Here is a 281177-nt window from a genome sequence, read left to right as displayed (position 1 = left end):
AAAATATAAATATTTATACATACGACATTGTAGCACTGTCTGCCAGTTTGTGGTGGTGCCTTTGCATGCAAGCAGGAAAAAATTCATATATATTATAAATAATAAAATAAAGATCTTATATGTAATAACATAAAAATATACATTTATGCATACATAAATATATAAATACATATTTGTATAAATGTGCATGTAATAAACATAATGCAAACACACACACCAAACACACACAGATGCACTTATATTTATACTACAGGCCATAGGGCTAGCTTTTCACCTACTGGCAGGGGAGGGAACCGAAACGGCAACAGTAATCTTTCCCTGCAATTTCTATCTGACCCTACACCTGTAGCAAGCACTAAGCCAGATAATTTTAATCAGAGCAGCCCAAATTCTGTCACCTTCCACTGGGAAAGTTGTTTACTTTTCACAGATATGTCAATCAGGATAAGCGCTTTTCCTTAGAACACCTAAGGTGGGTGTATAAAATGGTGTCCCTGTATGTCTGGGTAGAGAAAGGTCTTTTTGCAAAGAGGAAGAAAGGCTAGATCTGAGCCTTCAGGATGTCCTGGGGTCAGTGTGAGTATTGGTGAGATGAAATGGTACTGGGCTGGAAAAACACGTAGGCTAGGGTAGGACCAGCTCCTCTGATACCCTCCAATATGTCCCATGAGGTGAGACAAGATGGTATCTCCTGTGAATGGCCCCAGAATAATAGGAAAGCTAAATATTCACCTCCAATTTTTTTCTCCCTCTGAAAAAATAACATGGTTACTGGAAAACACTGTGTGTGGCACTGTGCAGTTTTGGGAGAAGAGCAACTTGGTCAAAGTGAAATCATTCCTCTTACGCTTTATGCATGGCTTCTCTCGGTCTGTAGTTCAAGAAGATGTCTCAGATTCACTCTCAAGTTCTGGGATATTTACAAAGATACTCTAAACTGTGGAAAATTGTTAGTTGAATTTCTGTGGAAGTAAGTAGAGTGAGATAGTTTCTATTCTAACAACTTGCTGACATTACCCTCTCTGGTAACAAATATCTTTAAAGAAGCATATTTAAACACATTATTGTATACTATACAGCTTGGTAAACACTTTAATTTACTGAATTAATACAGTTAACAACACATCTTTTAAGTAGCATTCTTAGATTTATCTTTCATCATATAAACACTTCACTACATACATTACGTACGTTAGATCCACTCATTAAAATAAAAGCTTTTTGCCATAGAATGTTTCTTACCCAAAATGCAATGGTAAGAAACATCTTTAAAAAAATATGCTTGGTTGGCCATGGTAGGGTGGCTCACGCTTGTAATCCCAACATTTTGGGAGACTGAGGTGGGGCAGATCACCTGAGGTCAGAAATTTGAGACCAGCCTGGCCAACATGGTGAAACCCCATCTCTACTGAAAATACAAAAATTAGCGAGGTGTGGTGGCGGGCACCTATAGTCCCAGCTATAGGAGGCTGAGGCAGGAGAATTGCTTGAACCCAGAAGGCAGAGGCTACAGCTAGCCGAGATCGCACACCACTCCAGCCTGGGTGACAGAGTGAGACTCTGTGTAAAAAAAAAAAAAAAAAATGCTTAAACACTTTACACATGTATGATAGCTTATTAAACACTTAAATTCCCGGAATTAATCCAGTTAACAACATATATTTTAAGTGACATTATCCGTTTTATCTTCTTAACATGTGCCTGCAAACCTAGTGAGGTGTATGTAGTGAAATATTAGACGTACTCTCTAACATAACACTCTTAACAAGAAAGATTTTTAAATGCATAATTTAAAAAATCTATAAATAAGCATGTTTAAGGACTTCATTACATACTTTACAATTTGGTAAACACTTGCATTTAATTAATACTTACATTCACTGAATTAACACTATTATCAACTCATCAGTAACATTTTTAGAATCATCTTTTAAGCATGTGCTTATAAACACTTTACAGTGAGCCACGTTCACTCACTGATGTAACAATTTTCAGAACAAAGCTTTTAAAATGCATGGAAAGAGGCTGGGCGCGGTGGCTCACACCTGTAATCCCAGCACTTGGGGAGGCTGAGGCGGGAAGATCACCTGAGGTCAGAAGTTCGAGACTAGCCTGGCCAATATGGTGAAACCCTGTCTCTACTAAAAGTACAAAGAAAATTAGCCGAGCCTGGTGGCATCCACCTGTAGTCCCGGCTACTTGGGAGGCCGAGGCAGGAGAATCACTTGAACCTGGGGGGCACAGGAAGTTGAAGTGAGCCAAGATTGCACCATTGCACTCCTGCCTGGGTGGCAGAGTGAGACTCCATCTCAAAAAATATATATATAAATAAAATAAAATGCGTGGTAAGAAAAATCTTTAAAGAACCATGTTTAAACACTTTATTACATACATTCCAGTTTGATAATACTTGCATTCACTGAATTAACATAGTCACCAACTCATTTTATCAATGACACACTTAGATCATCTTTTAGCCATGTGTCTACTAACTATTCCCTACATAGTATTACATCCACTCACTGAAATAACACTCTTCATTACAAAGCTCTTAAAATGAATAACAAAAGCATCTTTTAAAACATGTTTAAACACATTATTGCATACTTTATAATGTGGTAAGCACTTGCATTCAATGAGTTAACATAGTAACCAACTCATCTAATAAATAACATTATTAGAATTATCTTTAATGTAAGTGTCTACAACCTCACACACATATCCACTTACTAAAAGAACAGTCTTCACAACAAAGATTTTAAGAGGTTTATTTAAAGGTATTCTTTAAATAAACATATTTAAACATTTTATTATATATTTGCAATTGGTAAACACTTGAAATCACTAAATTAATACATTTACAAATTCATTTTTCCAGCAACATCTTAGAAATATCTTTTAAGTATGTGTCTACAAATACCTTACTACATGTTACTCATTTAACACCCTTCACAGTAAAGCTTTCAAAATTCATAAGGGCAGTGACATCACCAAAAAGGCTGAGTAGAAGCAAGCTGGTTTCCACTTCCTGACCCACAGGAAATCTTAAACAAATGCACAGCACCAAGATTATCATCAGCAATATCACAGAACTCAAATATGTGAATAAGATAGTTACTGAAATAATGGAGAAGTGAAAAAATCCATGCAGACATAAAAGAGTAAGACTTTTATATTCCTGACATCCTAGCACAAATCTGCCAGACACCAAGTGTGCAGATAATTTTTCACTATTAAATCTTACTAGACCAAAAAAAAAAAAAAAAAAAAGATGAAGAAGAAGATTAAGGAAGACAACCAGCTTTCCCATCATCTTGGGATTCCAGGCAGAAGACACCCACAAGAAGTATAGCCAGTGCCTTAAGGGAGAAAAACTCCTGAGGACACCCAGAAACAAAGAGATTAGGTTGCAACTAGTATCCCCAGCCTGGGAAATTTAGTTATTTAGCCAAAGGAGATGCCAAATCACAGTGGCTGTTCAGTAACACCATGCTGTAGGAGCTATGTTTCATAGGTTCTCAGACCATAAATCCCTAGCTAGCCTTGCCAAGCTTCCCTGGTATTCCCTTTAGGACTTCCCTCATCTGGCACAAGAAGTGCTCTGAATGGTTGCTAGAGCTGAGGCAAACCTGGGATTAAGGTGCCATCTAGTGCCATAAAGGAGGTAGTGACATAGCAAAAAGGATATTCAAGGTAAATTGCAAACAATCTCTAACACACCCGATAGAAAATTAAACAAGCCAGACAGAGAAGATTCGAATGAATAACTAATCCTTTAATGCAGAGACGTAGATGTACATTCATAAGAAAAAACAGCAAACAAAAAAACCATAATCTTCCCGAGTGGACAAAGCAAGAAGCCACTGGCCAACACTAACTAAACAGTGATAGGTGGGCTCTCTGATCAAGAATCCAAAATAGTATTTTTTTTTTTGAGACAGAGTCTTGCTCTTGTCACCCAGACTGGAGTGCAATGGCACGATCTCGGCTCACTGCAACCTCTGCCTCCCAGGTTCAAGTGATTCTCCTCCCTCAGCCTCCCGAGTAGCTGGGATTACAGGTGCCCGCCACCATACCCTGCTAACTTTTGTATTTTTTTAGTAGAGACGGAGTTTCACCATGTTAGCAAGGCTGGTCTCGAACTCCTGACCTCGTGATCTGCCCGCCTCAGTCTCCCAAAGTGCTGGGATTACAGGCGTGAGCCACTGCACCCAGCCCCAAAGTAGTATTTTTAAGGAAATTCAGTGATATACAAAATAATACAGAAAAGCAATTAAGAAATTTATCAGATAAATTTAAGGAAAAAGATTGAAATGATTTTTTAAAAACATCAAACGGAAATCCTAAAACTAAGAAGTACATCTGCTGAACAAAAATTCATGAGAGGCTCTCAATGGCAGATGCATCAAGCAGAGAAAGAAATCAGTGAGCTTAAAGACAGGCTAATGGAAAATACACAGACGAGATAAAAGAATGAAAAGTAATAAAGCATGCCTATAAGATATAGACAATCACATTGAAATAGTAAATCTAAGAATTACTGGTGTTCAAGAGGAAGCTGAGCAAAAGCAAGGAATGGAAAGTTTATTCAAAGAGGCAGGGTGCAGTGGCTCATGCCTGTAATCCCAGCACTTTGGGAGGCTGAGACAGGTGGATCACTGAAGGTCAGGAGTTCCAGACCAGCCTGACCAACATGGTGAAACCTTGTCTCTATTAAAAATACAAAAATTCACCGGATGTGGTGGTACGCAGCTGTAATCCCAGATACCTGGGAGGCTGAAGCAAAATAATTGCTTGAACTTGGGAGTCAGAGGTTGCAGTGAGCTGAGATCATGCCACTGCATTCCAGCCTGGGTGACAGAGTGAGACTCCTTCTCAGAAAAGAAAAAGGGAAAAAAAGAAAGTCTATTCAAAGAAATAATAACAGAAAACTTTCCAAAACTTGAGAAAGACATAAATCTCCAAGTATAAGAAGGTCAGAGATCACCAGACAGAGTAAAGCCAAATAAGATTACCCTAGGGCATAGGATAATAAAACCCTCAAAGGCCTAAGACAAATAAACTACTAAAAGCAGCAAGGGAAAATAAGTGAATAATATAAAGGAGCTCCAATCTGACTGGCAGCAGACTTCTAAATGGCAACTGTCCAACCCAGGAGAAAGTGGGAGTACATGTAAAGTGCTGAAAGACTAAAATTGTCAACTGTGAATACTGTAACCAGCAAAGCTATCCTTCAAACATGAAGGGGAGATAGTGTTTCTCAGACAAACAAAAGTTAAGAGAATGCATCTCATCAGACCCATCTCACAAGAAATGCCAAAGAAATTTCTTCAGTCTGAAAAGAGAAAAACGCAAATGTGCAAAAAAGAAAACATCTAAAGTTATAAAACTCATTGGTAAAAATAAGCCAACAGACAAACTCAAAATTTTGTAACTGTAGTATGCAGTCCACTTATCACTTTAGTGTGATGACTAAAAGACAAATCTATGAAAAACAAAAGTATCTACAGAAACCTGTTAAGAGAGAAGAAATACAAAGATACATAAAGTGACACAATGAAATTCAAAATGGGGAGAAGATGAAGTGTAGAGCTTTCTTAGTTTATATTATTTTCTTTGTGATCAAAGTCATCACTTTAAGATATTTTTGTAATCTTCATAATCACAGAGCAAAATTTTCTAATAAATACACTGAAAATAAAAAAGCAACAAATTAAAACACAGTACCATAGAAAATTAACCACGAAGAAGAGACAGTGAGAAAGAGAGGAGTTACAAAACAACAAAGATACAAATCACAAAACGACAATAGTACTTATTTATCAGTACTTATTTATCAAAAGAATGAACTCATTTTTTCAATTGAAAGACATTGAGTGGATGAATGAATAAAGAAACGAGATTCATATATACACTACCTACAACGAACCGATTTCATCAATAAAGACATGTATAAACTGAAAATGAAAGGATGAGAAAAAATTCCATGCGAATGGAAACCAAAAAAGAGCAGGAGTAGCAATATTTATATCATATAAAATAGACCACAAGTAAAATGTAAACAGAGATAAAGAAGGTCACTATATGATGATAAAGGGGTCAATTTCGAACACCCCAGTGGAGAAGCTGAGGTCAACATCAGATTTGAAATATTTAAGGTGGATACAAAACTATTTCAGCAATGCAGACAATTAAGTGTGGTGTTGTGGGCGATGGTGCTATTGGTAAAACAAGTCTCCTGATATCCTACACAACAAACAAATTTCCATCAGAACATATGCTGACTGTTTTTGACAACTATGCAGTCACAGTTATGATTGCTGGAGAACCATATACTCTTGGGCTTTTTGATACTGCAGGGCAAGAGGATTATGACAGATTACTACTACTGAGTTATCCACAGACAGATGTATGTCTAGTCTGTTTTTCAGTGGTCTCTCCATCTTCATTTGAAAATGTGAAAGAAAAGTGGGTGCCTGAGATAATTTGCCACTGTCCAAAGACTCCTCTCTTGCTTGCTGGGACCCAAACTGATCTCAGAGATGACTCCTCTATTGAGAAACTTGCCAAGAACAAACAGAAGCCTATCACTCCAGAGCCTGCTGAAAAGCTGGTCCGTGACCTGAAGGCTGTCAGGTATGTGGAGTGTTCTGCACTCACGCAGAAAGGCCTAAGGAACGTATTTGACTAAGCAATATTGGCTGCCCTGGAGCCTCCAGAAAGAAGAGCCGCAGGTGTGTGCTGCTATGAACATCTCTCCAGAACCCTTTCTGCACAGCTGGTGTTGGCATCATACTAAAAGTAATGTTTAAATCAAACTAAAGATTAAAAATTAAAAAAATTTTTTGCAATAATGACAAATGCCCTGCACCTACCCACATGCACTCGTGTGAGACAAGGCCCATAGGTATTAAGGTGCCATCTAGTATGCCCCCTTCCCCCTCCGAGTACTAGTTAATTTTGAGTAATTGTGTATTGTCAGAAAAGTGATTAGTACTAGTTTTTGTTTTGTAGTTTGAAAAAAATTTTTTGTTTGTTTAAAAGCAAGACATACAGACTAATTGGAATTGTTGAAGCTGCTCCCTGGTTCCACTCTGGAGAGTAATCTGGGACATCTTAGTGTTTGGGGTTTTTTTTTCTCCTCTTCTTTTCAAGGACTGTATGTGGGGTTTTTTAGTCTTGTTTTTTTTACTTAATTAACCAGTGGATAGCCCTTAAGGGGAGGAGGATGGATTGATTCCCCCTTCCACTTTCTAGATCTAGTTTAGAAAACATATTCCCCATCTGGTGCTCTTAGGAAGGAGTATAGTAAATGCCTCATTTAATAACATACTCCTTTTTGAAAGTTGCCCGTTCTCTCCACCCTGGAGTAGGTCCAGTATTTGATGAAACTCATGAAAGTGGGTGGAGCCTGTCTAGTCCCGCCTCTTTTCTAGGACACACTATATGTGATTGTGACTTTCAAGGACATTTGTTTGCCATTTGCTGATTTTTGGGGGAAGTTAATTTCTAACTTCTTTCACTGATAAATGAAGAAAAGTATTGCACCTTTGAAATACACCAAATGAATTGAGTTTGTAATTTAAAAAAGTTTTTCCCTGTCAAAAAAAGGGGGTCAATTTACCAAGAAGATATAACAGTTATAAATATATATTCAAAGCAAGAGCACCCAAGTACATAAAGCAAACATTAATATATCTAAACAGAGAGAAAAACTGCAATATATCAATGGTAGGGTACTTCAACACTCTTGAGGAAGGAACAGATTATTCTGACAGAAAATCAGCAACAACCACAAAATTGGAGTTAAGCTACACACTTGACCAAATGAGTCTGACATTTACAGAACATGTCACTCAATTGCTTCAGAGTACATATAATTCTCATCAGCATGTGAAACATTCTCCAGGCCTATATAATAGGATACAAAATAATCCTTAACAAATGCAAAAAAAAGTCAAAATTATATCAAGTTTTTTTTTAACCACAAGAGAAAAGAACTTGACAACAATAACAAGAGGAACCTTGGAAACTACACAAACACATGGAAATTAAAAACATGCTTCTGAATATTCAGTGGTTCATTAAATTAAAAAATTTTTGGAAACAAAAATAGAAACACAATATACAAAAAAACTGAAGAATACAACACAAGCAAGTGATAAGAGGGAAGTTTATAGCAATAAGTGCCTACATTTAAAAAAAAAGAAAAGTTTTATATAAACAATGTAACAATATACTAAAGTAACTAGAAAAGCAAAAATTAAATCCAAATTTAGTAGAAGGAAAGAAATAATAAAGATAAGAGGAAAAATCAGTAAAACTGAGACTAAGAAGGTGTACAAATGACCAATGAAACAAAAAGTTGAGGATTTGAACAGATAAACAAAATAGACAAATCTTTAGCTAGACTAAAAAAAGATAGAAGACCCAAAGAAATAAAATCAGAAATGAAAAAGGAGACATAACAACTGATACCACAAAAATGCAAATAATTATTAGAAACTATTATGAACAACTGTATACCCACAAATTGGAAAACCTGGAAGAAGTGCGTAAATTCCTGGACACAAACAACCTACCAAGATTGATCCATGAAGAAATAGAAAATATGAAAAAAACAGTAAGAGTAATGAGATTTAAGGCATAATAAAAAGTCCCCCATCAACAAAAAGGCAAGGATTTGGCTTCAGTGATGAATTCTACCAAATGCTTAAAAAGGAACTGATACCAATTCTATTCAAATTCTTTAAAAAATTAAAAAGATGCCAGGGGCAGTGGCTCACACCTGTAATCCCAGCACTTTGGGAGGCTGAGGCGGGCGGATCACGAGGTCAGGAGATCGAGACCATACTGGCTAACATGGTGAAACCCCGTCTCTACTAAAAAAAAATACAAAAAATTAGCTGGGAGTGGTGGCAGGTGCCTGTAGTACCAGCTACTCAGGAGGTTGAGGCAGGAGAATGGCTTGAACCCATGAGGCAGAGCTTGCAGTGAGCTGAGATCGTGCCACTGCACTCCAGCCTGGGTGACAGAGCGAGACTCTGTCTCAAAATATATATATATAAAATAAATTAAAAAGAAGAGAATACTTCCAAACACATTCTATGAGATAGCATTTGCCTGATACTAAACCCAGATAAGGATATAACAACAGCAAACTACAGGCAGGACAATATCTTCAATGAGCATAGACAAAAATGTGCTCAAAAAAATACTAGAAAATCCTCACTCAATCCATATTGAAAAGATCATTCACCATGATTAAATGGGATTCATCCCAGGGATGCAAGCATGATTCAACATATATGAATCAATAAAATCTCATACATCACATTAACAGAACCAAAACAAAAACCATATTATTATTTCAATCAATGGTTAAAAAGCATTCAACTTCATAGTAAAATAAATATAGTATATAGTAAATATAGTATAATTAAAATCTAACTTTATAGTAAAACATTCGACAAACTGTGTAGAGAAGAAATGTACTTCAATGAAATAAAAACTAAATATGACAAACCCACATCTAACTGCAAATGAGAAAAATTGAAACTGTTTTCTCTAAGCTTTGGAACAAAATGAGGAGGCCCACTTTTACCACTTTTATTCAGTATAATATTAGAAGTCCTATCCAGACCAATCAAGCAAAAGAAAAAGAAATAAAGGGCATCTAAATAGGAGAGCAAGAAGTCAAATTATCCTTGTTCTCAAACAACATGATCTTGTATTTAGAAAGCCCTAAATATTCTACCAAAAATGGGTTAGAACTGATAAATGAATTCAGTAAAGATAGGGATACAAAATCAACATATAAAAATCAGTAGCATTTATATATGCAACAGTGAGTACTCTTAAAAAGAAATGGGCTGGGCGTGGTGGCTCACGCCTATAATCCCAGCACTTTGGGAAGTCGAGGCAGGCAGATGGTTTTTAAAAATATTTTAAACGAGTATCTTTAAACACTTTATTACATACATTATGGTTTACTTGCCACTTACACTCACTGAATTCACATTGTTAACATCAGTTTTTAGGAAAATTATTAGAATCATATTTTAAATGTATCTACAGACACTTCATTACATACATAATATGTGTTAACTAACATAACCTTCTTCACAAAAAAGCATGTAACATATATAAGAAAAAGTTTTTATTAAGGAAGTATGTTTAAACACATACATACTTTAGACCTTGGTAAACTCTTTCATTGACTGAATTAATACTATTAATGCAACTTATAAGTAACATTCTTAAAATTATCTTATAAACATAGATGTAGTCACACTTCATATATTACATTGATTCATTGAAGTAACACTCTTTTTTTATTATTATACTTTAAGTTCTGGGATACATGTGCAGAACATGCAGATTTGTTACATAGGTATACACGTGCAGGTTTGTTACATAGGTATACAGGTGCCGTGGTGGTTTGCTGCACCCATCAACCTGTCATCTACATTAGGTATTTCTCCTAATGCTATCCCTTGCCCTGGCCCCCACCCCGTGACAGGCCCCGGTGTGTGGTGTTCCCCTCCCTGTGTACGTGTGTTCTCATTATTCAACTCTCGCTTACGAGTGAGAGCATACAGTGTTTGGTTTTCTGATTTTGTGTTAGTTTGCTGAAAATGATGGTTACAAAGCCTGTAAGCCACATGCTACAAAATATTTTTGAAAGAAGTGTTTTAGATGTCACTGCAGATGTTATAACTTGGTAACCACTTACAATGAGTGAATTAACACTGTTAACAATACAGCTAATAAGTAATATTGTTAGATTTATTAAATGTGTCTATAAAATCTTTACTATGTACATACATGTATTCACGAATATAATACCACTTACAGTGAAGCCTTACATAGTAAAAAACATCTTTCAAACAAATAACTTTAAACACTTTATTACATACATCAGAGTATAGTGTCAAACTAAAATAATCAAAAAGTTCAGAGTCTAGTTAAAAGAGAACTTATTCAAGTATAAAGATTAAGGATCAGCCAAGCATGGTCGCTCATGCCTATAAATCCCAGCACTTTGAGAGGCCAAGGTGGGTGGATTTCCTGAGCTCAGGAGTTCAAGACCAACCTGGGCAACATAGCAAGACCCTATCTCAACAAAAAATACAATAATTATCCTGGCATAGTGGCTCAGGCCTGTGGCCAGAGATACTTGGAAGACTGAGGTGGGAGGATCACTTAAGCCTGGGAGGCAGGTCATGCCACTGCACTCCAGCCTGTGTGACAGAGTAAGACCCTGTCTCAAAAAAAAAGATTAAAGATGGCCACCCAGGAGCATAGATTCAAGTTGCCCTGAATATACATTCTGATTAACAGTCCTTACAAGTGGATTTTTTTTTAAGAAGTGGCAGGCGGCCGGGCACGGTGACTCACACATGTAGTCCCAGCACTTTGGGAGGCGAGGTAGGCGGATCGTGAAGTCAAGAGATCGAGACCATCCTAGCCAACATGGTGAAACCCCATCTCTACTAAAAATACAAAAATTAGCTGGGCATGGTGGCGCATGCCTATAGTCGCAGCTACTTGTGAGGCTGAGGCAGGAGAATCGCTTGAACCTGGGAGGCTGAGGTTGCAGTGAGCCGAGATTGCACCACTGCACTCCAGCCTGGCGACACAGTGAGACTCTGTCTCCAAAAAAAAGAAAAAGAAAAAAAAAAGAAGTGGCAGGCTTGGTGTGGTCGTTCATGCCTATAACCCCACTACATTGAGAGGCCAAGGTGAGAGGATTGCTTGAGGCCAGGAGTTCATAACCAGCCCTTGCAACATAGTGAGACCCCATCTCTACAAAAATAATGATTAGGGCTAGAATCTCAAAACAAGTGTTCTACAATTTTCTTCTGAAACATAATTTTGCTCTCCCAAGTTCTCCATTTCTACCAAAGATAAATCTTAGTAGTACCAAGTTATTTGTAATATAAGTTTTATAGTCTTATTATACTTGGTCTGATTATTTGCATAAAGTACAGCAAGAATAGTGATCCACCATAAAGGCTCTCTTAAGTTGGCTTTGCTGGTACTTTTTCATAAGGAATATCAGATTAGACTTTTTTTTTTTTTTTCTACGGAGTTTTGCTCTTGTTGCCCAGGCTGGAAGGCAATGGCACGATCTCGACTTACTGCAACCTCCGCCTCCCGGGTTCAAGCGATTCTCCTGCCTCAGCCTCCTGAGTAGTTAGAATTACAGGCACGCACCACCACGCCCGGCTAATTTTTTTGTATTTTTAGTAGAGATGGGGTTTCACTATGGCCAGGCTGGTCTTGAACTTTTGACTTCAGGTGATCTGCCCACCTCGGCCTCCCGGAGTGCTGGGATTATAGGCGTGAGCCACCGTGCCTGGCCCAGGTTAGACTTTTAAAAGCCTCTTGGGGCTAGAAGGCCAAGCCAAGGATTCACCGTTAGACTGTGCCTGCAATGCCTGTATGAATTGGGTAAACTCTTCTCAATGTCCCAAAGTATTTTGAGGTTCATGGACCTGTCAGAAGGTGACATTTTTACTTACCATGAGGTCACAAACTTTGTAAGGGAACTGTACAAAGTATTGGGCCAGTCTTTCCAAGGGTCCTTTTATGAAACCAACCTCAACTCCTTAAAGCAATCTGTCGTATCTTGAAAATATGCCTTTCCAGTCCAAGCTTTGGTAAAATTATCAGTGTCTCCGATGTGTCCTCTTATAAAAGAAAACATACTATTGATAAACTTAATGCAAATAATGTTATAAATTAAAAATATTTAGTTTCCAAATTCTGGAAAAACCAGGTAAAGAGAAATATAAATGTTTCAATTTTGCTGACAAAAGTATGCTTTACTCAATTTTCGTGAGCTATAAATTGCCCAAAAGAAAAAAAAATTGACTCTAGGAAACAAAACATCTTATTTACCAAAAACGTACTCAAGTCATGTATACTAAGAGGCATTTGAGTTACTTTTTATTTTTCTGAGGAGATATTTAATTTAGGCCAGGAGCAGTGGCTCACGCCTGTAATCCCAGCACTTTGGGAGGCCGAGGTGGGTGGATCACAAGGTCAGAAGATCGAGACCATCGTGGCTAACACGGTGAAACCCCGTCTCTACTAAAAATAGAAACAATTAGCCGGGTGTTGTGGCGGGCGCCTGTAAGTCCCAGCTACTCGGGAGGCTGAGGCAGGAGAATGGCATCAACCCGGGAGGTGGAGCTTGCAGTGAGCTGAGATCACGCCACTGCACTCCAGCCTGGGCGACAGAGCGAGACTCTGTCTCAAAAAAAAAAAAAAAAGATATTTAAGCACTTAATTTTTCTTTAAGCCAATTAATTAGAGTTCTTTCATATATTTTAGTGATAAAACATAACATAAACATGACACATACAGACATACAGACTCACAGACAGGAGATTTTATAGCTTTATTAGGTTACTCATTTTCCAGTTTTCAAATGATTTCTCTCCCCACTTTAAACTGTCAAGCCCTAAACAATTCTTAGCTAGGCAGTCCTAAATTTGCACTTCTAAAAGGATGGTTCCTTAAGTAAAAATTTACATCCCAAAGGCACACAACCTAAATCTAAGCAGCATTATTTGTGAGACAAGAAGAACATACGTAAAGGCTCTGTCAAAATAAAGATTGACAGGGAAAGTATCTTAAACATAGGTAAGGTTTGCTATGTAAACATTAAGCAAATGTCTTTCCTATCTTAAAAGTTTCTAGTGGTTTAAATGCAGGAGAAAGATGCCTTTGCAAATAGAAATTTTCTTTATAGATGTAAATTTTCTTTACAAAGAGTTTCAAAATAACTAGGTAAACTCCAGACAGTCATATTTTGGAGACCAATATAGTTAGAGATGTGGTCTTTTCAACTTAACCTGTTTCTTGATTGATTGTTGATTTCAGGGTGGATCCCCTTAATGAGTAAGGCAACAAAAGCATGCCCTATGCCTGGACTCAGCATATTTGACTCTGAAAAAGCAGCTAGCCTACTTTACTTGTGAAATTATCTTTTATAAACACTATAACCAGCTTTTTTTTTTAAGGTAACTTTTCTAGTAACTCATCAAAAGCAATAAACCTTACCTGATGTTGTGACTTAGCGAAGCAAGGATGAACTAGAAATCTCCAAAGAGGTGAAAAGCAATCCTCTCAAGATCCACAATCAAACCAGAGGCAGCTAGAAGAAAGAAAAGTCTCACTAGCTACAAATGCAGTGTGACCTGTATTTCTTTCCAGCTGTGTTTTCTAGGATCTCAGCTTCCCAGCTGAGTGCTTATACCTGAAGACCCAAAAGCCTGGTGTGCCCCTTGATGGAAAGAGAGGAAATCACAGGATGTCCAAGGAAGAAAAGAGAATCAACAAATGGGTACCCCTGTGAAAGGAAAATATCTTGGTCCCCTTCAAACTGGGAACTCTTCAGGATAATCTGCCTCCCATTCTATTCAAAGTCATCCCTCTACTCACAGAGATAGATGCATATTCTGATTAGCTCCTTTGGAAAGACTTATCAGAAACCCAAAAGAATGCAACCATTTGTTTCTCACCTACCTGTGACCTGGAAGCCCCCAGGGTTGGGGGGTCCTTGCTTTGAACTCTCCCTGCCTTTCTGGAGGGAACCAATACTTCTTACATGTATTGATTGATGTCCCATGTCTCCCTAAAATGTTTAAAACCAAGCTTTGCCCTGACCACCTTGGGCACATGTTGTCAAGACCTCCTGAGACTATGTCATGGGCTTATCCTCAACCTTAGCAAAATAAACTTTCTAAATTAACTGAGACATGTCTCAGATTTTCAGGGTTCACATTTTGGTAACCATGGGGGAATTGTGAATGGAGATGCCCCTGACTTTTGACAAATCTCCTATCGGTGCTTGGTACCAGCATGAGCTAACATTATGGCTCACACCAAAAGGACAATTTGCTGAAGTCTGAGAGCACCCCCTCCAGAGAAGTCCTGATCTCCCAAAATTTGGTCAAGATCTAAAGTTTATTTTGCTGTACAACTCCTCTTTTTCTTGGAGTTTTACTTGCTTCCAACATAAGGAAGGCAAGTTTTTCCTGCTTCCATAATGATGAAAGGCAGGTAACTCCTTTATGGAGTTTGAGCTCACTTCCAACAGGGAAGATGAGTTTTGTTTTGTTTTGTTTTGTTTTTTTCTGCTTCTGGGATGGTAGAGAGCAGTCTTCAGCCTGAGATCCATCCCTAGGTGAGTAAGTGAATTGGGGTTTGTCTTGGCCAAAGTTAAGATTAACAACCAGCTGGTCTGAATTTCTCCTTACCATTAGAGCGCTCAGTGATCAATTGTTGGGTTTCTTTGTTGTTTGTTCCCCTCTGAAGTTGTTGTTTAAGGATCCTAATTCTAGTTCTGAGATGCATTCTAAAGGGTCCTCTCTGTTGCTTTTTCTCCCAAATTTAATCTTAATTTGGTTTTTCTGTGTGCATTTGCATGAGGAACTGAATTGTTGTTTTCATATATTAATGAAACTGAGTTTTCTCAGCTGTGAAGAGAAAGGGCATTTTGCCCCTCCCAGCCAAAAGGCACCCCTGGGCCTCATGGGAGTGTCTGAGGGGTTGATCCCCCATGACATGCAGTGGCCCTGCAGGGCAATCCCCCAAAAAACTTAATTTTAAAAATGGCTTATCCAGGAAACACATACAAGGGCTGATCACCTGGCATTTTGAGCCCTCTCTGAGGTCACAGACCTTTGGAGAGAGAAACTGAGGCACAGAAAAGGGTGGAAACGGCTCAGTGGTGACACACTGTAGAGTGCTGCCCGCAAGCAGCACATATGAATCCACCACACAAAAACCTTAGACCACAGCTCAGTTCCTCCTTTTAAGAAAAAAAAGTAAGAAACAAGAGTGAGGAGAAAACAAGGAGAATGACCCCCTTTTGAGCACTCTGTAGATTTAATGGCACCTCTGTTTGCCAAACTTTATGGAAATAATATGGTCTTTGTGCACATTTACATTAAGGAAAAATAGCCCTAAAGTCAGCCTGCAAACTAGAGCGTTCCTAAGTCCCCCTGTTCTCTATTTCTTCTTTTCTGCCACTCTAAATCTGCTGTTATTTTTCTATTGAGATAAAAACCACTGTTTAGATCCAACAAGTTTTTTTTTTGCAAGCCAGTAAGTTTGTATTTACTTCATGGCTAAAAGTTCTGAAGTAAAAGCTATAGGATCTTTGTGTGTGTGTGTGTGTGTGTGTGTGTGTGTGTGTGCGCGCGCGCGTGTGTGTGTATTTTAAAGGACTTTATAATTTCTATAATCCAACCTTTTTCTTTTTGTATTTTATAATGTAAATGTTGCTATTTGACTTTCACCTGAGTTGCTTCCTTTAATATGCAAATTTAAGGCTGTTTAGCTGAAAATTGCCCAGGGTTGTAAAACAGGTTATCAAGAATCTAAAAGTCTAACATAGGAGAAAATGGTTTTTATGAATCTATAATAACATTAACATGCCTAACGTATGTATTTATGTGTTGTGTACACAATGTTTCACTACTAAAAATATATAAAAGAGCTCTAATTGGCTTACAAAAAATAAAAGCACTTAGATACTAAAAAAGAAAATGCTTTTTCAAGTTCATGTAACTTAATTAAAATCTTTAATAAATAAGCTAGCTGTAAAATTATTGGTAAAGTAATATTAGAAGTGTCCTAAGAATTGCCAGCATACATTTTTGTTTGCATTTATTAATCAAGCAATTTCATACTTATCCCAGCGAAATACTATAAGGTATCAAAATGTGGCATAGGGGTTACAAAACTATAAACCTGGCCCAAAAGAGAATGATCTTTGCTTGTGTAATTTCTTTTTTTTTTTTTCGAGATAGAGTCTCACTCTGTTGCCCAGGCTGGAGTGCAGTGGTGCGATCTTGGCTCACTGCAACCTCTGCCTCCTGGGTTCAAGCAATTCTCCTGCCTCAGCCTCCCAAGTAGATGGGACTACAAGTGCCCGCCACCACACCCGGCTAATTTTTTGTATTTTTAGTAGAGATGGGGTTTCACCGTGTTAGCCAGGATGATCTTGATTGCTTGTGTAATTTTTAATAAATAAGACATCAATATGGGTTTAATGAAAATAGCTGCATCTTAAATTTAGTAAGATTACCGTAACTTCTAATCTTGTGGCTTTAGGCAGTCTAGTCCACAGGCAATAAGGAGGTGTGTTTTGGGAAAGGACTGCTACCATCTTTGTTTGAAAGCTATATACTAAGTTCCTCCCAAAGTTAGTTCAGCTGATGCCCAGGAATGAACAAGGACAGCTTGAAGGTTAAGAGCAAGATGGAGTCAGTTAGGTCAAATCTTTTTTCACTGTCTCAGTTATAATTTTGCAATGGTGGTTTCATAACTTTGAATCACGACTATCACAGTTTTCATAAATAATCTACATAAACAATTAAAATTAAATAATTATGTAAATGTAATGGGATAAATACTTATAGCCAAACCAGTCATAATTTGGAATATAAAGCTATATTGAATTAATTAATAGATATTTCATTATTTGGGTATTTCCCAATAAATATATACTGTAGGAAAACATTCTTCAAAAAAAAAAAGTGCATCCTTTTAAAAAAATGTGAACAAATTTTGTCTAATTCAAAGCTCATTTAAAGGTTATGTGTAAAACAAAAGGAACCAGAAAAAAAAGAAATGTAAAGAAAGTTATAAAAATAAAGAAGTATTTTGTGGTAAGAAAGCTTTAAGAGAAGTAATTTTATATGAAAAACAATCTTGTATGGTAAATTTAGTCCTAAAATAAAATGACCACTTGTTTAAGAAGGAGGAATGTTCAGGACAAACCAAAAAGTCCAAGCATGTCATCAACAGTTGGTGCAAGTCACAGTAAGAGGATTTATATTAAAAAAAAAAATTTTGGGGGCTGGGCGTGGTGGCTCACGCCTGTAATCCCAGCACTTTGGGAGGCCGAGGCAGGTGGATCGCGAGGTCAGGAGATCGAGACCATCCTGGCTAACACGGTGAAACCCCGTCTCTACTAAAAATACAAAAACAAAATTAGCCAGGTGTGGTGGTAGGCGCCTGTAGTCCCAGCTATTCGGGAGGCTGAGGCAGGAGAAGGGTGTGAACCTAGGAGGCAGAGCTTGCGGTGAGCCAAGATCAAGCCACTGCACTCCAGCGTGGGCAACAGAGTGATACTCTGTCTCGAAAAACCAAAAAGAAAGAAAGAAAAAAAAAAGCTTTGGTATGATCAAATTGTCATATTTAAGTTTTGGTTTGCTTAGAAAAAGAGAGAAAAAAATTTTTTAATAAAGGTTATTACATCCATGTATTGTATGTGCTTTTAAAGTCCTTGTGACATTAAGTTGCAGGGCTTTGATTCCTAGGTCTAAAAGGGACATCAAGTCCTGCTAAATCTTAAACATTGACACCAATCAAAGCCTCATCTTCAGGCGCTATAGAAGATGCCAATCAAAATAAACTGCATTCTTGAGACACAGGGCAAGAAATTAAAGCTGTTCAACTCCTCAAGGCCCAGGGACTATTGCAGAAGAGGCGGGCATGTAAGATTGTAAGGGTCAGTTTTAAAAGATAAAATAAGTTCAGTTTCTCTATAAATTAATTATTAATTTCAAAGGCACACTGATACAAGACCAGCATATGGGCCCCTGTGTGGGATTAACAAGGTTTTTCTGAAGCACTAACCAACTCCTAAATAAAGCTTATAAAAGTCTTATGGGGCCAGGCATGGTGGCTCATGCCTGTAATCCCGGCACTTTGGGAGGCCAAGGCGGGTGGATCACGAGGTCAGGAGTTTGAGACCAGCCTGACCAACATGGTGAAAATCCGTCTCTACTAGAAATAAAAAAATTAGCCAGGCGTAGTGGCATGCTTCTATAATCCCAGCTACTCAGGAGGCTGAGGCAGGAGAATCGCATGAACGTGAGAGGCGGAAGTTGCAGTGAGCCAAGATCGCGCCACTGCACTCCAGCCTGGGCGACAGAGTGAGGCTCTGTCTCAAAAAAAAAAAAAATTCTTATGGAAGCTGTATCTTATGATCAAGATTAAATTTCTTTCTTTTTTTTTTTTGAGATGGAGTCCCGCTCTGTCACCCAGGCTGGAGTGCAGTGGTGTGATCTCGGCTCACTGCAAGCTCTGCCTCCCGAGTTCACGCCATTCTCCTGTCTCAGCCTCCCGAGTAGCTGGGACTACAAGAACCCATGACCACACCTGGTTAATTTTTTGTATTCTTAGTAGAGACGAGGTTTCACTGTGTTAGCCAGGATGGTCTTGATCTCCCAACCTCGTGATGCGCCTGCCTTGGCCTCCCAAAGTGCTGGGATTACAGGCGTAAGCCGTCGTGCCCGGCCAAGATTAAAATTTTATAGATTGTTCACAAAATTTTGAAAAACAAATTTAACTGGATTGTTATTATTATTAGGGCTTGTTTGGACAATTAAGTCTCCTCTCTCAAAGAATAAAGGTTTTCACCTTTTTAAAAAAAATCCTTGAGTTATCACTTTGGTTAAATAAATGACTTATTTTACAAAGAACTGTTGTCTTGTTTTGTGATATCAAGTGTTTAAAACCTTTGATATTTGACAAAATTTCCAACATCAGCTTATAAATTATGTCTTTTTCTGACCTAATTAATCATTTAAGATATTAGGTTCCCTAAATTCCAAAAAATAACATAGTTTGGCTTATTTGGTACAAAAATTATACAGGAAGCATTGTCAAATATGAAATGGTGTTGGGTTTTCTTTGGGCTTTATTTGTATAAATATGTTATTGGTATCTGTTCCAAAATTATGGGAAACTCATAATTCTGATATCTTAGTGTACATTATCAGTAATTGTAATAATTGTTATGTTAACATTGTTGTGTGCCACAGAGGTAACAAATTTCCTTATCAATTGTGTCTTTGACTATGGCTGCCCTAAAACTTTTGTCATCCATGAACAATTGTCTTGTTTTGGTCCTCTTTAGAAGATGGTTTTGTAATCAACGATAAAATTTTAACAGGTACTCTTGAATGCAAGTTTCTGATAACCTTGGAGAATGTGACGTCAGAATAGAGGAAAAACTTTCAGGACTCATGGAATGCTAAAACGTTCATGAGTATCAAGCAGAACAGGAATTAACTGCATGGACTGAACTAATCTTGACTTTTTGCTTAAAATATTTGCTGACCCTTTGTTTTGTTTTTCAGTGTCTTAAAACTTGTCTTTTGAGCTATTGACATCTTTTAACAATTCAGTATACTCCTATGAACACAATTTGAAGCATATTTCTTTCTGTCTACCTGATTTCTCCAGAATTTGGAAATGATTTGTGAGTATTTTTAACTTATGGCAATACAGTTATTTGCATAAGTGCAGTAAGAATCTGTTTTCATTTGTAACAGGACACAATTGGAGAAACTGGTTATTTTACCAAGGCCTTCACTGAAATGATGTGCTTTCCTTTAAGGAATCAAACTTGACTTATGGAGACAATAAAGATGCATATTCTGTTGGGCTCCTTTGGATAGACATATCAGAAACTCAAAAGAATGCCACCATTTGTCTCTCACCTACCTGTGACCTGGAAGCCTCTGGGGTGGGGGGCTTGCTTTGAGTTGTCCCCCACTTTCTGGACACAAATAATGTACTTCTTACATATATTGATTAACACCTCATGTCTCCTTAAAATGTATAAAGAAGCAAGATGTGGCTGGGCACGGTGGCTTACACCTGTAATCCCAACACTTTGGGAGGTTGAGGCGGTCAGAGCACTTGAGGTCAGGAGTTTAAGACCAGCCTGTTTTAGTAGAAACAGGGTTTCACCTAAAAATACAAAAATTAGCTGGGCGTGGTGGCACAAGTCTGTAATCTCAGCTACTTGGGAGGCTGAGGCAGGAGAATTGCTTGAACCCGGGAGGAGGTTGCAGTTAGCCCAGACCACACCACTGTACTCCGGCCTGGGTGACAGAGCAAGACTCCATCTCAAAGAAAAAAAAAGCCACAATCTGTGTCCCCACCACCTTGGGCACATGTTGTCAGGACTTCCTCAGACTGTGTCACGGGCACATCTTCAACCTTGGCAAAATAAACTTTCTACATTAACTGAGACCCGTCGCAGATTTCCTGTGTTCAGCCCCCAAGGGGTAAAGAGTCATACGTATAATATAAGACAAGTGGCATTGATCCGCTGACCAGGAATCGAACCCTGGCTGAAGTCACAAAAGCACAGCATCTTTGCCGCTGTACCACAGGGTGGTGTGTAAACTCAACAGGGATCCAAAGCAGGCAGTTTGAGCTTTTAAAGGACTAACTTTTTTAGATTAGATTTTTGCTCTTTAATTTTGTCGAGAGAATTTCTAAGGCTAGCCATGGCACTATTATGTCTTTCTTTTAATTTGATCTTCCCTAAATACAAATAAGGTGATTGTTTAGAATGAGATGTCTAAAATCTTGTCCTAATTTAGGAGTCATTCTAGTTTAAAGGATCCATTTCTTGGTCACTGATATTAGAATTTCTAATGGTGTATTTAGTCCAATAGCAACTTAATACCCTATTCTCACCAAGAAAGTACACCAGAGTCACTACATCCAAGATGAGTCACACAAGTCCTTTTTTCATATTAATAGGAATTTTGCAAGGAAAAAGAGATGAACAATGATTTTTCCTTGTCCATTCTATTGGATTCCACAGAGAGACTGGGAACCTGACTGCTGAGAAATTCTTACCCTTTCTGCTGGCTTGTCACATTCTGGGTTTTATTCACTATGAATTCAAGCAGAGCAGCTTTGGCATCCTGCTCACAGTGCCAAGCTGTAGCAGCCAAGAGATGCATCCCCTTACCCTCTGAAGTTTATGCTGAAAAAACCAACTGACAAAATGATATTAATAATCTTTTGTTATCCTTTTGCAAAAAAAATTACTTTTTTAGAACCTTCTTGTTAGAAGCTTCTAAGTACATTGAAAATAGCTCTCTTGGTTATTCTGTTTTATTTTAGCCAGCTTTTTCTAACTGAACATACCAACAAATCAGTTTAGGCATTTCAAAGGTACCCTATTCTGGCCATTGTAACTTGGGTTCTCCGTGAGTTATGCAGGAGAGTTTTTTCTAAATATATACATGAAGAGCCACCATTGTCTGTGAATCCAGCTGGAGTTTTTAAAGGTGAATCACTCCTTTAGAAATACATTTCCCTGTAATTTTGATTTTCCTTTTGAATGACCAAAAAAGCCTAGTGGGGGGAGGAATTTTGGTCACTCAAGAAGACAGTTTTGATTTGTCAGTTGAACTTGTTACAGATAGTTAGGCAGGCATGAGTGGGGCAGGAGAAGGCTCTTTTCCCCCTACCCAGTGGAAATGTCATGTTATGGTTCAACAATCATCACACTGCCTCTCTGAAAATGATAGCTCAGCAGATGGTGCCAGGGAGAGTCAATCTCTTGATGATCCACAGCTGTTAACTTTAAAGTATTAATTGAATACAGATGCCAGGGAGAAGCAACTTCCTAGGCATGTGCATTAAGAGACAAAATGGTGAAGACAATATGACCTTCTGGGGAAGCTCCACCAGAAAAGGGATGAAGTCCTCAGATGAGCATGCGTACAACTTCGTAAACACACTGCGCATGCTCAGTTCCCAAGGGTAAGGAGGGCACTGCATGTGGCAGCCTACCTTAAGGGAAGAATCACAGGAAAGAGGTGAGCCTATAAAGTCGTAGGATCAAGGATAAACACAGCACTTGTTCTTCAAGTCACCCGCTTGGGTCTCTTTCAAGTGTTCCTTCTTTCCTTTCCTGTTCTAAAAGCCTTTTTAAATAAACTTCCACTCCTCTGAAACTCACCTCAGTCTCTTCTGCCTCATGCCCCTCGGTTGAATTCTTTCTTTTGAGGAGGCAAGAATTGAATTGCTGCAGACCTGTATGGATTTGCTGCCAATAACTTGGACACCTTCCACTAGTAACAAACTGAGTTTCAGAATCTGGCCAGTTTTAAAGATTACTTTTTGGGTTTTGTTTTGTTTGTTTGTTTGCTTTTGTTCTTGTTTGCATGTTTGGTTTTGGTTAAGCTACAAAGATTTCACTTTCTCCTTTGGAAAAAATGTGTTTTCTCCTTGGCCAAATTCTAAACAAAAGATTGCAAGCTCTAACAAGTAAGGCAAACAAAACCTTAACCTCAGAGAAAAGTGAAAATTACAAATCTTCAGTCCAGAGAATCTCTAGAGAATAATAAACAAAACTTCTACCTTAAAGCCTTAAAATAGATCTTCAATTTCAGCCCCATCAAGTGTGGAATTGGATTTGAATAAAGTCTGGATCTCAACCCAAAAATCAGAGAGGCTCACACTCCAAGAAGAGACTCCTTAAAAGAGACCAGTGGAGGCTCAGCAAGGCAGGGTGAATCAAAATGTGTTTGTGCTGGTACCAAGGTCTTGATTGCTGGTGAAATGGAGGAATCTCTGGAAGTTCACTTTGGACCCTTTTGTGGTTACCAAAATGTTAACCTAAAATAATCAGGAATGTTTATTTTATTCAAGTTGCTTTTTCAAGAGAGTTTATTCAAGCACAAAGCTTAAGGATATCTACCCTGGAGTATAGATTCAAGTTGATTGAATGATTTCAAATTCAAATCATAATTTGTATGATATAAATTACACACTCCAATTAGCAATAGTTACAAGGGAATTTTTGAGGAAAAAAGAAGAGGCAGCTCCCAAATTTTTAAATTTATTTTTATTTATTATTTATTTATTTTTGAAACAGAGCCTCTCTCTGTCGCCCAGGCTGGAGTGCAGTGGTGTGATCTCGGCTCACTGTAACCTCCACCTCCCAGGTTCAGGTGATTCTTCTGCTTCAGCCTCCCAAGTACCCGGGACTGCAGGCACACACCACCACACCTGGCTAATTTTTGTATTATTAATAGAGACGGGGTTTCACCATATTGGCAAGGCTGATCTCGAACTCCTGACCTCATGATCCGCCCATCTCGGCCTCCCAAAGTGCTGGGATTACAGGTGTAAGCCACCATGCAAATTGTTTACCAAACATAACATAATTTATTGATTGGCTGTACATTGTTCTTTGTATCAAAAATTTCAGAAACATGAGTATAATGGGTGGGTCAGCTATTAAGGAACAAAAATGACTTTAAACAGTTGTCCCTGGGCATGGGTGTTAGGGGTAGAACTGAAGCCCCATACTCATGTCTCTCTGGGCCTAGTAAATTTTGCATAGCTCAGACTGTTCTGAGCTATTCTTTTTCTTTTCTCAATAGTAACAACTTAAAATCACAGAATTAACACTAACAAATAAGCTTAAGAGTAACAGTCTTAGAATCCGGTTTCAAATGTGTCTACAATTTATTTTATAATTTCATCTCATTTTAGAGTTGGAGGTACATGTGCAAGTTTGTTACATGGGTAACATGTTTGTTACATGGTGTGATGCTGAGGTTTAGAGCATGAATGATCCCATCACCCAGGTAGTGAGCATAGTATCCAGTAGGTAGATTTTTAGCCTTTGCCCCCAACCAAGTAACCCCCCAGTGTCTATTATTCCCATCTTGTCCATGTGTACCCAATGTTTAGCTTCCATGTATAAGAGAGGATATGTGGTATTTGATTTTCTGTTCCTGGATTAGTTCGGATAATGGCTCCAGCTGTATCCATCTTACTGCACAAGACATGAGCATTAGTCAGTTTTCACGCTGCTATGAAGAAATACCTGAGACTGGGTAATTTATAAAGAGAAGAGATTTAATTGACTCACAGTTCCAAATGGCTGGGGAGGACTCAGGAAACTTACAATTATGGCAGAGGCGCCTCTTCACAGGGTGGCAGGAGAGAGAATGAGTGCCAAGCTAAGAGGGAAGCCCCTTATAAAACAATCAGATCTCGTGAGAACTCAGTATCACAAGAACAGCATGGAGGGGAACTGCCCTCATGATTTAATTACTTCCCACTGGGTCCCTCCCATGACATGTGGGGATTATGGGATTACAGCTCAAGTGGAGATTTGGGTGGGGACACAAAAAACCCATATCCTTCTTCTCCTGGCCCCTCCCAAATCTCATGTCTTCACATTTCAAAACACAATCATGCCCTTTCCAACAGTACCCCAAAGTCTAAGCTCATTCCAGCATTAACCCAAAAAAGCAAGTCCAAAGTCTCATCTGAGACAAGACAAGCCCCTTCCACCTATGAGCCTGTAAAATTAAAAGCAAGTTAGTTACATCCTAGATAAAATGGAGGTACAGGCATTGGGTACATACACCTGTTCCAAATAAGAGAAAGTGGCCAAAATAAAGGGGCTACAGGACCTATGCAAACCCAAAATCCAATAGGGCAGTCAAAGCTTAAAATTCCAAAATAATCTCCTTTGACTCCATGTCGCACATCCATGTCATGCCGATGCATGAGGTGGGCTCCCACAGCCTTAGCAGCTCCACTCCCAGGGCTTTGCAGTTTACAGCCTCTCTCCTGGCTGCTTTCATGGGCTGATGTTGAGTGCCTGTGGCTTTTCCAGGCACATGGTGCAAGCGGACAATATATCTACCATTCTGGGGTCTGGAGGATGATGGCCCTGTTCTCACACCTTCACTAGGCAGTGCTCCATTGGGGACTCTGATGGGGCTACCAGCCCCAAACTTACCTTCTTCACTGCCCTAGCAGAGGTTCTCTGTGAAGGCTCTGCCCCTGCAGCAGGCTTCTGCGTGAACATCCAGGGATTTCCATACATCCTCTGAAATCTAGGTGGAGGTTCCCCAACCTCAATTCTTGTCATCTTTGCACCCACAGGACAAACACCACATAGAAGCTGTGAAGGCTTTGGGGCTCGCACGCTCTGAAGCAATGGCCTGAGCTGTACTTTGGCTCCTTTTAGCCATGGCTAGAGCTGAAGCAGCTGGGATGCAGAGCCCCTGTCCCAAGGCTGCATGGAGCAGGGGGGCCCTAGGTCCCTACAAAACCATTTTTCCCTCCTAGGCCTCCAGGCCTGTGATGGGAGGGTCTGCTGTGAAGGTTTCCGAGATGCCCTGGAGATAATTTTCCTCATTATCTTGGTGATTAATATTTAAATCCTCATTACTATGCAAATTTCTGCAGCTGGCTTGAATTTCTCCCCAGAAAATGGGGCTTTCTTTTCTATGGCATTGTCAGGCTGCAAATTTTCCAAACTTTTATGCTCTGCTTCCTCTTGAATGCTTTGCCCCTTAGAAATTTCTTCCACTAGACACCCTAAATTATCTCTCTCAAGTTCAAAGTCCCACAGATCTCTAGGGCAGGGACAAAATGCCACCAGTCACAGAGTCACCTTTACTCCAGTTCCCAACAAGTTCCTCATCTCCATCTGAGACCACCTCAGCCTGGACTTCATTGTCCATATCACTATCCACACTTTTGTCAAAGCCATTCAACAAGTCTCTAGGAAGTTCCAAACTTTCCCACATCTTCCTGTCTTCTGACCCCTCCAATTCTCTAGGAAGTTCCAAACTTTCCCACATTTTCCTGTCTTTTTCTGAGCCCTCCAAACTATTCCAACTTCTGCCTGTTACCCAGTTCCAAAGTCGCTTCCACATTTTCAGGTATCTTTACTGCAGCACCACACTCTCTGTGGTGTCAATTTACTATATTAGATCATTTTCATGCTGCTATGAAGAAATACCTGAGATTGAGTAATTTGTAAAGAAAAGAAGTTTAATTGACTCATAGTTTTTAATGGCTGGTGAGGCCTCAGGAAACTTACAATAATGGCAGAAGGCACCTCTTCATGGGGTGGCTGTAGAGAGAATGAATGCCAAGTGAAGGGGAAAGCCCCTTATAAAACTATCAGATCTCATGAGAACTCACTCACTGTCATGAGAATAGCATGGAGAAAAACTGCCCCCATGATTCAGTTACCTCCCACTGGGTCCCTCCTGTGACATGTGGGGATTATGGGATTACAATTCAAGATGAGATTTGGGTGGGGACACAAAGCCAAACCATATCAATATGATTTTATTTTTTCTGGCTGCATAGTATTCCAGAATATATTTATATCACATTTTCTTTATCCAGTCCACCATTGTTGAGCACCTAGATTGATTCCATGTCTTCACTATTGTGAATACTGCTGCAATAAACACACGAGTACAGGTGTCTTTTTGGTAGAATAATTTTATTTCCTTAGAGTGTATACCCAGTTATGGGATTGCTGGGTCAGATGGTAGTTCTGTTTTATGTTCTTCATGTGAAAAAATTATCAACATCACTAATTATCAGAGAAATGTGAATTAAAACCCCAATGAGATATCATCTTACCCTTGTCAGAATGGCTACTATTGAAAGAGAAAAAATAACAGGTGTTTGTGAGAATGCAGAGAAAAGGGAATTCTTACATACTTTTGATGGGAATGTAAATTAGTACAACTTCTATGAAAAACAGTATGGCAATTTCTCAAAGAAATGAAAATAAAATTACCATGTACTATAGCAATCCTACTACTAGGTATCCACCTCTTAATTTAAAAAAATCAAAAAGATTTTTTATTTGTACAGGTATTTTTTACAGGTATTTTTTAAGACCTGTACTTGTATCAAAAATATACAAGTACAAGTACCTTTTCGATAGAGGTTATGTTGATTCCTTATATTTGCTGTTGTGAATAGTGTTGTGATAAATTTATGGCAAAGATATGAAGTCAACCTAAGTGTACAAGTACAGGTATCAAAAACCTGTACTTGTGTATTTATCACACTATTCACAATAGCAAATATAGGGAATCAGCCTAAGTGTTCATGAACAAGATAAATCAATAAATAAAATGTGGTATATTTATACAATGGTATACTATACAGCCATAAGAAAGAATGAAATCATGTTTTTTGCAGCAACATAGGTGGAACAGGAGGCCATTATCTTAAGTGAAACAATCCAGGCACAAAAAGACAAACACCATATGATCACACTTACATAAGGAATAGAAATAAGTTGATTTCATAAAAGTATAGAGTAGAATAGTGGTTACTAGATCCTTGGAAGGATGGAGGAAGGACTAGAACAGGTTAGTCAACTGGCAAAAGGTTAGACAGGAATAATAAGTTCTGGTGTTCTATTTCACAGTAGGATGACTAAAAACAATTTAGTGTGTATTTCAAGAAAGGATTATTTCGAATGTTATCACCAAAAAGAAGTGATAATTGTTGAAAGTGATGGATATAGTAACTACCCTGATTTGATCATTATACAATGTATTCATGCACTGAAACGTCACATTGTACTCCATAAATACATATACTTTTTGTATGAATTATAAATAATTATTTAATTAAAATAGAACTACCATATGATTCAGCCATCCCACTACTAGGTCTATATCAAAAGGAAATTAAATCGACATGTCAAAGAGACACCTGCACTCCCATATTTATTGCAGCACTGTTCACGAGGGCAAAGATATGAAATCAACCCAAGTGTCAATAAATGGAGGAACAAATTTTCAAAATGCAGTCTATGTGCATAATGTAATACCATTTAGTTACAAAAAATAATGAAACCCTTCCATTTTGACAACATGGATAAACCTAGAGAACGTTATGTTAAATGGTATAAGCCAGGCACAGAAAAACGAATACCACATTATATCACTTACATGTGGAATCTAAAAAAGTTGATCTCATAAAAGTAGAGAGTAGAATGGTAGTTACTAGAAGCTGGAGTGTTCAGTGGGGAAGAGAGGATAGGGGGATGTTGGTAAAAAGATATACAATTACAATTAGATAAAAGGAATAAATTTCAAGAGGTCTACTGTACAGCAAGATGATACAGTTTAGTTAATGATTAACTACAGTTAATACAATAATGATATATTGTATTCTTTCATTTGTTTTTTTGAGACAGGTTCTCACTCTGTCACCCAGGCTGGAGTGCAGTGGCTCAATCACAGCTCATTGAAGCCTCAACCTCCTGGGCTCAAGTGATCCTCCCACCACAGCCTCACGAGTTGCTGGGATTACAGGTATGTGCCACCATGCCCAAATAATTTTTAAAAATTTTTTTGTAGAGATGGAGTCTAGGTTGCCCTTGAACTCCTGGCCTCAAGGGATCTCCTGCCTTGGCCTCCCAAAGTGCAAGGATTACAGGCATGAGTTGCCCTGCCCAGCCAATATATTATATTCTTGAAAAAATGTAAAGAGAGCTACTGTTACATGTTCTTACCACAAAAATAATAACTATGTTAGTTGATGCATTTAATTAGCTGGATTTGGGTGGGCACAGTGGCTCATGCCTGTAATCCCAGCACTTTGGGAGGCTGAGGCAGGCGAATCACCTGAGGTCAGGAGTTTGAGACCAGCCTGGCCAACATGATGAAACCCGTCTCCACTAAAAATACCAAAATTAGCTGGGCATAGTGGTGCATGTCTGTAATCCCAGCTACTCAGGAGGCTGAGGCACAAGAATTGCTTGAATCCAGGGGCGGAGGTTGCAGTGAGCCAAGATCAGGCCATTGCACTCCAGCCTGGGCAACAGAGCTACACTCTTTCTCAAAATTCATAATAATCATAAGCTAGATATACCCATTTCACAATATGTGTGTACTCCAAAACAATACTGTACATGATAAAAACATACAATGTCATCTGTCAATTAAAAATTGTCAGTTAAAAATAAATATTTTTGGCCGGGCACGGTGGCTCACGCCTGTAATCCCAGCACTTTGGGAGGATGAGGCGGGCAGATCACAAGGTCAGGAGATTGAGACCATCCTGGCGAACACGGTGAAACCCCATCTCTACTAAAAATACAAAAAAAATTAGTTGGGTGTGGTGGCAGGCACCTGTAGTCCCAGCCACTCAGGAGGCTAAGGCAGGAGAATGGCGTGAACCCGGGAGGCGGAGCTTGCAGTGAGCTGAGATCGCGCCACTGCACTCCAGCCTGGGCGACAGAGCAAGAGTCCGTCTCAAAAAAACTAAAAAATAAAAACATAAATAAATATTTTTATCTGTCAATTAAAAATAAATAAATATATGTCAATTAAAATAAGCATTTATCTGTCAATTAAAATAAAAAAATATTTTCACCAACCTGATGCTAAAAAGAAAAAAATAAGTCAATAAATAAATAAAACTTTTCTAGATAAGCTGCACACCAGCACTCTTAGAAACATCTTTTATACATGTGTCCTAACAGAATGTATTACAATAGCTAAGAGTAGTTAACATATCCCTTCCCTGAATTCACACATTCTGAATTACTTGCACAACTTACCAAGTTCAACATGTGTTTAATATATGTGTTTTAAGTCTACTAGATGGAGTTTGAGTGATGAACACTTCTATTTACTGAAATAAAACTGTTGTAAATCAAGCATATAATTCATACCCTTAGAAACAGTCTGGTAAGTGTGTCTTAAAAGAATGTATTAAATGAACTTAAGAATGGTGAACACTTTTAATCAATGAAAAAAATGTTGAGTCATGCAGGCAAGGACTTGTGTTAGAAACTTATTTTGTACATGTGTCATACCACAGTAGTATTAAGTGCCTCAAACACATCTTTAAGCTGAAATTACACAGTTCTTAATCACGTGCACAACCAGCACTCCTAGAAGAAAGTTTACATGTGTCATAATGGAATGTAATAGATTGAGTTTTGAGTGTTGAGCGCTTCTTTTCAGTGACCATGTTATTCTGAATCACTACACAGCTAGAAACTTAGAAACATCTTTTGTATACTTATCTTAAAAGAGTATTAGATAGACATAAAAGTGAACACTTCCATAAAATAAAAATATTCTGAATTGAATACAACTAACACTCTTGGAGATATATTTTATACATTTGTCATAAGAGCATATTACGATATAAAAATGGTAAATATTCCCATTCACTGAAGCAACGCTGTTCTCAATCATACATGCAACACTCCTAGTAAAGTCCTTTACATATTAGTGTTACTAAGTGTTTTACATGGAGTTAAGAGTGATTAACACATTCATTGAAATAACACTTTCAGAATCACATGTGCAACTAGAACTCACGAGAGTACTTTTCATATATGTGATTTAACATATATAATAAATTTTAAGGTTTAAGAGTGGTGAATACATTGAAATCAAAGTGTGCTGAATCACTTGTGCAACTCGCATTCTTAGAAATATAGTTTGTGGATATGCCTTAACAGAGCACATTTATACAGAATTGATGAGCATTTCATTTCCTAAAATAACAGTGTCCTGAATCAGTCATGCAACTAGCAGTCTTAGAAGTGTATTTTGCACATGTGCCTAGCAGAGTATATTAGATGACATAAAAGTGGAGAGACCTTCCATTCACACAAAATAACATTGTCCTAAATAATATATAAAATAGAATTCTTAGAAACATCTAATGTCTTCACAGAGTGTATTAAATACAGTTGAGTGATGAAAACATCTATCCATTGAATTAACATTGTTCTTAATCATTTACACAAGTAGTGCTCTTACAAATAGCTTTTACACGTGAATCTTAATAGAGTGTGTTAGATGGAGTCAACAGAGTTGAATATGTTCATTCATTGGATTGATACTGTTCTGAACCATGCACATAATGAGTACTCCCAGAAATGCCTTTATACATGTGTCTGCCAGGATGTATTAGAAAGAGATGAGCAGCAAACTAAACCATTCACTGAAATGACACTTTCATCTATCATGCATAAATTAGCAATCTTAGAAACATCTTTCATACATGTGTCTTAATGGGGAATTTCAGATGGAGTTAAGAGTGGTGAACACTTTCATTCACTCAAAATTGTTCCGATTCATGCATCCAATTAACAATTATAGAAACATCTTGTATACATGTGTTTTGGCAAGGTATAAAAAATGAAGTTAAGAGTGGTAATAACAATTCTCAAACGCCACACAAATAGCTCCTTTACAAACATATTTTGTACATGTGTCTCACTACAGTGTATTAAATGGAGTTGAGCAGTGAACACTTTCATTGAAATAATACTGGAGCACATGTGAAGCTAGCACTCCTATAAAGATCTTTATATGTGCTCTATGAAAGTGTATTACATGGGCATAAAAGTGGTGAGCGCTTCCATTAACTGAAATACTGATTGGAGTAGCAAGCACAACTATCAATTGTAGAAACATTTTTACACACTTGTCTTAAAGGAGTATACACATATTAGGTGAAGTTAAGAATGAAGAACTTCCATTAACTGAAATAATACTTTTTTGAGTCACATGCATGAACCCTTGGAAACGTCTTTTATACATGTGACCTGAGAGATTTTATAAATGGTGTTACGAGTGGTGAACTGCTCCATTCACTGAAATCACACTATTCTGAATCAACTGTGCAACTTGCATTCTGAGAATATCATTTATACTTATGTTTGAACAAAGTATACAAATGGAGTTAAAAATGATGAAATAATAAGAAAAAAAAAACCTGTCTGAATCATGGAAACAACCAGCACTCCTAGAAACACCTTTTATATATGTGCATTAACAGAGTGTTGGCCATTGAAGGGCTAAACTCTGTTCACTGAAATAATGATGTTCTGAATCAGATGTTCAACTTCCGTCCTAAAAAACATCTTTTGTAGGTATCTTCTCAGAGTGCATTAAGTGAAGTTAAGAGGGCTGAAAACTTTCGTTCACTGAAATAAGGTTGTTTTGAATCACATGCATGACTACCACTCCTAGAAACTTTTTTCGGCCAGAGATGGTGGCTCACTCCTGTAATTCCAGCACTTTGGGAGGCTAATGTGGGAGGATCGCTTGAACCCAGGAGTTCGAGACCAGCTGGGCAATTTAGTGAGACCCGGTCTCTATGAAAAATAAATAAATAATATAAAGAAACTTTTTTATACAAGTTGATTAATTAAATGTAATAAATATTGAATTAAAAATATTGAACACTTCCATTTACTGAAATACTGTTGTGAATTGAGCTTGCAAAAATCACTCTTACAAACATATTTCATACATGGATCTTAACAGAGTGTATTAGAATTGTGGGTAAACACTCCATTTACTGAAATAACACTGTTCTGAAAGATACACTCAACCAGCACTTTTTAGAAACATCTTTTATTATATGGTGTTAAGAGTGTTGAACACACCCAGTGACTGAAATAACACTCTTCTCAATCACCTGTGCAACTTACATTCTTAGAAATAGCTTCAATACATTGTTTTAAGAGTGTTTTAGATGAAGTTAAGAGTAGTGCACCCTTCCATTTACTAAAATAATACTATTTTCAGTTATAGTTGCAACTGGTACTATTAGAACAGTCTTTACATGTGTCTTAACACAGTGTGTTAGATGGCGTGATGAGTGGTGAACATTTCCATTCACTGTTGTGAGTCACGTAAACAAGTACCCGTCTGAGAAAAAACTGTCATAGAAGTGTCTTAGACAAAGACACCAAGAAGACACAATGGGGCAAGTTTAGTCTCTTTCATATCTAGTGTTGGGAAAACTGGATATCCACATGCAAAAGGATGAAATTGGACGCTTATCTTACACCAAGACAAAAGTCAACTCAAAACAGATTAAAGGCCTAAACATAAGACTTGAATCTGTAAAACACCTAGGAGAAAACATAGGAAAGAAGCTGATACATATTGGCCTTGGCAATGATTTTTCTGATAGGACAGGCAATGAAAGCAAGAACAAACAAGTATGACTACATCACACCGAAAAGCTTCTACAGAGCAAAGGAAATAATCGATAAAATGAAAAGGCAATCTACAGATTAGGAGAAAATATTTGTGAACCACATATCTGATAACAGGTTACTATCCAAAATATTTAAGAAAATCAATAGCAAAAAGAAAAAAACAAAAACCCAATTAAAAAATAGGCAAAGTACCAGAATAAACAAACATTTCCCAAAAGAAGACATAAAAAGTGGCCAACAGGTATATGAAAATGTGTTCGATATCATTAATCATCAGGCAAATGCAAAGCCTATTATCAAAAAGACAATAGATAACAAATTGGCAAGGTATAGAGAAACAAAAACCCTTTTGCACTGTTAATGAGAATGTAAATTGGTGTAACCATTATGGAAAACAATACAAAGATTGCTGAAAAAAATTAAACTACCATATGACCCAGCAATCCCTCTTCTGGGTATATACCCAGAGGAAATGAAATCAACACCTTGTAGAGAGATCTGCACTCCAATGTTCATTTCAGAATTATTTGTAATAGCCCAGATATGTAAATAATCTAATTGCCGAGAAATAAATAGATGAAAAATTGCAGAGGTTGTGTGTATATCTATATACAAAATTGAATATTATTCAGCCTTAGAAAAGGAGATCCAGCCATTTTTGACAACACGGATAAACCTAAAGGACATTGTACTGAGTGAAATAAGCTAGGCACAGAAAGAAAAACACTACATAACCTCTCTTGTATGTGGAATCTAAAAAAATAATAATAAAAGTTGAATACACAGAAGCAGAGTGTAGTACTGTGATTATCAGAGGCGGGGAAAGGGAAATGGGGAGATTAAGTTAAAAGGTATAAAGTAACAGTTATGTGGGATGAATAAATCTACAGATGTAAAATACAGCATGAGGACTACAGTTAATATTGTTTACTGGAAATTCGTGAAGAGAGTAGATTGTATGTGCTCTTAACCACAAAAAATGGTAACTACATGAAATCATAGATATGTTAATAGACTTGACTGCAGTAATCATTTCACTGTGTATATGTATATCAAAACATGTTGTCCACTTTAAATATATACAATGAAAATGTTTCAAAAATAAAATATAAGTGCTATACAATAGAATGTATTAGATGGAGAGTGGTGCACACTTCCATTCACCAAAATAACCGTTGAATCATGTATGCAACTAACACTGTTAGACATATCTTTTATACATGTGTCATAACTGTTTACAAGATTAAGAACAGTGAACATCATTGTTCTGAATCACTGGACAACTTATATTCTTACAAATGAGGTAGATCAACAGGACTTGTTTTCTGAGCACTGGTAATGACCCTACTGATTAAAACAGGATGCAGTAAAAAAAAAAAAAAAAGAGAAGAAAAGAGAGAGAGAGAAAAAACCGGTACCTGGTGACAAAAGTGACCACTCATTGTCCTCACCATGCTCATTAGCATGGGCTAATGACCATGCTCATTAGCATGGGCAACAACCCAGAACTTACTCTGTATGGCTCTGGGTACTCCCCTGTCCCTTTTCTAAAAAATTCTGAATAACCCACCCCTTAATTAGCATCTAATTAAGAGTGGGTATAAATATAGCTAGCTGGCAGCCCATGGGGGCTGTGGCTGTGGCTGCTGCTCTGGGCTGCTGTGCCTATGAGAGGTCACTTTGCTGTACACTATTGCTCTAATACATTTGCTTTCTTTCGTTGTTAGTGTGCTCTTGAATTCTTTCCTGAGCAAAGCCAAGGACCTTCCCAGGCTAAGCCCTAATTTTGGGGTGCACCTGCATCAGAAACCTTTTTTATACATGTGTCAACAGAATACATTGCATGGGCCAGGTGCCGTGGCTCATGCCTGTAATCCCAGCACTTTGGGAGGCTGAGGCGGGTGGATCACGAGGTCAAGAGATTGAGACCATCCTGGCTAACATGACGAAACCACGTCTCTACTAAAAATACAAAAAATTAGCTGGGCGTGGTGGCAGGCGCCTGTGGTCCCAGCTACTCGGGAGGCTGAGGCAGGAGAATGGCGTGAACCCAGGAGGTGGAGCTTGTAGTGAGCCAAGATCACACCACTGCACTCCAGCCTGGGCGACAGAGTGAGACTCCGTCTCAAAAAAAGAAAAAAAAAAAGAATACATTGCATAGAGTGCTGAAAATTTCTGTTCACTAAAATAACACTATTCTGAATCACCTGAACTACTTGCATTCTCTTAAAACATCTTTTATATATCTGTTTATCAGAAGAAGAAACTTCATGAGAGATGCCAAGCCAGAACCACCCACATAAGCTATTTCCTAATTCGTCATCCACAGAGTCTTGGAGGAAACTGAGGACGAGAGAAGTTCTAATGCTTGCCAAGTGGATTCATCTAAGGAGAATCAAGTTTCTTACAGAAAGACAGAGGCAAGGAAATATTTACTAGTAAAGTGAAACAGACTCTCCTGTCCTGGCAGAGAAAAGACTTTCCATTAGGAGTAGAGAGAAAATTCAATCTAGCTGTGAATCTCCTCTTTGCATGTTCATGGGAAATAAAATCTGTTTTGCCCTGGGACAGCCCTCCCCACACCCTGGAGTGAATTTCCAAAATTAGGGCAGGACATTTTCCTTATGATAGCTATTGAAAAATTACCCAGGAATGGGGTGCCTCTGCTCCCTCCCAGCCAAGGTACAAAGATATTTTCTCAGACTGAAGGCCCTAGGGCCTATTGTTCAACATCTCATGTCAGTGTCAGTATTAGATGCTGCAGGAGAATGAGCTTAAGTCTAGCCCACTCCACTTTTCTTCCACATTCCTCCAGTTGCTCTCCCCAAATTCATTTCCTGTCTCCCTCACCACTGAGAGCTTAGATTCCTAAAGAAAAATGTGTGCAAGCCTAGGGGAACGGTATCTACCAGTCCTTGGAAACATGTTTTATTCTACATAAACATAAAGGTCAACTATAACCCCCAGAGTAAAGGGAGTCAGACTCAGAAAATAAACACTTTGTTCCCTTTCTAGTATGTTAACAGCTTTGGATTGTTGACTGCCCCCAAAGGTCACCAGAACTAAGTTTATTAAACTTAATGCTGTAAGAGAGAACTCCACCTTAACCTATTATGAGGAGCGGAAAGCCAGGAGAAGACATTTATTCATAGTGTTTTAGGGTCTGAGTTGTGTGATTTTGTGATGGATATTTCAAGACTGAAATGTATTGGTACAGCAAAGCCAGGGTCATGAAATTAGTCTTACAAATAAGCTGTTTGGGGTGGTAGGTAAGCTGTTTTAGTCGGTTTACAATATTATTTCTGAAAGCAGTGATTCCTAGAGCAAATAGCTAAGTTATTTTTACTTGTTTTCAGTATTGTTTAAGCCAGGAAAGTATGCCTAATCTCAGAATTGTTTAACATAAAGACACAGAATTACGTTGGTTTCAATCCTCATGACATCGAGGGAAAAAAACCCAAATTAATATCTCAGAAAGTTATCCTGCCACTGAAGTATTAGCAAAAGTCCTTCCCATTCCATCTAGCCTTTCCGTAAATGAAACTACTACCACTTTCAGCTTCAAATTTCTACAAATACATTTCTACAAGATGAACATGCTAAGGCCTTTTAGTCAATATACTGAAGTCAATAGAAACTGTGTCAATGATTCTCTAAAATACTATACTAAAGAGAAAAAACTATGTTTGAAGCAGAAGCCAGATAGATATTTAACTTCTTCCAGCTGTGGTTTCCTTAGTCAAAATAATATTATCATTATTGTGGGCATTAAAGACATAATGCATATGTATTCAGAATAATTTTGGGTGATTTTAAAGTAATGCATTTTTTACTTCAGAAATTATTAGTTCCAAATCGTTCCCACAACTCACAGATATTAAGTGATATCAGAAAGAGAGTTTCTTCTATAACGAAACAAAAAATCCCTCATCCATTCTGACGGCTCTCCAAGGAGGCTTGCTGCCCCATGGTAAAAGAAGTTATGACATGAAAGAAGAAAATGAATCCCATATTTTCTAGAATAAGGGGTTATAAAGAGGTCAGAATGAGAGCAAAGAGGTTAGGCACCAGGGTTCTCATTTATCCTCTTCTATTGTGGTTGTTAAAGATTCTAGAAACATCCTGATGAGAATGGGAGAGTTCAAGAACTCCAGGGCTAATGGCTGTCTTTCTTGGGTGCACGAGTGACAAAGATTTCCTCCTTGACCAAATTTTAGTTAGGCTCCTCTGAGCCTTCTTGACTAAGCCTCTACTTTGGTCTGTCTTTAATAAGAATCCTGCTAATTCAGTTTAGTGAGAATCCTTCACCCTTGATATCTGATCAAGTTCTTCACTTCTCACCCTTGATGTCTAAATCCTTAGCCTGCCTTTAGCAAGAATCCCTCTGCCCTCTCCTTTTAGTAGTTTTGCATCCACTGATGCCTTCATTGTGCTTGTTGGCTGTAACTTCCAACTCCTGTCTTTATTGTATTTGGAGTTGAGCTCAATTTCTCTTCTTTATTGCTAAGTCATGACCCCTCTTACAATAGTTTTGAATAAATCTCACTTACCATTTTTAACAGTGTCTGAATAATTTTTCTTGAATATGAAGGGCACAAAAAGCTAAGAAAATTCTAGATGCAGCCATTTCTGCAATAGTGTGGAATAATGATGGACCAGCAGCAGTAGAAAGTGTTCAACCTCATGAGCCTAAAGAGAGTTTCCTATTCCTGTGTCTTGTGTGTGGTGTACTGGGGTTCCAGAAGCTCTCACTTGTCCTTTTAAGGACACAAGAAGAACCATACATACCTCATAGTAACCATACCCCATAGTAACCAGTCCAGGGCCACCATGGACCAGTCACTCTATAACAGAGATGGTAATGGTTCAGAAATCTTGGCTCAGATTTGAGACCAACATATCCCATCCCCTCTGAAATGAAAGGACAGGAATTGCTTTGTTTATGTGCATATGTTTTGTTCATGTCTGTATCTCCAACTTATTTTTTTGTTTTTAATACAATTTATTTAATTGTATGTTTATATAATTATATAATGGCCAGATTTAACAATTGGCTTGCACAATTCCTGAAATTTTAACAATCACTTCTTATGAACCTGAATAGACCAGCTCCAGCACAGCAATAGTAGTGATTTGAACCAGGCGATGTGAAGTATACATGCCCTAAGAAGTAGGATATCGCCTCTATATTCTAAATAATTAATAGGGCTTGGTATTCTTTTGACATCTCAGACAGCACTGCAGTAAGTACCATGGTCTATAGCTCTGGTTGTATATAAAAATCTCAGTCATCCCAGGTTACAAACAATTGTTTAGCTAACATAATAATATCTTTCATTGTGAAGTATCTTTTTAACCTCAAGATTTAGTATTAGGCACATAAGTGTTTAAGAAAATCTGAATCATGGAATTAATAATTTTTGTTAAAAAAATCTATATTTTGACCTAACATTGTAACTATATATCAGTATTTCATATATATTAATGTATTAGTACTATAATCCAAATTAAAAACTGAAATTTTAGTAGCTGATAAAGATTTAGAATTTTAAGCTGAAAGATTATGACATTTATATTTAATATTATAATATGTAAGAACTTAAATTTATCATATCTATAAGCTTAATTTACTCAATTTATAAAAATGCTTATCTACTTGGGAATATTTGTTATATTAGACAATTGCAAAACAGTATTTTAAAAGGAAGTCAAATATATTATAAATCCAATATAAAATATTAGAGTTTAATTAAGTTTTAAACTGAGATCATATAGTAAAGTCCCCTTAAAATCTTTTATTGAAATACAAAAATAGAATATGAATTTTTAAAACTAAATTTAGAAGTACAAAGAAGGCCAGGCAGGGTGACTCATGCCTATAATTCCAGTACTTTGGGAGGCCGAGGTGGGAGAATTTCTTGAGCCCAGGAGTTCATAACCAGCCTGTGCAACGTAACAAGACCGTGTCTCTAAAACATACCCCATCCCCCCTTGAATTGAAAGGGAAATAATTTTAAAATTTAGCTTGGCATGATGGTGCATACCTGTAGTCCCAGCTATTTGGGAGTCTGAGGTGGGAGGATCACTTGGGCCAAGGAGGTCAAGGCTGCAGTGAAACATGGTTGAGCCACTGCACTCAGCCTGGGTGACCAAGCAAGGCCCTGTCTCACACACACACAAAAAGTACAAAAAAAACCTAGATATTTAAGTATACTGAATGTCAAGTTTTTAAAAGCAAATGCACTTCTGAGCATACAAGTCAATCTCAGTCGGGCACGGTGGCTCATGCCTGTAATCCCAGCACTTTGGGAGGCCGAGGCGGGTGGATCATGAGGTCAGGCGGTCAAGACCAGCCTGGCCAATATGGTGAAACCCCATCTCTACTAAAAATACAAAAATTAGCCAGGCGTGGTGGCACGTGCCTGTAGTCCCAGCTACTCAGGAGGCTGAGGCGGAAGAATCCGGGAGGCAGAGGTCTCAGTGAGCCAAGTTCGCACCACTGCACTCCATCCAGTCTGGGTGACAGAGCAAGACTACGTCTCGGAAAAAAAAATGTCAGTCTCAAAAAACATCTCATTGGCAAACTGTCTTCCTAGGTTATTTGTGTTTGGAGATAAATGTCAATATACAAGCATGTATACAAGCATGTAATTTTATTCCAGTAATATGCTTTTGAGAACACAATGTGAGTAGAAATGAAAGGCGAAGGTGGAATTCATAAAGTATAAGGCAAACCTTTAGAGCTGAGATTGGATGCAGCAAGATAATAGACATCTGGTTGAAGTACAGCAAGTTTTAGAGAGGGTTTTGAAACATTTTCAAGTAATTGTCATCACTTAGTCATTGGAAGCTTTCAGATAAAAATTAAAATTTCCAACATTTTATGAAAAATTTCATGATCAGACAATACTGAATTTCCATTTCTATATATTGACAATCAGCTGGAGATGAGAAACGCTGGCCTCCAGAAAAGAGGTCGCCCTCTCTATGCACTTCACCTTGCTACTTCACTTAGTTGGTGTCTCAGACATTTGAATGTGAACTCAATTCATAGAGTCAGATGAAACTTTCAGGAGACATGTCTATTTTCATATTCTGTTTACAAAAGCTGGTTTTATTACTTTTTTTTAGTTTTTTGCCTTTTTATTTCAGATATTAAGTCCTTTTTAAATTTCAACTTTTATTGTAGATTAAAGGGTACATGTGCAGGTTTGTTGCATGGGTAGATTATGTGACACTGAGGTTTGGGGTCCCAGTGATCCCATCTCCCAGGCCATAAGCTCAGTACCCAACAGGTGGTTCTTCAGCACATGCTTCCCTCCCTCCTTCCCTCATCTAGTGATCCCTAGTGTCTATTGTTACCACCTTTACGATCATGTGTCTTCAGTGTTTAGCTCCCACCTGTAAGTGAGAACATGTGTTATTTGATTTTCCGTTCTTCTTTTAGGTCACTTAGGATAATGGCCGCCAGCTCCATCCATGTTGCTGCAAAGGACATGCATGATTCCATTCCTTTTTATGGCTGTGTAGTATTCCATGGTGTATGTGTACCACATATCCTTTATCCAGTCCACTGTTGATGGACACTTAGGTTGTTTCTATGTCCTTACTATTGTGAGTAGTGCTGCAATGAACATACAGGTGCATTTGTCTTGATGATAGAATGAATTATTTTCCTTTGGGTATATACCCAGTAGCGGGATTGCAGCACTGAATGGTGGTTCTGTTTTAAGGTATTTGGGAAATCTCCAAACAGCTTTGCACAGTGGCTGAACTAGCTTGCATTTCCACCAAAAGTAGATAAGCATTCTCTTTTCTCTGCAGCCTCGCCGACGGCTGTTATTTTTTGACTTTTTAAATAATTGCCATTCTAACTGGTGTGAGATAGTACCTCATCTTGGTTTTGATTTGTATGTCTCTGATGATTAGTAATGTTGAGCATGTTTTTATGTTTGTTTTGGCCATGTGTATGTCTCCTTTTGAAAAGTGTTCATGTCCTTTGCTCATTCCTTAATTGGTTTTTTTTTCTCATTGATTTAAGTTCCTTGTAAATTCTGGATATTAGACCTTAGATGCATAGTTTGCAAGTATTTTCTCCCATTTTGTAGGCTGTCTGTTTACTCTGTTGGTAATTTCTTTTGCTGTGCAAAAGCTCTTTAGTTTAATTAGGCCCCAATTATCAATTTTTGGTTTTGTCGTAATTGCTCTGGGGGACTTAGCATAAATCATTTGCCAAAGCCCATGTCTAGAAGGGTATTTCCTAGGTTTTCTTCTAGGATTTTTATAGTTTGTAATCTTAGATTTAAATCTTTAATCCATCTTGAGTTCATTTTTGAGTATGGTGAGAGTTAGGGGTCCAGTTTTATTTTTCTGCATATGCCTAGGCAGATATTCCACCACCATTCTTTGAATAGAGACTCCTTTCCCTGCTGCTTATTTGTGTTGATTTTGTCAGATGGTTGTAGGTGTGCAGGTAGATTTCTGGGTTTTCCATTCTGTTCCACTGTCTGTTTTTGTACCAGTATCATGCTGTTTTGATTACGGTAGCTGTATACTGTAGTAGAGTTTGAAGTCAAGCAATATGATGCCTATGGCTTTTTTTTCTTTTTTCTTATAATTGCTTTGGCTATTCGGGCTCTGTTTTTGGTTCCAAATGAATTTTAGAATAGGTTTTTCTTATTCTGTGAAAAATGATGTTGGTATTTTAATAAGAATTGCATTGAACTTGTAAATTGCTTTGGGCAGTATGGCCATTTTAACTATATTGATCATTCTAATCCATGAGCATGGAACATTTTTCCATTTATTTATTTGTATAGTCTCTGATTTCTTTCAGCAGTGCTTTGTAGTTCTCCTTGTAGAGATCTTTCACTTCCTTGGTTAGATGAATTCATAGGTATTTCATTTCCTTTGTGGCTATTGTAAATGGGATTGTGTTCTTGATTTGGTTCTCAGGTAGAATGTTATTGATGTATAAAAATGCTATTGATTTTTGTATATTGATTTTGTACCCTGAAACTTTACTGAATTTGTTTATCATTTCCAGAAGCCTTTTGGCAGAGTCTTTAGGGTTTTCTTGGTGTAGAATAATATTGGCAAAGAGAGAGTTTGGACTCCTTCTTTTCCTGTTCATATGCATTTTCTTTCCTTCTCTTGCCTGATTTATCTGACCAGGACTTCCAATACTATGTTGAATAGGAGTGGTGAGAGTGGGAATCCTTGTCTTGTTCCAATTTTCAAAGGGAATGGTTCCAGCTTTTGCCCATTCGGTATGATGTTGGTTGTGGGTTTGTCATAGATGGCTCTTATAATTTTGAGGTATATTCCTTCAATATTATATGTTGAACTCTCAGCATAATATGTTGAGAGTTTTTATCATGAAGGGACGTTGGATTTTACCAAAGGCTTTTTTCTGCATCTATTGAGATGACCTTATGGTTTTTGTCTTTAGTTCTGCTTAGTGATGAATCACATTTGTTGATTTGCATATTTTGAACCAACCTTGTATCCTAGAAATAAAGTATGCTTGATCATTGTGGTTTAACTTTTTGATGTGCTGCTGGATTTGGTTTGCTAGTATTTTGTTGAGGATTTTTACATCTATGTTTATCAAGGATATTGGCCTGAAGTTTTTCATTTTCATTGTGTCTCTGCCAGATTTTTGTATCAGGATGATGCTGGCTTCTTAGAATGAGTTAAGGAGAAGCCCCTCCTCCTCGATTTTCTGGAAAAGTTTCAATAGAATTGGTATCAGTTCTTCTTTGTACATCTGGTAGAATTCGGATGTGTGGGGCCGGGTGCAGTGGCTGACGCCTGTGAGCACTTTGGGAGGCCGAGGCAGGTGGATCACTTGAGGTCAGGAGTTGAAGACCAGCCTGACCAACATAGTGAAACCCCATCTCCACTGAAAATACAAAAATAATTAGCCGGGCATAGTGGCACATGCCTGTAATCCCAGGTACTTGGGAGGCTGATGCAGGAGAATCACTTGAACCCAGGAGGCGGAAGTTGCAGTGAATCGAGATCACGCCATTGCACTCCAGCCCGGCCGACAAGAGCGAAAATCCGTCTAAAAAAAAAAAAAAAAAAGAATTCAGATGTGAATCCACCTGGTCCAGAGCTCTTTTTGGTTGGTAGGATTTTTATTGCTGATTCAATTTCCAAACTTGTTATTGGTCTATCCAAGTTTTCACTTTCTTCCTGAAAGAATCTTGGGAGGTTGTGTGTTTCTAGGAACTTACAGGTTTCCTCTAGATTTCCTAATTTGTGTGCATAAAGATGTTCATAATAGTCTCTGAGAATCTTTTGTATTTCTGTGGGATCGGTAATAATGTCGTCTTTGTCATTTCTTATTGTGCTTATTTGGATTATCTCATTTTTTTCTTCGTTAATCTTGCTAACAACCATCGATCTTATTTATTCTTTTGAAGAACCAACTCTTGGTTTCATTTATCTTTTGTATGGACTTTTGGGTCAAAATTTCCTTCCGTTCTTCTCTGATTTTAGTCCTTTGTTTTATTCTACCAGCTCTGGGTTGGATTTTTCATTTTATCTATTTCCTCCAGTTGCACCGTTAGGTCATTCATGTCAGATCTTTATAACCTCTTGTTAAAGGCATTTAGCCGTATAATTTTTTAAAGACAGATTCTCACTCTGTCACCCAGGCTGGAGTGCAGTAGAGTGATCTTGGCTCACTGCAGCCTCCGTCTCCCGGGTTCAAACGATTCTCCTGCCATAGCCTTCTGAGTAGCTGGGACTACAGGCACGTGCCACTGCACCTGGCTAATTTTTTGTATTTTTAGTAGAGACAGGGTTTCACCATGTTAGCCAGGATGGCATGTAGTCAATCTTAGAATAGTATGAATGAAACATATGTATATTCTATTATTGTTAGATGGAGTACTCTGTAGATATCTATTAGGTTCAATTGGTCACATGTCGAGTTTAAGCCCAGATTTTCTTTGTTAGTTTTCAGCCTTGATGATCTAACACTGCCAGTGGGGTGTTAAGGTCCCCCACTATTATTGTGTGACTGTCTAAGTCTTTTTGTTAGTCAAGAAAAATTTGTTTTATGAATCTGGGTGCTCCTATATTGGGTACGTGTATGTTTAGAATGGTCAGGTCTTCTTGTTGAATTAAACCTTTTATCATCATGTACTGCTCTTCTTTATCCTTCCTGATTGTTGTTGGTTTAAAATCTGTTTTATCTGCTATAAAAATAATGACTCCTGCTCTTTTTTGTTTTCTGTTTGCTTGGTAGATCTACTCTATACTTTTACTTTGAACGTGTGAGTATCTTCACACGAGAGATGGGTGTCTTGAAGACAGCAGACTATCGGGGCTTGTCTTTTTGTCCAACTTGACATGCTATCCCTTTTAAGTCGGGCATTTAGACCATTTACATTCTGGGTTAGTATTGATATATGAGATTTTGATCTTGTCATTATGTTGTTGGCTGTTTATTTTGTAGACTTAGTGGTGTGGTGGCTTTACATTCTCTGTAGGCTATGTCCTTGAGTGTGTTTTTGAAGGAGCATGTTTCAGTTCTTTGTTTTCATGTTTAGCACTCCTTTAAGTACTTGCTTATCTGAAAAGTATTTTATTTCTCCTTCACTTATGAAGCTTAGTTTGGTGGGACACAATATTCTTGCTTGGAAATTATTTTCTTTAAGAATGCTGAAAATAAACCTTGATTCTCCTCTGTCTTGTAAAGTTTCTGTTGCAACGTCTACTGCTAGCCTGATGGGGTTCCCTTTACAGATGACCTGACCTTTCTCTCTAGCTGCCTTTAAGATGTCTTTCTTTTACTTTGACTTTGGTGAATCTGATGACTATGTGCCTTGGGGATGGTCATCTTGTGTAGTATCTGTAGGGTTGTCTGTATTTTTTGAATTTGTATGTTCCCCTCTCTATCAAGTTTGGGAAATTTTTCATGGACTATGTCTTCAAATATATTCTCCAAGTTACTTCTCTTTTGGGAATGCCAATGAAATGTAGGTTTGGTCTTTTTACATAGTCCTATATTTCTCAAAAGATTTTATTCACTTTTTAATTCTTTTTTAAAAATTTTTGTGGGGCTGGGCATGGTGGCTCACTCCTGTAATCCCAGTACTTTGGGAAGCTGAAGTGGGTGGATCACCTGAGGTCAGGAGTTTGAGACCAGCCGAACCAAGATGGTGAGACCTCATCTCTACTAAAATTACAACAATTAGCTGGGCATGGTGGTGGGTGCCTATAATCCCAGCCACTCAGGAGGCTGAGGCAGGATAATTGCTTGAACCTGGGAGGGGGAGGTTGCAGTGAGCCGAGATTGTGCCATTACACTCCAGCCTGGGCAACAGAGCGAGACTTTGTCTCAAAAAAAAAAAAAAAAAATGCTGGGCGTGAGCCATCACACCTGTAATCCCAGCACTTTCGGAGGCCAAGGCAGGCGGATCACGAGGTCGGGAGATGGAGACTATCATAGCTTACATGGTGAAACTCCGTCTCTACTAAAAATACAAAAAATTTGCTGGGCGTGGTGGCGGGCACCTGTAGTCCCAGCTACTCGGGAGGCTGAGGCAGGAGAATGGTGGGAACCTGGGAGGCAGAGCTTGCAGTGAGCCGAGATCGTGCCACTGCACTCCAGCCTGTGCAACCTCCACCTCCCGGGTTCAAGTGATTCTCCTGCCTCAGCCTCCCAAGTAGCTGAGATTACAGATGTGTGCCACCACGCCCAGCTAATTTTTGTATTTTAGTAGAGACAGGGTTTCATCATGTTGGCCAGGCTGGTCTCAAACTCCTAACCTCAAGTAGTCCACTCGCCTTGGCCTCCCAAAGTGCTGGGATTACAGGCGTGAGCCATCACACCCAGCTGGTTCTTTCTTAAAATGGCTGTTTAATCCTTCAGCTCCTGGATTGTTTTACTGGGTTCCTTGGATTCAACTTTCTCTTTGATCCCATCGATCTTCCTTGCCATCCAGATCTTGAATTTTATTTCCATCATTTCAGTCATCTCAATCTGGCTAAGAACCATTTCTGGGGGACTAGTGTGTTTGTTTGTAGGTAAGGGGGCACACTGGCTTTTTGAGTTGCCAGAGTTTTTGCATCGATTCTTTTTCATGTGTAAGGGTTAGTGTTCCTTTAACTGTGATGTAAGTTGAGTACAGTCAGTTGGCTTCTTTTTAGGGTGTTTTCAGAGGGTCACGAGTATGTACAGAATGTTTATTTGTTGCTTAATCTTTGCCTTAGTTTTCACAGGTGCTGTGTACTGGCAAAATATTTTTGTATTGTATTTTCTGCTGTGATCCAGTAGGTGGCACTTAAAAGTGTTAGCCAGCGGACAGGCAGATAGGCTTTTCTCAGCTGCACAGCTCTTTTGTGTTTTCCTCAAGTTAGCATAGTGCTTTTTAGGGGGTGGGGTAGAGATGACCCCCTCACCTTGTCCACCCCTAAGCCTTGGAAGAGCCCCCTCTGATCACTGACTCCATGCCTGTATTTCTTTTATTAGGTGTTCTCGTCCATGGGGCTTCCTCATGCAGGGGCCACAGTTGGCAAACAGGTCATATCCTTTCCGGAATGGCTGTACAGAGGGAGGCACAACCCACTCCTCCACTGACCTGTGAACTTGGGCATCTCACTTCTTTTAGTGATGCAAGAGTGAGGACTCCCCCACTGCTTGGGCACCACCCAAGCCAGCAAGAACTGCTTGGCTAGGAGTTGCAGGGATGAGTGGGGTCACCTAATCTGCTGTCCAGCTGCTTCCCAGGGGAACATGGAGTTGCCCCCACCTGCAGAGTTCATATAAAAGCAGGACTGTTGGGCTGGAAACTCTAGCAGGTGTGGGCTGCTGGCCTTGAGCAGTGGCAGTGGGTGGAGTCACTCACCATGCCATTAAGGTGTTTCCTAGGAGAACAAGAGACTGTGCTTGTCAGCAGAATTCAGACAGAAGTGGTACCACGGGGCTGGAAGCTCTAGCAGGTATGGCCTGCCTGGCTACAACTGGCAGGGATTGGGTGAAGTTGCCTATCCTGTTGTTTGGGTGTTTCCTGGAGGAACAGGAGGCTGAACCTGTTGGTGAAGTGAAAACAGAAGCAGGACCATTGGGCCAGAGGCTGGTGCTGAACTTTGTCTAGTGATTTGGGGTGGAGCAATCTTACTGCCCTCGGGTACCATGACTGCAGCCTCTGTTGGGGCTATGGCACTGGTGCTGGTCTGTTCCAGGGTCCAAGGCTTCCAGCAGTCCCTAGGGACTTGAGAGTTGCCTCCACAAAACTCTGGGTGGCTCTCTGCATTGGCTTAGAGGTGCAGGGAGTGGGTCAAAGAGATTCTCCTGTTCCAAGGCTTGCACAGGTCCCTGTGAAGACTGTGAATCCCCCAGGGGCTCTCAATCACTTACTCTTTCCCTATGTTTGGGAGCTTCTTCTAGCTCCATGCTGATCACAGATGGGCTGCTCAGCTTCACTCCTCTCTCCTCTCTGTGTCCCCTTGCTGCCTTCATGGATGCTGATGTGGTTTCTTAGGGGATCACATGGCAAGATCAGTGTTCACTAGCCATTTTGTTTCCTCTCCATGACAGCAGTGCACATGATCTGCTTCTAGTCTGCCATTTTGACTTAACCCTGTACCCCCAATTATAAAATTGATCCTGGCACTTAGTCTGCTCTTAGCAAATGTTTACTGAATAAATGAGTTAACCAGTGTCATAGCTTCATGTGGCAACTTCTATTACTGCATAACAAATTAACTTAAAATCATAAGGCTGAAAATAACAATAAATATTTATTATTCACCCAGCTCCTAAGGGTCAAAAATTTGACTTATGTGTGGAATCTAAAAGAGTCAAATGTATAGAACTGGAAAGTAGAAGGGTAGTTACCAGGGGCTGGAGGGAGAAGAAAAGGGGGAGACATTGGTCAAGGGTACAGCATCTCAGTTACGCAAGGTGAATAAGTTCTGGAGACATAGTATACAATAATATGACTGTAGTTAACAATAATATATTGTATACTTGAAATTTTCTAAGAGGATACATCTCATGTGTTCTCACCACACACACACACACACACACACACACACACACACACACACACGAAAATGGTACTTATGTGAAGTAATGAATATGTTAACCTAATTATCACGATTATTTCACAATGTATGTGTATATCAAATCATCAAGTTGTATTCCTTAAATATATACAATCTTAATTGTCAATTATACCTCAATAAAGTTGGTGGCAAAAAGAACTTGGTAAAAAAAAAGTTTTTGGCAAAAAGAACTCAGTGGCTTAACTGAGTGATTCTGGCTCAGGGTCTCTCTTGAGGATGTAATCAAGATGTCAGCCAGGGCTACAGTTATCTGAAGACTTGATTTGGACTGAAGAATCCAATTCTAAGATGGCCCACTCATACGACTTGTAAGTTAATGCCAGCTATTGCTAGGAGATATCAGTTCCTTGCTAGATGGATTGTTCCATGGGACTGTTTGAATGATTTCATGACATTGCATCTAGCTTCCCCTAGGGATATTGATCCAATAGAGAATAAGGCAGAAGTCAAAATTCTTCTTATGACCTAAACTTGCAAGTCAGACTCTGTCATTTCAACAAAATAATACTAATTAAACAGATCAACTCTTTTTTCTTGTGGGAAGGGACTATACAAATGTATTAATAACAGCTGATGAGAATCACTGGCGGCCATCTTGGAGACTGGCAGCCATACCCCTTTGTGGTTTCAAAACATGTCCACAAGTGCTTTGACTAGCCTCTCTTCCAAAGGTGGAGGTTAATTCTCGTTCTTTTGAGTGTGGGCTGGACTTAATGACTAACTTCTAAACAATAGAGTATGGCAGAAGTGACGGTCTGTGACAAAATTATAAAGAGCATTACGGGTTCCTTCATACTCTCTTCTTTGATCTTTTGCACTGGAGAAAGCCAGATGACACATTGGGAGGACATTCAGTCAGCCTATGGAGAGGTCCATGTGGCAAGTAAAAAGACCTGTTGCCAGCAGCCATTCTGAAACTGGGGCTTCCATCCAATTGCCATAAGTAAGCCATCTTTGATATAAATTCTTCAACTCCAAGTCTTCAAGTAACTACAATTCTCACCAACAGATTGACTGCAACCTTATGAGACTCTTGGCAAGAATCACCCAGCTACACTCTCCTGAACTACTTATTCACAGAAGCTGTGAGATAATAACAGTGTATTGTTTTAAGCCACTAAGCTTTAGTGCCATATTTAATACAGGCCTAGAAAAAATATTTCCCTCCACATATATCCAGATACCATTCTGGAGAGGAACTTGGGTATCATCTTGATACCATCTTGGGACAGGAATTTGCTTGGGTCATCACTATAGAGAATAATTTGCTTAAGGAGATAGGTGGAATTAATAAATCAGACTAAAATTACAGGATAAGTTTAAATGTAATCATTCACAACTTCAGTAACTCCCAGTGGGCATGAACTTACAAAGATGACCACTTATAAAGAAGACTGGATGAGAGCAACTCTTAGGATAACCAATCAGGGCATGAAGATAAAGCCTAGAGGTTTCCCCCATCCAATCAGAACACAAAGTCCAGGCCCTCATTGCCGAAACCTCTATATATAATGCATACTGAGGGTGCATTCCACCATTCCAGCCTCTTCTGTGACTGCTCCCGCTGCTGCTCCAAGCCCGACTTAGAGGAGGAGGTGGAGGCTGCAACTTGCGGCACCTGGCCAGGCTCCCTGCAGTTGGTGGTGGCCACCAAGACTGCAGCGTGGTCAACGAGACTGCAGCATGTTCGGAGTGGTAGGAGGCAGCGATGAGCGAGAGCTTCTCCGTGCCCTGCTACAGGAGGAGTCAGAAAGAGGAGGCATCTGTCACAGGCTGGAGGCTAGAGCCTGCAGCCCAGTGGCTCACCTCACTGCAGTTGTTGGTGGTGACAGAGACTGCAGCACGACCAGAGCAGTAGGACAGGGGCCTCAGCCTCCTGGGCTCCCTGGTTCCTCCTGCCTCAGCTAGAGCTGCTGGGACCCCAGGAGCAGCCACCACTATGGCCTCTGCACCCATTTCCTGCACAGTACCCTAACTGGGAGAGGTGCTGGGAGAAGGCAGCCGGGCCTCCTGGTCCCAGGCAGCACAGCAGGGTCCTCCAGGGCCTTGCCACGGGCAACCTCCCATGCTCTTGGGCAATGAGCAAGAGCCACAGGCCTGGTCATGCTCTGAGGACAAAAGAGGGACCCTGAGCACAGCCACTGTCCCTCGTCAGGTCATGTGAGAATTGTTCCAAATCCCTCTTTGGAGAAGGAGGAATGGTCTCTACATGCATGTGCAGTCGGGGAGGACACCCCAGGGCCGGGAAATGCAAGCAAGGGGCTACCAGGACGAGGCCAGGTGTCCCGTGAGGCATCCCTGTGCCATCCCAGGGCTGCGTGCAGATTCCTCCCAGGGAACTCGGGCCCAGTTCTTGGGCGCCACCTGGTGGCCACTTGCTTTTCCTGATTGTGTCGCCCAAGCTGGCCTCCAACTCACACTTCGAGAGATCCTCTTGCCTTGGTCTCCCGAAGCAGGAAGCGGGAGGATTCCAGGCTTCAGCCACTGTGCCTGGGCTGGACCTATGTGTTCTAATTTGTGAATGAGTTTAGGACTTGGGGAGAGTTTCCTCATCTGGTATCTTCCTGTGTCCTAAATGACCCTTGAGTCATGACTATTCTTAGCTGACCCTTGAGTCATGGCTATTCTTAGCTGACCCTGCAGATGGGACAGGAAGGGAGAAAACTTGAGGTCCTGAACAGCCAGGCTCCACTCTTCCCCTTCCTGTGCTACACATGCACACATACTCCACACACACACACATGCACACCCTGCATGCACACACTGCATGCACACACTGCACACACAGGCACAGAAGCAGAGTGTGAGTTCAGAACAGATGGAGCTGTGTCCGTTGTGAAAATGCTGAGGAGCATGGATGCTTGGGGAAGAACCCCTTAACCACGCCCCACCCAGTGGCCCAGGTTAATCCCTGACCCAGCAGAGAAGCCGGCCAGCCCCTCCTCCAGTGTCCATTCTGATTGGCCAGTACATGTAACCAGCCCTGGTGAGAACATGCTCACAAAAACCCAGGAGCAACATGCCCGAGACACAACACACTCATAAACCCATGTGCTCATGCAACACACCACATCCAGGGACAGCACAGACACCAGGCATCTCCCTGTCAGTGCCACCTGTCACCACCCAGCCTCTACCCACATTTCCCAGCGACTACCTCCCAAGGTCCCAGGGTCTTCTACCTCACTTACCTGCTTTCCATGTGGTCCAGGTAGTCCATTCTCCCCAGTGGGACCAGAGGATCCACAGAATGAGAGGAATTGGGGTGGGTGAGTGTTGGCCTCCAGCTAAGGGACCCCTCAGGAGTAGGGCACAGAAAAGAGGGGTAAGGGGCTGAAGGCTGGAGCTCAGTGGGGGTGGCAGGGACATTGGTCACTCACGGGCTGTACTGGCTCACCATCCTTGCCATAGTCACCGTTAACACTGTCCTGGTCCTGCAGGGATGAAGCAAGGCCAGACCCAGCTGGCATCACCCCTAAAACTGCTAAGCCTTGCATTCCCCTGCTTGCCCTGCCATATCTCCAGCTTCCCAACATCTAAGCCCATCAGTTGCACAGAGGCACCCCACAGAAGCCCCAACCTCTTCATCCTTTCCCCTCTGTCAGTAAGACTCACATGAGCCACCTTCTCCTGGGGGGCCAGGGTCTCCAGGAAAACCAAGACCCTAATCCAGAGGGAGAACAAGAGTCAGGGTCACAGCCCCATAAGCCCACCCAACACAGACTCCCACAGGCATATGAGACCCTCTTCCTCCCTACAGGCTCATCTGTTGGCACCTCCCTAGGAAGAAGGTCTCTGCACCCCTATCCCCACCTCGAGCACTTCATGCTGTCTAATGCCTTATGGTATTAGCCACAGGGTATCTCTCACTTTCTCTCTGGACTCCAGATCCCATGCATCCTCCCAGGATACCCCATTCCCAGAGCCTCCCTCCCAGGCATCCCCCCATTCCCAGGCTCCCCACAGTCCAAGATCCTTACTCACAGATACCCATATTCCCAGAAACTTGGCTGCCCTGACTCTCCTTTCCCCCCACACTCCCCATGTGTACCCTGCAGAACAAGTGGAGGGCACAGAGGGTCTTGAAGAACAGGGATGCAGCCCCTGCTTCCAAGACACCTTTAGTCACTCCCTACTGCCCTTGAGGACAATGGGATACACATAGAAAGTCTAGCCTATAAGGGGAGTCCCCTGGTCCCCTTCCGTTCAAGGACAGGGTGGAAAGCCTCACTCCAAGGATGGTTGGGAGCAGAGACTCCTGGCCGCAGAGGAGCTACAACTCAAGGAAGTCACAGGAAAAGAGGGGGGGTGCAGCTGAGAGGGGTGAAGGGAATTCTGAAGCAGGGCCCTGGAGCTGTCACTCACCTGACACCCGGCTCACCCTGGATTCCTGGAGATCCTGACTCTCCTGGCTCCAGGAGCAAAGAGATTGGGGTCAAAAACCTCATTGCCCCCTCACAAAATCCTGGTATTTCTCACATTTTATTCTCTTTTGTCTCCTCAACAAAAAATTGGCAGAAATCCAACTGTCATTCCTCATCCACAAGACTGGTCCCCTTCATCCCTTTCCCAATTACCTTCTCTCCAGGGGGACCCAGGGCCCCAACACCTCCCAGGGGATCTTGTGGACCCTGAAAGAGGAAGAGAAATAGGTGACATCGCTTCAGGAGGTGGGGTTATTGCAGGGGCAGAGGCCCAGATGAGCATCCCAAGGTTATGGCAGTGGGACAGTGGGGGCCTCCCAGGGGAAGGGGCTTCTCAGGGGCGAAGAGTTTATGATCTGAGGAAAGGGACGCAGAGGATCAGACTCATTGCTCTGAAGTGGCAGGGGCTGGGATGACTCACACCAGTGCCACTGGGTCCAGGTAGTCCCTGCAGGGGAACAGATACACCAGAGGTGGGGAAGGGAAGTGAAATGGCACAATGAAGGAGTGTGGAGGGAGGAAGAGCAGTCAGGGCAGGGAGGCAGCAGTGGGGTGGGGGCTGGCCAGGCAGGGGTGACCATTTGGGGTCTGGGGTCAGTAGGGGTCACATTCACCATAGGACCCACATCTCCTGTTTCTCCCTTCTCCCCAGAGGGACCTGGCACACGCTATGCAGGTGCAGAAAGCATGGACCCAGGTGACCACCCACCCAAAGCACAGCCCTAGACTGATGGGTCCCACAGCCCCTCCACTCAGACCCCACATGGCCCCCAGGCTTCTGCCCCCACCAACCCAGTCCTTAAAGCATGTTGCTGGCAGGGTCTGGGACACACATCACCCCATCCTGACACTGCCTCTCAGCCCGTCCCCAGCCGCATCTCACCTATAGATTCATGAATCCTGTTCTACCTTTATTGCCTTTGGCTCCCCACACTCTGGCTCCAAAGTGTCCCTGGGGTCCCTGAGCTCTGGGCTCCCAATCTGCTCCCTGGGGAAGGAGAGAAGCAGGGACAAGGACATAGACATGGGTCATGGGTCAGGCATTCTCTATTCACGAACCCCATACATAGCTGGGTACCAGGCCCAGAGACCCCACTCCCAAACCCAGCCTCAGGGGCAAAGGGGAGTTGAAGGCAGAGCAGAGGCTGCCAGGGCCTTGCGTGGGGGCCGAGGGTTCACTCACCACTGCTACAGGCTGTTCCATGGACCAGTGAGTCCAGGGGGTCCAGGAGGGCCCTGGGGGAGAGACGAGAGTCAGAAACACCAAGGCAGGGAGGAACCAGGAGGGAATGAGGTTAAAGGCCAGGGCGTCAAGGTCATGGACACTTTGATGCCCTTCTTCCTGGGGTCCCCCACCTCATCCTGGAGGAGAAGGCACAGGAGATACCAGAGGGAGGAAATGATAGAGCTCAGGAGTCAAGCCCACCTCAGCCCTCTCATGTGGAGAGAAGATTGGTCGGGTTCTCTGGGGTTCTCCTCTTGGTCTCCATCTTCTCCAGCCACACCTGGAGGCCCAGCAGGACCAGGAAGTCACACAGGACTCTGCACCCTATCACAGCCAGGCAGACAAATGGGGCCCTTTTCACCCTGTGGGGCAGGAAGGAGGAGTCATGGCCTGGAGGTGACCCTCACCCTCAAACACCCACAGGAAACCTTTCATAGCCCATCACCCCTCAGCCCACAGACCCCTCCCCAAGAACCACTCCCAAGGTCCCCACTCTCACTGGGACACCTGTCTCTCCTGCTGATCCAGGGGGTTCCTGAGGGCCTGGGCACCCTGGCGGGGGGCAATGGGTCCCTTGATCCTGCTGCACCTCACTCCCTAGGGGGGAACCCTGAAAGTTGAGATGAGTGAGATCCCCAGGGAGGAAGACCCAAGCCCACTCATACCAGGGCCCTCAGAGCACAATTCCCAGGAGAAGAGCCCCAAATCAGCTGCATTCTGGCTGACTCTAGATTCCCTCTGCCCAGTCCCACAGCACCTGCGTAGATCTGGATGCCACCTCCACCCTGCCTCAACACCCCCTTTCCTAGTTCCCTCCTCCCACTCCCCAGGAACCCCAGGCTCCCTGCAGGGTAAGGGGGCCAACTGGACCTCATTCCTCTTCAAGCTGGGTCCACACTCTGAAGCAGAGATTTGGGGAAGGTGGAGCTTCACAGAAAAGAGAAGGGTGAGGGCTGGCGAGAGGAGATAGGTTCAGAGAGATGGGAGTGGGGAGTGGCATGGAGCAGGGTCAGGGTCAGGGAGGGGTTCAGGTCACTTGGTCCTTGGTCCAGGCAGGGCTCTGGGAGTCACACTCACAGCAGTGCCTAGGAGGCCTCTCTCTCCTGGGAAGCCCCTCAGACCAGGAACATCCTTCCCTTGAACCCCATGGACACCCTAAAAGAAAAGGAGAGGTGAGGAGCGACAGCCATCCGTGCTGCCAAATTAAAAAGAGAGATTTCTGAGCCCCCTCAAGTCCCCAGCTACCTGTTCCAGACATGCGAGCCAGAGGCAGGGGTGTGTGACTGAGAGAAGAGAGCCAGACAGACTTAACTCCAGGGTCTGGGAGCCGTTCTCTCCTGGGAACAGACCTAGCTGAGGTCCCACCACATATGGGGGGCCACGGGGGCTGCTCTCCCCTTGGAAACCCTGAGAGGAAAAGGGGGGAGTGCAGTGGGTGCTGTAGGGTAGATGCCTGGGCTCCAGAAGAGGAACAAGGTCACATCAAGCCTCGGCCCGTGGGTGTGGACAGCATTAGGGCAGGCTCTGTTCTGCTCAGAAAATGTCTCTGTGGGCCTCCCAGACAGCTTTGGCATTTGAGGGGCCTCCTGAGAATTGGTGGCCAGGGGTCTCCCTCACCACCTTTCCTCTCTGGCCTGAGTGTCCCGGCAGCTTGTCATTCCCAGGGTGCCCTGGAAGGAGTCCAGATGTCAGGTGAACTCTGGGCTGGAAGGAGGCAGGGAAGGACTCAGAGAACCAGGGGTGGGTCAGAGCTCGGGTGACAACTCACCAGGGGCTCTTTGGGGCCAGGAAATCCATTGGGACCCTGAGTTCAGGGAGACCCTAGAGACAGAGGTAGACAGAGTCAGGAGAATGGGGCAGGTGCTGGGCAGGGGAACTCAGCTTCCTCCCTGGGGTGAGGAAGGAGCCAGCACACCCAGTCTCCTTCTTCCTAAGAGTGAATTTTCTCCAACTCTAGTGCTGGGATCTGACATCCCTGTGCCTGCAGCTCCGTCAAGTCCTTCAAGGTTGCTGTGATCCAGTTGCTGCCCATCTGCCACCCTCAGCTCCATCTGCCCCAGCACCCACTCTTGCTTCACCAGGACTAGTTTCCCCACACGTCTCCGGCCCTTTGCCCATGCGGTGCAGCACCCAGCTCCCCTGTATGCCTCCTGCTGCTCCAGGGCTCATCCAGCCCAGGCAGCTGTGGAGCAGGGGGTTGGGAGCAGTGATTCTGCAGCTCAACCACTGTGGCTCAGTTCCTGCCCTGCCATTTGATGACCCTGTGATGACTTGGCCTGCTTGTGCCTCTGCAAAGCCTCACCTGCAAAATAGGACTGTCCACACCCACCTCACAGGATGGAGAGGAGGTCCCGCACAGCGCCTGCACGTGGCAAGTGCAGGAGATGTCAGCTCTGGAGACCACAGATCTCGGTGCTGTTGGTGTCTCCCTTCTAGGGGCTGCCACTGCCAGTTTGGACGCATGTTCACTCTGCTTGGACCTGCGGCCACTCTGTGCCTGTCTCCATCCAACTCTTCATGACAGGGGCTTTTCCTTGACTTCTTCTATACCCACCTCAATCCATTGTCAGCTAGGAGGTGCCATATACAGAGAGAGGAGCATAATGAATGCATAGCCATCTTTAATTGACTGGCTGACAGTAGCTGCAGGCACCCCCACACCCACCCTGACCTCATGTGCCCTCATCCCTAGAGTGCCCAGGCACAGATCCCTCTCCTATCACCTCCTCACCTGTGAATCCAGGGGGCCCAGGGTCTCCAGTTGGTCCAGTGTGTCCCTTTGGCACCCTGGGAGCACTCTGATGCTGCTGCTCCCTGGGGAGCACAGAGGAAGAAGGCACTCAAGTCACACCCTTTCTCTGGGGGATCATGGAGGCCATCACCACCCGATGTTCCCTGTGGAGGAAGCACAGTCAGGGAGGGAGAGGGTGGGAGAGGTGAGCGTTGGGGTCTGGGGATGAGGTCTGAGCCCAGAGGAGAAGCAGTCACCAGAGAGGCTGAGTGGGGCTGGTAGATCCCAGGAGCTATTGCGGGACAGGGAACGCTGAAGGGTATGAATAGTGTCGTCATCCATGGCCAGCGTGTTGCAGACCATGGGGTTACAGTCCTGCAGGGATCAGGCCCCCAAGGATGCACAGCACTGGGGAGCCCAGGGCCTCCAGGGAATGAACTGGTGCTTGGGGGCTCCAGAGTGCATCATTAGGACACGGAGTAGGGGCCAGCGTGAGGTCTTCACTCAACCTGATATCCTTCACACATGTCACCTTTGAATCCAAGACAGTCGTTCTCCCTTGAGAAAGACGGAGGTGAGAGGACCCCACAGATGAGAGAGGGCTGGGGGTTCTAATGTAGGATTCTGAGAACATGGCTGGAAGGGTGGGCTCAGGAGCTAGAGGGTAGCATGGGGCAGGCAGGAGTGAGGTGCTGGGAAGCTGGGGGCACGGTGCTCACCTTTGCACCCTCATGGCCCTTCAGACTCCGAATTCCATCTCTACCCTGGACTTAGAGGTGAACAGAGGTAGAGTGGTGAGGGGATAGAGGTGGGTTAAAAAGACCAAACTCTTGAGACCCCATCTTGCTCCCCTGAACACATTCCTTTATCCCCAGCCAGGAGGTCGGTTACCTTAACCCTCGAGGTCCTGGGTATCCTAGAGGACCCTGAGGTTCAGATGGACCCTGGAAGAAAGAGGCATTTATAAATGGGTCTTAGAGCACTCACTGTGGGGGCTCCGGGGTGGGAGTAATGGAAGTAAAAACGCTGGAGTCTGGGTAGGGCTACAGGGCATCACAGGAGTGTAGAATATTGTCACAGCCATGTGAATGATGAGACAAGAAAATCCCAAGAACTTTCAGGCTCCAGGGTCTGGGTGGAGACTTTCTCGGGGTGAAGGGCATGGCAGATTTTGATTGTCCTTTCCAGTGTGTTGAACGGAAGAGATGTAAAACCTACCCAAATGATGAAGCAAAGTGAAGCATTAACAAATCTAGATGTTTGGTTTTTTCTGATTGAAAAACCATCAGTATTACAGTGAATTTATAGAGGACTTCATGAGTGTGGAAAGCTTTCCCGGCTTACTGCTCTCAAGGGAACTTTTCTATCTGTGTGAGAAGGATGGATGGGCTTTGGAGCTTCATTTCCTGCTAGTTGACAGGTTTGGGAAGGTTACTTCTTGCTCTGAATAGTAGTGACTAATGTGTGAAAAAGTCATAATAGTATCTATTTTCCTGAGTTGCTGAATGGTTCTATCATATTCAAAGGGTTCTTATAGTATGTGACCTACTACTGAAAATTCCCTCCCTTGCCACTAGTATTTAATAAATTATGTTGTCTTAATAAAAAATAACATTAAAAGCATTAAGTAGAGCTGTGATTTGTTTAAATTTAGTGGAAGAAAAATTTAAGACTCTTGTTTTTTAATTGGCTTGGCTAGACTTGCAATGGAGTGTCAAAGCTACCACCACTGTTTCAATTATTCATATCTTAGAAGCATCATTAACTAAATCATTATCTCAGAACCTCCCCATGCCTCACTCAATCTTTGTATTTCTTCATTCAACAATTCTTACACCAGATTTATCAGGAAAGAAAATATTTTTCTCTATCCTTTTAGGTTCATTGTGGGGGGGGGGCTGTAGATTAAAATGACAAAAGACAAGTTAATGTAAGAATTCAGCTCTCTAATTGTATAAAGTTTGAGGCTTATACAGCATACCTAACGAGTGGAGGAAAGGGAGGGGGAAGAAATTTATTCTAAGACAGGAGCAAATAGGTTTCTTTCTTTCTTTTTTTTTTTGAGATGGAGTCTTGCTTTGTCGCCCAGGCTGGAGTTGCAGTGGTGTGATCTCGGCCCACTGCAACCTTCACCTCCTGGGTTCAAGTGATTCTCCTGCCTCAGCCTCCAAAGTACCTGGGATTACAGGCACGTGCCACCACGCCCGGCTAATTTTTGTATTTTTTAGTAGAGAAGGGGTTTCATCATGTTGGCCAGGCTGGCCTTGAACTCCTGACCTCAAATGACCTGCCCACCTCGGCCTCCCAAATTGCTGGGATTATAGGTGTGAGCCACCAGACCTGGCCGCAAATAGATTTCTTAAGGGAAGAAGAATAAGTGGATTTTTAGGGGAACAAAAAGAAGATACAAAATTTCATAATGATATATGTTTCTGCAAGTGCAGTGTTCTTTCCCTCTTCTTCATGGCCATGAAACTATACCAGAGAGGGGATTTATAACAGGTGTATTCTTGCTTTTCTTTCTGGGAGTAGACCTGCCAAAAGAGAATTTATGGCAGCCTCATTTCTCAGCAGTTGCTGCTTTTAATCAGATAAGGGAAGCTCTGAGGCTTCTTTCTGCATCTCTTGAAATCGGAAATAATGCCTGGCTGGTTCCCTCCACTGTCCCATCCCCCACCCCAGCCTCCATACACACACACACACACACACACACACACACACACACACACACACACACTTTTAAAACGTTATTTAAGATGATGATCCTCACAAATCCTGTCCAGACAGCCATTACTTATTTAAAAAATTTTTTAGGCCAGGTGCAGTGGCTCACGCCTTTAATCCCAGCACTTTGGGAGGCTGAGGTGGGTGGATTGCCCAAGGTCAGGAGTTTGACACCAGCCTGGCCAACATGGTGAAACCCCGTCTCTACTAAAAATACAAAAAATTAGCTGGACGTGGTGGTGGTTGCCTGTAATCCCAGCTACTCAGGAGGCTGAGGCAGAAGAATTGCTTGAACCCAGGAGGCAGAGGTTGCAGTGAGCAGAAATCGTGCCGCTGCACTCCAGCCAGGTGACTGAGTGAAACTCCATTTCAGAAAAAAAAAAAAAAATATATATATATATATGTATATATATATATAGAGAGAGAGAGAGAGAGACAGATATTTTTTAAAGTAGAGATGGGCCATGTGCGGTGGTTCATGCCTGTAATCCAAACACTTTGGGAGGCTGAGGCGGGTGGATCACCTGAGGTCAGGAGTTCGAGAACAGCCTGGCCAACATGGGAAAACCCTGTCTCTACTAGAAACACAAAAAATTAGCTGGTCATGGTGGCATGCACCTGTAATCCTAGTTACTTGGGAGGCTGAGGCAGCAGAATTGCTTGAACCTGGGAGGCGGAGGTTGCAGGGAGCAGAAGCCGTGCCATTGAACTCCAGCCTGGGGCCTAAGCAACAAGAGCAAAATTCCGTCTCAAAAAAAAAAAAAGGAAAAATTACAGATGGGGTTTTGTCCTGTGGTCCAAGGCTGCTCTCAAACTCCTGAGCTCAAGTGATCCACCCACCTCAGCCTCCCAAAGTGCTGGGATTACAGACATGAACCACTGTGCCCAGCTATTACTTATTTTTACAAGCTCTTCTAAGCTTGTAACTTTGTTGATCTGAATGGGTCAGGCCTTTCTTGCAATATACCTGGCAGGATTCCTGAAATCTGATTCCTGTGAACACTTTGGGCAACATCCTTCAGGTGCATTGTGCTGGATATCTCACTCAAGGTTTTAGTAATTAAAGAAAAAAAAATCAAAACAGCCATGTGTCAGCTTCCCATACTCATCATCAGAATCAGTCTTGAGATACAGCCAGAATCTAACTACTTCTCTCCACTTCTACTACCATATAAAGGAAAAAAAAATCAGGACCCCCAAACTTCTTATGAGAAAGGGAAGGTTAAGCCTGGAAGCTGAGTCATGCAACACCCCCTTCCAAAGGAATAGGTGTGACTAGCTTTATGCATCAGCCAGGTCCTCACGGAAAGGTGAGGTGCCTGCACAGGGCTGCCCCCACAAACCATTCATGAGCAAACCATTTGCCTGTCTTCCACTAACAAGAATGTGCCAATTGTAACAACTGTTAGGTATGCAGTCTAAGTCTACCTCCTAAAACTAAAGTCTGTTGGATTCCACAGTGATCATGTTGATTATAAGCTTATCTTCCCAGGTGCAGAACAAAGTTAAGATGAGATCAGTAGTTCCTCCATCTACTCAGAGACATCTGCATAACCAACTCTTCCTTTACTCTCTTTTTCTCTTCATGAGTTCACCTTATCTTATGTAATGTAGAGTTATTGGGCACCAACTAACGTCTCACAGGAATGTAACCATACATTCACCTTACCACCTAGGTGCCTTTCTCCCGACACACCGTTCCCACTTTAAGGAAATGTGTAACTATAAAACCTCCTGAATACCTTTTTGGAAAAACAGCCACAGACGTGTCTATGGCTTATGCTTTTCCCAGATATGCCCTAAGGCTAGGGCTGAATAAACCTTGATGATTAAGACTTTTGCCTCAGTCACTCATTTTGATTGTCACCTATTACAAGTGATATTTAAAAAACTGAAGTCGAAGATGGCCAAATAGGAACAGCTCCAGTCTGCAGCTCCCAGAGTGAGCGATGCAGAAGACAGGTGATTTCTGCATTTCCAACTGAGGTACCAGGTTCATCTCACTGGGGCTTGTCAGACAGTGGGTGCAGCCCATGGAGTGGAACAGAGTGGGGCATTGTCTCACCCAGGAAGCGCAAGAGGTCAGGGATTTCCCTTTCCTAGCAAAGGGAAGCCAAGACAGATGGTACCTGGAAAATTGGGTCACTCCCACCCTAATATTGTGCTTTTCCAAAGGCCTTAGCAAATGGCACACCAGGAGATTATATACTGCGCATGGCTCAGAGGGTCCCACACCCACAGAGCCTCGCTCACTACTAGCACAGCAGTCTGAGATCGAACTGCAAGGTGGCAGTGAGGCTGCAGGAGGGGCATCCGCCATTGCTGAGGCTTGAGTAGGTAAATAAAGCGTCCGGGAAGCTCGAACTGGGTGGAGCACACCGCAGCTCAAGGAGGCCTGCCTGCCTCTGTAGACTTCACCTCTGGGGGCAGGGCATAGTTGAACAAAGGGCAGCAGAAACTTCTGCAGACTTAAACGTCCCTGTCTGACAGCTTTGAAGAGAGTAGTGGTTCTCCCAGCATGGAGTTTGAGATCTGAGAATGGACAGACTGCCTCCTCAAATGGGTCCCTGACCCCCGAGTAGCCTAACTGGGAGATACCTCCCAGTAGGGGCCGACTGACACCTCATACAGCCAGGTGTCCCTCAGAGACAAAGCTTCCAGAGGAAGGATCAGGCAGCAACATTTGCCATTCTGCAATATTTACTGTTCTGCAGCCTCTGCTGTTGATACCCAGGCAAACAGGGTCTGGAGTGGAACTCCAGCAAACTGCAACAGACCTGCAGCTGAGGGTCCTGACTGTTAGAAGGAAAACTAACAAACAGAAAGGACATCCACACAAAACCCCATCTGTACGTCACCATCACCAAAGACCAAAGTAGATAAAACCACAAAGATGGGGAGAAACCAGAGCAGAAAAGCTGAAAATTCTAAAAATCAGAGAGCCTCTCCTGCTCCAAAGGAATGCAGCTCCTCGCCAGCAACGGAACAAAGCTGGACGGAGAATGACTTAGACAAGTTGTGAGAAGAAGGCTTCAGGTGATCAGTAATAACAAATTTCTCCAAGCTAAAGGACGATGTTCGAACCGATTGCAAAGAAGCTCAAAACCTTGAAAAAAGATTAGACGAATGGCTAATTAGAATAAACAGTGTAGAGAAGTCCTTAAATGACCTGATGGAGCTGAAAACCATGGCACGAGAACTATGTGACGCATGCACAAGCTTCAGTAGCCGATTTGATCAACTGGAAGAAAGGGTATCAGTGATTGAAGATCAAATGAATGAAATGAGAAGAGAAGTTTAGAGAAGAGAGAGTAAAAAGAAACGAATAAAGCCTCCAAGAAATATGGGACTATGTGAAAAGACCAAATTTACGTCTGATTGGTGTACCTGAAGGTGACGGGGAGAATGGAACCAAGTTGGAAAACACTCTGCAGGATATTATCCAGAAGAATTTCCCCAACCTAGCGAGGCAGGCCAATCTTCAAATTCAGGAAATACAGAGAACACCACAGAGATACTCCTTGAGAAGAGCAACCCCAAGACACATAATTGTCAGATTCACCAAAGTTGAAATGAAGGAAAAAATATTAAGGGCAGCCAGAGAGAAAGGTCAGGTTACCCACAAAGGAAAGCCCATCAGACTAACAGAGGATCTCTCTGCAGAAACCCTCTAATCCAGAAGAGAGTGGGGGCCAATATTCAACATTCTTAAAGAAAAGAATTTTCAACCCAGAATTTCATATCCAGCCAAACTAAGTTTCAGAAGTGAAGGAGAAATAAAATCCTTTACAGACAAACAAATGCTGAGAGATTTTGTCACTACCAGGCCTGCCTTACAAGAGCTCCTGAAGGAAGCACTAAACATAGAAAGGAACAACTGGTACCAGCCACTGCAAAAACATGCCAAATTATAAAGACCATCAGTGCTAGGAAGAAACTGCATCAACTAATGAGCAAAATAACCAGCTAACATCATAATGACAGGATCGAATTCACACATAACAATATTAACTTTAAATGTATATGGGCTAAATGCTCCAATTAAAACACACAGACTGGCAAATTGGATAAAGAGTCAAGACCCATCAGTGTTCTGTATTCAGGAGACCCATCTCACGTGCAGAGACACACATAGGCTCAAAATAAAGGGATGGAGGAAGATCTACCAAGCAAATGGAAAACAAAAAAAAGCAGGGGTTGCCATCCTAGGCATCCTAGGTTTAAAGTATGGTTTAAAACATACTTTAAACCAACAAAGATCAAAAGAGACAAAGAAGGCCATTACATAATGGTAAAGGGATCAATTCAACAAGAAGAGCTAACTATCCTAAATATATATGCACCCAATACAGGAGAACCCAGATTCATAAAGCAAGTCCTTAGAGACCTACAAAGAGACTTAGATTCCCACACAATAATAATGGGAGACTTTAACACCCCACTGTCACCATTAGACAGATCAACAAGACAGAAAGTTAAAAAGGATATCCAGGAATTGAACTCAGCTCTGCACCAAGCAGACCTAATAGACATCTACAGAACTCTGCACCCCAAATCAACAGAATATACATTCTTCTCAGCACCACATCACACTTATTCCAAAATTGACCACATAGTTGGAAGTAAAGCACTCCTCAGCAAATGTAAAAGAACAGAAATTATAACAAACTGTCTCTCAGACCACAGTACAATCAAACTAGAACTCAGGATTAAGAAACTCACTCAAAACTGCTCAACTACATGGAAACTGAACAACCTGCTCCTGAATGACTACTGGGTACATAATGAAATGAAGGCAGAAATAAAGATGTTATTTGAAACCAATGAGAAAAAAGATACAACATACCAGAATCTCTGAGACACATTTAAACAGTGTGTAGAGGGAAATTTTTAGCACTAACTGCCAAAAAAGAAAGCAGGAAAGATCTAAAATTGACACCCTAACATCACAATTAAAAGAACTAGAGAAGCAAGAGGAAACACATTCAAAAGCTAGCAGAAGGCAAGAAATAACTAAGATCAGAGCAGAACTGAAGGAGATAGAGACACAAAAAACCCTTCAAAAAATCAATGAATCCAAGAGCTGGTTTTTTTAAAAGATCAACAAAATTGATAGACCACTAGCAAGACTAATAAAGAAGAAAAGAGAGAAGAATCAAATATATGTGATAAAAAATGATAAAGGCAGTATCACCACCGATCCCACAGAAATACAAACTACCATCAGAGAATACTATAAACACCTCTATGCAAATAAACTAGAAAATCTAGAATAAATGGATAAATTCCTGGACACATACACCCTCCCAAGACTAAACCCAAGAAGAAGTTGAATCCCTGAATAGACCAATAACAGATTCTGAAATTGAGGCATAATTAATAGCCTACCAACCAAAAAAAGTCCAGGACCAGATGGATTCACAGCCGAATTCTACCAGAGGTACAAGGAGGAGCTGGTACCATTCCTTCTGAAACTATTCCAATCAATAGAAAAAGAGGGAATCCTCCCTAATTCATTTTATGAGGCCAGCATCATCCTGATACCAAAGCCTGGCAGAGACACAACAGAAAAAGAGAATTTTAGACCAATATCCCTGATGAACATCGATGCAAAAATCCTCAATAAAATACTGGCAAACAGAATCCAGCAGCACATCAAAAAGCTTATCCACCACAGTCAAGTTGGCTTCATCCCTGGGATGCAAGGCTGGTTCAACATACACAAATCAATAAATGTAATCCATCATATAAACAGAACCAAAGACAAAAACCACATGATTATCTCAATAGATGCAGAAAAGGCCTTTGACAAAATTCAACAGCCCTTCATGCTAAAAACTCAATAAACTAGGTATTGATGGGACGTATCTCAAAATAATAAGCTCTATTTATGACAAACCCACAGCCAATATCATACTGAATGGACAAAAACTGGAAGCATTCCCTTTGAAAACTGGCACAAGACAGGGATGCCCTCTCTCACCACTCCTATTCAACATAGTATTGGAAGTTCTGGCCAGGGCAATCAGGCAAGAGAAAGAAATAAAGGGTATTCAATTAGGAAAAGAAGAAGTCAAATTGTCCCTGTTTGCAGATGACATGATTGTATATTTAGAAAACCCCATCGTCTCAGCCCAAAATCTCCTTAAGTTGATAAGCAACTTCAGCAAAGTCTCAGGATACAATCAATGTGCAAAAATAACAAGCATTCCTATACACCAATAACAGACAAACAGAGAGCCAAATCATGAGTGAACTCCCATTCACAATTGCTTCAGAGAATAAAATACCTAGGAATCCAATTTACAAGGGATGTGAAGGACCTCTTCAAGGAGAACTACAAACCACTGCTCAATGAAATAAAAGAGGATACAAACAAATGGAAGAACATTCCATGCTCATGGATAGGAAGAATCAATATCGTGAAAATGGCCATACTACCCAAGGTAATTTATAAGTTCAATGACATCCCTGTCAAGCTACCAATGACTCTTCACAGAATTGGAAAAAACTACTTTAAAGTTCATATGGAACCAAAAAAGAGCCCACATTGCCAAGACAATCTTAAGCCAAAAGAACAAAGCTGGAGGCATCACGCTACCTGACTTCAAACTATACTACAAGGCTACAGTAATCAAAACAGCTTGATACTAGTACCAAAACAGAGATATAGACCAATGGAACAGAACAGAGCCCTCGGAAATAATACCACACATCTACAACCATCTGATCTTTGACAAACCTGACAAAAACAAGAAATGGGGAAAGGATTCCCTATTTAATAAATGGTGCTGGGAAAACTGGCTAGCCATATGTAGAAAGCTGAAACTGGATCCCTTCCTTACACCTTATACAAAAATTAATTCAAGATGGATTAAAGACTTAAACGTAAGACCTAAAACCATAAAAACCCTAGAAGAAAAGCTAAGCAATACCATTCAGGCCACAGGCATGGGCAAGGACTTAATGACTAAAACACCAAAAACAATGGCAACAAAAGCCGAAATTGACAAATGGGATCTAATTAAACTAAAGAGCTTCTGCACAGCAAAAGAAACTACCATCAGGGTGAACAGTCAACCTACAGAATGGGAGAGAATTTTTACAATCTACCCATCTGACAAAGGGCTAATATCCAGAATCTACAAAGGACTTAAACAAATTTACAAGAAAAAATCAAACAACCCCATCAAAAAGTGGGCAAAGGATATGAACAGACACTTCTCAAAAGAAGACATTTATGCAGTCAACAGACACATGAAAAAATGCTCGTCATCACTGGCCATCAGAGAAATGCAAATCAGAACCACAATGAGATACCATCTCACACCAGTTAGAATGGCGATCATTAAAAAGTCAGGAAACAACAGGTGCTTGAGAGGATGTGGAGAAATAGGAACACTTTTACACTGTTGGTGGGAGTGTAAACTAGTTAAACCATTGTGGAAGACAGTGTGGCGATTCCTCAAGGATCTAGAACTAGAAAAACCATTTCACCCAGCCATCCCATTACTGGGCATATACCCAAAGGATTATAAATCATGCTGCTATAAAGACACATGCACACGTATGTTTACTGCAGCACTATTCACAATAGCAAAGACTTGCAACCAACCCAAATGTCCATCAATGATAGACTGGATTAAGAAAATGTGGCACATATACACCATGGAATACTATGCAGCCATAAAAAAGGATGAGTTCATGTCCTTTTTAGGGACATGGATGAAGCTGGAAACCATCATTCTCAGCAAACTATCGCAAGGACAGAAAACCAAATGTTCTCACTCACAGGTGGAAATTGAACAATGAGAACACTTGGACACAGGGTGGGGAACATCACACATTGGGGCCTGTCGTGGGGTGGGGGGAGCGGGGAGGGATAGCATTAGGAGATATATGTAATGTAAATGACGATTTAATGGGCACAGCACACCAACGTGGCACATGTATACATATGTAACAAACCTGCACATTGTGTATATGTACCCTAGAACTTAAAGTATGATAATAATAAATAAAACAAAAACAAAAACTGAAGTCAAATTAAATTTAAATGACTTTAATTGAGCAATGAACGATTCATGAATCAGGCGGCCCTCTGAGCCAGGGTAGGCCCAGAGACTCCAGCGCAGCCACATGGTGGAAGATTTATGGATAGAAAAAGGAAAGTCATCTACAGAAAACAGAAGTGAGGCACAGAAACTGCTGGATTGGTTGCAACTCAGCGTTTGCCTTATTTGAACACAGTTTGAACACTTGGCTACATTTGATTGGCCAAAACTTGTTGATTGGCACAAGTGTAGGCTATGGTTTGTTTCCACCTCCACTTGTTATAGTTCACCATGAACAGAAAAATCTTTAGGTTGAACTTAAACATGTATGAACTTTAGGCTAAACTTGATTTAACACAACAAGTCACCTCATCCCTTGCCTGGAATCTAAATGGAGAAATAGCCACTTAAACAACTATGATACAGAGGGCTGAATGCAGACACCAGGGAGTGTGAGTGTAAACCAAAAATAAAATTCTAAGACTCCAACTAACTGAATGGATCCCTCCTCTCAGCCAAGGGAATCCCAAAGGAAACCTAAAAAACTAGTTCAGGCAATGATGGGACAGGAGGTGGGACAAGCCTCATCTTAACCCAGACACGACTTTCTGTTGTTTCCAGGTCTTTAGATAATAACTTAACTTCTTCAACCAATTGGCAAACAGAAAATCTTTGAAAATATCTATGTCCTGGAAGGCCCCTTAATCCCCAGTTCAAGTTTTCCTGCCTTTCCAGACCAAACCAATGTACACCTTACGTGTATTGATTGATGTCTGCCTGTAACTTCTGTTCTCCTAAAATGTATAAAATCAAGTTGCAACCCAACTACCTTAGGCACATGTTCTCGAACCTCTTGAGACTGACTTGGGCTTTGGCCACTCATATTTACCTCAGAATAAATCTCTTCAAATATTTTACAAAGGTTGACTCTTTTTTGTTGGCACAAGGACCACATTGACACAAGAATAAAACAGGGTGATCACAGGAGAATAAAAAATTCCAGGGAGCAGTTTCACATGACTAGAGGCTGTGGGCTGTTAAGACCCCGAAAAACGAAGGTGTGGACCAAGCTGGCTAAGACTGACTGGATCCAACATAGCACTGGGCTTGACCCAGGTTTCACCTAGGACTTCATTATACACTCATTAACATACTAAATCACACACTTACCAGTGCCATAACAGTTCCAAGAACACCCACATTTGGTGTACAAATGGGTTGCATCACAGTTCCAAGAACTCTCCACCTTTTCCCAGAAATTTTCATGAATATTCCACCTCTTGATTAAAGAAACCCATAAAGGTAGTAGCAGCCCCAAACTCCATTTGCACAACTCTCTCTTGAGTATGCCAGCAATCGCTTTCTTGAGTGCTTTTTGCTTTGCAATAAATCATACTTTCACTATTTTCGACTCATCCTTGAATTCCTTCTTGTGATGGTGTCAAGAGGCTGGACACCGGCGGAGGTCAAGATCCCCTTGGCATTTGGGGGACCTCCCCTAGCCCACTGGTATCAACATCACATCCATCTCCTCACTGCTCTTCCAGCCTCCACCCTTCCCTCCACCCTTCCCAACCCTGCCCTAGTCTGTTTTCTACACAGCACTAGGGCTGATGCTTTGAAGGCTTAAGCCAGATTACATTACTTTTCAGCTCAAAATCCTCAAATGATATCCCATTTCTTTCAGAACTAAATCCAAGATCCTTATAATGGACTACAAATCTGAGCGTCCATTTCTTCTTTGAATTCAGATTCTACCCCTGCTAAGGGAGCACAGAGCTCCAGCCTCACCGATCCTGTCAGGAAATTCCTCAGGCCCGTTTTTCCTGCCTCAAAGCTTTGATTAATAGTCTTGTTTTGCCCCCTTTCCTACCTTTGGGTCTCTGCTCCTGGCAATTTGCCATAGGGGCCTGGCCTGGCCCTCCTATTTTTTTTTTTTTTTGAGACGGAGTTTAGCTCTTGTTGCCCAGGCTGGGGTGCAATGGTGCGATCTCGGCTCACCAAAACCTCTGCCTCCCGGGTTCAAACGATTCTCCTGCCTCAGCCTCCCGAGTAGCTGGAATTACAGACATATGCACTACCATGCCCGGCTAATTTTGTATTTTTAGTAGAGACAGGGTTTCTCCATGTTGGTCAGGCTGGTCTCGACCTCCCGACCTCAGGTGATCTGCCCTCCTCGGCCTCCCAAAGTACTGGGATTACAGGCATGAGCCACTGTGTCCGGCCGACCCTTGTATTTTTAATTACACTCAGTCTTACCTTCCAAATGTTTCACTCAATTTATTTTTCTTTCTGGCACTTATATACATATTTATTTATTTATTCTATTCTCTGTTACCCCTCACTAGATTGAAATCTGCATGACAGCAGCCACTCTGCCTTTTATGCCACTGCTTTGTCTATTTTACTCAGGGCTGTATCCGAAATGTCCAGAATAGTGCCTGGCCCAAAACAGATGCAGATAAATATTTATTGAATAAATGAAATACATGTTCATCATTCATGTAGACTCCACAGTTTTGCAGGGAAGCTACAGGTCAAGCCCAGTCTCTCTCTTATTTGTTTCCTTTGGCAACACACATGCTCCAGGCTCTGGGTCCTTACTCCTCAGGGGCAGCTGAGCAGACCAGGACATGTCCAGTCCTGCCCCAAACAACTCATCAAGAACTTTCTTCTAACCCCAAGTCCAACTTTAACAGTTGTTCTAGTGAATGCAGCTTTATCTTGTAACTTTTTCAGTGGTATCTGATGCCCTTATAATTTGTGCTCAAGGAAACAGCCTGGCTGGTTAGCCTACACCCCATCCTCCAACCATGCCAAGCAACCACCACATCATTCAGGACCAAACAGAGAGCACACAGGAGAGGTATCAGACTGAGGTGAAAGCAGAGTCACAGTTCTAATTTTATTCTTGGAAAAAAACTTGCACAAATTACAGGAAGTCGAGCTCAGCAAAACAATCTTCCAGGCAGAGAGAGATGCAGAAGGGAGGTTATGTCAGACACTAGTAGGTTGCTCACAATGCAACAGAACCACAATTTGCACACGAATACATCGTGGACACAAGTCAAAGTTCCATTTTAACCCATTAATGATGGAAACAGTGGGATGACAAAGGTGCTTCAAAGGAGAATGCAGGCAAGTGACCTACACACACAGTCAAAAGCGGGGAGAAAAGAGAAAGGAAACGCTGGGAATGAAGTGGCTCAATCAGATAGGAAGCTGGTTATGATTCTCACCTTAAGCAGGGGTCATTTGTCTTATACACACACACACACACACACACACACACGTTTTAATGGAGACAGGTTCTTGCTGTGTTGCCCAGGTTGGGGTTGGTGAACTCCTGGGCTCAAGCAATTCTCACACCTCAGCTTCCCAGACTGCTGGGATGATAGGCATGAGCCACCCTGCCTGGCCCATTTGCATTTTTACAGGACGAGATCACTTCTATCCCCACTGGAAAAACATTTGTCTTGCTAACACACAATAAGCTTTCAGCTTAGTTTTCTACAAGTTAACTTTTCCATTAAAAAGAGTTGTAAAATGTCCTCATTGTAAATAGTAAAACTACTAGAGTTCAATGGCGTTTGGCAGGCTTGTCAGATAGGTGCCTTAGCATGACTGAAGGCCATAGGCATTGTTTCTGTCTTACTTGTAAGTTCTGGCTCTGACAGGTATAGTCAGGTGGTGCATGCTCTATATTAATCAAATTAGGCTTTGAAAGCTGGGAAAGAGTTGGGGACTTGCCTCGGGTGACATCTGTTCGTGTGACCCCCTCCTTCCACCTCCTGTACTGCGCAGCTCATGTCCTTTATGACCCTCTGTGATGCACCCACCTCCTGGTCTCCGCACTCAGCATTCTGCATCAGGTGGTTTAAGCGACTCTCCCTCCCTCTAGGCTACGGGAGCAGTTTTCTTGTCCTCCTCTCAGCCTCCAACTCAGGATCTGGTACATCTTACAAGTTTAATAGTGTTTGTTGAATAACCTCATGAAGAAGGTGGGATCTGAGCTGTGTTGTGAAAAAATAGTGTCTGTGAGGACATGGAGGTGGGGTCAGCGGAGGCGAGGACAGCGCGAGCTCCGCACAGTTTTCTGCTGCGGGAGGGTGGCCTGCAAGGCGGGGCCGGTTGCGGTCAAGTTCAAGTAGGGTCAGAGCAGGAGAACACTGGCATAAAAAATAGCCACATCCAAGGAAGCAGTGAGGTGTGGGGACCATCTATTTCGGTGGGCCTTCCCACCCCCAGGCCGGCCTTCCCATCACGCGTGGGTGTGGGGGCACTGCCCCCGCTGCGCGCAGGAACAGCGGGGAGAGCCAGGAGCGGAGCGGCTTCGGGATGCCAGACTGAGCAGTGGGTTCGTCTGCGGCCACCTCTCAGGGAACAAGCTTCCCCCCGCGGAGACTCTGCTTCTTTTAAAAGCCTTCCTGGGTTTAGTCTAGGGCGACAGGACGACCTCCCTTGGGAAGGGAGAGCCTGCCAGTCCCCCTCCCATTCGCCAGGCGGTGCAGCCCCTCCTCCCGCCCGGGGCGCGCGCACCTCAGCGTCGCGGGCCTAGCGCCCAGCAGCCGCGCCCCAGGCCGGGCCTCGGGTTCCGGGAGCCCGCAGGCGCGCGCCCGGCCGGGCGTGTCGGGAGCGCGCGGCGGCCGGGGGCGGAGCGCAGCCAGGGCTGCGCGGCGCGCCCCGGCTCCCGCCCGCTCCCAGCCGGGCCCCCCAGCGGTCGGCGGGACGGCTCCCGGCTGCAGTCTGCCCGCCCGCCCCGCGCGGGGGCCGAGTCGCGAAGCGCGCCTGCGACCCGGCGTCCGGGCGCGCTGGAGAGGACGCGAGGAGCCATGAGGCGCCAGCCTGCGAAGGTGGCGGCGCTGCTGCTCGGGCTGCTCTTGGAGGTAGGGGCCGGGGACCGGGTGCTGCCGGAGGCGCGGCGCCCACCATGCTGGCGGCTGGGGGCGCGCAGTTCCGAGGCGCCCCAGAGGACCTTGCCTGGGAGCGCAGACGGTGGAGCGACGGGGAGCCACAGCCCTGCGCGCCTCCCGGAGCTGGGAGGTGCGGGACCCTGGTGACGGGGAGGCTCCCGCCCCGGTCCGCGCCTTCCGTCGTTCCTTCGGTTTTCGCACCCCGCCCCCACCCTGCGGGTGAGCGCGTTTCCCGCGCCGACCGCCTCCGTTAGCTCGGGGTGACCTTTGTGCACCGTCCGCCCCCTCTCCCCGCCGCAGAGGGCCGAGGATCGGATGGACCCGGGGTTGGGCGGGGGTGGTCCTCGGGCGCGGCGCAGGCGCGGAGAGCCCGGGGCGCCGGGCAGTTTGGGGTTAGGAAAGGATGGGTGCCGAGCCGGGGTGAGGGGAGCGGGCGGAGGGGACTGTGGGGAAGTGTCGCGGGAGTGCCGGGAGTTGTGGAGGTGAGCAGCGGGAGGAGGCGTTCCCGCGTGTGAAAATGAAGTGCAGCCTTTAGGTGCGGGGAGGAAATTCTGCGGAGAGCCTGGCTGGGTGGGGGTGCGGAGCCGAAGCCGGCGGGGAACTTGTTGAGCGGCTTCCGGGTGCGAGCGCCCGTGACCGCATCCCTGGCGGGGACCGCGGCTGCTCCTGGCTGTGAAATTGCATCCTCGGATGGGGCCACATACTTCTCACTAAAGCAGGTTCCTTAAAATGCGAACTAGAGGAATTCTGGGGTGTCCAGTCTGAATCAGGGCTTGTTCAACTTTCTCCTTAGTTTCATTATTCTGAAGGAAATTTGCGTTAAATTAATGAAGTCAAAAGAAATAGGTAATGAATCCCATGCCTCTGTTTTAGGAAGTTGTGAAACTATCTTCCTTAATAGTTAGTGATTGGTGCTGGAAATTACTAGTTTGTCTTCGCCCTTTATTAAAAAGTAATTATTACAAAATGTTGGAGGAAAAGTGTTTCCTGAAAGGAAGGCTGGTGGACAAATTTCTCCTTGCTCCAGGCTCTGCCATAGCCGAGACTTCCTGTTTCTGTTCGGAAATATCCCCGTAGCTTGGTATTTAATGTTTTTGTGGAGTGCCTCTGCTTGCATTCTTTCCATTTATTCAGAATTTTAGAACCTTAGGAATCACATTCTCTGAGTGACTCACCATAGAGAACAAAGAAGTGAATCAGAGACCAGTAATCGCATGAAAACAGATGTGCTTGTACCTTAATGTGTGTACCTATACTTGCAATCTTTATTTTTTATTTTTATTTATTTATTTCTTTAGTTTTGAGATGGAGTCTCGTTCTGTGGCCCAGGCTTGAGTGCTGTGGCGCGATCTTGGCTCACTGCAATCTCCGCCTCCTGGGTTCAAGCTATTCTCCTGCTTCAGCCTCCCCAGTAGCGGGGACTACAGGCGCCCACCACTATGCCCGGCTAATTTTTGCATTTTTAGTAGAGTCGGGGTTTCGTCATGTTGGTCAGGCTGGTCTCGAACTCCTGACCTCAGGTGATCCGCCCGCCTCGGCCTCCCAAAGTGCTAGGATTACAAGGTGAGCCACCGCGCCCGGCCCTGCAATCTTTTTTAATCGGCACTTGATGAAATTATTTAGCGTTTCTTTCATTCTAGTTTGTGCCACCCATGTCTCCCAAGCCTTCTGTCTGAGTGGTTCTGTGCCCTATATGTAGCCTAGACGGCCTCAGTGACTCCATTCTTTCCAAAATAGCTGTTTCGTTGCATAGGAATGTATCCTCTTAATAGGAGTTCAGATCATGTCTGCAAAGTTGAAACGACCTTAAAGGCAGAAGTGTGATGTAAAACTGAAACCTAAATGCCTAAGATGATACTTTCACAGTCAAATATTAGATGATTGTTTCAGAGGGGACAGTGTGATGTCACCCACTTTGACATGATGATTATCCTAAGTACCACCACTTTGTGCTGGAGAGGCGTCTCTCTGAGGAGTTAAGGAGATTTCTTCATCATTTATCACATGAAATTTTATGTATGAGATTTATATTTGAGATTTTTTCATCTCTGGTGGGGTGCTCTGATGAATACCTGTGATGCTTCTGAAGTCCTGAATCACATACATGGATGTGCAGTCGTAGGTGTGGAGCATGTGCCATGGCAAATGGCTCTCTTCAGGTTGAGTGCATAAAAGCAACCCAGGGAGCTATTTGGTGGCTTCTGGCTTCTGACTGCCGGCTGCAACCTGGGAAATTTGTCTTTGTTCCTTTGTTCTGCCTGAGCTGGTTTCAGTGTATAAATTTGCCACGTGGTTGATCATAAACCACCTGAAATTAAGGGGTGGCCTTGTGGCAGTGGTGACTCTGTTCCCACCCCCAGCACCCTGGCCCTATCTAGCACCATCCAGAATCTCACATGCGCAGGGGTTTCTGTGTTAGTGAGAGGTCCTTGAGTAGGAAGGGCAATCCAAAGACTGTTTTGAGAAGTGCTTTCCTCCCCTGCCTCACCATCCCTTTGTAGAAATTTACTTACCTGTTAGACATAGAACTGCATATTTATGTTTGCTTACTAAACATTCATAGAGTGCTCCAGGGTAACTGCCAGGCACTGTTCTATAAATGTTACACGTTATCTCATTAATCCTGCTAGCAATTACTTTTATCTTCATTTTTGTTTCAAATGGGAAGTGAACACTTAACACTGCTGTTAAGTGTGAGGGCTTAAGATGCTAACCCAGGCAGTCTGGTTCCAGTGTGTACCCCACCTCGATGCTCTGCTTCCTCTGCCGTCTGCGCACACAGGAACATGTTAGGAATTTGCATGCTCTACATCGCGAGGGCAGTGGTGGCCCTGGAAAGTGTATTCCCCTTAGAAACTCAGTCACCCTTCCTTAGAAAGACCATGTGATTTAGCCTACAAACGGTGGCACTTTGAAGAGTGAAATAGGATGTTGTTAAGAGCTGTGCCTGGACAGTGGGCATCACCAGGACTCTCCTGAGAAACCCTGGTTGTGTTCCCCTCCTGAAGCCCAGGTAGGGCTTCAGGGAGGAACCGGCAGCAGCTGACAGCACCATCCCTCTCCTAGGGAGGCTTCTTGGAAGCTCATTACTGGACTGACCTTTCTTTTCTATTAACTCAGAGTTTCCTGTGAATTACATGCACAGCCAGTGAGGGCCCTGATTTTATCTCCCTCTCCCCTGTTGCTCTGTGCCAGCTGGTTATGATCCAGGGACCCAGGCCACGAATGTGGCAGATTCTAAGGGTGGCTAAGAGTAGGGAACCTCAGAGGCCTTTTTGGTTCATAAAATGCTAAGGTTCTATGCCTTTGTTCCGCCAGCTGGCTGAAGTGAGGTCCTGCAAACAATCCTTACAGGAAGAGTGAAAGTACTAAGCTGTCTCCTAGTAGCCCTGCTGAAGTTATTCTCAGTGGCCTTCACACAGTAACTCCTTAGAAACTAAAAGGAAAAAAAAAGGTTTTAAAACTGACTACACTTCAGTTGAATCCCGAGAGTAATGAGGCCCTAAGCATATGCACCTCCCTGGGGCTTTTTGTTGTGTGCATTGTTTTCTAGATATTGTCACTGCATTCTCTTTCTAGAGGTTTGGTTGGTTACACTTTTGAAATCTACTTAGTATTTGTTTGAAGGGCTCTGTTCTTACTGAAGTGAGCCCAGAAATGTATAGTATGCTATTTAGTGTAAAACTCACCAATACCAGTGCCTCTGCTTCCAAGGAGATAGACTTATTTTAGTTAAGGGACTACTCATTATCTTTCTGATCTTTCCCAGGAACCAAGAGCTGGAAACGCTTAAGCCACGTTGCTTTGTGCTTCAATGCTGTTGGGCAAAAGAACAGATCTTCTTGGACTAGAAAAAGGAACAGTTGTCAGGCTGGGTGCGGTGGCTCATGCCTGTAATCCCGGCACTTTGGGCGAGGCGGGTGGATCACGAGCTCAGGAGATCGAGACCATCCTGGCTAACACGGTGAAAGCCCATCTCTACTAAAAATACAAAAAATTAGCTGGGCGTGGTGGCGGGCGCCTGTAGTCCCAGCTACTCGGGAGGCTGAGCCTGGAGAATGGCGTGAACCCGGGAGGCGGAGCTTGCAGTGAGCGGAGATTGTGCCACTGCACTCCAGCCTGAGCAACAGAGTGAGACTGTCTCAAAAAAAAAAAAAAAAAAGGAATAGTTGTCTCTTAGAGAGGGTTGCAAAGTGGACATTATCTTTGAACTAGGGAAAAATAATAAGATCACTGAGTATTTTTCTGAAGTTCTGTGTATTTTGATGCCTGGGAGTCTGGAAATTAGAACTGAGTTATGTTTAAGAGTGTTTTTTGTCTCTTGCCAAATGTCTTTTGTGCCCTGGAATTCCAACAAATGTGGCAGTCCCTGGCTGCCAATTTCCTGAAATAAACCTTTCAGCCCACCCACTCTTAAGAGTTTTTAGAAACCAGGCAACATGCAATTTGAATGAAAAAGAATCCTGCAGGGAGTTTGCTGTCTCTGGAAACTCCACGGGAGGCCAGGTGGTCATGGGTGAGAAGTGGCAGCAATAAATGAACCGGCTGGCAAGAGCTCTGCTCTGAAGTGGGGAAAGCCTGGGTCCAGGTGTCTGAGGAGGCCTGTGGGCGTTGGGCCCAGACCTGGGGCTTTCCTTGGTTTTTGCTTTCTTTTACTTTGGGCACAGCTATAAAGGCTAACGGAGGGTAAATGACTTAGAAATACATGGCAAGGATAGGATTAGGCTAGTGCTCACTTGATTAGCTCTGCAGGGCAAGGACATTTCCTAGAACTCACTCTATCATGTCCTCTTGATGAAGCTTTTCAGATTTCACCTTCTCAGTGAGGTCTGTCTTGACCACCCTATTTAAAATTTCTTCTCAGTTCTTTCCCTAGTCTACCTTAACTCTGACCAATATCCTCCTTTTCCCATAACTATCTTTAAAATATGACAGAATTTACTTTCTACCATGTAAGCAATTTAGGGGCAAAGGTTTTGCTCTGATTTATTGATTGACATATCCTTAGTTGCTGGAACCATGCCTGGCACAGAGCAGGGACTCGATGGAGACTTGAATGAGTAAAGCCGTCAGTGGTAAGAGCCCTGTGGGCAGGAGCTGAGTAGATGGGCAGTGGGAAAAGAAGAGGCAGTTGATCAGGGGCTGGAGGGCAGCAGAGCACCTCTAGTGATGGAAACCCACTGTGCCTTAAGACAAAGTATCAACTTTTGGGGCAACTTCAGTTGTTAAAGTTTTCTGTAATATTGAGGGGAAATGACAGTATTTTCAGCCTGGTCCTAGGTCTGCACTCATGGGCTTTTCAGAAATATCACAATGACAGGCCCTCAGTCTTCTAACACAGCTGTGTGGTCCCATTTTGTGTGTGTGTTCTTTTCCAGGCCTCACCTTCTGTTGTTTCAAAACATGGTTTTAAATCATCTCACCATCCTCATAGCTGCAGTTTGAAAATTTTGGACTGGATGGTGATGAGGATGTCCTCAATATCTGAAAATAATTGGTCCTAGAAAAAGGCCACTTAGCCATTAATCCATGTGAATCAGGGATCAACATTTCCTAGTCAAAGTGGAAAAAAAGTTCGGTTGGGACTTTATTTTGGAAAAACAAATATCAAATTGTAAACATAAAAGTTAATTTCATCCTGAGTACTCATTTTATTTTATTTTAAATCTATTTATTTATTTAGAGATATGGTCTCCCTCTGTCGCCTAGGCTGGAGTGCAGTGGCATGATCTCGGCTCACTGCAACCTCTTCCTTTTGGGTTCAAGTGATTCTCCTGCCTCAGCCTCCTGAGTAGCTGGGATTACAGGTACACGCTACCACAGCCCAGCTAATTTTTGTATTTTTTTTTCTTTAGTAGAGACGGGGTTTCACCATATTGGTCAGGCTCTGAGTACTCATTTTAGAATGATGAGTCCATTTTGGGGGGACAGTGTAATTTTCCTGACAAAATTCTATAATGCACATAAGACAGTCTTCACTTGATGTTGGACTTCAGTGGCATGATCATAGTGAAAGTTTTTTCCCCAGAATTAGTTGCGCTGGTCTGGAAACTCCCACCACCCCCACCTCCAGCTTCTCTTTGTCCTTTTTATTCATATCATTCTCCTTTGGCCACCTTTTGGTTCATATTAAATGGCTTGACTGCTAGATCTTTTGTCACTTTCATTGGCTTCATGAGCTGCTGCACCTTTGTGAGGTCTGCAGGGCCTGTTTGCTGTCTGTGTGTGGTATTTGGGTTGCACTCTCCTGTGATCTTGGGATCGGAGATTGGTTTTGGATCTGCCAGTGTTAAGTGGGCTGGGGTGAATCCAGTGTTTCTTGTGGTTTGTGCTGAAACCTTTGGTTCCCCTCCAGGTCCTCCCCACTGGCACTTATTGAACAATAGGAAGCTCTGTTCTGTGGGTGTGGTCTGACTGGCAGCATCAAAACCTTTGGCCCTTGTCATTAAGCAGATAAAATTATACTAGTTTATACTAGTGCGTCCTCCCACCTCCACCCCTGCAGCCAGGAGATTCACCCTGAGTTTGCAGTGAGACCGAAATCTTTTTAACATGTGCTGCTGCTAATCCACCACACCTCACAATAGTTGTAGAGCTGTTTATTATTTTTTAAAAACCTAAATTGAGGACTTTACATTGTTTCCAATTTCACATTAATCATTCATCTCATCTACTTAAGCCTATCAACATATGTCTGAACACTATTTTTTAAAATCCAGTGTCCCATATTGTTTTGTACCATGGACCGATTTGATTATACTCCTGTTGGTTTTATCCAACTGATTAACAAACATGTTGAATAGAGCAGAGTCAATTACAGAGATTCTGGGTGGAGTTGGATGACTGAGATTTTGACTTGGAGAGTAAGGATATCCTTAATTTTAAAAAGTCAGAGTTTAATTTTAAATGCTGGTTTTGAAGTGTTTGATGATCTGTCCTTGGTGAAAAGAGATCCAACAAATGAGAGTCTAGAATGCGGGAGGAGGGTGTCTAAACGCGAAGGTGATCTGCATTCAGATACCGTAGAACAGTAGAGAAGAGGCCTTGCAGAAGGCCATCGGATTCGATAATTGGCAAACAGTGACCTTCCCTTGTCAGGGTTAAAGAATCAAATGGTCAATGAAGACAGGGAGGCAGTGACTAATACATATATATATAAAATTTCAGGAAGTACAGCTATATACTTCAAAACTGTCAACAAGAGAACAATGTCCTCAGACCAGAACAAAGAGATATTATCCGGTAAATTAGGTTTGAAATCGATCAATTGCTTGCTTCAAGCATAGGGCATATCTGGTGGTCGTTAGGAGTCACATTTGGATGGTGCCATGACCATGTATTACAGAATCTCAACTCCTTCGGAGTTGCCTGGGAGTCTTTGAGTAAACCTAAGCTCCCACTGACATACACCTGTAAAGAGAAATCCCTCAGTGTTGCTGGAGGCCCTTTGGAAGATTCCCTACTTGGTCTGGAACTTGTGGCCCAGGGTGGATTAACAGAGTATTTATATTGTCAGTCATTCCCAAGCAAGTTTCCTGTGCCCAGGTGGCTGCACACCTGCGGACAGGAGGGAGGGTTTCCTTATCCTGTCGATTAAAAAGTGGGCTTGCTTGTTATTATCTGTGACTAGATTAAGAAGAAACTTTGTCATAAGCGTCCATAGCAAGGGAAAGCAAGATTGTGATTGTGATCATAGTTGGCTCTTAATTTCTGCCCTAGGTAAGACAAAAAAAGGGTCCATAGCCATCTCTTTTGCTAGGATGGTTGAGCAGCTACTCAGGTGACAGCTTGACTTTTAATACTGAGAGGAAAGATGAGTGAAACTCTTTAGCTCTTTAGTTGGCCTCATTCTCTTGGTGTTTTGTGATCTGAGTGTCATCAAGGGCCAAAACATGGCATTATGGAGAGGGTGGGGACAGATCCTAAACCCTTATGGGGAGTGGGGAGAAGAGGAGAGTGAGAGAGAGCAAGCGAGCGAGAGAGAGAGAGAGAGAGAGAGACAGAGACAGAGAGAAAGAGTGTGTTGATGAGATTATTATTGAAGAAGCTCCTAGTTCCTAGTTCCCCCTCCTTCCCTTTAGTTGGAGAGAAAAGCAGCCAGGCCTGCGGTGAGTGAAGCTGTGAAGCCAGGTTCCTATAGCCTAAGGGCAGCTGTGTAAAACAACGTGGGGTTCCCTTAGATTAAATCTCTGCAACCTCTGTTCTTCTCTGCTGCCCTCAAGATAAATTCCAAACACTGTTTTTCCTCCTTAGAATTTCTTCAGGAATTCTCCTTTCTTTCCTTCTCATTTCTTTCCTCCCAAATTGAGCAGCTTTCTCTAGCTCAAAGGTTGTCAAAATTTTGGCTCTTATACTCTTTTAGGGAATTTTCAAAAGCTATATACCCTCTCACATAATTTTAAGTGGAACATACAGGTTAAGCAACCCTAATCTGAAAATCAAAAATCCTAAGTGTTGCAAAATCTGAAACTTTTTGAGTGCCAGTGTGATGTTACAGGTGGAAAATTTCACACCTGACCTTGTGTGACAGATCACAGCCAAAACATTGTTTTGTGCACACAATTATTAAAAATATTGTATAAAATTACCTTCAGGCTATATGTGTAAGATATATATGAACATAAATGAATTTCATCTTTAGACTTGGGTCCCATCCCCAAGATACTTCACTGTGTATATGCAAATGTTCCAAAATCCAAAGAGATGCAAAATCCAAAAACACTTCTGGTCCCAAGCATCTCAGGTAAAGGATACTCAACCTGTGTGATCTTGTTTATCATAGATTTTAAATGGTTACAATAGATTTGATTTCTCATGTATTGTAAACATTGTTAAAAATTCAACTATAATATCACTCTTTTAATGTATTCAGTGGAATCTAAATACCATTAGCAATTTGATACTGATTTTTTTAAAAAACGCAAATAATCTTCTCTAATGGTTGCAAATATAGCATTCCTTTTTTGAATTTCTACTTTATAGAATTTTCTTCTAATAATATATATTTATGCTTGAAAGTCTAGTTTTGATCTGTCGTTTTTTGTAACAAAATCTGTATCGAAATTAATTTTTAAAACATTTCCTCAGATATACCTCCAAAAAATTTAAAAAGACTAATTGATTTATCATTTTTATTGCACATTTGATTGACACTATACATGTATTACCAATTGAATATTATTAAACATAAACAGTAAAATTTACTGGAAATAAATTTCTGAGTGAGATGGACGAGGATATTTCAAGTTAGGGCATGTATAACTGATGGAAATGGAAAAAGTTTCATGTTGAACTTCCGAGTGATGTGCCCAGACCGCATAGTAATCTACAATTAGGTCATCTTTCAATTTAATTGAAAGCAAAGAATTTGAAACCAGTTGAGATGCAAGGCGTGCGTTGACAAAAACTCTCCCCTTGACCAAACTTTGGTTGGGATCCTCTGAGCCCTCTTCTCACTAGGCCTCCACCTTGCCCTCTGTGTCTGTCCTCAGTGGAGCTCAGTTTCAGCAAGAGTCCTGCCAAGTCATCCCCTCACGCTTAATATCTGATCACCTTAGGCTGTCTTCAGCAAGAATTCCTCCTTACTTCTACCCATCATGCCTCTCCTCTTAGCAATTTTGTATCCGTTGACCCCCTCACTCTGCTCCTTGGCTGTGAATTCACACTGATTTTGGTTGTATTTGGAGTTGAGGTCAGTCTGTCTTGCTGTTGTGATAGATTGACCCCTATTGCAATAGTCTTGAATAAAGCCTTACCATTTTTGACAAGTGTCAGAACAATTTCTCTTTAACAGTGTCACTACCAGTATTTTCAGTGGCCTTAGATTGGTACTTGAGAGAGTTTTTTAGTTCTGGACCAGCACATCCCAGTAAGACTAGAAATGGGAGGGAGGTGTGCCTTTCTTTGTAAAGGGAGAGAAGGGTGACTGTAAACGGGGAATTAGCACTGTCACTTGACCAGCATCCGGACCAGGGCCTGTGTCTCAGGCAGTCAGCTTTAGGAAAGCAGACCCATGGAGGTTGAAGGTTTGGAATTCGAGTCCTTTAGCAGTATGGAGGAGCGCCCTTGGAAAGCTTTCAGTATCTACAGAGACCTCCTTGCCATTCTCAGCGTTGGCTGTACATTAGAATGAGGTAGGGAGTTTCGAACAATTACCTGCACCTGGAGCCTAGTCATCTTTATTTTTTAACAGATGCACATTGCTTCTGATGCATAGATGAGGATCAGAAGTCTTCATCCAGTACAGCAGACTGAACCGACTACTGTGGGTCCTGAAGGCACCATACTTTCACTTCCTGTTTTCCCATTCCTTTGACTGCCGTTTCAACTCCCACCATACTTGAAGACCCTCAGGTGGTGTCATGGAAGGCTACTCTCATTGTCCACTTGGGTATGAGTTAAGTCCCCGACTTGGGCAAGCTACTCCCTAGGCAAGCTACTCCCACGTGCTCTGAGCTCAGATACTGTAATTGCTTGTTTGTTTTTTTTTTTTTTTGGAAGAGGGGAGCAGTCTGTGAATTCTTCTTCTTTTTTTTTTTTTTTTTTTCCAGACAGAGTTTTGCTCTGTCACCCAGGCTGGAGTGCAGTGGCATGATCTTGGCTCACTGCAACCTCCGCCTCCCCCTCTCCTGCCTTGGCCTCCTGAGTAGCTGGACATAAGGTGCCCACCAGCACGCCCACTTAATTTTTGTATTTTTAGTAGAGACGGGGTTTCACCATATTGGCTAGGCTGGTCTTGAACTCCTAACCTTGTGATCTGCCCGCCTTGGCCTCCCAGAGAGCTGGGACTACAGGTATGAGTCACCGTGCCCGGCCTGGTCTGTAAATTCTTTAGACCTTAAGCTCCTAGAGGACCTGTTTGTTCCAGAAGGGTTTGGCACAGTGAGGGGGATGGGCTTGGGAGCTTGGGTGTAGAGGTTAGGCTTTGGAAGGGGAGTGGGGATGTGAGGAAGGAGATGAGGAAGGAGGTCATCAAGAGGGAAGGTGCACATAGAGTTGAAGTTCAGTGGGGAAAGGTTGGTGACCTGGGTGGGATGTCAGGAACTTTGCGTTGAAGTAAGCCACAGAGATAAGCTGGGAAGGACCTGGGCCTCCAGGTCATGGTGAAGGTCGCACAGCGGTTGTGGTGAGGGTCCTGGGAAGCTGTGCATGTGCATCTCAGAGCATCCATGGTCGGGGTGCAGAGTGAGCATTTCGGGCAGTCTTGGATACAGCCAGCTGCCCTGACTGGCCCCCTAAGCAGCATGGAAGCAGGGAGGTAGAAGGGTGGCTGCCAGACTGGGGATTGACGCGGGATGGCAGTGCATCATGAGTGAGAGGATTTTGGGGAATTATTGTTATGATGGCTATGTTAGGGTCATTTCTTGAGTGTGTAAAATTAGAAGATGGTTGATGGATTGGAAAATGAACAAGGCATTTGGTAAAAAAGTAGAGGTTGACATGGGAGTGAGGTGAGGGTATGGGACAGGTGCAGAGAAGGGAGAGTGAGGCTACTGGCCTACTAGAGAAGAACTTGCTGTGACCTCTGTGTTCATTACCTGTTGTTGCTATAACAAGTGACTACAAACTTGGTGGCTTAAACCGATCCAGATTTATTATCTTCCCTCTCTGGAGGTCAGAAGTCCTAAATGGCTCTCAGTGGGCTCAATTCAAGAATGTCAGCAGGACCATGTTTCTTCTGGAGGCTCCAGGGAGGATTCATTTCCTGGCCTGTCCCAGCATCTAGGGACTGCCTGTGTTTCTTGGCTGGTGGTCCCTTCCTCCCCTTCAAAGCCAGCGATTCTGTGTCTTCTAATTTCTCTCATGCTTCTCTCTCTCTGTCACTGTAAAGACCCTTGAGATTACATTGGGCCCACCTGAATTACCCAGCATAATCTCCTCATTGTAAGATCCTTAACTTAATCACGTCTGCAAAGCCCCTTTTGCCACCTAAGGTGACATTCCCAGTTCTGTGGATTAGGACGATGACATCTTTGTGGGCAGGAGGTGGCATTACTTTGCTTGCCACAAGGTTGAAAAAAAATGTTGCTTAAAATGGATATTTTAGTGAAATCACTGTTGTAAAGGTTTTTTTTGTTTTCGTTTGTTGTTTGAGACAGAGCCTCACTCTTTTCCCCAGGCCGGAGTGCAGTGGCATGATCTTGGCTCACTACAACCTCTGCCTCCCAGGTTCAAGTGATTCTCCCGCCTCAGCCTCCCAAGTAGCGGGGACTACAGGCGTGCGCCACCATCCCCAGCTAATTTTTGTATTTTTAGTGGAGATGGGGTTTCACCATGTTGGCCAGGCTGGTCTGGAACTCCTGACCTCAGGTGATCGCCTGCCACGGCCTCGTGCGGTGCTGGGATTACAGGCATGAGACACTGCGCCTGGCCAGTAAAGGTTTTTATACTCCATTGCCACGTTCTGAGGTTCTTCTGTGGGGCTGACATGGGCAGTGGAGTGAATGAGAACTTGCCGGTTCCACTGCATGTGCCCTGGGTTGGGATGGAGTCATTAACATAGGTTGTAGGTCTGTTTTATGCTTTGAGTTCTTGGTGGAATGACTCAGGAAAAATATGTATTGGTTTTATTAATAGCTAGTCACCCCAGTGGAAGCTGAGATTCATCTCTGACTTTCTGAATTGCATGAGAAGTTAAATCGCAGATAGGGAGAAGGCTTTCTCTCATAATGAGAGCCTTGGACAAATTGAGATCACAGGTTACTTGATACAATTGATGCTTTTATCACTTCCTGGCAGAAAAGGAGCTGGACTTCAAAATCACGACATCTGGGCCCTGGTCAGCTGAGCCAGGCATTAGAGTCCTTCCACTGTGGTGGCCTGTTGGTCGGCCCAATGGCACGGTCAGCGGCTGCTCTCAGGGGCTTGCTAATGGGCAGTGCTCACCTTCCTCCATAAGATGGGAAGGGTAGGCATCCTAATTAGGAGTCTCTGGTCCCTTTCTGAGTGTCAGCATGACCTAGTGATGTATTCAGAGAAGCTGCCAAGAGTGGAAGTGGATTTATTTAGTGATGATTGTCACCACTAGAATCAGTACCTTTTTAAACTCCACCCTGTTTATCTGAATTCAGTTGTGTGTATGGTTCTTGTTTTGATGGATGGCTCAGGCTCCCATTGAAGCCATCAGAGGCTCCCTCTGATGATGAGGGAGCAGACTAAAAAACCGTTACTATCCACTGGATACTTAGTGACTTATATATAGCTCAAGTTGTTTGCAAAGCTTTGGGCACAAATAAAATTAATATAATTAGGTCTTCAGAAGGAAATGCAGGATGGTATTAAACTTTTCAGTGAGGCTATCTTGTCGCTAACCTTGAACACTGACCTTTCCTTTGCTTTCTTCTTTGGTTTTTAGCAACTCTGCGTTATTATTGCTGAAGAGGGCTCAGAACACTAAAATAGCTCTTTGTCAGTCAGCTTTACTAATGATAATGATGCCAGGGTTTGGTGTTCACCCTGTAGCCATGCTGTGTTTGAGGCTGTATGTAGTCTGAAGTTTTTACTCTGTCTTTTGGGTCTTTGTCTGCAAGGAGCCTGGGGTTGGACATGGATGGATGGGTGGGTGGATCTGGGAAGTGAAGAGACTTTACAGCACCTGACACAGCACAGTAGCCTCTGGACAGGGATGCCTGGGCTCTCTGGAGGCTGAGCAGAGATGATTGGAATTGGCATTAGCAGGGTGTCTCTGGGGTGGCAGGGTCCTCTCCCCGATTAAAGCATCATCTGTCACCCCTGCAGGTGTGCACACCTGAACAGGTTAGCAGGTGAGAAACACATTATTTGTATGAGTTTTCATTTAGTTGTCTGATGGAAGTTTAAGGAACATATTAAAAATATGAAGGATATTCTTTTTCTTAAAATTCATTCTTTTGTATTTAATTTTTTTTGACATACAACAAGCTGAACATAATTAATGTATACAGCTTGATGAGTTTGGAGATAAGCATGCACCTATGAAACCACCTCCACAATTTATGCCATAAGCCTCTAAAAGTTTCCTCCTGCTGTCTGGTTATTATTATTATTATTATTGTGTGTCATAAGGTCTACCCCTTAGCAGATTTCTAAGTACACAGTAGAGTAGTGTTAACTGCAGGACCTCTGTGGCACAGCAGCCCTCTAGGACTCACTGATTTGCATAACTGAAACTTTGTACTTTTTGACAAATACCTAATTTCCCCTCCTCCCAACCCCACGCAACGCCATTCCACCCTCTGTTGAAGGGTTTTCTTGTCTGTCTGTACTTGCAATGCCCCACAGAGTACTTACTAAACCGCATATTGATTAGAACGTCTTTGGCCCTCAGTGATAGGAAACCCAATTCAAGTAGTGCAGACTTGGAGGAAGTTCATTATCTGGCATGGTTAGGAGTCCTCCTGTTGGAGGCCCCGGGCCTGAGTTGTTCAGAGGCTCTACACACCCTCTCATTTGCTCCACCTTCCATTCTGCCATTCTCTGCGGACGGTCCTGCCCTTGTGGTTGTGTGTAGGTTGCAGCAGCTCCTTACAAAATGCAAATCAGTCAGCATCCAGCATGTCTTTCTTATGTATGTGTTTTGTTCTGTTGTGGCTGGGCAGAGTTACTTGGCCCCTTCCTTTTCCCATCCCCACAATATTCCAGTATTTTCTAATGGGGCACTCATTTTGGGTGGGGTTGGTGTTAGATGGGTCCTGAAGAATCGGAATTTTCAGATTGGAAGTCAAGCCAACGATTGAAATATAAACAGACATAAGAGCCTTCTTGCTAGCATATGGGGTTTTTTTAAGTCCTTTTTTTTTTTTTGAAACATCTTATGTTTGAGTATTTTTTTAAAACTTTCCAACCTTATTTTATTTCTCCAGATGATGGTGGCAATGTGATAACCAGCACTTAGCAGGTGCTTGTTGTGTGGCAGCATTGTTTTAAGTAAGCACATGGTGTTTCATCTGTGCAGCCTTCCCACCCCTGCCCCAGGCTCCGTGCTGCCCTCCTGTCCATTTTGCAGATGAGTGGACTGTGGCTCAGGAGACTGGGGCTTTCTCAAGATTTTCTGCAGTCGGACCTAGCATTCAAACCTCAGCAGATTGACTTGCCAACCTAAAATAATGAAAGGGGTCAGAATATGATTTAAAGAGCATTTAAATAAGTACAAAGTGTGAGGTAGGCCACCCAGAAACACCAACTCCGAAGAAATGGAGTCAGTTTTCCGAAGTAGGAAGTGAAGGCTTCATTTATGTGGGCTGAGACAGTGGAGTTTTTAGCAGGATTACAACATTATTCATACAAGGTTGGTGTGTATGTTATAGCAATTTGATTGGCTCTAGGTGATGTTTCTTTTTGGGGAGGGGATATTTAACATTTTCTTAACAGAGGGTGTAATAGTCCTGGGTTTTCTTTCACCTGGTCTAAGCGAAGCAGGGCAATGAAGGGGGAGTTAATCTACAACAAGGGTCATTAATTCAGAGGGCGGGAGGCTTTTGACCCTGACATGGTTTCCCTTTAGTCAATGTACAGAGCAAGAAAAAGAAGAAAATGAGTTATCTATAATCTGAGAAACATAAATTGTAACCATATGTGACTCAGATCACAGTCACATTTCTCTCAAAGCTTGAAGTGTTTTGGGGGGGGGTTCCAACAGCTTTTAGGTTTATTTGTTTTCACAGACTTCAGAGTATGTTCTTAAAGCCCCAATGTGTGAAGTTTATATAATCATAGCATTTTTCTCTTTGAGGTTCCATCATGGCCTGTCGTGGAGGGAGTTCCTGTTGCTGGTTCACGTTATGCATTTTGGTTATTAAGAGACTGAGAAACTCCATCATGTTATCCTAAGTAATGTGTCTTTATTATAAATAGAATGTGGAAATTTGGAAGATGAGAATTTTGGCTCATGGAATCCAGAAGTGGATGAACAGGTTTGCGAACTGGAGGATGGCTTAGAAAGGAACTGGCAAGGCTCACTGTGGCCTTGAGACCTGGTGGAATGAGTCAGGGTCATTGTCCTGCTGGGCTGAACCCCTGTCTCTCCCACCTCCTCCTGCCTTGCTAGGTAGCCTGCACTCACCCAGTCCTTTGTGGCAGGCTGGGCTCAGAAGGTCTCAGAGGAAGCTCAGCAGGTGGCTGGGAGAGAGCAGAGGCTGCCCTTAGGGACACTAGGTGAGTGCAGCAGCTTTCTGTTTCATACATTGAGTGCTTGGGGCCCCTCATAGGTAAGCAGCAGAGGGGCTTCCAGCACATACCCATGTTCTCATTATCATATACAGGTTATTAGAGAGGCGAAATCTACGGGGAAACATCTTAGAACACATGGAAAAGAAAACAAGTGAGTTTTGCTGATGGCTATTGGGGTTATTCATTCGTTTATATTTATTTGCTTTGTGCTGTGTTCATCAGCAGAGCTCACTGAAGGGAGTCCAGCATAAGCAGTCTCTATGATACTGCAGTCCCCGAAAGGTTTTTGTAAGCAGGAACTATGTGAGCAAAATTTAGTTTATTGTTTCAAAATTCTCATAAAGAATTATGTTCCCAGCAGAGCCTCCTGCTGTGTCAGTGGTAATTGATGACTACTACCGTTTTCAATAATAATGAGGTATGCACTAGCGAAATGAAGAGGAGCCCATGCCTGAGGAGCTCTTGATACTTAGGAAAAGGAGAAGGGCTGCTTAGAACAATACCCTGGACCCAAATGGCATGACCACTAAGAGCTGGATCTTATCTGGCACCTAAAAGGTGCTGGGCAGTGTCCTAGTGGTTACCCCCACTGTGTCCCTCATGGTAGCCCTGGAAGCTACATGTTGCCGCTCATTTTACAGATTCACAAAGTGAGGTTGAGAAGTTAAGGGATTTAGCAAAGGTCATCTGTGCGGTGAAAAGAGGCAGTAGTTGTTCTTTCCAGCTTTCACATGTGCGGAAATGGTAGTGCTGAAAGTGAGCGATTGTCATGCAGTCTGCTTCCCTGGGGCCAGCGATTGAGCTGGGGGGTGGTCGGGAGGGCAAGCTGTCCATGCAGAGCACCCTCCCTCTCCTGTCGCTTCCCCCTTCAGGCTTTGGTCCCTGTCCTATGCTTTGCTTCCATCTCTCCTTTTCCCTCCACTACTTCTCCAAGTTCTACAGGCAGATTGGAAATTTATTTTAAGACTGGTTCCTTTTTAAAAAGTATATTTCTCTATGTAACTTAAGTTTCTGATGGATTTTTCTTGTGGCCTAGAGGCATGATTCATTGTAGTGGTTTAATTTGTAAACAGCACCTTTCACCTGATTTTCTCCTTCGGGAGATGCGGCAAAAAGCAGCCACCTTGGAAGCTTTCCTTCTCCATTCCCAGACCCTCATCTCAGCCTCAGATGCTGATGTCTCCTGCGCTTGGGTGAGGTCTTCCTCCTCTCCTCATTCTGCGAAAAATCCTGGGGAATCTCATCTACATCTAAATCTTCAATGACAGTTGTTTATGTGAATGTCTCCAAAATCTATATTTCTGGTCCAAGAATTCCCTGCTGAGCTCCAGCCCCTATCGACCCAGTTGTCTAACAGAGACCTCCTCCAGGGTGGCCCAGAGGCCTCAGACAGTGTATCTGAAGCAGAGCTCACCCTTTCCCCAAAGCTCCGCCCATTGGTTCTGTGTCAGTCCATGGCACTGCCTCCCATCCAGGACAGTGCTCCAGAAACCTCACCATCCCTACATCCTCGGCAACCCAAGTTCTGCAATTTTTTACTCAAAGTTTCTAGAATGTGCCTCTCCCAGGCCCCGTTTTCTCTATTCCTGACTCAGTCCAGGCCATTTTCCTCGTGTACAGTCCTTGGGATGTTTCTTCTCCATTCTGCCCATGTGAGCTTTTGAAACCTTTGTCTGATCTGTTACTTTTCTTCTTGAAATCCACTAATGGTACCCTATTGGCCTATGGGAAAAATTCCAGCCACCCTCAAGTTAGTTCCCAGTGCTCTTCAGTGCCCTGTGAGATCCTGGATGGAACGAGATAGACCTGCCCTCTCCTGACCTTGGCAACTCCACAGCCCTTGCCCTGAACCAGGTGCTGTATTAGATAAGGAGGCAGCAGGCATCACACATGTGTAACCTTGTTTCATTTTAGGATTGACCAGCCACTTGGAAAGTTTTAGGGACTATCTCTCAATAAGAGATAAAACTCTTACTGGCATACCTCTCTGTCTCTCTTCTTTACCAGTAATCACAATTTTGGATAAGCTTTTGCATTTTGGCAACCATGAAGGATGGTAAGTAAAGAGGTCTAATATCGTAAGTCTTGAGCAGGGCAGGTAGCAGCTACGGTTGCCATGATGGATCCCTCCAGGACATGCCTTCCTCAGCATGGTCTTTGTAAATGTTGTCCCCTGAGTTGTGCAGTGCAAGCCTGTGCAGCTGAACAGGAGAGACTTGGGAGCAGCCCTGCTGTGCGGCTGCAATCTGAAAGGAAATGATGCCTCGTTGCTAGGCCTAGGAAGAGGGTGAGTGTGTGTGTGTGTGTGTGTGTGTGTGTGTGTGTGTGTGTGTGTGTGTGTAGAGTGCAGGGGAAGGGAGCACAGAGATATCAGGGGAACCAGGTCTTGAGGACGGAGCTCTTTATCTGGGATGTGATGGAAGGAAGCAGTCGTGGTGTTTGTGTGGTAGGGGTGGGGTGGGGTTGCAGGGATTGAGGTCAGGGAGTGGGGGCTTCTGGAAGGGTTGAGAAAAGTATTTACTTTTGACCCCTAATTTGTATCATTGGTTTCGTTAAGGGATATATTTAAATGAAAACCAGAAATGTTAGGCCTAGATCTATCATCTAAATAATATTTATTTTATGGTAAATGAATTGGAGTTTACAGCCAAGCCTAGTGACCTTTGGGTCTGCAACATGGGAAAACAGCCCGTTGCTCCCCAGGCTAGTCTTTTTATTTTCCTCACTCTGGGAAGCAGTCCCCTTAAAGAGGTTTTTACTGGTGACTCCTCCCAAGTACTGCAAAAGTAGAAATGAAAATTTCTCCCCAATAAAATCCTGTTAGGTGTTGGAACTAAAATATGAATCTAAAATATAAAAATAGCCTGTATAACAGAGGAACTGCAGCTCCTTTCCAACAATGCCTCCTGCTAGGGCAACACATATATTGGAAATGAGATTATGAGATATAATTAACTTGTCTGCCTATACTGTTACTCTTTGAATGTTTCCAAGTTTATTTTAGGAAGATTGACAGTCATAATTATATTGTCAAGCATTTGTCATTTTTGCTGTAGCAATAACACTGAAACTCAGACAAAAAGCTCCCACCTGACTTTGATTGGAATGGTGCAGCAGACAGATTTCGGTTGCATGTCTTTTCCTACAGCGCCTTAGCATTTGTCAGCAATTTGCAGCTAGCAGCACGTATAATTTTTTCTTCGGGTTCAGGAGTTTAGTCTAGGAGGAAATCCTGTTGTGTTGCCATAGTGCTCCGTCACCTTTCTGGGTTGAGCATGGCTGAGTGACTCAGCCCATGGGAGGTTTCCTAGGAGAACAGGCTCCACTTGCTGCCTCTCTGCGTGAACTCCGTGTGCCGGCAACCTGGCGACCAGACTCCTGCCTTCGGAGGGGCTGGGGCTCCAGGACCTGAGTGCCCCCCATTGTTGGAAGGCGGTGTCATATGGTAGGAAAAGGGCAACTTTGGAGCCACACAGACCTGGTTCCAGCACTTTCTTTTGAGGCATCAATCACTTAGCGTTTTCCTAGACTTCATTTGTCACCCTGGGAAAATCATGCTTGTGTTGCTGGGCATGTGTAAGCATGGAGATCCATCCTGTGTGAGTGTGTAGGTCTGAAAAATAATGGGTGTCTAATAAGGGGTAGCTGGCATCCTTAATATGTGTCATCTGCTTTCTGATAGAGGCAGCCATTTGATTTAAGACAGAAATGGGAAACTATTTCCCACCCCATTCCTATGAAGAGAACAGCATTTTGCGATAGTCTGAGCTTCTTGGGAGGAGAGGCATTTTGTACGGAGGTTTTAAAATCAGCTAAATTACCTTCTTTCTGTCATTGCTATTTCTAAATCCAAAAGGTGCTTATATTTGTCCATCTTACCCAGTCCCTCAGTGGACTGCCTTGCCCATGCAGTGCATGTTAATAACTAGCAGAGGCACAGACCTCAACCCTTGTAGGCCCACTGCTTCCTTTTCCACAGGGTCACTGGTCCCTGACCTGGCTAACCTGGCTCCCAGGGCTTTCCCTCCACCTCCACACCTTGTCAACACCTTTTTTTTTTTTTTTTTTTTTTTTTTGGACACAGTCTCACTCTTGTTGCCCAGGCTGCAGGGTCACTGCAACCTCTGCCTCCTAGGTTCAAGCGATTCTCATGCCTCAGACCCCCAAGTAGCTGCAACTATAGGCATGCGCCACCATGTGTGGCTAATTTTTGTATTTTTAGTAGAGACGGGGATTCACCATGTTGGCCCGGCTGGTCTCAAACTGCTGATCTCAAGTGATCCACGCTCCTGGGCCTCCCAAAGTGCTGGGATTACAGGCGTGAGCCACCCCGCCCAGCCTTCAACATGTATTTTGTATTTGATAATTTCCTCCTTCAGATTTTTTCTGCTTTCCCTCCCACTGCGTGTAAGATGAAAGAGAGGCCCTCTTCCTCCACCTCAGCCCTGACCGTGTTGAACCCTTCCCCACTTGGAGTTTCTTTCCCTTTTTCCTAAGGGAAGGGGGAAAAACAAGGTGACCTTTTCCATTTCTAGAAATGGAAAAACTAGACCAGAGCTTATTGACAGATTTCCTGAGGGAAAGAAACACCAAGTGTTTGTGCATTTAATTATTTGCGTCTGATGGGAGAATTGACTTTCGAGGCATGCTTTGGGGAGCACTCAGAACCCGATTTTGAAGGGAAAGCATTTTGTGCTGTTTCAGCCCTGCTGGACGTATTTGCCAGCACAGGTGTACGGTGTGCACGTGGGGTTCTGGTGCTCCACGCCCTAACATTCCAGGACATTGCTTTGATGTCAGTGAAAACTTCCATTGACTCTAGGAGTGATGAAACAGCAGCAAGCATGGCAAATAGGTTTATTTCACATGAAGCCTTGCTTGTCTTCTTGGTAGCGACAGCCTGGAGTGCCTTGCTGTAGAGAAGTCTGGAAGAATGCTATGGCTGATGAGGGAAGTTATGTCTGCGGGATGGTAGGGCTCATGGTTTGTTGTTTTCTCTGCATAACAGGGAGATAATTTGCCAACCCAACCAGAGCACTCAGTGTCTTCATGCTGTCATGTGCCCCTTCGCCTGTCACCATGCCCTTCCCTCTTCTCGGGCTGTCCTGTGTGTCTCTTAGTTCTCATTTTAGATACAGCCTTCTCCAGGAAGCCTGCCCTGATTCCTTCAAGCCAGTGTAGCCTCTGACTCTAAAATTTAATTGCTTTATTATGAAAATAAGCCTAATGCATTCTAATTGTGGAATAATTGGAAAGTAGAAAAATATACAGACACGAAAATAGGTCATGTTTTCCTTCCAGCCATTTTCTGCGCAATTTTCATACACTGGTCGTTAACATATACTCAATAGTGCATCCTTCTGTCACGAGCATTTCCATTCCGTTAAAAATTACCCATCAGCCTGTTAGCGGCTGTATAATCCTTCGCGATAGGGCTAATGGTGGACTCGCGAGTGCCCCTGACATTGAGTATTTAATTTGTTCCCGTTTTTATATATTGTAAGAATGCTGAAATGAACATCTTTGTACATTTTGGACTTTTTTAAAGGATGGATTTCTAGAAATAGAATGCCTAGACCGGAGCTTACTGACAGATTTAAAGACATCTGATATATATTTCCAGACTGCAAACTTTCAGAAAGCTTTTTTCAAACCAAATTTATATTCCCTCCAGCAGTGTACGAGACCATGGAGTTAAATATTCTATCATTGTTTCTTAGGGCAAAAATAAGTGTTGCCTGTGTTACAAGGTTTGGATCTTCGCCCTTATTTATGTACACTTAGGTACGTTTGTTTACAATCTGTGTTGGCAGATTTTCTCTCCAGAGGGTGGCACCTGCCAGACTGCGGCACCTAGTGGCTGCTGTTGGGCTGGTGTCGCACCTTCGGCTTTTATGGCGGCTTTATTGCTATTCCAGGAAGTGGATTCTGCCAGGAGTCCTTGGACTGATGCAGTGAAGGAAATGCTGTTCCTTTTCCCAGGCGCTGGCATTTCCAGGACCCTCCCTTGTTCTGGGGAGTAGCGCCTGTGCACGGCTGTGCAGTCCCCTTGGCCCGGCCTGTGGTGGCACTCAGGCTATCATGCTGAGGAGAGGCCTGGCTCATGAAGTGGATGACCAGGGACTGTTGGTTTTCCTGGTCCGGGTAGGCAGTCTCTGCAGTGACCATGATGGGGATGGGGGTGGGAAAAAGTCTTTTTCCAAGCAAGATTTGAGAGCACCGCTCATGGAGGAGGGGAGCAATGGCATTTTAATATGTGAGATTTTTGTAAAGGGGGATCTCTTGTAGAATGTGTGCATACTCTCTTGTATGGAAAGAAGGAGGTGTTCTTTGTCTAAGTGGATGTGTGCCTAGAACGTACTGTTTGGGGAAAGGATGTAGATGAGCTTAGATGAGCTTCTGCTCATTGCAGGTGCTTCCTCCGCTTGTTTCTGTTCCCAGGGTAACTGCCCAGGGCCCAAGGTACACGGCTGGTCGCACTGCAGAGTGTCCGCCAGTGTGTCCTGCTCCTGCCGGCCACCTGCAGCAGATGGCTGAATGTGGAGCAGAGCCTTTTTTTGACAGTGGAGAAAGGGAAAAGGTCTCTGTGAAAGATTGAGGTCTGGTTCAGTCTCAGTCGCAGAAGCAGTGTTTCAGGTTCACTTGGTTCTTCAGCTTTTGTCCAGACTCCAGACTGGCTACGGATTTGGGGGTCTTAGGAGAAATTAAGCCATGGGCCCGTGCATGTGCCATCAGTCTGCCTAGTTCAAGGGAGTCTGTATGCCTGATCGTGAGGGCCACTTGCCCTGAGAGAAGGGCAGATTATTGGGAAGCTTAGACCCCTTGTTCATCTTTTTGCCCCATGACTGTCTATGTAAATGGCCCTTGGATGCTTTCAGTGTTTTGGAGTGGTTTATGATTAACTGGTCCTATCTCCCCTGTCGAACCTTTAGGTAATTTAGGCGCATTTGGAGTACCTGGTCTCTAGCTGCCTGGACTGCCCATTGTCTGTTGGCAAGCCTCTTGGAGTGTTGTTTTCACTGCTAGACACGCCCCTACCTGTTTTTCCCCTGTGTTTAAATCTCCCAACTTCCATGCCTCATAGGTGGGTCTGCCCTCAGGCCCCGTGCCTCCAGATGGCCAGTCTCACTGTGGTCACCCTGGGCTCTTCCTAGATATAAATGATGATAAAACAACATCCCCCCAGGGTGGATTTTGTTGGGTTTGGGAAATGCTGGGATCTCATGATCCTGCAATGCCTGTTATAGAACCCAGTTGCTTGCCAGTTTTCTTTCATCTTTCGTCTACTTATAATCTACAGAGCAAGAGTGCTGGTGATTATGGACTATATTTCCCAGATTTCTGAATGTAGTCCTGGGCCAAGAGGAATGTGGTAAACCCAAGCACAAGGCTAGTAAAAGTAAAGATGGTTAGAGTCCCTTAGAAAGTGTGCATGAAAGAGAGCTTTGTACTCCCCAGTAGCAGGCGTGTTCACCCACACCCATGCATCTTGCTGGATGGCCTGCATAGAGCAGACAGCATGTTTGGGAGTGTGGGACTCATCTGAATGCTAAGTAAGGAGTAGCTTTGCCTCTCATGGAACGAATGCAGGTCCCTGTAAGTGAGGACAGATATGCATCCCAGCTCTAATGTGAGAAAACAGGAAGGTAAGCCAGGGATCCCCCGGGGTATCCCCGAGTCCGGAGGGGCAGAGGGCGGAGCCTCTGAGGACCAGGCGGTCAGCCACTGCTCTTCTCAAATTAGTCATTGGGGTCTGCTGGGAGGAGGGGAAGACACAGGCAGCATAAACCTGGCAGATCTTCCTGGAGCCCCCATTTTACTTGACATGTTTAGGGGTTGGGGGTTAAAGGCAACCTTTTAATTGATAATTGAAAACATTATGTGTGAAATTTAATGCAAATATATAATGGAGTAGAATACAACATGTGTAAACGAAATAGAATGCAAGGGCGTGAACTTCTAAGGTAAAGCTTGGGATGTCAGACAAATTTTGCATCCCACTGAGTGTCATTTAAGACCACATCTCCATTCACCTGCCTCCCATTCCCAGAATCTGCGGTCACGGTCTTAGGTGGCTGTCGGGGTATTTTGGTGGAAATTTTTAGAAAGCCCTTGGAGGGGAATCAAACAGGTGACTGAAACTGCTGGTGTGCTTTTAAGAGAAGTTGGAAGAAGAGACATTCTCTGTGCACAGGGTAGTAAATGCACATGCCTGCAGGCTCAGGGCACAGCCTGCCCAGCCACATCTACTAGGGAGTGATGGGAAGTGTGGTAAAATGGAAAAGATCTTGCTGTGTGAAAGATATGGCGGGGAAGAGGGAACCAGGCACCACTCAGGTCTAGCTGATGGTTAATGAGTCTTTGGATTTTTCAGGAAAAATTGAATATCTAGATTTTGTGTAAAGTTTCTTTATCTCAAAGCTATCATGGGCCAAACAAAACATGTCTATTGGTAGCTAGTAGGAGACGATCATTCCCAACTCAACTGGTTTGTTAGTCAAGTAAAGGGTTGCATGATGGGCATACTTAGTTCCGTGCTCCAGAGCTCTCTGTAAAGGTGTATTCCTGTTGTTTCTCAAGTTTACATGAGGTTCTGTAACTCCCAAAAAGTTGGCAAGGTTTATTGGTATGCAGAGGCTTACGTTTAAATTAAAGATTCCTGTACTTACATGTCACTGTTAATTAGCCCAAATTTCACTCCCAGCCTTGGTGTGCGTATGGCATCAACCTTAGAAAGCCTTGGAGCCCACCTTGCCTGCCACTCTTCCTATTCATTTCTACATGAATGCATGTAGCCCCAGGGGGAAGGTAGCCTCAGTCCTGTTGGGGTCCTGTTATCTGTGGAACCCCTGGAGCCCCTTTGTCCCCCGTCCCCAGCCTCAGAGGTGGGACAGGGTTGGATCTGGATGTTAGCTGGCATTAGGTGAGAACAGTGGAATCAAGACCCAACCCACCACTCCCTCCTACAGCTCTGTCGGCTTCTCCCAAGTCTTAACAGCTGACCTGGGGCTGCTAAAATCCAGGTCAGAGGGATTACAAATTGCATGGCCTTCTGCCAGTCTGGGCGGTTGGCAGAATGTGGGTCGAGAGAGCTGTGTTGCTGAGTCATCTCTGCTCTGACTCGCTCATCAGTGAAATGAAGGCTGTCCTTCTCCATGTTCAGGGGCACTGGGGACAAGGCCTGTAGCTCCCATTTGTGGAGGTGCTTCCTGTTGGTTTTAGGATGCAGACCTGATCCCATGGCTTAGCCTCCCAGGCTCTGCATGGCCTGAGCTCTCGGCCTGCTGGCCTCTGCTCCATCGCCCCTCCCTTTGGGCTCTGTGCTTCAAAGCTGGAGCCTTAATTCAGGGGTGGTGGTGGTCGTGGTGGTATCACTTATTTCTTGGCGGGGGAGCACAATATATTTGTATATTTTTTAAATCAACTTTTAATTTTGGAATAAGTTTAGATTTATAGAAAATTTGCAAAGCACATTTGCAGAGCAAATACAGAGTTGCTGTATAACCCAGTTTCCACTAATTTAATAACTTACATTGCCATGCTGCATTTGCCTAAAAAGGAAACCAACATTGGTATATTGCTATTAATTAAAATTGCTTTATTTGGATCTCTCCAGTTTTTCCATTAATGTCCCTTTTTCTGTTGGGAGATTCAGTTCATCATGGCGTATTGATTTAGGCTCATTTCAGTTTTGCCAAAACTTCTTGCATCCTACCACCTCACGGTCCATAGAGCATATAATTCCGCCTTTCCCTTAAGTGTTCTCTTTGTACAACTATTCTCAACTTAGTGAGCTACCTGGGAATTATATCTTCATTCATGGGTCAGATCCTGTCTACATCTCCCTCGACTGTCTTGTAACTCAGGAGATGGCACCACCTGTGCCCTCCTCATGACTGAGTCCTTGTCTTCTAGCACAGGCCAGAGCTGTGGAGTGCTTAGTGAGTATCTGTGAGCTGATTGAACAGCTGGGCTTAGTAAATCCTTCCGTTTTTTCACTTTTTCTTTTCTTTATTTTATTTTTTTTAATTGAGACAGGGTCTCATTCTGTCACCCAGACTGGAGTGCAGTGGTGCAATCACGGCTCATCGCAACCTTGACCTCTCAGGCTCAGGTGGTCCTCCCACCTCAGCTTCCTGAATAGCTGGTATTACAGGCATGTGCCACCATGCTAATTTTTGTATTTTTTTTTGTAGAGTTGGGGTCTTGCTGTGTGGCCCGGGCTGGTCTCAAACTCCTGGGCTCAAGGGATCCGCCTACCTCAGCCTCCCAGAGTGCTGGTGTGAGTCACTGCACCCAGCCAAATCATTCCTTTTTAAACACAAGAGCTGCAGCTCTCCACAAATGACAGATCTGTGAGCTTCCATGGGGCTTGCCAGACAGGGAGCCTTAGGCACAGAGCACGAGCAGGCAGTGTTCAGCTCAGTGGATCCCTCTTGAGTCCCGGTGGATGTGTAACCAGTGTGGCCCGCAAGCTGTGATTCCAACTGCAGTCACGCCTGTGTTATTTTTCTAGTCATACTGGAGTGTAGTCATACCTGTGTTTATCCTAAGGTGAATTCAGCCATGCATACTGGGCCAGAAAGAGGATGGGGAGAGCAGGCTTCTTCCCTCCTGGCTGCGCCTCTGAGTGCCTCCCTCCTGCCATGGGTCAGTTGTGTGCTGCTTTGTCTGGGGCTGGTGGGATCTTGACATCAAGACAGGCCTCCCAGGGGAGAGCAGCACGTTCTTGGACCTCACAGCACTGGGGGCTTCAGTGACTCAGTGGGATGCCCCTCCTGATGAAAGAGTTTTCTTCTCCTAGCGTGGTCTCACCTGTGCCCCTTTAAAGAAATAGTGATCACAGGGAACATTGACCATAGGTGACTTTTCCTGTATTTAACAAGTTTATTTCATTTTTAAATAAAGTAATATATGTATATAAATGGAAAGTTTAATAATGTCACAGCTTAACACAGTCTTCCCCATGCCCCACCGTTGTGGTCTGCTTCTCAGAAGAACTACTTTCAACTCTTATTTAGCTGGTTCTTCTACTATTTGCCTCCACATTTTAAAATAATACACATACCTTCTAGCTCTTGATTTAACAGTGCTAGACATTATTTAATCTCTCTTCCTCTATCCTCTCAGTATATATGTTTATATCAGTACCGATTACACGAAAGTAAAATGTATTTAAAATATCTGGTTAAATCCACATTTAGTATCATCATTATTTTGACTACGTTTTGCTGACTGTTGAGCCAGTGTAGAACACTAAAATTGCGCTTTTATTGGACAACTTTTTTTATTTTCCTTGAGTTCAAAATGGCCTCGTGGTTTCATTAGCTTAGTTTATTTCAGATGTTTGCTTGAGTTCCACGGTCTCCACCAACTCTGCTCTCCACCAACTCTGCGGAAGCCTTCAACAACACTCTCCAGAGTTAAATGTTAGATTACATTCGTCAGTTTCAGTTTCCCCTCTGGTGAGGTCCTCCCTGAAACCCCCACTCTTCCACACCAGTTGGAGCTGTGTTCTTTTTGGGAAGACCCAAAAAGAAGTTTTCAGCACATTCCAGTATCAGAAAGACTGTTTTCTTTTCAAGAAACACTATCTTTTCTCGCAAGTTTTTTTCATCCGATGGACACCATGATGTTGTGACTAACAGCGTTCCCCGTTCTGCCTTGGCCCTCAGGAGCCTGGAGCTAAGTGTGGGGCCATCTCCTTCCCCCACCAGCCCTACTGCCCCAAACCATAAAAACCATGCCATTGTGTGCATTTATTTTGTTCCAATTTCATCATATTTTCTTCTTCTTGTGTCGCTTTTGGTCAGCTAAAATCTTTTAAGAATGTGTTTTACAGATTAACACAGAAGCATGCTGGGCCACACATTTACAGCCAGTTGATTTTTGACAAAGGGGCTGAGAACATCCATTGGGCAAAGGACATTGTCTCTTCAATAAATGGTGCTGGGAAAACTGTACATCCATATGAAGAAGAATGAAAGTAGACTTCTGTCTCTCGCCATGTACAAAAATCAACTCAAAATCAAAGACTTAAATGTAAGACCTGGAACTATGAAAGTATTATGCTAAAATAAAACTTTGGGGAAATGCTTCAGGACATTGTTTTGGGCAAAGATTTCTTGAGTAAAGCCTCAAAAGCACAGGCAACCAAAGCAAAAATTGACAAATACGATTACATCAAGCTAAAAAGTTTCTGCACAGCAAAGAAAACAATCAACAAAGTGAAAAGACAACCCACAGAATGAGAGAAAATATTTGTAGGCTATTCATCTGACATGGGATTAATAACCAGAATATATAAAGAGCTCAAACAACTCAGTAGCCAAAAACCAAATAATCTGATTTAAAAATGGGCAAATTATTTGAATAGACATTTCTCAAAAAAAAAAAACCATGTAAATGGCCAACAGGTATATGAAAAAATACTCAACACCGCTAATCATTAGGGAAATGCAAATCAAAACCATGAGATATCACCTCATCTCAGTTAAAATGGCTATTATCAAAAAGACTGAAAATAAATGGTGAGGATATGGCGAAAGGGGACCTCTCAAACACTAGTGGTGGGAATGTAAGTTAGTACTATGGAGAGCAGTATGGAGGCTCTTCAGAAAACTAAGAATATGGAACTACCTTATGATCTAGCAATCTCATTGCCAGGTATTTTAAATGGACAAAGGATTTGGACACACATTTCTCCAAGGAAGAACATGAGCATATTGAAGAGATATTTGTACTCCCATGTTTGTTACAGCACTGTTAATAGCCAAGATAAGGAATCCACCTAAGTGCCCATCAGTGGACACATGGATAAGGAAAATGTGGTTTTATATACACAATGGAATATTATAAAGCCATAATAAAGAATAAAATCCTAGGCTGGGTGCGGTGGCTCATGCCTGTAATCCCAGCACTTTGGGAGGCTGAGATGGGCGGATCATGAGGTCAGGAGATCGAGACCATCCTGGCTAACACGGTGAAACCCTGTCTCTACTAAAAACACAAAAAATTAGCCGGGCGTGGTGGCAGGTGCCTGTATTCCCAGCTACTCGAGAGGCTGAAGCAGGAGAATGGTGTGAACCCGGGAGGTGGAGCTTGCAGTGAGCCAAGATCACGCCACTGCACTCCAGCCTGGACAACAGAGCGAGACTCGTCTCCAAAAAAATAAAAATAAAAAAACAAAAAAGAAGAATGAAATCCTGCTAGTTGCAGTAATGTGGATCAATATGGAGAACATTAAGTGAAATAAGCCAGGCACAGAAAAACAAATATTGCCTGTTCTGTATTTTTTTTTTTTTCTTGGAGATGGAGTCTCGCTCTGTCTCCCAGGCTGGAGTACAATGGCACGATCTCGGTTCACTGCAACCTCTGCTTCTAGGGTTCAAGTGATTCTCCTGCCTAAAGCTTCCCAAGTAGCTGGGATTGTAGGCATGCACCACCACGACCGGCTAACTTTGTATTTTTAGTAGAGACGGGCCTTCACCATGTTGGCCAGGCTGGTCTTGAACTCCTGACCTCAAGTGATCTGCCCGCCTCGGCCTCCCAAAGTGCTGGGATCACAGGCATGAGCCACCATGCCAGCCTGCCTGTTCTTAATCATATGTGGAAGCTAAAATATTTGATCTCATGAAGGTAATGAAAAGAAGAGTGGTTACCAGAGGCTGGAAAGGGTAGTGGGGAGACGGGGATGGAGAGGAGTTAATTGTTGGGGATGAAAATACAGTTAGAAGGAATAAGATGTGGTGTTCGGTAGCACAGTAGAGCAACTGTAGTTAACAAAAATTAATTATATATTTCAAAATAGCTGGAAGAGAAAATTTGGAATGTTCCCAACACAGGAAGTGATAAATATTTGAGGTGGTAGATATTTCTGTTACTCTGATTTGATCATTACACATTGTATGCTTGTATCAAAATGTCATGTGTAGCCCATAAATATGTACAACTATTAGGAATCCATAAAATTTGTTAAAAAAAATACATGCTGGATTTGTCTTATGTTTTTAAACAGCTTTGTTGAGATGTCGTTCACATGCCATCATCTCGCCCATCTATATTGTATGATTTAATTTTTGATAGAGTCACAGGGTTTTTCATCCATCATCACAATCCAATTTTGGAATATTTTGTTCCTCCTAGAAGAAATCTTGTACCTTTAGCAGTCACTCCTGATTCTGGCCCACCCTACCCAAGCCCTGAGCAACCATTAATCTACTCTCTGTCTCTAAATTTACTCTTTCTGGACATGTCATATAAATGGAATCATGTAACGTGGTCCCTTAGGACGGGCTTCTCTTGTGTTATAGCATGAATCAGTACTTCATTTTCATTGCTAAATAACCGGATACACCACATTTGGTTATCCATTCAGCAGTTGATGGACATTTGGATTGTCTCCACTTTTTGGCTATTGTGAATAATGCTGCTGTGAACATTTGTGTACAGGTCTTTGTGGGCATATGTTTTCATTTCTCTTGGATAAATATCTACAAGTGGAATTGCTAGGTTATGTGATGACTGTTTAGCCTTTTGAGGAACTGCTAGACTGATTTTCAAAGCTGCTGCACCATTCTGTTCCCAACAGCAATGTATGAGGGGTCAAATGTTCCACATTTTCGCCAATACTTGTTATTGTCTGTCTTTTTTATTATAGTCATATTAGTGGGTGTGAAGTGGTATTTCACAGTGATTTTTACTTGTAATTCCCTAATGACTAATGTTGTTGAGCTTCTTTTCATTTGTTTATTGGCTGTTTGCATTATCTTCCTTGGAGAAATGTGTATCCAAATCCTTTGCCCATTTAAAAAATAACATGTTTATTAAGATAGAATTTAAGTATCATATAATTCATCCACTTAAAGTGTACAATTCTGAAGTTTTTCATATATTCACAGAGTTATGCAAGTATTGCCACAATCAAGAATATTTTCATCACCTCACAAAGAAACCCTGTACCCACTAGCAGTCACTCCTTTGCCCATTTTTAATGGCTTCTGTTTTTGATATTGAGCGGTAAGACTTTAAATACGTTCCTTATCAGCTAGATAATGGGCAAGTATTTTTTTCCCGTTTCTGCGGGTTGTCGTTTTACTTTATGGTATTGTTTGCAGCCCAAGAATTTTAAGTTTCAATGTAGTCCACTTTATGTATTTTTTTCTCATTACTTTTGCTTTTGGTGTTGTTTTTTTCCTTGTATTTTAAAATGGTATTTATGTAAGCCTTCTCAGACCCTTTTTGAGATCTAAGCCAGACATAAAAATAAACTACGCCGTAAAATTGTGGCATCGACTCTGTCTCAGTGTTGTCTTGGCGGTGAATTCAATAGTAAATTCCCTGCGTTGAGGCCGCAGCGGAGGTGAAGACCTGACACTTAGGGGAAGCAGCCTGCAGGTGAGTGCTCTGTGAGGGCAGCGCCCGTGGTGTCTGGAGGAGCCCTGAGTCCATACACATGGAACTTATGCTCCACGTGTTTACTCGGCTGGGCACCAGGTGGAGGTCAGCCCTTGAAGCTGCTGAGAACAGAAGCACAGCAATGTTGGTGACGGCCAGAGGTCTAAACAGGCAGCCTCCCTGAGGGCACATGGGGTCTCCTCAGCAGACAGTCTGGGGCAATCAAACACAAGGACGGAATGGGAGTTCATTTATTTTTATTTATTTATTTATTTATTTATTTATTTATTTATTTATTTATTTTTGAGACAGAGTCTCACTCTGTCGCCAGGCTGGAGTGCAGTAGCGCGATCTCGGCTCACTGCAACATCCATCTCCAGGGTTAAAGTGATTCTCCTGCCTCAGTCTCCCGGGTAGCTGGGACTACAGGCACGCACCACCATGCCCAGCTAATTTTTGTATTTTTAGCGGAGACAGGGTTTCACTGTGTTGGCCAGGATGGTCTCGATCTCTTGACCTCGTGATCCACCCTCCTCGGCCTCCCAAAGTGCTGGGATTACAGGCGTGAGCCACTGCGCCTGGCTGGGAGTTCATTTATTTTATGAGCTAAACAGACATGTGTTACCTAGCCAGGGAAGTTCGCCAACATTTATACCATCATTTCCGTGAGAAAATGAGCCCTAAATTTTAAACCATCCCTAAGTTGGGGATTATCTGTCTTAATTCATGAGTGTTCCTGCTGTTTCCTTATTTGGGAGGCTGTGTGTGTGTGTGTGTGTGTGTGTGTGTGTGTGTGTGTGTGCAGCGCTTATGTTATGCGCCCGTTTGTTATGTTGTGTGTATGACAAATATGCGTGTATGTGTGTATATATAACATGTTTCTCCATTGAGTCCTGGTTCCTGTCCATATAGTTGGTTCAGCAACCACTTACTGAGCCTGCCTGTGGCCACCTCTGTCCCAGGTCCACGCAGGAAGGCAGTCTCCCTTCAGCATGCCACCTCCAGAGGGACTCAACTCCATCCGTGTCAGGGGCTGTTGAGCTCACAGCGGGGCTGATGATCCAGTTGTGAATTATTCACATGCTTTGTTTCCTTCCCTTTCAGCCTCACATGTGGCCCTTTAACAGCTCATTAGTTTTGTTTTAAGGACAGGCAGGGAGAGAGCAATGGGGAGAAGCTGAATTCAGTTTGGTTGAATCTTTGGGATGAAGGGGTGAGTACCAAGTGGAATGGAATTCTTAAATCATCTGGGGATTTCATGTGTTGATCTTGTTCCTTTTTCTCATAGATAATTGATTTGGTGGTTTTAAGTTTTTAAATACAATAAATACACGTACTTTTTTTGTTATTGTTGGGGGGATCAAGTTTCGCTCATGTCGCCCAGGCTGGAGTGCAATGGTGTGATCTTAGCTCACTGCAACCTCCGCCTCCCGGGTCCAAGCGATTCTCCTGCCTCAGCCTCCCGAGTAGCTGGGATTACAGACGTGTGCCACCATGCCCGGCTAATTTTTGTATTTTTAGTGGAGGAGGGGGTTTCACCATGTTGCCCAGGCTGGTCTTGAACTCCTGACCTCAGGTGATCCGCTTGCCTCGGCCTCCCAAAGTGCTGGGATTACAGGCGTGAGCCATCACACCCGGCACCCCGCCCCTCCCCCCCCCCCTTTTTTTTTAAAGGAATGAAACAAAAAGGAATGAAACCTTTCCCTCCCCAATACCTTCTCAACCCTAGACCCTCTACAGAGAAAGAGGCATACCTCTCTGATAAGTTTCTTGTGCAACTTTTTTTTTTAAGATTGTATACCCAAATATTTGGTTAAAAGTACACAGATGGGATCATATTATAGACAGTGTTCTGCATCTTGTTTCTCCTTTTTTTTTTTTTTTTTAAGAAATGTTGCTTGGAGATGTTTCCTCATCAGCAGCTCAAACCCACAGCATTCCCCTTAGAAAGCGTTCCTTTATAGGAATGGCCATGACTCATTTTAATCCGCCCTCTCTTGATGAACAGCTAAGTAGTTTGTAGCTGTTTTTGTCATTACACACAATGCTCAGCGAAACTCTTGGGTATCTGTCTTCTGTGCTCTTGCAGGTTTGTATAGATGGATTATTATGTTTGTTATTAAACCATGTAAAGCAGTTTACAGTGATCCTCAGTTGGACTGTGGAATCCTCAGTCTTTGGACCATAGGGTTGTTCTTTTTGTGTGGTTTGTGTAGCCTGGCAGGAAGGGCTTGTGTTTAGATTTTGAGAGGGTATTTGAGCATCAAGTTAGCAAAGAACGAAACATTGTTCATTTCAAGAATAAGTCTGAATAAGATGTTGGATATATTCTTTGCAGCTTCATAATGCTTTGCAGACTGGAAGGACTGGCTACATCTTTACCTGGACCTAGAGAAGGACCAGAGAGTGTAGCTCAGTTGGAGAAGAGAGTTCCTAAGTGCGGACTGCATAAGGGATGGTGTTTGCAAATCGCTACTCAGAGTGGTTTGTAGCAAAATAGACTGACTTTGCAATACTTCGTGTTCCAGAAACACTTCTGCAATGAGAGCGGTCTCTAGAGGGGATCAGCAGGAAAAGTTTTCCACCAGTTCAGCTGGTGAAAGAGGTGTCTCGAAGCCCTAAAGTGGGAGAGGCAGAGGGCAGCTTAGTGTGGTCGGGCCAGGCTGGAGGCAGTGTTTGGATCTGGGTGTGTGAGCTGAATGGGGGCTCCTGGGGCCTCCTTGCTGGCTGGTGGAGAGGAATGGCAGGTGGGCAGGAGACAGCCCAGATTCACGCTGGCCTCCATCTCTGCCTGGTGGGGCCACTTGGCACTTAGTAAGTGGTTTGGGGGAGAATGAACTTTTGTGGGCAGTTCCCCCTTTCATGGGTTTGAAGTAGTGGAAGTTGGAGGGGAAGTGGGGGCTGTGGGAAGTGCATGTTCCTTGGTGGCCTGGGCCTGGGGGCCGGACCTGCTTTTCACACTGTCACAAGCGCTGGCTTCTTGAATCCTTGTAGCGTCCTCCATGGTAGATGTTCTCACCACTCAACAGAGGAGGATACTGCAGGGTCTGCGGGCGCCAGAGCTTTATTTATGTGTGCTCCGTATTGGAGGGCTGCGTGTGACCCAGCAGTGACAGGACCGTGGGCGACTGGCTGGCGAGGAGGTGCGCTGCCTGCATCCTTGCGCCTAACAGAATGCGAAGGACGGGCTCACATGCTCAGGTGCTTGCTCGGCTGGTGGTTCAGTTTGCTGTGAAGCCTGGCCCAGAGTTTGGGCTTCAGTTCTGGGAAAGAAGAGCATGGTGGGCAGTTATGTGTTACCTCCAGAAGGCTGGAGCACGAAATCAGTGGTCTGACTTGTTGGCCTCTGCTTGCTCCAGAGCCAGCAGTGGGGGCAGAGTGCCAGCTGAGGTGTGTGAGAGACGTCAGTGAGATTCCTGCTTGGCTTCCCAGATGTTGCTGCACGCTGTGGGTGTTCGGGGTACAAAATATGTGTGTTCAGCTGAAGGAAGGGTATGCAGGCCTGGTTGGGACAGGGCAGGGTCAGTGCTGCCGGGACGGAGGGGCAGAGCCTTCCACGCAGGCACAGTCCAGGGTCAGGGAATTAGACAGGTCAGGCCGAGAGATCTTGGACTCACCATCTGCATTGCGTTTCTCGTCAGAAAATGTCTGGCCCCTCCCCAAAGCCCCTTCCTTAATCCTCTCAGCCTCTCAGACATGACTTGAAGTCTCAGGTTTTGTGGCCAGGGAGGCCCCACCTTCCCCTGGTGGTGCCTCAAGAGCTCTGCGTTTCATGCGGTCTGGCTGCCATTCTGTTCACTGTCTCTTGCATTTGTGGGCACTTACATTGAATGCCCTGTTGAGTGAGGCTGGGTGCCCACCTCAACCAGACTGGGTACGGTGCGCCCTTCCGTGTGGCAGATGCGCTGCCTGAGCCAGGATCAGCACGCCGCCCCTGTGGTCACGCTCCGTGCCTGGGCCAGTGCTCCTTGGTGTGAACACGAGTTGTTTTTATATCAGTGTCATTGTTCAGTCCTGCCACGTGCCATGTGCTCTGCCCTCATTCTCTCCCGTCTTCCTCTTGGAAAATGTTTTGAGAGACACAATGAAGTTCTCTTTGTCCCCATCAGCATATTGTGCTCCTAAGTTCTCTATCCTCATGGTGGTAAATCTTGCCTGAGTTTGTTTTTTTGTTTGAGACAGAGTGTCACTCTCACCCAGGCTGCAGAGCAGTGGTGCAATCTCGGCTCACTGCAACCTCTGCCTCCAGGGTTCAAGCAATTCCCCTGCCTCAACCTCCCGAGTAGCTGGGACTACAGGCGCCCGCCACCACACCGGGCTAATTTTTGTATTTTTAGTAGAGACGGGGTTTCACCATGTTGGCCAGGTTGGTCTTAGACTCCTGACCTCAGGTGATCTGCCTGCCTTGGCCTCCCGAAGTGCTGGGATTACAGGCGTGAGCCACCACGCCCGGCCTTGCTTGAGTTTTAATCAGCCTATGTATCCTGGCAGTCAGGGCCAGTCTCCATACTTCAGGGTGTATAGTCAAATCCAAGTACAACTTTTGAGCAGGCAGAGAAGGAAGTGGATATGTGAGCGTTTCCACCAAAGGTTTCCTGAACGCTTGGCCTGGGTCAGGCACTGGGGCCAACAGGGTGGCCGAGGCAGGGCCCTTACTCCTCAGGAGCTCCTGAAGACCCAACCCTGCAGGAGGAGCCAGGGCCCTGAGTGCATGATCCTTGCTTGGCACAGAGTGTGGGTCAGGTGTAGGAAAGAGTCGGTCGTCATCAAGGAAAGAACACTGTCTTTGGAGATAGTCTCAGACCTGCGGTAAGTTGATGTCTGCCTGCCCAGCCTCTGCACAGAGGGACAGTGCCCCAACTGCATCCTGGGATGGCAGACACAGTGCTGAGCATGTCTGCTGGTTGAGGGCAGCCCACTCCTTCCCATGGTCTCATTAGGACCAAATAAGTTCACGGAAGGGAAGATTCCTTGTAAGCTGAAGTGCTGAGAGTTAAATTTAATCAGAGCCCCAAGGGGGAAAACTAACAACTCACCTTCTGGAAGTCTCGAAAATTTTCATCCAAGTGACACTGAGGCTGAGGCTCCGTTGGTGGAAACTCTGAAGAAGTGTTTTCCAGATGGAAGTGAATAGACCTAGGGTTCTCTAGAGGTGCATGGATGGAAATGGCTGCGGGGCGGGGGACTGGGAGGAGCGGCAGAGACAGGAAGAGCCAATGGCATGTGGGGGCGGCCAGGCCAGAAGGACACTCCCTGGGGTCTGTACTTCACCCTCAGTGAGGCAGCAGGGTTTCCAGGGGGAGCCTGCCCCAGTGCCCTCTGAGCTCACTGAGCTTTGCCCTGATCAGTCAGCCCCACTCTTTTTGCTTGTTTGTGTAATGAAGCCCACTGAAGATAAAATTGCATTCAGAAGAAAGAAAATTATGACCTCAAGGGGAAGCAAAGAGAAACCCACAGTGAATGGGGAGCCCCTGGAGATTTTCTAGCAGGAGTTGGTGTGCTGTGTGCCCTCCTTTCCTATTCTCTATGACAGAGCCCTGCGTAGCCCCCTGAGCTTTGTCAAGGCTGCTGAGAGGTTTAGGGGCAGGTGCAGTGTCAGGAGTCCCCCAGCCAGGCCCTGGCACTAGAGGCCATGCGGCCAGACTTGGATGTGGCAGTGGTCTTGGGGCAGGTGCTGCAGGCTCTACCACTCTTCAACTGTGTCTTCCTGTTCTCCTCTTCTCCCATCAGCAAGCTCACCCCCTGGCTTTTGATGCCAGCCTCCTTTGTGGTGTGGCAGGAATGTCCTGGGAAGAGACAAGGCTTGACCACGTGGATGGAGTGGGAAGACAGGAGGCACTGGGGACAGCATGTGGCTGGGGTGAGCTAGTGGGCGGTGGTACTTTCCCCAAAGTCCAGAGCACTGGGTGGGAGCAGCGCTCAGCTGTAGGGATGTCTGGTGTGAGGTTCTTCTGGGCACCTGGCAGAGATCCCAGGTGGCAACTGGCAGAAGGTCCCCAGCTCAGAGTGGGCCCTGCATGGCGTTGTATGCTGGTGTTCTTTTGTGGGCAGGACACCTGCAAGAGGGCTACAGCTGGAGAAATGGGTGGGGAGGAGTGGCTGTTGACAGCTCCCTGGGCCCAGAGAGAATTGAGTCAGAATTGGGGAAATTGCAGAGCGAGCTCAAAAGCAGAAACCCAGTTGGGGGAAAGTACTGAGCCCAGGGCTCTAAATGACTAATGCAGAAATGATGTTAAGTTTACCTCCAGTCAGAGTGAAACTTTGGGCAGCCCCCGCTCCCTACACGCAGCTGCCCTTCAGGGGAAGTGAGAATTGGCCCAAGCCACAGGTGACCATGACAGGACCTTGCACTAGCTGAGACCCGAGGGTTTAGGAAATTATATGAGAAATGAAGCAAGAGATGATTATCTTTTGACAGCCAAGTCCCCAGATGGAATTTAGATATTTGAACTAGGCCTAAGGAATGTCTGTCTATTAAGTGTCTGTAGAAATTTCTGTCATCTGCTTGCACTTGCTGTTTTACTCTGCTACCATTCTTTTCTCTCTCCATCTCGTAAAAAAAAAAAAAAAGCTACATGAAATGATTTCCTTCACGGATTTTAACAAGCCAGGACACAGTGACAGCTATTAGAAATTATAGCTGACAGGGCTGGGAGACAGCTGTACAGTTTGCTGGTGACCTTGCACAAATGAGTTGTTTTGGGTGGAAAAGCTGTTGCTTATTTACAACACTGAGGCAGAGTTGTTGCTTTTGGATCTGAGTTTTGCCATCCTCCTTCCTGTGGGTGTTTTCACTCATCTACCTCCCTACCCACCCACCACACACTGGGTACGAGAAAAGGTAAGAAGAAAAGACTGGGAGGATCAGAGGATATGAAGGTCAGTCCCCAGACAACATCATCGAAGTTCACCCCATCACTATGTTGATGACTGAGGAGGGAAAGCCAGGTAGGGATTTAGGATTAACCTGAGTGCTGTTCTACATTCAGCCTCCCTTGCTAGTCTCCCTGATGGGGACTTTCCTTTGGTGGGTAGTATGAGGGGTTCTTTGAGTTAGCAGAGTCCCTTCCATCTGAAGAAGCTGAGGCTCAGGGGAGTTTCCAGGCAGTGAGACCCTAGGTCCGGAAGGTTCCCTGATGTGGTGTCCCACATAGCTGCTTCCTCTTTCGTGGTTAAAAGCAGATGGCAGACAGCACAGTCAACCACGGTCATCTCTGAGGCTGACTCAGAGCAGGCAGGTGTTTTTTTGTTTTTGTTTTTTTTTCTTGGCACAGGGAAATCTAAATGAGAGAAGAAATATTTATAAGTGATGGCTCTGGAAGCTGCTTGTGGGTGGACAGTGATGCCCTTCCTGAGTGGGGAAGGCAGGGGCATTTCTGCTGCTGTCCTTGGGCACTGCCTTTCAAGAGCACCACACTGCCCCTTGCATGCACCCACAGACAACACTGAGTGACCGGCCTCCATCCTCACTGGTCTGACCTGGAGGCAGCTGACTGAACCAGCTTTTAGGAGGCACTCATGTGAGTTTGTGTTAAACAGAAATGATTGAGTTGATTGGGTTCAGGAGAGAGACAGAACTGGCATCAAAATCACCTTCCTGGCACATATGTTCTCAGTCCTCCTGGTTTTAGCTTAGGCCTCCACACTGCCAGAGACTCCCTGAAGATTTTCTGATACACAGATGCTGCTTTGGGGCAGCACGTGGAACTGACTCTCTTTCTCCCCAAATTTGCTGTAACAGCTTAGTCCCTTAACATTTATAACCAATCAATTCATGACAAGAAATAGAAAGTCTTCTAAGCACAAGAAATTGCTTTTTGACTCCAGGTTAAATATTACCAGATTTAATGAAAATGCATATTACTAGAATTGAGGGGGTGTGAAATTTGGTAGTAGTGAAAAGGAATGAGAGGAGTACACGTGGCAGTGCTTCCCAGTACCTTCCTGGGAAGAGAATGCTGACAGGGTGTGCCAGAAGCCATGAAAACTTCCATGGAAAGGGGAGGAGCCTCCCTCAGATTGCTTTGAGCTGTATTTTTCCACACCAGGGTATCATTTCCAAGCTGGTGGTTGTAACTAGTGTAGTTTCTAAACTTCTGTTTTTTGTTTGTTTGTTTTTCTGGTTCATTTTGGATCACAGGTTCCATATTCTCACTCTCCATAGAGACACAAAAGTACGTTGTAGAGAATGTTAACTGCATCTTTAGGTTGAGCTTTACTTGACCATGATTCTCAAGAATAAACCGACACAGCACACAATGTAACGACTTAGCAGGAGGCTCTTAGAATAGTGGGCATGCGCCAGGTGGTTCGCATACACTGTTTCATGTAAACCTCAAGGCAAGACAGAAATACCTCTCTCCAGTCTGTAGACAAAGAACCAAAGCTTAGAGACCTTCGGTGACCTGACCATGGTTGGGTCACTGTTCAGGCACAGAAGCAGGCATGCGGCAGGTGCTGTGTGTGTTTATTCTAGTAAGTCACATTGTCTTTAAATGTGGGTGGCACCATCATTTATTCAGCCTTTAGTCAGACTTTAGTCACATCTCAGCTTTTCAATTTCTTGTGCTCTTTACAGTTAGAATCTAGACTTACAGAAATATATGTCATCAGAGAATCCAACACACTTTTCTTCTAAAATAGAAGTCAAATAGGTAGGGTAGTACACAACCCAAATGCAAAAATCCTTATGCATTTTTTGGCATTTTGCCCTTGAAGCTGCTCCACTTATTAATCTTTCTGGGCATTTCTGTCTGCAAAAGGTAAGAAGTTGATATTTTCTCTTAAGTGTGGTGGTTGAGTTTTGGATCTGCTGGCCAAGATTTAGGCCCAACTGGAGGAGAGTAGTCTTTTGGTACATATCTCAGTTATTTCATTTTGGGGGCATAGTAGTTGGAAACAACAAGCCTGTTACTCTTCTCAGACATGTATGAGATCATCAAAGCCGGGTGCCCAAATCATAGACTAGGAGGTGGCAGAGCTGATCTGTTGACTTTTTTTTCATAATGTTACTCTTGCACTCTGCAATTACATCAAAAAAAGATGACTTTTTCTGGGCGCGATGGCTCATGCCTGTAATCCTAGCACTTTGGGAGGCCGAGGTGGGCGGATCCCCTGAGGTCAGGGGTTTGAGACCAGCCTGGCCAACAGGGTGCAACCCCATCTCTACTAAAAATACAAAAAAATTAGTTGGGTGTGGTGGCGCGTGCCTGTAATCCCAGCTACTTGGGAGGCTGGGGCAAGAGAATCGCTTGAACCCAGGAGGCAGAGGTTGCAGTGAGCCAAGATCGCACCACTGCACTCCAGCATGGGCGACACAGCGAGACTCCCTCTCAAAAAAAAAAAAAAAAATTCTGGATTAGGCCTTTAAGGAGAGCATTCAAAGGTTTGGTCCTGTTCATTGCTTTTGTTGGAACTGAGCTGATAACAAAGGTTTATCATATTCATTTATTGCCAGCAGATAACAGTAGCACTGATATTTCTATCTGTTATCGCTGCTTTCAGGCTATTCTAATGAAGTCTCCCACTCATGAGTTTTTTGAATGAATGATGTTTTGTGGCATTTGGAAAATTTGTCACATGAACCCTTTTGGCTGCAGGCCTTATATTCATTTTATATAGTTCTGTGCCTAAAATGGCACCTCTAAGTATTTTTGGCATCTAAAAAGTGATTTCTGAGAGTGAAAGGATGCTTCATGGTTTGCACCCTGGTGGGCTTTGGGCTCCTTGACTTTGCTCCTTTCCTTTCTCTTGTGGTTTGTTCCTGGTGGGCTGGCCATGCTGATTGCAGAGACAGTTTCCTTAGCAAAGCTGCTGGACACACTTGTGTTTGATTTCTGCTCCTGGAGATGCAGTAATTGACAGTGTTGAGAGGTGAGGAATGCTGAAAGGTAGAATTCCTAATAACTCATAAAAGGTTATTTTGGGGGCATGGAGATCGGGTCTTTCATGTGGATTCAGTCATTTTAGTTTTCTTCTATACAGCAAAATAATGCCTACAATAAATCTCATTCCTGTTCCATGCACACGATGTGACAGACATTCCAAAGGGTGGGTCGTGGATTATGATGACACAGAAAACTTCAGCTTGTAGACATTGCCACAGAAAGCACACAGACTTTGGAAACCAACAGACCTGAAGTCAAATGCCGACTTTCAGCTTGCTCCTGTGTCACCTTTGCAAGTCAATTCACCTCTTCGAGACCTTAGTTTGCTCTTTTGTAAACCACCTAACTCTCAGGGTTGTTACAATGTTAAGTGAGATTTCACATGAAAAGCACCTAGTGGATCACAGGCATTCCATGTATGGCAGCTACTGTTTTTTGCCTTCTGATTGAGCTGGAATGAAAAGAGTCTTACATCATTGGTCATTAGGGAAATTCCAATTAAAATCACGATGAGATACCAGTACAGTACTAGATGGCTAATATCAAAAAACAGATAATAAGTGTTAGTGATGATGTGGAGAGACTGGAGCCCTCTTACATTGTTGATGGGAATGTAAAGTAGTGCAGCTGCCTTGGAAAATAGTTTGACAGTCTCTCAACAAGTTAGGTAAGGAGTTACTGTGTGACCTGGAAGTTCCACTCCAGGTCTTGGAGTGGAATGTACGTACCCATTCCACTTTTCTTAGTATGTACCCAAGAAATTAAGATATCTGTCCATGCAAGGACCTGTGTGCAAATGGATATGGCAGCATTATTGATAACAGCCAAAATGCAGTATCAACCCAGATGTCCATAGGCTGGTGAATGGATAAACAAAATGTGGTGTCTTCATAGAATGGAATATTGTTCAACACTAGAAAGGAATGAATTGCTGATATATGCAGCAACATACAATCCAGACGTAAGAGACTGTAAGTTGTATGATTTTCTTTAATTGAACCTTATAGCAAAGGCAAGACTATGGATAAAGATAGAAAGCAGATCAGTATTGCTTGGGGCGCTGGGGTAGGAGTTGGAATTGACTGCAGAACAACATGAGGGAACTCTCTGAAGTGAAGGAAAGGTTCTGAAGCTGGATTGGGGTGTTGGAGGCACAGCTGTATACATTTCCTAAAACTCATCAAACTATATCTTGAAAATGGGTGATTTTATAGTGTATAAACTAAACCTAAGTAAATTGAGCTAGAACTTGGATCACCTGATCCTTCAAGTATCATGAATTGTGATTTATATTGATAATTATGTTTTAAAAGATAGCATAGTTTTCAGAACGCTTTTGTTCAGCAGGCATGAGTAGGAGCTCCTGGGTGCACATGTGTGTTGGGTCTTGCAGCGAATCCAGTCTTTTGCACTCATTGAGGACTCTTTTTTTTTTTTTTTTTTTTTTTTTGAGACGGAATCTTGCTCTGTCACCCAGGATGGAGTGCAGTGGCGCCATCTCAGCTCACTGTAACCTCCGCCTCCCAGGTTCAAGCGATTCTCCTGCCTCAGCCTCCCAAGTAGCTGAGACTACAGGCGAGCGCCACCACGCCCATTTTTAGTAGAGGTGGGTTTTCACTGTGTTAGCCAGGATGGTCTCCATCTCCTGACCTTGTGATCCGCCAGCCTTGGCCTCCCAAAGTGCTGGGATTACAGGCATGAGCCACTGTGCCCGGCCCATTGAGGACTCTTATGTGTCCCTTGTCTCTTGCCACAACAGCCTCTATCATCAGAATTGAAGGCTTCAGTAGGGAGATATTTTAAAAAGAAATCACACCATCCAAATATAACACTGTGAATTTAGGCTTATGCTGTTACATTCTTTCTCCTATGAATATGTTTATTTTTACATTGTTGAAATTAAATATATATAATGTGTCTTAAATTAACTATGACATAAACATTTTCCATGATAAACTTTCTATGAATACAGCTTTAATTGCTGACTCTGTATTTGTTTGAGTACACCCTTTCTAGCCTTGTATATTATTTCACAAACTTTATTATTTTTATTTCATTCCTAGCTGGAGAATGTTCTTTCTTGTTAACAGTTATATTTTCTTATTTTAAATATTTTTCTTTTTTTTTTTTGAGACAGAGCTTGCTCTGTTGCCCAGGCCGGAGTGCAGTAGTGCGATCTCAGCTCACTGCAACCTCCGCCTCCCGGGTTCAAGTGATTTTTCCTGCCTCAGCCTCCCGAGTAGCTGGGATTACAGGCATGCGCCACCACGCCCAGCTAATTTTTGTATTTTTAGTACAGATGGGGTTTTACCATGTTGACCAGGCTGGTTTAAATATCTTTTCATATCCAGTTTTCACTTCTTTTTTGGGTACTAAGTGGTCTGCATTTTAAAGTAAAATTGAATAGAGATTTAAAAATAAAATGTACAGGTTCCATACAGGAAACTTGGAGACTAACAAAATGTATAGTGGAAAACAATCATCTCTAGTACCAACTGAAACATAATTAGTTGTCAGTATTTCGGTACATGGCTTTCCATATTATTTTCTGTTTCCTATAATGTATAACAAAAAATACAATTCTAGATGTACTATTTTATTGACCTTTTTTTCTTAGCAAAATATTCCTCATTATGTTTGTCTACATTCTGATAGTAAATACCTACAAATACATCTTTTGGATGTCTTATAATTTTGTTAGCAAAACCCATTTTGAAAATGTTGGTTATTTCTAGTTTTTTAAATAACATTTGTTCTCAATTGTTTAAACTTGCTGAAATTACATACATTTTAAAGATTTTTGATATATATTGAAAAATTGTCTTCTTGAGGCATTTTATTTTCCCAACAATTATGTGATTTTTTTTTTCCCTTATGCTCTTGTCTGCAAAGGGTACTCTGGGATTTTTTTATTACTAATTTGATGGGTTAAAAACCATACTATTGTAATTTATATTTGGTTATTAATGAATATTGTCTCTTAAAATAGGTTTATTGGCCTTTTGTGTTTCTTTGAAAAATTCTCATATCTATCACTTTATTTTTCCTGTTGGAATTTTTCTTTTTCTCATTGAATCATGTAAGTCTTTATTGATAAAGATATCAGCCCTATTTGGGTAGTTTCCTCTGCTTCTACCTTTTAAGTTTGGTTACTGATTAATTGTCACCTGCTGGGGATGAGGCTTTTTACCTACTGGAATGAGGGTCCATGAGGAGGTCTCCTCCCCTGTCCTTCTGCTGAACACGAAAGCAGGTAAAGCAGACCAGCTGTTCAGAGTCTAGGAGAGTTGACAGAATTTCCCTGGGGATCTGTGGTTGGGCTTCGTTTAAGGTTTACAGCCTGCATCCCCGGATCTCATCTCTGATCGTTATTTGCTGGCTGTGTGTGAATTTCAGGTGTGGTTTCTTCTATAAGACAGGGGTATCTTTTATTTCTGTTATTTTCTTAAGGGTTTATCTGCTTTCTTCCCTCTAAGAAATGGTGCTTGTGAGAAGCCTCATACTCTCATCTCTAAAAAAATCAAGGTTTCTTGGAGATAAGACATTCCTGAGAAACAAAATGTCCATAAACCTGGGGATTAAGTAATTAGCATTTAGGGAACTGATTGAAATTCCAGTACAGGAATTTAAAGCATGGTCGGTCCTATTTATTAATTGAAATTCAGAGACCTTGAGATAATTGCTTGTCATTCCCTGCATAGATTTTCTCTCTGCATTGAGCAGGCTACCCCCTGCCCTCTGCTTCTGTCCCTGGTCCTGAGCATCAAGCCTGCCAGCACCCATGAGGCTCCCTTTGTTCTCAGCCTGTGCGGAGTGTAACGAGCCCACTCTAATTGGGCTCAAGCTGAAAGCAGCTGGGATCTCATTGCCTGTGTGTCAAGTTCTGCTTTTGATGAATGCAGAAGCAGTGTGAGGCACAGCAGGGGGCCCCTCCCTTTTGAAAAAGATGGAGTCCTTGGGCTGATCTTCTTTGGGGCCGTCCCACCATCCTGAAGCAAACCCTGGACTTCTGGCCCGGGACAGACTGTTGGCCAAAGCCGTTGCCGTGATAAGTAACATAAGGATCCTTACTTTCCAGAGGTCAGTGAGACAAGTCCTGTCAGTGAGCTGCTGGTTTGCAAGTTTGTCTGCTATTTATCTAAAGATCTCACCTTATCCCCTGAACTTAAGAAAAGCAGAACAGGTGGAATTTAGGTAAAATCCATGTTGTTTTGGATCCTTGACCCTGCTGTCCACTCCCTCATGTCCCAGAGTCACGAGCTTCAGTTCCTGCCAAGTCAGCTGTGCCTGCCTGTGGTGCGGCTCTGTTTTAGCCTGGGATAGAAAAGGGAGAAGCACTCAACATCAGTGTTGTCCTGCGTCCTTCCTCACTCAGCGCACATGGAGGAGTAATTTATGTCACTATGAGGATTACTAGTGGAGATCAGCAAGGGTTTATTCTCTGGGGCTTATTTAGATCCTGCCTAAATAGGGATAACTATATTTGGGATGGCTTAACTACATATATAGATACCCTAGTCCTTGAACCACGGGCGTCCAGAGTCCTCCTTGAGCAGAGACGTCTTTCAGGCCTCTCCAGTGTGAACTGTTGATCCCCTCAAGGGAGTTGCTCCTGAAGGTTTCCTTGTGAGCCCACACCCTCTGCCGTGTTCATAGTTTGTAAGTTGTATGTTACTGTTTTCATGAGCTCTTCAAGAAGCATGTGGCTCTGCGTATTGTCTCTGCTCTGCACACAGAGGGAATATCCCACAGGTGCTCATGCAGGGCTGCTGTTTTCCCAGAGCCCAGGACAACATCCTGAAAACTGAGGATGCCTGCTAGGTAACAGAAAGCAGTTGACCTCTCCTCACACACATAATTTCTGTTTCCAGAGATGGTTGATCCTTAAGAAATCATGGTAGTAGTATCTTCGCAAAATGTGGGTAGACTGACTTTTCAGAGTGGGCATAAAACCTGGAAATTCACTTTTTTCCCCCTTAGTTTCCATACATTTTAAGGTTTTTTTTTTTTTTTTTTTTTTTTTTTAGAGAGGTTTTTTCCTTTTAGGGAGATTTTGGAAAACTAAATACCGTACACATGTAAGGATTACATATTTAGAACCTTTGTTCTCGAGAGGTTTGGTAGCATTGCTTCTGCCTAGATGATCGAGTACCACGTAAGATGAACCTTGGAAGTTGTTTGTTCCAGAGAAGACACAATTAGGGACAGAGGTGCTAGCTGGTGTGGGATCAGGAAACGATGCCCTAGTTTGGCCAGGCATTTTGATGCAATCTCATTTTCTTCATAAAGCAGGGAAGAGAGTCTGTACTCTTTTTTTTTTTTTTTGGAGACGGAGTCTCGCTCTGTCGCCCAGGCTGGAGTTCAGTGGCGCAATCTCGGCTCACTGCAAGCTCCGCCTCCCGAGTTCACGCCATTCTCCTGACTCAGTCTCCTGAGTAGCTGGGACTACAGGCGCCCACCACCACGCCCGGCTAATTTTTTTGTACTTTTAGTACAGACGGGTTTCACTGTGTTAGGCAGGATAGTCTCGATCTCCTGACTCGTGATCCACCCACCTCGGCCTCCCAAAGTGCTGGGATTACAGGCTTGAGCCACCGCGCCCGGCCGAGAGTCTGTACTCTTACAAACGAGGAGAGTGAGACCCAGACTGGCTGGCGGTGTGGCTGGCAGGTTGCAGTCAGGGTCAGAACACAGAGCTCTGGTTCTTTGGCTCCTCCTTTCCCTGTGGGTTCCCCTTTGCCCGTCGACTCTGGTGCTTCCACGTGACCCAGCACGGGGCCTTCTTTCTGCCTCTTCCCGCTTGCTTGTGAGGCCATATCTGCGTGCCTGCTGGTGATTGGGAGTACTCTGAAGATCCCTCTTATTTGTCCCTGGCAAACTCCCCTTTGACCACAGCTCTAGCTGTCTGGCTTTGTCCTGAGTCCTGGTGCTGGTGCTGGATTTGGAGCTTGGACTTGGTAGGCAGAGACTGCCTTTCTCATCAGACTTCGACTTGGCAGCACCCGGCTCTCAACCCTGGGCTCCTCAGGCAGGCGTGTGCCTCTCCACCTCCTGGTCTCCATTCCCATCACGAGGCTGCGTCCTCCTCAATTGGGCAAGCTGACTCTGACACCTGGTGTTCAGTTAGCAAGCATTTATTGAAGGAAAGCCTCAACAACAACAATTATCAGGACTTCTGTGTCCTCATTTTGGCGTTTTTCAGTTGAATAATGAGACCTGTGACTTTGCATTCTTCATATTATCTGGCTGTCAAATGGAATCATGCCATGCATTAACTGTAGTGAGTTAGTACATGTGTGTAGTATTACGATGTTGGCATTCCTCAGGAGAAAGCTGCTACAAAAGTCCAGCTACCAAAAACAGTGAAGCAGTTTCCAGGATATTAGCAAATTTCAAACACACTAATTTCAGCAGCAACAAAATGGAGCTACACTTTAATGCAAGGTAACTCTGTTTAAAGGTGCTTTCTGTTTCAAGAAATGTAGCCTTAATATTTTCTTAAGAATAGTTTTTGTAAAGGAACAAACGGGTTAAATTTTTCAAAATATGATTCATTTGGGTAGCTTAGTGAGAAATGATAAAAGGTTATTAGCAAGTAACTGAGCAAGGGTAACCAACAAGTAGGCAGCTCTGAAGTTAGGGAATATGCCAGAAAAATGCGGGAAGAAGAGTAGGATGGAAATGGTGCCCTTCACCTGGGAGGGCCCCAGGAAGGGCTCCCAGAAGAGTGAGTGTCTGTGTGAGTCTCCTGTGAGCACTGACCTCACAGGCATCTACCCTGCTTAGTTGCCCCTGGCCTAAAGGGGACATGTGTGATCATGTCATGATAGTCTTTTATAATCTTTTCAGTCTGAGAAGTGGTTTTAAAAAATACTTTCTACTTTATTATCTGAAAAAACATTTCAAAAGTCAAACTACATAAAAAGATATACTCAGAAGAATTTTGCTCTTGTCCTTGTCTTTTCCACTTCACCCCACCCACCCTCCACGGGTAAGCATTTTCATTAGCTTTTACAGAGACAGATCTCTAAATTTAAAACATTTTGTTTAGGAAGTGAGCATTGCAGTCTGGGCCATGTACTGGGTGGTCTTCAGTATGTGTGAAGAACAAAGAGAAGTTTGGAAGTTTTATAAAAAGGAGAAATGTAAGGGATTGTTTTGAAAGAGAGTTGTTCATTGGCACTAAGTAAAGTTTTGGGGAGCTGGCAAGCTCTCATTGGTGTGCAAGCTCTCACTGGTATGTGATGGGGCTGGGTAAGCTAGTCTGAGAGTCAGGGCAGGCAGTTTCAGCAGCCAGGCTTGCCGAGAATGACCTGAGTGCTTTGCCCCTCTGGCCTCGACTCTGTTAGTTGGGTATGACAAGAATGACCCAGTTCTTATGATCAACTTTCACATACTCTGTCCTTCCTGTGATTTTTTTTTTGGAAAAAAAAATGTATTGGTATGTAATAATTGTACATATTTATGGGATACCTGTGATGTTTTGATGTGTGCAAACTGTGATTCTTTTTGTGTAAAGCAGGCCAAATGTACACGTTTCCTTTTGCATCAAGGATGGCATACTGGACGTATGTTTTTGTTTTTGCCTATGCTTTTTCACTAACACTGTATCTTGGGGATCATCTCACACCAGTTTTCAGAGGCCTTTGTTCTTGCTGGAGGTGGGCAGAGTGGGTTCCTCAGGGGAGCTCTCGTGAGTCCAGAAGACACTGTGCTGGGGGCTCTCTGTTTTGCCACCACAAAGAAGCTGTGTGACCCAGAAGAAGACACCCACCAAGGGCCCTGGTGCCTTAATTTGTGAAGTGGTATTCCTCATATACCTGTATCCCAGAGACAATGTTCATTCAGAAGTGTGGCATTATTTTGTCTGATTGGAAGAAAAAGTCCTTTCTGAAATGCAGTGCATTAGTGATGGAGATGTGCTGCCAGAGTATCAAGTGGCTGCTTTGGATCTGGGAATGCTTTAGACCAAGAGGAATTGCAGAAAAGGGCGCTATGGAGGCCAGAGCCTGTCCTTATTTCCAGTGCCAGCCCTTTGCACCTGGCTCTCGCTGCGTGGCTGTGGCCTGTCTCTGCGGAGCAGCCCTGGAGCAGCCAGGCCCCAGGCAGGTGGGGAGCTTCAGGCTTGTGTTCTGATGTTCCCTGGCCTCACCTCTTGATTGTGTGGAACTTAAGTGTCAGGTTCCAGGAATGTTTGGCTGTCGGTGGCGGTGATGGAGAATAAGGGAGACCTGTTTAAAGTGACACATGGAAGGCAGACCTGGTTTCTCTGTTTATCACAGAAGACTCTAGTGAAATGAATTATAATTTGGGGCAGAGACCTGAAATTGCTCTTCTGTGCCAAAATAAATTGATTTCGTCAGCTGTCTGAGCTTCATTTCTTAAACTGGACAGGAGCTAACCTAGTCTAAATAAAACTCATTTTCCGTTAATAAAACTAGGTCACTCCAGGCTGCCTGAGTATGCTTCTGAGTGTCTTAAAGCACATTCTCCAAAATCCAGGGGTTCATGTCATTTTCATAACCCATCGAATGTCACTGGCGTGACGTTGGCACTCACCTCTCCCATGGCATGCCACTGTAGATGTGGGGCCTGTCTCTAACTCCATTCCAGCTGCAGGGCAATCGTGGCAGGAGGGCATTGCTGTACACCTGCTGGGGCTGCGGACAGGCTAGGAGGGAGCTGATCCAGCCACCCTCCCACCGGAGGAGGGGCTTTGGGCAGGACGGCCCTGCCTCACCCAAAGAAAGCTTTGTTTGCCGTCCCTTTGCCAGTGTTCCTGCTGCTGGGAGCTTTGCACCATAATGTTTTGAAGGTTTTATTTACACATGGGGGCCAATAAACTAGATCATGGAAGTAGGACGTTGTGAATGTAAAACAAAAATGACAGCACGAATGGAATAATTTTAGAAAAGCCTTGTTCAGATGGGAAGAGCATCTCTGCATAGAGAGCTCCCTGAGCAGTGGGGATGCTGGCCTGCCTCACTTGCTGGAGGTTTGTGAGAGCCTCCAGGTGGCATCTGGCCCCTGCTCCGATGCCTGTGTGCACTCACCCACCCTGCCCTGCCCTGCCCTGCCCTGCCCTGTGGGGCTGGGCCCTGCCTCCGGGATGTTAGGAGCTGGACTTACCTGGAAAGCCCAGGAGAGGCTCCCATTGTCTTTCCTTGTTCCTTCTTTCTCTTCCTGCACGTGAGAGGGCAACGAGTGAACCGTGACTCGCAGCATCTTGCAGACGTAGGTCGGAATGCGGCTTTAGCATATTCTGAAATATACAGCTCTAGAAATGCTAAATCTATTGGAGATGTCTCTCTAAAACAGAAATTGGGGGGCAGTGGCAATCTTTGCAGTGCTTTATTTCTAGCATTCTTTTGTAATCTGAAGTATCATACCAAGTACATTTTAAACAGTGGATTGTCTTTAATTTACCTTTTTAATAAAATGCTGACACTCAGTGTATATAGAGATATGAAAGGCTATGAAAAAATAGAAAAATAGATGTTTTAAAGAAATAGAAAGTCATGAGAAAGGGGGCGGCTCTCCCTGTAATGCATTGTCTGCCCCGATATCCCAGCTTTTCATGGGTTAAGCTGTGTCTTCTCATCCTTCTTTCTGCCTTTGTGAGAGCTTCTCAACAACATGCAGATTCCTGAGTACTGACAAACTTTTTCTTGCTTCTATTTGCAGTGCACAGAAGCCAAAAAGCATTGCTGGTATTTCGAAGGACTCTATCCAACCTATTATATGTAAGTATTTGCACCTTTCTGTGGTTTCATTCTGTGGCCATACCTTTCTCTGGGAATTGTCTTGCTAAAGTTCTGGGTGTGGGATGGGGAAAGCCCGGCGTGGCCCAGCCTCTGCTGCGGTGCCAGGCTTGCCTCACTGGGGGATGAGCAGGTGACCTCACCGTGGTGTCTGGCCCACTCAGACCAGTTACGTTGAGGACAGCCTGAAATTCTGTGCCCTGTTCTGTGATGCAGGTGAGCTCACATGTGAGGGTTTAAAGGGGGCGAGATGTCTGTGGAAGGCAAAAGTTATGTTGGCTTATACACATTTTCCTAGTCAAAGAGAGAAAGGATCATAGGAGCAGACTTATGAGCTTGAGCAGGACAAGAAACAGTCCTCAGCGGAGCCACTGTGACAGTGTGTGTGTGTCTGTGCGTATGTGTAGGAAATCACAATGATCGCCTGTCTCTGAGGCCTCCTCGCCAGAGAGCTGCTGTCACAGCCTCTCATGGCTCTTGGCTCAGAATGGGTTATAATCCTTCCAGTGCCCCCTCAGTGTCTGCCAGTCTTTCTGTAATGAGGGCATTGCTGCATTTTCTTCCTGTCGTTTTCGTGTGTTTGTAATATCTGCTGTGGTAGCCACCAGCCCTGTGGAGCCACCTGCCTCAGTGACCACATTAACTCTCCAGGTTATCAGTCACTGTTTTTGATTCTGTTTTGAAGTTCCTTAGGTATTGAGTCGAATGCCCTAACCAAATTTTCCCGAAAGCTCTATTATTTTTAGTATTGAATTTTGTAAAACCTGAGATTCCTCAGGCATATATATTGTAGTCTAGCAGAAACACTATATATTCTAGCATATAGGGTAATTGGATAGGAGATATATAATAATAGGAAAACGCGTTATTTTTTTAATCTGCCAGAACATACATTTTTCTTACCTGTCATTATTATTATTATTATTTGAGGTGGAGTCCTGCTGTATCACCAGGCTGGAGTGCAGTGGTGCAATCTCGGCTCACTGCAGTCCCTGCCTCCTGAGTTCAAGCAATTCTTGTGCCTCAGCCTCCCTAGTAGCTGAGATTACAGGCGTGTGCCACCACGCCCAGCTAATTTTTCTATTTCTAGTAGATATGGGGTTTCACCATGTTGGCCAGGCTGGTCTCGAACTCCTATCCTCAAGCAATCTGCCTGCCTTGGCCTCCCAAAGTGCTGGGATTAGAGGCGTGAGTCACCTCGCCCAGCCTCTTACCTGTCATTCTTGAGGAGCCCAGTGTAGGAGGGAAGGGCTGTGTATCTGTGAGTGCGGGTAAAGCACACGGAAGCTGGCCATGTTCGTCATCTTGGTTTCATACTGACAAGCAGGAGTCAGTGTGCCCCATGGCGTGGGGGCCCTGGAAGGAAGCCTCTGCAGCTGCAGAAAGACAGACCCCACTTGGAAAATAAAACAGCAGCATAAGGACTTGGGCTCTAATTACAGAGTTGTCAGGTTGAAGAGAAGTGGTTGTGGGATAACAGGAAGAGAAAATATTTTGGTTCTTCTCAGCATAATGAATTTTCATCAGTACGCCTATTTCCTTGTTTAGCTTTTTGCGCAAATGTGGACCTTTCGCCTCCTCCTGTGTGCTCTTCCTTAAAACCCTATTTCTCCAATTGTTTTATAGATCAGCTTTGTCAGAGCTTGGGCGTCAGAGGTCATTGCTGTTCTTGTATTGACTTGTTCATTTGTTCTTTATCCATTCACTTGTTCCCTGCATATTTTGAAAGTGTTTTGCATTGCATTGAACTGGAGACAGGGGATACAAAAGACAAGCCCTGCTTTTGTCACTCAGTCCTGTGGCCCAGTTTCCTTTCGCGCTTTTCTCTTCCAATGGTGGGGAGAAGGATCCAGAGCTCCCTAGGTGCACTGTCCAGAAAAATGGAAAAGTGAAGTCACCATGAGAACACGAAGTTCAGCGTGAGAGTACCAGCAGGTAACAGTTATTGAGTACTTACTCCAGGCCCCGGCATTGTCCTGTGCCCTGTACGTAAATTAAGGTCTTCGGATCTCATGATGCCAGGAAACCCCAGCCCCACCCACTAGTCTTCTCTGTTCTGCCTCTGGTCTTTCTGTTTCTCCCCTCTGTTCCCAGTGTCCTCACCCGAATCCACATCTGTGAATGTCCCTCTGAACCATTGCCGAAACTTTCTAGCTAGTCTCCTTTCAGCCTCTTCTCCTGTCCAGTTCTCACGTCTTTGTAAATTTCCATGTCACTTTTTTGCTTAAAACCATCAGGAACAATGCCTTTTAACAGTAGACTTTCAAGAGAGCGTCTGGCTTTATCTTCCTTCTTTATTGTGAATCTCATGAGGGCAACAAGTTATAAATACTTGGCTTCCCAACAAGCGTAGGATAGTGCCTGGCACACAGCGGCCATCCTTGATGTTGAGTGGATGCATTTCCTTGCAGTTCCCACCATGCAGTCAGCAGCGCCAACCCATGTAGGGGACCTTTGATCATTCCCCAGTTCTCTCAGCCTCTTCTGACTCAGTTCCCTGTCCCCATAAAAGTTTGTTCCTCCCCTGCTGTTTTGGCTGTGAGAGAATGCTGACAACACCAGCAAACCACCACGCGGCGAGTGCTTCAGTATGGGGCCGTGGCCTGTGCATTCCATAACCCTGCTGCCTGGCCCAGTGTGTAGCACCTGATGTTTGCAATCATGTTCGTGCAGAGTTCACATATTTGCTCTGTTACTTTTTTATTTAATTGAGGTGAAATTCAAAGAACAGAATTAACCGTTTTAAAGTGACCCGTGCAGTAGCATGAAGCACTTTCCCTGCATGTGCGGTCCCCACCTCTGCCTAGCACCAGCCTTCCCATCCCTCCACTCTGTTGTTTACCAGCTCTGTGACATTGTCAGCTGCTTCCTCTGTAAGACGTGACTGCGAATTCTGACCTGCCAGGTTTGAGGCACAGGACTTGCACACGGCCAGTGCAGAAGTCCCATAAGAACATAACCTACCCAAGGCCAGCTCACCTCTCTGTTACATATGCTCATGAGATTAGTGCTATAGACTCAGTGTGCCACTTCCCTGCACATGCGAGGGACGACAGTGTCCTGACACAGCAGTGAACCCAGTGTGGTGCCAAGGAGAAAGTTGTTTTTTTGGGGCCAGCCAGCACACATGGGGTGGCTTGTCCAATACCCTCACCGGTCCAGATATTTAATACTCAAAAACTGTCTTCTCCAAAGCTGTCTTCTCCACTGTCCATCAAGTTGGGGTCATGAAGCATTTTTCTTAAAGGGGAATGAGTAGAAATTGCTTAGCTATATTCTACTCCATCCAGTCTTGCTCAAGGAGAGGTCTGCTGCAAGCAAGAGACGGCGGCTACACCCCTACTGGAAGTGCTTGACCTGCAGGAGGCACAGCTGCCCTAGAGTTAACCTTGAGGGGTACGTTATTTTTGATCTCTGAAGCCCACTGTGGTTTCTGCTGCCTTGGTGGAGAAGGCAGTGCAGGTACAGGAGACTCACATCCAGCCCAGCTCGCCCTGCTGCTGGGGGCCTCAGGCGGTGGGGATGCAGGAGAGGCTGGCGGGCTGCCATTGCACACTGCTGCCGGCCTGGCCTCTGGACACATGGCCAGTGTGCAGGGTGCTGTCCCGGGGATGGTGATGGCTGCACTTCATTCATTCCATCCACAGGTGTCTGTGGAGGGCCCACGACGTGTCAGTTGTGGTGCGTTGTGGTGTGCAGGACAGGGAAGGTACCTATGCCTCATGCAGCAGTGGTATAGTCATGTGAGAGTGACTAGTCATTTCTGAAGCATCTTCAACATCACATTAAAAAAAAACTTAAATTAGGCCGGGCACGGTTGCTCATGCTGGTAATCCCAGCACTCTGGGAGGCCGAGTCGGGCTGATCTCCTGAGCTCAGGAGTTCGAGACCACCCTGGGCAACATGGTGAAACCCCGTCTCTACTAAAATAAAAAAATATATATATATTAGCTGGACATGGTAGCACAAGCCTGTAGTCCCAGCTACTTGGGAGGCTGAGGCATGAGAATCGCTTGAGCCCCAGAGACAGAGGTTGCAGTGAGCCACACCACTGTACTCCAGCTTGGGCTACACAGTGAGACTCCGTCTCAAAAAAAAAAAAAAAAAAAAAAAAAAAAAAATATATATATATATATATATATATATATGTAATGGATCTCATCTAAAAAGTACATTTCTAGTATATTCTACATTTCATTTCACCTGGGTAAAGTGCTAAGATTCTCCAAAACAGATATTCCTTACAAATATGTTGACTCAAGGTGGTGTCCTATTTTGTTAGAGGTTGTTTTCTTTCCTTCCCCTGCAGAAAATATATTTCAAACAACACCTCTGTTTTGTGAGTGTAACTCACCATGCGGAATGCATTGAGGAGGGAACATCTAGGTTGCAAACTTGTTGTAGAGATTTTACTCCTATATTTGATAATCTGATTTCATTTTGTCTCACCGGAAATCCCAGGTGGCAGCCGCCTTCTCCCTACTCTGCCTGTCCCTGCATTTCATTTCAGCGTGCCAGTTAGTAAGCTAACAGAGACTGAGCTCTTTTAATGAAATGTAGGTTTTCTACTGTAGCTACCTAGACATACAAAATTACTCTCACCTCTTCTGATTTCTTTGTGCTAAATGATCTCTCTCTTTCTACCCTGTCCTGCTTCAAGGTTTATTTCATTTCCTTAATTTGATATTTTTCCATTATTGGTCTGGAAGACTGTGTATTACATGTATAAACAAGATATTCTTATTTTTGAAGAAAAAGACCCTTTGGGATCTGAACAGAAAAGCAACACATTCCTGTTCCCTCCAGTAATGTTTCTTTCCCCCTTCACTTCCCTTCACTACCTGCCTTTCCTGTTGCAAGCTGCCCTTCCAAGAGCTCTGATTAAAATGTGCCTTTCTGTGCTTTGGTTCAGGGCTTACTAGGTGTCTGCTCTTAGTAACATGTGATTTAAAAATAGCAAGTGGCTGTGTGGCCTCAGCAGCTCCCGCCCCTTGGCTTGCATTCTCTCCTCGAGTTGAGCTTCTGCTTGGGCCTCGCTTCCTCAGCTCCTTTGCCAGCACGGCCTGAAACAGGGGCCACCGTGTGAGCTTCCTGGAGCCCAGAGATGAGAAGATAAAGGTAGGAACTGACCGAGGAGCATGTCCTGCAGGATCCAAAGCAGCAAACAGCACACTTCCCTGTCAGTCCAGAAAGTGCTGCCGACTAAGGTGGCGTTTGTCAGAGAAGAGCCTAGACGCAGGTCCACATGCGGGAACTCAGTCCGATGTTCAGGTGTCTGCAGGGAGCATTGAATCCTCCTCATCAGGTGACAGGGAGCTCCTGTCTGTCACAGAGGCTGTGCCTGCTGCTCCTGTGGCACAGAGGGGAAGTGGAGTGGCATGGGAGGAGGTAGCTCCAGATGCTATTCAGCCTGCGGCTTCAGTTTTCTTAAAAAAGGTGTGGTCGTGGTGCCTGCTGCACTGGGTTGCTGTGCAGTATAAATACTACTGTGCATGTGAGATACAGAGTAAGGACTCAGTCACTATTTGGGATGCCTGTATTCTCCCTAATATTTGCAGTTTCCTTTGGCACATTTTAACACTGAGCTTGGAGAAGACCGGGGGTTCTGTGCCCAGAGGTGGCTGATGGGTCCGCTGATTTTACCTGGGGACCTCTGCTGCAGGGGACAAACTCACCTCGCTGCCAGTCATGCTCTTGGGGACGCTGTGGGAGGCAGCCTTTCCCAGCCCATCTTTGATATCTGCCAGAGGTTACCTGGGCCTTCCTCGGTGCCTGAATGGACACCACCACCTCTTTGTGGGTAGTGGGAGGCCTCTTGGGTCAGGAGCAGTGACTATAAGAAATGTCACCATCTCCATTGAGATTTCCAGCCCAGGTGCTCCTCAGCCCCCCAGAGGCCACCCAGCTTACAGCCACCACCCCTGAGAGGACTTGGGTGTGCGGAAGAGCAGAGAGAGGGCGGTGGCTTGGGAGGCAGCAGCAGGCTGGAGGTGACAGGGCGTGCCTGTATGCCAGGGTGTGGACAGAGACCTCGGGAGGCTCCTCCACAGCTGACAGAGGTGCAAGTGTGTTACACAGGGTCCAGGGCTTATCCAGCAGGAGGCAGAACCCATTCCAGCAGCACTGCACGGCCCCAGCTCACTACAAGGACAGCTGAGACTGCCCACTTCTTTGCATCTACCTTTGCAGCAGGACAGAGCAGAGGATGGCCCCAAGTTGTCCTAGACTAGCTGAGACACAGAGTCTGCCAGATACACAGCCTGGGAATGCAATGGCTGACATTTGTGGAGTGCTTGCCTAAGCACTCTGCGGTGTCATCTCCAGAGAGCTGGGGATGAGTGTCCCTCTCTGTGGCCCATACCCCTCTTTGGTGCATGGGTACCATGCTCCTTCCCTGGACTTACTGTTGCTGAAATAAAACATCTGTGTGTCTCCTCCCTAGACTGGGAGCCTGTCTTGCTGATTTTTATACCTTCTGTGCCCTTCAGGGCCTGGCCCATAGAAGGCACTCAGTATACCTTTAGTAACGGAGACAAATGGTGGCCTAAGGAGGGTTGGAGACGGAGTGATTCTGAAAGCATTCTTTGGGGATGGAAAATATTTAAGGGGCTGGAGTTCAAGAGATCGTCTCTAGACCTGCTATGCCATCAGGTTGTAGTGTGATCTTGGGCAAATGTCCAACCTCTCTGGGCCCCCGTTTCCTGTGCTAGATCACCTTCAAGGGTCTCATCCCGCTTATTCCACAACACCCTGGCTGGCTGCTGGGAATAATTTATAGCCTAGAAAATAAAAGATGAATGACTGAGCAGGCATGTGTGTTGTAGCAGAGACAAGCGACAAATGGGAGATGGATTTTAGCTCATTAAGGGTCCAGCCTGCTTGCCAAGTACAAAGCAACCACCTCATCTCTCCTTCCAAGCTAGTGAGTCTTTTTTCTTCTGCAGGTCTTGGTACTGACATGATGATGTGAGAAAGGGCGCCGCTCCCAGTCAGACGCTGGGGTGGATCTGGGAGCCTGGCTTCACTGGACCAGATCTTGTGGCTCCTTAGACATAATCAGGTGCTTTCTGACAGTTACCCAGACTTCAGACGATGACTGTTTCATGTGACTTTAATAAGCCAGAGAGAGCTGGCTATTTAGATGTGCAAATTTCTTGTTACTGTGAATTGAAATGAATCTCTGTCCCCCAGAAAATTGAGGGTGGGTTAGAAATGGTTGAGTATTCTTGACACCAATGATTTAAAAGTGAAAATAGCCCTGTGGCCCTTTGAAGAGCTGGGAAGAGGAAAAGATTTGGCCCCAAAGGTGGTTCTTTACTTACCTCCATTCTCAGAATGCCGGGAAACCCTAAGACCATCCTCATCTAGTTTTACTGACTTGGCAGCTGACACCAGGAGATGCTAAGTCTCCCTGGGCCTGCAGCATCTTTAGAGGTCTTTTGCATGACTAGGTCACATCTCTGGCTGTCACATGGATGGGGCAGAGCTGCAGGGCATTTGGGTTCTGGGTGTTCTGTTTGCTCACTTATTTTAGTTTTTCCTTCAGATCTAGGTACCACTGAAGGAAAGAATGTGGGGAAGCTTCTCGGAAGTCAACTCCACTGAGACGATAGGGAATTCACACACTGCCAAGCTCAAAGGAGAGCATGGAAGGGAAAAAATGGATGGCTGCATGTTGTCAAACCGCTGGATAAGGGGAAGATAGGATCCATGAAACAGAATTAAGGAATACGATCATCAGTGTCATGGCTTACCTAGTACCTGTAATTTCCAGAGCACCACTCAAGTGGGAGGGAGCCAGTGTGTAGGGATGATGGGAAGTTAGCGATGAGGGAGGCAGGGCCTGTCCTGGAGGAGCCCAGGGTCCAGGGCTTATCCAGCAGGAGGCAGAGCCCATTCCTGCCAGCACTATCGATTTTGACCAGGCTGCTTTCAGGCCCTATTCCCAAGTTTCCTGTTGGAGCGTGAAGCTTCTTTTTAAAGTGCTTATATTACCCTGTGTTGTTGGCTGCCTCTGGGTTCATTTCTCTGCTGTGAATAATTAATGCTGTGAGTGGATGAAGTGCTGTTCACAGGTGTCAAATCAAGATCCAGAGACAAGGTTGGCAGAGCCAGCACCGCTGGGCCACTTTACCTGCCTGCTAGGGGCGCAGGTGCCAGAGTCAGTCCCAGGCTCCCTGGACACAAGGTCACCTCTCACCAGCAGGTGCCCTTTATGGCTCTGTGGACAGACTCTGAGCCTGATGGGGAGGCCCCTCTGTGCAGAAGTCAGCTGGACTCCTTCGCTGAGCTCTCCTGCAGCACTGGGGCCTTCCAGGATGCGTGGAAGAGGGCAATGGGGGCGGGGGCGCTTCCCTAGCTGAGTGCTCCATACGCCTGCTGCAGACCCTCACTATTTTGCCGTCAGGAGATGGAGCACAGCCTTCGGGTTGCAGCCTGGAGGGGGCAGATATTCAAGAGCAGAATTTCTTTTCTCTCAGTTCTTGTTGGATTTATCAATGAAGATTCCTGGTGTAAGTTGAAGACACCGTCTCTATAACAGGGAGAAATTTTCACTGGTGATCTTCTGCTTAAGAACTTTAGACCCCTAAAATGTGACCTTGATTTATTTTTCTTTTCCTTTTTTTTTTGAAACGGAATCTCACTCTTGCCCAGGCTGGAATGCAGTGGCACGATCTCGGCTCACTGCAACCTCCGCCTTCCAGGTCCAGGCGACTCTCCTGTCTCAGCCTCCTGGGTAGCTGGGATTACAGGCACGTGCCACGACACCTAGCTAATTTTTGTATTTTTAGTAGAGATGGGGCTTCACCATGTTGGCCAGGCTGGTCTCGAACTCCTGACCTCAAGTGATCCGCCTGCCTCGGCCTCCCAAAGTGCTGCGATACAGGTGTGAGCCACTGCTCCCAGCTGAGCTTGATTCCTTTTAACTGTACATTGTGACTATGCTTCTAAATCAGTATACAAAGCCCCTCATGCTTTTTGATAGTAGCAGAATATTTCCTGGGGATGCCTCATCATTCATTTATACAGGTAGTGTCTATATTTAGGAGTTTTTGTTTTGTTTAACTATTGAAGGTTCTCAGTTCCTTGTCTGTAATTCTTATAAACCCAGTAAATCTGAGACGGGTGTCAGTTAATTTAGAAAGTTTATTTTACTAAGGTTGAAGATGTGCACCAGTGTCACAACCCCAGGAAGTCCTAACAACACGTGCCCAAGGCAGTTGGGGCACTGCTTGGTTTTATATATTTTAGGCAGACATGAGATATCATCAATATATGTAAGAAGTACATTGGTTCATCCGGAAAGGCAGGGACAACTGGAAGCAGGGAGAGGGCTTCCAGGTCACAGGTAGGTGAGGGACAAGTGGTTGCATTCTTTTGAGTTTCTGATAAGCCTTTCCAAAGGAGGCAATCAGAATATGCATCTATCTCAGTGAGCAGAGGATGACTTTGAATGGAATGGGAGGCAGGTTTGCCCTGAGGAGTTTCAGCTTGAATTTTCCTTTTAGCTTAGTGATTTGGGGATTCAAGATATTTTTCTTTCACATTCTAAAATTTTAAGCTGTGCTCCTAAACAAATTTTTAATAATTCACTTGGTAGCAAGAACATATTTGAGCAGACATGAGGCTATTTATAGTCTTTAAAAGTTCCGTTTGGTATGATGTTTCATATATTTTAATGCTGGCTGTATTACATGGAGTGAATTTGCAGAAATTGAATTGCTGAATCAAAGCTTATACTTATATTCTACTAAATACCGTCCGACTGCTCTCCCTGAGGGTCATCATGATAATAGGCTATCATTGCCTGGGAGCACCTGTTTCAAACTGTCCCCGCCAGCACTGTGTTAACATTTTAATCAGTTTCCTTTGTATGCTTTGAGTTCATATTGTTTCCATCTTTGCTGATTTCCCTTTCTGCTGCAACATCCCTTCTGTTTAAGTCAAAACCTTTACAAGGTTCTGAAACCAAGGTGGATACCTGGACTATGCATAGAGGAATGAGATGGGGTTGCTCTCAAGGTCATGTCTGGTGTAGAAGACAGAGGCCTCTAACAGTTAACCACAATATTGCACATGGTGAGAACTGTAGAAATGGGGGTCCTGCCAAGGGAGGAGCAGGACAGATTGGGGAGGGCAGGGGATGGTGTTGGGAGAGACCTCACAGGGCTGATCTTTGAAGCGGGGTGGAGCAGAGACTTTGGGAGGAGTGCAGGCATGGGAGCATGAAGGTGCAGGGTGCAGTGGGGACCATGGGGCTGGAGTTCAGGGTGCCTGGTGGATGGCAGGAGATGAGATGGGAAAAAGAGGGAGAAGCCTAGCAAGAAGAGTCTCAAACGCCGTCTGAGGGGCTGAGACTCCCTCCTGCATGCAGCATTGTGGCAGGCCAGGTCTCACCAACACAGGCCTCCATAACAAGTGTTTCAGTACTGACTGAGTGGTTAAGTTAAATATTAAAAGCTAAAAAAAAAAAAAAAAAAAAGCCAGTGCCCTTATATAAAGTCTGGGATGTAACAAAAGCCCACCAGGAGTTTTGCCTAGGCCTTTCCTGGGCCTTAAAGCATGACAAAATAATGAAGGAATTCTTAACATGACCCATTTAGGATTAAATAAGTTTTATTTGGTGTCTGAAGAAACTCCCCAGGCCTCCACAAACAAGTTTATTGCGGTCTGAATGAACTCCCCAAACCTCTTGTGATTTAGTAGGAGACAAGATAAGGGTAATCACCCCAGCACCTGGACCCATTTAGATTAAGTGAATTTACTGAGGCTCCAGAAGAAGGCCTTGAGGACTCAGACATTAGTTATAATGTAAAAGAAGTTAATCACTTATGTCTTTAGATGATGCACACTTACAGGTAGACATATAGCTTAGAAGGTATATAAGCTCTGGAAAACTTTGTAATTTTGAGTTGGTCTGGCCATAATTTCCAGGCCTTCTACCAGTAACTGGTTGCAGAAATAAAAATTCTCTTCCTCCCCAGTTCATCTGCATCTTATTATTGGGCCACAAGAAATAGCAGCCTGACCCTCATTTTGGTCTAGGAACAGTATGACGACACGGTCCTCTGGTCTAAAGGGGAGGAGGTTGTGTTTGTAGTAAAGGCAAGACAGAGTCCAACTCCTGTAGAAATAGGGCAGAGGAACAGGCGGTGGGCATGAAAAGCATCTCACAGAAGAGTCGATATAGAGGTAAAGGGAGTCAAATAAATCAGAGGTTTCTGGTTGGGAAGACAGAGAGAGACCATGAAAAGAATAGGTTCCGGGAAAGATTCAATAGAAGACTGAGCAGAGAATGTCATATATGCATGTGGAGTTTGGAGTTCTTGCAGAATACCCAGGAAATGGAGCCAGTGAGGAATTCACTTTTGCAGCAGAGGTGGAAGAGGGCAGGATGTAGTCCAGAGCTGGAATGTAGACTTAAGAGTTCTGAGCATTTGCTTATAACAGCTAACCAGCTGCTATAGTCTGAATATGTGTGTCCTTACAAAATTCCTATGTTGGAACCTAACACCCAATGTATTAGTATTAAGAGGTGGGGCCTTTGGGGAAGTGACTTAAGTCATGAGGGCTCTGTCCTCGTGAATGGGATTACAAAAGAGGTTGCAGGGAGCTCCCCTGCCCTCTTTTGCCCTGTGAGGACACAGCAGCAAGACATCATTTATGAAGCAGGGAGCCCTGACTAGATACTGAATCTGCTGGGCCTTGATCCTGGGCATCCCAGCCTCCAGAACTATGAGCAATCAATTTCTGTTGTTTATAAATTACCCAAGCTGTGGTATTTTATTATAACAGCCTGAATGGACTAAGACCAACTCAAGTAAAAATAGAGCTGAGAAAGTAAGCCAGGTGTGAACCTCAGTGTAGGTTTCCAGATTTTTTAGGTACTAGAATCTCATCTCCCTTCCTGATCTCATTGCCAAACTCAGCTCATTACTTTAGTATTTATCATGCCTGTGTGATTTCAATGATAGGAAATTTATTATAAAATTAAAATTGATAATAAATTTGAGACAGGGTCTTGCTCTGTCACCTAGGCTGGAACACAGTGGTGCAGTACTAGCTCACTGCAGCCTCAAACCCCTTGACTCAAGCGATCCTCTCACCTCAGCCTCTGAGTCGCTAGGACTATAGGCATATGCTACCACGTCTGGCTAATTTTAAAGATTTTTTTATAGAGACAGGATCTCACTATGAACTCATAGGCAGACTTCTGAGCTCATAGGCAGACTTCTGTTTTTCACTTTAGTATGGAAAATGAAAAACACCTTCCAGAGAAGGTGGTTTCTGGTAATAACTGTTTCTGAAAGAGACATATGGCCAGAATTTATTTTTTTAACCTTATATTTAGTCAACCAGAAACTAGGAGGATTGTTTTTCAGGATAGGCTTGAATAGAACTAATTTTAAATGATCAGCAGTTTACTGAAAGGAGAAAGAGGGAAAACCTCTACCCCAGAAACACAAAGGTGGAGTTTCAAAAACTCTGGGCCAGGTGCAGTGGCTCACACCTGTAATCCCAACACTTTTGGGCTAAGGCAAGAAGATCACTATGGCCAGGAGTTAGAGACCAGCCTGGCAACATAGTGAAACCTCATCTGTAGAAAAAATTTTTGTAATTAGCTGGGCGTGGTGGTGTGCACCTGTATTTTTAGCTACTTGGGAGGCTGATGTGAAGGGATCACTTAAGCCAAGGAATTTGAGGCTGCAGTGAGCTATGATTGCAGCATTGCACTCCAGCCTGGGTGACACAGTGAGACCTTGTGTCAAAACAAACAAAACAAAAAACTCCGTAGTTACCAAAGTTCAGCAGTAATTTAAGAGCTTCTTGGTCCATCTTACCTCACCTCTTCACTTTAACTCTGGGTGCATCTGGGCTCCAAGGCAGCAGCTCCTCAAGGGTTAAAATGGCAAAGAAATGAGCACTTTTTACCCCATTTGGTCTGCTAATATTAGTGATTTTAGTAAGTATTTGTAATGCTTTCTCCCATGGTAGAAATACAAGTAAAATTTCCCTAGGTAAATCCTGTATGCCACCCTGAATGCAACTAGTTTGGGTTTATACAAGTCAGAGAAGGTATTTTCTGGTGATAACTGTGTCTCTGAAGGAATGATTGACAGGGCAGCCATCTTCCCACCCTCAACGTCTCGGGCTCAGGCCTCATCAAAGCAGTGATGGCCCCCTCCTTAGAACCCAGAGATGTTTGACTTCGCCATGGGATGTGTTGACCAAATAAAAGTTGAAACATCATCAAAATGGGACCACACGTCTCAACACACAGGCACCTCCCTGCCCGTCAGGGAAACCATGTCAGGCCAGGAGGACAATTCTGACATCATGTGGATTACCAACTGAGGTTGACAGGAAAGAAAGAACCATGAGTTCATAGTCAGGTCTGTGAAGTTTTTGACTTGAAAGCAAGACAGATAAAATGGTCTAAAATCTTGTGTTTGGAAAGATGAAAGTTCTATTAAAAATGTTATTTTCTCGCAGACGTACAATATTACAAGTAATCAGATTATGCCTAGACTTTCATTGTGGTGGTATCTTGGGTGTTTGCATATGACCAAACTCATCAGATTGTACACAGCTCTTTGTATATCAAGTATATATCAATAAAGCTGTTAAAAAAAAATATACCTGCTCAGAAAAGCCAGAACAACACCCCCCACCCACCAGCTCACCCACCACATGTTCCTTCCCAGCACCAAGAAAAGAGTCACAGGCAAGAGGGCTCCAGATTTAGGTCTTTGGTTCTCAGCCCTGCCGTGTACTGAAATCTCCTGAGGAGTGTGTCCCAGCCAGCAGGCACGGGTGTTTTTAAAGCTGCTGGACAGTTCTGACGTGAGCCTGTGCTGAGAGCCACTACTTTCCACAGCACTCCTCACAGGTGTTTCTTGAGGCTGCTGGAGTTCTGCCTGAACCACCTCCTGGTTTGAGTTTTATCCACATGTATGGGCTGGGACTTCTGCTGCCTCATTCAAATGAGAGAGCTTTCCTGGGGTAGGTTGGATTCCTAAAGGCAAAGCCAGGATATGACCCAGGAGGTTATGCCATATTAAGGCTGGAAATGCATAAGTGTATTAAGTAATATTATAAAGAAGCTTGTGGGGCCGGGCACAGTGGCTCAAAGTGCCTGTGATCCCAGCAGTTTGAGAAGCTGAGGTGGGCAGATCACCTGAGTTTGGGAGTTCTAGACCAGCCTGACCAACATGGGTAAACCCCGTCTCTACTAAAAATACAAAAATTAGCCAGGCATGGCGGCGCACACCTGTAATCCCAGCTACTTGGGAGGCTGAGGCAGGAGAATCTCTTGAACCTGGGAGGCAGAGGCTGCAGTGAACCAAGATCGCACCATTGAACTTCAGCCTGGGCAACAAGAGCGAAGCTCCATCTCAAAAAAAAAAGAAGCTTGTGGCTGGGTGCAGTGGCTCATGCATGTAATCCCAGCACTTTAGGAGGCCAAGACAGGCGGATCACCTGAGGTCAGGAGTTTGAGACCAGCCTGGCCAACATGGCGAAACCCCGTCTCTACCAAAAATATAAAAAATTAGCTGGGCGTGGGGGCGCACACCTGTAATCCCAGCTTCTCGAGAGGCTGAGGCAGGAAAATCACTTGAACCCAAGAGGTGGAGGTTGCAGTGAGCCGAGATCGTGCCACTGCACTCCAGCCTGGGCCACAAGAGCAAAACTCCATCTCAAAAAATGGTGATGAGTAATACATTTTTGCGTAATAGACTTATCATTGGGAGAGATGAGTGTGAGGCAGTGATGTCATCTGAAAGGGAAGTGAGCTTGCAAGAGTTAGTGGGAGAATGTCCTGATGATCACAGATGACTTGTCTAGGAGGGAAGAGGCAGGAATGCCCTGGGCACCAGTGTGCCCAGAGACAAACAGCCCACCAGGCTGAGATTTTTAGAAGGACCTGGGTGAGAGATGGGAGGTGGGCTTGTCAGGACAGTCGCCAGAGCAATGGGGACCTCTCGAAGGCGTCAGGAAATTATTAAAAGGGTGTTTTGTGCTCGATTGAAATTAATTTGGGTTTGCCTGTCTAAGGTCCTATTGGGTTGGTCTTTTATGGGACCGTGAGACGGGGCATCAGTGATCTGACACTGTCCTGTTTTAATAGAGATGTTTGATAGCATCTCTGCTGAGATCAGTAATAGTCCAGTTAGGTGGATTTGTAACTGTTATAATAGCTGTATTTATAAAATTATGATTAGTAAAATCTCAACATAGAAGAAATGTCTCTAATGGAATTCACCATTGACTTAATCATCAATACTTTAGCATTGACTTGAATGAAAATAGGGAAGGCTTGCAATGTTGATCATATGTACAAGTTCCTTCCCTCCCTCCCTCCCTCCCTCCCTCCCTCCCTCCCTCCCTCCCTCCCTCCCTTCCTTCCTTCCTTTTTTCCTTCTTTCCTTCCCCCTCTCTCTTTCTAAATTAAGGTACAATTCACCTACCATAAAATGCACGTGCCCATTTTTTTAATCCCGATGCTGAAACCGATCTGCTCCATCTGAGTAGAGAGCATCTGGCTGTGAGTTGGGCTGAGCTCATGGGCTGTCACCTTTCCGTCTTACCACGTCACCCTCCTTTTCTGCGCACTCCTAGAGTCCTTGCAGCTAAGCCAGGACTCACTTCGTGGTGCAACCTTCTTTCTTTCCCTTTGGTTTTCTTTCTGCAGGCAGACTGCTGGACTTTGGGAAGGTCTCAGGTTTTGGATTTCAGCTTCAGGGCATGGAAAGATTCCTCTTCATTTTCAGGCCCCAGTCTCGTCTCTCCCTGACCCGACTGTGGATTATTGCACGTGGCCATTCTAAGTCATGTGTGTGATTGTCACAGAGAGGAGGAGCAAAGTTGCCTGGGTGGCCTTCAGCAGTCCTGGGTCCCAGCAAAACTTGACTCATATCCTTCATGTCAGTGACAGAAAACTGGAAGGAATAGTGAATGCCTTGAGTGACAGAATGAGGATCCAAAGGCTCTTGACAGGATAAAAGTAATGGGCCAGATTGCATAAGTTTACCCTTTTTATGGATAAGCATAAGGTCCTATATTTGGGTCCCAGACTGTACTGCATCCGTACAGCATGAGAAGACAGAACTTACTGAGAAGAACTTGGAAGTTTTGATGGAAGGTTTATTAGGATTTGGCTGTGTCACAGTTGTTAAAAAGGTTAATCCTGCCTGAAGCTCCAATAAGTGTGGAAATGAGAGTAAACTGGGATTCTTCCTAATAAAGAGAAACCATAATTTTGCCCAAGCTAGGCATTGTTTCCTGGAGAAGAGAAGGCTTGGGAAAATATGCGAGTCCTTTTGGACATTGGAAAGAAAGACTGGCTGTGTGAGTCATGAATCAGCCTAGTGGGGCCTGCCTTGGATTCTGCACAAGGAACAGTGCCCATGGTCATGGAAGGCACTTGCCCTGGGGCCTTGCTGCAGGGAGTGGCAGCGTCTGCCTGGGCAGGTTGGAGGGGAAGGTCAGTCACTGAATGGTCGGGTGGATTCCTTGATCCAGGTGAGGCACAGAGCTCTGCAGTCCTTACAAGGAGATTTGCTGGGGCACTGGGTGGCTAAGGACCGAGTCTTCCTCTGCTCCCCCAGAGGCTCATGTATCCTTTGGAGTTTTCTGCTGAAACTTTATAGGGTTCTGTGTTTAGTTTCTCTGGAGAGCCCAATTTCTCATAGGTAGCTAATTCGAAGGCCAGTGATAAGCCTGAATGTACTTCCTGCTTCTAAATTGGGAAGCCTCCTTCAAGTATGTGCTGCGGGCTCAGCTCTGTGGAGAATGCAGGTAATAATGAGTAGTGTAAAAAGCAGGGTTAGCTGGCAGGGGCAGTGTGATTGAGGAGAACAGACCAGCTGTCAAATTGAGAGACTGGGACTGGATGGGAGAAAGGAGCTGTTGTACCAGCAAGTGCTTAGTGAAGAGAAAGGTTTGCTGAGGGTTAATCCTGCAGGCAGGAGAAAGGATTGGATTCTCGAACTCCCCAAAAAAGTTACAGTCCCCACCAACTCTATCTCCAGACCCGCACCCTGAATATTTTACTCCGACTTTAGCTGCTCCACCAGATGCAGAGATGATTTTTCTATAAATCCTTTTAAATACAATTACTGCTAAAGTGGTGCTTAAGTTCAGGCTGCTGTAACAGCAATACCAGAGGCTGTGGGGCTTAAACAATGTGTGTTTATTTCTCACAGCTCTGGAGGCTGGAAGTCCAAGACCAAGGTTCCGTCAGCTCTGGTGTCTGTTGAGGGCTCTGTCCGTGGTTCGTAGGCACTGTCTTGTTCCATCCTCACGTGGTGGGGAGTGGAGCAAGCAGCAAGCCCTCTTCATGGCTCTTCTTACAGAGACCCCCAACCCTGTCACGAGGGCTTCACCTTGGTAACCGGATCACCTTCCAAAAGCCCCACCTTTTAACACCATCCCATTGCGGGGTAGCCTTTCAACACACCGGTCTAGGGGAGACACTTTCCATCCATAGCAACAACACATGGAAAGGTTTACAAACTGACTTTTGGCTTTTTTTCTTTTTTACATAGAAAGATTTTGTGACTTTACTAACACTGAACATTCCTTGACCTAGTATGTTATCCTTTCCTTCTCGTGAGATTTATGTAACCCAAAGGCTAAGAATTAAATGTGTCCAGTGGCCATACCCTCTTTCCTCCTGTGCAGGACTAAGCATAACACATGCTTCCTTCTTAGGCTCCAAAAACTCCCACAGCGACCACCTGTTGTTTGCATTTGTTTGTTGCTCTGACACCTGTCTAAATCGTGGCCCGTAGACTCTCAGACATACATTTCCTTTTACATGACGAATCCCAGGGACCGCAGGTCCTATCATTGAGATAAAAGGCAGGCACCCTTTTATCTCTATAATATACCTAATTACCTGTCAGCAGCTGCTCAGAGTGGACTACCCATTCTCTGACCTCAGCAGAAATCTACATTTGTATCCAGGGGTACAGTAAGGAATACTTGGCTAACAGGCAGTAAGTCCAGGGGCCCATGTCTGCTGCTATACGTGATCTTTTCATTCTTTTGAAGTATCATGTGTATTTCAGAGTCTCAGGACTATAATTAGATATGCTGTGGAGCGGATTTAGTTAAGAGTAATGTTTCTTCCTTTCTATGGCAAGTCTGACAGTTTATACATCTGGCACACAGAGAAGAACGAGATGAAAAACCCTTGCTGTTTTCTCCATCCTGATCTGTTCTGCAAAGGTGTAGTCTTGCGACGTCCTTGGGAGCAGCATTGCCATTCTGAGGCTTAGGGCAGTAGGAGTATTTGACTTGATGCATCCATGATAGGCATCTTCAGTGTGCTCGACTGCCTGGTAATGTTTACTACTTTAATTAAGCTCAGTGTTGCAGTGAATATCTCTTTGTAATTGCAGCTCTTTGGAACATCAGCAGGTGTGTGTGCTTAGGGCCCCAATTTACCAGCAGCTTCAAAAGGAAGAAAGCAGCAGACAGAAAAGGGGTAACAGTGTCAGCACCTGGGTAATTGTGTGCTCCTTCGAGTAGCTGGGGCCTGCCAGCATCCACAATGGGAGCCGGGCCAGCGCCGCAGATGAGCCGCAAGAATGCGGAGAGTGAATGGGTCTTCAGCTCATGGAAGGAGCATAAAGGGTTCCTGTGTTTTGAGAGAAGAAAGAGATAATCAGTTGACAGCGTGTATTTGCTGCTGGTGTTCCAAATTTGGATTCTGAAAAGTGAGCTAGAGCACATAGATGTTGTATCTTGCCAACAAAGAGGAACTTGTAATCCGTTATACTCCAAATATTCTAGGACGGGTATGTTCTCAGGCTGAGGGGTGTATGTGTGTTAATTCTGGACGAGGGCTCTACATATGTCTGAAAGCTGGTAGTCTGCTCTCTCCAGCATGGGAAATAGAATGCCATAGGGCTTAGGTTTCCAGGCAGCAAATGCTTCCTTACAAGTGTAAAGCTGAAAGGGAAGCATTTTAGCAAATTCAGCTCATGAAAAATGATTCAGTCACTAAATTTATTAGTGTATACCTGCTTTCCTCTTTTATATCAAGTGCATGGCTGCCAGCATTGGAGGGACCCAAGTATTAATACCTCTTAAGCATTGGCTGTGCTCAGAGCTAGAGCACAGATATAAGAGCTGTTACAGTCTGGAGTAAAACCCGAGAGAGAGACACACAGGAGCATCTTGGTGGCAGAGGGTGGTGGAGCAATGGGAGGGAACTAGCAGGAGCTCAGAGGATCATGGCCAGTTCCCCCTAAGCTGCAGGTGTATGTCGTCTCTGTTCTGCACCCCCCTTATTCCCCTCCCTCACCATCAGCACGTGCAGAGGAGGCTGTTCATGGCTAGGCAGTGAGCTGAGTGTCCAATTTGAGAGGGTATTCATGAGTGTTGTATCTTCTAGAATTTGATCACTTGAGGACAATATATAGTAGAATTAGGCGTAAAAATGGTAAGAGCCATTTGACTAAAGCCATTGCCACCTAGACAGAAGACAAGGACCGAAAGACCTTAGCCCAGCACTGTTAACAGCAGAAAGTGACCTTACAGTCAGGGAGACCTGAGCCTGAGGGCCACCCAGAATCTTCCACGAGGATGAATGGAGCCAGTCCTGGACACACCAGAAGACTGAGCCTGTCCACTTTTAACTTGGGGCTTCCCTGGCAGCAGCTGTGAAGAAGTGTGCCTTATGTCACAGCCTGGCACACATAGATTTTTGTGCATGTGTGTGGATGTCTGCTGAAAACAGCTAATGTTGTGGGGGCATCCGCCATTCACTACAAATCGACGCCGTCCTTTCACCTCATATCGCATCTTTATTATATGTCTCTATGATTAAGTTACCTGCTAATTGTAGCGCATTGCTGACATCATATGATACAGGTTTTTCTGGAAATCTTTCTGGTCAGTATGCAGTTCCAAGCTGAACAAAGAACCATGCAAGCACCATTAAAGAGTGGTTGCTGAGTTCCTGTCTGTGGGTCCTGTCTCAGGGACCTCCTGTCATTTGCCCAAGGGTCTGTTTTTTTCACATTGTCTCTGTTACCATGGTCTTTGAAATTTCCACAGCAGGTTATAAAAGCAGGGCCAAAGAAGAATAGGAAAATCAAGTGGGGATAGAGAAGGTGACCCTTTGGTCATGAAAGGCTCCATGTTACTGGAGAGGCAGCATCTGTGCAAAATGCTTTCCTGAAATGCTGGCCAAGTCCACTCTTCGCTTCTGCAGACAGTGACCTGGGCTGGAGGTGCAACATCTCTAACGTCTTGCTTCTAAGCTTATTTCAAACATGGCACTAATAATACTTTATCTTGTATGTGGATGTTTTGAAAATTAACAAGACGTTTGTGAAGCATTTAGCCTGGTGTAAGATAAGAAGTGCTCATAACCTGTAAGCTGTGTTCTTCTTGACTCTGTGGCTGTGTAGTAAATCACTATAAACGTAGCAGACTGAAACAGCACACCCTTATTACTGCAGAGCTCTGTAGATCTCAAGTCTGGGAAAGCACATTTGGGTTCTGGGCTCAGGGCCACCTCACAAGGCTGAGATTAAGCAGTGGGCTGCACTGCATTCTCACCTGGAGCTTGGAGTCCTCCGAATTGATTTGGGTTGTTGGCAGAATTCGGTTTCTTGTGGTTGTAGGATTGAGGTCCTGCTGGGATTGCTGTTGGTGCCTGCAGACCACACTCAGTCCTGGCTACATGGCCCTCTCACGTGGCTGCTATTAATACTATTTCAAAGCCAGCAGGAGAATCTCCAGTCTGCAAGGGCAGAGACTTAGATAACACACCATCTCGTTGAATGTTCTGTGATTGTGGGAGTGGCCATCTGGTATTCACAGGGTCCTGCCCACTGAAGAGGAGGGGATTATGCAGGGTGGGTTCTCTGAGGGGTGCAATTCTTCGGGCCATGGTTGCATTCTGCCTTCCACACTCCTAAACTCACCATGAACCTCACTGGAGTGCTGAGGACGCCTGTCTTTGCACATTCGTGAGAGGAAACGGTCCCACCTCTTTTAGTTTACAGTTAATTGTCTGAACTCCATCCACCCTAAAAGCAAGAAGTCCTTCATCTCCCTCGACTGCTCCCTTCTCTTCCACACACACAGGCACACACACATTGATCAACCGACACCAGTGAGATTCTAGGGGAAGGCCTCGGAGAATTGCAGAAGGTACTGTTTGTGCAGGGCGCTGGCCTGCAGAAACAGCCAGACCAGGTGTCTCACTCCCCCTCACACCCTGTGCTCCTGCACTCATCTCCAGCATGCAGCCGTGGAACCAGGGGTACCAGCATTCCCCCGTCCCGAGCACTGAGACCCTGTGTCAGCTTCCCTCATTGGCAGACTGGATTCCTGCGTGCTCTCTTTTCAGACGTCACCTCCTGCACATGTCCTCCCTGAGCACCCTGCTGCCTCGTGCTCTCAACCTGCCGGTGCCGGCTCCATTTTTCACCACAGAAGAACTTATTACTGTCTAACACAGTTTATGTTTTCTCGTTTACTATTTTCTCCCCCTTCTAGAGAGAAAGCTCCTCCCCAGCAGGGGTTTCCTCTGGGTTTTCCCTGCTCCACCCTCAGGAAAGCACAGAGCAGGCTCCTAGTAGCCCCTTGGTGGATGCATGGAGTGTCAGGAGTGCAAGTGGCACGATCTTGGCTCACTGCAACCTCTGCCTCCTGGGTTCAAGCAGTTCTTCTACCTCAGTTCCCTGAGTAGCCGGGACTACAGGTGCACACACTATGCCCAGCTAATTTTTGTATTTTTAGTAGAGACAGGGTTTCACCATGTTGGCCAGGCTGGTCTCGAACTCCTGACCTCAAGTGGTCCACCTGCCTTGGCCTCCCAAAGTGCTGAGATTACAGGTGTGAGCCACTGCACCCGGCCAGGACCAGCAACATTCTTGAGCACTCATTTAGGTAACTCTCAGTGGGAGCCAATGGGAGCATTTCATGGAAATCACAACACTTTGGGTACTGGGTAGGGATTCATGTTCATGGGCCAGGGGAAGACTGTACATGAATGCTGCCATATTGTCTGTGGAATGGCGTGGGGGTGGAGTGGGGAGGGAGTGTCTCTCAGCCCAGTTTGTCCTTGAAACAATAGAGGATTTAGCTGCCGTTGGGTGCGGGGTGTTTACAAAGAGGCAGCACCACCTCCAGGAGCTTTGGGCCTACTGGGTGCACAACCAGGGAAGAGCAGCTTTGGAGCTTGGGTCTGCTGAGTTCCAGGCCGCTGTTATCTCACTTTGCATCTTAACTAGTTTTCTACACATACTTCTACATAAAACAAGCCTATTTGTACTGCAATAATCTACACATTCAGTGCCCAAGACCTTAGGCTGAATTGTATATTTCTCCCAGGTACTTTTTTTTAAAGGAAAAAAACTGGCAGGAACCTAGATCACAATTAGGTAATGGTTTAATATTGTAGAGAAGTGGCCCTCCCCACATCCCTGCCAATCCATTGCTGCTTGGGCTCGAAACGCTCTAGTGAAAACTTCTCTGTAAAACGGAAGGGTTTGCACTTTCATGGCATCTTCTCTCTTCAAGGAGGACGTGGGGTTGGGGCAGGGCAGGGATGTCGAGGGCACCGAGTGCCTCACCTGAGTGCCTCACCTGCCCATGCTCAGGCAGCTCTCTGGGAACAGCTTCTGAGCACACCCCTGAGAGCTGTGGCCTGCCAGGGGCCCGGAAACCTCAGACACGTTGGGGGATGAGGGGAGGGAGGCAGCGTGAGCAGTGATAGTGCCATCAGCACTTTATATGGTGAGAAAGGCCTTAAAACTTAAGTCAGTACTGTGCAGGGCCCCTGCAGTTCCACTCATTTTGCTGATGGAGAAACTGAGACTCGCCAGAAGTCCCCACAACTAGTAAGTGGCAGGACCAGGACCACACCTGCAATTTATCTAACTCCACAGCCTCTGCTTTTAGCCTCAGTGGATGTGGTGGGGTATTTCCATCTTTTCCCCGTAGTCGGGGACTGAAGACAGCAGGGATGAGCACCACGTGGGTGCTGGGCTCCTGTGGAGCCTCCTCCCAGCAGCAGTCCTGGTAGGCTTAATGTCTGTCTTTGGTTGTGCCACCTCCCGGAAGGAATCCATTGGATTTGGCACACAGGATGCTTGTTAAATGCAGGGCTTTGCATCACCCTGACTGTGCCCACCTCAGCACCTTGCTTTGGGCCACAGGCTGATGTCATTCTGCTCTGCTGGTTCTGTGAAATGCAGTGGAGGCAGTTCTGTCCTTTTTGCTCTTACTGATTTCTTCCTTCAAGAATGATTACATTGAAGCCCAGCCTGGGCCGCATGGCTGGTCCGGTGGCTGCTTCCAATTCAGTGCTGACCAGCCTGTGCCTCTCTCCACAGATGCCGCTCCTACGAGGACTGCTGTGGCTCCAGGTGCTGTGTGCGGGCCCTCTCCATACAGAGGCTGTGGTACTTCTGGTAGGTCACAACTCCTCCTTGTTCCCTACCCCGAGAGCTCTGCCCCCCCCCCCCCCCCATCAGTGTTGTCACAGCCTTGGATGCGACACCTTCACTTGGGTGGTGGCCTCAAGGACAGCCTTGGTCAGGAAAATGGGTATGTTTGGGTTGGCTTCATGACCGGCAGTTGCACGCATGGGGTTTGTGGGAAGCCTGTTTTTGTTTTCACGGATTTTGGAGTGGGAAGAAGAGCTCTGCTTCTGGTAAGGTGGCTGGACAACAGCCTCATCCTTCAGCAGCTCCTCGGCCAGTTTCTGAAATGGAGCCAAGGCTGATTGTCTTGAAGAATCAGAAAATCACCCAACTGAGACTGGCAGGCGATCGAGTTTTCATTGTCCAGACTCTTCCCCATCCATCTTGTGTTGGCTGACTCTTCGCTTTCAAGATAGGCAGCCTGCACCCAGCTGCCTCCAGCTCCTCTGGGGCGCATACGGAGCAGTCCAAAGTCTGCTCCTTGAGTAGGAACTGGTTCCATGCCTGCAGCATCCTGGAAGGGTGGGAGCACATTCCATGGGGGGAGCCTCCTGTGGGCGGGAGCCTCAGGACGCCTGCTGGAGTGCCCCGAGCATCTGTTAGACTCTGGAGATGACAGGTATTGCTTCAGATGAGAGGGTGGCAGAGCACGTGTGGGAAAGGATTTATAAACCAAAGCAGCATTTCTTGTACCCACCTGCTCTTCTTCTCCCATGCAGTGGTGATGCCCTTCAGTGAACTTCAAAAAAGTTTAGAGTTTGCTCTCTGCATGATGCAAGCTTTTTTATGATGTTAAGATTTTGACTTTACTGACCTTTTGAGGCTTTAAGACCTTACTGAGCATGTGACAGCAGCCACCTGAATTTTTATGCGGTTTTATCTTTCTCCCTTAACACCTGTGCCCAGGGTTTGATTAGGGAAGCCTATAGGGAGTGGGGACTCCACGTGTTGGGTGACGAGGATGTTCTTTAATAGTGATGCCTTCTTTCATCATCACCTCACCACCTCCTTGGCCTCACCTGACCTTACAGCTGCTGGCCAGGCCTCCCTTAGGACCAGCCCGGTAAGCCCCACCTAGGTGTACCCCCCTAACAAGGGAGCTGGTGTCAGGTCCCCACACTGCAGAGGTGCCATTTCCTAAAACTCTGTAACAGAAGAATAATTGTTGTAGCCTAAGACTGTTCAAAGGTTAACGGCTCTGTGTGCATCTCCAGATTGAGGGGGCCAGTACCAGAGACGGGGAGGGCCCAGTGTCAGGGGCAAGACCCAGCTTCAGGGCAGGCCTTGCTCCGGAGCCTCCTCCTGGGACCTTGGAGTGGAAGGAGGCGGACCGTCTGGAGTGTGAAACCCTGAACTGTGAACGGGCTTGTAAGGATTTTGGGTTGGTCTAAAGCACTAGATGAATGATGATGAGGGCGTGAGAATGCTTGTAAAAAATGAAAAAGCTGGTCAGCGTTCAGGCATTGGATGATCAAAAAGAAGAGAAGTTTGAGAAAGTCCAGCTGAACTTTTAGGGCCTGGCAGCTTCTGTGGAGCTGCCCAGAAGCTGTAGCTGCACTGGCAGCCAGGTGCTTCCTAGCTGCTGGCCAGGGTCACCTGTCAGAGGCAGGACACCTTGGCGAGGCAGCACACGACGACTTGGTGGGCCCCATTTGGAGAAGCTCCCACAAGTCCCATTGCATAAGGTCAGGCTGTTGGAAGATCTGAGTGCCAGATGCCAGAAGATGGGGCTGAGTCATTAATGTTGAGATTCCGACACAGGGTTCCAAGCTGGCGTTGTAGCCAGGGAGCACCTGGGGGTGTGAGCTTACAGTGCCCCACCCGAAATACAAAGGGCACCTGGGTTCACCCCATGCATTTTCTCTCTCAATCAACATCGGGTCTGATATACACCAGGCATTGTGCTGGGGTTTTATGGAGAGGCTTTAGGCAGGCAGACTCCTGAAGAAGATGATGTCTAAGCAGATAATGAGGTGTGGATACTTTCAAGCCAGAGCACAGAACTTCTGAAGCCAGAAAAGTTGGAGAAAGCTACAAAGCTTTTGACTGGGTCGTCAGAGAGGGCGTTTGGGGCAGAGGGACAGCACCTTGCAGGGCCAGAGTGTAAGAAGAGTGGATGTGTTAAAAGGTGATGGGAAGCTTCTGTGGTGAGGATGAGCATTTGGTGGACAGGAGTGGCGGCAGGATGGGAGGGAGGGGCTGCTCTGCTGCCTGGGCCCCACAACGTTTGAAGGTGTCTCCTGACCATAAAACAAAGGTTTTGAAAGAGAATGCCTTCAGAGTTCCTGCCAACTCCAAGATCTTGAGGATCTTTTCACCAAGGAGGTCTGGATGGAATCAAGAGTAGAGAAGGTGGACCGATGGCACCCTTGAGTGGACTCAGAAAGCACAGTGGGCCCGAGTGAGAACTAGCCTAGGTGGCACTGTGGGTGAGTCCACAGCAGGGTCCCATGCGGAGTCCTGAGTGGGGTCTGGGCAGGGCTTGCACAGTAGCTGCACCAGTCCTTGGGACTGCAGAATTGAGAACTGCTACACTCGGGGCTGGGGGGTCGGGGGGAGGAATCAAAAAACAAATTGAATTAAAGTAACCAGGTAACTTCTAATGTTAAAAAAAAGGCACAAACCTTCCTCTCTTAATCCCTTTGAAAGCTTCCAAAACCTGCTGAGCAACCAAAGAGGACATCTAGGGAACAGCCAGCCCGTACCCCCAGCACTGCAAGAACTGCCTTTCTTACTACTACTCCTCTCTCCCAGCCAACACCCTGCTTCGTCTCTTTCCTTGTTTTTAGAAGCGCTTTCTCCTGCCCCTTTGTTAGTTTCTCTCTTTTAAAATAAGTTCTTGGCCTAGCACAATGGTGCACTTTGGGAGGCCAAGGTGGGAGGATCACTGAAGCCAGGAATTTGAGATCACTCGGCAACATAGTGAGACTCCGTCTCTACCAAAAATTATTTTAAATAAATTTTTAAAATAAACATAAATGAACAGAATAAGTTATCAGACTATGATTTCAGTAAGGGATGAAGTGGATCCCGTGTAACTCCATTCCAGCCTCGCCTTATGCTTGCTCACCATTAGTCTAAGGTGGGAGCTGCAATGTCATTTCCTTTTGTGTAGAAAAACAAAATGTTCTTACTACTGTTGGCAGTGGAACCGACATTTTAGCTTATTTTTTAGACAAGACTAAGATCTCAGGTGCCTTCTGCATTTTTCAATCCAGCGAGCCTGGTCTCTTGGAAGTGGCCAGTGGCTCTGAGAAAGTAAACCCTGTACACATCCAGCCTCTCTGTGCTTTGTATATTTCTACCCAGATACTAACAGCAGGACTCAGTGCTGAGTGTAAGACTGTCACTGAGCCCACCTGAGGGAAATCGGTTTTAGGAGAGGAAGCCGTTCCCTTTGGGAACTTAGTGAGTGTTCTTGATGCCGAGCACATTAAGCCTTACATCACCACACTCCTGAACGGTTTGGGTCTCCGGGCTCCCCATGGCCGCTCCCTCCGCCCATCATGGGGACTGAGCCTCCAGGCCTCCTGCTCCCACCTTCTCCGGCCCCAGTACCTGCTCTGTGTTCTTTCCACCCAGAATGCCCCTTCTTCCCCTTCAGCTTGTCTCTTCTCATTCTTCAGAGCCCAGCCCAGCTGTCACTAAAAGAAATGCAGTGTTCCCAGTCTTGCTCACCACCACAGATACCCTTGTTCAAACCTCTTGGTGCACTGAATTATACACTTAAAAATGATTAAAATAGTAAATTATATTTATGTATATTTTACCCAATCACACACACAGTATTCTTCTTGCATCGCTCATTTTTCTTTTTTAGCACTTACCAGGTTGTAGATAAATAATTGTAAAAGTTGGTATCTGTCTCCCTCCTCTGTAAGCTCAGTGTTGGCGGGGTCGGGGGGCCCCTCACCTGTCTACTCATTGCTGTGATCAGTATGGTGACAGGGCATAGCAGGCACCTGAAGATGACTTGCTGAATGAATAATGAATTAGACGGCAGATGACAAAGGCCACAGTTTCAGTCTTTCCTGAGTCATTCCTGTCTCGTGCCTCTGGCTTTTCTCCCTGCTCAGCCTTCCAAGATTATCCAGTAAATACTTTTGGACTGGCTGAAGGCCTTGACATCACATTAATATTCTCAAAGGCTTTATCGTACGCTCTTAAGAGCTTCTTTTATATGTGGACCAGTGCCACTGACTGCGACCCGCTCTGCTGTGTGCCCATCCTCACAGGGCAGCAGGTGCCCTCACCGTGTGGGTGTCTGCATGGCTTCTGGACAGTTCCATGGGTCCCCTCATAATTTCAGTTCAGAGATGGGCAAGAGTTTGCCAGTTTGCCAGTTTTGTCTACTACTAGTTCTTCTCAAAGTGACTCTCCTCTTTTTCTAGAAACAAAAAGTATGGTGCAAGTGAGGAATGGAAGGAAGCCATTCATGTGTTCATTCTGCAGTCGTTTACTGAATGCTGATGAAGTGATAGTCAATGAGAATTCACAGATGGGTTGGACAAAGGTGCTACCCTTAAAGAGTTCAGCTCTGCTTCTGTTATTGTTTGTATTTTATTTCTATTGATAGATTGTATTTCTCTTGATTCTATTTTCATTGATTGTATTTCTATTCCCATAGTTTCTCTGTAATTAAGGTGTGCTCCAGGAAGGGTACTTCTGTTTCCTTGTGGGTGTTGATGTGATAATGGAGACGTGGTCTGGAGGATAAATGTGCTCTGCCTTGGTGCTTTGACAGTGAAGAATGGAAAACAGAGACAGACAGCGAGGCCAAGGCTGGATCGGCCATGGCTTTCAGACAGGATTTAGATGGCATCTCCTCTTCTAACTAAAATGTCGAGCTGAGGTCAGAGCCGTGGACGAGGAAGTGACTGCATGAGCTTTTTCTTTTACGGTGCTTTTCAGGGTGGGTGGCCTCACCAGGGGCTGTCCCAGAGGCCGCAGGTCAAGCATCTACTTGTTGCTATCCACTAGAGGAATGTCCCTGGGTAAAATGGGCCCAAGAGGACCAAGTCTGAGGTGCGAGCCTCATGGCTCTGCCCTTGCCTTCTGACTCGTGCATTTGGGAGTCATTGGTCCCGGACCCCCGAGGAGTGCATGAGGCCTTTGAGCTGTAGGGCCAAGCCCTCAGGGCCCCCACCTGGGAGCACCACCCTCACGTCTGTACTCTCCTCAGGTTCCTTCTGATGATGGGCGTGCTTTTCTGCTGCGGAGCCGGCTTCTTCATCCGGAGGCGCATGTACCCCCCGCCGCTGATCGAGGAGCCAGCCTTCAATGTGTCCTACACCAGGCAGCCCCCAAATCCCGGCCCAGGTCAGCCAGCCCTGTCCTTGTCTCTCCTCCCCACAGTGTGTGTCGTCTGCCAACATTTATAAAGGGTACTGCTGCAGAAAGGGTACTGCCAGAAGAGAGCGCTCAGGTGTGTTATTCATTTTTTTAGTTCTGATGACCAGCTCCATTGTGCATTTGTGCAGATAACAAATGTAAGGTATATCGCACGCCCGTCACCTCATATTCTTACAGTTATCAGTGTGCCACATATGCACGTGATATGATGCAGTTTGTATAAGCGTATTATTTGCTCTCTGCCCTTTTCCTTAAACATTATTTCACATATAAATTTCTGTGTAGGAGCGGTAATACCCCTGCCATTTTTAGTGCTTCTGGACTAGATACTAATTATGTTACTAAATGGTAATTTGCTTAGATATTTTATTATTGCTGATAATTTGTTTTGTTTTCTCATGTTTTGTCTTTTATTCATGCATTCAACAAGTATTCATTGTGCAGTTACTAGTATTCCAAATACTTACAAAGACCATAGCAATAGACATTCTTGTACAGGTCACATGTAGTCTGTTTAGTGCATAACACCCAAAGTGACATCCCAGGGTCAAAATGAATTAGCTGTTTCTTAATTCTTGTAAAACATTGCCTTAGCCATCTAAAACTCCTACATACTGTGGTGGGTGGTGTGGACTTCCTTAGGACACAGGCCAGGGAGCTCTCTGATGACAGCGGGGAGCCAAGGGTCCTGGAGGGCTGGGCTGGCTCGGCTCATCAGAGCGCTGGTCTTCTGGCCAGGTGTAGAGTGAGGCTGGGCAGAGGGGTGTTGCTGATGTCTGCACCGCCATGCTCCCAGCCACAGTTTCCACCTGGGAGCCTGGGGATGGGACTGTCTATTGATTGCACACTGTGGATAGGTGGTCAGTTCTAGGAGCAGTGGATGCCTTCGCTTTTACAAAGTTTCAGTTAAGAAAAATGAATAAGTCCTAGAGATCTATTGTACAGTGTAGGACCTACAATTAATACAACTGTAATGTATAATTAAAATTTTGCTAAGAGGGTAGGTCTTATGTTAATATATGTTCTTATCACACAAAAATAACAAGAAGAGCAGAGAAAACTTTTGTAGGTAATAGAGATGTTTATGGAATAGAGCATGGCTATGGTTTTCTGGATGTGCCCCTGTCTTTAAACTCATCAGGTTGTAGGTCTTAAACATGCACAGCTTTTTGCCTGTCAGTCAGACCTCAATAAAGTGGTTTTTAAATAGGAGAGAAGTAGAGGGATTGAATGTAATAGGAGAAAATTATCTTCTCTCTTCTGTTTTCCTGAGAACAGGCTGTTATCAAGATGCAAAGTCATTTGCATATTTGTTCTTTTACAGCTTTTTTCCACCAGATACTCCACAGGGTTTTCCTTTCAGAAAGAATTTTCTTTATTTTAAAAAATGTTGCTCAGAAAAATATATATTTTCCACAGCAGTTCACTGAGAGCTGTGCCTTAAACTTACAGTCAGGTTAGTACCATTTTGAATCCGTAAGTGGATTTTAGCCTTTGATATTTGGAAATATTTGAATCGTTTCAGATTTGTGCTGCATCATAGGGTAAAGTGCAAAATTTCTGTTAAAATGAGAGATGAAAGCCGCCACTCACTGGGTCTCATCTGGATCAGTCAGAGAGGTTTTAGTACAGGGAGGAGCAGCCCCTGCCCCACTTGGCATGGGAGGCCCCACTGCCCCCAGTGCAGAAGGCCACATGTCCCTGGTCCGTGGTCCTGGCCGAGCTCAGAGTCTACCACTCATGTGAACTGGGGCTCTTGTGGTGAGTAGGTGAGGTGCTGAGACTGTGCCTGCAGCTGCATAATTCTTTTGAACCCTGGCATGCCAGGGTTTTGAGAAGAGAATGCATCCCTATGTGCACTCCTTTCTGGTCCCATCCCTCTGTTCTGCACAGCCCCACACCCCACCTAACCCCGCTCCATCTGTCTGGGAGAATCCCCAGCAACCAGGCGATTAGATCTGCCACATCCCTTATCTCACCCTGGAGCAGTGCCTGCTGGCCACTGGTCTCCACCAGCTCCTCTGTCTTCCACTTGGCTATCAGAAGGGTCTTAAAAAACAAAAAACAGAAGCACATCGGCCGTGCTATTTTTCTGCGGCAGGGTCTCTGCCAGCTCACCTGGCTCACAGTGTAAGTCCACAGTCCCTAGCTGAGGACTGAGGACGCATTCACAGCTTCCTCAGACCCATCCCCGCTCCTCTGTGTCCAGTTTGAGCGACCTCCTCTCTCTAGTCCTGCATCGCACTGAGGCCTGCACACGCCCTCCTTCTGCCTGGAAAATGCCTTCCTCCAAGGTGCTGCTCTGTGTTGTACCCATAGTGAAGTTGTCTCTGGCTGCTTCACATCTCCACTTTCTCCCTGGGTCCCCTGCCAGGGGCTTTACCAGCTTTAATGCTCCATGTTTACACTGGGCTCCCCACGGGGCTGTGTACAGGACTCATGGTCTCAGGCACCAAGTAGATGCCCGGCCCTCATCCTCAGGCTGGATGAACTGTGGGAGCTCCCAGGTTTGCAGCCTGGTAAACCAGGGTCGGAATACATCACAACTACAGTCACAGCCTGGAGCGCAGACCTGCCTGAATTGCTGTCTTGGCCCATATTTACTGCACACCTGCTGAGGCGCCTGCAGGAGCTCAAAACACTGCACAGCCTGGACACCTGCCCTCAGTCACCGCTGCATGCACAGCTCCAGCACCCGTGTGAGCTTTCACGCAAACAACTCTATAGTGACTGACCATCATGAGTGCGAGGGAGAGAAAGTTGAGAATGCTAGGAAACCATGTAAGTAGGAGACTCCATCTGGTGCACAACTCCAGGAAGGCTTCCCACGGAAGAGCCATTTGGATTAAGAATAAGTAAGCCCCCAGCTCTCTACAGCGAGTGGCTGCTGGTCCCAGCGCATCTTCTCTGACCAAAATGTAGACTTGGTTTGCCATCCGTTTTTCATTTTATACTTCTTGCAGGCCTGCAACGGTGTGGCTGATCCCAGGATATCCAGACTGTCATATGAAAGCAGGCTCCCAGGGCTCCCGGTAGTGTACAGTTTCCATCATTTCCCTGTCAGGTCCAGGGCTGGATCATTTGTTAACAGTGCTGAGCTTGGGAAGAATTCAGCTGTTTCCTAGACAGAGTAATAGTGAACAAAAGAATGGGGTCTGCAGGGTCCTGTCTGCTGTTGGTCTGGACACCTGCCTCCCCTGAGGGTGGCTTCACCCTGCTGCAGCTGTCTGCTCAGATCCCAGACTATCTGTGGCATGGGCCCTGGGGGCGTGGGGACTGAGAGGAGGGCCACACAGAGTTTGGCAGTCCAGGGAGAGAGAGGAGCCGAGGAATCCCAATGTCCCATGTGGTCCACAGGGTAAATGTCATGCCTGAGGCTGTCCGGGCAGTGCCAAGGTGTGCAGGCATCTGCACAAAGCAGGGTGGGTGTTAGTGAATTTTCAGCAGAGCCCCATTTTTCCTCTGCTGGTCTGAGAGGGGAAGTGGGTTCAGGCGTGGGATGCCTGTTAATGAAGATGAAAAAGCAGAGGGATTTAGAGGACCCAGACTCACCCACTGGGGCAGGGGGGGCAGTGGCTCATATTCTGGGGTGTAGGGGGGCTCGCATGGCGCTCCTGCTGGGACCAGCATCACTGATGAGCATGGGAAAGCAGAGAATCTGTGCATTGCAAAGAGGCTTCTGGTCGGGGAGGGGAGGAAATTGGCAGCATTGTGGTCCTGGGGGTTGGTGTGGGTTGGGGCAGAACTCTGAACGTGGTGGAAAGGGGCTGGCAAAGTCAGCAGGAGGCTGAGGTTCAGAGGTGGGGCTCCAGGCCAGCCCAGGAACCAGGACCCAAAGGCTGCAGCTGCTGGCCGAAGGGCTCAGGGCCTGGCCGGGTTGTGCAGAGGCTGGAAAGTGGGAGGAGTGTGGAGTAGCTGTGGTTTGAGGAAGAGGCCCTGGTCAGGGAGTTAAGAGGCCTGAGGTCTGTGAGACCCAGGGTAGGCCACGGTCCCTTCTAAACCTCAGCACCTTAACTGCAAAATGAAACGGTGTGCAGAAAAGCACTCCTCATTCTGTGTAATCTATGCATATAGTGTCAGCCAAGATGCAGCAGCAGCAGAAAGAGCTCCCTAAATGCCCAACCCCAAATCCTTCCCCATCAGGATGCTGGCAGGGTCCCACCAATATGTTTTCCTGGGTAGAGAGGAAAAAATTGTCTTCATTCATTTATTCACTCACTCTGAAAACATGAGCTAACTAGCTCCAGCCACTGTGTTCACACAGGTGGAGGGTGTGGGTGAGAATCCTCCCTGCTCTTTAGGAACTGTAGAACGGTGGAGAAAATGTAAAAGCCTAGGCTGAGGCAGCACTGTAGGCCTGGGGGAAGGAAGGGCTGGCTGGCTGGCTGGCAGGAGGTGGCCTCAGCTGAGTGTGGTGCCCCTGTGATTGAATGTGGCAAGGGGGTGGTTAAGGGAGCTCCAAAGAAAACGATGATTGAATTATGGTCCATCTTCTTTGTGGAATATTATGTGGCCATTAAAGTTCATAGTCAAGATCAAGACAATTTGCTGGTACGGCAAGACCATCAAGGTGCAGTTAGGGAAGAGAGCATTGGATAGTGTTTTTTGTGAAATGGTCATGAGGCTAGCCAGGCCCAGTGACATACACCTGTAGTCCCAGCCAGTCAGAATGCTGAAGTGAGAGGATGGTTTGAGGCCAAGAGCTCAAGACTGTAGTGTACTGTGATTAAGCCTGTGAATAGCCACTGTCCTCCAGCCTGGGCAACATAGCTTGACCCTGCCTCTAAAAAATGGTCATGAGTTCAACTATGGAATTCCACAGATACATAGAGAGAGATTGCGGAGGACAGTCAGTGAAATCTGTGGTGTTAATGTGATTCAAGTTTTCTTTAAAAATGATTTCCTTTAATGTGACTGAAGTGGATGGAGTTTTCCCATCGACAGATAGTTTTCTTCCTTTCCAGCAGCCATTTGTGGTGAGTTCATTTATAGGTTTCTGACTGTTCATTCTCATGTCTCAATCCTGTAATAAGTCTGTCAGCCTGCAGTGACTAAATGACACCAACTGCAAGAAAATGGAAATAGTAGGGAGGGTGTTTTGACAGTTTAATTACCCTCAAGTCATAGCCCAAGCACAAACAGGGCTGCTTCGGTTGTGAGGACATCTGGCTTCAGAACTGGTGGAATAAGCGTCATTCTTTTCCAACGTGACGGTGCTTCTGACGTGCGGGGATGGTGATGGGACAGCCTTACAGGCCACCTCTCCCCGGTCTCCAGCCCCTGGGGCTCCAGCATTTCCATTCTGGGTTTTTTCCTGAAGAAACAGCAGGGCAGATGGACCCAGGGTGTGTGGCCTTGGGGGGTTTGTAAGGGTCTGTTGCATTGTGGGGTCTCACACTCATTGCCTGCCCTGTGCTGCCCTGGGCAGCTGCCTTCAGGATAGAGATTTTTGAGTTTATGGTTTTGCTGAAAGAAATTAACTGGAAATACTTTTTTGTTTACAAATCACCAATGCCAATCTATTCATACATTCTCATGGCTACCAGAATATTCCTTACCTGTTCATCCCTGATGGCAGAAGGAAACTGGTTGATCAGGGTCAGGGTGAGGGGGTGTGGGTGTGGGAACTGTCTTACTTGGTGACGCCCAGGAATTGAGATGGCCTCCCAATATGGCGGGCCTCCTCACCAGCAGGAATGTGTTTCCACAAAGTCCTCCAGCTCTGTGCATCTGACATTCTGTCTCTGTCTCCGTTATTCTTACGCGGCACTTCTCTTTCCAGCCCCCGTGCTGCCCCTCCCCTCCCTGTGACCTCTGCCTTGCTATTATGGTTTGCACAGCCCAGTTTGCATAAAGTGGATACATCTAGAATGTTCTGCCATACAAAAGCAGCAGCTGTTTTTTTATCCATGTGAAAGCATTTAATGTCCTTAGCCACTATAAATTATGACAGATAACACACTTTGCACAGACTGTATTTCAAGAAGAATTTTTTACAGCCTGCCCTGTTGGTAGGCAATTCCTGTTGTTACATTACTCACAACAAAGCTTGCACATCTATGATCTTTGATCAGTGGGAACAGAAACTTACAGCAGATTTAAGTCCCTTGCCCACTGTCCTCTGCTTCGCCAGTGATGGGGCTGAGGTGGAGCCGGAGCCTCTGGCCCGTCGTGGTCCACTCATGGGTGCCTGCATCTGGAGGGACACACTGCACGTACCAAGGGTCTCCCTCACATTTGCTCACGCAAGCTCTGGGTCTGACAGGTCCCCCGCCCGCCTCGCTGGCTGCATTCCTCTCCCCGTGGGAAGCAGAGCCTCCTTCAGATCCCTTGTCTCCCGAGTCTACCATTGCACTTTTCTCCCTAAATGTATTAATATTTGAAATGGCTGCGTCCGGCCCTTCCGAGGGGCGGATGAGGGAAAATGTGGGCCAAACAAGACTGGAGGTCCCTTGTTGCAATGAGGTCTGCAGCCCCACGTGAGGTCCCTGTGCCTAACACGTCCAACCTGCCGTCTGTCACTAAGTGCTCTGTGAATGTACTGTGTGCACGTCCCGTGTGCGGGCGCCCTGTGTGGGCCCTGTGTGGCGTCACAGTGCAGCCACAGGACAGCCGGGGTTATGAGGCAGCTGTCCCCGGCCTGCAGCTCTGGGATGAGGACAGGGCGACAGTGACTTCCGACCTCCTCTCATAGAAAAACGTGGGTGCTGCACCACCCAAAGTGAAAGGCTGAATTTGGAAGTCCCTTTTATCATACACATTCAGATTGCCTGTGGAAATTCAGCAAAAATATGACATGCATTTCCATTCTATCTGCCTTTTACCTTCTCAACCTTAAATCGACTTTCAGTTCTGTGTCATGTTTTCTCTTCTTTTTAGAAGACTTCTAATGACTTGGGAAAATACTTTTGAAGGATGTGAAATGGTGTTTTTGTGTCTGCTGTTTGTTGAGTATCAGTATTTTCAGCCTTGGTTCCCTGTGGAGGAGAAGCTGGTGGGTGGGGAGGTGGGCTGGCTGCTTAGGTGAGACCTGCGCACGTGATGATGATTACTGAAAACAAAGCCAGGAGCTTAATTGGGCATGTGGCCATGGGGATTTGTTATTAATTACCTTTGATCTAACTTAGGCAAAAAGGGGAGAAAAAAATTACAGGGTCACAGAATCCCAGGGCTAATCCTAAAAAAACAAACAAAAAGAAGCCCTGCACAGTTTTAAAATGTTTCCAGTAATTATGTTTCTGGGAGCAGTGCTGGTTTTGTTGTGCTGAGACTGTCTTGCATGCTGTGGGCTGACGTGGGCTTGTGCTGTTGACAGCAGGAGAAGGTGCGTACTGGATTCATGTCCCGGGGCTGCCCTCACAAAGTACTACACAGACTGGTGGCTTAAAACAGCAAGAACGTGTCTTCCCCCAGTTCTAGAGGCCAGAAGTCGGTGTGTCAGTAGGGTGGGTTGCTTTGGGAGACTCTGAGGGAGTATGAACGCATACTTGTTCACAGTATTCTAAACGTCTTTTACAGTAACCATTGTCTTTGTAGTTATTTCTCTCTCCATTCTATTTCTGGGATGCCTTTTCTCTCTCTTTTTTGTTAATTAGCTTTGCTACATGTTCATTATATTACTTCAAAGAAAAAATGTCAAAAGAATCTCAAGGCTGGATGGGATTCTCAAGGGCACCCATCCCAAGCTCACCCCGTGCGAATAATCTCCTTACTCCACACCCAGCTGGCTGGCACAGAGACCACTCCACTGAGGACATGGTGCTGTCCTCAGCAGCTCCAGCCTGCACTGCTGCTCACCCCCACCCCCCAGCGACTGTAGGTTGGAGAAGTGCGTGATGAGATCATAAAGGAAAGCACCTGTGCTTCTCTAGGTTCAGTGAAGAAAGACTGGCAAGGGGGTGGAAGGAGGCTCACGAGGATGAATCTCCACAAAGTCAAGTCTGATGTGTTTGACAGTTCCTGGGATGTCTCTACAGTAGCTCCTCTTGAAATCTAAAGCAACATGTCCACATTCTAAACCACTTTCAAAGATAGTAATAAAAGTTAAAAAGTTGGGGGAGGTCAGGGAAACAGACTAGATAAGAAACAGCAAGGAAACAAAAACAAAACATGGCAGAGGAAGATCATCCACAGTCTATATTATGGCAGTGAAGAGGAATGTGTTAACACTCCTCTGTAAGAAGAAAAAGATGGCTGGGTGCGGTGGCTCTCGCCGGTAATCCCAGCACTTTGGGGAGGCTGAGGCAGGTGGATCACCTGAGGTCAGGAGTTTGAGACCAGCCTGACCGATATGATGAAACCCTGTCTCTACTAAAAATACAAAAATTAGCCAGGCATGGTGGCATGTGCCTGTAATCCCAGCTACTCGGGAGGCTGAGACAGGAGAATTGCTTGAACCCAGGAGGCGGAGGTTGCAATGATCTGATCGCACTGTTGCCCTCCAAGGCAACAAGAGCGAAATTCCATCTCAAAAAAAAGAAAAAAGAAAAAAGGACCAACATGTTGTGTTAAAATCAACATCCAAGTATATTCTGCTTTAATGAGAGAGGCTAAAGAGCATGACATGGGAAAGTAACAGAATTCACCAGGAGGGATTAGCAAAGAAGGGGCGGGGTCAAAGGTGACTTGAGAGCCACATAGGAGAGCTTTTGGAGAGAATCATAAACCTAAGCAAAGGAACCCGAGAGAGAGCTGTAAGAGGCACTGCCCTATTTGGCCAGGGTGGGGCATTGGGATGGTGAGGACAGAGCAGGGATGGGGTCCTTCCTGGGCCCAGAGTTCATGGAACTTACTGAAGGGTTGAGTGAAGGGAAGGACCTACCCTTCATGACTCAGATTCCCCCTCTGTAATGAGGGATGATAATCATAACATGTTATCAGGATCCATAGACACTTATCAACTGCCTCGCACCTGCTGGTCAAATTACAGCCTGAAGACATGCATGGTCCCTGGAGCCTGTTAGAAATGCAGGCTCTCCCTCACCCCAGCGCCACCCAGAGCCGCTGAGTCAGGGTCTGTATTTCAGCAAGGTGAATGATGAAATAGGTGATGCAGGATGCCCCCTGCACTGAGAAGCGCTACAGGTTTGATGAAGACACAAGCATTGAAGGATGGGCTGTGCTGGCCACAGTCATACAAGTTCAGCATTAAGAATAGCGTGAGCACCTGTGAACTCTGCAGAGCCGGAGTGAAAGTTAGTGCTCGTCTCTTGGAATAACATGACTGCTTTTACTCTAATTTCTGGCAGATGCTTGAGGATCTGCTCTGTGTAATGCACTGGAATTCTCTTTATTAACACAGTTATTTTTGCTTTTGTTTTTAAAAAATCAGCAGCAGCAAGCAAAACCGTTGTCTTCACTCAGCTTCTGATTTATACAGCTAGGAAAGAAAAAGTGAAAACTTAGTGTGGGGGTTTCATTTTCTACTTAATCTTGCTCACTAAGTTTGTCTGTGCCTTTTCTTGTGGGACATTAGGGCCCCAATGTCTTAAAGCAATGTTCACATGCATCTCAGCTGTGTTTCAAGTGTATGGTCTCTGTAAACCCTAACAGGTCGGCCTGAAGGCTGGGTGCCTAATACCCACATGTTTTTAACTCCCTTCCTCCTCTTGGCCGGACGCGGTGGCTCACGCCTGTAATCCCAGCACTTTGGGAGGCTGAGGCAGGCGGATCATGAGGTCAGGAGATCGAGACCGCCCTACCTCCCTGACTAACACGGTGAATCCCCATCTCTACTAAAAATACAAAAAAAAAAAAAAAAAAAAAATTAGCCAGGTGTGGTGGTGGGTGCCTGTAGTCCCAGCTACTCGGGAGGCAGAGCTTGCAGTGAGCCTAGATAGCGCCACTGCACTCCAGCCTGAGGGAAAGAGTGAGACTCCGTCTCAAAAAAAAAAAAAAAAAATACCTCCCTTCTTCCTCTCTTCCCCAAAAGGCAGTAGCAGGAGGTTCTTTTTTGTAATGGATAATGTATGTACCTCAAGAGGAAATGTACAGCGTTATACAGTGGAAGAAGAAATATACAGTCTGCAGTCCAATTCCCTTCCTCCCGCTTATCAGTTTTTTTTTGCGTGTTCTTTGAGAAATATTCCATAGATTTACTAATATATGCATATGAAAAGGAAGTCCTTTTAATACTGATAAAAATCACCTTTTATAAAAGGTGAAGATACAATAGTCATGTCTTAATTTTCAAAGTATGTAAAACAAAAATGTAAAAATATGACAGAGTGATGGAAACTGTAGGAGTGTCAATGCATTGCTATTAATCTGATCAAAATGTAAAAATAAATGGAACATTTGAAAGAAGCGCTTAGATTTTGTACTACAAAGGTGTCCGAATACGTTTGTAGAAGTAGAAGCTGCATACCTCCGGATACTAGGGGCTTTGTTTCAAACTTCGTGCTTCTGTGGCGATTTTCGGAAAGTTGCTCAGTTCTCTGAGCCTCAAGCCCCTGAAGCTGGGATCCTAAGAGTACTTCCTTCGTGTCCCCTGCTGAGCACAGGGCCGGAGAGTCAGCACTCACTGAGGGGCAGTAGTTACTACTCCCAGTAGGACACCTGCAGTTTGTAGATGTCTGTAAATGAACAAATGCATGCTCTGCACCCACTTGGAAATAAAAGACTAGTCCCATAAATGATGTATTGAGTCAAAAAGGTGGGAGTGGAGGACCCTGCAGTGCTGGTTCTTTCCTCCGCCCTCTTTCCAGGCCCCACCTCTGTTCTTCCAGGGCTCCAGCCAGGAGCCTTGAGGCCAGTTGGCCTTTTCTCTCGACACCACCCTGGCTGCTACCACCCTTTATTCAGACTCTGATGAGAGCCTCCCTGGTGGTTCTCTTGCTGCCTCTTGCTTCCAGCAAGGCAGCCAGAGTCACAGCAGGAGCCAGGGCTTGTGCTCCCAACACTCTCATGGGCCCACTGTGCCACAGAAGCACTTTGAGAGGCCAAGGAGGCCCTCTCTTCTCTCAGCACCCCTCCTGGCTGCCCAGCGGGCTCTGGCCTCTCCTGTGGCCCCTCCTGGCTCACTCCCCTGCTGCCACTCACTGGCCTGTGACTTGTCCTGAGACCCTCCAGACAGCCATTCCTCTGCCTAAAAGTCTCTTTCTCCATGGACACGCCCAGGTACACGGCACGCTCCTCCAGTACCTGCTGCCTGCCCCTTCTGCCCAACAGTTCCATTTCCTTGAGGTCCTTCACCTCCTCATGAGGCCTGCAGACACAAGGAAGAATGGCACTGCCCTTCCCCCTCCCCTGTTGGCTTTTCATTTTTCAATTTTCCTGCTTTATTTTCATCTTTAGCACTTATCACCAACTAACCTATTTTTCTTACCTTGCTCATTGTCTCTCTAAACTGCAAGTAACGTGAGAACTGAGATTTTCAGTTTTTGTCATTGTTACATCCTCAGTGCCCAGAACAGTGCTGGCACTCAGTGAGAATTCAGTCTTTGTTGAACACACAAATGGACATAGGCATCAGTGAAAGGAATGCAACAGCATATGCAGTACATGTTCAGCCAATTTTTAGAGGTATTAATAGATTCATAGCTTTATTCTGTTAAAAGTTTATGAAAAAGCAAATGAACTGAGCTCTCCTCAAAAGAGGCTCAGAAATTAATAAAGTCACAGAAATATATAAAGAGTGGGTAAAATTAAGCCTGGGAAGTAGAGATGGGAGAAATTATAAATGAAATACAAATTAATTGTAAAAATCAGAAAAATATAATTATAAATCTAAGTTAGCAGTTGATAAAAAGCAATAGAGCAAATCACATTGCTTGTTCCCCTCCTGATAAATCTAATCAATAAAGGAGAAGAACACAAAAATAAAAGCATAAATTAAAACACTACAGATTCAAAGGAGTTGAAAATCACAAGGAAGTATTCATGAATTGGAAAATCTGGTAAGATGGCAAAGTGCGTAAGTACTTTATGATACCAAAGTGCGTAAAGACATTGAAAATTTCAATAACTCAAAAAGCAAGCAAGAGCTTGAAGACATTTTCAAAGAATTATCTCCCAGAATGTCTTTAAGTTCATATGGCTTTTTTGAAACTTTTAAGAAACAATTCATTTTAATGAATGTATCAATTACTGCAAATCATAGGAATGCTACGTATTCATGTTGTAAAGTTAGTATAACTTGGGAATAAACACCAAAATAAAATTATATCGAATCATATTTAGGAAACTGAATTAAGCAATGTGTCAAAATAGTAAACCATCATAACCAACCATGATCTTCTTAACAAAAGATCGTTTTATTTTAGGCACGCAATTAACATTGTAAGTTATATCAGAAAGCAATGATTGTCTCAGTAGGTGCTGAAGAGGCTGTCAGCACAATTTGATATATATTCCTTATCAAAACTCTCTCAAAACTAGCCATGTAAGGCCTTTTATTAATGTAATAAAGACCTCATGTAAATTCCTGGGTTCCAGGCTCAAGCCTTCCACTGTGTGCTCCATGTTACCAGCTATGCCTTTTGAACGGGAGATGTTGCATAAATAATTGTTGAGTATGCACTTTAGATTCTTTGCTAACATCACATTTGGTGAAACTATAAAATAATTCCCATGAAAATTGGATTGCTTAATATCATAACTGATATTTAATAATATTTAATATTGCTCTAAAATTTCTGGCTAAAATGAAAATATTCAACCATCAGGAAGGAGAAACAAAACTATTACTGTTTGTAAACAGTTTATCATCAGTACTTACCTAAAAATCCTGGAGAATGAGCTCAGAAATATTTCTAAGAGTTGAGACAGTTTAGCAAAATGAACAGATACAACCTCAAACCAAACCAAACTAGAAAGCTCAGAGGACACAGAAATGCCAGTACTGAGCTGGCAACACCTCTGTTGTTTGTGAAAATGTTCTCTGGAACACATGGACACAGGAAGGGGAACATCACATTCTGGGGACTGTTGTGGGGTGGGGGGATGGGGGAGGGATAGCGTTAGGAGATATACCTAACGCTAAATGACGAGTTAATGGGTGCAGCACACCAGCATGGCACACGTATACATATGTAACTAACCTGCACATTGTGCACATGTACCCTAAAACTTAAAGTATAATAATAAAAAAAAAAAAAAGAAAATGTTCTCTGGAAGAGGTAGTTCAAGGCTTTTGGCTACAAGTAACACATACCTCAATTCAGCCAGCTTCAAAAATAAGAAAGAATTGTCTCTTACGATAGAAAGTCACATAGAGGAAGGGCCATGGTTTAACTGCATGGCTCAGCAGCATCCTCGGGCCGGGCTCCTTCCATGGGCCCCTGCTGCCCCCCTCAGCTCTTCCCCCTCCAACTCTCCTTCCTGGCTGAGAGAGGTCCGCCTGGGTCCTCACAGATGCAACAGTGTCCACTGGAAGGAGAGTCCCTTGAGCACATTGTGTAATTTATTTGGACTTCCGCTTTTGAATCTGTAAAATTGAAATAGTGTGTATCTCATAGCATTCCTCGGTGGCTAGAATGACAGGCTGTATGTGAGATACATGAATCTGTGAGGAAAATGCACTTAGCATGTCATGGGACCCTGAGGTCCTGGTTCTATTCCATGCTTCCTGCACTGAGAGGTACTTGGTTGGAGGCAGGCAATCTGAATGCTCTCCCCAACATCCGGTCAGTTCTCATTTATCTTGGTCTTTCATTTTCCCTCACCCATTTTTTTGTTTCTCCCTTTCAGTTTGCAAACCATTCTCCTTGGGAGAGAATACCATTTAAGGTAGTTTCTTTTGCTATTTGTTTTATTTCTTAATCTTCTTTATTCTCTGTGCACATGCAAAGCCCCCTTTTTTGGCTAGAGTCATTGCTTCAAGCTGCAGCTCCCTTGGGCTTTTTTTTCCTGACTTCATTCTGTATTTGCTCCTGGTAATAATCTCATTTTGTAATTTTGCTCTTTAGTCACAGGGCTTCATTTGGGACACTCACATTTTTGTTCTCTTTGTGATTATTTGTGATTAAGGAGTTGAGGTTATGACTTTAAGGTGCTTTTGATTCCAGAGCCATGTGCCATATAATCATCTGTGGTTTGTGGGAATGTCTTTGCCGTGATCTCTCTGAAGTCTGTGGGCACATTCCAGACCGTGCTGGTCTTCTGTCCGCAGGCTTCATGCAGAGAATGAAGTGTCCTTGCTTTCTCTTTCCTAAATGAGTCTCTGCCTCTGTGAGAACTGGGTCCACCTTCTCTCGGTTGCTCTTCTTTGTGGGAGCCTGAATGGTAAGCATGGCCAGCGTCCTGTGAGGAGTTGTAGCCAAATGAGCAGAAGCTGAGCAGCTGTCTGGGTGGGTGCGGCCTCTGCATGCTGCTTCCGCGGCCGCGCTGCCTCCACCTGGCCGGGGTCCCTCAGCTACTCACATGAGGCTCCAGCATCCGGCCCTGCTGCCCTTTAACCTCAACTGTAGCCTCTCCAGCGTGGTCACCAATTTTTTAACCTAAGGGTTCATGTTCTTGACAAGTACACAGTTTATTCATTTTCTATCCGTTCTCTTTTATATTCCAAATACCTCTCCATCTCCATGTTCAAATATTTCAATCCCGTCCCACCAGTTCCTGGTAGGATCCATCACTGTGTCTATGAACACGAAGATACCGATTAGACTGGATGCAGGTGCTGGTGTTTCTGGTTCTGCAGCGTGAGTGGCCACATTGCAAACATAGCCTGGCTGCCTCTCTTCTACAAAGACCACACTCCCGCCCCTCCCTCACCTGCAGCAGGGGGTTGGGATCCTCCCCTCGACAGGAGCCACGGCCTTGGCACAGGCTTGCTGAGTGGGGCAGCCAGTCACTCCTGTCATATCAGAAACAGGTGTGTCTCAGGAAACCCATGCACACCCAGCACAATCTGGCAGCGCCAAAGTCCAGATCCAAGTCGCCACTCGTCCCCCCTTCAGTCACTCCTCCCGTGTATTTATGGAACGTCTGCCACATGCAAGGTGCCGTTCTGGGCTCTCAGGGAACCAGGGTGAGTGATGCTCTGTCCTCGTGTTCAGAAGGCTCAGAAAATCATACCATACTAGGCAACTGCTGCATACTCATGGACGTGCCTTGTTCTGGGTACCAGAGGACAGGGGTGCCTGCTCAGCTGGGAAGGCAGTGACAGGCAGCAAGAGGGGGCTGCCTGGTGATTCTGAGCTGAGACTGAAAGATACATGGCAATTAGCCAGACCAGAGGCTAGGAGGTGCCTGGCATGAGGTGGTCACAGGCATTCCAGGAGACACGGTTTGCATGGTGAAAGCCTGGGATATGTTATCTAGTGAGGGCCCAGAGAGGGCAGACCGGATCCAGGCAGTGTGGTTACTGCTGGAGATGGAGAATAGGGCAGGCGGTGAGACACAAGGCTCTGAAGTGGGCAGGAGCCCATCATAGCAGGCCCTGTCCCTCTGGAGAGCCCACCGTCCCATGAGTGATTGGTGGGGAGGAATGTAGGGCCAAGCCTGCCACAGCTTGGGTGGCAGGAACGAGCTCTGCCCCTGGTGCCCTGTGTTGAGGCTCCTGCCCATGGCTGGAGGAGCAGCTGGGCCAGAGGGGACAGAGCAGGGAAGCCAGGGCATGGCTGGAGAGGAGGAGAGGTGAGACCAGAGACCCACGTGCCCTGAGTTTGGAGGGGCTGACTAAAATGGTGTGGGGATCCTGGTGTAACTGGAACGCTGTCAGGAGTCAGGCCCCTGGGCCCCTGGCCTCTGTCCCTCCTGGGCCACATACTCTGTCAGCTGCCTCTCCTTCTCCCTGCATTTCCACCCCTCCCTCTGCGGCCTGCCGGACTCTTTTGCATCCCCAGGAAAGATTGGCCCAGCCCCCCCGCCCACCCCCCCGACACGCCACTGGCCAGTCAGCTGGGCTAGAGAGGTGGCAGGTCCTGCTAAGAATACAGGCTGCCTGGCCATCCCCCTGGCACCCGTGGGGCTGGGCCAGCTCACTGAGAAGGGGTGATTGTCAGTTAACATCACAGCGTGTCCTCCCAGTCTTTGCTGAGCCTGGAGCTCCCTTTCAAACCATGCCAAGACTCCCACTGAGGAGGAGATGATGACGTTCAAAGTAAAATGACTCCAGCATTGTCCAGAGACAGATGACATGCCAAGGGTGTGAGTGCAGCCCGGCTGGGAGGCTGGCTGTGGTGGCCTTTAATTCTTAGACGGCGCTCCACACGGGCCCGTGATGCCCCCAGTCTCCTGTGGCTCTCCCATCCCACCCTTGCCTGAACTTCTTCCCCCACTTCACCATCCTGTTTCAAGAGACGCCTGTCATCATAGGGAGAGTCTGACTTTCTGGTTCACTACTGGGTTCAAGTCCTGGTGCTGCTCTAGCGGTAGCGTGACCTTGGTGAGGCACTCACTCTGGCAGAGCCTCTGTTCTCCCACCCAATCCCCATCCCATGCCATTCCCCACCGTGCACACACGGCACAGGCTGGCCTGATGAACACTGGTGACGTGAGGGGCAGCCATGGTTTTACTCACCTCTCCTTACCCTTTCTACCCCATCTTGTGGAGAAAGTCTTTCTGCAACCCCAGCCTCTTCCTAGAATGTTTTGTGTGTTTTCTTTAACCCAACCATCAACCACAAACCAGAACTGAAGGGCTCCTCCCAGGGCACACCCTGTGTAGGGAAGGGAGGGGTGGTGGAGTCCCCTTGCTCCTGGCTGTCACCTCTGTGCAGATTGTCCCCACCACACCGAATCCTGCACCAGTGGGCCTGTCGCTCCTTGTCACTATTTTGGCTCCCATCTGTGACTGTAACGCACTGCTCCCTTCGTCCTTGAGGCTTTTGGTCAGTTCTCCTGTTGCCCTTTCCCACATCCCTGTCAGCAAATGAATCACCTGGACCTGCTTCGCCCGGCAGTGGAGGCTGCCGGCCATGTTCACCCACCGCTCCGCCAAACCTGTGGTGGCCGAGTCCCTTGCTGTGCTTTTCAGGGCCACACCCCACATGGCTCTGCCCACTCGGCCCACTGTCTCGGGTGCCTTCCTGTGCACCAGCTCCCAGCTAGTAGGCTCCAAGTGCTTTACCAGAGGCCATTACCCTCACCGAGCTGTGTTCTCCCCGAAAGTTCTCTCTGTCCTGTGTCTGTCCCTACCCCTGCCCATATGCGCAAGCGTTTCCATCCTTACAAAGGCACCTTCTCTTGCCCTGCGTGCCTTCCAGCTGCCACCCGTCCCCTCCTACAGTCTTCACCCACACCCTGGACTGTTTCTCCCTACTGCAGCAGGGACCTGTGTCTACCATGGTGTGAAACTGTAGAGAAAGAGCACGGGAACCCCAAGGCTACAGCCGTGCTTATTTCCATCTCTCTTCAGCTGGGGAGAGAACATCACTTCTTCCTGAAAATTCTCCCACCCCTTGCTGCCCTGGCTCCTGGTGCACCACCTCCTGCCGCATCTTCCCATTGCCTATGCATCCTTCTCATCAGCCTTAGACACTTCATGCTCCTCTCCTGGCCTCAGTGCTGCTCCTTCCTGCAGCCTTCTCCTGGACATGCCCATGTTTCCACCACCACCTTCCCACAGGAGGCTCCAGCTCCAGAGCTGCCTCCGCCCTCTCCAGTCCAGCAGGGACTTTTTCATCTGCCCCGCCCTTGTCCTGGTGCTGCTGTAGCAGTAGTGTGACCTTGGTAAGGCGCTAATTCTTGCAGAGCCCCTGTTCTCCTGTATTGCCCTGCCTGTTGGGGGGCCCTTATTGTGAGCAGAACCTAGGGCCTTTTCTTCTCAGCCCTTGTCTCCCACGCTGTGCGCTCCCCATCGAGTCAATCCCAGGCCAGTCATTGCCGACAGCCCTCAGTGCCTCATTCTCTCTTCTCCATTTTTTCTCTAATATTCAGAAGCCTTCATAATGTCTTGCTTAGACTGTTGCAATGCCCTCTTTTTAAAAATCCTTGGTTTTTTAATTGTATAACATATAGCAGGATCCAGATCTAAATAAAACATAATCTCTGCCCTTGCGAAACTCATGGTAATGGCAGTAAGTCGACTTCTAAATAGAACACACCCAAGGCAGCGGGTGAGATGCATCAGAGCAGCGCAGGTGGCATCTGTGGGACCACACGGCATCTCACTCAGGTGGTGTCTGTGGGACGGCACAGATGCAGGGCGAGGCAGCCTCTCACACAGGGTGGCATCTGTGCTGAGTGCCCTCCTGGCAGTTGAGAGCGCTCAGTGAGAGACAGTGCAGGCCTGGCCTGTGCTTCTGTTCTACATGCTCTCCTTCCGCACATGCGCAGATTCCCATGGTCTGACTTATGTGGGCTTTGGGACATCTTGTGTACCTTGATGGGCATGTTTCTAGAGTCAGAACTATATCACACTGTGTCAGGGGGAGAATTGCAAAAAAAGAAAAAAAACCCTACACAATATTCACACAGGGGCAGCTTCTTTGACACTTGAGTGTCTCCCTGAGCTAAAGGAAGCCTCACTTCAAAAACACCTGAGTCCTGTCACAAAATCAGCTATACCCAGGGAACACCCAGCACTTTCACGGTTTTGTCTGATTCTTTATTTACATATGCATAATTCTATAGTGTTAATCTGCATGATCACAGTAAGCACACTGAAAACAGCACCTCAGAGTGAGGGCTAGATTTGGGGTCGGGTGTCCAGCCTGTACCCTCCTGTCACCTTCTGTGGTGCCCCCGTGCCCTGCTCCTCAGCTTGTCACTAGGGAGTCAGCCTGCGGCTCCGCTCCTGACCCATGGAGCGTCAATCAGCTGCAGCCTGGCTATGTGTGCCCAGGTGCACGGCCTCCCTGCCTGTGAGTAACTCCTGCCCTGAGGGCACACTAGCCCGGCAGGGAGAATGGAGACCTTACTTCAGAAATGGTCACCAGCCAATGGCGTGCCCAGAGGGGTTGTGGAGCTCCTGCGATAATGCCAGGCTGAGTCGCGAAGCCTGGGTGGTCTTTGCAGCTCTTCCGATAGTTCACCGCAGACAGCCTCACCTTACTGTGGCCCAGTTTCCTCCACCCTAATGTGTGAACTGGTAACGTGGAATGTAGTCCAGTAGAATCAAAGCCCCGAGAGGGCAGGGACCTGCCTATTGTGTTGCTTGTCACCACAGCCCAGGTGCCCCCTCACCGGGCATGTTGGGTCCTTCATACACTGTCGCTGAGTGAATGACGGGGCGTGGTCTGCTGGCCCTGCAGCCTGCACATACTTGCGGTGTGATGGGGCTTTCCCTTCTGTGCTCACCTATGTTTGTCTGTCTTTCAGGAGCCCAGCAGCCGGGGCCGCCCTATTACACCGACCCAGGAGGACCGGGGATGAACCCTGTCGGGAATTCCATGGCAATGGCTTTCCAGGTCCCACCCAACTCACCCCAGGGGAGTGTGGCCTGCCCGCCCCCTCCAGCCTACTGCAACACGCCTCCGCCCCCGTACGAACAGGTAGTGAAGGCCAAGTAGTGGGGTGCCCACGTGCAAGAGGAGAGACAGGAGAGGGCCTTTCCCTGGCCTTTCTGTCTTCGTTGATGTTCACTTCCAGGAACGGTCTCGTGGGCTGCTAAGGGCAGTTCCTCTGATATCCTCACAGCAAGCACAGCTCTCTTTCAGGCTTTCCATGGAGTACAATATATGAACTCACACTTTGTCTCCTCTGTTGCTTCTGTTTCTGACGCAGTCTGTGCTCTCACATGGTAGTGTGGTGACAGTCCCCGAGGGCTGACGTCCTTACGGTGGCGTGACCAGATCTACAGGAGAGAGACTGAGAGGAAGAAGGCAGTGCTGGAGGTGCAGGTGGCATGTAGAGGGGCCAGGCCGAGCATCCCAGGCAAGCATCCTTCTGCCCGGGTATTAATAGGAAGCCCCATGCCGGGCGGCTCAGCCGATGAAGCAGCAGCCGACTGAGCTGAGCCCAGCAGGTCATCTGCTCCAGCCTGTCCTCTCGTCAGCCTTCCTCTTCCAGAAGCTGTTGGAGAGACATTCAGGAGAGAGCAAGCCCCTTGTCATGTTTCTGTCTCTGTTCATATCCTAAAGATAGACTTCTCCTGCACCGCCAGGGAAGGGTAGCACGTGCAGCTCTCACCGCAGGATGGGGCCTAGAATCAGGCTTGCCTTGGAGGCCTGACAGTGATCTGACATCCACTAAGCAAATTTATTTAAATTCATGGGAAATCACTTCCTGCCCCAAACTGAGACATTGCATTTTGTGAGCTCTTGGTCTGATTTGGAGAAAGGACTGTTACCCATTTTTTTGGTGTGTTTATGGAAGTGCATGTAGAGCGTCCTGCCCTTTGAAATCAGACTGGGTGTGTGTCTTCCCTGGACATCACTGCCTCTCCAGGGCATTCTCAGGCCCGGGGGTCTCCTTCCCTCAGGCAGCTCCAGTGGTGGGTTCTGAAGGGTGCTTTCAAAACGGGGCACATCTGGCTGGGAAGTCACATGGACTCTTCCAGGGAGAGAGACCAGCTGAGGCGTCTCTCTCTGAGGTTGTGTTGGGTCTAAGCGGGTGTGTGCTGGGCTCCAAGGAGGAGGAGCTTGCTGGGAAAAGACAGGAGAAGTACTGACTCAACTGCACTGACCATGTTGTCATAATTAGAATAAAGAAGAAGTGGTCGGAAATGCACATTCCTGGATAGGAATCACAGCTCACCCCAGGATCTCACAGGTAGTCTCCTGAGTAGTTGACGGCTAGCGGGGAGCTAGTTCCGCCGCATAGTTATAGTGTTGATGTGTGAACGCTGACCTGTCCTGTGTGCTAAGAGCTATGCAGCTTAGCTGAGGCGCCTAGATTACTAGATGTGCTGTATCACGGGGAATGAGGTGGGGGTGCTTATTTTTTAATGAACTAATCAGAGCCTCTTGAGAAATTGTTACTCATTGAACTGGAGCATCAAGACATCTCATGGAAGTGGATACGGAGTGATTTGGTGTCCATGCTTTTCACTCTGAGGACATTTAATCGGAGAACCTCCTGGGGAATTTTGTGGGAGACACTTGGGAACAAAACAGACACCCTGGGAATGCAGTTGCAAGCACAGATGCTGCCACCAGTGTCTCTGACCACCCTGGTGTGACTGCTGACTGCCAGCGTGGTACCTCCCATGCTGCAGGCCTCCATCTAAATGAGACAACAAAGCACAATGTTCACTGTTTACAACCAAGACAACTGCGTGGGTCCAAACACTCCTCTTCCTCCAGGTCATTTGTTTTGCATTTTTAATGTCTTTATTTTTTGTAATGAAAAAGCACACTAAGCTGCCCCTGGAATCGGGTGCAGCTGAATAGGCACCCAAAAGTCCGTGACTAAATTTCGTTTGTCTTTTTGATAGCAAATTATGTTAAGAGACAGTGATGGCTAGGGCTCAACAATTTTGTATTCCCATGTTTGTGTGAGACAGAGTTTGTTTTCCCTTGAACTTGGTTAGAATTGTGCTACTGTGAACGCTGATCCTGCATATGGAAGTCCCACTTCGGTGACATTTCCTGGCCATTCTTGTTTCCATTGTGTGGATGGTGGGTTGTGCCCACTTCCTGGAGTGAGACAGCTCCTGGTGTGTAGAATTCCCGGAGCGTCCGTGGTTCAGAGTAAACTTGAAGCAGATCTGTGCATGCTTTTCCTCTGCAACAATTGGCTCGTTTCTCTTTTTTGTTCTCTTTTGATAGGATCCTGTTTCCTATGTGTGCAAAATAAAAATAAATTTGGGCATGTGCTTTGATTGTTTTGTTGGGGGAGTGGGAAAGAGGGTGGAGATGAAGTTTCTAATGAGGAAGGGTGTACAGCAGATCCTTGGTTCAGTGGGGTGAGGTGGGTGGAGGATGCACCTGGTCTCAGGGGAACCAGAAACTAGATGTTATTTGAGAATGTAAGATACAAGCTATGGAGACAATTGTCCCCAGTGGGTAGGAAGACAGAAGCATCGCTGAAGTAATGTACTGTTGATACTGTAAGTTAACCTTGAGCTAGGGCTGTTTTTCACAGGTCGGGGAGCCTTCATCTTAAAACACAGCTCTGCTTGGTCAGAAATAACACTTCTCTCACAGATGCTGCTGAAGGGTGTAGCTGCTACAGTTAAACTGCATTTTAATTATTTATTTTTTATTTTATTTTGTGTTTTAGAGATGGGGTCTCACTGCGTTTCCCAGGCTGGTCTCAAACCATTGGCCTCAAGCAATTCTCCTACCCCAGCCTCTCAAGATGTATTTTAGATGTATCACTAATTGACATAATGTTTGCAAAGAAGCATTTTCTATTTTGCTTCCTTTTTGTTTTTTTAGAGACAGGGTCTTGTTCTGTCACCCAGCCTGGCATGCAGTGGTTCAATCATAGCTCACTGCAGCCTCAAACCTCTAGGCTCAAGCGATCCTCCCACTTCCCAAAGCCGTGGGATTACAGGCATGAGCCACAGTGCTTGGTTTATTTTTGCCTTCTTAAAGCATGGGTCCTAGAGCATGGTCCCTCCCCTAAAAGTCTGTAGAGCATTTGGGGATCACAACTGTGTCCATCCCTGGGAGACGGGCAGTGCACACAAGTATATTGAACAGTCTGAGAAGCATCTTAATGCTGTTTAATCCAGCACTCCCCCAAATTAGTAGGCCATACAGTTCTTTTCCTTGTAGCAGGCAGTGCTGGCAGTAAGCACACCACTTCTGCCCACCCCATATTTGAGGACAGCTGCCCTGAAAGGCAGAACAAAGAAAGGGCAGCAGTGCTCCCAACTCTGTTATTCTGCACCCTTGCAGCTGGGCCTTTTATCAAAGTGCTGTTCTCAGGCAGGGCGCCGACAAATCCACTGACTACTTGGCACTGTGTGTGGTTTTTGAAAGTCTGTTTGATTTTTTTAATATATTTTGCATCTGTTTTCACCTTTAAAAGGCAGCTGCAAATGACCCATTTTTGTGATAAAACTAACTCAGAGTACAGGTGCAACCCCACTGATGTAAACAGCTTTTGAGGCTTTGAGGTTTTAGATGACAGTCATCTAAAACACCAGCTTCTCAAATACATCAGCTTCAGGCCTGGGCTGAGCCTGAGGAGCCTCCTAGGAAGTTAGAGATTTTTGAGCTCAAAGGGCTCAGGAGAGGCCCAATAGTTTTCATGCTTCATTAACCCGAAGGCTTCCCGACAATCGTCCAAGGGTTCCTCAAATGCTCGACTACAAAATAAAATGTTATTTGACCACTTCTAGGCATTTTGTCCTGAAAAATTTAAAGCATACAGAAAAGCTGAAAAAAAATTACCGTGAACACTCATAAACCCACTACCTAGATTCTACAACTATTTATACTATAAAAACTAGTGTACTTTAAAAGAAAAAACTAGTGTACCTTTTCTGACACTTTATATGCTGTATTTTAAAGCTTTGATAGTCACTTTGATCCCAGAATAAGGTAAAAATTAGTTTATCCTCAAATACTGTGACCTGCCTCTCCCTTTTCATTGATCCTAAGCACAGTTCTAGTCAAATCCTTCGAACACTGAGATCTGACCTGCCCATTTTGCAGGAAAACATTATCTTCCCTCCTGTCCCGTGGTACCCTGGGGCTTCACTCCTCCCTTAGGCCAAAGACCTATCTCCACATTGGTGTCATTGACAGCCACTCCTGTGGGGTCCCATGCATGCTTACCTGCAGCTGCAGCTGACGCGGCCCCGCCCAGGCACTTCCAGAGGGGTTCCATCCTGGGCCACCTGCTGGGCCCATCCTCTAGCCCATCCCATAGTTGCAATCCAGTCGCTCATCCAGACAAACCTTCAGGTCCCTCCGAGGTGTGTCTGCCACCAGTAACCATGACTGTTGATCCATCTCATGAGTTTCCAGACCGTTGCACCTCCGCTGGGAAGGGCCAGGCCTCAGCCTTTCCTTGGAAGCTCCTTGGTGCCTCTGCAATTTGCCTACCTCCTCTTGGGGCAGCCAGCACTGCCACCATGGGCCACTTAGAGGGGAAGAGGGAGCTGTGGGCTCCAAAGGCCCCATCATGTTCTCCTCTCCTCCTCAGGGCCTCTCTTTTCTTTCTTTCTTTCTTTTTTTTTCTTTTTTTTTTTTTTTTTCTGAGACGAAGTCTTGCTCTGTCGCCAGGCTGGAGTGCAGTGGTGCAATCTCAGCTCACTTCCACCTCCTCCTCCCGGGTTCAAGGGATTCTCCTGCCTCAGCCTCCTGACTAGCTGGGACTACAGGCACATGCCACCACACTCAGCTAATTTTTGTATTTTTAGTAGAGATGAGTTTCACTACGTTAGCCAGGATGGTCTTGATCTCTTGACCTCGTGATCCGCCCGCCTCGGCCTCCCAAAGTTCTGGGATTACAGGCGTGAGCCACTGCCCCCAGCCAGGGCCTTTTCTCCTGTTAAAAAATGTTTTAGTTACTCTTCAGCACTTCAGTACGTATTCTGAAAAAGAAAATACCAGTTTAGCTTGTTTTATATACTGGAATCCTGCCATCAGTTTTACCTGATAGAAGGGGTGTATTACAGGAACAGGTTTGATGGATACTAATCTCATTCACGACCCTCGTCATGTGAACGGAAAGTAAGCCAGAAGAGGCTGAGCAGCTCACCTGACATCACAGCCACCTATGGGAAAGGAGACCCCACCTGGCCAGCTTCCTCCAGTAAAATGGAAGCAGACGTCATTTACAAGGCAAATGTCATGACTTGAGATGCAAATTGAATGCTCACTTTTATCTGTCCTTCCCAAATGTCATTGAACTTCAAAAAATCTGTAACAGCCCAAAAAAGTGCAAGAACAGAAATGTTGAGTAATTTTTGAAATAGGAGAAGGGAGGTGGGTTGACTGATGGGGAAGGAGATCTGAGGAGATAGAAGTTGAACTGTACACAGAAGGTGGCTGGCGAGGGAGGAGCTGTTTCTCAGAGAGGCTCCGCATTGAGGCCGGCAGGTACAGAGAGCAGAGGGGCTGTGGTAGGGACCGGGGAGATTGACCAATGGCTGTTGCGAGAATAGCTGTGCCAGGGACCAGAGGTCTCCTGCCTGACTCCCTCCTGCCCCTCACCCCATGTGCACAGAGCAGCTGGCTGCAGGAATTAAAGGCCCAGAGCTTGTTTTCTCACAAAGGGGGTGCTTTACGTCAGGGGTTCTCAACCCTCAGGCTGCAGACCAGTACTGCTCTGTGGCCTGTTAGGAGCTGGGTCATACAGCAGGTGGTGAGTGGCAAGCAAGCGTTACCACCTGAGCTCTGTCTCCTGTCTGATCAGCAGTGGCATTAGATTCCCATAGGAATGTGAGCCCTATTGTGAACTGTGCAGGAGAGAGGTCTAGGTTGTATGCTCCTTATGAGAATCTAATGCCTAATGATCTGAGGTGGAAGTTTCATTCTGAAATCATCCCCACCACCCCCTGGTCCGTGGAAAAATTGTCTTCTACAAAACCAGTCCCTGGTGCCAAAAAGGCTGGGACCACTGCTTAACATGGTAAGGCTCCTGGCATGGGTGAGGTGGGCTGTTGGCATCACTACCCAATTTTAAGTGTTTTGAACATTTTCTAATTTATCAATTAAAATGTTCATAGTTGGGCCAGGCACAGTGGCTCACACTTGTAATCTCAGCACTTTGGGAGGCTGAGGCAGGAGGATCACTTGAACCCAAGAGTTTGAGACCAGCCTGGGCAACATAGTGACATCCCATCTCTTTTTTAAAAAATTAAATTAAAAAAATAAGATGTTCATAGTCTGGGGCTCCTATGGCTTTCCCACAGCCCCTGGATCTCAATCCAAGGTCATTCACCACAATCCCAATCCCACCTTGGAAAATTTCTCTGGCACTAGAGGAAAGAAACTCAGCTTCTGGTTTCCCCCCTCAGTCCCCGAGCCTCTGCCCACATTGTGGCTCTGCATCCTTTTCTAGAGGATCTGCGTGCTATTTAAAATGCTTTGTCATAAAGCAGAACTCTTCCCTCCTTTCTGTCACTCTGTAGGAGGGGAGAGGAGTCCCTCCCTCCATTTTGACTCTGAAGTTTTCTGACTTGCACTATGCCAGCCTTTCTACCCAATTGCCCAAGCATTTCTCAGCTAAAGTGATCCTTAGTAGCTTGAATTCTTGTCACAATGTGTTCAGGCTGCTATAACAAAATACCATAGGCTGGGTGGTTTATAAACAAAGGAAATTTATTTCTTAGAGTTCTGGAGGCTGTTCGGAAGTCTAAGGTCAGGAATGCAGTAGGTTCGGTGTCTGGTGAGTGTCTGCTTCGTGGTTCATAGATGGCTGTCTTCTTGCTGCACAGTCACTTGGCAGAAAGGGTGAGGGGTTCTCTCTCTGGGGCCACTAATCCCTTTCATGAGGGCTCCCTCCCCCTCATGACTTCATTTCCCAAAGGGCCCACCTTCAAACACCATCGGAGTGGGGATTCAGTTTCAACATATGACATTTGGGGGGACACAGACATTCAGTCCATAGCGGTTCTCAGTGCCTAACATTCTTTGGATGCCAAGAATGAGAGCACAGAGTAGATGTGAGAGAGTCCCTGTGGACCTAACTGTGCATTGCTGGTGTCATGGAAAGACTGTGGGCTCTGAAGATGGACAGTCTTGCTCAAGTCCTGAGTCTACTAATTACTGGCTTTGTGTCTTCCAGCAAATGATTTAATCTCCAGTCTCAGTTTCCTCAACTATAAAATGGAGATTATACTACCTATTGTTTATACGAAGCTTGCACATAGTGGATAATCAGCAAATATTAAAAATCCTCTGCTCTCTCTCATTCTACAATTCCTTGAGAAGTTGAAGCACAGTGGGAGAAGAAATAAGCTCCCACCCAAGCTTTTGCTCATCTGTGAGGAGTCGGTCTGTGGTATCGTCAGAGGAGTGTGAAAGGAGGAATTTTCTTGAGACATTCTCCATGTAGTCTCCATCTTTCAGACTACGATCATGTAAAGGAAGCCAAGGGTTTTCACATACACCATCACCACTCCACACATCACCTACCGTTCTTGTCTTGAAAGGTTGATGTGTGTTGCCCAGTGGATGTTGAGCCAATCAGAGATAGAAGGAGAAACCTTAGGCAACCACCTCTTTTTTCCCTCACTACTTATATGGGATGAGATCTGCGAGCATCCCAGAACAAACCTCGAAGTGTAAACAGTATTTTGTACATCCAGAGAGAAGGGTTTCAAGATAGCTGACTAGCGACACCTGGCACTTCTGCACAAAGAAGGACCAAAACTGAACAATCACATAACAAGTGGAGCTTCTAAGAGAACAATGGAATTCATCAGAGAAGTGACAGGGAACATCTGAGGCTTGGAAGGAGAGGGAAGCAAAGCAGCTGGTCCAGCTGCAATCAGCTCGGAGCCAGGAGAAACCCCCCAGTGCAGAGAGAAGGTAAGCAAGAGATCTTCAGCAGTCTACATTGCCACACTGACTCTTACAGTCCTAGCCACAGGAGAGCCCCTCAGCCCTTGTGGGCCCTGAGACTAGTCTAAGGAGCATCCTCAAGTCCTCCAATGCCATTAGTCCAGAGAAGAACTTCACTCTGGGTCCCCCACACACCCCAAGATCAAGACACCTGCAGCATGGCATTATTTTGAGAGGCCAGCCTCCACCAGACTACATCCTTCCCCGGGACTCAACAGCCTCTGTATCTCCACATCCCTCTGACATCCCCTGACTGACATCTATCCAGAAGGCTGCAGCATCACAACACTGGCTGGACCCAGCAGTATAGCCAGATTCCCAGGACTCTGACTCATACAGTATTCTATGCTGCAGGGAATCAGTGGTACTGTGCACTGGGGAGGCAGTCACCAGAACAAAGGGAACTGGAATTCATGCTCCCCAAAGCCTGAGAGCTGCCTGGGTTGGGCCACGCCATTGACAGCAACCCCATCCCCCAACTTCCAGCAGCAGGGCCACTGTGCACCTGCAGATACCTTCAAGGGACCTGGAAACTGGTTTGCCAGGCACCATCCTGGAAACTGAAAACAGGTCTGCTGCACCTATCACCACCACCGGCACCCAAGCATGCCATAAAGGGGACCTGAGGATCAACCTGCCCTGCCCACCACAGCTGGCAAGTGCATGCACCATCAGGTAGGCCACCTGCCCACCACCTCTGCCCACACTAATGCATGTTGTTAAGGTGACCATGGGATCAGCCTATCCCACCTTCCACTTCTAGTGCCTGCACACACCATCGTGGGTTCTGATGACAGGCCTGCCCCCTACTCTGCCACTGCTGCTGGTACCCAGACATACCATCTGAGGGCCTGGGGATCAACCTGTTCAACCCACCACAGCCTGTGCCTGTGTGTACCCTTGAGAGAGCTGAGGATAGGTCTATACTGCCCAGTGTCATCCCTGCCAGTTGCCATGTACATTGGGGCCTGGTGATCAATCCACTCCACCTGCTGCCATTAGCATCTGCACATGCCTCTGCTGGTCTGAGAAGAGACCTGCCCAGTCTGCCGGAGTTTGCACATGTTGTCCAGGCATCTGGGGATTGACCAGCCCTGCCTGCTGTAGCCTGCATCTATGTGCACTATTGTGGGGCCTGAGGGCAGGCCCGCCCTGGCTGACACATCCCCTATCAGTGACCACATGCAATATCCAGGGTCCTGGGGATCAATCCACCCCACCCACTGAGCAGGTCATGCACACTGCTGGGGAGCGGGGGTGGGAGAGGAAGATCAGCAGGCTTGACCCACAACTACCACCACTGGGGCCCAAAGACTGCCCCACCTGGCATCCCCATCCCCAGCAAAGCCTCGCCACAGCCTCCCCAAACAACCACAGCCAATCCACTGAGGAACTCACAGATACCACTGACACTGATTATAGCTGAAGAAATATGGAAACTAAACTACTGCCCCCACCCAAAATAAAAGCCAAAGCATCCTACCCAACCAATACAATAGATACATCTATCAGGAAAAGTCTTTTCCTATGAAAGCCAATCCATAAAATTGAAAGAAGAGACAGTTACACCAGATGCACAAATATGAGTGTAAGGATATAAGAAACATGAAAAAGCAAGGAAACAGAATGCCTCTGAAGGAACACAGTAATTCTCTAGGAACAGGTTTGAATGAAAAAGCAATACATGAAATGCCCAAAAAAGAATTTTAAATAATGTTATTAAACAAGTTCAGTGCGATACAAGAGAACATAGAACAAAAACTGCAGAATACATTTTCTTGTCAGCACATGAAACATTCTCCAGGATAGGCCATATGTTTGGCCACAAAATAAATCTCAACAAATTTTAAAATTAAGATAATATCAAGTACCTTTTCAGACTACAATGGAATAAAACTAGAAATAAATAATAATACAGAGAAATCAGAAAAACAACTTATGATCTGAGTAAGAAATTCAACAGAGATAGATATCATAAAGAAAGAACCAAACAGAAATACTGGGACTGAAGGGTTCAATGAATGAAGTTAAAAATATATTGGGAGGCCGAGGCGGGCGGATCACGAGGTCAGGAGATCGAGACCATCCCGGCTAAAACGGTGAAACCCCGTCTCTACTAAAAATACAAAAAAATTAGCTGGGCGTAGTGGCGGGCGCCTGTAGTCCCAGCTACTTGGGAGGCTGAGGCAGGAGAATGGCGTGAACCCGGGAGGCGGAGCTTGCAGTGAGCCGAGATCCCGCCACTGCACTCCAGCCTGGGCAACAGAGCGAGACTCCGTCTCAAAAAAAAAAAAAAAAAATATAATCAAGAGTTTCAACAATAGACTAGACCAAGCAGAAGAAAGAATTTCTGAATTTGAAGACAGGTCTTTTGAAATAACCCAGTCCAACCCCCCAAAAAAAGAAGAAGAAAAGAAGAACAAAGAACAAAAGAGAGAGCCTATGAGACAACACAAATGAAATTTGAATATTGGGTGTTATAGAAGAAAAAGAGATGGGCAAAGGCATAGAGAACCTATTTAATGAAATAATAGCTGAAAACTTCCTACATCTTGGAAGAGATCTAGACATCCAGATACAGGAAGCTTAAAGATACCCAAATAGATTGAACCCGAAAAAGTCTTCCCCAAGGTATATTATCACTTGAGGAACATTTCAGCTTATAACTGTTGAAAGCCAGACAAAAAAAGAATTCTAAAATCAATAAGAGAAAAGTGTCAAATCACATATAAGGGAACTCCCATCAGACTAATAGATTCCTCAGCAGAAACCTTACAGGCCAGGAGAGAATGTGATAATACATTAAAAGTGCTAAAGGAAAAAGAAAACTGTCACGCAAGAACACTATACTCGGCAAAGTTGTCCTTCAAAAATTAAAGAGTAATAAAGTCTTTCCCAGCCAAGCAAAAACTGAGGGCATTCATCACCACTATACCAGCCCTACGAGAAATGCTTAACATGTTCTACATCTGAAAGCAAAAGGCTGATATTTGCATCATGAAAACATGAAACTCACTGGTGGAGCAGATACAAATGAGAAAAAGAAAGGAATCAAATGTTACCACTACAGAAAACCACCAAACCACAATGATAACCAATAAGAGAGGAAGAAATGAACAAAGGATGCACAAAACAAGTAGAAAACAATTAACAAAATGGCAAGAATAAGTCCTCACCTATCAGTAATAACCTTGAATGGGAACTGATTACATTTCCCACTTGAAAGATATAGACTAGCTGGGCCGGGCGCAGTGGCTCACGTCTGTAATCCCAGCACTTTGGGAGGCTGAGGTGGGTGGATCACGAGGTCAGGAGTTCAAGACCAGCCTGGCCAACATGGTGAAACCGTGTCTCTACTAAAAATACAAAAATGAGCTGGGCATGGTGGCACATGCCTGTAATCCCAGCTACTCGGGAGGCTAAGGCAGGAGAATTGCTTGAACCAGGACCCAGGAGGCAGAGGTGGCAGTGAGCTGAGATTGTGCCACTGCACTCCAGCCTGGGCTACGGAGTGAGACTCCGTCTCAAGAAAAAAAACAATGGACTAGCTGAATCCATTTTTTTTTAAATTTCTGTAGGTTATTGGTGAACAGGTGATGTTTGGTTACATTATTAAGTTCTTTATTGGTGATTTGTGAGATTTTGATGCACCCATCACCCAAGCAGAATACACTGCACCCTATTTGTAGTCTTTTATCCCTCACCCCCTTCCCACCCTTTCCCCGTGAGTCCCCAAAGTCCATTGTGTCATTCTTATGCCTTTCATCCTCATAGCTTAGCTCCCACTTACGAGTGAGAACATATGGTGTTTGGTTTTCCATTCCTGAGTTACTTCACTTAGAATAGTAAGTCTCCAATCTCATCCAGATCACTGCAAATGCCATTAGTTCATTCCTTTTTATGGCTGAGTAGTATTCCATCATATATATAATATATATAAAACACACATATATAATATATGTATATATAAAACACAGTTTCTTTATCCACTCGTTGATTGATGGGCATTTGGGTTGGTGCCACTGAATGCATTTTTAAAAATAACCCAACTATATGGTGCCATCAAGAAACTCACTTCACTTGTAAAGACACATACAGACTGAAAGTGAAGGATGGAAAAAGATATTCCACACATTTCACACAAATGGAAACCAAAAGTGAGCAGGAATAGCTATAGTTATATCTGATAAAACAGACTTTAAGTCAAAAACTATAAAAAGATAAAAAGGTCATTATATATGACAAATGGATCAATTCAGCAAGGGGATATATTAGATTGGTACAAAAGTAATTGTAGTTTTTGACATTAAAAGCAAGAACTGCAATTACTTTTGCACCAACCTATAACAATGCTTGATATACATGTACCCCACACTCGAGCACCCAGCTGTATAAGGCAAATATTACATCTATAGGGAGAGATAGACTTCAATACAATAATAGTTGGGGACTTCAACAATCTGCTCTCAGCATTTTTAACAGATCACCTAGACGGAAGAATCAACATAGAAACATTGGATTTTAACTGGATTTTAGTAAGAACAGAAAATAAATAAGCTGGACTTTAGATCAAATTTGACTTAACATTTACAAAACATTTTATTTTATCCAAAAGCTGCAGAATACACATTCTTCTCATCAGCACATGGAACATTCTCCAGGATAGGCCATATGTTAGGCCACAAAATAAATCTCAACACATTTTAAAATTAAGATCAAATCAAGCATCTTTTTAAACTACAATGGAATAAAAGTAGAAATAACAGGAGCTTTGGAAACTGTACAAATACATGGAAATTAAACAATATGCTCCTGAATGACCACTGGGTCGATGAAGAAATTGAGAGGAAATTTTTAAAAATATGTTTTTAAATATTTAATATGAAAATAGAAATGCAACATACCCACACCTATGGGATACAGAAAAGCAGTGCTAAAAGGGAAGTATATAGCACTAAATGCCTATATCACAAAAGCAGAAATATTTTAAATAAACAGCCTAGTGATACACCTCAAGGAACTAGAAAACCAATGACAAACCAAACCCAAAATTAGTAGAAGGAAAAGTATAGTAAATATCAGAACAAAAACAAAATAGAGACTAAAAAACAATACAAAGGATCAAGAGACAAAAAGTGCGTGTTTTAAAAAAAAGATACACAAAATTGATAAACCTCCTAGCTAGACTAACCATGAAAAAAGGAAGAAGAGTCAAATAAAATCAGAAATGAGAAAGAAGATATTATAACTGATACCACAGAAACACAAAGGATCATCAGAGATTACTATGAACAACTATAGCCAACAAAATGGAAAACCTAGAGGAAATGGGTAAATTCCTGGACACATACAACCTTCCAAGATTGAACCTGGAAGAAATAGAAAACCTGAACAGACCAATAACTGGTAATGAGATTGAATCAGTAATAAGTCTCCCAACAAAGAGAAGCCCAGTAGTGGATGACTTTATTGCTGAACCCTACCAAACCTATAGAGAAAAACTAACACCAATTCTTCACAAACTGTTTAAAAACAATTGAAGAGGAGGGAATTTTTCCTAACTCATTCTACAAGGCCAGCACAACCCTGACACCAAAACCAGAGAAGGACACAACGAAAAAGAAAGCTACAGGCCAATATCCCTGATGAACACAGGCATAAAAATCATCAACAAAATGCTAGCAAGCTGAATTCAACAGTACACCAAAAAGATAATATACTATGGTCAAGTGTGATTTACCCAAAGATGCAAGGATGGTTTAACACATGCAAATCAATAAATGTGATGACATCAGTGGAATGAAGGAAAAAACTTTATGATTATCTCAATAGATGCAGAAAATTGTTTGATAAATTCAGTATCCCTTCATGATAAAAAAAAACTCTCAACAAATTAGACATACAAGGAACATACCTCAACATAATAAAGGCCATATATGACAGATTCACAGCTGACATCATACTAAATGGGGAAAAGCTGAAAGACCTTCTTCTAAAAACTGGAACCAGAGCAGGATGCCCACATTCACCACTCTTATTCAACATAGCACTAGAAGTTCTAGCCAGAGCAATCAGGCAAGAGAAATAAATAAAAAGCATCTAAATTGGAAAAGAGTAAGTCAAATTGTCTCTTTCTGTAGATAGCATGATCTTATATATAGACAACCTAAAGACTTTACCAAGAAAAACCCTTACAACTGATAAATTCAGTAAAATATCAGAATATAATATTAGTAGTATTTTGATGCATCAATGATGAAAAAGCTGAAAAAGAAATCAGGAAGACAATCCCATTTACAATAATTAAAAGATAAAATACCTCGGATCTAACCAAAAAGGTGAAAGGTCTCTACAAGGGAAACTACAAAACACTAATGAAAGAAATAAACAAATGGAAAGACATTCCATGTGCATGAATCAGAAGAATTAATATCATTAAAATGTTTACCCAAAGTAAACTTGATTCAAAGCAATCTCTATCAAAATACTATTGTCATTTGTCACAGAAATTGAAAACAAAAATACCAAAGTTCATATGAAATCAAAAAAGAATCAGAATAGCCAAAGCAACCCTGAGCAAAAAAGAAAAAGCTGGAAGCATCACACTACTTAACTTCAAAACATTACAGGGCTATGGTAACCCAAAGAGCATAGTATTGATATAAACAGACACACAGACCAATGGAACAGAATAGAAAACCCAGAAATAAATACATATATTTACCACCAACTGATTTTCACCAAAGGTGCCAAGAATGTGTATCAGGGAAGGGATACCCTCTTCGATAAAGGGTACTGAGAAAACTGAATATTCATCTGCAAAATAATGAAACTAGACCCCTAATGTCTCACCATACACAAAAATTAAAATGATTAAAGACATAAATATAAGACCTGAAATTATGAAACTACTGGAAGAAACCACAGGGGAAATGTTTCAGGACATAGGTCAAGGCAAAAATTTTGTGGCTAAGATCTCAAAAACAAAAATAGACAAATGGGACTATATTAAGCTAAAAAGATTCTGCAAAACAAAGGAAACAGTCAACAGAGTGAAGAGACAATCTGTAGAACAGGAAAATATGTGCAAACTATTTATCCAACAAGGGACTAATATTGAGAATATACAAGGAATTCAACAGCAAAAAAAAAATCCCTTTTAAAAAGTAGGCAAAGGACATGAAGAGACATTTCTCAAAAGAAGACATACAAATGGCCAAGTATATGAAAAAATGTTTAACATCACTAGCCATCAGGGAAATGCATATCAAAACCACAATGAGATATCACCTTACCCCACTTAGAATGACTATTATTAAAAAGACCAAAAAAAAAATGCTGGCAACAATATGGAGAAAAGGGAACTCTTACACACTGTTGGTGGATATATAAATCACTACAGTCATTATGGAAAACAGTATAGAGGTTTCTCAAAAAAACTGACCACTAAATCAGACTACTAAATCCCCACTACTGGGTATTTACCCAAAAGACAGGAAATCGGTGTATCACAGGGACACTTGACCTCCATGTTTACTGAAGCACTATTCACAATAGCCAACATACGGAATCATCTAAGTGTCTATCAATGAATGAATGAAGAAAGAAAATGAGACATACTTACACAATGGAATACTGTTTCGCTATTAAAAAAATGAAATTCCGTCATTTGCAGCAACATTAAAAAATGAAATTCCATCATTTGCAGCAACATGGATTGGAACTCGAGGTCATTATGTTAAGTGAAATAAGCCAGGAAAACAAATATCACATGTTGTCAGCAATATATGGGAGCTAAAAAAGGTGATCTCATGCGAGTAGAAGGAAGATTGATAATTACCAGAGGCTGGGAAGTTGCAGGGGTTGGGGCGACACGGTGTCACGAAGAGAGGTTGGTTGATGGGTACAAAGTTACAGCTCGAAAGAAGGAATAATTTATATTGTTCAACAGCACAGTAGGGTGACTATAGTTAATAATATATTTTATAATAGCTAGAAGAGAATATTATTATACTTTAAGTTCTGGGGTACATGTGCAGAACGTGCAGGTTTGTCACATAGGTATACAGGTGCCATGGTGGTTTGCTGCACCCATCAACCCATCATCTACATTAGGTGTTTCTCCTAATGCCATCCCTCCCCTAGACCCCCATCCCCCGACAGGCCCTGGTGTGTGATGTTCCCCTCCCTGTGTCCATGTGTTTTCATTGTTCAACTCCCACTTATGAGTGAGAACATGCGGTGTTCGGTTTTCTGTTCTTGTGTTAGTTTGCTGAGAATGATGGTTTCCAGCTTCATCCAAGTGCCTGCAAAGGACATGAACTCATCCTTTTTTTATGGCTGCATAGTATTACATGGTGTATATGTGCCACATTTTCTTTATCCAGTCTACCATTGATGGGCATTTGGGTTGATTCCAAGTCTTTGCCATTGTGAACAGTGCTGCAATAAACATAGGTGTGCATGAGTCTTTATAGTAGAATGATTTATAATCCTTTGGATATATACCCAGTAATGGGATTGCTGGGTCAAATGGTATTTCTAGTTCTAGATCCTTGCGGAATCACCACACTGTCTTCCACAATGGCTGAACTAATTTACACTTCCACCAACAGTGTAAAAGCATTCCTATTTCTCCACATCCTCTCAAGCATCTGTTGTTTCCTGACTTTTTAATGATCACCATTCTAACTGGCACGAGTTGGTTTCTCAATGTGGTTTTGATTTGCATTTCTCTAATGACCAGTGATGATGAGCTTTTTTTCATGTTTGTTGGCTGCATAAATGTCTTCTTTTGAGAAGTGTCTGTTCATATCCTTTGCCCACTTTTTGATGGGGTTGTTTTTTTCTTATAAATTTGTTTAAGTTCTTTGTAGATTCTGGATATTAGCCCTTTGTCAGATGGATAGATTGTAAAAATTTTCTCCCGTTCTGTAGGTTGCCTGTTCACTCTGATGATAGTTTCTTTTGCTGTGCAGAAGCTCTTTAGTTTAATTAGATCCCATTTGTCTATTTTGGCTTTTGTTGCCATTGCTTTTGGAGTTTGAGTCATGAAGTCTTTGCCCATGCCTATGTCCTGAATGGTATTGCCTAGGTTTTCTTCTAGGGTTTTTATGGTTTTAGGTCTTACGTTTAAGTATTTAATCCATCTTGAGTTAATTTTTGTATAAGGTGTAAGGAAAGGACCCAGTTTCAGCTTTCTGCATATGGCTAGCCAGTTTTCTCAACACCATTTATTAAATAGGGAATCCTTTCCCCATTGCTTATTTTTGTCAGATTTGTGAAAGATCAGATGGTTGTAGATGTGTGGTGTTATTTCTGAGGTCTCTGTTCTGTTCCATTTGTCTATATATCTGTTTTGGTACCAGTACCATGCTGTTTTTGTTACTGTAGCCTTGTAGTATAGTTTGAAGTCAGGTAGCATGATGCCTCTACCTTTGTTCTTTTTGCTTAGAATTGTCTTGGCTATGTGGGCTCTTTTTTGGTTCCATATGAAATTGAAAGTAGTTTTTTTCCAATTCTGTGAAGAAAGTCAATGGTAGCTTGATAGGGACTGCATTGAATCTATAAATTACTTTGGGCAGTATGGATTTTCACAATATTTATTCTTCCTATCCATGAGCATGGAATGTTTTTCCATTTGTGTCCTCTCTTATTTCCTTGAGCAGTGGTTTGTAGTTCTCCTTGAAGAGATCCTTCACTTCCCTTGTAAGTTGTATTCCTAGGTATTTTATTTTCTTTGTAGCAATTGTGAATGGGAGTTCACTCATGATATGGCTCTCTGTTTGTCTGTATTGGTGTGTAGGAATGCTTGTGATTTTTGCGTGTTGATTTTGTATCCTGAGACTTTGCTGAAGTTGCTTATCAGCTTAAGGAGATTGTGGGCTGAGACAATGGGGTTTTCTAAATATACAATCATGCTGTCTGCAAACAGAGACAATTTGACTTCCTCTTTTCCTAATTGAATACGCTTTATTTCTTTATTTCTTTCTCTTGCCTGATTGCCTTGGCCAGAACTTCCAATACTGTGTTGAATAGGAGTGATGAGAGAGGGCATCCTTGTCTTGTGCTGGTTTTCAAGGGAAATGCTTCCAGCTTTTGCCCATTCAGTATGATATTGGCTGTGGGTTTGTCATAAATAGCTCTTATTATTTTGAGATATGTTCCATCAATACCTAGTTTATTGAGAGTTTTTATCATGAAGGGCTATTGAATTTTGTCGAAGACCTTTTCTGCATCTATTGAGATAATCATGTGGTTTTTGTCATTGGTTCTCTTTATGTAATGTATTATGTTTATTGATTTGTGTATGTTGAACCAGCGTTGCATCCCAGGGATGAAGCCAACTTGATCATGGTACATAAGCTTTTTGATGTGCTGCTGGATTTGGTTTGCCAGTATTTTATTAAGAATTTTTGCATTGATGTTCATCAGGGATATTGGCCTGAAATTTTCTTTTTTTGTTGTGTCTCTGCCAGGTTTTGGTATCAGGATGATGCTGGCTTCATAAAATGAGTTAGGGAGGATTCCCTCTTTTTCTATTGTTTGGAATAGTTTCAGAAGGAATGTTCCCAGCTCCTCTTTGTACCTCTGGTAGAATTCGGCTGTGAATCTCTCTGGTCCTGGACTTTCATTGGTTGGTAGGCTATTAATTGCTGCCTCAGTTTCAGAACTTGTTATAGGTCTATTCAGGGATTTGACCTCTTTCTGGTTTAGTCTTGGGAGGGTGTATGTGTCCAGAAATTTATCCATTTAGAAGAGAAAATTTTTAATGTTCCTAGCACAAGAAAAAGATAAATGACTGAGGTGAGAGCTATCCTAAATACCCTGGTTTGATCATTACACCTTGCATAATTGTCTCAAAATATGACATATACCCCATAAATGCATATAATTGTTATATGTCTATTAACAAAATTTTAAAAATAAGGACTGGATGTGGGTGATGAATAAATGAGGATTTGGTATACTATTTTCTCTACTTCTTATGTTCAAAATATTTTATAATAAGTTAAAATGAATAATAAAATAACCAAAAAAGATCTCAAAAACTACTATATTTTGTACATTCATATTACAGGCACACTTTATTGTACTTCGCTTTATTGCTCTTTGTAGGTATTGAGTTTTTTACAAATTGAAAGTTTGTGACAACCCTGTATCAAGGAAGTCTATCAGTGCCATTTTTTTCCAACAGCATGTGCTCACTTTTTATCTCTATGTCTCATTTGGTAATTCACATAATATTTCAAACTTTTTCATTAATAAATAACTGTTATGGTGATCTGTGATCAGTGATATTTGATGTTAGTGTTGTACTATAGGGTGCCAATAACTCTGCCTATACAAGATGGTGTACTTAATCAATAAACGTGTATTCTGACTGCCTTACCCTCCATTCCCTCATCTCTTTCCCACTCTCTTCCCTGACACACAACAAACAATAATGAAATTAGGCTAGTTAGTAACCCTACAATGGCCTATAAGTGTTCAAGTGAAAGGAAGAGTTGTATGTCACTCATTTTAAATCAAAAGCTAGAAATGATTAAGTCTAGTAAGGAAGGCATGTCAAAAGCTGAAACAGGCTGAAAGCTAGGCCTCTTGCACCGGGTAGCCAACTTGTGAATGCAAAGGAAAAGTTCTTGAAGGAAATTAAAAGCGCTATTCCAGTGACACACAATGCTGATATAGTCTTCAATTCTATGGAGGCTGAAAGAGGTGAGGAAACTGCAGAAAAAAAGTTTGAAGCTAGCAGAGGTTGGTTTATGTGGTTTAAGAAAAGAAGTCATCTCCATAGCTTGGAAGTACAGGGTGCAGCAGAAAGTGCTGATGTAGAAGCTGCAGCAAGTAATGCAGAAGATCTAGCTAAGACCACTGAGGAGGGTGGCTACACTCGACAACAGAGTTTACATGTAGACAAAACAGCCTTCTACTGGAAGAAGATGCCATCTAGGACTTTGTAGCTTGAGAGGAAAAGTCAGCGCTTGTCTTTAAAGCTTCAAAGGACAGACTAACCCTCTAGTTAGGGGCTAATATAGTTGGTGAGCTAAGTTGAAGCCAGTGCTCGTTTATCATTCTAAAAATCCTAGGGCCCTTAAGAATTATGCAAAATCTACTCTGCCTTTATCCTATAAATGGAACAACAAAGCTTGGATGACAACACATCTTTTTACAGCATGGTTAGCTTAGTGTTTTAAGCGCACTGCTTCTCAGCAAAAACGATTCCTTTTAAAATATTATTGCTTATTGACAAAAGACCTAATCACCCAAGAGCTCTGATGGAGACATAGAAGATTATTGTTGTTTTCATGCCTGCTAACACACATTCATTCTGCAGCCCATGGATCAAGGAGTCATTTTGACTTTCAAGTCTTATTGTTTATGACATACATTTTGTAAGGCTATAGCTGTCATAGATAGTGATTCCTCTCATGGATCTGGGCAAAGTAAATTGAAAACCTTCTGGAAAGGATTTACTATTCTAGATGCTGTTAAGAACATTTGTGATTCATGGGAGGCAGTCAAAATACCAACATTAACAGGAGCTTGGGAGAAGTTGATTCCAACCTTATGGATGACTTGAACCCCTTCATGGAGGGGTTCAAGACATCAGTGGAGGAAATAACTGTGGATGTGGTGGAAATAGCAAGAGAAATATAATTCGAAGTGGAACCTGAAGTTGTGACTGAATTGCTACAATCTCATGGTAAAACTTTAATGGATGAGGTATTTCTTCCTATGGATGAGTGAAGAAGGTGGTTTCTTGAAATGGAATCTACTCCTACTAAAGATGCTGTGAATATTGTTGAAATTACAACACAGGATTCAGAATATATCATAAACTTAGTTGGTAAAGTAGTGGCAGGGTTTGAGAGGTTTAACTCCAATTTTGAAAGAAGTCCTACTATTGGTAAAATTCTGTCAAACAGCGTCGCATGCTACAGAGAAATCTTTCCTGAAATAAAGTCAATCAATGCGGCAGACTTCATTGTTGTCTTATTTTAAGAAATTGCCACAGCCAGTCCAACCTTTAGCAACTACCACCCTGATCAGTTAGCAGCCGTCAACACTGGGAAAACACCCTCCACCAGCAAAAAGATTATGACCCACTGAAAGCCCAGATAACCGTTAGCATTTTTAGCAATAAAGCTTTTTTGTTTGTTTTTAGACAGAGTCTCGCTCTGTCGCCCAGGCTGGAGTGCAGCGGCACGATCTTGGCTCACTGCAATCTCTGCCTCCTGGGTTCAAGTGATTCTCCTACCTCAGCCTCCTGAATAGCTGGGACTACAGGCACCCGCCAGCACGCCCAGCTGATTTTTGTATTTTTAGTAGAGACGGGGGTTTCACCATATTGGCCAGGCTGGTCTCAAACTCCTGACCTTGTGATCCGCCCGCCTCTGCCTCCCAAAGTGCTGGGATTACAGGCGTGAGCCACTACATCCGGCCACAATAAAGTATTTTTTAATGAAGCTATGTACATTGTGGCTTTTAGACATAATGCTGTTGTGCACTTCATAGACTACAGTATAATGTAAACAACTTCTATATGTAGTGGGCAACCAAAAATTTGTATGACTCAAACTTTATTGCAATGTTCACTTAATTATGGTGTTCTGGAACTGAACCTGCAACATTTCCCAGGTATTCCTGTACTTCAGGCGTTTCTTTTGCCCCCTACCCCATAACTTTTTATTGTAATGTTCCTGTCTCAGATGGGCTGTGCGGAAGTGTCCAGAAAGGATCTCGTTCCACTCCTGTGCCTGTGTGGAAGGGGCCCAGTGCCCTCCTATAAATGGTGTGGTGGGTGCAAGGATGATTGTCAAGACACCCCCTACCCGCAAGAAGAAGGTGAAGGGAATTAGATTTGAGTCCTGTTGAATCTCCTCCCTAGGAGATCTCCCTCTGATGCCAGCCCTGAAGATCCAGGCTTCACTTTTACAAAAAAAGATGTATGTTCTTGTGCAGGTCTCAAGAGTATAATGAAGGAGGAGCAACGTGGCTTGGTCTGTTTTCAACAGTGACAGGAATGTTGGAGAGCACTCTCTTTGTCTTTCTCCCTGGACTCCAGAAATCACAAACAGTGCTGATATCATTTGCCACAGACCTAGTATTCAGTGCACATGGGAACAGAAGATTGATAACAAGTGTGTACCTGTGAAAACTGCCTGGGCGCAGCCCTTACCAATGACAATCCTTCATGTTTTTGTAGAAGAAAGGAATTTTGCATCTTACTTTAAAGCTTACGTGGGGAAAAGCTTTTAGATGTATATTCTTTACCAGTGCTGTCCACTAAAGGTATGATGTGAACCAGTGCATTGCTTTAAATTTTCATTACAAAGATTAATCAAAAAAATTATTTTAATGATATTCAGCCTAATATATCAAAGTATTATTTCAACATGTAATGATATAAAAGTATGTGAGTGAGAAATGTTACTTTTTTCCATATTCAAAATCCAGTTTGTATAACACATACTCAATGCACACTTCCACTTGGAGTGGCCACATTTCAAGGGCTATAAGAGCTGGTAGCGCTGGTGAGTGATTTACTGGACAGTGCAGAACCAGAGTGCATAGGGAAATGCCCAGCTCCTGGGTTCTGGGTGGTTACACAAGTTCCAGTGCTGGGTGGTCAGCCCTGAAATGGCATCCAGGTGCTGCTGGGGACACCCAAGAGAAGAGGCGGAGGACTGGTGGGACCTCAAGAACACCCCCAGGTCGGGGAGGTAACACTAGGACCAGCCTGAGGTCTCCTGCCCGAAATGTGCCCCCAGCCACAAGTCGGTGACTCCAACTCCCAAGGGGAAGCTCAGGGGTCCCTGGAAGGAGTGAGATGTTCTCAGCAAATGGAAGTAGGTGAAATGCAATCGTTGCTCGTCTTTTTCTTTATTACCATCCTTGTCAGTGTGGGTGCACAGAAATGTAAGATGCGGACAGAGGGCAGAAATCCTGGCTTCTCATCCAACCGCATTTCCAAAGGTCTGCTGACCACCTGGGTGCTACGCCTCAAGGGTGACATGTTTGTTTCTCCCCTCAAGGGTGACAGGTTTGTACTTAAAGGTCTCTGGGACCTCTGGCACCAGTGACATCCCTGATGCCCAGAAGTAGGCGTGTTGAGGGGCTGCAGGGGCCGCAGGAGGGTGGCAGGACCTACCGAGGCAGGGGCGGTAGAGGGCACAGTGCGGGGGTGGAGGGCTCCTGTCCCCTCGGGAGGCCAGGCTGCTCGCTGCTCTCCTCTCCCAGGACAGGCTCGGTGGCCAGAACGCCTCTGCAGGAACCTGGTCGGAGCTCAGCTGGCTCCTTCCAGGTGACCCCAGCCAGTCACAGGGAGGGGCAGCTTTTCGTCCAACCTTCAGCTGCCTTCAGGGTTCCCCTGCGCCTGGGGAGGGAAGGCTGGGGCGTCGTCTCCCCATCTGTCCTGCGCCCGCTGGCCGCGCCCTTCTCCGAGACCGGCCCCCCACCCCGGCGTAGTGCAGGCCTGGGCCTGGCGCTGCAGCTGAACGAGGACCGGGCACCGGCAGGCCCCGAAGCGATGGCAGACGCAGGTGGACGGGTGTCCCTGACCTGCGCGTCCCTGGAGAGGGGTTCGGACGAGGCAGGGCCGCAGTGGCGCCGCGGGAGACTGGGATGGGAGGCCTCCTGGGCCCGGAAGGCCGGCGTCCCGGTCCATCCGGGAGAAGCGCGGGCCCTCCCCGGCCGTCCCCTGTGCCGCGGGATCGGGACCGCCTGAGGCACGGGCGCCGACAGGAGCAGGGGACCCGCGGCGCTCCGGGAGCGGACACCTGCCAAGCACTTCAAGGTCTTTATTCGAAACCAAACCCATGCCTTTATTTTTTATCTAATTATGAAAATAGTTCGTGCTCATAGCAGAGAGAGGCGCAGAGAGAGGAAATGCACGCGGCCTGCCACCCTAGCCAACAGCCCGGGACCCACACGGGAGTCTCTGTTTTACTCCAATATTTTTCATGGTATTTCAACGGTCCCCTCTTCCCTGCTAAGGATTACATCGCATCTCAGTGCGATTAAACTGTTCCAGTTTATTTAACCCCCTCTTCCCATTTTGTTTTTCACTTTTAAATAAAATATGTCATTGAAGAGGGTGGGCATGTCCTGCGCGTGGCTGCGGTGGCAATGCTGCTCCTCGCCAGGGGCGCCGCCTCCCCCTCGTCCGGGCCCACCGTTGCCAGCGCCCTGGCAGCGAGCTGGGGCCGCGCTGGGCACTGGAATAGGATGCGGGAGACCTGAGTCCCCCAGACCTGGTCCTGCAGCGCTGCCAGGCCCCAAGGTCTCTCCCTTCCCTTTCTGGAGCCTGGGTGTGGAGGATCCCGCGGAGGATTCCAGGCTATGCAAGATGACGGAGCCTGAGTCCCTGGCTGACTGCGTGGAGCTGAGATCTCCTGCCAACTGCCAGGACCGGGGCTCGAGCGAAAAATCAACCTTTATTGTGGTGCCCCACAGTTTCTTGGCATAATTGTGGATGATGCAGACCAAATACAATAACATGAACACACTGTACGCCCATCCCACTTCAGAAATAGAAATGAGGTCCCTATGAATCTTTCTCATTGCACTCCCATTATTATCCCATATTTTGTGTTTATAATTTCTTTGCTTTTATAATTTTACCATGTGTTTTGTTTCATTTTGAACTTTATGATATTGATACATTTCTCCAATCTGTTTTCTTGCTTGCATTCTTGCTAATTTTTCTCTATTATAAATAATGCTTTGCTGAGCATGCTTGTCACTATGTTTTACGTACATCCACATTTATTTCCTCAGAGTAAAATACTGGATTTAAGTTGCTGGGTCCAAGTATATGTACATATTTTAGGGCTTTTGACAAATATTACCTTCAGAAGAATTATTATGAATTCTGCCAGCCTTTGCCAACACTGTTTATTATTGGGAATTATATGTGGAAAATCATTATAATGATTATAATGATTTTGAGTGAATGATAATGAATAATGGTTTTTTAATGAATGACAGTGATTTGCCATAATTACAATGAGTTGTAATTATAATGATTTAGTTCATATATAATTGCCAATTTGAAGGGAGAAAAATCAGCCCCATTTTCTGTTCTTTTATTACAAGAGTTCTTCACCACCTACACAAACCACCTTCTTGAAAGGGTCCATGGTTGGCAAAACCAAGGCTGGCAGGATTAAGCTGTCACAGAGAAGAGAGGATTAGGGAGAAAATATGAAACATAGCATTAAATCTGTATTTACAAAATTTATATGAAATATTGCACTAGAGATACATATGTATATGTACACGTATATTTATAGCATACATACTGCATTAAATGCATATGTATATGAAATATGGCATTAAACATATATTGAATGGAGAAAATAGTAGTTCTCTTAGGTATCCACTTCCCAACAACCATTCAGACAGCCCTCCTCTTGAATTGCCTTCAGTTCCTTATTTAGGTGGCGGCATCACTCTGGGGTCAGTCTCTCCCCTGTCCTTTGAGGACATACAGACCTCACCTATTGTTTAAGTGTTTGAACCAGCCCCGAACCCAAGCAACACCAGAGTCCTCCTTACATTTCTTCAGTGAGCAAACCTTACGCACCGTGAACTTGGGAGTCAAACCAGCTGTGCCCCTCACTAGCCGGGTAAGCGCAGGGAGGTATTGTGCCACACTGAGCATCAGTTCCCCAATCCGAATCAGGATAGAACAATTCCACTGTTGCTTGGTTTACCCAACTGCTGCTGTTCCTAATCTGACGCCTTGCCTGATTCTTCTATAGTACCTGGAAAAGCCACCTATCATTTTCAGTTGTCCAGTCTCCCTTGCAGCAGGGGCATCACATGACACAGTTTTGGTTGATGAATTGCACATAGAACTCCACACTGGAGCCCCTGGGGAAGATTTCACTTTTCTCATAAATGGGATAAGGGTTGCTGGCATTGCCACAAGCCCGTTCACCCTGCTTTGATCACTGATGTGATATCTAGAGCTGCAATAACTATCCTGTGACAAAGAGGGAAAGGCCAACATAATCACAGAGACATCAGCTTTTATTGCTGAACTTCTGAAGCAGTGAGCCAATTCTAGGTTTATCATCTGAAAGAATAAATTCCTGTTCAGTTGTTTTGTTACTAACCTCCTTATGAGATGGTTGTGAGAATCTTGTGAAGTAATGGTTATAATGGCTAGATACAGTGCCTGGCATTGTTAAATACTCATAACATAATTTTATGATTGTTAGTAGTACCAACTGATGTCAGTTGCCACAAGTTACTTCAACTCTGATATATGAGTCTGGCCAGGGATAAGAAGATGTTTGTTGAAGATCATCCTTGGCTGCCAATTAGCTATCAGTGACCCTGGGCAAGTTTTGAACCTCTATGGGTGTGGTTTCCTCTGCTGTTTATAAAATAATACCAAAGTTCCCTTGCAGCTCTAAAATTATTTTGTTTTCCCTAGAAATTTTTTTCCATCACAGGATGTAGCATCCAGGCTGACAGGACCAGAGAAGAATGTCTACAGCAGGGAAGGGTGTGGTATCTCTAAGTTACATGTGCACAGTTTACAGTAGTCCCTCAGGGCACACAGGACTTCCCAGCCAGCACTTCTCATGTGATGTAATATGAAGTGCCAGTATCACTGAAGTAGTACTCATATCAAAAATGTATCACCTCGGCCGGGCGCGGTGGCTCACGCCTGTAATCCCAGCACTTTGGGAGGCCGAGGTGGGCAGATCACGAGGTCAGGAGATTGAGACCATCCTGGCTAACATGGTGAAACCCCGTCTCTACTAAAAATACAAAAAAATTATCTGGGCGTGGTGGCGGGCACCTGTAGTCCCAGCTACTTGGGAGTCTGAGGCAGGAGAATGGAATGAACACAGGAGGCAGAGCTTGCAGTGAGCCGAGATCATGCCACTGCACTCCAGGCTGGGCGACAGAGCGAGACTCCGTCTCAAAAAAAAAAAAAAAAAAAGTTTCACCTGGATACCTCCACAACAGTGTTATCCAATAGAACTTTCTATGAGGATGGAAATGTTCTACACAGGCACTGCCCAATACATAGCCACTAGCTACATGTGAACACTGGGCACTTGAAATGAGGCTAGTAAGGCCGATGAACTTAATTCTTAAATTTAAGTTAATCCTCATCAAATTAAATTCATTAATAAATACCCATATGTGGCTAGTGGCTACCATATTGGACACCACAGCTCTAAAGGGTAGACCTAACTTCCTGTTTATAGGAAGTGGGAGATTGCAGAACAAGTTAAATGACACCAGAGGGAAAGAAGCAGACAAACCCATAAAGGAGAAGCTCCATACAACAGTCCTGGAGTCCTGAGAAAGTCAGCACCATTAAAAACAAAACAAAAACACCAGGTTGAGGGGATTGTCCTAGGTTGACAGAGATGAAAGAAACATAAAAGATGTACTTAGACTGGATCCTGATTGAAAAACAATACAGACCTCAAAGTCAATTGGGGGAACACTGAATATGGCTTGGATGCAACATAGTATTATCAAAATCATTGTTAGCTTTCTCAGGTGCAATACTGGTATTATGATTATGTGGCAGTTTATTATTTTTAGAAGAGGCATATGAAGTGTGTAGGAGTAAGGGGTCCCAATGTCTACAGCTTATTTTCAAATGATGCAGCAGGTATGTGTGTCTGTGTGTGTGTGTGTCTGTGTGTGTATGTCTGTGTGTGTGTGTGTGTGTCTGTGTGTGTGTGTCTGTGTGTGTGTGTCTGTGTGTGTGTGTAGAGAAAGTGAGAGAGAGAGCAAAAGAAAGAGCACACGTGCTAAAGCAGATATGACAAAATGGTTTCACCCCCTCTTCTGTTCTGTTATGCAAGATACATCTTCCAAGAGAGAAAATAGAAAATGTACCTAATAAACCCAGTGACTTATCAGGAAATTTCCAGGCAGAAGGTCAAAGATGTTGTCTGGCTCCTCCTCTTTTTACATAAAGAGCAAGAAGAAATGTCAGAGAAAGAAGCCAAAGAGAGGGCTATTAAACATAAAGCAGTCAGGCTGGTTTGAAAATTCTCAGACCTTCCAGATGGCAAATAATGCCAAATTTAAGAAATGGCTTCCAGGCAAAAATAAAACCCAAGGTACTGTCAGAAAAATATGGTATAAAGAGAAAATCAAGGGTATAGCTTGTAAAATCTCTTGTTAAGAGTTTTGTTAAGAGAAAATTCTGGGGTCATGCCTCAGACAACTGTTTAGATTTAAAAAAAAAAAAAGAGTTTCTACGAAGCTGGCAGGCATTGTGCCCCAGCAACTGAGCAGAGGCTGATGCCACAATGGGGTGAACACATGGGAGCTGGGGAGGGCAGAGTGTATTTTTCAGGTGGAGGGATATGAGTCCTGTATCCAGTTTCCAGAGTGGCCCTCAATCCTCTCTGCCTCCTGATATTTGTGCCCTTGTGCAGTCAATTCTACACTGAATACAATGCGGTAGAGGTGATGGTGTGTGACTTCTGATAAAGTGAGTTGCAATTTCTGCCTTGGACTCTCTTGGATCCTTGCCATGTCATAGGGACTCAAGCAGCCATGTGAACAGGCACACATGAAGAATGTACTGGGTTGGGCAGTGTCTCCTCAAAATTCATGTCCTTCCTGGACTCTTAGAATGCGACTTTATTTGGAAATAGGGTCATTGCAGATGTAACTAGTCAAGGTGAGGACATACTGGAATAAGGTGGGCCTATAACCCAACATGACTCTTGTCCGATGATCTCTAACTTAAGCTGATGACATGGGACAAGCCTCCAAACCATCATCAAAGCTCTAGACTACAGTAGATAAATTATAAAATAAAGAAGTTACGGCCGGGTACGGCAGCTGTCACTTATTGGGGTGATTTATCACACAGCAATAGATAAAGGGCCAGTCTTGTTTTATGGATCTACACTCCTTCTGGCCCTTCCCTGCATCATATTGAAGCAAATCCTGAACATTTCATCTATAAATATTTCAGCAGGCAACATATCAATCTGAATTAAAAATTACAATAGGCCAGGCATGGTGGCTCATGCATGTAATCCCAGCACTTTGGGAGGCTGAGGCGGGCAGATCACCTGAGGTCAGGAGTTTGAGACCAGCCTGGGCAACACGGTGAAACCCAGTCTCTGAAAAATACAAAAATTAGCTGAGCGTGGTGATGTGCGCCTATAATCTCAGCTACTCAGGAGGCTGAGGGAGGAGAATCGCTTGAACCCAGGAGGCAGAGGTTGCAGTGAGCCGAGATTGTGTCATTGCACTCCAGCCTGGGTGATAAGAGCAAAACTCCGTCTCAAAAAAAAAAAAAAAAAGGGACAATAATTCCTTCATATCTTTACAGATCCAACCAGTATTTACATTTATCTGTTTTCTGTTTGTTTGTTTGGTTTTGTTTTGTTTTTTGAGACAGAGTCTCTCTCTGTTGCCCAGGCTGGAGCGCAGTGGCGTGATCTTGGCTCACTGCAAGCTCTGCCTCCTGCGTTCATGCCATTCTCCTGCCTCAGCCTCCCGAGTAGCTAGGACTACAGGCGCCCGCCACCACGCCTGGCTTATTTTTTGTATTTTTAGTAGAGATGGGGTTTCACCGTGTTAGCCAGGTTGGTCTCAATCTTCTGATCTTGTGATCCGCCCGCATCAGCCTCCCAAAGTGCTGGGATTACAGGCGTGAGCCACCACGCCCAGCCACATTTATCTGTTTTTTAAAAATTGTTTGTATCTGATCCAAATAAGGTTCATAGCATGAGATTTCTATATCTTTTTGAACCTAAATTTTCCGTCTTTGTCCATTTTTAATTCCATTTGCTTTTTATTTTTTAGTTTATTTATTTTTATTTTTTTGAGACGGAGTCTTGCTCTGTCACCCGGGCTGGAGTTCAGTGGCACGATCTAGGTTCACTGCAAGCTCTGCCTCCTGAGTTCACGCCATTCTCCTGCCTCAGCCTCCTGAGTAGCTGGGACTACAGGCGCCTGCCACCACGCCTGGCTAATTTTTTGTATTTTGTTTAGTAGAGACGGGGTTTCACTGTGTTAGGCAGGATGGTCTCGATCTCCTGACCTCGTGATCCACCTGCCTCAGCCTCCCAAAGTGCTGGGATTACAGGCATGAGCCACCGCACCCGGCCTGCTTTTTATTTTCCAAAGAAACCGTGTCGTTTTTCTTGCAGCTTCACCCACTCTCTGGGCCTAGCCTCTTGCATCCATCCTCATGGTATTTTCCAGCATGTTCCTCTGCCCTCTGCCACTGTATTTCTTATAAATTGGTAGATAGAGAACCTTGATCAGATTTAGGTTTTTTTTTTTTTTTGGTCTACTTCAAAAGTGGTGTGTATTTCCATTAGAAGGTACGCACATCTGCTTGTCTTCAGAGAGCCACCAACGATCAGTGCCTAGACTCATTAACTGATGGGGTACAAAGCAGTACCAGTTGCATTCTATTATTCCTTCAGATCCTTGTCAGGTTGAGACACTGACAACCCACTTGTTTGAACAGGCTATAAGACACGAATATATAGCTTGTGTACACAATTTAATGCTTTGACTTTAGCACGTCTTCTGGCGTTGCTTTGCTCTCTGTCCACAGAGCTCTTGATGCTGTGATGTCACTCTCCAGTCCACTCTCATAGCCTGTCTTCCTCCACCCTTCGGAGAATGTAGATTAGTTCCATTTTTTATCCTTGACTTTGAAATGTCTGGATGCCACTCTCATAAATTAAGGTCTGATGGAACCTCTGCCCCGCAACTCTCTAGCTGTGTGACCCTGGGCAATTCTACCCACCCTCAGCCGCCTCACATGTCATAAACTGTGTCTGAGAAGCCTATGTACAGGCTTATAATAGGGCCAAACAGGATAATTGAATGCAATGATGCTTATCAAGTGCTTTGCACAGTGCCCAGCTCAATAATGGCCGATATTATTATTATACATTAGAAATGAAATGCACTCAAGCAATTAAATGCATTAAATGTATCAGAGCTTACAATAAAGAGAATGAGGAGTCCCTGTTGCTATATCCCTTGAGTAGGCCACTGGGAACATTACTGATGACTCAAAATGTGCTAATTTTAGATTAAATTCCACATCTCCCCAGAAGAGCCAGCCATGTGTGAGGCATGTGTGTGCTGAAGCTGCTTCATCTGAATGGGAAGAGCAGTTCCCTGAAGGGAGGGACTGCTATTCCCAGAAGAACCAAGGAAGTGGGGCAGGTCTGGCAGAAAGAACCAATGACCTGGGGGGTGAGGGTGGGGGTGCGCTACTGCTCTCTGATGGGGCGCAGCTACAGAAGCAAGCAGTTCCATGATTAACTTTTTTTCCTAGAAAACTGTCTGATGTCCATTACTTAATCCTTAATTTAATCTAAAAGTGGCATGTATTGAACATTTGTACCATGCTAAGTGCGTTACTCAAATTATTTAATCCTCCCAATAACCCCATAAGGCAGTATTGAAGGTGGCAAAGCCCAGATTGGAACCCAGAGGGTCTAATGCCAGAGACCACTCTTGCCATGGTGAGTGAATCACACCCTCACCTGCCCAGGCACTTTTAACTGTGCGCTTGTCTCTGGGTGTGGAATACAGGAGTTTCAGGCATCAGCAGATGATGTCTGTGACGCCCTCATGCTTTTCAAGTTGGGGGAGGTAAATCGGAGAGAGGGGCAAGGCTTTTTGGTTTTGTAGTTGTACCATAGGCCATGGCAGTTCCCACTTCCTCCCCCTTCCCTCCTCCCCAGCCATGTCCTTCTGATGCTGGCAGCCCTTGAGGCTGTTCTTCCAGGAAGGCTGTGGAGACACAGCCATCTGCAGAGCGGGCGGCTCTGTGCCGGCAAGCAACCTAGAGGCTATGGGGTCTTAGAAACAGAAAATGGTCCCAATTTGTGAACTTTTCCATTTGACAAGATGGAATATAGGCTTTCCATATAGGATAGAATCACAAAATGAAGATATCAGCAAAATAATTCCATGCGAGAAAATTTCAGAAAAGCAGAGTCATCCGGGTGTGTTCCGTGCCCCTCTTTGATCCCTGAACATGGTTTTGGCACAGGACAAGGAGGAGTGAGGGGCGTGGATGTTCTGCTCCATGTGTGACGACTGTGCCAGCGGCGTATACTCAGTACGGCTCAGGAAGAGTCCCAGGAAAAGTACTGAGATGCAAACCCTCATGGGCTTAAATACATCCGGCCTGTCTCTGGTCCTCGAACCCAGCAGGCTATGGGGGCAGCAGGTCTGTGTGCAGGCCCAGGGACAGCCTGTGCCAGGCACACGCTTGTGCTCCCTCCCAGGGTCCATGAGACCAGGCAGACCTGGGGCAAGAGGGCAGGAGACAGCCGCTCAAATGGGGAAGCTGAAAAGCAGAGGAAGCAAGTGTTGACCAACAGCTGAACAGTGAGGTGGTGGGAGGACGGAGGAATAGGTGAGCCCTGAGCCCAGCCGCTGTCAGTCACTGGAAGCGTGGCCCCAGATCCCATGCCTCTGGCTGGCAGTGAGGAGGCTGACTCAAAGGCAGGCCAGATATCAGTCAGCCCCCAGATGCCCTTTGCTAGAAAAAGTAAAACGGATGGTCTCTTGCCCAGAGTGAAGGTCAGAGTGCCACTGTGTAGGACAGGTGGCTGGGAGCCTGCTCAGCAGGAGCTGCCAACCCCAGAAACTGATGCCAGGGCCCCTCTAAAAGGTCCAGCCAGATCATGCTTCACAGACATGAGCCACCCCGGCCAGCATTTCCACTCAGCTTTTGTCCCCACTCACGAATGTTCTGCAGCTTGTCACTATGTGTACCCTCGAGGGTGGCTGATGAGCCCACATGCAGGAAAAAGCAGGTCAGATAAACTAAATGGCAAGCTGAATGCCTGGCAAGGAACGCACAAACCTGCCACCCGCTCTCACCAGCGGTGACCACGGGAGCCCCTGAGGCTACCACGCAACCTGCCTCCAGACCAGTGTCATCTGGAAGTGTGGGATCCCCAGCCAGCGGCATTAGTGTCATCCTGGAACTTGTTAGAAATACACATTCTCGAGCCCCACCCAGACCTACTGAATCAGATGCCTGCCCAGCAGTCTGTGTTTGGCAGATCCACTTGGTGCTCTCTGGCAGGATGCAGCTGGAGATCAGCTCATTCATTCTCCTCCTGGGTGCTTTCACACTTTCTCTTCTGCCTTCAATCCCAGCACCTCCGCCTCCTCCATCCTCAGGCAGCAGATGCTGCTGAGCTGGCGCCTACTTCACTGAGAACTGAAGCACTCAGAGGCAGCGCCCACTGCTCCTGTGCCAACCGGTGTCTGTTCACCCACAGCGGTGTTGGCGCTCCTGTCGGATCCCTAGTCCCGGGACACCAGCCCCCAGGCCCTTGCCTCCTTGGAGACGTCACTCCAGCACTTCCACTGCGTCCTGTGTTATATCACCCCTTCTTTCCAACTGCCCATTTTATCATTCCCATCAAATTACAAACATCCTGTTATTTTTCTGAAAAAGTTTTTCTTGACCCTATTTCGCTCACCAGCTGTGACTCTCTTTGTCCTACCTTTTCAATGAAACTCCTGTCAAGTGCTGCCTGTGCTGCCGAGGAGTTCACCGCAGACCTCCACACTGACTCCAATGACCAGTGCTTGGCTTTTGTCTCATGCGTCAGAAGCCTCTGACACAGGCGACCCCTCCCTTCTCCACACACGGCTTCCAGGGAAACAGACTCTTGTCTCCCTACCTCAGTGACTGCGCCTTCTCCTCTTCTCTGCTGCTGTGGCCCAGGGCTGTGTCCTGGCTCCCTTCCCTCTCTCATCTCCCTCACTTCCCTGGTAACCTTATAGGTCTCCTGCCTTTAAATAACATCGATAAGCAAACAACTCCAAAGTGACGCCTCCATCACAGACTTCCCTCCAAACTCCAGACTCGCCCGCCTCTAATAAACCACCTTGAACTCAATGTGCGTACAACCGGGTTCCATCTCAGCCCGGCCCTCCCAGCCCAACCTGCATGCCTCAGCCTGTGGCGCCCTGCCAGATGTCCAGCCACTGTGCCTGAGCCATAGCTGACAACTGTCTTACTCTGCCCCTGACTGCCAGGAAGTCCTGCTGGCTCCAGCTCAAGATCTGTCTAGATTCTGACTGCGCTCACCACCTGCACCTGCGTAGCCACAGCCGTTTCCCTCCCAGACCCGCTGCCTGGGTCTCTGCTCCTGCCTGTGCTCCTACAGTGATCCCTTTACAATGTGGGCCAGATAATGCCTTCCTTCACTCACAGCCCTCCAGAGCATTCTGTTTCACCCATGGTCAGAGCCAGACTCCTAAGAATGGCCTTCAAAGCCTCTGTGCCTTCTCCAAGGCCTGCGATTCTGCAGCGAGTGAGAAGTGCTTCCCCGGGGCCTTTGCCTGTCCTGCTCTGTGAGGCGCCCTGTCCACACTTATTCACCTGCCAGCCTCTTCACTTTCTCCGAGTGTTGACTTTGGTGTCATGGTTACCGTTCTATTTCAAAGAGCCTCCTGTGTACCTCCCACCATCAGTCTCCCTGATCCTGCTTGCTTTATCCTTTTTCTGTATCATTTATTACCTTATAACATATAAGAAAATGTACACACTTATGTGTACTGTCTCCAACTGCTAGACTGCAGACGCATTCAGGTGAGTGTCTTCGCCTGTTTTCTTCACTGATGGATTCCAAGTGCCTCCGTAATGTCTGGTGCTGAGTAAGCACTTACTCAGTTGGATACATTAACCAGTTGGATAAATTAACATCCTCGGAGAGATAAGACACCAAAACCAAGAAATACAAAGAAGGGCCAGGCGCAGTGGCTCACACCTGTAATCCCAGCACTTTGGGGGGCCGAGGCAGACGAATCACCTGAGTTCAAGATCAGCCTGGCCAACATAGTGAAACCCTGTCTCTACTAAAAATACAAAAAATTAGCCGGGTGAGGTTGGGGGCGCCTGTAATCTGTAATCCCAGCTACTTGGGAGGCTGAGGCATGAGAATCACTTGAACCTGGGAGGCAGAGGTTACAGTGAGCTGAGATCGTGCCACTGTACTCCAGCCTGGGCGACAAGATAGAAACTCCGTCTCCAAAAAAAAAAAAATACAAACAGGATACTATATAAAAGATACACTGATATAAAAAATAAATTCCAGAAAAGAAAAACGAAATGAAACATTCAATAGAAGGACTGGAAGATAAAGTTGAAATCTCTCAGAAAGTAAAGTAAAAAGACAAAGGGGTGTAAAACAGAAGAAAGAAAATCAGGGATTATATTAAGAGGCTTAACATCCAAATAACAGGTGTTCAAGAAAAAGAGACAAGGACAGAGGGTGGGTGGAGGCAGTAAAGAAATAACTCAAGAAAATTTCCTAGAATTGAAAGACATGAATTTACAGATTGGAAGGGCCCATTAAGAACCAGGACTAGGCCTATTATCAGATGAAAATCCTACAACTTGCAAAACAATCATACAAAGCAAGATCAAATACAAAGAAACAAGAATCCCAATGGCTATGAAATCCCCACAGGCAGCAATGGAAGGTTTAGGACAGCAGAGCAATGCCTTGAGATATCAGTAGGATAACCAGTCGAGAATCCTTTAAGCAGTCAAACTATGATTTCAGTGTCAGAGCAGATGAAAGACATCTTTCTGGCACACAAGGACTCAAAATAAGTTCCTCAGCTGCTGTGAGGGAGCAGGTACTGCAGATGCTCCCAGCCCTCCTTACAGCTACGAGGCGGCCTCCGTGGGGACTCCTCGGGAGCCAGGCCACCTCTGGCTTGCCAAGAGGATGTGTGTAGGTCACCCTCTCTTATCCTGGGGATCACACCTAGTTTCCAGCAACTGAGCACAGTGTTTGGTAACTTCCCTGCCACCTCCATTAGGAATGGTCTGAAAGGCTGGCCTTGTCAGTTCTTGGAACTTTAGGAATACTTATACACTTACAGATGAATGTGTGATTATGCTGCTCGGGACACGTTTTATTCTCCTAGGGCAATACTTTAAGAGTGGGGTAATATCTTTATCAACATGTGAGCAGCAGCGTATCTGCTGGATGATCCTATGAAAGCCACAAGTTTCTCTTGTACAGTAAGGAGGAGGGTGGAGGGGGCCACAGAACCAGGGAAAGCTCCCTGGGATGCCCAAGAAAACACCAAAGCAGCTGACACCCTGGTCTCTCTGAATTCCTGGATTTTGAATAAGCCTGAAACTGTGGTTTAGGACATCTTTGCTCCTGCAGCATCTTTTCCTCTTGAAGGATCCTGGGGCAGTTACCAATTCACATATGCATGCACACACACGCATGCACATGCACACACGCACACGCACGCACACACGCACACACACCCACGCACGCACACACACGCACACACACACACTCATGCACACACACTCATGCACAATTGTCTGAAAGCCCAGGGCTGCCAAGCAGAGGACTGACACGGGGTTGTGATGAGGCATGAGACTTTGAAGTAGGACAGATCTGCATTTCCCTCCACGATGCAGGCAGGTGAGTGCTTCCTCACATGAAAGCCAATCACCGGCACCTTCACCTGCCCCATCAGAGCACTTACACGGACTAGAGGCTTTTCCCATTTGTCATTTAAATCCTCCCACCTACCAAATAAGGTAGATATTACCATTGTCCTGATTTTATAGAGAAGAAATGGAGGCTCAAGAAATAACTTGACCAAGTTCCCACAGGGAACAGGTGAGCTCAGAGGTGAACACAAGCTCCCAGGCTCCAGAGTCTCTGCTCTTAACACACACCACCCTGGGTTGGCTGTAAAATGTAAACATGTATTTATTACTTTCTTTGTAGACCATATACTCCTTGACGACAGGGACTACCACCTTCACCTTCATGCCCACAAGGTGTCACACTGCAAGGCTGAGCTGACCCCCACTTTCCTTTGGTCCGCCTCCTGCTGTTATCTGGAAGAGGCGTACAACATCCTTCACCCAGAAGCTAGCTGTCCTCACCTCACTGCAGAGGAACACTCCGGGGTCCTTCTGAGGGAGGCCCTCTGAGTCTGAGCTCAGCTCAAGGCTTCTGCCGTGCTGCAGAGGTTCCTCAGGCCTGATGCGATGCTGACTGAGGACAGGAGCCAGGGTGGTTTTTCATCATTCCACTCACAGCACTCAGCACAATGCCTGGCACAGTGTGGATGCTCCGTAAGCATTTGCTGAGCAGAAGAACCGAGCTTCCCACCTCCAAACGGGAGAGGGAGCTGGGAACAGTCAGATTTGTGAAGCCGACTGATCTCAGGATAGCCCCAGGCATCTGAGAGCCCCTGCGCCTCAGCCTCTGGGGAGCTGCAGCCTGGGTAAAACAGGATCATAAAGGAGCCCTGCCTCTGACAGGAGACAATGGATGGAATAGCCTTCCAGAAGCGCACTGGCCGGCTCACTCGGGGCTGCGTACTGTGCTGCCTGGACCACCACTTCCTATGCCCACAGCTGTGTACCAGGAAGCAGAGAAGAGGCTGACAGGCACCAGGGACTTGGTCACGCTGGACTTTGACACTGATGTGGAAAAGTCAGGACCTGCTGGCAGCATCTTCTACCACAGGAGGGGTCTTCCTAAATGCGACGGCACCTCCTGATCCAATCCTGCTGCCATGTCCGCCTCCCACAGCACCCCCGGCTCCATGCTTTGAAGCCCGGCTGGCCCACACACACTTCTTTACCCCCCAGCCTGAAACTTCACCTTTTTCGGGTCACACACCGCTTTGAAGCGGTAATGAAAACTGGGAACCCTCTCTCCATGTCAGTAATCATATGCACACAGAATTCTGCATGCAACGTAGTGGGCTCAATGCCTCCTGAGGACCACCAATGGTCCCATCCACATTACACATCCAGTCTCTCACCAGACTATGAGGCTCATGAAAGGTAGAGCCATAGAAGTCGCGGCGCAGAGCCTGGGCGGGAGTGGAGATGGTTTGTAAAGACGTCTTAGGGAACCTGGACTTTAAACTTGGACCATTGTATTTGTAAATTTAGCAAATGAAGCAACAGATGTGAAAACTGCCTAAGCTAAAAAGCAGTTTCAATTCCGACAAATGGCTGTAGGGTCCCTCCCCACCTAGAAGGCTGTGGGGGAGCAGATATGACAGGGCCAGAGGAAGCAGCCCTATATGGTCCGTCCTGCTTTTCTGTTCACTAGCCATGTGCTCATGGTCATGTCGCAGGGCCTTCCTGGGTTTCCGTGGCTTTCCTTCTGCATCGAGCACCCAGGGGAAGAGGGAGTGGGTGCAACTTAGCACCATGAGCAGCACCTGAGTCTGACCCGACTGTCCCACACGCGGGCTGTGAGATGCTGGGCAAGTCTGGCACTGTCTCGTCTGTGAGAAAGTGTTAATTACAACAGTCCCCCTTCCCAGTGCTGCTGTGAAAACAAAGGGCCCATCACAAGGAGGGAGCTTGATAGATGTGGCTCTTCTGACCCAGGGTTCCAAAGGTCTTGTTGTTGGAATCAAAAAGAATGTACTTATAGATAGAAACCTGCAACTAGGGCTGAGCGCAGTGGCTCACGCCTGTAATACCAGCACTTTGGGAGGCTGAGGCGGGTGGATCTCCTGAGGTCAGGAGTTCGAGGCCAACCTGGCTGATACGGTGAAACCCCATCTCTACTAAAAATACAAAATTAGCCAAGCATGGTGGCTCGCGCCTATAATCCCAGGTACTCGGGAGGCTGAGGCAGGAGAATCGCTTGAACCTGGGAGGTGGAGGTTGCAGTGAGCCAAGATTGCGCCATTGCACTCCAGCCTGGGAAACAAGAGTGAAACTCAGTCTCAAAAAAAAAAAAAAAAAAGAAAGAAAAAGAAACCTGCAACTAGAACATCATAAGGCGAGCAACTGCCACTTTTTTTTTTTTGAGATGGAGTCTCCTTCTGTCACCAGGCTGGAGTGCAGTGTTGTGATCTCAGCTCAGTGCAACCTCCAACCTCCACCTCCCCAGTTCACGCGATTCTCCTGCCTCAGCCTCCCGAGTAGCTGGGACTACAGTGTCCGCCACCACGCCCAGCTAATTTTTATATTTTTAGTAGAGATGGGGTTGCACCATGTTGGCCAGTATGGTCTCATCATCCGCCCAACTCGGCCTCCCAAAGTGCTGGGATTACAGGCATGAACCACCATGCCCAGCCGCAACTGCCGCATTTTTAAGTGAAGAATCCAACCTTCGGAACAGTCGCCATTGCTCCTAACCAATGTCACTCTCAAACACGGAGAAATGAAAACGAATGACGATTCCATAGGTCATCACCACAGAACTGGCTTTTACTAACAAAACCAAAGAACCTCAAACACTTTTTGTGGACTTCAAATTCTTTCCTTCAGATTTTAAAATGACATTATGCATGTACATATTTTTAAAATTTAGACACATTTTAGAGAACACAATTGTGAATACAAATCTAAGAAATGAATGAGATGTACTGAAATCTGATTCAAACACTTATCTTAAACTGACTTCTGTCAATCCTCTGTCCTGTGAAGTAAGTCCCGTTTCTCCTTTGCCTGGAGGGACCGAGCTGGAATTACTGTCACATGTTACAGACATGAGGCAGGGGTTAATGCAGAACCACGGAACAGCACCTCTGATGACATCTAGTGGATAAGTAGGAAGGTGTCAACCCAGGTGGCTTTTAAAAAAATCTGTAAATAAAATCTCCTCCTTTATTCCACAGATTTTAATCTTTCCCTCAGTGTGTTAGAAAGACTAATAGTGTTTTTCAAACGTGTGTGGATGGACTCACCTGGGGAGACACCCGCATCCTAGGCCACCTTTGTGGCTGCTCTGCAGACACCTGGCTGCACCCGCTGCCTCCTCGTCTGAGAGGGGCTGCCCTGGAGAGCACCGTGCTGGCTGTGTTGCCTACTGGCTTCCCTTGAGAAATGGGGAGGCAGGACCTCTACTGAGTGCTGTGATGTGTTATGTTTTGATGTGGTGGGTGGGGAGGATGGGAACAATGTTATTTGGATGAGATTGGACATCGTGTGAGGTCTTCAGCAAAGCAGCTACCCTCAGCTCATTGACGACAGCATCCTGCCTGCAGGTGTGGGCTGCTGGACTGCCTGCAAAGCCCATCAACAGGCCCTGGAGGCCAGGTAAAATAGGATCAGGATGATTTCTATTCACAGAAGTCATCAATCTAACATGAAAGAAAATAATGACTCAGGAGCAAGGGTGTCTGCAGCAAACAGACTCTCCAGGCATCGTTTAGAAGCTGAATGTCACACATTTCGGGTGCCAGCCCCACACATAACCACACAAGTAAAAAGGAAGCTTTTCTCCTAAACTGACATTCTTTTTTCTCTTTTCTGAGAGGTGTGGACACTGGGGCTGGGAAATGCTCAGGCCTCCCCCTGCAGACAAGGACTGGGCTGTTAAGAGAGGCCTCTTGTCTTTCATGACACAAGCCTTAGCTCACAAGACGAGAAGTACCTAGTCCCAGACCACCTCTTCCATGATGACAGAAACCCTTCTAAAAACTGAAATCTATGTGATAGAATTAATGAAGGTAGGCTAACCCAAATTACTGCTCACATTTTTTCAAATAAAAGTCACACAAATACCATAATGTTGTTGGTTAGAACATTATGTTTCTCATATCTATAAATAAGGGCTAGTACTTTTTATCACCCAAAAGTAGACAAAAAATAGGAAATGCATTCATTCCAAATTTAGATTTTGATAACTTTCCAAAAGGTTGAAGTAAGTTTAATTGCAGGGACATGAGTCCAGTTGAGTGTCTTTCTGTTAATCTGCAATAACCCATCTGGAACTGTATTTACTTTTCTTAGAACAGTAACTTATAATGTTGATAAACTGAGGTGGAGCCTGTTTTAGTAACATATACCTGGGTAAATGTTCTGGAACTGCCAGTGCTTAGTCACTGCTGCCTACAGTGTGGCCATCAAAGGCTTCTTGGGAAAGCTCCCTTTGGGTCCAGAAGTCTCCCCAACAAAGCTCCAGCTGCCCTGGACTCTACACAAAGCACCTGAAGCCTCTGCTGGGAATGGGGCCCTGACAGAGCTGCAATGCACTCTGAGGCTTCTTTAAAACACGAAGGTGAGTGTAAAATCCAAACGGGAAGCGTTCAGCTGTGCACTCCCAAACCACCCCAGCACGCCCCTGCAGAACTGCTGGTCCTGTCCGTCCTTGGAGTGGTCGCTCCCTCATTCTCATCTGGAAGGTGCCACAGAAAAGGCTGACAATGTATTATCACTAGGATAGACCCTAGATAATCTTTCTGATATACAAGATAGACACCACCTGTTCCCTCATTTGTCAATATGGAAGAAACCCCACTTTATACATTTTATACAGAAAAGTGGACACTGCCATACATTCATGCATGGTCAGCTCTGAGCCCTCAGGAATAGAAGGGCCTTCCATTTAAAACAGCTTACACCTGGAGACAACAAACACCAAGAAACATGCAAACACTACAGAGAATCTGTATGTGAAGAAGTCATATTTTATATTGATGAGGGTGCTGTTAGAAAATGTTGATGGATGGCTTCGGTCACTCATGCTAGTCTAACCAGAGGGGCCTGTGACGGTGTCTGCTTCTCTTTCAGGATTCCCAGTTGTTTCTGTGTCAGGCACTAAGCAATCTGGTGGCTTTTGGTCCAAATGGGTATTTTAGTTGTCTTTTTGCACCTTTTAATCCCTCTTCGAAGAGTCAAGTTCAAATGCTGGAAACCGTGATGTCTCTGGTCCCAGGACATCAGAGAGAAAGTGAATAGCGCCAGCCATGCCTGCAATGTAAAATGAGGAGCCTCTTAGGAATGGCATAAGGGTAGTGTCTATAACAGTGACTTTTAATCATTTCCCTTACCAGGGGCTGCAAGCATGTGGGAAAGGTGCTGAGGACTCTAAAGATGACTTCATTAAAAACCAAAGATATCCTTATATTTAGCACCTGGCAGGTAATATAATAACACCAGTTTTCCTCACTATCTTATATTTAAAAAACTGGTTACTGGGCTTTAATCTTATATCTTGAAACTTTAAGGTGGCATCACAGAATCGCTATGGAAGTTATGGATGCTGCTAATTACGATATTCCTATACACGGAGCTTCCCCTCAGAGCCTGTATATGCTCAAAGTTGCATTTTATATCTTCTTGATATTTGAAGAATGTTATTTTTAACAAACCTCAATTTGGTCAAAATCCCCACCCCAAATCATTGCAGTAATTGAGCAGTGGGTTTTCAACTAGACTCACAGCAGCTTAGGAAGGGTGTGGGGTGGAGAAGGTGCTAGTAGCCCACCAAGGCCTCCAGGTCTCCTGTCCCCACTCAAATCAGAACAATCCTCCCTTACAGGGTTTTTGTTTACAGTTTTTCTTTTGATGTAAAATTCACGTACAATAAAACACATAAATCCAAAATGTACTTCTCTGAGGTTTGTAAAATGCATATACATGTGCAAACAAAACCCGATTAAGACCTGGAATATTTCCATCACCCCAGGAAGTTCCAAGTGCCCCTCTCCAGTCCCTCCCATCCCTGTGGTCCCCCCAGAGGTAACCAGCAGCCTGGTCTTGGTCCACCATGGATTAGTTCTGCCTGCTCTGGCACTCTTATGAGCATGGCCACAGTGTACAGCCCTTGTATCTGGCTCCTTCGTCAGGGTTCCTGCAATTCATTCACGTTCTGTGCCTGTTCATAGTTGGCCCCTTCTTACTGCTGAACAGTACACTGCAGATTGTTTACCCATTTTTCCTACTGACGGTCATCTGGGGTGTTCCCAGCCTTCTCTGTAAGTTTTTGTTTAAAGAAAGGTTCCAGAAACTTGTTTAAAAAATTAGAAAACCACTGACCTAGGAGTGCCCATGAGAAGTAAACAGGGACCCATAACAAGCCTAGGAGGCCCTACAGCAGGCCCTGCGGGGATGAGCCTGGCTTTCCTGCTCAGGTGTGTGGGCAGCGGATCCACTGGGCGGTGCACTCCAGCAGGAGTGAGCTCCTCCAGAAGGGGTGCCAGGTGCCAGTGAGCCCTCCCAGTGGCTCCTCCAGCCGGCCAGTTTGCCACAATGGCCTGCATTGCTAGGCACACGGCTTAATAATCCCTCCGTCCCCTGACGGGAATTTGGTGAGAGTCCCCCACAGTTCTGTCTGCCAGGCACTGGCGAGGCACAGGGGAAGGAGGTGACCTATTAACTTCCCGCCTTTAGGGAGCTGTACATCCAAAGCTTTTGACCCACTGGGGCTCTGAAGGTGCTATTATCAAGTTGATAAACTCCATTTAGAGTTCAGGCATTAACTCTGTTATATCTGATGCAAATGCATTGCATTTTTATGACATAGAGGACTACAACTTTTATTCTAGTAAGTACTTTTTCCTTATGAGTTCTCTGAATATTAAAAAAGATCATCTTCTGCAAAACATGTGACACATGCTCTGTTTTCTGCTCGTATTTCTAAAATATGATTTAAAAATATTACCAGTATGAAAACTAAAACAGGACATACCACTACAGACGATGCAGACAGAGGATGATAAGGAATACCAATAGCTTACATATTTGCATTTCACCACATGTACGTAATTAACCAATTTCCCAAAAATTACAAACTATGACAGCTCACCCAATATGAAATAGATAACTTGAACAGCCCTATAACTATTTTAAAAACGGAATTTATTTTAAAAGTCTAGAAAAATAAATCTCCAGACCTAGAAGTTTGTACTGGAGAATTCTACCAAACATTTAAGTTACACTAATACCAATTCTTCCACCAATTAACACAGTCTGTCCCAGAAAACAGAAGAGAAGAAGATACTTCTCAACATGGTTTATTAGGTCAGTATGACCCTGATACCAAAACCAGAGAAAGACAGCACAAGACAGGAAAACTGTAGGCCAATATCCTTCATGAATAGAGATGCAAAAACCTTTACCAAAATGTTAGCAAACAGAAAGCACGCCCATACCCACATACAAATCTAACGAATATCCGGGCCTGTTTGTGGGGCTTCTGTTTGTGCTCCTGTCTTCCCTTCCCTGCGCCCGTGGTGGACTCTGGAATCCTTGTTGCTTTCACTGCCTGCCTATCAGTGCTCCTCTTTTCAGAACTTTCTTCAATATTCACTCTTGCTATTTTTTCTACTTACTAATATTTCTAATTGCTAATATTAATTATTCATACTTCTTTATATGATATTAAATATATTTAAGTAATTATTCAAGCTTCCCATGAATACACCAATATTAAATATGCAACATTACAGATGAAATGCAGAGGAGTAAACTATTTCTTCCATTGCTAACAGCAAGCCTTCTACGTTCTGTCTGCATAGACACCTCACAAAAAACCTAAGAACACTTGGAAGACATTCACAGGAGCACAAAACAATAGGTAAGGTGAAGAGATTCAACATAATTTTCAGCAATAAGCTACTCTGCTGATTATTTTACAGTTTGGAAGTATTACTTGAGCCAGGTCAAATATGAACAGTGCCAGTCCACAAGGGCAGGAGAACCAATTTCACCCAAACATTTAATCTATAGCATTTTTCTCACTCTTACCTTCAAAGAGCGAATAGGGTCTGTCAGGAATGCGGCACCCGTGTGCTCCGTAATCTAGACACCACTCTGCAAACTGAAAAGAAAGGGATTTCTTTTTAAGACTGGAGTTTCTACCTGGTGAAAAGGCAATAAATGAGAATGCAATGTCTTCACAGGCATCAGGGAAGTGGACCCCCAGCTGTAGGGCATTCAGCGTGGGCTCCATGGGCTACTGCACCCCCTCTTCCAGGGGTGAGGCCCAGCAAGGCTCTGCTTGCGGCTGCCTCAGCTGTAGAGTGGGGTCTGCCTTACAGCTGCTGGGAAGTCCGAGGTGAAAACCGAACGGCTCAACGACACTCTGTTCTCCCTGGCACCTTCCTCCTGCCGCTTCAGCTGATGATTCCAGAAGCAACTCGAAACGCCTGCTCTATCCTGAACAAAAAACCCTGGCTCTAAAATGGCTCTCAGCAGCAGCTGCTGGCTCCCCTGGCCCCAGCTGGGAAACAGCTTCAGCCCTGCCTGGGGCGCCGCCTCTCACTGCAGCCCCTCCACAGCTGCTGCTGCTGCTTGGCAGCCTCTCCACCTTCCCAGCCCCCGGCCCTCAGCCCTCCCTGTGCTCTCCTCTGAGCTCCTTGACCCTTTCTTCTTAGACCTCTTCAATGGGTGTTTCCATATCGTTTTAATAAACTTCCCTTTTGTGCCTAAGCTATCATAATTTGAAGGGTCATTTGTACACTAAGAATCATAAGTAATAAACATGAGGAGTATCAAGTTCAGCACACGTAAAAAGAAACTCACTCTGCTTTTCCCCTCCCAATCTGCTCACTCTTAGCTTGTTTGATGGCCCATCTACCCAGTTTTCCGAGTCAGACAACAGAAAGACCTTCAGATATTTCCATCTTCTCCACATTTAAAAACATGCGTTAAATTCTGTGGGCTTTACATCATAGGTGTTTCTAAATGTCTCATTTTTTATCCCAACCTATGCTTTGGTTTATGACTCAACATTTCTTGCATTAATTACTAAACCACTATTTGGGGAAACCCAAGCCCGCCTCATTCTTCCTACTGGGACTACAGCAATCTTTCCAAAAGAGGAGTCTGAATATGGATTCCAAACCCTTCCATGAGCCCCCATCTTCCATATCAGTATCCAGTGCTAGCTGATTATTAAACTTACTGGGGGAGCTTGAAAAATATTAGTGCTGAGGCTTCCTCATTTAACTGGTCTAGAGTGAGGTCCAGGCATGATTTGAAAGCTTCCCAGTGGTACAAGGTTGAGAACTACTGGCTACAGGGAAGAACTAACTTTCTCTGGCCTCTACCCACCTGTCTGACTTTTACCTTTGGCCACACATTTCCTTCCCTTTGCATCCCAAAGGCTGAAGTGCTTACGGAGTCAGGAACACACAGAGCTGGTTCGTGCTCTGCAGCTCTGCCCAAGCTATTCTCCTTATCAGAACTGCATTCCACCTCTGCAGGCCACCCCTGCCTGGCCCACCTGAAAAACCCCTCATCTTTAAAGAACCGGCTGCGTCTCACCCCTCCTGCGGTCTTCTCGCATTGCCCATATTTGCATAGTCATCTACCATCATCACATCATCAAGGCTGGCCCAGGCCTGCGGAATCTGGCTGCTCCCCGCTCGCTGGCTCCTGTTTTGCCCCATCCCCCGTGCTCCAGCCACAGTGTAGTTCACACAGGCCCTGGGTGCTCACACCTCCGGGCCTTTGGAACAGCAGTTTCTTCTCCTTTTCACATCTTTCCTCATCCCCCTTTGCTTAATTTCGAGCTGTCCCTCAGGTCTTGGCTGAGACATCCCTTGCTGACCTGCTATGCCAAGTTGGGCCCTGCCCTCTTTGCTTCCACAGCCTCCTTCATGCTTCCATCAGTGGGGGAGCCACAGATGTGTGTGCATTTTCCAGTGCACCAACGAGGTAGGGCCCATTCCACTGGGGTTGAGAAGTCTTCAGAAAGTAATAGATGTTCAAAAAGTATAAAGAACATATCAGCCGCAATGCCTCCATCTAACAAGGGTCACTGTACACACTTTAGTGTATTTTCTTCCAATCTTTTTTCTGTGTGCACACAACTACATTTTGTGAAATGTGTACATAATAAAAATACTAGCAAACATTTACTGAGTCTTGCTCTATGCCATTCATCTTCACATGTCCAGTGCATGTTTACTGAGTTTCTACTCGGTGCTATGCACTGCTCCAAGTACTAGTGTAGAATAGTGACCCAGACAGACAAGATCAAGAAGCTTATGTTCTACCAGCCTACACACTCAAGAAACAAGCCAAAACATACAATGAGCAACTGAGTGATCATCCACTTGGGGGGTCTCAAAGATCCCTCCAAGAATGTCACAATTCAGATCAGCATGGCAAGGAGCTGAAGGAAGAGTGCTCCTGAAGGGAACAGTTAACGACAGGTCCAGCGGAAACAAGAGTGACACACTCCGTTCTTAGAGAGGGCAACATGGCTGTATTATGGCGGGCTAGAGGGCAGGGTAAGGCAAGGAGATCAGGCAGAGACACAGAGAGGGGCCAAGGTGCGCAGGGCTCTGTCAACTCAGCGGAGGAGCATAGGCTCCATCTGCAGTCAATGGGAAGCCGTGGAGGGTTTTGGCAGGACGATTACAAACAATCTGCACATTAGCTCAGTTCTGCTTGGAACATCCTTAGGAGGTGGGTAGTATTTTTTTTCTGTCTGTACAAATGAGGAAACTGAGGCTTGAAGAAGAGACATATCCAAACTCATAAAGCCAATAAATGGCACAGGTGGTAATTCTCATCACGTAGTGACTCCAGGACACATATTCTTCAGAAGCCATTGACATTTGTCCTCTCCATTCTACAGACAGGGACACTGTGGCCCAGAGAAACCACAGATAAGGCTGTGCCAGAAGAAAAAGAGGAAGCTACAGAACTGGGAGAAACAGGTTAAAAGAAGGAACAGGAGTTGTACTTCTGGACTCTGGATTCTGTGCACACTCGGGGTTGTTCAGAAGCAGTTCCAACAGAGCCACCCTCACCTTGCAAGCTCGGTAGAGGTACTTCTTATCCTGCGTGAGACGGTAAAGGGACAGGAAGGAATAGCCGTTGCCAGCAGTCCCATGGCATATCCCGTAGCCCTTCCGCAGCAAACCTCGCTGCCAAATCACATCGCTACACTCCATGGCCTCTTTCAAGTACTTCTCCTCCTTAAAGACCTGGGCAAATTAAAAACAAAGCAGTGTTAAAAAGACAGTTTCAACGATGAGTTGGCAAAATACTTTCCCTTTCTGGTTAGAATATGGCATGATATTAGGAAAACTGAAATGGCACTGGGGGTGAAAAACAGACAAACAAACAAAAAAACACCAGCAACACAGTACATAGAATCTCGCAATCTCAATCCATTAGCCCAGCGGTCTCCAACCTTTTTGGCACCAGTGACTGGTTTTGTGGAACCATTTTTCAATGGCCAGGAAGGTGAGTGGGGGATGGTTTCGGGATGAAACTGTTCCAGCTCAGATCATCAGGCATTAGTTAGATTCTCATAAGGAGCGCGCAACCTAGATCCCTCGCATAAGCAGTTCACGATACGGTTCGCTCTCCTGCGAGAATCTAATGTGGCCGCTGATCTGACAGGTGGCAGAGCTCAGACAGTAATGCAAGTGATGGGGAGCGACTGTAAATACAGTTGAAGCTTCGCTTGCTCGCTGCTGCTCACCTCCTGCTGTGCAGCCCAGTCCCTAACAGGCCACGGACCAGTACCAATTCACAGCCTGGGGGCTGGGGACCCCTGCATTAGCCTATTCCCCTTGTCCTCCTTCTGTTTCACGGTTTTACTAAAGTAATGCTAAAATTTAGTTTTTAAAATTAAAATTAAAGCTGCCATATCTTTTTGGTAAGATGTTTTCCTTGTTTCTTGGCACATACATCCCATAGCTCTAAAACTTCTGCTCTTGTAGAAGGCAATCGAGAGAGTGAGGCCCTGTTAGCAGGGCAAGAGTATCCAATACACTGATCAGTACACATCAACAGGACCTGAGGACCCTGCACCACCAGGCTAGGAAGATCCATCTTCACCCATCCCAAGGAAGCTGGCACAAAGCTTTCTGGGGTCCAGGAGCAAGCACCACCTCCCTGAGTTGTTTATATGGTCAGCTGCAGAGACAGGCAGGCTCAGTGAAGGCAAGAGACGGCAAGAAGCAGCTGTGGGTTTTCACTTCCTGAGATTCCCTTGTACATTTTCTTCTTTCTCCTCACAGGCCATGTACTGTTTTCCTGATCCTTTTCTCAGAGTCTGTTCTTAGTTATCCCTACCTGCTAAACTCATCACATTCCAGTGCAAATGGGTTTTGGACAATGAATCAGAGGCACAAAGGTCATCACTACTTGGGTGGCAGGTCAGGTCCCTCTACTTGTGACTGATGAGCTGGACACTCAGCCGAGAAGGGCTCTGAGGCCTCAGGAAAAAGGCGGAGGTTGGGGGGCAGGGCATGAGAACTGCGACCAGTGTCTACAGAGGGCACAGCGGGAAACAGAGGCACAGCAAATCACCAGGGAGATTAAATGTTCCCAAAGTTAGGCTGTTAGGGAATCAGACGCAGGACACCCTCTATCAGTCACAAAGGCTGCTAAGATGTGGGCTCTGGGGTCAGACAGCCTGAGCTGAGTCCCTACTGTCACCTTTTAACTGTGTGACCTTGGATAAGTCACTGAAAGTCTATGTCTTAGTTTTCTCAACTATAAAGGGATGACATTCCTTCACCTCAGTGGCTTGCTATGAAGATTAAAATGTGATCACATCCATGGAGCTCCTGGAACAGTGCCTGGCACATGGGAAGTGCTAGCTATTTCCTGGCTATGATTAACCATTACTCTTTCTACGGTATTGTGCCGGCACACACACTTCATCCTGTCACTTGCATCTTAAGCCTCTGAAAATGAACTGTAAAGGAAAACATGTTTTCCCATCCTAAGGAAATATTTGGTCAAAGCTAATGGGTGAGAAGATATTGTTTGAGAGGCTGTGTTCTGAAATCACACAGTGAGGCCAGCCCTAAAGTGAGCTGGAGCTGCCCCTGCTGGTGGAGCCTGGGTGAGTGATGGTCCACAGGGAAACTGAACAGGGTTCCTTCATGCCGTCCCTGCGCCTGCGAGGCTGAGGCTGCTAGAGCCATGCCCACAATGCAGCCTGCACTGCTGCTTCTCAGCACCAGCAGCCTACCATGCCCACTCCTGCCACCACATACACTCATGCTCTAAGCAAACAGCTACTTCTAACAGCGAGACATCCAAGAATTCAGAACTATAGAAAAAAGCTCCTGGACTTAATCACAGATACATCTTCTCCACATTGTATTACAGCAATCATACATGGGCTACAAAATCCATGTACTTATCCACATTACCTCCCCCAAATGGTAAGTTTCCCTGGGCAGTACAGGACAGAAAGTGTGAAAAGACAGCACAATGCAAAGGAAAACCCGAGGGCTCTGGAGTCAGAGGCAGGGCTAGAGTCCCTGTTCCACCGCACCCGACCTGGGCCTGTGCGCCCATGCTACAAAACAGATGGATCCCAAGATGACCCAAACGTCAGAAATAGGGACAAGGGTTTTAGGCAGTTACTAGAAATATCTTCAAAGATGAAAAGGGAACTATACTCATCATCAGTGAACCCTCAGAAGAGAAAGGGAGAATAAGACAGAAACAAAGGGATATTCTGGACCTAGAAAACATCAATAGGTAAAATTACAAAACTCACTGGGTGGGTTTAAGAGCAGGCTGGACATAACAGAAGAAATCATGAATGAATACAAAACCAGGGAAATAGCAATCATCTGATCCGAATTACAGAGAAGAACGAGAAATCTGGAAAACAAAAGCCTCAGGAACCTGTAGGAAAAGAGTGGCCAGTCACCCCAGTGTACTAAAAGATACACACTTACAAATTCAAGTTCAAAGGATCTTAAGCACGATAAATACAAATACATCTAGGCATGTAACAGTTAAACTATTGAAAACCCAAAATTAAGAGGAAACTGTGAAAGCCTCTAGAGAAAAAGCACATGTTCCATACAAGAGAATAGTGCAAAGAATGACCTTGAAAGAACAGAGGTGGACAACGACGGAACACTGCCTTTAAAGCACCGAAAAGAAAAAAAAGTCAACCCAGAATTCCACACCCAGCAAAACTGTATTTAAGAATAAAGGTGAAATAAAAACAAATTTAAGACAAATGAAAATCAATTTGTTGTCACTAAACCTATACTAAGTAAAATTCTACAGGATGAAAGAAATAATACCAGATAGAAATCAGGATCTTCAGGAAGAAACAAAGACCACTAAAAATGGGAAATACATAAATAAATATCAAAACTATCTTTTTTGCTTGTATCAATTCAAATAAAATATGCAGGTCTATTTAAAGCAAAATTTCTGGCCAGCCCCTATGGTAGTTCACACCTGTAATCCCAGCACTTTAGGAGGCTGAAGCAGAAGGATCACTTGAGCCCAGGAGTTCGAGACTAGCCTGGGCAACATAGTGAGGACCCTGTCTCTTCAAAAACAATTTTTTAAATTAAAAATAAAGCAAAAATTCTAACATTGTATTAGTGGTTTACAACATTCATAGATTTTATAAATATGGCAGATAGAGTGCAAAGCTCTGGAGGAAGCAGAACCACCTGCCTATGAGTTTCTTACAGTTTATGCGAAGTGGCTCAGTGTTAACTCTAAGGAGATTATGAAAAGCTAAGCATATATATTGCAACCCCTATAGCATTAGTAAAAAAAATACGCAAATAGATACAGTTAAAGAGTTAACACAGGCCCAGGCACGGTGGCGCTCACACCTGTAATCCCAGCACTTAGGGAGGCCGAGGCTGGCGGATTACCTGAGGTCAGGAGTTTGAGACCAGCCTGGCCAACACGGTGAAACCCTGTCTCTACTAAAAATACAAAAATTAGCCAGCTGGGCATGGTGGCACGTGCCTGTAGTCCCAGCTACTCAGGAGGCTGAGGCAGGAGAATTGCTTGAACCCAGGAGGCGGAGGTTGCAGTGAGCTGAGATTGCACCACTGCACTCCAGCCTGGGTGACAAAGCGACACTCCATCTCAAAAAAAAAAAAAAAAAGAGTCAACAGAAAAAAGAGAATCCTAAAAAATTTCCAACTAATCTCTCTACCTCCCTAAAAAAAAAAAAGGCAGGAAAGAAAAAGTAGAGGGAGGAAACACACAAAATGTAATTTTAAAAAATTTAAAATGGCAGAGCTGAATCCAACCACATCAATAATTACATTAAATATATATGAACTAATTCCAATTAAAACACTGAGATTATTAGACTAGCTATAACACAAGTCCCATACAGGTTGAAAGCAAAAAGATGTGTCATGCAAACAGTAATTACAAAATGCTGGAGCAGCTGCATTAATATCAGACAAAGTAGACTTCAAGATAAAGAATATTACCAGAGATAAAAGGAACATTCCATGATGATAAAAGAGTCAATTCATTAGGAAAACATAACCATCATAAACATGTATTAGAACAGAGCCTCAAAATACATGAAGCAAACACTAAGAAAATTAAAGAGAAGAAAATAAACAGTTGGGAGACTGTAAAACTCCTCCTCCCATGACTGAGTAAACAAACAGCCGAAACAAATATGTAAGGCAAATCTGTGAGGGTCAGCACACTACAAGCCCACACAGTCTGATCTGTAAACGAAGTTCCCTGGAGTGAGGTCATGATGGTTCATTCACACACTGGCTGTGGCTGCTTTTGTGCTACAATGATAGAACTGAGTGGTTGCAGAAACTGCATGGACCACAAGCCTAAAATATTTACTATCTGGGTCATTACAGGAAGTTCGCTGACCTCTGTAATTGAAGATCTGAACAATACATCCAACCATTGGCCTAACTGACATTTCTAGCACACTATGCCTGACAACTAGACCATTCAAACGCACGTGGGACATTCGTCAAGACAGACTAAATACTGGGCCATAAAATACATCTAAGTAAATTTTAAAATGTTAAATCGTACATAATATGTTCTGTAACAACAATGGAATTAAATCAGAAATCGATGAAAATATCCACACAATTCTCAAATATCTGAAAAACACACAACCCACTTCTAAATAACCCATGAATCAAAAGAGAAATCATAAGGGTAATTAGGGAATATCTAAAACTAAATGAAAATGAAAACAAGACATAAAATATTTGGGAACAGAGCTAAAATAGTGCTTAGAGGAAAATGTAAAGCTTTAAATGCCTGTATTAGAAAAAAAGAAAGGTACAAAACCTAAGATTCCACTTTAAAAAGTTAGAAAAGAGCAAAGTAAATCTAAAGTCCATAGAAAGAAATTTTATTTATTTTTTATTTTTTATGTTTTTTTTGAGACAGGGTCTGACTCTGTCACCTAGGCTAGAGTGCAGTGGCACCACCATGCCCAGATAATTTTGGATTTTTTGTAGAGATGAGGTCTCACTATGTTGCCCAGGTTGGTCTTGAACTTGTGGCCTCAAGCTATCCTCCACCTTGGCCTCCAAAAGTGCTGGAATTATAGAAGTGAGCCACTGGGCCCAGAACCATAGAAGGAAGTTTTAAAAAGAAAAGAAGAAAAATCAATGAAATAGAAAATAGATAAAGCTACAATTTATGTTTATTTCTTTGAAAGAGCAATACAACTTTGACACAGCTGCTATCTAGACTGATGAGAGAGAGAAAACATAAATTACTAATATCAAGAATAAAAGAGAGGCCAGAGTGGTGGCTCACACCTGTAATCCCAGCACTTTGGGAGGCCGAAGCAGGCGGATCACCTGAGGTCAGGAGTTCGAGACCAGCCTGGCCTACATGGTGAAATCCTGTCTCTACTAAAAACACAAAAATTAGTCAGGCGTGGTACCTCGTGTCTGTAATCGCGACTACATGGAAGGCTGCAGCAGGAGAATTGCCTGAACCCGGGAGGCGGAGGTTGCAGTGAGCCAAGATCGTGCCACTGCACTCCAGCCTGGGAGAAACAGCAAGATTCTATCTCCAAAAAAAAAAAAAAAAAAGGAAAAGAACAAAAGAGAAACTATCACTTCAGACCTTACTAAACATTAAAAAAAAGAGGTATGAATAACATTATGCCAATAAATTTGACAACTTAGATAAAATGAGAAAACATATTGAAAAACACAATTAACAAAACTGATGCAAAATGATTCTATTAATGAAATTGAATTCATAATAAAAAATTTTCCCACAAACATTTAAGCAAGTAATAACACCAATTGTACACAAAATCTTTCTGAAAATAAGAGAAAACACTTTCCAACTCATGTACGTGACCAGCATAATCCTGATACCTGATTCCTAATAAAAACAAAGATTTTATAGAAAAAGAAAATATGTACTAAGAAACATAAAAATCTTTAACAAAATATTAGCAGACCAAATGTAGCAATATTAATAAAAAGAAAAGGATAAAAATCATGCCCAAGTGAGGTTTATACTAGGAATGCAAGGTTGACTCAACTTTTAAAAACCAATCAATGTAAAATCACCATATTAATAAAACAAAAGAGGAAAACCATAGGAGCGTTTGAATAAATCCAGGAAAAAAAAATGACAAAATTCAACATCCCTTCATGATAACCAGTAATAAAAGGAAACTTCTTCAATCTGATAAAAGCCATCTAAGAAAAACAGTTAAAAGTATATTTGATGGGGAAATATTTAATATTTTTTTCTATGATTGTGAATAAAGCAAAGATGTCCACTCTGACCACTTCTATTCAATATTATACTATAGCTCCTAACCAATGTAATAAAAGAGGTAAAGGAAATAAAAGGCACAGAGGTTGGAAAGGAAGAAGAAAACTCACAGATACAATATGTGTACACAGAAAATCCTAAGTAATGTATAAAAAGCTACCAGAACTGATACGTGAATTTAGCACAGAATATAAAGTCAATATACAAAAAGCAGCTGTGGCCAGTTACAGTGGCTCAAGCCTGTAATCCCAGCACTTTGGGAGGCCGAGGTGGGTAGAACCCTTGAACTTGGGAGTTTGAGACCAGCCTGGTCAATATGGCGAAACCCCATCTCTACAAAAAAATACAAAAATTAGCCAGGCATGGTGGTGCACACCTGTAATCCCAGCTACTCAGCTAAGTCAGGAGGATATCTTGAGCCTGGGGAGGTAGAGGCTGCAGTGAGCCGTGATCACACCACTGCACTTCAGCCTGGGTAACAGAGTGAGACTCTATGTCTCCAAAAAAAAAAACGCAATTGTATTTCTATATACTGGCAATACATAATTGGAAAATGTAAATAAATAACATATCTAGGAATAAATTTAACAGAAGATGTGTTAAGACCTGTAGAGCAAAAACTATAAAGCACTATTGACAGAAATTAAAGAAAATATAAATGGAGAGATATACCACATTTGCGAGCAGAAGGACTCAACATTATTAAGATGTCAGTTCTGGCCAGGCACAGTGGCTCATGCCTGTAATCCTAGCACTTTGGGAGGCCAAGGCGGGCAGATCACTTGAGCTCAGGAGTTTGAGACCAGCCTGGCGAACATGGTGAAACCCCCGTCTCTACTAAAAATACAAAAACTAGCCGGGTATGGTGGTGGGCACCTGTAATCCCAGCTACTCAGGAGGCTGAGGCAGGAGAATTGCTTGAACCTGGGAGGCGGAGGTTGCAGTGAGCCAAGATCACACCTACTCCAGCCTGGGCGACCAAGCAAGACTCCATCTCAAAAAAAAAGATGTCAGTTAGTTCTACCCAAGTGGATCTAGAGATTCAATGATTCAATGCACTCTGACTCATAACTCCAATAGGCTCCATTTTTAGAAGCTGACAAATGGACTCTAAAACTTATATGAAAATACAAAGGACTTGGAATATTCAAAGTGATTCTGAAAAAGAACAAAGTGAGGTCTTAAGTTACCTGATCTCAAAACTTACAATAAATGCAGAATAAGAAAAACAACGTGGTAATATCATGTAGGTAAACAGGCCAAAGTAACTGAATAGAGTCCAGAAACAGACCCAGGCTTATTAGGTCATTTGATTTTTGATAGAGGAACCAAAATCAATCAAATGGGAAAAATAAATGTCTTTTCCACAAAAGGTATGGGAACAATCAGATATCCCTATGGTTAAAAAAAAACACCTCAGGCTGGGCACGGTGGCTCACGCCTGTAATCCCAGCACTTTGGGAGGCCGAGGCGGGCAGATCATGAGGTTAGGAGATAGAGACCATCCCGGCTAACACGGTGAAACCCCATCTCTACTAAAAATACAAAAAATTAGCCAGGCGTGGTGACGGGCGCCTGTAGTCCCAGCTACTCGGGAGGCTGAAGCAGGACAATGGTGTGAACCTGGGAGGCGGAGCTTGTAGTGAGCAGAGATCGTGCCACTGCACTCCAGCCTGGGCGACAGAGTGAGACTCTGTCTCCAAAAAAAAAAAAAAAAAAAAAAAAAAACCACCTCGTTTGTTACCTCATGTAATATACAAAACTTAATTTGAGATAAATCACAGGCCTAAAGGTAAAATCTAAAACAATAAAGATTAAAGGAGAGTATTATCTATATAACCTGAGGGTAGATAAGGTTTCTTAGACAAAACACAGACAGTAATTATCATAAAAAGAAAACATTGAAAAATAGATTTTATCAAAATTTAAAACTCTATTAGTCAAAAGATACCATAAAGAATATGATTAGGCAAACTACAGACAGGGAGAAATTATTTGTACGATATATATCTGACAGAGGGACTTTAACCAGAACATATAAAGAATTCTTTCAAAAATAGCAAAAAGACAAAAATAAAATAAAATAAAACAATGTAGGTAAAACACACGAAGAGACAGGCTGGGCACAGTGGCTCACACCTATAATTCCAGCACTTTGGGAGACCAAGACAGGAAGATTGCTTGAGTCCACGAGTTCGAAACCAGCCTGGGCAAAAAACAAGACCCCTACAAAAATAAAAAGATTTAGCCAGGTGTGGTGGCACGTGCCTGTAGTCCCCAGCTACTTGGAAGGTTGAAGTGGGAGGATCACCTGAGCCCTGAAGGTCGAGGCTACAGTGAGCCAAGATCCACCACTGCACTCCAGCCTGGGTGACAGTGCAAGACCCTGTCTCAAAAAATAATAATAATAAGAAGAAGATATGAAGAGACAGTCAACAAAGGAAGATACACAATTGGCCCATGAGCACATGCAACATTAATCAACCCTGGTCAATCAGGAAGATACAAATAAAACCACAATGAAATACCCACCAAAATAATTAAAATTAAAAAGACTTTCAACATCAAGTGTTGGCAGATGCAGAACAACCAGAACTTGTGGAAAAAGTGGCAATTTCTAAAACTAAACATACACCTACCCTCCGATCCAGTAATTCTACTCCTAGATATTAACCCAAAAGAAATGAAGACATGTGTCTCTAGACAGACCTGTGCAAGAATGTTCATAGCAGCTTGTTCCTAATAGCCAAAACCTGGAAACCGATGAAAAACAATGATAAACTGGCCGGACACAGTGGCTCATGCCCGTAATCCCAGCAGTTTTGGAGGCCAAGGCAGGCAGATCACCTAAGGTCAGGAGTTCAAGACTAGCCTGGGCAACATGGTGAAACCCCGTCTCTACTAAAAATACAAAAAATTAGCCAGGCATGGTGACGTGTGCCTGTAATCCCAGCTACTTGGGAGGCTAACACACAAGAACCACCTGAACCCAGGAGGCAAAGGTTGTAGTGAGCCAAAACTGCGCCACTGCACACTCCAGCCTGGGAGACAGAGCGACACTGTGTCTCAAAAAAAAGAAAGAAAAACAATGATAAACTATGGTACATTTATTTAAGTGATGCTTAAAATTAAGAAGGTATCAGAATCTTGAGTAAGGAGGAAAAAAAGTATAGCTTAAAAAAACTTTTCAAGTAATTCTGATACCCCTAGAAAAACATTCCATGTTTCAAATAATCAACTTGCAAACAAGCTTCGGGAACAGAATTTGTATGAAAGCATTTTCTGACATATATACAATAGTTGGCCACCAGGGGGCACTCCCAATGCAGTTCTCTCTGGGGCTTCCCAGGGCAGGCGTGTGGGCACAAGCAGTGATGCTGTGGCTGCTGCCAGATTCAGTTCAGCATCTAAGGACTGCACTCGTGTCACCCTGGTGGGGGTATTATATGCTTTTTTTGGACATTGCATTTACCTTTCCAAATACAATCTCATTTAACAAATGTATTTGTTTACAGTGGCTAAACCCACACAAATTCCTAATGCCCTAGAACTCAAAACGTGAATAGAAGGAAGAATTTGCCACCATTACCCATGATTTTTTGTCAGATGTAATTTGTTAGAAAATCATTCACAATTAATAAAATTCCTAATACAATGTAGAATATTGTTAAAACCTTGCCTTTTTCTTTTCTTTTCTTTTTTTTTTTTTTTTTTGAGGTAGGGTCTTGCTGTGTCACCCAGGCTGGAGTGCAGTGGCATGATCATAGCTCACTGCAACCTCCGCCTCCCAGGCTCAAACCATCCTTCCACCTCAGCCTCCTAGGTACCTGGGACTACAGGTGCGTGCCACCACACCCAGATAATTTTTGTATTTTTTTTTAGTAGAGACATGGTTTTGCCATGTTGCCCAGGCTGATCTCCAACTCCTGGGCTCAAGCAACCCTCCTGCCTTGGCCTCCCAAAGTGCTGGGATTACAGGTGTGAGCCACAGTGTCTGGCCAAACCTTTACATTTTAAGGCCATCTAAAATACCACATAACTTTAAATTAACAAGTAATACACGTTCCTACACAGAAGAGTATATACCCTACTAAATACTAACACATGATGAGCATCTACAGGGAGGGAAAATAAATTTTGTGAGTCTGGACTGAACTTACAGTTTTCTTTGTAAAGGATAATTAATAATATTTTTTCAAGTACTTGAACACTTTACACCTTCATAAGCATGCCTGAACAACTTAGGACTTCATATGCCAGGAGAAGAAAATGTTAGAGCTTGTTATTACATAAAACTTGAACATTTCCTACCTAATTTTAAGAGACAGCTTTAATAAATGGAGGCCCTCTCAACTTAACTGTAACTTGAGAGAAAACAGTGTAGAGCTGTACTTCCCTAGTTTTGCCTCCCCCACTGAACCCCCTGCCTTGGTCAAACACAAACCTCGCCCTCTGCTCAGAGACGCAAACAGATGTGCAGACTCCACGGCGCAGGGTCTGTTTCTCCGCTGGCAGAGAGCTTTAGTCTACACTTATTTTCTGTAGTTTATACTATGAAGAAGATGTATTTTTACCCCCAATTCTAAGACCATATTACATATGCTTTTTCCTTTTTAAATTTTTCATTGATATATAATAATTGTACATATTTATGGGTGCATGTGATATACATGCATACAATGTGTAATGATGTATTCAGGATGTCCATTACCTTGAACATTTATCATTTATTTATGCTGGGAACATTTCAAATCTTCTCTTCTAGCTATTTTGAAATACAAAATATATATGCTTTTTCAAATTACCACTGATGCCTTCCTACCCCCAGAAGATTCTGATATTCCTCCTCGTTCCTCATGTTCAAGAATCTTAATGTAGAGGACAGAATTAAGTTTTAAAGACTAAGTATGGGATCTTGACATCTTTGGCTCTATGCTTTCTGGAGGAGAGAAATTTGTTTTGGAACCAGCAGGGCAAAGCAAGGTGTCTGAATGGTATTCTATGCAGAAGCCCTGCCAGGAGGAGCTGGCCGCAGCCACCTGCAGCCCGTCAGTGGCAGAGCCGTGCTGGCTTGCTCCCAAGTGGCCAGCAGTGGTGAAAACAGATGGTGGCCACTGTCTGCAGAACTCATGAAAATGGAACTGCCCAGGAGGAAGGGTCCCCACAGGACAGCCTGGTTCCTGGCACCTGCTTGCTCTCCACAGGGCTCAGTTGAAACACAGTGGAAAAGCACACCTGGCAGCAGAGATCAGCCACCGGGAACACCCAGCTGTGTTGGCTGAGCCTCTTTAAAGTGAAGGGAAAAGGAGTTTGACAAAAAGGAGCTTCCACATTTTAGCAATTATATATTTGTTTTAAAAGTATCAGAGGGCCCCTGTCTGTACAGTCAATATTGTGCTCACACGTTATTGTTGGACATTTGTATCACAGATGTCCCTCTAGGACACTGAAGTTATAACTGCTCCAAAACTCTAAAAAAGGGAGGCAGTGATTTGAACAGAATTATGTTTTAATGTAAAAGTGAGGGTACTGTTAGGAAGATGCATCTTATTTTCAAAAAATACATTTCATTGTGTTTCACTGACCAAACGTCGTAACTTTCTGAGTTGTTTTCTTGAATGATCATATCTTATATATGATTTGAATATTTTGGTATTGTTGTAGGAGGACTAAAAATTTCTGAGAAATTAGCCTAAATCATGAGAGATAATTCCCCACAATTTTCCTAAGTAATTTATTACGGTAGCTGTAAAGAAAAAATAAAATTGACTCAGGTATCAGTTCTTATTATTTCCAGGTAGAAATATGAGTTCCACTCCATTAATTCCACCTATCTATCCTAAACAAAGAGAACTTGCCAAAATACTGTGTTGAACAGAGCAATCATTGTGTTACAGCTATATACTCTGATGTATGAGCAACAATCTCCAACATCAATTATTACAAACACAGATGTGTTAAATACAAAATAAAATTATAAAAGAAGCATCACTTCAACTTAAATGATAAATCTTAAATGATAAATCTTAGTCCAGGACAGAAATCAATAGCGCTCTTAATATTATGCCCAAATATATTTAAAGCCTACGAGAATTAATCAGTGAAGGTTTAGCCAATTTTCCTATAGTACCCCAGACGTATACAAATTTGAGTACCACTATGTCTTGAGAATAACATAACAATTTTAAACTCAAAAGTTCTTGGACAATCATAATCCAGCAATAAAGGCTTATTCAAGCAAGAAAATAAAATTATGTGAAAATGAACAAAAAAGCACTTTGGTTATAATCCTGTCCACTACCTTACTGGATATCCATACTCATTAGAATGAAAATCATCTCACCACTGCTCTGTCATCTAGGTTTTCTTTTACACATGAATATAAACCCTGTTAACACACACAATCACACACATACACACACACAGACTTGCAGCACTAATGACAGTGGTGATGAGTGGTAAAATACAGAGACTTTATTTTGTAAAAACAATCATTCTAAAAGGTTTTTAGTGTACAGTCAAATGGCCTTACCAAAGCAAGACCCAAAACCTGACAGGGAAACCTGGCTCCCCACACAGGGGACGGCCGTGACGGCGGAAGCACTGACCTTGTACGCCTGCATGAGCATGTGGATGACCCCCGGGGCGCCGTGGCACCAGTGCACCAGCCGGTCTGTTTCATTGCTTAATGATGATGGGTAATTCCCAGATCGGAATTTTTTGTGGCGCACATAATCAATACTGGGTTTCACCATTTCTGTCAAGGTTTCTTGGTCCACTTTTGCTGCCGGCTTTAAACAAACAAAAATGAAACACAAATTATTTTCTCTGAAGTTATTTCTTTTACATTGTATCATGGCTAACAAAACATCAATTACCTGGAAAACAAAAAAAGCACATAAAATTAGAATTCATTCAACTATCTGGTTATTTAAGACTTAGGCAAAACTTGTTTCAACTGTTTGAAATCTTAGTGTTATAGTGTATTTTGTCTCTTCTTTGGTGGATTAGGACTACACTCCTAAGAGAGTAGTAAAGGAAATGATTAAATGGCAAGTGAACCTAGGAGTAGATAGGTTTTGTTTTGTTGCTTTGCTTTGTTAAAATACCAATACTTGATTTCCTTCCATGGGGCTCACACCTCCTAAAAAGCCAGGTACCCCTCTTCTCCCAAATCTATATACTGGCTTTGTTACTTGGCCAAATTATTTAACCTCAGTTTCTTTATCTCTAAAATAGAATAATCATAGCACTCAACTCCTAAGGTGTTTGTAAGAAAAAAATGCATGCCTCACCCCTTCATCCAACAATTTGTGGCAATACTGCCTTTTACGAACTGAAAGCACTCATTAAATGTTACCTACTAGAATTTATTACTGAGTTTGTGTGTTAAAGTTTTACTACAGGGACTAAGACTAAAAACATAGTTGGAAAATATTTGCTAATTTTGAGGCACTGTTTTTTTAAAAGGACTTAAATAAAAACATTCAAAGAGTCTCAAGTTACTGTACAGCTTCCCATGAAAAAACCTGGTGAGAAGAGTCAGATGGCAAAGCTGGGCTAAGTGAGCATCTTAGGGTGGCATGCCAGCCCACACGCCATCTTAGGGTGACATGTTAATGCCACACAATGTCTTTGGGGTGACATGTTAATGCCACAAAATGACTTTAGGGTGACATGTTAATGCCACACAATGCCTTCAGAGTGACATGTTAACATCACACAACATCTCAGGGTGACATGTCACCACATGACATCCTTAGAATGACAGTGCCACAGAACATCTTAGGGTGACATGTTAACACCTCACATCTTTAGGGTGACACATTAGCACATGACATCCTTAGAGTGACATGTTAATGCCACACAATGTCTTTAGGGTGACACATTCACAACACACGACATCTTTAGAGTGACAGGTTAGCACCACACAAACGTCTTAGGGTGACATATTAGCACCACAGAACGTCTCAGGGTGACATGTTAACACCACACAATGTCTTTAAAGTGACATGTTAGCACCACATAAATCCGCATATTGCTAAAGTCTGAGATAGAGAACCCGCCTCTGGCCACTGATTTTTCACTTGGCTTTAATTGCACATGTCAGGGGTGACGTAAAGTACTCTCAAAACTGAAATAAAATATTGCATTGCTTTAAATTCTCATCATTCCATAAGCACCAAAGTTTACAACATGACATCTCCTACAGAATGAAATAAAAACCTCATTTCTTCAACAAAAAGTTAATTTTATTAAAAATGAAGGAAAGCTAATTTAAGGAATATCAATACTTCTAAATTTCATTGAAATAAAACTATACTTAGTAGAAAATCTTTAGGTGTTTTTCCTGATACACACTTAGAGAATATATTAGCTTTTTAAAAACTATAGGTCATTAAGTTTATTTCCAAAAGGCTACATGGTACTTTTAAAATTACTTTCTTACAGGTAATCAATACAGAACCACTTTAAAATGTCAAAAAATGTTGAGGAGCTTATCTCAAAGACCAACAGACCATGTCGTTCCTAGGACACAACTGAGTTCCTTTTTGTTGTGGTGGTTGTTAGCTGCTTATTCATATTACCACAGTATTTCTAAACAATCCATGCATGGCTGTGCCCTGAGTTACTGATTCTAGGTTTCCCCTTGTGGCAGATGAGGGACACTTTCCTTCCTCTGATCTTCCCAAGAGAATTTCACTCTGGTCACCATTTTTAGTTTCACTCTGGTCACCATCCATAATCCTGTGTTCTTTACAGACTATACTATGCAAATATTGTTTGCTCCTGAAACAGGAAATACACTGAATTACAGATATTCTTTTACACCTTTTAGTTTTTCCTGGAGTAACTTTCTCACATTTTATTTGCTTAGTTTTCTTTAAACCAGTACCTAAGCTTTTTCATACCCACCAACAGCTCTGTAAAAAGTCTCTCGATAAGATTTTCCACATGGTCAAATCTACTATGACTTTGCTTTCCCTGGAGGCGACTCTCCATAATTGGCTGCTTTCCAGGTCTTCTGTGACACTGCTGTCCTGGGACTTGCACCTGTCAACTTCCTGGGGATTCTGCTCCCCTGTCTTGTATGGGAGCCCCTCTTCCCTGGATCTGATCCTCCTTCTTAGAGTACTCCCTTGTTGTGGTAGACACCACACTCCAGTAGCTTCCTGAGATGAAGTACAGGGAAATTAAATTTGGGGGACAGGATGTTTTAAACAGTCTTTGCTCTACTCCACATTTAATTGGTAACTTTCTGGGCAGAATGCAACGTTAGAAATCATTTTTACTCAAAACTTGGAAGTTGGCCGGGCACGGTGGCTCACGCCTGTAATCCCAGCACTTTGGGAGGCCGAGGCGGGTGGATCATGAGGTCAGATCGAGACCGTCCTGGCTAATACGGTGAAACCCCATCTCCACTAAAAAATACAAAAAAAAAATTAGCCGGGCATGGTGGCAGGTGCCTGTAGTCCCAGCTACTCAGGAGTTGAGGCAGGAGAATGGCATGAACCCGGGAGGCAGAGCTTGCAGTGAGCCGAGTTCGCGCCAGTGCACTCCAGCCTGGGCAACAGAGCAAGACTCCGTCTCAAAAAAAAAAAAAACTTGGAAATCATTTCCATTTATCTTTTAGCTTCAATGAAACTGTTGCAAAGTCCAATGTCATTTTTGGACTTTGTACATAACCTGTTTTTTTCTTTTCTTTTTTTTTTTTTTTGAGACAGAGTTTCACTGTCGCCCAGGCTGGAGTGCAGTGGCACGATCTCGGCTCACTGCAACCTCCACCTCCTGGGTTCAAGCAATTCTCCTGCCTCAGCCTCCCGAGTAGCTGGGACTACAGGCGCATGCCACTACACCCAGCTATTTCCCGTCTAATGTTTTAAGCATTGTCTCTTTATCCCTTTATCTTAAGCTTTCACAATAACGGGCATGATGTGGATTTGTCTGTCTGCACTCATTGTGTAGGAAACTGGTAGGTCTTTCCAATATGCAACTATGTCCCTCATTTCTTTTTTTTTCTTTTTTTTTGAGACAGGGTCTCATACTGTTACCCAGGCTGGAGTGCAGTGGCGTGATCTCGACTCACTGCAATCTCTCCCTCCCGGGTTCGAGCGATTCTCCTGCCTCAGCCTCCCAAGCAGCTGGGATTGCAGGTGCCCGCTATGAGGCCCAGGTAATTTTTTGTATTTTTTTAGTAGAGACGGGGTTTCACTGTGTTGGCCAGGCTGGTCTCAAACTCCTGACCTCAGTGATCCGCCCACCTCGGCCTCCCAAAGTGCTGGGATTACAGGCATGAGCCACTGCGCCCAGCCTATGTCCCTCATTTCTAGAGCATATTTTTGTGTTATTTTCCTCCCTCCTATTGTGTGTTCTCCCTCACTAGGTCTCCCACTAGTCACATGCTGAACCTCCTGGATTAATCCTCTTTCTTACGTTTTCCTCTCCCATTGTCTATTTCTGCCTGCTTTCTAAGATATGTGACTTTGCTTCCCATTTTCATGAACTTATTAAAAATTCAGCTATTATATATTTTATTTTCAAGAGCTCTCTTTTTCCCTCAAATGTTTGTTTCTTGGATGCAACAGCTTCTCTTATTTCCCTGAGGATATTAATTATGAATTATTATTTATTCGAAGCTTTCTTCCACTTCCTGCTTTCTCTTTGTTTTTATTTCTACTTGTTCAGGTCTCCATCTTTCAAGCTGGGGCTTTTCTGCCATGTCCGCTCATCGGCTACTGGTCTGTGCTCACGCATAAGGCACAGCTCCTCGCTGTCCTCAGTGCACCGGAGGGGCTGCGGAACGGTGGGAATCACTGTGGAGTGGCTGGATGGGGGATTGCCAGGGGTCTCCAAAGAAGTAGACCAACGGGATGTGTAAAAGTAGAGAAAGAGATTCACTCCAAGGAACTGGCTGCAGAGGCTTCATGAGTCCACAAACTGCCTGGGGTGGCCAGCAAGCTGGAGACTCAGGAAGGAGCTGCAGCTGGAGTCTGAAAGCAGAGTGCTGGAGAATCCTCTCTTGCCTGGGGGTCCAGCATTTTGTTCTAGTCAGACCTTCAACTGATTGACAAGGCCCACTCACATCCTATGGGGCAGCTGGCTTCACTCAAAGTCCACCAACTTAAATGTAAATCTCATTCAAAAACGCCCTCAAAGAAACATCCAGAATGTCTGACCACATGTCTGGGCACCAGGGCTCAGTCAAGTTGACACATAAAATTAACCATCATGGATGGCAGACTAACTTTTTAATGGGGGCTTTCAAATACCTGTACTTATGAAACTTTTATCTGAGCTACTTGTTTCTTCGGAAAAGTGACTTCAAGCCCCGAGTGGGGTGGAGGTGGTGCTGCCCCTTGGGGTGAGGGAGAGGTGACGGTGCCTGAGGCTGGCGGTGACAGAGAGGCAGTCTCACCCTGGACCATGGACACTCACTCTCGCCCCCTATTTTTAGTTCTGTGCTTCACTCCAACTCTCTTCTACATCTGGCTTTCCTGAATTGAAAAGAGCCTAGTCAGTTTTTCCAGACCTAACTCCTTTTGTCTCCAGCACGAGTTGAAGGATAGGCAGTTCCCTCCCTGTGCTGGGTGCAGGTGCTCACAGAGGTCCAACCACTGCACATGCTCAAAGAAGCCTCCTGTGCCAGAGAGTCCCCCAAGCCCACGTATGGCAATGCCTACTGGGGACATGGCACTTTCCCCTCCTGAGTTCTGGGGTTCTGTAGAACAAACTGACTTGCTTCTCGTGGGCACCGTCCCCCTCGGGCACTGACGCCATCTTTCATCCCAGCAGGTCAGCTGTCATTCTTTTGCCTGCTTCAGTTCACAGGTTTGCAGCTGGAGCTCCAGATGTCCCCTAGCTTCATCAAAGAACTTCGGTTTCTGTTTTGTTGTTTTTCTGGTTGTTCTGAGATTATTTTCAAGAGGCGAACTGTTTTTATTCTGCTATCATGAAAGTGGAGTTCTTTTTAAGTGATATTTTAAGAGTTTTTGCATATATTGTTCTGATAGCCTTCCAACGACACCCTCCAGTTGAAACTACCACTTTTACATGACTAAACTACTAGACAATGAGAAATAAGAACCAAATTCTAAGCCCCCAACTCACTGAGCAGACCCTTTCTTGGCCAAGGAAGCCTGAGGCAACCTTGAAGCTAAGCTCCCAGTCATGACAGGCTAAGAGGTGGGGCTCACCCTGCTCTGCCCGTCCCCTGCTGACCCCATGAGGCTTTCTGCCCTAAGGGCTAAGCGGGAACCAGATCTTTCAGCCGACTCTGCACTGCCAGCGACAACCACCTGACTGCTCCCCCATCTTCTGTGGCTTCAACAACCCAAGCAGCCAGCACTTGTTCCTGAGAAGGCACCAGGGACGCTCTGGCCAGCCTATGAAGGACATGCAGGGAGGGGTTTTGTTCCTCTGCTTCACCTTTTGACTCAGAGGGTGGAAAATGCTACCCTTGGATCCCGCTTGTGCCACCATTTTCTGAACATGGATCTCAAGAAGGAGCACGAAGTCCAAGTCTGCAGGCACACACTTCTCTAGCAACTACTCCACTCCTCCTGCAGCTCACCGACACATACATTCGGCCACCTGGCTTGGCATACGTTCCTGCTCCCTTTCCACTCCCTCAGAATATTTCTGGCTTCTAGCCCAAGGCTACGTATGATTAGCTGCAGGCTGTAACCCTGTATGAGAAACAAAGCCCTCCTTTCCACATTTCTGAATCGTAGTTCTGCACTGACAACAGCCACGAACCGTGCAGCAGGGAAGAGATGCGGGCAGCTCCCCATGCTGGCTCTACCACGCCACTGCCTAAGAATCTTGAAAGAAAACCTGGCTCAATCTCTAAGTCAAGTACTTACTACATAGTGTTCCAAGTTCCTCACTTTAAAAGCAGATCAATGGAGTATTTTATGATTTGTATTCCTCCCAAGGAAGTCCATAATATACAGCAAAATCAGCCTAAACACATGAAAGACACTGGCATGGTTCTTACATTACTATGTTCCCCTAAGGGAATTAGCATTAAAAAAAAAAAGTTCCGGCCAGGCATGGTGGTGGACGCCTGTAATCCCAGCACACTCGTGGGGCTGCAGGAGAATCACTTAAACCCGGGAGATGGAGTTTGCAGTAGGCAGAGATTGTGTCACTGCACTCTAGCTTGGGCAAAAGTGAGACCCTGTCCCAAAAAAAAAAAAAAAAAAAAGTTCCTGAACCACTGTTAAAACATTTTCCCGGGAAAATACAGAATACACTATGATAGATAATTTTATGTGTCAAATTAAACATGGTGTCTGGGTGTGTCTCTAAAGGTGTTTCCAGTTGAGATTAGCATTGAACGGTGTGGACTCAGTCAGGCAGATGGCCCTCCCCAAAGTGGGTGCACCTCATCCAGTCCCTCCAAGGCCTGAACAGAACCAAAGGCAGAGAAAGAAAACATCTGTTCCTTCCTGCCTGCCGGCTTCAACCAGGGCAACAGTCTCCTCCTGCCCTTGGACTGGGATTTGGCTCCCCTGGGTCTCAGTCTTCTGACTCGGAGTGGAGTTACAGCCCTGGCATTCCCAGGTCTTAGGACTGTAGATGACAGATGATGGGGCTTCTGGGACTCCATGGTTGCGTGAGCCAATTCCTTTAAGAAATCCCATCTCATATATAATATTTATCTCCTATTGGTTGTTTCTCTGGAGAACCCTAACACATACACAAAATCTAACTGTTCAAAATAACAGTGCCATTTTTAAATGAGGTATGGAATTCTGGTTACTTTGAAAGCATGTACCTGCATCATGAAGAAAATTCACAAGCCTGTAATCCCAGTACTTTGGGAGGCTGAGGTGGGTGGATCACCAGAGGTCAGGAGTTCGAGACCAACCTGGCCAACATGGCGAAACTCCATCTCTACTAAAAATACAAAAATTAGCCAGGTGTGGCGGTGCATGCCTGTAATCCCAGCTACTCAGGAGGCTAAGGCAGAAGAATGGCTTGAACCCAGGAGGCGGAGGTTGCAGTGGGCTGAGATGGCGCCACTGCACTCCAGCCTGGGCGACAAAGCAAGATTCCATCTCAAAAAAAAAAGAAAAAAAAAGAAAGAAAATTCACAAAATGAACTATATGCATATATGCATGTTTTACTTTCAACAACAATAAACAAAGACAATAACTAGAAAAAGTTTTAATCCTGTGTAGGTATGAATTTCCTGGTTTCCTTTAGTGAGTGAGAACATGAGGCAGTAGGTTAGACATAAAAAGAATCTGAAGTAAAATTTTAAAAAGTAATATATAGGTTTTCCAGTCTAAGATATCTAAATTCTAATCCATATCCTTTGACTTACTAGTTTTGTAGTTTTGCAGAATAAAGAAAGCTTAAATTTAAAAGAAGAAGAAAGAAGGAGGAGGAGGAGAACAGTGGGCAGGAAGAAAGGTAGAGGAGGGAGGAGGAGGAGAAGAAGGAGGAGGAGGCGGTGGCAGAGGCGGCTGTGCGCTTGGCAGGGAAGAGAACTTAGGCCACAGGCTAGGCTGAAGCCCTAGGCTTATGCTCAAGCCAAGCACAGCCTGAAGCAATGTTTAGTTATGGGGTCTCTACTGGCCTGATAGAAGAGTCAGTACTCTATCGTTGTCAGGGATGTTTGAGAGACAAGATCATAACCACAGCAATAAACTCATCAAAAGCACAGAAGACAACTGACAGCAAGCAAAGTTATCAGGACATGACAAAGTCTCTGCCTCAGTTGGGTTCTGCAGGCCCTGTTGCTCCCTGAAGATTTTTCCCCATTAAGAGTTCCTACTGCAATTAACAGGAAGACAAGCACAGAAGAAAAGGGTGGGCAAGCCAGGCACGGTGGCTCATGCCTATAATCCTAGCATTTTGGGAGGCTGACGTGGGCGGATCATGAGGTCAGGAGTTTGAGACCAGCCTGGCCGATATGGTGAAACCCCGTCTCTACTAAAAATACAAAAATTAGCTGGAGGTGGTAGTGCGCGCCTGTAGTCCCAGCTGCTCGGGTGGCTGAGGCAGGAGAATCACCGGAACCTGGGAGGTGGAGGTTGCAGTGAGCCGAGATCACACCACTGCACTCCAGCCTGGGCGACAGAGTGAGACTCTGTCTCAAAAAAAAAAAAAAAAAAAACAACAAACAAACAAAAAAAACCCAGAAAAGTGTGGGGAACAGATAACTAATCTGCTTTAAGACTCCATACCGAAAGAAAATTGGAAAGGCTCCTCCTCTCCCTCTCCCTCCTCTCCCTCTCCCTCTCCCTCTCTTTCCACGGTCTCCCCCTGATGCCGAGCCAAAGCTGGACTGTACTGCTGCCATCTCGGCTCACTGCAACCTCCCTGCCTGATTCTCCTGCCTCAGCCTGCCGAGTGCCTGCGATTGCAGGCGCGCGCCGCCATGCCTGACTGGTTTTCGTATTTTTTTGGTGGAGACGGGGTTTCGCTGTGTTGGCCAGGCTGGTCTCCAGCTCCTAACCGCGAGTGATCCGCCAGCCTCGGCCTCCCGAGGTGCCGGGATGGCAGACGGAGTCGCGTTCACTCACTCAGTGTTCAATGGTGCCCAGGCTGGAGTGCAGTGGCGTGATCTCGGCTCGCTACAACCTCCACCTCCCAGCTGCCTGCCTTGGCCCCCCAAAGTGCCGAGATTGCAGCCTCTGCCCGGCCGCCACCCCGTCTGGGAAGTGAGGAGCGTCTCTGCCTGGCCGCCCATCGTCTGGGATGTGAGGAGCCTCTCTGCCTGGCTGCCCAGTCTGGAAAGTGAGGAGCATCTCTGCCCAGCCGCCATCCCATCTAGGAAGTGAGGAGCGTCTCTGCCAGGCCGCCCATCGTCTGAGATGTGGGGAGCGCCTCTGCCCTGCCGCCCCGTCTGGGATGTGAGGAGCGTCTCTGCCCGGCCGCCCCGTCTGAGAAGTGAGGAGACCCTCCGCCCGGCAACCGCCCCGTCTGAGAAGTGAGGAGCGTCTCCGCCCGGCAGCCACCCCGTCTGGGAGGGAGGTGGGGGTCAGCCCCCCGCCCGGCCAGCCGCCCCGTCCGGAAGGGAGGTGGGGGGGTTAGCCCCCCGCCCAGCCAGCCGCCCCATCCGGGAGGGAGGTGGGGGGGTCATCCCCCGCCTGGCCAGCCGCCCCGTCCGGGAAGGATGTGGGGGGGTCAGCCCCCCGCCCGGCAAGCCGCCCCATCCGGGAGGTGGGGGGCGCCTCTGCCCGGCCGCCCCTACTGGGAGGAGAGGAGCCCCTCTGCCCGGCCAGCCGCCCCGTCCGGGAGGGAGGTGGTGGGGTCAGCCCCCCGCCCGGCCAGCCGCCCCGTCCGGGAGGTGAGGGGCGCCTCTGCCTGGCCGCCCCTACTGGGAAGTAAGGAGCCCCTCTGCCCGGCCAGCCGCCCCGTCCGGGGAGGGAGGCGGGGAGGTCAGCCCCCCGCCCGGCCAGCCGCCCCGTCCGGGAGGGAGGCGGGGGGGTCAGCCCCCCGCCCGGCCAGCCGCCCCGTCCGGGAGGTGAGGGGCGCCTCTGCCTGGCCGCCCCTACTGGGAAGTGAGGAGCCCCTCTGCCCGGCCAGCCGCCCCGTCCGGGAGGTGAGGGGCGCCTCTGCCCGGCCGCCCCTACTGGGAAGTGAGGAGCCCCTCTGCCCGGCCACCACCCCGTCTGGGAGGTGTACTCAACAGCTCATTGAGAACGGGCCATGATGACAATGGCGGTTTTGTGGAATAGAAAGGGGGGAAAGGTGGGGAAAAGATTGAGAAATCGGATGGTTGCCATGTCTGTGTAGAAAGAGGTAGACATGGGAGACTTTTCATTTTGTTCTGTACTAAGAAAAATTCTTCTGCCTTGGGATCCTGTTGATCTGTGACCTTACCCCCAACCCTGTGCTCTCTGAAACATGTGCTGTGTCCACTCAGGGTTAAATGGATTAAGGGTGGTGCAAGATGTGCTTTGTTAAACAAGATGCTTGAAGGCAGCATGCTCGTTAAGAGTCATCACCACTCCCTAATCTCAAGTACCCAGGGACACAAACACTGCAGAGGGCCGCAGGGTCCTCTGCCTAGGAAAACCAGAGACCTTTGTTCACTTATCTGCTGACCTTCCCTCCACTACTGTCCTGTGACCCTGCCAAATCCCCCTCTGCGAGAAACACCCAAGAATGATCAAAAAAAAAAAAAAAAGAAAATTGGAAAAAAAAAAAAAAAAAAAAAAAAAAGACTCCATACCAAATGTACTCAGGAACTCACTGGACTCTTAGAAATCCACTGCCTGTGGTTTATGTGGCAGAGTTACGCATCAGCGATTCAAAGTAGGGTATTTCAATCCAGACTGCTTTGTTTATATGCAGGATTCATTTCCCATTTCATGTTTGATCAAATATACTGTAGTGTGTAAGAGTATTCTTACCTACCTGCATTAACATATAGTAAATTCCAGCCATGCCATGGGCTGCTCCAACGTACTGCTTCCGGTGCCACTGGTACAACAGCGGGCAGCGCTCCGTTTTTCTTTCTTCCCTTGACAAAGTCTTACCCGATTCAATAATAGCATTGACTACCTACAGAGATAACAAGACAGCATAAATCTAAAACTGTATATGTACCCTGTTGTAGTCTAATTAACAGTATGTCATATATATATGACATATATAGAGAGAGAGGCAGAAGCCTTAATCTAAAAGTCTTTAAGCAGTTAGCAGCTAATATAGTTATATTTATTTTATAAATTAATAAATGCAGGCAAAAAGAAATCAGGAGCCAATGTCAGAGTAGGAAAAGATACTGTCTAAGAAATAAAAAATTCTTTGCATAAAAAGTCAACGAAAAATCTAGAAAAACTTCTTATAAAACTGTTTTGGATTTCTTAGTTGCTTCGTAGCTGCAGTATTTTTCCCAAAAGAGCAGCACATACACCTATCAGGAAAGGCTGGAGGAACTGGCTTTATTTATAAAAGGCTAATGATATGAGGTCTGCTGTGGCATGAAGGATTTCAGTTAGATCAACAGAATATCATGTCTGGGATGACTGTTTCCTCACGTCTATCTCCTCTCATCCTTTTTGGGAAAGTATTCCAAGTTTTAGCTGGGCATCTGGCTCCCTAGTTAGAGACAGCTGAACACAGACACTTGATGAAGTTCTGGCACTGGGATGGGAGCAGAAGTAAAGAGGGCAACTTGGAGACTGAGTCCCTAACAAGGAAGCTGCGTTGCCTCCACCTCCTCTTTTCCCTTCATAGGCTGAGGGGCTAAACTAGCCTTGGTCCTGCAAATAAGGGTATGCCCCTAGGATAAGGCAGAATGAGACAGAAGAAGCTGGTCCCCACTCATACCAGCCTGAAATGCTTACCAGCTGAGACATCTCACGAAAGATAAATAAACATTCTAACTTTCTGAAGCTGCTGCTGTTTAGCTCCAGTAAAAACTGATAAATTAATACAAGATGAAAGAGAGTACAGATTTTTTTTGTTAATGTTCCTAGAAAAAAGCAGGGACTATTTCTTACTTTTGATGAGTTGCTTTAAAAAAGTAATGCTACCTAGAAGTAAAGTCCAGCTGTTAATACAACTCAATGCTAGCAAATAGGTTTGAATGGTAGAGACGCCCATAGTTACCCATACCCCATAGTACCTCTTTAATAGCTGACTCACACACGGTGCCTGGACCTATCTCTGTGTTCAGGTACAGTAAGGCATACAGATAACCTGCCCGTCCATAAAGCAGCTCATCAGGAAGGTCTGATTCTTGGCAGACAACCGATCTCTGGAGCTGCAAAAGTCTAACCAATAAGAAAAATTAATTTTTTCCCAGTGGAAGTCTAAAGTACTTCTTCCTGAAACACTAACCCTGTTGCTTTAGGAATTACCTATTATTTATTTTACATTTAAAACAATTATTTTTAAAAATACTCCCAAATCCAGAACACAACAAAAACGTCTCCAGTTTACTAGTCCCCTTTTGAATGTCAAAATTAAAAACAAAACATCTTTCTGTTAATTTCTACCTTTACATCTATTTTAAACCATAAAATTTTATTTTGAAATCCAGAAGTAAAAGAAAGTGATTTAAAATTTAAATAAAAATGGTACTGCAGGCCGGGCACGGTGGCTCACGCCTATAATCCCAGCACTTTGGGAGGCCGAGGTAGGTGGATCACCTGAGGTCAGGAGTTCAAGACCAGCCTGACCAACATGGTGAAACCCCGTCTCTACTAAAAATGCAAAACTAGCTGGGTGTGGTGGCACATGCTTGTAATCCCAGCTACTTTGGAGGCTGAGGCAGGAGAATCCCTTGAACCCAGGAGGCGGACGTTGCAGTGAGCTGAGATCGCGCCATTGCACTCCAGCCTGGGCAACAAGAGCGAAATTCCATCTCAGAAAAAAAAAAAAAAGGACTGCAATGTCACCAATGCTTGGGAATTAGACTGTCATTCTGTCTTTTTTTTTTTCTTTCTTTTTCTTTAGAGACAGGGTCTTGCTCTGTTGCCCTGGCTGGTGTGCAGTGACAGGATGATGGCTCACCGCAGCCTTGAACTCCTGAGCTCAAGTGATCCTCCTGCCTCAGCCTCCCAAGTTAATGGAACTACAAGCACATGCCACTATACCCAGCGTCATCCTATCTTTCAACAAACATTAACTGACTAGCACGTGCCAGATACTCTACCAGACCCTAGGAATGAACCGTGATTTCTGCTTCTTCAAGGAAGAACGTAAACCAATAGGTGCAATAAAAGCTTACATTCCCTAATTGTTCCATCATTAGCATATCTAATCAGTTACTTAAGGGTTGAACCTAACATCAGTTTAGTTATTATGGTGAATCTAAAGCAGGTAAGCTAATTTTCATGCATTGAAGAAAACAAAAAATTGCTTAGGAAACATGGTTAAAATAAGGAAATATATTTATTCTTCCCAAAATTAAGGCACACACATGCTTGGATAAAAAGAGGGCATATGATCCCACCACTATGCTCAAGATTAACATTTTGGAGTGATCTGTTTACAACAATGGATGAATGGAAAAATAGTTTCCTTTCTGAATATCTTTCTACAGCAAGAGCTTCCACTGGGAATTGGGAGAAAATGTTTCCAGTTCTAAAACTCACTTTGTGACACATTCCTGGGACTCACAGTCACTTCTGAGTTTGTGATAAATCACAGCTCCAACAGCCAGGGGGCCAGCATCCCCACAGAGGAAGGTGACCCTGCGGCCATTCAGATTCCGAAGTGTTCTTTTTACGTAATCCAGGGATCGGAGCAGGTAGGTTTGGTCACATGTGACCCGGTACAACTGCAGGTACAAAAGGGCTATGCCTGGAATAATTTCCCACCCCAAAAGAAAAGCATTATTATCTTTTCCTTTTATCTTCAGGACATTATTTATAATTACATGAAATACCTTCTTCTACATAAATCTATGTTTCCAAACGGGTAACACCAAAACAATACATTTCATATATTTCTTAAAAATGAATAAACAAAATAAAACCAAGACAGAGAAATCAGGGAGGAAAGAACAGAAACCATGTTTGTACATGTTATCTTGGTGCTTGTCCTGGCACAGTGATTTAATACCTCTTATTCACAGACAACAGAAGATACATCACTTCCTACTCATCCTCAGTTAATTTTCATTCATTCCAAGGTTGTATTCATTCTCCCTTGTAGATCCTAACTTGGATCTTCTTCTTTTTACTTATTGTAAAATCATTTCTCCTATGTTATCCCAAATGATTGCTTTTCTGAACTTTATACTCCCTTCTTCCTATTTTTTTTTCTATTTTTCCCAATTTTTCAATGTTCTTTAGTGAACAACCCTACAACTGACCAATGAACTGGTGAGTGAACTCGCCATTTCTGGAGCAGCCACACAGTACAGAGTAAGGTGATCAGTACAAAGGGCGTGTGTGGTTCACCACCCACCAACCTTTCCATTCTAGATAAAGAACAGACTCAGGTCTTCAAATGAATCTGAGAATCTCCAAAGAAGGGCCTATATGGCTTCTTAAAGAAGCATGTCCTTACATCTGGGTTCGAGAAGACAATATGACAGCTAAGTAAAAAAAAAAAAAAAAAAAAAGAATCAGTATAAATATGTATTTACTGAAGTCTTTTATAGGAACCAACATTGACAGAGATGACATGCTGGTGAAAAGGGCAAATGAAATATTTCTTTCATGTTTAAGTTGAGGTTCTTCAATATTCTAGTCTTTGTCTAATAATATCCTACTCTGCTTTTACTATTTTTCATTTTGCTTTTTTTTTTTTTTTTTTTTGAGACAGAGTCTTGCTCTGTTGCCCAGGCTGGAGTGCAGCAGCACGATCTCGGCTCACTGCAACCTCTGCCTCCCGGGTTCAAGTGATTCTCCTGCCTCAGCCTCCTGAGTAGCTGGGATTACAGGCACATGCCACCATGCCTGGCTATTTTTTGTATTTTCAGTAGAGACGGGTTTTCACCATGTTGGTCAGGCTGGTCTTGAACTCCTGACTTCGTGATCCGCCCACCTTGGCCTCCCAAAGTGCTGGGATTAACAGGCGTGAACCACTGCACCCAGCCTCATTTTGCTTTTTAAATTTCTCCAAATATCTAGCTTCTTCTTTCTTCAATTTTTCTATTCAGGGTATATAACTTCTCTTTCAAATTAATCCTTAACACTTTTTGAAGTCTTTCATCATTATCCATTTCTTTAAAGATGTTGAGTCAAACGGATATGAAAGTAGAATATTTGGAAGCTCTGAAAAAAAAATTCTTCAGCATGAGTTGCTTATCATCTCCCTGAGAGCATGTTTTCTGTATTCAAAAAATATAAGCATACAGGAAACAGACAGTAAAAGTTAAATACTTACAAATTTCAAACATAATAATCACTATAAAGGCTTACAAATGAGTATTCCCTGATTTACTCAGAAATCTCTAAAAATAGGATGTTGATCTGATTAACCTATGAACCTAAAAACTTACAGTTATATATACTTAATGCTTCAGTATTTTAAAGCAAATGGTAAAAGGTAAAGTAAAAAAAAAAAGGTCATCATGCTTTGTCGTTTTTTGTTGGCAGGCGGACACGTTGCACTAGGTAAAAGGAGCTGGAATGAACAGGCCCTTAGGGATGTGGTGGGAGGTGCTGGGGAGCACGCGCCTGTGAGCAGGCTCAACCTTCTGGCCAGCCTGTGCCTTTGGACTGTGAACTGCACCAGTGCCTCCCATCCCCACGCCCTCAGTTGGCCAGGATGGCCAGCAGAAGCTGCAGCTGATCATCTCCCTTCCCCAATGCTGAAAGCTAGAACCAGCTGGAGCTAGGCATCTCCCTTGCTCCGGGTAGGCGGGGCTGCGATAAACCCTTTGCAGGAGAGGCTCCGGTGAAGCAATTTCTCCAGAGGGCAGGGCTTGTCAAGAACTGAAGGCTCTGATGGAATTCAGTATGGTTCCTTCCCCCGAACCTATGAGAAGCATGAGGGGAGTTGTCTCTGATACTCACCATGAAGACCTGGTGGAGCTCCTAGAGGTAAAGTTCACAAAAGTGTGAGAGCCCCCTATGACTGGGTCCCCATTGAGTTTTTAGTCTCTCTGGCTTGCCCACACTGAGCCCCCACAATTCATATTTAAAGTTTAGGTCAACAACAAACTGCATAGGCATAGTCCCATAAGATCGTAATCATAATACCATATTTTTACTGTACCTTTTCTATATCTATGTTTAGATACAAAAACACCATTGTGTTACAATTGCTACAGTATTCAGTGCAGTAATGCTGTACAGCTTTGCAGCCTAGGAGCAACAGGCTATCTCACAGAGCACAGGGGTGTAGTTGGCTACACAATCTAGGTGTGTGTGAGCACCTCTATATCTGCACAATGAAACTGCTCAATGATGCGTTTCTCAGAACTCATCCATGATGTGAAGCGATGCATGACTGTAATTCTCGGCATCCACCTGTTTCGCCAGTTTTTGGTGGAGCAGTTTGCCCCTGTGACCTCACTTCTCTGATGGAGCTAAGAAGAGCTGTTTAGTTTTCACTTTGTTCAGCTTTTTAGTTGCTAGGATGCAATGGTGACTTGTAAACTCTTTATATGCTAGACTGGAAAACTGAAGTCTCTCTTTATCTTTCTTTCTCTTTGATTTTTTTCCTTGATAGTTTCATTTAGTCACTTATTTATTAAGCAAACATTTATGACACCCTTCCTAGACACAAGGACACTCTGCCCCGGTGCTCTCTGTGGGATCAGCTCTTTCTTTGGCTCCTTGCGCTTTGGTTTCATTTCTGAAATGATTTTTTATCTTTTCTTTAAATTTCTTTTCTTAGTCTGTCAATTCTTATTTCACATGCTCTTACTGTCTAGCCATCTCTGCTCTGAATGTCTTTACCTCCGCTTTGTGAACTCACTGCTTAACTAAGTTACAAAATGAATGTTGAAAGTACTGCCAATTTTTCTCCACTTTGTAGTGACATTTTCCTGGTGCGTTTTTCTCCCTCCACTGAGAAATTTTTATTTTTCTTCTTTATATTATGGATAAAATAATTATATTTTTTCTTAAAATTGAATTTTTCTATATCAACTATTAATAGGACAAATCCCTGGAAGGGGAAAATGGTTAATGTAGCTTTCCCAACTTTTATCCCAACAGTGTCCTCTTGCTAAGTGAAGAACAGTGTATGTTACATACAGGGAGTCTGGTGGCCAGATTTCCTGACTCTCAGACCCTTCCTTGTATCAGGAGTGCCCACTGCTACTGCTTCCTTCCTTCCCTACACTGTCAGCGGGGGCCAGCAAGGATGCCGCTCCACCTTGCAAGCTAAACCTGCTTCTCCGCAAGCCATGCCTGTTCTACAGCTCTCCAACCCCATTCCCTGTGCACTTTCCATGCCTTTATTCCCAGCTTCTCCTGGCACACCGCCTGCCCGCTCTGCACTCAGATGTGCCCACAGAAGTTCCCACTGAGGCTGTGGCCCACTCTGCCTGGAATAGCTATTTGCTGATTCTGGGAGGGTGGGTGGGGTCGGAGTGATTCAGCCATGCCTGGACCCTGGGCTTCCTCTTTGCACACCATGGCTCTCCACACTTGTTCTGGATGCTGCTTGTTTTTTACCCAACATGACTTGTGTGTTTTCTGTCTCAAAGTTTTGCTAAAGGGATAAGTTGTGGGTGCTTCATTCATTCTTCTTCTTCTTTTGTTGAGACAGGGTCTCACTCTGTCACCCAGGCTGGAGTGCAGCAGTGTAATCATGGCTCACTGCAGCCTCGACCTCCTGGGCTTGAGCCATCCTCCTGCCTCAGCCTCCTGAGTAGTTGGCACTACAGGTGTTTACCACTGTGCCCAGCTAATTTTAGAGATGGGGTCTTGTTATGTTGCCCAGGCTGGTCTCAAACTCCTGGCCTCAAACCATCCTCCCACCTCCATCTCCCAAAGTGCTGGGATTACAGGTATGAGCCACTGTGCCCAGCCTTCTTCCTATATCGTATACACAGTTTAGGGGAGGTATGGATCTAGGTGGATTCCATACATCTACCTGAACCCCTAAACCCTATTATTTTAAATCACTGAAACCAAATACTTCCATGATGATTCCTAAAGACAGCAATGGCTAGGGATTTTTAAGCAATACTGATTTCTGGAACCCACCTCTAGAGTTCCTAATGTAACTCTTCTGGGCTGGAGGCTGAGAACTGTGGTTTCTTACAAAGCTCTCTTGGTAATTGTGATGCATAGCCAGTTTGGAACCTAACGATCAGGGGTTTAGAAACCCTTTCTCAACAAGCGAAAAAGCTGTAAATAAAAGGCTTGTTAGGGGAAACCCGTTGAGACTAATAGCTATGTTATTTTCCTTCCAAAATATCCTTATTCTTTGTATTTTACTTCAGGTTAGCCACAATTATCTAATTTTATTACATTTAAGATATCTTTGGTCCTGTAAGTGAACTGGCTCCATGTCTGTCTGGGTTTATAAGTGTGAAGTTTGAAGTAAGTTTATAAGTTTGAAATATGTAATGTCACTATGTAAATGTTGCATGCATAATAGGCAAATAATAAGCATCACAAAAACGAATGTAAATATAAATACAATATTCACAAAAATGAATGTAAATATAAATACAAATACAATATTATCAAGGGCCCATGTTTGGTTCATGGTGGCTCTAACATGTATATCTCTGTCTATGCTGTTTTTTTTTGGTTTTTGGTTTGCTTGTTTTTTTCTTTTTGAGACAGGGTCTCACTCCTGTTGCCCAGACTGGAGTGTAATGATGTGATCTCAGCTCACTACAACCTCCGCCTCTGGGCTCAATTGATTCTCCTGCTTCAGCGTTCCCAGTAGCTGGGACTATAGGCCCATGCCACTATGCCCAGCTAATTTTCGTATTTTTAGTAGAGACAGGTTTTGCCATGTTGCCCAGGCTGGTCTTGAACTCCTGAGCTCAAGTGATCTGCCGTCTTTGGCCTCCCAAAGTGCTTTGGATTACAGGCTTGAGCCACCGCACCTGGCCTATGCTGTTTATTAATTAAGCTACAAGAATTCAGCAAGAAATCACTCTAAATCTGTATATAAATTGTCATTAGCAATTTGGACTTCAGTCTAATCCCTGAGAACAAGGTTATCTTTTATATCCTTTATATTCCCCGAATAATTATTAGAATGTTCTGAATACTGGGTAAAATAATAAGAATGCAAAGATTAGTTAAGGCAAGTTAATTTTTCAATTACATTTTTTGATGTGAAGTGTATTATTGGTTGTTATCATTAAAATAAAAATAAAAACATTTATGTGCACAAATGAGTCAAATGAGTACAGGCAGTAGGGTAGTTAGTTTATATCACAGAACAGAGAGACCACTCACCACAGCCTGTCACAATGACCAGAGCAGCAAAGAATCCTTTAAAACTGACCCTAGGGAAAGTTTGCTCTTAATAGTTACACATTTTCATAGACAGCTATATATTAGGTTAAATAAATAATGTTATAAAAAAAAGACACACTAGATATTAAAGTTTAAACTTCAGGAAGAAAGCATTTCTTTAGAAATAAAATTCCAAATCATCTCATCATTGAAGACATAGAGCAAGACCTCAATTAAAAGGTATAAAATCAGCCAGGCTAGTGGCTCACGCCTGTAATCCCAGCACTTTGGGAGGCTGAAGCAGGAGGATCGCTTGAGCCCAGGAATTTGAGACCAACCTCAGCAACAGTGAGACTCCGTCTTTACAAAAAATCAAAAAATTAGCCAGGTGTGGTGGCATGTGCCTGTGGTCCCAGCTACACAGGAGGCTGAGGCAAGAGGATGGTTTGAGCCCAGGAGGTCAAGGCTGTAGAGAGCTGTGATTGCACCACTGTACTCTAGCCCAGGCAACAGACACTGTACTCTAGCCCAGGCAACAGAGACTCCGTCTCAAAAAAAAAAAAAGAAAAAAAAAAGATATAAAATCTTTACCATTTTATTTTTTTCAGATGGAGTCTCACTCTGTGGCTCAGGCTGGAGTGCAGTGGCACAATCTCGGCTCACTGCAACCTCCGCTTCCCAGGTTCAAGCAATTCTCCTGCCTCAGCCTCCCAAGTAGCTGGGATTACAGGTGCCCGACACCACACCTGGCTAATTTTTATATTTTTAGTAGAAACGGGGTTTCACCATGTTGGCCAAGCTGGTCTCGAATTCCTAAGCTCAGGTGATCCACCTGCCTCGGCCTCCAAATGTGCTGGGATTACAGGCGTCAGCCACCGTGCCTGGCCAAATCTTTACCATTTTAAAAGAGAAGAAAATTTCAGTCAAGTCTTACATCTCATAATCTAAGAATAAAATGTATCAGTGATTTAGACCCCACAGCCTCACCTGTCCAGCCAGTATAAGCAGAGCAGTCATGGGGATCAGCTGTCTTCAGCCCTTCTTCCATTTGCTGCAGAAGATCTTTAATTTTGGTCTGGATCCGTCTTATGAAATTATGAATGATCTGAGATCCAAAAGAAGAGATAACTTTAACTTCACAAGAATGGGACAATGTTGCAATAAATACTTTAAAGTCTAAGTTGTACAAACATAACAGACAGAAGTTACTTTCCTTGGACCATCTCAGTGCATCATTGGTTGGAGTCTATCTTGGTTTTTATAAGGTTACTTTTTTTAATGAGATAATACCCTATTTAGACTATAACTCATAAGTAGAATCACAAAAAACAACAAACAACTTGCAGAAATCAAAGAATTAAAAAAAAAAGGAAAAATGGATGGATTTAACTATATAAACATTTCAACTTCTGTAAGATCAAGAACATCAGAAAGATGGTTTAAAAGTTAATGACAAAGGGGAAATACATAGAATATAAGATATAAATCAACAATAAACATAATACATAACTAGACCCCAAATTATTAACATCTTCATACAAAAGAAAAAACAAATGATAAGCATACACAAAAAAAGTTCAGGCCGGGCGCGGTGGCTCACGCCTGTAATCCCAGCACTTTGGGAGGCCGAGGCGGGCGGATCACGAGGTCAGGAGATCGAGACCATCCTGGCTAACACAGTGAAACCCCGTCTCTACTAAAAAACACAAAAAAATTAGCCGGGCGTGGTGGCGGGCGCCTGTAGTCCCAGCTACGCGGGAGGCTGAGGCAGGAGAATGGCGTGAACCCGGGAGGCGGAGCTTACAGTGAGCCGAGATCGCACCACTGCACTCCAGCCTGGGCGACAGAGCGAGACTCCATCTCAAAAAAAAAAAAAAAAAAAAGTTCAATCACTCAGTAACTAATGAAATGCAAATAAAAACAAGTACCATGGATTTCTTACCAGATTAAAAAATATATATATATAAAAAGAATTAAGTCCCAAGACTAAGAGCAAACAAAATAGGTATTCTTATTCATTGTTGGCAGTCTCTCCAAAGAGAAATACGCAATATTCTTAAATAATGTAGCTTAACAGTGTTGTTAAGATCTTTCCTACCTTTGCTGATTTTTTTTTTTTGAGACAGTTTTGCTCTGTCGCTCAGGCTGGAGTGCTGTGGTGTGATCTCAGTTCACTGCAACCTCCACCTCCTGGGTTCAAGAGATTCTTCTGCCTCAGCCTCCCGAGTAGCTGGGACTACAGGCGCTTGCCACCACGCCCAGCTAATTTTTGTATTTTTAGTAGAGATGGGGTGAGACAGAGTTTCGCTCGTCACCCAGGCTGGAGTGCAATGGTGCGATCTTGGCTCACTGCAACCTCTGCCTCCTGGCTTCAAGCGATTCTCCTGCCTCAGCCTCCTGAGTAACTGGGATTACAAGCACCCGCCACCACACCCGACTAATTTTTGTATTTTTAGTAGAGATGGGGTTTCACCATGTTGGCCAGGCTGGTCTTGAACACCTGACCTCAAGTGATCCACCCACCTCGGCCTCTCAAAGTGCTGGGATTATAGGCATGAGCCACTGCACCTGGCCCACCTTTGCTGATTTTTATAAATCTACTTGCTCTATTAATTGGGAGGTTTCCCCTTATGACTATGGAATTATTTCTCCCTTTAACTCTCTCTCTCTTTTTGCTTTCATATATTTGGAAGTTCTGTTATTAAGCATAGGCAAATTAATGGCTAGTACGTCTTCCTGACAAACCGACTCAGTTTCATAATGAAATGTTCTTCCGTGAGATTGTAAAGAAAATACTTTTAGGTTTCTGCACAATTAGGGCTTTGAGGGCAAATTCTACTGAAATTTGGGATTCTGGACTAAAAGTAAACCTTAGGAACTAAGGCTTGCAGCGTGTGAACTCCAGAGAAGTTTCCTCAATCCTGGATGTGCATGTTTACATTTCAAAGTGCCATGAGGCCCCAGAACCAGGAGACATTTCTGACTTGTAAAACTGAAGACAATGGGCTCATCTTTTCCATACAGATATTTATGTACATTCTGAAAAGATTAAACAAAGATGATGCTAATGAGACTCTCTCAGAAAGGGAAGGGGAGACAACTGCCTTTTCCCCTTTTATAAAAAAGCACAGACAATTTACTTTCCTTCTTTCCTTATCTACAATACTGGCTTTGCTGATGAAGGCCATCATACCCTACCTGCACTGCATTGTACCACAGATAAGAACTGGGACCCGGGAACTGCCCACTGGTTATTTGTTGTCAGGTAAATAGGAAGAAATTCCTGATTCAAAAACCTTTTGCTACACTCTGGACAAAATTAATTAACATAAGTATCAAAACTGAACACCCTCTTTACCTGCTCGCCCTAAGAGCTATTTTATGGGACATTTCACACAGTCACTAAGTTTTCAGATGCCCACTGCTTGCTTACTTGGCCATCCATTCACTTTCAACCTTTTTCTTTATATTTAAAGTCCATCTCTTGTGTAACATACAGTTAGGTCTTTGTTAATTTATTCTGATAGTCTTAGAGTCCCTCAGTGGACATAAGCGGAACCCTCTTCATTGGCAGGATGACCTAAGAGAAACTGCAGTTCAGTCAACCCCGAGTGACACCTTTTCCAGTCCCACTGTGGGACAGACCCCATTTATTCCTGCAGACTCACCTCTAGGCTGTATTTTTTAAAAACTGGAATGAATTCAACCCCCAGATCCTCAAAAACAAATGTCTAACTTTCTTGTGTAACACAGCATGGCTCCTATGCAGAAAAACATCAAATTCGCTTCCTTAGTCTTTTATAACCAAAAGCAGCATAAGGAGGACAGGGCAAAGAAAAGAAAAAGGAAGAAAAAGAAAAACATACAAACAAGAAGCACAGGCAGGCTCAACTGTTGGCTGTTCTAAAGCCCCCAGCCCCCTCCAGGTTTCCCTAAGGATACTCCTCCAAATGACTGCTACCAGTGGAGAGGGTCAGGCCACTCAAAGGCAAACGGCCCTCAATGAGATAAACGGGAAAAGCCCCACTTGACTTGTGCCCTCTGCCACAAGCTCAGCCACTGTAAATGAGGCCTGAGGACCAAAGGGCTCCCAGGACAGAATCCCAACCCCTGAAAGCCTTGAGCTGAAGGGGCTCTCTGCTCCAGTTGAAAACAGCTCACCTTAAGTGGTGACTTGAAGAGATGGGAAAAATTCGTCCTATACCATGTAGGTCTGAGATGTCAAGGCTCTCCCTGACTGATGGAGATAAAGGATAAAGGAAAGTAGTAAAGGGACTGGCCCTGCACCTTGCAATGGCTGGATGGTTCACAAGTCCTCCTGTAAAGCTTAACTCTTTCCTCTCCATTCCTTTCTTTAACAGAGTCTCTCTGTTGCCCAGGCTGGAATGCAGTGGCACCATCTTGGCTCACTGCAGCCTCTGCCTCCCAGGTTCAAGCCATTCTCGTGCCTCAGCCTCCCAAGTAGCTGGGATTACAGGCATGCACCACCACACCTGGCTAATTTTTGTATTTTTAGTAGAGACAGAGTTTTACCCTGTTGGCCAGCCTGGTCTCAAACTCATGGCCTCAAGTGATCCACCTGCCTCCGCCTCCCAAAGGGCTGGGATTACAGATGTGAGCCACAGTGCCCGGCCCATTCCTTTCTTCTATTTTCTTCTTTTTCTGTTCAATCCAGGGGTCGAGCCTTAAAAGAGAAAAAGTCTCTAACATCCTAACCCCTGATTTTGTCATTTTCTTTAAAACTCCAGCTGGTTACATATTATGGCCCGTTTTTGTGCACATTTTAAACTGATAGACAAGCTACAAGAGAAATTCAGAGCTCAAATGGTTAACCTACAATGTAGAGTTATGTAGAATTTTCTAAAGCTCTCTTCCCCTCTTTCTTCCTAACTGCTTTAAATCTGTTGTTACCAAGTTGCTGGTGCTAAGACTCATTATTTATGGTGCAACTAATATGTAAACGTTGAAAACTCATTTAAAGTTAAAGAAGAAAAGGAAAAGAGGTATTTTTAGTAAGGAAGGGTATAATAAGAAATTTTACAGAAAAAAATCTTCTATGGTAAATTATTATCTTAAAGTAAGGTTGTTTTTTAAAAAGGATATTTAGAACAAGTCAAAGTCCAAGTATGTCATAAACGGTCTGTGTAAGTCATGAAAAGGTTCATGAAGGAGAATTTATAAAAGGAATTTTGTATGTAATTAAGTTGGTTATAATTTTAAAAAATTATTTAGGATAGTCTTTGTAACATTAATCCTCTATGTTAAAACAAGGTTTTCTTAAGGTATTAATCTGCTCTTAATAAAACTGCAAAAAGTTTTACTCAGAATTTTATAAAAGTTTCTAAAAAAAAAAAAAACCAAAAAAAACTCAGAAGCATATATCAGAAGTTCAACGTTTGCTGTGTCCCAGTTTGCTGTGTCCCACTGCGTTCAGCTTTTTCTCCCCTGGAGGAGGCCTAGGATAGTAACTCTCTTCTGCAGTCTTTGTCAGTTCCTGTAACTTTTTCCACCAGTTCTGTTATTGTGGCCTAGTGCTAAAACGTTTCTTTTTGAAGGTCAACATTAACCAATGTTTTCCTCTAACATAACTTAAATCTGTACTCCTGGATTTTCTTGACATTTATCTAAATTCTCAATGTAATCAAAAACGTCTCACACTGTTCCTATGAGTCATGTGTTCCCCTGCTATACTCATAACCTCCTAACCCTAAACACACTCTTCCTGTGTCTAATTAAATTCAAACACTTTTTCATCAAGTTTAACTTCCAGGTTAACTAAATGGACACCCCTCCAAAAAAAGTCACACTGCAAAAGGTTTTTCTTTGCGTTTTTGGTAACTGGCTTTAAAAAAAACCCAAACTTTTATCTTCTAGAGTTCATCAGTTTCACCTTCAAATGATGCTGCAAATTGCATAACAATCTCTCCCCAGTAATGCCTGCTACCTTTACGAATTTCCCTGGGATTCAGCTGAACACCAGTTTCACCCTAACATAATCCCCATCTCTAACAAGTCCCTTTCTCCAGCAAGGTCCAATATCCTACATTCCACAATCCAAAACAGTAACCCACGTAACTTCTCAACCAACTAACAATCCTAGTAGGGCCAGCTCTATGACCTAGTCAGCAGGAAGCAGCTGGAAGATGATACCTTCACCCACATGCCAAAGATCTGTCACTGTTGCTCTGTCATGGGGGAAATGTGGAGTCCTAATTGGGGAAAAGAAGTCATGCTGGTAGGAGCAGTGGGAAGCAAAAAAAAGCCGGATAAGCTAAAGTCCGTCTTTCTTCAGGGTCCAGAACATGTAGCCCTCCTGTGCCCAACTTACGACCAGACACCTACAACTTAGCTCACAGCAGCCTTGGCATTACTGGTACTGCACAAAGCTCTCCAGCACACCCCACACCACCATTCTGTAAAACCAATCCCAGCAAGCCTTTGTTTCCATACAGTCATGTTGCGGGAAGTCAGGGACCCCCAAACAGAGGGACCGGCTGAAGCCATGAGAGAAGAATGTGGATTGTGAAGATTTAATGGACATTTATTAGTTCCCCAAATTAATACTTTTCTAATTTCTTATGCCTGTCTTTACTGCAACCTCTAAACATAAATTGTAAAGACTTCATGGACACTTATCACTTCCCCAATCAATATCCTTGTGATTTCCTATGCCTGTCTTTGCTTTAATCTCTTAATCCTGTCAGCCGAGAAGGATGTATATCATCTCAGGACCCTGTAATAATTGTGTTAACTACACAAATTGTACAGCATGTGTGTTTGGGCAATATGAAATGCGGGCACCCTGAAAAAAGAACAGGATAACAGCAATTGTTCAGGGAATAAGAGAGATAACCTTAAACTCTGACCGCCAGTGAGCCGGGCAGAACAGAGCCACATTTCTCTTCTTTCAAAAGCAAATGGGAGAAATATCGCTGAATTCTTTTTCTCAGCATGGAATGTCCCTGAGAAAGAGAATGCGCACCTAGGGGTAGGTCTCTGAACTGGCCCCCACAAGGCGTACCTGTCTCTTATGGTCGAGATTGCAGAGGTGAAATAAACTCCAGTCTCCCATAGCGCTCCCAGGCTTATTAGGAAGAGGAAATTCCCACCTAATAAACTTTGGTCAGACCGGTTGATCTCAAAACCCTGTCTCCTGATAAGATGTTATCAATGACAATGGTGCCCGAAACTTCATTAGCAATTTTAATTTCGCCTCCATCCTGTGGTCCTGTGATCTCGCCCTGCCTCCACTTGCCTTGTGATATTCTATTACCTTGTTAAGTACTTGATGTCTGTCACCCACACCTATTCGTATACCCCCTCCCCTTTTGAAACTCCCTAATAAAAACTTGCTGGTTTTTGTGGCTTGTGGGGCATCACGGATCCTACCAATGTGTGATGTCTCCCCCGGACGCCCAGCTTTAAAATTTCTTTTGTACTCTGTCCTTTTATTTCTAAAGCCAGTCGACGCTTAGGAAAATAGAAAAGAACCTACATGATTATCGGGGCAGGTCCCCTGATACAGTCAGCTTCTCTTCCACTGGCCTGTCACCTCCTTGCAACATCTTTTCCTTCTTTCTCTAATAAATCTGCCTTTCTGTACTCAACAACTGTCTTGGTAAATTCTTGCACCCCCACACCACCAGCCCAGAAAGTCGCCACTCACCCACGACAGTTTTCATCAGGTATCACCTCTGTTACTTTTTTTTTCAGACGGGGTTTCACTCCTGTCACCCAGGCTGGAGTGCAATGGCATGATCTTGGCTCACTGCAACGTCTGCCTCACAGAGTCAAGCGATTCTCCTGCCTTAGCGTCCCAAGTAACTGGGACTACAGGTGTGCACCACCACAACTGGCTAATTTTTGTATTTTGTGTAGAGACAGGGTTTTGCTATGTTGCCCAGGCTGGTCTCAAACTCCTGGGCTCAAGCAATCCTCCCACCTCTGCCCCACAAAGTGCTGGGATTACAAGCATGAGCCATCATGCCCAGTCTGCTGTAACAAATTATTTTACATGGTGGTGGTGATGATGGTAGTGTTTTAATCTTAAAATGTCTTTATTTGCCTTCATTCTTGAAGGATATTTTCACTGAAAAAAGAATTCTGGATACTAGTTTCTTTCAGGACTTACATGTTATTTCATTCTCCTCTGTCTCCATGATTTCTAACGAAAAATCAGCCGTCAGTAAAATTCCCTATATATAATGTGTTGTTTTCCTCTGCTCCTACCAAGATGTGCTCTTTACCTTTGTCTTGATTTGGGCTTCTTTGTGTTTATTCCTCTTGGTGTTTTGAGGGGCATTCTGCATCTATAAATTTCTTTTTTTTTAATTAATTATTTTTTTAGAGACAGAGTCTTGCTCTGTCGTCCAGGCTGGAGTGCAGTGGCGTGATCTTGACTCACTGCAAGCTCCGCCTCCCAGGTTCACGCCATTCTCCTGCCTCAGCCCCCCAAGTAGCTGGGACTACAGGTGCCCGCCACCACACCCGGCTAATTTTTGTATGTTTAGTAGAGACGGGGTTTCACCGTGTTAGCCAGGATGATCTCGATCTCCTGACCTCGTGATCCACCCGCCTCGGCCTCCCAAAGTGCTGGGATTACAGGCGTGAGCCACTGCACCCGGCCCTGCATCTATAAATTTCTATCTTTCATTCAATGTGCAAAATTCTCAACTATTATTTGTTCAAATACTTTTTCTGTCCCACTCTTCCTCTGCTTCCCTTCTATGATTCCAATTACCAACAGCTGGATGGTTTGATGTAATTTAACAGGTCCCTAAATCCCTGCCTTTCTTTTTCCCTTCATTTTTTTTTTCTGTTTTGCACACTGGATAATTTCTATTGATCTATTTTCAAGTTCACTAATTACTAATTCTCTTCCCTCTGTCTTGAAACCACTCCTGCAAAAATTATAACAGTGAAAAAATCATGACAGTGAAAGAGATCTGACCTAAGGGACTCTATCTTGCTTCTAACCTCCAAGCTGTCCTTGTTTATTCCTGGGTGTTGGCTGAATTAACTTTGAGAGGAATTTATTTTATTACACATATATATATAGAGAGAGACGAAGTCTCACTCTCTTGCCCAGTATGGAGTGCAGTGGCATTATCTGGGCTTACTGCACACTCTGCCTCCCAGGTTCAAGCGATTCTCCTGCCTCAGCTTCCCCAGTAGCTGGGATTACAGGTGCATGCCCCTATTATAGGAGTTATTCAGAAATTATTTTAGGCGATAGGATAAGGGGTCTTTGGCAAGCTGTTTTTTTCTTGTAATAAAAGCAGCTCCAGAAATGTTTATTTTCTAGCAGAAAAACGGCTTGAAGGGCTAGGCTAGCAAGTACTGATATGCTAATGTGGATTAAAAACTAGATCTGCCCAACATGGCCACCCCCAGATATCTCCACCTGTGCAGGACATCATAGTGGCCCACATTTGCATATTAAAAGGCTAGGGTGGGAGGGCCAATTACTTTGAGGGCTATGTGAATGACATACATGGTCAAACCAATCCCCTGGGCCCTATGTAAATCAGATACTGCCTCCTCCAGCCTCCCAATATAACTGACCATTCCTCCTCATCCACCACACATGGGGTTTTCTCTCTCTGCTTGGAGCCTCCCTCCCTCTGCCTCTGTAAGGAGGAGCTTCTTCCTTCCTTCTTGCCTATTAAACTCTCTGCTCCTTAAAACCACTCCACATATGTCTGTGTCATGTTATCTATATCAGCGTGAGACAAAGGACCCTGGTGTTCCTCCAGTCATCAGAGCTGTATCACCACCACGTCCCACTAATTTTTTGTATTTTTAGTAGAGACGGGGTTTTGCCATGTTGGCCAGGCTGGTCTGGAACTCCTGACCTCAAGTGATCCACCCACCTTGGCCTCCCAAAGTGCTGGGATTACAGGCGTGAGCCACCATGCTGGCCAAGAGGAATTTAATTTACGGTTTAACTTTGAAACAAAGATAACAGCCCTTTCCCAAAACAAACTCCCTTCTTGCCTGGGGACCAGAATGCCTTTTAAGACTAACAAATTAGCCACAAGATTAGAAATTATGGTGTAGGAGTCATGCAACCACAGGCCACAAGATTCCAAACCTCCCCAATTGCTCTTCAGGATAACATCACTACTGTAAAACCTAAGAATGGTGCTTGAGATATATTTTCAGACCCTGCCTTCTGATGCACCAGCTGGTGCCATCCAGCCTGGTAACAGGGCTCAACCAGTTCTGTGATCCCACCCAGGAACAGAAGACAGCAAGAAGAACCCACTGTGACCCCTAAGATTTCATCTAGGATCCGACCAATCAGCACTCCCACTCCCTTGTCCCCTCCCACCAAATTATCCTTTAAAAACCTCATTCCAAGTTTTCAGAGACACTGATTTGAGTAAAAAAACTCCGGTCTCCAGTTCAGCTGGCTTTGTGTGAATACAAATTGTGATTCCCGTCTTGATAAGGCAGCTCTGTGTGGGCAGCGGGCAAGCAGAACTCACAGGACACTGACAGTCTTCTCCACTCCCCTGCTAAGGCCATGCAGTAACTTTTAAATGCCATATATTGTATTTATCAGTTCTAAAATATCCATGAGACTCTTTTTTTAATGGTTTTTACTTCCCTACTGAGATTTCCTCATTTTTCATGAATTGAAAGCATATTTTGTTTTATTTCATGGAGGAGGGTTATAGCAGTCAGTTTAAAATCCTTGCATACTAGTTTCACTATCTGGTTCTTTTCAGGATTGGACCCAGTTAATGTTCTTTTCTTTTGAAAATGTGTCTTTTATGTAGAAAAGCAGAATATGCCTCCTCAAAATCATTCATTTTGACATAAGGATGAATTTGAACTGAGAAGTAGATGCCAGAATAGCTCTCTCCCCTCCCGCACCTACCTAAAAGCAGGACTTAAAAACGGTGTCCCTCCTTCCCTCCCAACCAGCGAAGAAATCTCTGGAAGGCATCAGCCTGGAGAAGGCACCAGAGAAATCTACATCACAAACCTCATTTGTTTGCCATTCTATGATTTGCATCCCAGACACTCAAAGTCCCTGTCCTTTGTCTTGTCACTGCTCTAAAAACGCATTGCTCTTTGCTGAAGATGAGATATAAGCTGGGTTTGTTAAGCCATCTGTGTGAGATACACTCATTCCCTGGGTACGTCCCATGTATATATGAAATACACACATTAAAACACTTATTTGTTTTTCTCTTGTTAATTTGTCTTTTGTTACAGGGGTCTGTCCCAGCTAAAAACTCCGAGGGGTAAGAGGAAAACCTATTTTTCTCTCTCACACTATGTTCCTGGTTCTACAGATAGCAGGTAACTTTGCCCTGCATCTGGAATGTTAATTTGTACACTGTTTTCTTGCTTGTATTGAATTGCAAATTCTGTTTCTGGGGCAGCAGCTCTCCTCTCAATTTCTATCTTTCGTCTTTAGCTAAGCTTCTTTGGGTCTGTTCCAGACACGCATTGTTCAGAATTTGATTGGATACGTACACAGACAAGATTTTTGGATCCCTCCTCTGGCTCATCCCTTTTCCTCATTATCTCATCAGCCTGTTATCCCATCTTAGATTTCTGGTTCCCGGAAAATGTGATTTTGCCATAGGCAACCCCTGCCGCCACTGAGTGCACCATGTAAATGAAACTTAGCTCCAGGATAAAAGACGTGGACACAGAAACTTCCTTCACAGGGAATGCACTATAACATACCCTACAGAAATTCACTCCTCCGCCCAGATATGGTGGCTCATGCCTGTAATCCCAGCACTTTGGGAAACCAGGGTGGGTAGAACACCTGAGGTCAGGAGTTCAGGACCAGCCTGGCCAACATGGTGAAACCCCATCTCCACTAAAAACACAAAATTAGCCAGGCGTGGTGGCACACGCGTGTAATCCCAGCCACTGGGGAGGCTGAGGCAGGAGAATCGCTTGAACCCAGGAGGCAGAGCTTGCAGTGAGCTGAGATGGCACCACTGCAATCCAGCCTGGGCGAAAAAGAGCAAAACACCATCTCAAAAAAAAAAAAAAAAAAGAAATTCACTCCTCCTCTGATCATGCACTGTAACATACTCTATAGAACCTCCCTCCTCCTCCAATCATACACTGTAACACGCTCTACAGAACCTCCCTCCTTCTCCAATCACGCACTGTAACACGCTCTACAGAACCTCCCTCTTCCTCCAATCACACACTGTAATGCACTCTACAGAACCTCCCTCCTCCTCCAATTACTCACTGTAACGCACTCTATAGAACCTCCCTCCTCCTCCAATCACGCACTGTAACATATTCGATAGAATCTGGACATAATACAAAAAACCAATTACACTGCAGTCTGCTTAGTCTCCAGTGCCTTTGAGTAGTTGCTTTTTATATTATATACAAGTTTTATAGTTGTTTTATACAGGGAGTCCTCCACCAGGGTCTTAGCCCATCATTAAAGTATAAATCCCCTAAAACACCTTTTAAGTTAAAAAAAAAAAAAACAATGCAGTATATGTACCTTCTTTTGTTGCACTCCAGCTGCATATTATATACCATAAAACCTCCATCCTTGTCTACATTTTTAAGTCATTGAAAGTAATAGCTAAGCATTCAGAGATGGGCAAATCTATTTTGAGACCAACCAATTGTGCCAAAGAGGATTTCAACGTGCATATTTACAGGCATATATTTTTGCTAAAAGTACTGAATACGACTTTCCCCTTTGACATTATATTTATTAGTTGCCCAAGACTAAAATAGGTAGGCAAGACAATGAATTCTATTAAGTGACTAAAACATACCATTAGCTTTCAAAATTGTATCTTTTCATTAAATGTTATTCAAGGTAATAAGTAAATTACGATAATTCCTACTCAACCATGGTGGTAAAATACCTTCCCTTATAGCGAAAGCTGAGTTAGAAATCTAAGGCCAAGGAGAGCTTCATGAAAATCTTCATAATTATGCTCACTTAAATGATAAAGATGGCACACCAAAAAACACAGTATCAATATTTCACCCACCTTAAAGGTGATATTATGAGTTAACTGGACAAACACATTCACTTAACAATCTTTACTTACTAGCAATGCTTTCTGGATTTGCCATTCCCTATTGTTTTGGTGATGTGCTTGTAAATGTATTTAACTTTGCTTCTGTTACTGAATGCACCAAAAAGAGTAACTGTCTGGTTCTCCATCCAACTTCTTAAAAACTTTTTGACTCCATGTTAGTAACTTAGGCCTCCTGTGTCTTGACCTTTGGTTTCTACTGTAATCAAAGAGATGCAGAATCATTTGCATGAGAAGGAATAAATAGGGGATACCTCTTTAATACCTGCAGTGGCAGAACCCATAAGGTAGTTCCTAGCCCGTATCTAGTCCCCACACCCTTCCTGCTTGTTAACAGAAATCTGATTATATCCAGAATAGTAGGGCATCCAGCCCCAGAAGAGACACTTGATTTTCCAGGCCCCGTTATGCACAAGGGTGGCCACATGACACAGTTCTGACCCATGAGACCTAAATGAAAGTCTTCTAGGAGGTTCTGGGAGGTTCTTATTTTTCATGATAAAAAAGACAGAACTTCCCTAATTTTTCTCCCCTTCTGCCTGCTGATTAAAGTACGTTTAAGTTGAGTTTTCCAGGCCTAATGCACACTCACATGCCGTCTTAGCTCTATCATGGTAACCTAATTCCAAAGCATATGCTACTAACCCTTCATTCCTCATAAATGATACTGGAGTTTTGTTTTGTTTTGTGTTTTTTGAGACGTAGTCTCGCTCTGTCACCCAGGCTGGAGTGCAGTGGCGTGATCTTGGTTCACTGCAAGCTCCACCTCCTGGCTTCACACCATTCTCCTGCCTTCACACCATTCTCCTGCCTCAGCTTCCCGAGTAGCTGGGACTACAGGCGCCTGCAACCAGGCTGGCTAATTTTTTGTATTTTTAGTAGAGACAGGGTTTCACCGTGTTAGCCAGGATGGTCTCGATCTCCTGACCTCGTGATCCGCCTGCCTCGGCCTCCCAAAGTCCTGGGATTACAGGCGTGAGCCACCGCGCCCAGCCTACTGGAGTATATTTTTAAGACTTGTGATTGCTTCCTCCAGTTCCCTTTAATATTTGCCAGAATTTAATTGCAAAAACCTTTCATTTCTCTGCCCTTTGCCATAAGGTACTTTTTATGGTTCCCCTTTTCCTATTTCTCATAAAAGAGGATTCTAATTTGTTTATACTGGAACCAAATTCTCATGTACAAAGAAAATTTATTATGCTGTAATTCTATTTACATTTGATGGAGATTACTGTACCAGGAGAAATTTTAACTGGTTTGTCTCACTAAATAATGGTATTTTATTTACATACACACACACACACACACACACGTATACATATATATACACATATACATATATACATGTACATATATATACGCACACACACTTTTTCCTTTTTTTTGAGACTGAGTCTCACTCTGTCGCCCAGACTAGAGTGCAGTGGTGTGATCTCAGCTCACTGCAACCTCCTACCTCCTGGGTTCAAGTGATTCTTATGCCTCAGCCTCCCGGGTAGCTAGGATTATAGGCATGCGCCACCATGTCCGGCTAATTTTTGTATTTTTAGTAGAGACAGGGTTTCCCCATGTTGGCCAGAATGGTCTTGAACTCCTGGCCTCAAGTGATCCACCCACCTCAGCCTCCTAAAGTGCTAGGATTATAGGCATGAGCCACTGCACCTGGCAATAATGGTATTATAAAGATAACTAACAATTACTGAGCACTTACTATGTACCTGGCACTAAGTGCTTTACGTATTTCAATTAATCGTCACATCATTCAGTTTTTTAGGTAAGAAAACCAAGGCTTACTTGAGGTCTTATGACAATTGAGAGATAAAGCTCTTGAAACTCTGACTAGACTGTCTACTTCTAAAGTTCCTGGGCTGTGCATTCTCTGCTTACTGCAAAATTTTTTGCTTGATTCTATATTTACATTTTACCTTTGGATGTTCAGGACTTACAGCCTTCACTCAGTCATACCATATGAATAGAAATATGTACCTGCCACATAGCCCAGAAACAGCAGGAGCAGTTAAAGAATTTTGGAGGTTTTATCTCTTGATTCTGAGATTGATTTTTAGCAATTACATTGCAATCGGGAAGAAAATGTTCTTTTCCTACATGGTGAGTAGGCAATTTTCCCAAACAAGAATGCCCAAGTGTATTATAAAGCAGAAATATATTGGAGTAGATATTAATCACTGGTTGTAAAACCCCTTGTGAGGTGTCACTGCATCTATTATTCCAAATGATACACAAGGCACATTTATGGCAAGATTTATTTCTCTTCCTCACAATGTTTTCATGGTAATAAATCTTAGAATCAAATAAAAAAGCTTTTTTCCTGGGGACGGGAGGTTGGGAAGACGAGACAGAAGAGGAGGGGGAAGGGGGAATAGGGGAAGGAGACAGAAAGAAGAAGAAAAAGATAAACAGATGGCAGACAGACACTGGGTGATACTGAAGCATACAAATTACACCAGTTATATTCTTGAAAAACGTTTCAAGAAATTAAATTCCTTTTTATTCATGATATTTTTTCCATGTACATCACAGGAATAATTGAGGGGTATAATTTATTTCCTAATTTGTCATTTGCTAGAACATATACACATATTCTGTACCTCTCTGCCTCAACTCTAGATTTTAGAGAAGGTATGGGTTCAGTATGTTCATAAGCTACATTTCATATTGCATATGGAAAAAATAAAGGGTAGATTTTATAAATTTTTACAATTTTACAAATATTTTAGATGATATAATCAACACTCTAACAACTGTTACTGAAGATAAAGGATGAAATTTCTTTATCTTGGCATGAAGCGTAGCAAACATAATATAATTGGCATATTAACAACTTCATATATGATAAAATACCCAGCACTATATATATTTTTCTAACTTTCAGATACCTTTGAAATAGGTGAGGAAGAAAGAAATAAAATGTAGATGATTAGCAAATTTTGAGTATAATATTAGTTATTCTTTTGAAAAACAAATAATGCTTTCCATGTGCCAGGCACTGTTATTGGGACACAAAGCTGAATAAGACTGGGTACTCCCCAAAATGTTCCTGGTCTAATGAGACAAACGTAAAAATAATTATGATTGCATATAATAAATGCCTGACTAGCAATATCAAATATGGTATACTCAAGAAAATATATAAATGTATGTAGACTGATATCCGAAGACAATCTTACTTCACCCTTGTGGAAGGCATTCAGGAGTTTACTGGGATTGTTATCAGATGCCCACTCACAGAGGCAGGCAAGTGTGTAGCTGGGGAATTCAGAAGGGTGGAGAGGGGATGGAAAGGCATCGATGACCACTGTGAGCCCGTCAGGGGGCTTCCTGGTGGACCTAGGAGACCCTTTCTTTGATGAGGGAGTACCGTCAGTGGGGCAATGTGTGGACTAGAAGGCCCTGAAAGCTTGCTCCTCAATGGGCTAAAAGCTGAGGAGCTTGCTTTGCAGGGCTGTCCATGCGGAGTCTGGTGGATCCTGAGCCCCATGAAAGGAATGCACTGACTCTGTCTAAGACTGTTGCTGCCCTTCACTACTATCATAAAAACTCTACAGTAAAGCTACAACTATTACCCCCATTTTACAAATGAGAACTATGAAGCACAGGAGAGAGGTAAAGTAACTTACCAAAAGTGATATCAACAGTAAGGGGCAGACTGGAGTTTAAACCCAGGCAGCCACTCCAGACTACAAGCACTAGAAACCTTTATGGTAGGCAGAATGGCCCCCAAAGATGTCCTGGAACCTGAAACAGGTCACAGACCACAAAATAGGGAGAGGATGCTGGATTATCCAAGCGGGGCCCATCTAATCCCATGAGCCCATAAAAGGAGAGAAACTTCTCCTATTTAAGTCAGAAATATAGGGCAGAAGGTGAAATCAGAGAGATGTGAAGTGTGAGAGTGACTTGATCTGCGGCTGCTGTAAGGACCATGTGGAAAGCATGGGCAGGGCTCAGGTGGCATTGAGGAGCTAAGGCCAGCCAGCAGGGAAGTGGGGAACACTCCAGCAGCCACAGTGAACTGGATTTGGCCAACAGCTTCAATGAGCTGGGAAACAGATTCACCCTCAGGGCCTCCAGGAGAGAAGGCAGCCTTGAAGATGCTTTGACTTTGGCCTTATGAAATTCTAAGCAGAGGAGCCAGCAGAGCCAGACTGTACCTGGACTTCTGACTTCATTTTAAAGATGATAAATAAATAGGTGCTGCTTTAAACTGCAAAATTGGTGGTATTTATGGCAACAACGGAAAAATACAACTTTCTTAGCTAATCCTTCAAGTGGCTTTGGAATGGCCAAGCAACAGAGTCTGCCTGGGCAACTCTGAGGAAGACCCTGGAGGAAGAAGCCTCTCACAGGCGTCTCAGAGAAAGACAGGAGCTCGCTGTGTGAAAAGCAGGGGGGCATTCTGTGCTGAAGGACAGAGATGGTATTTAAAATGCATTTAGGAGAATGCCATGGGCATTCCTGAGGAAACAAGTCATTCCATCTGAAAACTACGGAATATGCAATCATTCTCTTTCTAAAATACTTGTGTTCTTCTGTATTTTTTATGATAAATTTAGTGCTAGTTTGAGGAAATACAACTGCTATACATAAAAATACAGAAAACTTTAAAGATTTGACAATTAACTTGTAAAAAATTATGATGATCTTAACTACAAATAGAGGAGAGTGAAAAGTCTAAAAACAAGTGTTCAACATGCACATAATAAATAGCTCCTAAGAAGAAAAAGGTACGTTTTGAATAGTTATGCATAAATTGAACATTTAGGTATGAATAATACTTGAAATGCATCAGGAGAGCTTAATAAAATCATCTACTACACTCCTAATAAATGGGGTATTTGAGACACTTAATCTAACTTAATCCTCTTGATAATCCTAAAGCAGCATTATCATCATGGTACACATGCAGAAACTGAAGCTAAGAGAAAATAACTTGCCTACATTTTAAAGATGATAAAAATAGCTTTTTGACTCACATTTTACATATGTGATGATGTGCAAACTTTGCAAACTGTATACCATAAAGTAATTCTTTTCTTAGGAAAGATTTTAACAAACCCTTCTGCTGAGGGGTATGGGTTGGGGAAGTGCATTTCCTAATTCAGCTCTCCTAGGCTAATTCACTTGTAATGTTAGACACATGAAGATGTGATGTGATGTTACATACCTAGCAAGAGTGTGGGCTTGCTTTGTTCCATTTTGCAAACAAAATGAATAAAACAAAAGTCCCCCAATCCTTACCTCAAAGCTAATTACTACATGGGAAAAGCAGGCAGGGGTGGGGAAGCTATATCTTCTGACAGTAAAGAATTAGATGGTAGTGAAAACATCTACCTTCACTAGTGGTATTTTCAATAAACAGGTCCTTACCTAAACTGACTCTATCAAGATAACGCTATTTTGCAGAGGTGTTTGAAAATAGTTCATTCTGCTAAAAATAGTCATAGATTTACATAATCTGGTCTGCTTCTGTTTTCTTATTTCAAACTCAGTAATATAACAGAAAATATTCTAGATTACATATCCTAAGCACACACACCTCAATCCAATTTTGATGTGTATCATAAAAATTCATCTGCTATGTATGCTTCGTAGGGGATATATGGCATAACCACAAGGAAGTTTACAATTGCAATAAAGAACCAAGGACAAACTGTTAAGTGACAATGTATTAATAAACTGCAAACAAGGGCTCAAAACATATGTAATTACAGTTCAAGAGACAAGGAACCCATGGAGATAGCAGGATTTTGTGGTCAAATTATCTTTAATTATGGAAAGCTCTCAGTGAAAAGTTAGGTTTCATTTTGATTAAACAATTGCTGCATGGTACTAACTAAAATCTATAAAAGACAGGAACATTTTCTGAAAAAGAAACTCGGTTTGTTATATGCAATTCTATTCAAGCAAAATTTGCTCAAAACCTAGTCTGGCCCTAGCCAACTGCTAGTTGTCCTTACAAAGCACACTCCTCACCCAGAACTCCCAAAGCATATTACATAGTTCTTGACTTACAGTAGCCTGGAATGTCATCTAAGAGTCCAAGATGTAACATTCTAGATACAGAATAGCTTTTAAAATACAAAATTGTATCATTAAATAAAATGCAAAAAATGCCTCTCATAAAAAAATTTTTTTAATTTCCATAGATTTATTCAGTCAACAAACATTTACTACCTACTGCGTTCTTATTTCAGTATCAAGCAGTGAGGATGTTTAAAAATAACTCCCTGGGTGCAATGGCTTGCACCTGTAATCCCAACACTTTGGGAAGCTGAGGCAGGACAGGAGAATTGCTTGGGCCCAGGAATTCAGGACTAGCCTGGGCAACATGGCAGGACCCCATCTCCACACACAAAAAATTTAAAAATTAGCTGGGTGTGGTGGAGTACACCTGCAGTCCCAGCTACTTGGGAGGCTGAGGTGGGAGGATCTCTTGAGCCTGGGAGGTCAAGGCTGCAGTGAGCTATGATTGTGCCAGTGTGGTCCAGTCTGGGAAACAGAATGAGACCCTGTCTCAAATAAATAAATAAATAAATAAATAAATAAATATTTAAAAAATTAAAAAATAATAACTCAAGTATGTTCAAGAAAAAATTCCTGTTCTCAGAAAGCAGTAAAGTTAAGTGGGAAAAAGAAATAGAAATGAATTATAGTAAGCCCTTGGTAATCATGAATTAAGTGTTCAGAGCTCCTGTTTGAAGTTTCAAGCATAAACTTACGAATCTGGAGACCCAGGCTATGATAGATGACAATTTTCAATCTTGCTGAGGCCCAAAGGTGCACAGCATGAGCTGGTAGGTTCTACTGTGGGTAGAATTCCCAACCTCCATATTTCCAAGTGGTTTGGTTATTCCTTATCATCTCACCACCATCAACAGGAGTTCCATGCCCTTTCAGAGATGATGAGAGGAAGAATGTATGTGTATGGAATTCAGAAATCTGGAAACTATTGGCAATCTGAGGATATAGCCATATAAATATTGTACATCTAACCATATTTTCCTTAGGAAAAAAAGGAGACAATAAGCATTTCTTTAAAGAGCAAAAAAAGTAGGTTTTTTTTCTGTATTCCACTGAAAATATAAAATGTAAACAAATTTTTCATTATCACATTTTATACTCTAATACAAATAAGCTATGTCTATAATAATGCTAATAGCTATCATTAACTCAACTCTTACTATTCACCTATGTATCAGTAACTATGTGTACCTAGGTACTAACTGTACTCAGCACCGTTCTGAATGTTTTAAATGTATTAACCTAATTAGCCATTATAACAATCCAGTGAGGAGGGGGTGGTTATATTACATCTACATTATTAAAAGCTTTAGCAAATACGTTATATTACAACTATGTTATATTAAGAACCTCAGTTAGCCTTTCAATTTAACCATTTACATCAAGTTGATGAGGTAAGAAAACCAAGGTTCAGTGTGTGGTTAAATAACTTGCTCAAAGTCTACAAGTCATAAATGGCAGAAAAGTAGGAGTCAAACACAAGACTATTAAAACTGTTACCTGCTCTATGCTACAATTTATTTCCAAAAGATGGAAAATGCTCATGTATAATATCTTCTTAGTTCCCTCTCCATAATCTTACCATTACCCTTCCACGTCAATATCTTTCCACATCAGGAACTGAAAACTGGCTGGAGGTTAATTAAGTTCATATTAAAAGAAAATTTAATAAAGCTACATGTAGAACAGTTTTCCTCAATGCTTCTCAAATTTATGAGTACTCTGGCATGAGGATCTTGTTAAAATGCAGACTGTGGTTCCTTGGGTTTGGAGTGGGATCTGCATTTCTAACAATCTTTGAGGAACTGCTTATGATTTAGGTCCACAAACCTCACTCTGAGAAGTTGTAGAGTATATTACCCCACCTTCCACCTGACACACACACACACACACAATTTAGTTCATTTTGAATAAAGAGAAAAAAATTACATTTCTCTGGGTATTAGGGTAGTACTGATTTCCTTATGCTTCCATGATATATTATGAGGTTAAACAAATTTTAAAGCTTCAAAACAAAAATATGGAAAATTAAATAATTATAAACTGAAGCATTTCCAATAGCTTAAGATTGTATCAAATTACAGACAAGTTTTCCTGATTTTTTTCTGTGGAAAAAGTTGTAAAGTCCTTTGGATTGACCAGAAACTATAAAACTCCTACAAGAGAACATGGGGAAAAGCTCCTGGACACCGGCCATAGCAATAATTTTTTGGTATGACACCAAAAGCTCATGGCACAAAAGCAGAAATAAACAAATATTACTATATCAAATTAAAAAGCTTCTGCACAGCAAAGGAAACAATTCTTAAAATGAAACAGCAGCATATGAGCTGGGAAAAATTCCTTGAGCCCAGAAGTTTGAGACCAGCCTGGGCAACATGGTAAAACCCTGTCTCTACAAAAAATACAAAAACTAGTTGGGCATGGTGGTACCTGTCTGTGGTCCCAGCTACTCAGGCAGCTGTGGTGGGAGGATAATTTGAGCTCGGGAGGGAGCCACAATCATGCCACTGCATTCCAGCCTACAACAGAGTGAGACCCTGTCTCGAAAAAAAACAAAACAAAACCCAAAACTATACAGAGATAGAGAACAAAACAGTTATTACCGGAGGCAGTGGGTTGAAGGAAGGAGAGGAAATGGTCAGAGGATACAAAATGGAAGATATGCAGGACAAACAAGTCTAGAGCTCTAAGGCACAACATGAAAACTACAGGTAATAAAAATGCACTGGATGTGGGATTCACGCTAAGTGAATAGATTTCAGCAGCTCTGGCCACAGAAAAAACAATGGGTAATTATGTGACATTGGGAATATATTAATTTGCCTCTCTATAGAAACCATTTTACTACCTATATGTATCACATAACACCATGTGGTATACCTTAAATATACAATTTTAAATTTCATTTTAAAAGAATCCTTCCAATCCATCAAGTCCTTCAGCATCAACTCCAATCACTGTCTTCGGCCTCAATACTCCCCAGTGCCATTCACGCTCCCTCTTCTCCAGTCATGCCGTACTCCTTGATATTCTCATAATGTGGTATCCCTTAAGTCCTTGCTCATGGAGTTCCCTAACTGAGCCTAGAAAACCCCCACTTAATCTTTCAAGGACCATGAAAGTATCATTTTAGTCTAAAAAGCCTTCCCTGATGCGAATGGGCAGAATTAACACGTCTTCTTTCTTCTCTTGTGCCCCCAAGATATTCTTTACATATTGTCACTTACTGTAATACTCATTGCAGGGTTCTGGAGGCTACACCTAGCAATGGTGCAGTATCACAGCAATTTCTCTCCCAACCAATGAGGTATGGCAATGACCTCTCTGACAAGTTCAAGATTTCAGCCCTGGCTGAGGACTCTACAGTTCATGGTATTTATGCTCCTGTATAACCCCTCCACTTGAGCGTGGGCTGGATTTACTGTCTTGCTTCTAATAGAATACAATATGGCAGGTGTGATGGTATGTCACTTCTGAGATTACATAATAAATACAATGACTGCAGCTTCCATCTTGGGTGCTCTTGCATACTTTTCTCTTTGATCACTCAGTCTCAGGGAAGACAGCCACTATGTCATGAGGCAGCCCTAAGGAGCAGCCCATGTGGTTAGACACTGAAGCCTCCAGAAAACACATAGCAAGGCCGACTAACCACCATGTGAATGAGCCTGGAGCAGATTCTCTCTCCCAGTTAAGCCTCAAAATGACAGAAGCCCTGGTTCAGAGCTTGAGTGCAGCTTCTCCAGAGACCGTGAGCCAGAACCACCCAGCTAACCTGCAGCTGGATTCCTGACTCTCAGACACTGCATGAGATCGTAAGTGTTTATAAAGATGCTAAGTGTTGGGATAATTATTACACAGCAACAGAGCTAATCACAGGGGCCTTTACTCGAGTGCCCTCTCAGCCCTAGGGGTGGGGCTGCTCCTTCTGTCTGCTATTCCTACACTCTTCAGAGTTCTCTTTCCTTCTCATGAGACAATCTCTTGTTACTCCAGTCTCACAGTTCATAACAATTCTTTAAGTTAAACTTTCCCTATTAAACTCTGCATGGTACCCATCTCCTGGTTGGACTTGAACATCAGTTGAAGCTGCTGCTGCTGCTGGTCAAAGACATTAATCATGATTCAGCTCCTAGAGCTGGGCTCAATTCCCCTTAAGTCCACGGCCACAACAAAATCAAGTAAAAAGGAGGAAATGGCTGTTAGATGAGTAACTAAGAGTGTCTGCGTCACAGGCTTTCCATAATTAAAAACAACTGCTACTACACTGGTTCACTGCTTTTCATAATATTGGCCCAATATTGTAAAAAATGTTATAAATACCAATTTATGGAAATATGGCCCAGAGAAGCCGACTTGAGTGGTTTTAGAATCAGAGGATAATTTTATTGACTGATCACACCACATACCTAGGCAGCCAAACTAAAATGAGATAGAGTGAATGACTTAAAGAATACTTAGTAATAAAATGTTATTGTGTTGGTAGATTTTTGTAATCATTACTCGGTAACATCATGGAGAGAAAATTATTCAATGCTTAACTTACAAATTAACAAGTTACCCTAGGGATACCACAAAGTTCAACAAACTGGGTGGCTTAAAACCACATAAATTTATTTTCTCATAGTTCTGGAGCCTACAGCCCCAAAATCAACGTATCAACAGGGCCATGCTCTCTGTCAAACTTACAGAGGAGAATCCTTCCTTGCCTCTCCTAGTTTCTGGTGTTGGCTGGCAATTCCAATCTCTGCCTCCATCATCACATGGCCATCTTCTTTCTCCCTATGTCTCTTTCTTCTCTTTTACAATTCTTTTTAAAAAAGAGACAGGGTCTCACTATGTTGCCCAGGCTAGTCTTGAACTCCTGCCCTCAAGTGATCCTCCTGCCTCAACCTCCCAAAGTGCTGGTATTACAGGCATGAGCCATCATACCTGCTTCTCTTTTCTTCATATAAGAACACCAGTCATATTGGATTAGGGGCCCATCATATTCCAGTATTACATCATCTTAATTACATCTGCCATGACCTTATTTCCAAATGTCACATTCTGAGGTTCCAATGGGTTAGGACTTCAACCTTCAATACCTTTTTTTCTGGTGGGGGACACAATTCAACCCATAACACCCTCATTTTCATGAAATTTCATGTCTATCAAAAACAGTGCATAGTGTGATATCCTCAAATTGCATTCTTAACAGATTTTTAAAACCAAAAATTTAATGTCAATCATAAAAAATATTAATAGGGAAGACAGTGTTCAACTCATATTCATTTTATCTGATGACTTTCCAATAACCAAGAAGCAATCTTTCCACCTTTTAAAATCACTATCCATCTCTCCCTTCAACGTGCTCTCATTTTCATATTCAAGAATAATATGATGTCCATTTCTTTCTTTAGCATATACTCACAACCACTGGCATAGGTCCCCACCCCAACTTACATTTCATTGCAGAGATATCACAAGCCCCATTAGTTACTTGTAGTCTAATTTTCTTTTCAACATAAATCAGGTATATAACTGAGGTCAAAAATCACATTTATCCAGATACAAAGGCTAAAAAGAAAAATACCCAATTTCAAAACTTTGAGTTGAATTAGTGTTTATCTCCTGTGAGGCTGCAAATGAAACTCACCTGCTTCCCATGTCTCTAACATTATTTTTGTTATTCTCATGTCAAGAGTTCATTTCATTCATCTTTCACTAAGCATTGCTGTAACCTACCTACTCCAAGGATAGTACTGAGATGGCCACTGGTAATAAGAATGAATGATGCAGTTTTTTCAATGCTTGCCAGATTTTTATTTTTGTTATTAAAAAATGAAACACTAAGTCACAAATGAAACACATATTTGTATGTAAAAATAGAAGAAATCTAGAGAAAAACCAATATTGAATATGAATCTAAACCGTGTAACTTAAATCATCAAGGGGAAGAGATTAACATTTATTGAGGCCTTTCTTAAGGTACCACATCAGGCAGTTTGCTAGGCAATTTATATGCTTCATCTAATTCAGACACATCCCCATCAGTTAGGACTTGTTCCCACAGGTTTGCTTGCTTTTGGTTTTTGAGACTGCGTCTAGCTCTGTCGCCCAGGCTGGAGTGCAATGGCGCAATCTCCACTCACTGCAACCTCGACCTCCGAGGCTCAAGCGATTCTCATACCTCGGCCTCCTGAGTAGCTGAACAGGCGTCCACCACCACGCTCGGCTAATTTTTGTATTTTTCTTTTGTAGAGACGGTGTTTTGCCATGTTGGCCAGGCTGGTCTCGAACTGCTGGGCTCAAGCAATCAGCCCGCTTCGGCCTCCCAAAGTGCTGGGATTACTGGCGTGAGCCACCGCGCCCGGCCTGTTTCGAGTTTTTAACCACATTCAAGAAGAGAGAGGTTTACAGAAGTCACTTGCCTTAGATTCCATATTCAGACCAATGGCTCTTTCAAAATTACCTTCTTAGTTTTAGCCAAATATGAAATACATGGAGATCCAAGGAGGTGAAGTGGCCATTGGAACACGTACCTCAGTGGAAAAAGAAAACCTGGTAAAGGTACGGTTTTACCAAGCATGAAAACAGTTGTGCTGATATTCAATCTTCTGTTTTATTCCCACTTTTTGCCTCCCACGTTAGATTCTGTTCAGATAGCCCGTGAAGGGTGACAGGGTATGCCATCCCAAAAATATGTCTCTGGCATAAGGATTATTTTAAGCTAAAAGCACTTGAAAAACAGAAGAGTGCTCTAAACTGCCCCCTTTTCTTCATGAAACAAGAGAAAACTCCTGTAAAACATGGCCTCCCTACACCAGGAACAAAGAAACACTCGGCACCAGAGCCGAGCAAGGCGGAGATTTCTACCTAGACGTGGTTCAAGCAGTTCCATCTTCCATTAGCCTCCCCGCACACTTTACTCTCCCACAGCTGCCGCTCTTGGTTCTGCCTAGCACAAAAGTATTTGGGTTTTGCCATTTCTTTGTGTCTTTTTCACGTAAAACATATTCAAGAGATGTATGTTTTTCTGTTGTTAATCTGTTTTATGTCAATGTAACGCTCTGACCCACCTCGCGACACTAAGAAAGTCAAGTTTGGCCTCCCCTTACACCCGCTTCCCATTTCTGGGCACACAGACAGTACGGACAATGCTTCTTTGTCGGCGAGAGCCCAGGGACCAGATATGGCCAAGGAAATCCAGCCTCCAGGCCACTTCTGAGGAGCAGGTAGCCGGCGGAGCGCTCCGCCGCGCAGGGGCGGGAGGTGTCCGCGGGCCTCACGAGTGCACAAGCCCGCATTGCGAAGCGCCGCTCGGGCCAAGAAGGAAAGCGCACTGTCCGCGTATTTCAAAGGCGCGTTGGGGCCAGGAGGGCCGAACTGCTGGAACGTGGTTCATGCAGCTGAAGCCCACGGACCCTAAGCGCGGCTCATCGGGAAGGCCCGGAGACAGGTGCTAGGCGCTATCATCCCGCGCCCTCCCAAGCCCGGCGCGCGCCTGTGACGTCACGCCTGGCGGAAGGTGGACGCTACCACCGCCGCGCTCCCCCTCCGGCGCCTCTGCGGCCAGGCCGCCGACTCACCTTCCCGTCCTGATGAAAAGGGAGGCCGGGCTCATCCGTGGTCGCCGGGGGACGAACACAGCCTGTCTCTTCGGCCGCTCCGGAGGCGAGCAGCGCCCCGGCGGCGGCCTCGTAGTCCGGGAAGGGGTTGACGAACGCCCGTTCCTCCATTTCTGCCTCCCCTCCCAGGTGGAGCTTCAGCCTCTTTGACATGGTCTCGCCCATCTCCGCCGCGGTACGGCGCGCGGGCGGGGACAAACCTCCTGTCCCGGCGCTGCAGCTCGCCCCGCCGCCGCCTCCTCCGAGGGCCCGCGCAGAGAGCGTCCTCTAGGAGGAGCGAGGCCGCGCGCTGGCGGGAGGAGCGGGGCGTCTGAGCGTGCACTGCCTCGTCGCGGGCTGCTCGCACATCAGGCGGCCGCAGAGGCGGTGGGCGCTGTGCCTCTGCCCTGTTCCTGGCGCCTTTGCCCTGCTCCCGACGGAGAGGAGCGGGCTCGCGGGAGCGCCCAGCGGCTCACAGCCTGCTCGCGCCTCCTCGCACCTTCCCCGTGGCCCGCAGAGCCCGTCCGCGGCGACGCGCACGGCCGGGGCTGGAGTCCCGGGGTGGGGATCGCTGCGCCCGGCCAGCCCCCTCCGCGATTTCCAAAGAAAACCGAACGCCCGCTAGGGCCACGCTCCCGCGGGGAAAACCTGTAGAGAAGAGGTCGCTGTCACTCAAGGTGTGTGCGCGTCGCCGACCGGGGCGAGCTCAGCCCCTGGCGCGCCGTCGTCAGCCTGCATTTCACCGGCCCCTGCTGCGCCAGCCCAAAGGAATAGCAGCAGTTCTTTGTTTGATATTAAGAAGAAAAAAAAAATCTCTTCTAAAGAACAGAATTTCAAAACAGTCTAAAACACTGCAAGGCTAGTCTCCGAGGGATGGGGGAGGGAGACAGTCCCTCCTATTCATCACTGTTGGAGGGGGGTGTCTGGGAGGAGGAGCCACAGGCCTTTTTTTTTTTCTTTTTATGTTTTATGTTCACTCCCTTTGTTTTGAATAAATGGACATCTTTGATACCGGGACATAAAATGAAAGCATACTTAATTATCCAAACATTTTATCGACCAGAAAGAGTCCTCCAGTGTTAATTGGCAAAGATCATAGTATGTATTATAAAAAGGACACAAGCAACCAGATCTTTACATTTATGTAATCGTGATGTGGTTTACTTCAGTCTTCATTGGTTCTCTTTATTTTTATTTGTTTGGACCAAATACGTGTAATGATTTCTGCTCCTTGAGGAAAATGTCTTATTTCCGTTTTCTTCCGCTCAGTAAACGTTGATTGAGCACCAAATGGTACTAGGTGATGAAGAAATAAGAGATTAAAAAGATAGTTTTGGCTCTCTGGGGATTCCCAGTTATTGGGTGAGAAAAGCAAGGATTACAGCATAGCTGATGTAGGTGCTTTTCTGGAAGCAAGCAAAAATACACGTTAATGTAAAAAGTGACATGATGAAGAAAAACACAGTGCCGAGCACAGGGAAGGCTCGGTTCCTCCTGCCTCCGTGGCCTCGGTGGAATGATGTGGGAAAGTCTGGCTTCCCACTACCTCTTCTAGTGTCCCCCCAACCCCACAGGGCTGGACATGTGAAACACACCCCACCAAGAACATGACCATGGGAAGGTACAGTGTAGAAGAAAATCATTTTAAAGGGGGTACTCAGCATAACTATCTTCAAAGTTCAGGGAAACAGAACAGATACAACAGGATGAGTGTTATAGCAGCATCCCTTAGCTCCACTTTCCTGCTTTCCCCTTTCCTGGGGTCTTTTCTCCCACCAAATTTTCATACCTAGACGGTGTAGGAAAATCCACTCCAGGAACTACTGATGCCGACATGCTCTAGGAGCCATCCTTATCCCACCACAGGGACTTAACTAGACAAAATAACCCACGGTGATATTCCCCAAAGTCTGGGGAACTATCACGCCTTGGACAGGTACAGCAGAAACGTCCACTGCGGGCTTTGTTAGGCTAAGCCTAGTGAATTCTCAGCTCTCCCTACCCAGGAGGGAGGTGAAGATTGTCTCTTCTTCCTGCAGTCTGCTGGTGGATAACTGGCAACTGTTGGCAAGTACAGAAACCTGTCCTAAAGAAAACCAATATTTTCAAAAGCTGAAAAATCGAAACCCAATTTAAGGAGTCGGCATATTTTCCTAAATGCTCTCTTATCGGCAGATCCCCTGCCCTCCTGGACAGCTCACTGACACTATTTTATGGAGAAGTGGTAGGTTCCCTTTCTTCAGCCTCCTGTCCCCTGGGGGTTTTTTAATGCAGAGCACAGGGGATTCCCTTCTGCGGCCCTTTTACACCCAGGGCTATCTTCCCCCGTGGCCACTCTTGAGCTCTTGAGTAGTACAGAGACCTT

General features: G+C 44.3%; 2 protein-coding genes, 1 long non-coding RNA gene and 1 pseudogene across 20 annotated transcripts, besides 52 other annotated features; 2 read left to right on the top strand and 2 right to left on the bottom strand.

The window, feature by feature from the left end:
• CDC42P2 (CDC42 pseudogene 2) lies at nt 6109–6831 on the top strand (annotated as a pseudogene).
• On the bottom strand, nt 48364–72258 carry VOPP1-DT (VOPP1 divergent transcript). The gene is made up of 17 exons (NR_187585.1): nt 71707–72258; nt 57981–58033; nt 57809–57858; nt 57090–57253; nt 56127–56928; nt 55604–56028; nt 54866–55513; nt 54560–54720; nt 54317–54369; nt 54043–54121; nt 53555–53581; nt 53287–53340; nt 53075–53117; nt 52325–52373; nt 51901–52143; nt 51128–51346; nt 48364–50440 (listed from the first exon to the last, which is right to left on the bottom strand). It is a non-coding gene; the product is annotated as a VOPP1 divergent transcript (long non-coding RNA).
• Nucleotides 51145–51644: an enhancer, noted in NCBI's record as "H3K4me1 hESC enhancer chr7:55661073-55661572 (GRCh37/hg19 assembly coordinates)". NCBI's record gives its function as "activates a minimal SCP1, AML or CMV promoter by ChIP-STARR-seq in primed H9 embryonic stem cells {active_cell/tissue: H9 hESC(primed)}" and the evidence as "EXISTENCE:reporter gene assay evidence [ECO:0000049][PMID:30033119]".
• Nucleotides 70590–70729: an enhancer, noted in NCBI's record as "active region_26041". NCBI's record gives its function as "activates an Ori minimal core promoter by ATAC-STARR-seq in GM12878 lymphoblastoid cells {active_cell/tissue: GM12878}" and the evidence as "EXISTENCE:reporter gene assay evidence [ECO:0000049][PMID:35858748]".
• Nucleotides 71060–71139: an enhancer, noted in NCBI's record as "active region_26040". NCBI's record gives its function as "activates an Ori minimal core promoter by ATAC-STARR-seq in GM12878 lymphoblastoid cells {active_cell/tissue: GM12878}" and the evidence as "EXISTENCE:reporter gene assay evidence [ECO:0000049][PMID:35858748]".
• Nucleotides 72289–73268: a silencer, noted in NCBI's record as "silent region_18190". NCBI's record gives its function as "represses an Ori minimal core promoter by ATAC-STARR-seq in GM12878 lymphoblastoid cells {active_cell/tissue: GM12878}" and the evidence as "EXISTENCE:reporter gene assay evidence [ECO:0000049][PMID:35858748]".
• On the top strand, nt 72522–210060 carry VOPP1 (VOPP1 WW domain binding protein). 17 transcript variants are annotated; one of them, NM_001321243.2, is made up of 6 exons: nt 72522–72753; nt 123894–123952; nt 147334–147411; nt 152606–152742; nt 166465–166503; nt 171979–174411. In NM_001321243.2, the coding sequence occupies exons 3-6, from the start codon at nt 147334–147336 to the stop codon at nt 172268–172270; spliced, it is 546 nt and encodes a 181-aa protein (NP_001308172.1). In that variant the 5' UTR covers nt 72522–72753; nt 123894–123952; the 3' UTR covers nt 172271–174411. The 17 variants fall into 17 exon arrangements, with proteins under 17 accessions (NP_001308172.1, NP_001308173.1, XP_011513841.1 ...); NM_001321244.2 differs by lacking the exon at nt 166465–166503 and adding an exon at nt 82973–83044; XM_011515539.2 differs by lacking the exons at nt 166465–166503; nt 171979–174411 and adding an exon at nt 208850–210060.
• Nucleotides 73469–73528: an enhancer, noted in NCBI's record as "active region_26039". NCBI's record gives its function as "activates an Ori minimal core promoter by ATAC-STARR-seq in GM12878 lymphoblastoid cells {active_cell/tissue: GM12878}" and the evidence as "EXISTENCE:reporter gene assay evidence [ECO:0000049][PMID:35858748]".
• Nucleotides 75854–76148: a silencer, noted in NCBI's record as "tiled region #1113; K562 Repressive non-DNase unmatched - State 7:EnhWF". NCBI's record gives its function as "represses a minimal TATA promoter and a strong SV40 promoter by Sharpr-MPRA in K562 cells {active_cell/tissue: K562}" and the evidence as "EXISTENCE:reporter gene assay evidence [ECO:0000049][PMID:27701403]".
• Nucleotides 76296–76345: a silencer, noted in NCBI's record as "silent region_18189". NCBI's record gives its function as "represses an Ori minimal core promoter by ATAC-STARR-seq in GM12878 lymphoblastoid cells {active_cell/tissue: GM12878}" and the evidence as "EXISTENCE:reporter gene assay evidence [ECO:0000049][PMID:35858748]".
• Nucleotides 82973–83022: an enhancer, noted in NCBI's record as "active region_26038". NCBI's record gives its function as "activates an Ori minimal core promoter by ATAC-STARR-seq in GM12878 lymphoblastoid cells {active_cell/tissue: GM12878}" and the evidence as "EXISTENCE:reporter gene assay evidence [ECO:0000049][PMID:35858748]".
• Nucleotides 83053–83112: an enhancer, noted in NCBI's record as "active region_26037". NCBI's record gives its function as "activates an Ori minimal core promoter by ATAC-STARR-seq in GM12878 lymphoblastoid cells {active_cell/tissue: GM12878}" and the evidence as "EXISTENCE:reporter gene assay evidence [ECO:0000049][PMID:35858748]".
• Nucleotides 83193–83242: an enhancer, noted in NCBI's record as "active region_26036". NCBI's record gives its function as "activates an Ori minimal core promoter by ATAC-STARR-seq in GM12878 lymphoblastoid cells {active_cell/tissue: GM12878}" and the evidence as "EXISTENCE:reporter gene assay evidence [ECO:0000049][PMID:35858748]".
• Nucleotides 89247–90193: an enhancer, noted in NCBI's record as "OCT4-NANOG-H3K27ac-H3K4me1 hESC enhancer chr7:55622524-55623470 (GRCh37/hg19 assembly coordinates)". NCBI's record gives its function as "activates a minimal SCP1, AML or CMV promoter by ChIP-STARR-seq in naive and primed H9 embryonic stem cells {active_cell/tissue: H9 hESC(naive and primed)}" and the evidence as "EXISTENCE:reporter gene assay evidence [ECO:0000049][PMID:30033119]".
• Nucleotides 96545–96594: an enhancer, noted in NCBI's record as "active region_26035". NCBI's record gives its function as "activates an Ori minimal core promoter by ATAC-STARR-seq in GM12878 lymphoblastoid cells {active_cell/tissue: GM12878}" and the evidence as "EXISTENCE:reporter gene assay evidence [ECO:0000049][PMID:35858748]".
• Nucleotides 98935–99094: an enhancer, noted in NCBI's record as "active region_26034". NCBI's record gives its function as "activates an Ori minimal core promoter by ATAC-STARR-seq in GM12878 lymphoblastoid cells {active_cell/tissue: GM12878}" and the evidence as "EXISTENCE:reporter gene assay evidence [ECO:0000049][PMID:35858748]".
• Nucleotides 105136–105768: an enhancer, noted in NCBI's record as "OCT4-NANOG hESC enhancer chr7:55606949-55607581 (GRCh37/hg19 assembly coordinates)". NCBI's record gives its function as "activates a minimal SCP1, AML or CMV promoter by ChIP-STARR-seq in primed H9 embryonic stem cells {active_cell/tissue: H9 hESC(primed)}" and the evidence as "EXISTENCE:reporter gene assay evidence [ECO:0000049][PMID:30033119]".
• Nucleotides 108128–108277: an enhancer, noted in NCBI's record as "active region_26033". NCBI's record gives its function as "activates an Ori minimal core promoter by ATAC-STARR-seq in GM12878 lymphoblastoid cells {active_cell/tissue: GM12878}" and the evidence as "EXISTENCE:reporter gene assay evidence [ECO:0000049][PMID:35858748]".
• Nucleotides 108888–109217: an enhancer, noted in NCBI's record as "active region_26032". NCBI's record gives its function as "activates an Ori minimal core promoter by ATAC-STARR-seq in GM12878 lymphoblastoid cells {active_cell/tissue: GM12878}" and the evidence as "EXISTENCE:reporter gene assay evidence [ECO:0000049][PMID:35858748]".
• Nucleotides 109938–110097: an enhancer, noted in NCBI's record as "active region_26031". NCBI's record gives its function as "activates an Ori minimal core promoter by ATAC-STARR-seq in GM12878 lymphoblastoid cells {active_cell/tissue: GM12878}" and the evidence as "EXISTENCE:reporter gene assay evidence [ECO:0000049][PMID:35858748]".
• Nucleotides 110118–110727: an enhancer, noted in NCBI's record as "active region_26030". NCBI's record gives its function as "activates an Ori minimal core promoter by ATAC-STARR-seq in GM12878 lymphoblastoid cells {active_cell/tissue: GM12878}" and the evidence as "EXISTENCE:reporter gene assay evidence [ECO:0000049][PMID:35858748]".
• Nucleotides 110768–110827: an enhancer, noted in NCBI's record as "active region_26029". NCBI's record gives its function as "activates an Ori minimal core promoter by ATAC-STARR-seq in GM12878 lymphoblastoid cells {active_cell/tissue: GM12878}" and the evidence as "EXISTENCE:reporter gene assay evidence [ECO:0000049][PMID:35858748]".
• Nucleotides 111168–111237: an enhancer, noted in NCBI's record as "active region_26028". NCBI's record gives its function as "activates an Ori minimal core promoter by ATAC-STARR-seq in GM12878 lymphoblastoid cells {active_cell/tissue: GM12878}" and the evidence as "EXISTENCE:reporter gene assay evidence [ECO:0000049][PMID:35858748]".
• Nucleotides 111308–111427: an enhancer, noted in NCBI's record as "active region_26027". NCBI's record gives its function as "activates an Ori minimal core promoter by ATAC-STARR-seq in GM12878 lymphoblastoid cells {active_cell/tissue: GM12878}" and the evidence as "EXISTENCE:reporter gene assay evidence [ECO:0000049][PMID:35858748]".
• Nucleotides 112498–112557: an enhancer, noted in NCBI's record as "active region_26026". NCBI's record gives its function as "activates an Ori minimal core promoter by ATAC-STARR-seq in GM12878 lymphoblastoid cells {active_cell/tissue: GM12878}" and the evidence as "EXISTENCE:reporter gene assay evidence [ECO:0000049][PMID:35858748]".
• Nucleotides 114624–114673: an enhancer, noted in NCBI's record as "active region_26025". NCBI's record gives its function as "activates an Ori minimal core promoter by ATAC-STARR-seq in GM12878 lymphoblastoid cells {active_cell/tissue: GM12878}" and the evidence as "EXISTENCE:reporter gene assay evidence [ECO:0000049][PMID:35858748]".
• Nucleotides 119869–120370: an enhancer, noted in NCBI's record as "H3K4me1 hESC enhancer chr7:55592347-55592848 (GRCh37/hg19 assembly coordinates)". NCBI's record gives its function as "activates a minimal SCP1, AML or CMV promoter by ChIP-STARR-seq in primed H9 embryonic stem cells {active_cell/tissue: H9 hESC(primed)}" and the evidence as "EXISTENCE:reporter gene assay evidence [ECO:0000049][PMID:30033119]".
• Nucleotides 127065–127314: an enhancer, noted in NCBI's record as "active region_26024". NCBI's record gives its function as "activates an Ori minimal core promoter by ATAC-STARR-seq in GM12878 lymphoblastoid cells {active_cell/tissue: GM12878}" and the evidence as "EXISTENCE:reporter gene assay evidence [ECO:0000049][PMID:35858748]".
• Nucleotides 127385–127864: an enhancer, noted in NCBI's record as "active region_26023". NCBI's record gives its function as "activates an Ori minimal core promoter by ATAC-STARR-seq in GM12878 lymphoblastoid cells {active_cell/tissue: GM12878}" and the evidence as "EXISTENCE:reporter gene assay evidence [ECO:0000049][PMID:35858748]".
• Nucleotides 127385–128032: a biological region, named in NCBI's record as "H3K4me1 hESC enhancer GRCh37_chr7:55584685-55585190".
• Nucleotides 127527–128032: an enhancer, noted in NCBI's record as "H3K4me1 hESC enhancer chr7:55584685-55585190 (GRCh37/hg19 assembly coordinates)". NCBI's record gives its function as "activates a minimal SCP1, AML or CMV promoter by ChIP-STARR-seq in primed H9 embryonic stem cells {active_cell/tissue: H9 hESC(primed)}" and the evidence as "EXISTENCE:reporter gene assay evidence [ECO:0000049][PMID:30033119]".
• Nucleotides 127885–127954: an enhancer, noted in NCBI's record as "active region_26022". NCBI's record gives its function as "activates an Ori minimal core promoter by ATAC-STARR-seq in GM12878 lymphoblastoid cells {active_cell/tissue: GM12878}" and the evidence as "EXISTENCE:reporter gene assay evidence [ECO:0000049][PMID:35858748]".
• Nucleotides 129044–129203: an enhancer, noted in NCBI's record as "active region_26021". NCBI's record gives its function as "activates an Ori minimal core promoter by ATAC-STARR-seq in GM12878 lymphoblastoid cells {active_cell/tissue: GM12878}" and the evidence as "EXISTENCE:reporter gene assay evidence [ECO:0000049][PMID:35858748]".
• Nucleotides 129214–129263: an enhancer, noted in NCBI's record as "active region_26020". NCBI's record gives its function as "activates an Ori minimal core promoter by ATAC-STARR-seq in GM12878 lymphoblastoid cells {active_cell/tissue: GM12878}" and the evidence as "EXISTENCE:reporter gene assay evidence [ECO:0000049][PMID:35858748]".
• Nucleotides 129434–129503: an enhancer, noted in NCBI's record as "active region_26019". NCBI's record gives its function as "activates an Ori minimal core promoter by ATAC-STARR-seq in GM12878 lymphoblastoid cells {active_cell/tissue: GM12878}" and the evidence as "EXISTENCE:reporter gene assay evidence [ECO:0000049][PMID:35858748]".
• Nucleotides 131719–132240: an enhancer, noted in NCBI's record as "H3K4me1 hESC enhancer chr7:55580477-55580998 (GRCh37/hg19 assembly coordinates)". NCBI's record gives its function as "activates a minimal SCP1, AML or CMV promoter by ChIP-STARR-seq in naive H9 embryonic stem cells {active_cell/tissue: H9 hESC(naive)}" and the evidence as "EXISTENCE:reporter gene assay evidence [ECO:0000049][PMID:30033119]".
• Nucleotides 132241–132762: an enhancer, noted in NCBI's record as "H3K4me1 hESC enhancer chr7:55579955-55580476 (GRCh37/hg19 assembly coordinates)". NCBI's record gives its function as "activates a minimal SCP1, AML or CMV promoter by ChIP-STARR-seq in naive H9 embryonic stem cells {active_cell/tissue: H9 hESC(naive)}" and the evidence as "EXISTENCE:reporter gene assay evidence [ECO:0000049][PMID:30033119]".
• Nucleotides 133104–133253: an enhancer, noted in NCBI's record as "active region_26018". NCBI's record gives its function as "activates an Ori minimal core promoter by ATAC-STARR-seq in GM12878 lymphoblastoid cells {active_cell/tissue: GM12878}" and the evidence as "EXISTENCE:reporter gene assay evidence [ECO:0000049][PMID:35858748]".
• Nucleotides 133917–133966: an enhancer, noted in NCBI's record as "active region_26017". NCBI's record gives its function as "activates an Ori minimal core promoter by ATAC-STARR-seq in GM12878 lymphoblastoid cells {active_cell/tissue: GM12878}" and the evidence as "EXISTENCE:reporter gene assay evidence [ECO:0000049][PMID:35858748]".
• Nucleotides 150751–151950: an enhancer, noted in NCBI's record as "CDK7 strongly-dependent group 2 enhancer chr7:55560767-55561966 (GRCh37/hg19 assembly coordinates)". NCBI's record gives its function as "activates an origin of replication core promoter dependent on BRD2, BRD4, P300/CBP, MED14 and CDK7 cofactors, with strong dependence on CDK7, by STARR-seq in HCT116 cells {active_cell/tissue: HCT116}" and the evidence as "EXISTENCE:reporter gene assay evidence [ECO:0000049][PMID:35650434]".
• Nucleotides 156175–156675: an enhancer, noted in NCBI's record as "H3K4me1 hESC enhancer chr7:55556042-55556542 (GRCh37/hg19 assembly coordinates)". NCBI's record gives its function as "activates a minimal SCP1, AML or CMV promoter by ChIP-STARR-seq in naive H9 embryonic stem cells {active_cell/tissue: H9 hESC(naive)}" and the evidence as "EXISTENCE:reporter gene assay evidence [ECO:0000049][PMID:30033119]".
• Nucleotides 166566–167116: an enhancer, noted in NCBI's record as "H3K4me1 hESC enhancer chr7:55545601-55546151 (GRCh37/hg19 assembly coordinates)". NCBI's record gives its function as "activates a minimal SCP1, AML or CMV promoter by ChIP-STARR-seq in primed H9 embryonic stem cells {active_cell/tissue: H9 hESC(primed)}" and the evidence as "EXISTENCE:reporter gene assay evidence [ECO:0000049][PMID:30033119]".
• Nucleotides 171385–172051: an enhancer, noted in NCBI's record as "H3K4me1 hESC enhancer chr7:55540666-55541332 (GRCh37/hg19 assembly coordinates)". NCBI's record gives its function as "activates a minimal SCP1, AML or CMV promoter by ChIP-STARR-seq in naive H9 embryonic stem cells {active_cell/tissue: H9 hESC(naive)}" and the evidence as "EXISTENCE:reporter gene assay evidence [ECO:0000049][PMID:30033119]".
• Nucleotides 176481–176982: an enhancer, noted in NCBI's record as "H3K4me1 hESC enhancer chr7:55535735-55536236 (GRCh37/hg19 assembly coordinates)". NCBI's record gives its function as "activates a minimal SCP1, AML or CMV promoter by ChIP-STARR-seq in naive H9 embryonic stem cells {active_cell/tissue: H9 hESC(naive)}" and the evidence as "EXISTENCE:reporter gene assay evidence [ECO:0000049][PMID:30033119]".
• Nucleotides 203892–204718: an enhancer, noted in NCBI's record as "H3K4me1 hESC enhancer chr7:55507999-55508825 (GRCh37/hg19 assembly coordinates)". NCBI's record gives its function as "activates a minimal SCP1, AML or CMV promoter by ChIP-STARR-seq in primed H9 embryonic stem cells {active_cell/tissue: H9 hESC(primed)}" and the evidence as "EXISTENCE:reporter gene assay evidence [ECO:0000049][PMID:30033119]".
• Nucleotides 210061–211286: 1226 nt separating the features above from the next.
• Nucleotides 211287–279687, bottom strand: LANCL2 (LanC like glutathione S-transferase 2). Of its 2 annotated transcripts, XM_047420614.1 has the most exons (10): nt 278285–278669; nt 265191–265377; nt 253114–253231; nt 246394–246601; nt 244920–245067; nt 243704–243850; nt 232935–233117; nt 219594–219770; nt 216577–216649; nt 211287–213798 (listed from the first exon to the last, which is right to left on the bottom strand). In XM_047420614.1, exons 3-10 carry the CDS (start codon nt 253172–253174, stop codon nt 213704–213706), a joined length of 1092 nt encoding a protein of 363 aa, XP_047276570.1. In that variant the 5' UTR covers nt 253175–253231; nt 265191–265377; nt 278285–278669; the 3' UTR covers nt 211287–213703. The 2 variants fall into 2 exon arrangements, with proteins under 2 accessions (XP_047276570.1, NP_061167.1); NM_018697.4 differs by lacking the exons at nt 265191–265377; nt 278285–278669 and adding an exon at nt 278795–279687.
• Nucleotides 211561–211640: an enhancer, noted in NCBI's record as "active region_26016". NCBI's record gives its function as "activates an Ori minimal core promoter by ATAC-STARR-seq in GM12878 lymphoblastoid cells {active_cell/tissue: GM12878}" and the evidence as "EXISTENCE:reporter gene assay evidence [ECO:0000049][PMID:35858748]".
• Nucleotides 211671–211720: an enhancer, noted in NCBI's record as "active region_26015". NCBI's record gives its function as "activates an Ori minimal core promoter by ATAC-STARR-seq in GM12878 lymphoblastoid cells {active_cell/tissue: GM12878}" and the evidence as "EXISTENCE:reporter gene assay evidence [ECO:0000049][PMID:35858748]".
• Nucleotides 216532–217034: an enhancer, noted in NCBI's record as "H3K4me1 hESC enhancer chr7:55495683-55496185 (GRCh37/hg19 assembly coordinates)". NCBI's record gives its function as "activates a minimal SCP1, AML or CMV promoter by ChIP-STARR-seq in naive H9 embryonic stem cells {active_cell/tissue: H9 hESC(naive)}" and the evidence as "EXISTENCE:reporter gene assay evidence [ECO:0000049][PMID:30033119]".
• Nucleotides 217035–217539: an enhancer, noted in NCBI's record as "H3K4me1 hESC enhancer chr7:55495178-55495682 (GRCh37/hg19 assembly coordinates)". NCBI's record gives its function as "activates a minimal SCP1, AML or CMV promoter by ChIP-STARR-seq in naive H9 embryonic stem cells {active_cell/tissue: H9 hESC(naive)}" and the evidence as "EXISTENCE:reporter gene assay evidence [ECO:0000049][PMID:30033119]".
• Nucleotides 241603–242590: an enhancer, noted in NCBI's record as "H3K27ac hESC enhancer chr7:55470127-55471114 (GRCh37/hg19 assembly coordinates)". NCBI's record gives its function as "activates a minimal SCP1, AML or CMV promoter by ChIP-STARR-seq in primed H9 embryonic stem cells {active_cell/tissue: H9 hESC(primed)}" and the evidence as "EXISTENCE:reporter gene assay evidence [ECO:0000049][PMID:30033119]".
• Nucleotides 262021–262221: a silencer, noted in NCBI's record as "peak6524 fragment used in MPRA reporter construct". NCBI's record gives its function as "represses an SCP1 promoter by STARR-seq MPRAs in K562 erythroleukemia cells {active_cell/tissue: K562}" and the evidence as "EXISTENCE:reporter gene assay evidence [ECO:0000049][PMID:32103011]".
• Nucleotides 278223–278462: an enhancer, noted in NCBI's record as "active region_26014". NCBI's record gives its function as "activates an Ori minimal core promoter by ATAC-STARR-seq in GM12878 lymphoblastoid cells {active_cell/tissue: GM12878}" and the evidence as "EXISTENCE:reporter gene assay evidence [ECO:0000049][PMID:35858748]".
• Nucleotides 278493–278952: an enhancer, noted in NCBI's record as "active region_26013". NCBI's record gives its function as "activates an Ori minimal core promoter by ATAC-STARR-seq in GM12878 lymphoblastoid cells {active_cell/tissue: GM12878}" and the evidence as "EXISTENCE:reporter gene assay evidence [ECO:0000049][PMID:35858748]".
• Nucleotides 279083–279502: a silencer, noted in NCBI's record as "silent region_18188". NCBI's record gives its function as "represses an Ori minimal core promoter by ATAC-STARR-seq in GM12878 lymphoblastoid cells {active_cell/tissue: GM12878}" and the evidence as "EXISTENCE:reporter gene assay evidence [ECO:0000049][PMID:35858748]".
• Nucleotides 279573–279762: an enhancer, noted in NCBI's record as "active region_26012". NCBI's record gives its function as "activates an Ori minimal core promoter by ATAC-STARR-seq in GM12878 lymphoblastoid cells {active_cell/tissue: GM12878}" and the evidence as "EXISTENCE:reporter gene assay evidence [ECO:0000049][PMID:35858748]".

Source organism: Homo sapiens, chromosome 7 (genome assembly GCF_000001405.40).
Source record: "Homo sapiens chromosome 7, GRCh38.p14 Primary Assembly".
Taxonomy (NCBI): Eukaryota; Metazoa; Chordata; class Mammalia; order Primates; family Hominidae; genus Homo; species Homo sapiens.
The sequence above is the reverse complement of the archived record's forward strand: the minus strand, read 5'-3'. Positions and strand labels throughout refer to the sequence as shown.

Excerpts from the sequence above, each read along its gene's own strand:
- VOPP1 (NM_001321242.1), top strand. The coding sequence starts at position 107,393 with ATGTGTGCTCCGTATTGGAGGGCTGCGTGTGACCCAGCAGTGACAGGA. Across the intron at positions 123,953-147,333 it reads CTCTATCCAACCTATTATAT|ATGCCGCTCCTACGAGGACT; the intron begins GTAAGTATTTGC and ends CTCTCTCCACAG. Across the intron at positions 147,412-152,605 it reads CAGAGGCTGTGGTACTTCTG|GTTCCTTCTGATGATGGGCG; the intron begins GTAGGTCACAAC and ends TACTCTCCTCAG.
- LANCL2 (NM_018697.4), bottom strand. The coding sequence starts at position 278,998 with ATGGGCGAGACCATGTCAAAGAGGCTGAAGCTCCACCTGGGAGGGGAG. Across the intron at positions 243,851-244,919 it reads GTGAGTCAGCTATTAAAGAG|GTAGTCAATGCTATTATTGA; the intron begins GTACTATGGGGT and ends TTATCTCTGTAG. Across the intron at positions 216,650-219,593 it reads ACCTCTACCGAGCTTGCAAG|TTTGCAGAGTGGTGTCTAGA; the intron begins GTGAGGGTGGCT and ends CTTTCTTTTCAG.